Source organism: Gopherus evgoodei, chromosome 3 (assembly GCF_007399415.2).
Source record: "Gopherus evgoodei ecotype Sinaloan lineage chromosome 3, rGopEvg1_v1.p, whole genome shotgun sequence".
NCBI lineage: Eukaryota > Metazoa > Chordata > Testudines > Testudinidae > Gopherus > Gopherus evgoodei.
This window is the reverse complement of record NC_044324.1, coordinates 168,341,141-168,629,498: the sequence shown is the minus strand read 5'-3', so window position 1 is coordinate 168,629,498 and position 288,358 is coordinate 168,341,141. Positions and strand designations below refer to the sequence as shown.

General features: G+C 42.8%; 1 protein-coding gene across 6 annotated transcripts; it reads right to left on the bottom strand.

The window, feature by feature from the left end:
• Positions 1–55,527: 55,527 nt before the first annotated feature.
• LCLAT1 (lysocardiolipin acyltransferase 1) lies at positions 55,528–276,388 on the bottom strand. 6 transcript variants are annotated; one of them, XM_030557358.1, is made up of 7 exons: positions 276,218–276,388; positions 274,864–274,896; positions 188,658–188,826; positions 178,569–178,767; positions 150,733–150,879; positions 128,600–128,716; positions 55,528–59,946 (listed from the first exon to the last, which is right to left on the bottom strand). In XM_030557358.1, exons 3-7 carry the CDS (start codon positions 188,820–188,822, stop codon positions 59,444–59,446), a joined length of 1,131 nt encoding a protein of 376 aa, XP_030413218.1. In that variant the 5' UTR covers positions 188,823–188,826; positions 274,864–274,896; positions 276,218–276,388; the 3' UTR covers positions 55,528–59,443. The 6 variants fall into 6 exon arrangements, with proteins under 6 accessions (XP_030413218.1, XP_030413217.1, XP_030413220.1 ...); XM_030557357.1 differs by lacking the exon at positions 274,864–274,896; XM_030557360.1 differs by lacking the exons at positions 274,864–274,896; positions 276,218–276,388 and adding an exon at positions 265,183–265,200.
• Positions 276,389–288,358: the final 11,970 nt, after the last annotated feature.

Here is a 288,358-nt window from a genome sequence, read left to right as displayed (position 1 = left end):
CTATCGGAACTGGGCCAGTTGGCCTTCCGATAGAGCTGGTCAAGCATTTCTCTGGGCAGCATTGCTCTTAAGAGCTGATCCATGTTGGCCCATGAAGGGTTATAGCATCGAATGACCATACGCAATTGCTCCTGGAATTTAACTGGATCTTCTCTTATTTTTGGAAATTTATCTGTCAAATTATATAAATCTCCTGGTGACCAGGGAACATGCACGGTCACCAGCTCCCCTTGTCCCTCCGGCAACTGCTGCAAAGGAAATAAGTTTACCTCGGGGGAATTCAAAGCTCTTTGCATTTCTTTTAGAAGGTTCCTGTGTCTTGTACAGTGTGCAGGGGGTGAACTCGTATAATTTGGGGATTCTATTTAGTTCTTTAAAATAGCAAATTGATTAGATAGCCGGTGCACAGGCTGGGCGCATCTTCATCTGTGTCTAGGTTTTTCCCACTACTCCTCCGCCCCTGTAATTCTGCTATTGCCTCATCAGCTCTCAGAGACAGCTCTGCTAGCTCATCTCGAGAGGCTGGGGAAGAAGTTGATGTCATGGAGGTGGTGGAGGAGATAGGAGAAATCAGTAAGGACCGACGCCCCGGGAGGGAGACCTCGAGGTGGACTGATGAATTATATGAGGGAGGGTAGGAGGAGGTCTCTCCATCTTCCCCGTGGGATTGCCCCTCCTCCCTTTCTGGGGCTGGGGGAGCAGGGCACTGTCTACATTCCGTGAAAAGATCAATTAATTCATCTGATGGGGCTGAGGGCATCGGTCTAGAGGCCGGTGCTTCCTGTTGGGGCCTCGAGGGGAAGAGAGGGGTTTTCGGGCCAGCTGCAGACTGACCCGACAGGCCTTGGGTATGTATTAATTTTTCCTGCGCTTCTTTAAGTTTAAGCTTAAGCTTTTCCTGGGAGTCCTTGTGACTCCTTATCTGAGATTCCTGGCGCCGTTTTCCCATCTCATCATGCCAATCAAAATACACATCGAACTTCCCCTGGGGTACGGCATTGGCAAGAAGCGCACCCCGCAGGTGCACAATCCTGTCAAGGTCGAAACTTCCTTCCAGGGGAAACTGCAGCTTTGGATCATCTCTGGTATACCAATTCCATATCTGTAAATATTTGCATGTTGACGGACTATAATTCACATACATATAAGCAGTAGGCATGCCCTTAGGTGGGACCGGAATACCTTTCGACCCTCCAGCCCCTATTTTCACCACAGCTCACTTTCGCTCACGCCGGTCACACAAGGAATGCTTACTCAGATTGCCACGATTCTAACACCTATGGCCTCTGTACTGCCCTTGGCAGGGAAAGGGGACAGGTCCCGACTCCACAGCAGACCTGCAGGGAAAATGGTTGAAGGCCCGTGGTCCCCGCAAGTCTTCCTTCAGCACAGGGCACCAGCCTCAAAGCCAACGGTGCTTCTGTTGCTTCCGAGTTGACGGGCGGTTTCCTGGGGCTCCCCCTGTCTCCGAGCAGGGGAGGGAGTTTATGGCTCCAAGGGGGGGGAACAAAAGAAAGGGACCCTGTAGCCCTCACTCATACACTGAATTAATTTTCGCAGTTACACCACAAGGGTTGGACATAAAGGTACGGTCCCCGCACACCCCCTTCCGGCGAAGAGCATCGGCCCGTCTTCAAGAGAATGGGGTAGGCTGCTCCCACACCTCCGGAACGGTGGGCGGATTCCTGGGACTCCCCTCCTCTCCAAGCAGGGGAGGGAGTCAAAGCTCCAAAGGGATAATCAGGGACAGGGACTCGGTCACAGCGTCATTCCAGGACACAAGAATAAAAGGGTAAAAGGACAGGATCACACACGCACCTAGATCTGGACAAGCCCCTCATCGGACATACCAGTCAAGGCCCTCACAATCTCTCCAAGCATGGTTGTGGGGCTTGCTTTCGAGACACTCCCGGTCATGAGTTTATTAGCTTTGTAGGAGGCTCGGGGCGTCTTCCCACAACCGTCACTCACATTGGCGGCACGGCCTTCACTGGTTGATCACAAGGGACATTTGTCATAGTATAATTCCCAATTCTGAACCTTAGTGTCCAAAATATGGGTACTAGCATGAATTCCCCTAAGCTTAATTACCAGCTTAGATCCTGTAGTGCTGCCACCAATCAGGACTTAGATTAGAGTGCCTGATAAACTCTGGTCTCCCCAAAAACCTTCCCTGGGGACCCCCAAGACCCATATTCCTTAAGTCTCACAACAAAGGGGAATAAACCATTTCCCTCCCCTTCTCCTCCCCTTCAGGTGTTCCCTCCCTGGGTTCCTGGAGAGATACACAGATTCAAGCTCCGTGAATCTAAACAAAGGGATTCCCCCTTCTCCTTTCTTCCTCCCAGATCTTTCCCGCCCTAGGTATACTAGGAGATCACCGTGATTCAAACATCTTGAATCACAACACAGAGAAATCAGGTGGGTTCCTCCCCCTTACTCTCCCCCTCACTTCTTCTTCCCTGTTAAGTACAGACTCAATTCCCTTGAGCCTCAACAAGGGGAAAAATCAGACAGGTCTTAAAAGCAAAACTTTTATAAAAGAAAAAAAGAATAAAGAAAATCACTGTAAATTCAAGATGGAATATTACAGGGTCTGTCAGCTTCTAGAAATTGGAGAAACAGCCTCCTCCAGCAGAAATACAATTTAAATTACTTTCAGCCAATTACACATTTGCAAATAAAGAAAAACAAATAAAAAGACTATACCGCCTTTCTACCTTTGTACTTACAAAATTGGAATAGAAGATTAGAGAGCCTGTAAGTACGTGTGGTCACTCTCAGAGCCCAGAGAGAGAACAAAGCCAAACCCAAAAAACACAAACAAAAGCTTCCCTCCACCGAGATTTGAAAGTATCTTTTCTCCTGATTGGTCCCCTGGTCAGGTTTTGGGTTCCCTGTTTGTTAACCCTTTACAGGTAAAAGAGACATTAACCCTTAACTATCTGTTTATGACAACATTTCACCAACATCAATGTGGGATGGTTGGGAAAGGTTCATGATGCTCTCATCTTCAGGAACTCTGGTCTGTTTGAACAGCTGCAGGACTTACTTCCCAGACCAGAAAATTACTGTTGGGGACGTTGAAATGCCTATAGTTATCCTCAGGGACCCAGCCTACCCCTCATGCCATGGCTCATGAAGCCATACACAGGCATCCTGGAAAGTAGTAAGGAGCAGTTCAACTATAGGATGAGCAAGTGCAGAATGGTGTTAGAATGTGCTTTGGACATCTGAAAGCATGTTGGCGCAGTTTACTGAGTTGGTTAGATCTCAGCACAACCAATATTCCAATTGTAATTACTGCTTGTTGTGTGCTCCACAATATCTGTGAGAGTAAGGGAGAAACATTTATGGCGGGATGGAAGGTTGAGGCAATTTGCCTGGTGGCCAATTTCACACAGTCAGACAACAGGGCGATCAGAAGAGCGCAGCAGGGCATGCTGTGCATCAGAGAAGCTTTGAAAGCCAGTTTCATGACTGGCCAGCGTACAGTGTGACAGTTGTGTTTGTTTCTCTGGAAGTTACCTGTCCCCATATATATATGAAAGGAAATAAAGTCAAAACTGTTCTTTATTATTTGTTGCACAACACATTGAGAGAAATCCGAAGGTAGACCGAGGAGGGAGGGGTGGGTATTGGGTTAGGGGGGTGGAGGAGGAGGGAAGGACAAGTCCAGAAACCAAACCAAAAGTTCACATATGCCAGCTTTCTGCTGCTTGGGCGATCCTCTGGGGTTGAGTGTGTGGGTCCCTGTAGTCTCCCCACTCGTGTTCTTGGGCTTCTGGGTGAGGTGGCTATGGAACTTGGGGAGGAGGGACGGCGGTTATACAGGGGCTGCAGGGCAGTCTGTGGTCTTGCTGCCTTTCCCGCATTAGATCCATCATACAGCAGAGCATGTCAGTTTGCTCCCCCATGAGCTTGACCATAGCATCCTGCCTGCTCTCATCATGCACGTCCCACCTCTCTTCGTGTTCCTGTAATGCTTTTCGGGACTCCGCAATTGTTTGCCTCCATGCATTCAGCTGGGCCATATCAGCGTGGGAGGACTGCATGAGCTTGGCAAACATGCCATCTCAAATTCGTTTTTTCTGTCTTCTAATCTGGAGCAGCCTCTGGGACGGAGTAGAAAGGGGCCGCATTGAAACATTTGCACCTGCGGGAGGAGAAAAAGGGAGGGTAGTATTTTAAAAAAGATACATTTCAGAGAACAAAAGGGACACTTTGGTGTGAGTAAGCCATCACACATGGCTGGGCAACAGAATTCAGCTAAAAGCGAACAGCCCAGCATGGCTGGGTCCTCCCCCTCTGCCCCCCACCGCGTGGCTCCAATCAGGCTCTCGCTTACCAGAAGCACCTTCTCCAGGGTCATGGTCCGGGAGCTCAACTTGGGAGTGGGAGGAGGCTATTGGCTCCAGTGTTAAGAATAGTTCCTGGCTAGGGGGGAAAACAGATTCCCCACTTGCCGCCTGTGCACTGTCCTCCTCCTCATCCTCCAATATCTCTTCCTCCTCGCTCCGTGCAACTCCCCGCTTGCAGGTGTCCACAGACAGAGGTGAGGTAGTGATGGTGTCACCCCCCATAATTGCATGCAGCTCACGGTAGAAGTGGAATATTTGGGGCTGTGAACCAGAGTTGCCCATTTGCCTCCCTGGCTTTTTGGTACGCTTGCCTGACCTCCTTGATTTTTGTACGACACTGCTCTGTGTTCCTGGAGTAGCCTCTTTCCCTCATGGCCCTGGAGACTTTAGTGTATGTATTTGTGTTCCTTTTTTTGGAATGTTGTTCTGCCATAATAGACTCGTCTCCCCAGCATGTGATGAGATCCAGTACCTTCCGTTTGGACCATGCTGGAGCACATCTGCAAATTCAGGACTGCATGATCTCTTGTGATGGTGGACTCTGCATGGTCGCCTATGATGGTGGAATGTGCTGCTGGTCACCTGCGCTGGTGGTGACCAAACAGGAAATGAAATTCAAAAGTTCCCAGGGCTTTTCCTGCCCACATGGCTAGTGCATCAGAGTTGAGAGTGTTGTCCAGAGAGGTCACAAGGGAGCATTCTGGCATAGCTCCCGGAGGCCAATAATGTTGAATTGCATCCACAATACCTTTAACCTGGGATTATGATCTCGATTTAAGCTCTACTCCACTTGCCGAGGGGAGCACAGAAATCGGATTGAAGAGCCCTTTAAATAAAAAAAACACGGTTTGGTCGTTTGGATGGAATTTTTTTTCCCCAAATTAACTCGGCTAATTCCGAAATAACAGACTAGTGTAGACCAGGCTCAAGAGATCCTTAACGCACTCCTGGCTTAACGAGTATCAGCTCAGGTAAGGTATGTGACATGACACCACCTAGTGGTGGAACAGGATAATACTGTTTAGCATTCTGTTATAACCTCCACACCATCACCCAATTTCTTTTATTTATACAAACTAAGTTTCATCCCTCAATTATTGTGAGGCAGACAATGTATATTAGACACCAGCAGAATCCCTGATCTATGCAGGATATTGTTTTTGCAAGCATTAGATAATATCTGATTTGTCTGGTGTATTTGCTCCGTGATTGGTGTGACTGAAGATAGAGACAAAGAACAAACCCAGATAACATATCTGAGCTTCATAGCACAAGAAATGGGATTGGGTGTGGGGGAGGGAAGTGTCAGGTCCCCAGTGACCTTTGCTGAACTCCACTGTGTGTGAGATCCTTGTCTGAGTGCAAGTGTCATATTAAGGGCCCTGAGCTTGTCTGATCTCTACAAAAATACAGGATGCTTCTGGCAGTGGTGATGGTGATTCATTAAGAGGTGTTTCCCCTCTGAGTCCTTACTGACTCCAGTCAGGACCCCATATGTTTCAGGGAGTGTCTTGGGCAAAGCCTGATTTTGCCATCACTCCTAAGGGTGAGATTGGGATGAAACAACTGCAGAGGTCATTGGTCTACACTAGAAAATTAGATCAATTTAATTGTGTGGGACAGGGATCCACACCCCTCGCCAACATAGTTAAACTGACCGAAGCCCCTGTGTAGACGGAAGAATTCTTCTGTCGACCTAGTTACCACCTCTCAGGGAGGTGGATTAACTACAGTGCTGGAAGAATCCCTCCCATTGATGTAGGTAGTTTCTACACTGAAGCATTACAATGGCGCAGGGGCAGTGGTGTAGCTGTGCCGTTGTAGCGTTTTAATTGTGGACAAGCCCTTACTCTACCACCACCACCCTGCCATTTGTGAGGTCAAGAGATATTATATGCCTAAATCCATTGCTGGGGAAAACACTTACCACCTGCTTCACCCCTTTTATTCTAAAATCTCTCAGCTTCCAGAAGGACTGTGATGATGGTTTGGAATGGAAACATGGGTTGTCTCTTCATTGTAAAAAAAAATGGTGGATTTTTTTACTGTAAAAAGTCCTAGTGGAGACAAGGTGCAGGAAGTTTTTACCAGAGCGTAGCTAGGTGAGAGCACCACCATACCCTCTCCTCCCCACCTCATCTCGCTACACTGCAGGAAAAACTACAGAACCTTGTCTCCCCTAGCAATAGCACCACAGCTTTGTGCATGTTATGCACGGTGCATGCCTTGACAGAAGCAAGGCAGCCAATGTGTCAGGGAAGGCAAAGGGGTAGTTTGTGACCTGGATTACTGAAATTTGGCCCTGTAGCACCTCAGTCACAATGGAAGGGCTGCTAGGTCAAGCCTGAGTGATGCTGCAACCCCATACAGCAGGTCACAGTGCTACTCACTGACATTTGGCCTAGCAGCCCCCATGTCACAATGAAGGTTTAGCCAGCTCAAACTTGAGCAGTGCCATGCTAAGTCAAGAGAGAATGGTTCAGCTGTGTGTTCCATATGAACCATTTCTGGGTATGCCCCTGTCACCTAGGATTTTACAGCAAGATAGCGGTTAACAGCAGGATACCTAACATGTAACATACCCCTTTTGTGGCAGTGAAGGCCTAGCCACTGTGGCCGTAAAAGAAGGTCAAGGACAGGCTCTCACTTACCAGGGTAAGGAAGGTGTATGTGAGTAATGTCTAGAAATGGACTGGCGCAGCAATGCTCAGATTCCAGATGAAGCTGAGTCAGGGCTAGGGTTCAAATTCAACCATGCCAAAATCTTATCCACTTTCAGCACCACATGGTAGACATTTACGAGACTGACATATAACAGCATGTCAACCACCTCTTATGAGCACCCCCTTCCGGTCAGATGTGTCTGCAGTCTTTAAACAGACCCAGCCCTAGTATCAGGCTGTACCCCCCAGGACTTCCTTCCTGGAGGCACTGTTTCACCATCTCTGGTCTGTTCTGGCCCCACCTTTCCAGGTGGGCTTCTAAATGGTTCAGATCCCCTTCCAACTGTAGGCCACTATATGGGGGACCCAGACCCACCCACTACTCCAGGTCCCAGTCCAGGAACCCTAAGAATAGCAGCCACACATCACCAAGCCCCTTTAACAAAACTGCTTGCAGTTCCCTGGGCCACTTCCAGCCTTCACCAATGCTTCACCCTTACCTTAGAACTCTTATATGTTCAGGTCCAACAGCCAGCCAGGAGCTCTTCCTTGCTCCCAAGTCTCTGCCAGCAATGAGCTGTCCATGGTGCTACAGTTCCCTTTGGCCAGCCAGGAACACTACATATACTCCTCTGGCTCCAGCAAGGAACTGCCTATCTTCGGCGCTGCAGCTCTTTTTTGCAGCCTCTCTGATTGGCTAGCCCTTTGCAGCCTCTCTAGACTGCTTGGAAGATTTGACTCCACTCCTCCTTTCCTGGGATGGGTGTGGCAGAATCCTGAGGCCTCCAGCAGGGGGCCTCTGGGTCTAGTCCACCCAGTCACGAAGGCCAAACCATCTCATGAGATTTCTGACATAGGCTTTATATAAACTGGAACCATGTTCTCATTTTAGAACTAATCTCAAAACAAAACCTTATGACCAGGTGTGGGTTTGGGGAATTACAATCCAAGCCCAGTTCTCTCCAGACCCCAAAATGCAAAGGTGTGTCTTACCAGAGCACGTGCAAGATACAACCCTCTGGTTATGTATATTTTTGACTATTGCTTTGTATTGAAAGAAAAAGGTCTTGAAACATCTCTCTGGTACAATTTAGCTGGCAATTCTATGCCTGGGCATCACAAAGGCTTTGAGGCATGAGAGTGACCTCATGTCTTTGCTCCAGAGAAAGGTAGGAGGAAAAATAAAATGACCTGATTGGGATAAAATAAGACTGGACTCAACCTTTACCCTAAAGTTAAGCAGGACCTTTTCTGAGGTTCAGCAATGTTCAAATAACTTTTTTTTTTACATTACTCACATTGTGCCTTTCTGAGTCCTAGCCAGGCCTGGGAGCAGCATTGCTAAAATATCATGAAAGCCTGCTGAAATGATATTCCAAGTGCATTGCAGTGTGAAGCTCTGGATGCTTATCTGAACCAAATCCCCAAACCTTTGAAATTCAGCTGATCAGTAGTCTTTGCTAACAGCCCAGTTTCTCTTTTACACCAGAGAAGATCATAGCCTTGTTCTCAGAGCCTTTCTCACTCTTTCAGACGTATCCTGCTCAGTGTGGGAAACTGATGGCTCGGATTTGTTGGTTGTGCCACTTGCTGGATTGCAAGCTGGGCTAGGATGAGATTTAATATTCATCCCTGACCTTTTCTCTTATGTTAATGTAATCTTCATTGCAAAGGGTCACAACCTGAATTTAAGATGAAAGGGAGGGAGGATGCAGCTGTTTTCATTTGCAGAACTGCAGCTTTGCATTTTGTATGCTCAGTGCATTGAAGATGGGAAATGTCAGCATTACCGTATGATTCTCCTTAAGGGAAGGGGGTTTCAAAATGCTGGATGAAATCTGTCAGGCTACTGGGGACAGGAAGGCAAGAAAGGAGGAAACAAAGAGGTTCATCGCAGCTTCTTGGTGTCACAAAGAACCACAGCTTTCTTGACATCCTAGAAGATGTTAGAAATGGAAAAGACCTAAACTTATTAGATAGGGACCTGCATTGAAACCCTCAGCCATACACCTCCCTGAGCTTTGGGGGAAGTTCAGAAGCTGGAATCAGATCCAAACTTCGCAGGTGTCCCAGAGGACCAAGCCCAACTCCCCCAGACTTTGGGAAAATCCTGACTGGATCCAAATGCTCTGTCTATCTAGCTCCTGGTATTTATCTATCAATCTCTTCCCCCACCACAATATATACATACTTATCAGTATTTACCCATCTATCTGCAATGATGGCCCTTCAAAATTTACCATTTGCCTAAGATAACAAAGGAAGTATCTGAAGTACTTGAGGTATTTTCTGAAGTTAGTACAGAGAAGTATAAAGGAATGCGGCAGAAGATGAGGTAGGTGCCTTTACCTATATCTTAGGTAAAACTGGCATGTGTTTTAGGGTCAACTATCTAGTCTATCTGGCCAGTCTGGTCATATGTATCGTGGGTCTATGCTCAGTTGTAGCTTGTTCTAGTGCTGAGTTCTGACACCATCAAGGACTAATGACAAGCCCAAATGTCTCCATGCTTAGCTTTAAACTGGAGAGACAAGCCAAGGGCTGGATGTGGTCCACACACTATATTTATGTGGATCACGTGACCTATTCAGATTCACCTCAATCTAAGCTTTCATTTAAAATAACAAGTAAGTTTCTAGCCCTCATGGCTACAATGATGACCTTCCAAAGGCGAACCAAGTATAACCAATACAGTGATATCTGCCTGAGTCCGCAGACAGCCTGAAACAATGACATAGAGGGGTGAACTCCCCTGTCCCTATACATAGTGGGAGATTATAGCTCTGCAGTTTCACAGACAGTAATTAAACACAGAATCTGTCCCCCTCCTTCAAATGATGCCTCTGTTTTAGGCCAGTCCTCTTTGCACTGCCATCTTCTTCATGGTAACGTGAAGCAAACAAGGCATCTCACTGATTTTTCAGGTTATGTTGAGTAGGACTTCCAGGTAAGGTAACCGACTAACTCTTTGCCCCTCATTAAAAACACCTTTCAAAATTACCTCAGAATAGGAAATGAACTCAAACCACAACTATCACTCAGCTGGGAGTGAGTGGCATCCTGGGTATTTTACAAAATCCTTTTGACTCCTCATGTCACAGCAGCTTCTCCCTTAAACTAGGCCAAAGCCTCTTGGGAACTTGTCTTAGGGAGAGGTCTTTCACTTCCCCTTTTCTTATTACACTGCCTACCTGCCTTGAAAGCAAGGGAGATCAGCCAGATCATGGGTTTATATAACAGGTAGTGAAGAGGAGATTAGTGCCACCTGAATTGCCTGAAGGAACTTTTTCCCAGTGAGAAACGGGGCAGTGAGGTTTAGAGCTTGAAACAAGCAGAATGTAATTAGAGAGAGGAATCCAATGCTTCTGCTATGAGTACGGTGTTGGTGTGAGAGAGGGAAAGAGGGAGAGCATTGATTTTCTTGAAGAAAAGAGCTACCCATTTGAAGAGAGTGAGTCAGAATGATCTCAATACAAAAATATCCTGGCTTGCTCACTCTCATGGACAAATATAGACCTATATGTTATCTGAAAACAGCTTTCAAACATGTACGGAATGAGCAGCTTGGGAGGTAAATAACTGCCACTTGACCTTACTCTTGTCTTCATCTTTTATTTCCCCAACTCCTTTCATCTTCACCCCTCAACTTCCCCCAAAGTATAAGCATCTCATCGACAGCTGTCAAGAAAGCAGCTCAGACCAGTTATACCCTGATTGTATCTCCACTGACTTCAGCTGATAAATCTGTCTTTTCCTCGTCCCCAGCTCTGAGCTGCCCTGTTAGGAGGGGATGACACATTATTAATATTTGCATTACGTTACTCATAGACTCTTAAAAGGAGATTGGTGCTCCGCTGTGCTGTGTGCTGTATAAAACCACAGGAGAGACTGGCCCTACATAAAGAGCTTTCAATCTAAATAGACACCACAGAAAGTAACCCCCATTTTACAGATGGGGAACTGAGACAGCGAGATCAAGAGACTTGCCCAAGGCCACACAGGAAGCCTGTGACAAAGGCAAGGCTAGACTCCAGCTAACCTGAGTTGCAGTGTAGGACCTTCACCACATGGCCACCTTTCCCAGCTCTACAGTGTCACATTCATGCCATTGGTGCCTTCCCAGCTGTAAAATGGTGGTAAAATGTTTACTCAGCTTTGTAAGATGCTTTGAAAGCCTCACATATATATAATGACTGCCGCTCGTATTAGAGTATGGTTACTACTGGAAATCATTTTCCACATGTAGGGTTCAGGAGATGTGCCAGGACAAGCTGGCATCTATGTTCCATCCTACTGTCAGCCAAGAGGGCGTGACAATATTCTGTTGCTCATTCTGCTTCCTTTGTAGCAGAGTGTCAAGCTTGGCTTTCCTGGGCTGTATCCTCCCACGTCATTAAGTCCAGCCTGGCAGACTGCATGTGCTGCTTGATGCAATCCTGGTAGTGGAGTCTGGGACAGACAACCTTCCTACTGCATTTTTCAGATTCATTGTACCAAAATCTCTTAGGTAGTCAATTGTTACCCATCTGATTGACATGGTCGACCCAGGTCATTTGCTTCCATGCTAACATGGCTTCCACACTTACCATGGCTGCCAGTCATAGTACTTCATGTTGGTGATTATTGTCAAACCATTTGATTCCCATTATGCCTTGGGGGGTGGGGGGAGAGATAGCTCAGTGGTTTGAGCATTGACCTGCTAAACCCAGGCTTGTGAGCTCAATCCTTGAGGGGGCCATTTAGGGATCTGGGACAAAAATCTGTGTGTGGGGTTAGACTAGATGACCTCCTGAGGTGGCATTGTTGCAGGCAGTTAAATTTTTGGATATGGCAACAATAAAGGGGGCAGGTCTCTAATGACTATAGAAGACCAGAGAGCACATCATCTCTGTAAACATGACATTTTGTGAGCACTTTGACCTCCCATCTTGTCTATAGTTCTTTTCATAGATGACCGAAAACTGAGGCAGTGGCCTGTAAGCATGCAGAATGTTCTTTGTCAATGCCGGTGTTGTAAGTAATTGTGCTAGCTAGGTAGCAGAAGGACTTGGTATTGTTTAATTGGCAGCTATTCAATTGTATTTCTGGTGGTGATGGGTTTGTGCCAGGAGATGGTTGGTACTAGATTTCTGTTTTCTTTACATTAATACGGAGGCCAAAGGGGATACAGCATGGGCAAAAGAATTCAGCAAATGTTAGAGGTCATTCTCGGAAAGGGTGACAAACGCTGAGTCGTCAGCATACAGTAGATCCTTTACTTTACTTTGCTGGGATTTGCTTTTGGCCTTGAAGCTAGAAGTCTGCCATCGAATCGTGTTGTTAGAGTGACACCTGTAGCGGTAGTACATACAGCGACTTCTAGCACTCCAGCTAAGAACAAAGTAAATAATGTAGGGGCAGGCACACTGCTCCGTTTAACCCCATCAGCTACAGGAAAGGGATCAGATGAGTTAGCACCTGGGGATACATGGGCCTGCATGTTGCCATGGAAGGTTGATTAGTATAAAGTTGATTAGTTTGTCTGGGCAGCCAAACTTTGCATCAAGGCACTAGGGGGAAGTGCGTCTGACAGAGTCGAACGCCTGACTAAGGTTGAGAAAGACAATGTAGAGGGGCATTTGTTGGTGTCACAAAGAACCACAGCTTTCTTGACATCCTAGAAGATCTTAGAAATGGAAAAGACCTAAACTTGTTAGATAGGGACCTGCATTGAAACCCTCAGCCATACACCTCCTTGAGCTTTGGCGGAAGTTCAGAAACTGGAATCAGATCCAAACTTTGCAGGTGTCCCAGAGGACCAAGCCCAACTCCCTTAAATAAATAAATATTTATTACTTGTAGTAGTATTTTATCAGTGCAGAGGTAACAAAAGAGGAGCACACAGGAAAAACAGTACAGTGCTGTACAAATCCACCAAATATATTGCCCTACATTTTCAGAAGTGACTATTGATTTTAAATGCTTCAATTTTCGGATGTCCCACTTTAGACCCTTTAATGAAGTCTGGTTTCCATCAGTGCTGAGCTGTGTCCCTCTGTAAATCAGGCCTCTTCAGAGCGCCTCAAGTCAGGAAAATCGAGGCACCCAAATTCACTAGTTACTTCTGAAAATGTGGAACATTGTTTATTATTCTTAAAAAGATCCTGAGGGTAGAAATATTTGAATTTGCCCATTTGTTTTGGAGCAATAGGGTCACCTTTGATAAACGTAAATACACAGGATGTGATTTACAGGAATACAGAAATACATAGGATGTGACTGTTTATTCTGACATGAGCAATTTTAAGGTGGTTCTCTTGTACTGTGAGGTGCCCAAGAGGTCCCTTCTCAGCTTCACCCTCACCGAAAGCAAGCAGTTTCTTGTTTTTCACGGCTACACCAGGTTGAGGACAAGCATAGGGCTGTTGTAGGCCTTAGGAGAGAAATCATGACCTCCTTAGCTCTCTTATGAGATCGATCTATTATGATAGAACATGCTGTACAAGGTTTTGATGTTTCCGTTAGCACTGGAGAAGATAATTAATCCTCCTCTTCTGGGCTAAAGATGGTCAAGGTGTACTACTGAGCAGCACAGTTTGCCCTGAACGCTAATCAGGAGAGAGGTCACCACAAAGAGTTAACAAAGAGATAGCAGCGATGAAGCAGAGGAGTGGGAGACAAATGAAGCCTAGATCGCATATACTATAAATAGCTAGTATGGCAGAGTGATCAGTCATGTATTGAAAGTACACGTTTTAGTCTACCTAAGATGTGAGATCAGAATCTACAGCAAGTTGTGTCAAGGGTGGAGTTAGCTTTGACTTTGGTGATAACAAGCTTGAATCTGATGCAACAGTGGATGTGGAACCAGTTGTTAAGATTACGGTGGTGCCCAATTTGTTCAAGGCTGTTTCCAAGCAGAGAGGAAGAGAGAGTTCCTGCTCTGAAGTCTGAGCCCTGTGATTGGGGGGTGTTATGATGTGGGCAGTGGGAAACAGTCCAAAGGAAAATTTGTGAGTAAAACTCTGAATACTTCAGATCAACTGCAGCTCATTTTCTTGTTCCTGTCTTTGAAAGTAACAAACCTCCCCCCACCATTACCTAAATGACCTTGCCTGCTCTGCTATGCTGCACACACTTCTGGGTATGTGTACAATCAACTTCACTGGAGATAAAAAGAGTACTAATGGCATGAATACAGAAGTCACTTCAAGTTGGGAATAGAACCTAGGTCTTCTGCCACCCCAACCCCCTCTAACCACTAGACAATTCTTCCTCCCATTCCAAGAGGAAGAAGCACAGGGGAATAAGTAACTAACTGTCCTCAGTGAACAAGTGATTATCTTTTCATTTCTTTAATTGCTCAATCAGTGTTAAATCAAGCAATGAAATCAAGACAATGAATGTGAAATTCAACTTTAAAAACATCCTTCAGTTTGTATATATGAAAAATAAAATCACAAACAAACAACATATTAATCTGTGACAAGTCTATAAGAGCATCTCTGTGGGGGAGAATATTTTCACAGGCCAGATCACAGAGGGGAGTCTATCAACAATTTGGAACAATGAGATGGTTCGTCTGCTATGCTGATTTACATCAGCTGAGGATCTGGCCCAATTGCTTCTGGAGAATGTATATTGCACTTTGGGGAAAGGGAAAAGCTTGACAAATGACTGGGTAGGGAATCTGTAACAGGATATGGAGCTTTTCACCTAAATCAGTAGTTCCCAAAAGTTTTGGCTATATGACCCCCATTTTGACACTTTATTAAATCTTGCACCCCACAAGCAGCATGGAGGCTGCCATTTTGTAGAACAAAATGTCATCCTCCGCACAGCGTCGCCACACACACACACACACACACACACTCTATACATGTGAGGTCATGTCATGTGGACGATGCCATTTTGCTGATGGTTCTACCTCACTTGGCGATCCATAGTTTGGGAAGTGCTGACCTAAATGGTGGCTGGCTTCAACTCAGCCCTAGTCTGCAGTAACTGGAATGAATTTGTTGGGTCTCAGCCTATCTCCTAGTGGAGAAGTGACTACCACCCAAAATTTGCCATCACAATATGCTGACAAAGTTGCCAAAATTTCAGTCTTAACACAGAGAAGCATGAGGACTCTCAGCACCCCCACTATAAAAAAATATTCAAGCTTCCCTCCCCAAGTCTTGCTCTGGCTCCAGCTACAGGTCCACTCCACCTACTACTCTGGTCCCAACTCAACTCTGTCCGCATTCCCTTTCCAGCTCCTCCCTCTTCCCCATCTCCTCCCTCATCCCCAGTTCTTCCCCCAGCTCAGCCCTCAGCCTGAGCTCCTCGGCATGGACAGAATGCATTACTGGTAAGGGGTGGGGACAGGACAAGTAAAGTTTGGGCACCACTGCACTAGGGTCAGAGGAAAGAGCTCGGAGAACGAGTTTAGAGATGGAACTGAACGGACCTGAACTTTTGCTCAATGCTGGAGATGCTGAATTTTTCGATCCTTGTTATTATTTGTTTTTGTAAGTCTCTGCATTTCATTAGTTCTGCCCAGGACTGCACAGGAAAGGCTTTTCCCATAATGTTTGCAGCCTGATTAGAACGATACTTTGCTAATCTCTTGCACCTTCCACCCAAGGATCTCAAAGCACTTTCAGTTAGCGATTTTGTCTTCACAACACTTTTTAAGACAAGTTCTTTGCTGCAGGGACCCTCTTTCTGTCTGGTGTTTGTACAGCGACTAGATAATGGGGTTCTGGTCTATAACTGGGGCTCTTACCTGCTATGGTAATACAAATAAACAACAACAACAACCTTCTGAGATAGGTATCGTCATCTCCATATTTTATGTGAGACACAGAAGTCAAATGACTTGCCCAAAGCCAGAGATAGCGACAGAGCTAGGAATATGAGCCAAGAGTCCTGATTCTCAATACCCTGCTCCAACCACTCGGCCATGGTGGCAACGCACAGCTCAAGTGAGTGGATGACTCAAGTTTTGTTGCCTTAGCATTTTGTGCTGCAAAAAGAAGCCAGGAAGAAACAAGCACAATGGGGTATTACAACAAACATGGACAATACAGTCCACCAGATGGTGAATGCTAATAGTCTGAAATGTGCACAAAGGAGCCGATGATCTATTAAGGAGATGCCTGGCTCTTTCTTTGTCTGGATCGTTAACTTTGGTTCACAAATGCTGCTTATTTTCCAGACAAACATTGTGTTGGGAGAAAAAACAAAAACCCAAAAGCATCGAATCCAGTTGCATAAGATTTCCAGGAAATCAATCAGCCAAACAAACGAACCAAGCAGATTAATTCTGAAGCAGAAAGATTTTTTTTAACAAGTCCTTTAAAAAAATAGCAACAACAAATCTCCTCCCTGAATATCAGACCTGCCCAGGAAATGTATTTCTGGCCTCTCCAGGCACTGCCGTTGTCACTCCCAGTGGGGAAGCAGACGAATTCAGCTCCCAAGTTTTCTGTGAATGAATTGGACAGCAAAGCAATTAGACAGGAAAAAATAAACCATTCATCCAAAAATAACCGCCAAGAGACTAGCTGTTGTAAACACGTGTGTTCCCCATGCACACACATACACCTCCCCCCACGCACATATTGTCACAGACATTTAACAAACCTGAGAGCGCTAGAAAGACTATGAATTGCTTGGCTATAATGTATACAGCCAGCTATATAATTAGATAGAAAAGACCCCTCCTACCCTTTTGACAAGCGGCCTCTGGTTTTGAGAACTAAGGGGTTTGTGCCTACAAATCAGTCCGTGGACTGTCTATTACTGTCGCTGCTAATGACTTGATTGCACCCATAAGATGTTTACCTGCATTTGTGGGGACAAAATTGCAGGTGCTACACTGGAGGCAGAGATGAGGCAATTCTGAAAATCGGCCATGACATAAAGTTTCAGCCCCCTCTAGAACAATGCTTTGTCATCCGACAACTAAGGCTATGATTTACTCATGGGTACTTTTAGTAAAAGTCATGGACAGGTCATGGGCAATAAACAAAAAGTCAGAGCCCAGGAGCTGTCCATGTACTAGTATAGTCCAGGTACTATATAAATATCCCTGACCAAAACTTAGGTGCTCTGAGAGGGGGCTCCCGCGGCTGCTGCTCTGGGCAGGGGGCCCGGCGTGCCACTACTGCTGCCCAAGTGGCCACCCAAAGGGAGTCAAAGGGAGCCAAAACTCTCAGCATAACCAGTTTCCATGCTCACAAATGCAGGCGGTAGTTTGGAAATTTGTCCCAGAGAGGCAGCTGCAGCAAGTCAGGGGAAGCTTGCTGCCCCCCACCTCTCCTGGACCCCAGGTTCTAGTGTCAATAAGACTTTAGAGGCCTCTACCTCTCCCCTGACTCAGACCACCCAGGACACATGGGCAGGGCCTGCCAACCTCCTCCCCCAGATACTAGCCCACAAGGTCCCTGCTTCCCTGGACAAAATCAGAGACAGGCATTAACAAGAAGGGCAGTGGGAGAAGCCAAGCCAGCTGGTCAACCCCAACCCTTTCCCAGAAACACCAGGTCAAAGCCTACCAGCCTCCTTTCCTGGGGGACAGCACCCCCAGGTGCTCCAGAAAGGCTGCTAGAGCAGCAGCAGCGCATGGGTGAGCACATACCTGTAGAGAGTCCGGATGCTCTCCATAGCCTCTGATAGAAGCAGAGCTGAGCTCTGAATGTGCAAAGGAGAGAATGGATGTTTACCAGGGAAGGAGATGCTGGGAACTATAGGAGGTGAGAATTGATAATAAAACAAATGTGAAGGCAATAAAATACAACAGGAGGCACTAATACCAAAATACATAAGTGGACTAGAGAGGGCAGGGCAGAGAAGGGCATGCTGGGCCAGTGGGGAAAGAGTGCATTGGCTGAAGCAGTGGGACAAAGGGAGAACAGGGGAGGGGAAATAAAAATCTTGTAAAAGAAAGTAAGATTTATACTCTCACCATTTTGCTAAGACACTGCCTGTGTCTGCAAGCTCCTCAGGGCAGGGCCATCGCCTCCTAGGGAGGCTGTGTGGCCTACTGGGTAGTACACTGACCAATGACTCAGGAAATCTGCGTTCTATTGCTGGCTCTGTCACTTGACTGTGGGTAGCCTGGAACTTTGCCTGAATTCACAAATGGACTTAGGTGGTGCGATGCTGGGTGCTATGGCACCTAGAAAAATCACAGGAACAACACTGCGATCCACAAGGCCTGAGTTAGGTGCTAGGCAACAAGGTAGATGGCGTTTACCCACTTCTCATTTGGGGAACGTGGAGTTTTGTTTAGGTTCATGAGTGGACCCTTAGCATCCAGACCCACCCAAATCTGAGCAGGGGTGTAGTGCTGCCACAGCGCCTGGAGCGTCACTCAGGCACCTGAAATCAAGGACAGAGCTATGCACCCGCCCAGGGCTGGCTTTAGGCCGATTCGCCTGATTCCCCAGAATCGGGCCCCACGCTTAAGAGGGCCCCGTGCCAAGGCCCCATGCCTTAGGCGCCTTTTACATTTTTTTTTTTTACTCACCCGGCAGGGGTCCACTCCAGAGGTCTTCAGTGGCATTTCGGTGGCAAGGGGTCCGCTCTGGGGGGTCTTCAGAGGCATTTCGGTGGCGGGGGGTCCATCAATGCCACAAAAGACCCGGAGCGGACCCCCCGCTGCCAAAGTGCTGCTGAAGACCCAGACTGTTGCCGGGTATTTGAATCGGGCCCCGCAGTTAATAAAGTTGGCCCTGCACCCGCCCTTCAGAAGGATACACTCCGGCAATTCTGCCTTGCCATTTTGTGAGCTGCCCGCTGTGTCTGGGGGCAGTAGGGCTAGGAAGAGGGTGTGGTGTCAGGGGAGAAGCTGAGCTAACACAGTCTGTCATTGCCCAGTCATCCGAAAGTCAGGGTCTACCCAAATTTCCACTCTTAGCTACACCACTGGTTCATTTACCCACTTCTTTTTTCTTTCTTTTTTTTTTTTACCACTGCTCCGAGGCTCCCTCTGCAATGAATGGGGAGAGAGAGGAGTTAGAATGCAATCCACAAAAAACAGCATGCTAAGTGAAGAGTGGCCTAACGTAGCCAATAGGAGATGCCAAAGAGAGGGGTGTGTGCTAAGCTCCACCCTTCTCACGGAGCTTGGCCCCTATCTCTGTTTGCAAGTCTCAGCTGCCAACCCTCTCTTGGAGTTAGGCATGTTAAAGAGGCACTCCTCCCTCAGAACTGTTAGCCCAGTAAAAAATTTCTGTCAAAAATTTTCAACCAACCCTAATAACTACTGCACACCTGATCCAAACCACTAGGGCCATGCATTGCAGCATCCTGAGCTGATTAGCAGGAGCCAGGTGCCACTCTGAACGTATTTCTTTGGGGCTGTGCAAAATCAACACAGAAACAAAAGAATGGGATGAAAACTCTCTAGCGAAAAAATAAGAGAAAAGGATTATAAGGTGGAAATGGGGAGGGGAAGGAAGAGGAGGAGCCAAGAATGAGCTTTTCACAGCAAGGGAGAAGGGTGCGGTGAGAGAGGAGAAGGAGAAGAGCTAGCCACCAAATCATACCAATGACAGCTGTTCAAAAACCTGCCAGAACTCCTCAGAGACGTATCCCAAAGGAGAGCTTTTCTGAGGTCATGTATTAGCAACAACTAGCTATCAAGTCAGGCTTTTCCAGTCCACTTCATATACACCCAGAGCAGCCATCAAATGTGTAACTTGCAGAGTGACCATGGTTCCTGGAAAGCAGCAAAGAACATGTAGAGTCAGAGTATGATTCATTCTTGGCTGCAAAGCAAATGTTAACAGGAAATGACTATTAAGATCTGAAACTCTACCGGGGCCAGTGCCTAGAAAACTTGCATCCCAGCTGACTGAGAAAAAGCATCATGGGTTTGCTAAGTTGGTTTTCAAGCTTCTGTGTATTTTCCTGGCAAATAAATACATTTGAGCAATTTTTTTTCTTGCCCTTTGAACAAACACTGTATAAAAAATGGTTGAGTGGATGCCAGATAGCAAACCCAGATGAAGACTTTCTTTGTTACCATCACTGACATGCAGGGGCTGTTTTGGAGAATGCTATCTCTAAATAACACACAGCGTCCTTGAGAAATTGTTCATGCAGCCACTCAATACAGCTTTGGGAGGATAAAAGCTTGCAGATCAATCTCCTTATAGGCTCCTTCATCTGCATGTGGATCTGATGAGGGGAAACCCGAGAAGCAAATCTGTCATGGCTTTTTTAATGCACTTCCTCACAGTCAGGCAGTTCCGTATTGATGAAACCGCAAGTGAGTTTCTTTGAGGTGTTTATTACTAGCAGCACTCCTTAGATGTTGTGGCAGGGATGTGTGGATGATTCAGTAGGGACTCAAACTACCTTCCCTGTGCAAAGCCAAAGTTAATAGGCTTGGGCTTTCTGTTCTGTTATTGCACAGGAGTCAGAATTTTCCACCCACAAGCTGGGGCACTGCCCCTCAGCTACTATTATCACCTCCACTGCCCCTGGGCTCCTTTAAGCAGAGGTATTTGGCTGCTTGATCCAAGTAGTTATGGATCTACTGGTCATACCAAGACCCTTTACTTTGCTCCTAACGCATCTCCTCTGAGCTAGTGTTCATGGAGCTCAGTTCCGTTCCATTCTGGGCTTGCAGCCTCTCCCTACGCAGACTATCTACAGCTTGTCTCTCCCTGCCCTTCCCGCCTGCAATGACACCCCATTGCTCCACTGCCTTTCAGGACCCACTTGCTCAGGCAGGGAGAGGAATAGGATTTGTGCCTAAAATAATTCTCTCTTTCTGATCTAGCGGGCAGCTTCCTGCTCATGCTACATTCAAAACCAGTGAAGTCCTAGACCCAAGAGGAAATGGATGTTTCAGGAAATGAGAAATGGAATATTAAGCAAGAAGTAAATCACCAGTTCTAGTCCAGTGATAATGACTGAAAGTTGGTACGATCTGATGAGTGTTTATTGACTTGTGCTAAACAAGTTGATGGGCCTCATGGGGGCCCAAAGCACAAGAGCCATGACACTGTCGCTTCTTTTGCTGGTTGTCTCAGCAGAGATGGGCCAGGAGACTGAATCCCTGCCTCCCTTTCCCCATCATCTCCAGATTGTCTTTCTTGACCATAGTGGAGGCACTTTGATGGAGAAGTGTGAAGTTTGCCCTGCCAATGCTGTACCTGTTCTGTGAACAGATTGAGCCACCTAAATTGTGCTGTATGAACTTGGTTCAATGTTAGAGTCTCAAGATGTGGCCAGACAATCAGAGTATGTTCTGATGTTGTAACGTCCCTATCTTTTTCTCCTCTGGTTGTCTGAGCTGTGCCTGGCCATTCCATTGGAGAGTGAAATGGGTGGGGTGGAAGCCCAGAAATTATGCTCCCAGTTTTGCTGTTAAAATAAGATATTTATTAAACTCACTTCTTATATTAATAATTTTGCTCCTTACTTTGAGGGCAGATTTTCAATACCTATATGCCACAGGGCAGATGCAAAAATGTATGGCGTATTTGGCTGTAATAGACTGGCTGAGCTTGTGTGACCATGTCTCCCTCCAGTGGACAATCTGAAGAATTATACATTCCTTCTTTTGTTCTGGACTGAGTTACTTCTTTAGCTTAAGCACTAGAGATGCATGCTTTTAGATCTGTAGGTACCAGAATGCTTGGGCCATCATCAGAGTTTGAATTTGTGACCACCTGAACTGCAGGTATATGCTTCCCCTGCTTAAATTAAAGGAGACATTCCCCTAGCTGGCAGCCTGTAGTAGACTTTATCTTCTTTTATCTTCTGGACCAACCACCAGAGAGGACAAAGACTCCCATGATCAATGTGAGCTACATGTGCGAGTGGCCAATTAGGCACCTAACTGGCCACCTGTGCATGCAAATATCCCATCTGCAGTAATAGTGCACACAAATTCAGAATGCAGCTGCCCATCAGAATGCTGATATTTAGAATGTGAAACTCATTTACAAGTGACCCGAACACAATAATAGTGTTAATATGTCCACTACTCTACTTCTCCCATGGTAAACACGAGACACACTTTGAGACAAACCCACTGAAGGTACTTAAGTATTTTACTCTGCTTCTGCTCTAGTTTACCTCAGATAAACACAATAAACAAAAGGTAAAAATTAATCAGGACTGTAAAAGGGCTCTGGGTATATTAGTGCCCCTAAGCACAATAAGACTTGGGAGCAGAACTAATCTCACAGAAAATAAACTGGTTTATACAGAACTGGCTCCACCCTCCATAAAACCACACTTCATGCTTCTGATGTCATAGCACAGCCAAGGGGGGAAAAAAATCCCCAAAAACCAAATCTCATAGATACATCAAAAGAGATCAGCCAGCACAGGAAACAAGTACACATTTTACATCAGCTTGCATCAGGTTGCTAGGGACCAGGAAATCAACACTGTTGCCATGGTGATGTCACTTCATCACCATTCAACACAGAGATCAGATAAATGCAGCTGGAAGTCAATGTGCACAGGCCAGAATAGAAAAGACAGAGAGAAGGAAAGGGTGTCCGCACCTCTGGGCAGTGAGTTTTACTAAGATAGCAGATCCCAGAGGATCTGTATGTTTACTTGGCTTTTTGGACCACTTACCAAGGAAAGCTGAGGAGAAACAGAGAGATGTGCTGTATCTTAGTTTTGGCTTCTATTTTATAATATTGCTGACCGCAGCTGGGCCCAGTTCTCTGTCCTACTTCTGTCCCCTTGATGCTTCCTAAGTGGCTTGAAGAATCCAGAATCTGGCCACAGCTGGCTGGTTGAGGATTCTTCCTTGTGGGTCTCAGCAGCCATAATGTTGGCAGAGCTAGCTTCTACACCCACTCTCCTCTCCTCTCAGAGCAGGGGGCATGACAGGGCAGACTGGCTAGCTGGGGACGGACGCTCCACTAGGTAACTCCCAGCTGGTGTGCAGTCCCTTAGGGCTCATTGCCAACTCTCATCAGTTACAACAACATACAGGCTACTCTAATTTGCACTGGAGCAGGGAAAATTTGAGGATCAAGGAATCATGACTGACTCCCTAACAGCCCTTCCTCAACTAGCTTTCAGCACAGGAGAGACTCTGTCCCATGATCTTCACACACATCAGAATGCGAGAGAGAACTCTCAAGAATTTTAGCTGCTGAACAGAAAAAAGTTCTTATAAAAATATACCGCTGCGACTTAAAACAGTGTTCCTACCAGGCCAGACTCAGAAGTACTTGCTCCCGTTTGGTTAGGTTTGTTCTCTGGCAAACTCCCATTAATGTCAGTGGGGTTTTACCTGAGTAATAACTAGTGAAAAACAGAGCACAGACTTCAGGGATTTGGCCTCACTGTTTCCCATGGGAGATTAGTCTCTAAGGTCTGAGCTTTTCTCTTTGTCCAAACATCAAAAATGTTAATCCTCAATCCTGCCTTGAGGTGACCTCTTCTTTTATTGCCCCACACACACCATAATCCATGCAAAATGCAGTTACCAATGTCATCCTCCCAGCCCCTCAAACTGACTGCATCACCCCCTGTTTGAATCCCTCCTCTGGCTTCCCCCTTCTCTGCCACATCAAACTCTAGTCATCTTGTCACCCCATAGAAGGCTCTCCATAACTATGCCCCTCCCTACTCCTCTGGCCCTGTCTATTTTCCTGGCGCTCCATGCCCCCCTCCATTCTGCCAGTGAGGACAATATTGAAATCCTGCTCATCCTACTATCCCACAATCATCTCTGCCTTCTCTTCCACTCTGCCCCATAGGCAGGGAATGCCAAGTTTCCACACCAGGCTGCTTCCCTCTTATTGGTCAGACCCTTCTCAAGCCTGATGTGTCACGAAGCTCCAGCTGTCACTCCCACCATCCCGTGTGTGTGTTGTGTTCCCTGACACCACCCTTTGGCTGGTTCTGTCTTGCAGACTCTAAGCTCTTAGGGGCAGGGCCTGGGTCTTCTTACAAGTTTGGAAGCCACCTCACGGGCACAACTGCAATCACAATCTAATGATCTTAAGCAGGTAGGGATGTGTACAGACTCGGGATTTAGCTCACTGACCTCAAGGGAGTTTGGTCTGTAAGGCCTTTGGCTCTTAGCACTTTGGACATGGCCTGTAGGCTATTTCCATACACAGATGTGAGGGAGGAATATTCTGAAATGCCACTAATAGCGCGGGGGCCCTAATTCACAATTTTGTCCTTCTTTTCACCATCTCTGTGACTCTCTCTGGCGATTCCACTTCTCATAACTTTCTCCTAGCCCTGCAGAGAACGGCTTTATTTCAGGTTCTATTCAATGCCCCACAGCAGGCGTCAGGAGCAGGGATTCATGGCCGAAGAACAGCCCTAGCAGTGGCAGCTCTAGGCCAGACAATTAATCGGGACACTGTAGCCACCCGTATCTGCATGCAGACTCTAATCACTGTGCCCAGCGCTGAGGCTAGGAGCCATAATACATGAAAAGAGTATGAGCCTGTCCCCCTTTACTGGCTGCTCCACATAAGAGAATTACAGGTTTGATATTGCTTCCCGCTAGAGGATTTAGTCCTTTTGCTCGAGTGATGGAGGCTTTATTTTTTTTTTTAGGTTTAACAGCCTCCACTTTCAACCCTACTGTCAGCCTCAGTAGGGGTTAGCTACTTGGGCTCAGTACTTAAAGGCACTTTTGCAAGTGTCCCTAACATACCTGCTGCAGTTGCTGGGTTGCTTAAGTTCTGGCACTTGAATGATGGCATGCTGCTTTGGAGACCCCCCTTGTGGGCCTGGGGCACTGGAGCAGTAGCTCTTTTCCAATTCCCTTGCATGGATCCTTCACCTGGAAGATAGAAGCAACACAGTAGGAAGCTCATAGGTACAAATGGTGCACATAGCTGGGTGGAAAGTAAATTTATTTGACTTGATCATTATTTGATTATCTTTTTGAGCAGAACTGCCACAGAGCCTTGGGCTTTATCTAGACTGGAGGCCTTGCTCCCATTGCAGCCAGCAGTGGCCAGCCAGGGTGTTTAGCTGCTCCAAGGCAGAGCTGCCTTTTGTACCAGTGGCTGAAATGCTAGGGGCTTGCACTGACAAAGCTATATTGATGGCTGAAATTGAGGCAAAACATCAGTCTAGACGAGGCTTATGATTAAGAGGATGAAACTGCAGCCTCTCTCTTGAGAAATGAGCAAAGGGATGAGAGTGCAGGTCTTCTGGCTAGTTCTTTTGTCGTTGCCTCATAAATAATGTCTTTATGCTGCAGAGTTTCCCCTCCCCACTCCCCATTTTCAAATGATCCCACTCCCAGGGCTCATAACTTCAGACTCAACTTGCTCCCCAGGACAAGAATACTAATACTACTACTAATAATTATAAATTAATAAATAGGCACTATGAGAATTTTAAGGGACGTGGACGGCAAATGAGTGCCTCTGAGCACCTAAAATGCAGGAATTCTGTGGAGGGTTTAACAAAACTGGTTACCCCAACCTATAGAGTTGGTTTGCTGTCAGGATTTACTGGTAACTCATGGGGAAATTTGCAACAGTGGCTTTCCTTTTTTTATGTTGAAAGATCTTGTGTGTTGGGAAGGTTATTTTTTTTTAAAACCCCCATCATTTAATACTGATAATAATAACAATAACAGAAGCAGCAAGTAACTGGAGCAACTGTAATTAAATATAATTGTAATAGTTGCCTATATCCAGGAAGTCAGAAGAGGCAGGATCCTTTATGGACCTACTAATGCAATTCTTAATTCTGTGCTTAACGTCTAGTTACTGCAGTGCTGGATTCTTTAGAAGAGTGTGTGTGTGTGTGTGTGCGCGCACATGCACATGTGTGTATAGAGAGAGAGAGAGAGAGAGATTTCTTTGGAAAGTAAGGATGTTGTTGACTTAGCTTGTCCACAGCCTTGGTATCGGGCACAGTGACCAGCAGAGCCAATGATCACGTTGTAGCATTCAGACACGTGTAGAAATCAAACAGACCTCCAGCAGTAACTGTCCCCTAGCAATTAGAAACAATTGCTGGAGAGCTGATAAACACTGAAAACACCTTGAATATCCTCCCACCTCTCTTCATTTGCCAGGCGAGCATCAGAGCCACTGTCAGCTGCATAAAGAGTATCTGCTGCAGGTGTCTGAAGATGGGAAAGAATCACAAGCAGTAAGGGGGAAGGGTACATAGAAGAAAAGCTTGCTAGGTACATTTGATGGCTAGTTTTGGCCATGAACACAACTGAAGAGATCAGAATCGGTTCCTGACCAATGTTCAAATGAAAAAAAGGCTAAATTCATCAGTTGATTTATTCTCAACTAACATTTGACCAGCTCTAAGGAGGACAGTAGAACAGGAGACATTGGGAAATCATAGATTCCTAGAATAATAGAATATCAGGGTTGGAAGGGACCTCAGGAGGTCATCTAGTCCAACCTCCTGCTCAAAGCAGGAGCAATCCCCAAATAAATCATCCTAGCCAAGGCTTTGTCAAGTCTGACTTTAAAAACCTCTAAGGAAGGAGATTCCATCACCTCCTTAGGTAACCCATTAGAGTGACCGAAAACACTGCACTGGGTCCTAGAGCATTTAGAAACCAAATGCAGATTGAACATGGGCAAGTGCACCTGAGGAAAAAATAATCCAGACTACAGGGATTCAGTGGGCAGAGGGAGCCTGAAAACAAGTAAATCTGAAAGGTTAAATCAAAGACGAGGCTGCAACCCCGGCAGCAAAAAGGGCCAATGTGGTTCTGGTGTGCCAAGTTATGGAAAGTATAGTTATACATTTGAAATGCTGCTGTTGGATCAATCAATGTTTGCAGGGAATGGACAGCTTGATCTAACAATTCTTTTCCAACTCTAACAACCAGGACCCCACTGGGTCTGCCTCTGACAGTGGGCGAATGGGGGGCATGGATCGGCATTCATGTCGCGCTCCCTGTCAGTATCCTTCCTGGGCTGGGGAAGCTAATGATACAAGTGGACCAAATTCAGGGATGAATCCTGGTCACGTGCCACCTGAGGCTACAAAGAAGTGGGCTAATTGTAGCTGTTTCAGAGAGAGATAATCCACTTTCTGCCTACATGGGATGAAAATCACCTCTGTTCAGAGAGGCCGCATGAGGGCTCTGCATCACTTAAACCCCAAAGGGACTAGGATCCAAACACCTTAGTGTAAAGCCTAATCTGAATATCTTCTGGGTCTGAGTTATACCATAGGCTGGACCAGGTCAGAAGAACCTGCAGTTTGGGAAAGCTCTAATCCAGATCCAGCTCTGAGACACGCAGCAGCATCTTTTGTTATGGCGGTAGCAGAGTGGCAGCACGTCCCTGACCTACAGACCACTAGCCTGGGCAGTGCAGCAGCTGCACCTGAAAGGAAACATTTTTTTCTGGCATTCTTTTGAAATAAGATATTAAAAATAATAAAAACAGAATGAATCCAGGCATCCTCTTTCCAGACTCTCGCCGTGTTACAGATGCAAGGCCAGCTCCAGCCACCAGCTCAGCAAGCAGGTGCTTGGGGTGGCCAAGGGGAAGAGGCGGCACATCGGGCTCTTCAGCGGTGTCCCTCAGTCCTTCTCGGAGGGAAGGACCAGCTGCCAAATTGCCGCCAAAGGAGAAAGTAGTGTGGTGGAGCAGGTGCTGATCATGGCTTTTTTTTTTTTTTCTTTTCTGCTTGGGGCAGCAACAATCCTGGAGCCGGCCCTGTACAGATGGGAAGAAAATGAGGCATGAACAGGCGAAGTGAGTTTGCCAAGTGTACACAGGGAATCAGTAGCAGAACCCAGGATTATGGAGTCACCATCCTGTGCTCTAAGCACAAGATTCTCTTTCGTAAGTAAAGAAGGTGGGATGGTCTTCTCTGGGAGGGGCATTGCCTCCCAATGGTGGAATGTGATTGTGCGAGATTAAACCAACATGGTTCTAATGGATAACGCCTGGGAAAACAATTCTTCACGTTATTTCCTCCTTTTGTCTTCCTGGTTGGTCCTGTCCCCTCTGTGTCTGTCTCCAAGATCATAAACTGCTCACAGCAGGACCCGTCTTCATGGAGGGCCAGACCCAAAGCCCTTTTCCATTGACTTCAGCGGGTTTTGGAGCTGGCCCTTAGTGTCTTATGCAGCATGAAAAACATGATGAGGGCCACATAAAGAATAGTTATTACTTGTATTGCAGAGACCATATTCAGGATCAGAGCCCCACTGTGTTAGGTGCTGTGCAAACACACAGGAAGAGAAAACCCCTGGTGATAAATAATAATCCCTGTTCAGTGCCCCAAGGAAGGTAGGAAAAGGAGATTTCCCAAAGAATGGTTGTAGTGGAGTATGAATAACAGCTGTTGCTCTGTGGCTATTTATTGTGCCCTGGTACACAGCAGAACACCAATTCTTTCTTTATCTTCTCTCTCTAGTGTACGGAGCCTGCATATGTGGTAAGCATGTCCCCAGGAATAAAGAAAATGGAAAAATTCAAATCGTTTGCCAGTTAACTCATGTTTGGAGCATCACACGTGGTTTAGGTTTAAAAATAACCCCTAAATCTCATTGAATGGCTCCCATCAAAATCCTATCTGAATCCTAATGCAATTTTTTCCTTCCCCCCTTCTATATCCCAGAGAAGAATGACAAAACATTGTCATTACATGTTCATCATCTCTCTATGTAATTTACATGGCGTTTGACTCAGTTGTTGAAAGAGCAAATCCTAACACTGCACATTCATGCTTCTTTTTTCCCAGAAAAGAAAGGGAAAATTGCTGGCATTATACAAAGAGTCTGTATTTTGGTTTCCCTGTGTATTTTTCCCTTTGCTCTCTGCGGCTTTTCAAAACTACCAGATTCACCCAACCCACACGAATCTCTTTTCTTGCCTCTTTTGTCCTGAGGGAGGCTGTTTTTTTTCTTTCCACCCTGGAAAGCCACATGCAGCCCCAACACGCTGGCTTCTGCTACCCTGTCCTTTTAATAGGCTCTCCACTTTCCACTGAGAAAATGTAGACAGTAGAGCAAGAACCAAAGGCATTGGGCCAATCCTGTTCCACTGCCTTCACTAGGAGCAGAATCAACTATGCTTTTTAAATAATAGTACATTTTAAGGGGGATCTGACCTGAAGAAACTCTTGTGCGGCTTTTCAGAACAGCGAAGAAGATGGGATGTACCAAGGTGCTCCCACATCACAGGCAGAGGTTGAACTGGTGCGGGGGGGAGTAGTAGTTGGATTTTCCTAAACTCTGCCCACAATCCAAGCTCCACCCAGGTGAGATGCCATAAGGAGATCCAGCTCATAGCAGATCTTGGGAACCTATTTGTCTGTCTTCTTCCTTTGATCAGCAGTGAAATAGTCAACACTGACATGTAAATGATCACAGATAGGTCTCAGAGTTAACAACTCACCAGGATGAATTGATCAGTTTGCATCTCCAAGAGCTCGCATTTCAGCCTCTGGGCCATAAATTCATTGTTGCCAGCCCCAAACATTCCAAAATCATGAGTCATCCCCACCCCCAAGATAATGGTTTGGGTCTTTTTTATTTGCTGTCTAGTTTATGGGTTGAGTTTTCAAGCTTATCCTGCAGCCACAGGGATTAAAAACTCATGTTTATTTTTCAAAAAATGAAGGTTGAATTTCTGTTGTAGCCACATTCTGCACGTCCTGGGGCTTTAAGAAAAACATCACATCCCACTAGATTCCTGATAAACTTGTGACAGTTGGTAGCACTGCTACATGTAGCTCACATTTGAGGTCAATCTTCTCAACTGTAAGGGCTAGAGAGGTCATTTCTTAAAAATAAAGGCTGAGACTATGGAGCACAAGTGGGCAGCCCCAAAACACAAGCTACAGCAAGTCAGCTCAATGCACCCCATCCTCATGGGCGATGGATCCGTTGGGACACACCCACCAGATCCTAGCAGAAGTAGTTGTTTTTGTTACATCTCTGCTCATTGCTGTAGGAAAAAGTGAAGTCCCTGCCCTACCACAAGGTCAACGATCCAGGCGAAAATTTCTTCGTGGCCTCAAGTTTAGTAGCCAGCTGAACCTTGTGTAGGTGAGCACAAGACAGACATGGCATCTAAACCCAGACTGACCCCGTAAAGCTATCTTTATTGCTAATGTTACTAATTGTTAAGTGCTCCCAGTGTGCTTAGACTGTGCAAGGCAGAAAGCCAATCCCTGATCCAAAGAGGTGACAATGTCAAGACAGGCCCAGGGAAGACAAAACACACTGGGAAACCCAGAAAGGGGAAGGATTTGGTTTATTAGCAATTTACGCAACATGGTGTTTTCAGAAACTGTGTTGTAGATTCCCCAGGGCCATCACAAGGGAAATGCATCTTTAGCAGGAACTTGAATGAGGAGAGGGCAGTGGCTTGGTGAGGGATCCACCTGTTCACTCCGATTTTTGCTCAGAGATTAACAGGGAACTCGGGGAGTTTCACCAATTTATGCAGAGCCACTTTCACTCTGAAACACTGAATAAACTGATGCATAAATGTAAAGTGACTAACATCCTGGCTACGGAAGCAGCTCTATTTCTGGTAACCAGTTTAAAGTCTTCAGCGTCTAGTACTCATTTCTTTTTTCCCAACATGGATCTGGGCTCTCATTCACACTGGCTTTATGTCTGTGTTGCGCCACTGACTTCAGTGGAGTTCCTCCTGATTTGTTCCAGTTTAAGTGAGATCAGAATCTGGCCTCATATCTTCTTAACAAATTACTGGTTGGAATGCAGTACGTGCTTTCAACTTCATATGGTGCAGCAACCAAACAATACTGCTGAGAAGGGCTGAATCCATTAAAAACCTTTTGCTAATTAGATAAATGTGCATTTATGCCAGCTGAACCACACCTACAGCATGTGGCATGAGGAATAACACTCTGAACCTGGCCCTTCCTTGCCTGGTTCCTGGCAGCAACCCCCACAAAAACCAGCACTTAATTCAAAAATAAAACCAGTTTTACTATTCACCTATTAGGACTTAACCTCTTTGAATCCCTACTATTCAGCAATTCCCCAACACTGGAGGAGGTCCGTCCAGTGGTACACATTAGCAGCCAGCGCATTACATTATGCCATCTCCAAAGAGTTAGTCAGTGGGAGGACAGCAGAAATGAGATGGAGCCTAGGGGGCACATATTGGTAGAATGCTTTTATCCATCTCTTTATACTAGGTACCTCAACTGGTTTCTATTTTATCATCTCCAAAGTTTCCTGTGCCATTTTATGTGGAACCAGTGGAACGTTCTCCAGCTGTGCTGACACAGAGCAATAACAGAAGAACCCACTGCCGAGGTCTAGCCAGCTGGCAGACTACCTGGAAACTTCCCCCTATGGCAAAGCATGGCAGTGTGGATTTCCTGTGTGCCATATAGCTCCCAAGTGCTCCAATAAGTGATGAAATCTATGCTTTCAAGCTTTGCACAAAAGCTGTATGATAGCAGGGGAAGGCTTGGATATGGATATGGTTTTCGACAGCTGGCCGGGGAAAAATAGCTCTGCCGGTGGATACCTATGAAAAGATTTATATTTAGTACTTTCAAGGAGAAAATTGACTCCATTACAGCGCAGTTGCTTGGTGCCTTCAGCTGTGAATTGTGCGGACACTGTCTAATTCACAGAGAAATTGTTTTAATGGCTTTCATGATGTTTCTTTATCAGAGTGAGTGAAAGTGTTTGCAGCGAAGGCACTTGACCACCTGCTTTCTGGATCCTTGCCTTCTGCAGGCTTGCTTGCTTTAACGGGCACACTGCCATTGCTGAAACAATTGCTGAAACAATTATTCATTCAGTCATAAATCCTCCATTGGCTTTTCTGATGTTGTTCCAACTGCTCTTGAGACCACAGACTCTCCATCTCAGTCTCCTGCCCTCTGTTCTTGTCCTGGATACCTGAAAGGGCAATTGCAGAGCTGTAGACCAGCAAAACAATATATACCATCATTTTCAATTGGGCCACAGTACATTGAGTTTGCCTTGGCTGGAATATATAGTTGTTTATTTTTCTTGATAAAGGTGTTTGCTTGTGGGTTTGTGAGTGTCCTTTGATGTGGTGGATCAAAGGGTCTCACTGGAAGAAAGCAAAGATAATGGAGCCTAAATGTGAGGTAGGACTTTTCCTGGTGAGACAAGGTGTCTTTTGTATCACTGGTGGACTCTGAACTCTTTCCCACTATCTTCCACCCTGGATGGCCCTGTAGTCTAGTGTCAGCATACTCCTAATTGAAAATGACTGACTGAGATGTTCTTTGAAGCCTGTCAACGTTGCTCCTTCAGTTTCCAGAGACATTGCTGTTGAGCAGCGAATAGTATAACCTCCCATCTAAGGCATGATAGCGCTACCATCTTGCACCTGGAGTCTGAAGAAGGAGCGGAGTGTAAGTGATACATGAGCATCTACTGCAATTAAAATATCATGAGATTTCTAATTATAAGAACAAGTAGACAACAGAATAAGATGCAAAGTCACATAAAGAACATCTAGTGTGTCACGATGCCAAATGATGGAGGAGGTGATCTTTTCCCAAACTTGATGCATTCATCTGAACCTGCCCAAATATCAGTTAGTTTGTTGGTTCGTGAGCTGTTCAGTCTGTTAAGACCCACCCTGTGTTCCTCAAGGACACAGATAAGAGACAGTCTAGATCTGAATATAGATTTAAAACATCCCAGAATGAGAGGTTGATTTCATGGTGAAGTTGGTTTGGTCTGTTACAAACACAGGGCCCATTTACGAAACATTGATGTGAACTTGAGACTGGTTTTTGCAATGCTCCAAATACAAGAGGCGTTGGTGTGGAGTTATTTGGTTCAAGCCCATTTCTAGTTATAATGGATCAAAATTGCTGTTGTTGTTAGGGGTGCACTGAGGTAAAGTCAACAGAGCTATACTCATTTATAACAATAGACAGTGTGACCCAGTGTTCAGCCAAATGCTATTTACATATAGGCAAAATACACCGGATCATGCAGATTGCTGCATTTGAAATAGCCTCTACATTGGCTACCTCCACGATAGTTGTAATTAATTTTTATTATTGTCACACATTTCACACACTGTGACTTTAATCTATCTCAGTATGTATTCCCACCAAGAATATCCACAGGAAATGAATGCAATTGTTGTCTCCTGTGTGGTTACAGTCTTTCAAACTGCCTTTGGGGAACAATTATTGATGGAGAATAAGGCTTTGGTTTTCATTTCAGGGCAGCAGTCCTAGCAAGCAGATGTAGCCAAATGAGGCTGACATTTAAAGCAACTACAAAGATTACATTACCGAGATTATATTTAATATGAGTGGCCAAATCTTTCAAACCAAATCAATGTTCTTTTACTTAATAATACTCTCAGCACATCTTAATGAAGGCTCCTCTAGGATGAGGTCCTATTTTTCTGCAGTCATTCTGTTCTGTGACATTGCTGTCTGCATCAGACAATGCATAATTTGATTTTCCTCTGTTTCTATTGAATTTAGTGCATTCACTTCTTTGATTTGTCAATTTCAATATGAATTAATCAAGGGATTCTTAGGGGGAAATATTTCTATTACAGAGGGGAAGGGGAATTCATTTAAATGTTGTGTCACAATTACTTTGCACTAACATGCTTCTCTCCTTCTGTTCTTCAGGAATAGAACCTGGAACCTTCAGCATCAAGAACTCAGGTCTCTACCACTTGAGCTGAAGAGGAAAATGGTAGTAGGTAGGGTGACCATATTTCTCAAAGTGAAAATGGGACACAATGGGGGGGCTGGCCTGAGCCATTGGCTCGAGCTGCCCATGCCACATGGAGCTGGCCCAAGATGCCCACTCACTGTGTGGGGCTGACCCAAGCTCTGCCATGCTGGGCTGGCTCGAGCCACCTGGTGTTACTGCTCACCCAAGCCCCTCTGCATGGGGCTGGGATCACCACTCCCCCCGAACTTTCCTCAGCACCCTGTTAGTGGGACATGCCCCACTTCTGTTGCAGAACTGAGCATTTGTCCCGTTTTCTTTTATTAACTGATGATCAGTTGACGATCAGTTGGCAAAAGCAAATGGGACAAATGGCCAATTCTGCCAAAAAAGAGTAGAGACGTCTGGAACAGGGTTTAAAAAAGGGGCTGTCCTGGCCAAAACAGGATGTATGATCACCCTAGTAGTAGATTTTGCATGTCTGCTCCTCCACACAGCAGCCGCTACTGCAAAAAGGCCACTTTCACCCAGATTCTCCTGTTTAATTAGAATGATCTTTACTGGGATCTCTCCTCATGGCTGCATTCTCACTGAGCGAGAGGCAAAAGAGCAGAAGGGTTTGTATTTTTTAAGCTGTATGTCAGTCACATGAATGCCATGATCAATGCAGCGACGTGGTGTTAGCCTAGTGCCATTCGTAAATTCAGGTCTGGAGCCATCTGCAGCACGAGCAGCCCTACGGGCAGGTCTGGAGTCCCATGAGACACAGATGGGCAGAACCAGACGGCTTTCTAGCATACACAGCCCAGCATCCTCAAGAAAGCAGAGTATGACAGCAAAATTCCTGCAGCCACAAGAGCAGGGGGGAGGAGGAGCAAAAGGCTCGGTCATTTCAGTGAGTGCAGAATTAGGGATGGCTGCACTCCTTTGGATAATATAAGAGCCGTCCTGAAGCTTTACCCAATTAGTGAGCCAAATTCCAGCCTTTTCTGGAAGACGGAGAAAGGTCGGTTAATAAATTAGATCACTATAGACTCAGAGTGAAGTGCCCACACACTGACTCGCCTCAGGCACTTTGAGTTTAGCCATAGGCACAGCTCCAGAATATTCTAGAATATAGCGTATGGGTCCAAAGCCCAGAACTCTCTTTATCCTAAAAAGTAACATTTTGCTCCCCTATTGTAGTGTAGTGTGATATTCCTTCCTCAGGGCTTAGCCAAATCAGCTTAGCTTGCCTTATTTTTATCATGGTGAGTGCCTTTTTTTGTGTGTATCTAGGTTGAGGAGATCTGATGTTCCATCTGTCTTATATCCAAGTGACAAGTGAGCAATCTCTGAGTAAGTGACATTCAAGGAAGGGGGGAGAAAAGGAATAAAGCACAATATGCTGAAAATAGAAGAGCACTGAGGAGTGAAGTGTCCATCCTACAGTGACCGGTGCTATATAAATGCCATAGATAAACAGATGGTTTGGATGAAATCGGAGGCCTCTCTGAACCTTCACCCTAGACTCAAAAAAAGTGTCCTTGAAGTGTAGGAAATTTGAGATAACATTTGCCCCTCATTGTTTTTTGATTGACATGCAGACCTGGTGAGTCTTGATTCTGGCCACAGCCAGAAGCAAAAGCCCCCAAATGCTTTGAGGTATGCTCATATCCTCTCAAGCTGTATTTACAATATAGTCCTGAGCAGGAAGTAGGAGAAAACTTACCAGGAAGCCTTTTGTCATAAAATGTAGAAACCAATTTTGCAGCTGCAACGAACTGTTTGGTACTTAGTTCAGCCAAACTGAACCTCACACATTCATTCACCACTGCATGCAAAGAAGACAGGGTCATTTGGTCCAAAACAAACCTCCAGGGATGAATGCCTCTAAACACTCAAGATCTAAATGTTGTGGCTCTGTGTATACCATTCTCTGTATACACTAGGGCTAAACCAACCCCTCAAATCCAAAGACAACTGACAGTGCGGCAAGCTTGGTTCTGGATTCAACCGTTCATCAGAACTCATTTCCTGCAGGCATCTCCTTGCACCAATGTTGACATAAGGAAGGGAGCCGATAAGCGTGGAAGAACTCCTGCATCAGTGTGTAGGCTGCAAAATTAAAAAGGGGGATTACTGAAATATGGCCTAGAAATAGAAAATAAGATTGCATAGCTTACAATCTCTTTTCCCTGCAGGAACTTTATTAACTCCATTTTTATGTATTTATTTTTAAGTACAGTACTAGGAGAAAACCTGCCTGTTGTCACAGGGCTCTGGTGACAATGTATTCCCCTCCCCTCATCCTTTTGCAGGGGAGAGGAACAGGCTGGTAATTCTTGTTGCTCAGGATGGACACCCCCATAAGGATGAGGCAGCCTCTTGGAATTCACATTCTATTGTAGAAGAGAACTGGGGCCAGCTGTGTGTTCATTGTGCAGCCACTTCTCCCTCTGCCTCGTGTGTGTCACCTCCCTTTTGATGAGCTGTAGTTGTGTCTGTCGGAGACACAAAGCTGTAGAGGCCGCAGGCGAATGATAAAGGTGGCTTTTCTGTAGCCCAGGGGTTTAAAAATAAAAAGCAATTTCAGCAGCTGTTGCAGGAAGGGACCATGCCTTGTGCTGGGAAACAGTGGAGGAAGGGCAGCAGGAGGGAGGAGAGAACAATTGAGTTATCTACAGAGAAAACTGAGAGGGAAGAGAAAAATGGGCCATGAGAATGCAGCCAAGAACAACCCTTCCTCAGGGTAAATCACATTGCCCAAGAAACACGCACGCTATAGAACTACTTCTGCGGCTGTTTTGGAATCAAGCATTTTCTTTCGTCGCTCTGGGACCAACCCTGCATGCATTGAAGCCATTGGGAACAATGAAAAAGCCTCAGGTCTCGCAGGCCTGATCTTGTGAGATGCTGAGCAGCCTTGAGGCCTGTGGACATCCAGGGAAATGAAGGGGCACTTACAGCCTCACAAGATCGGGCCCGACATGTCAGTTGTAATGCACTGAGGGAGCTGTGCAAAGCAGGGTCACAGCGGCACTGAGCACAGTCCAAGCCTGGCAGGCACTGAGAGCCCGCCGCAGCCCCGGAAATCACTGAAAGCACAGGCTGCCTTACTCTGGTGTTGTGCTGACAGCAGCCCTAGGAACAGCAATGAGGGCCTGATCGATACCCACAGAAGTGAATGGAGAGAGTCTCACTGACTTCAGCAGGTGCTGGATGAGACCGTATAGTACTGATTGTGGGCAAACAGTGGCAGAGTGACAGAGCTCTATAGGAGCCTAGGAAGGCCTTCTGAACATCCATCTGCAATACTCCATCTCTTCTCCATCCCCTTTCTTCTGCCTGCAAGGGGAGCTAGCAAATAGGAGAGCTGAAGTAGGAGAGCAGGATGCTCCCCCACACAGGAAGGGGGGAAGAGCCCTCAGGAGTCATATATGTCTGCATGGCTAGTACAGCTTGTTGAAATCTTCATACCTCACGAAGCAGCCAGGGATGGCACTGGACTTCCACAGTGAAGAGGAAAGATGGTGTTGTGGGTAAGGTGTTGGGCTAATATTTAGGAGATTTATCTTAGCTACTTATATGGCCCCTGTCTCATTAGGATCTGAGCAACTCACAATCTTCATGCATCTCTCCTCACAACGCCGCTGTGAGTTAGGGTAGTGCTATTATGCTCATTGTATAGAAGGGGAACTGAGGTACAGAGAGGCCAAGTGACTTGCCCAAGGTCACACGGAACATCTGTGTCAGAGCATGGCATTGACCCAAGGGCTCCTGATTCCCAGGCTAGAGCCCTATGCACTGGACCAGCCTCTCTCTGGGGGTCTCCCTGTGTGACTTTGGACTGGTCACAATCTTGCTGTTCTGATTTCTATCTGGGGCAGGGACAGTCTTACACTGTTTGAACAGCACCTAGCACAATGTGGCCCTTCTCTCTGCTGGGCAGTAATGAACAATAGTAATCACAGATGGGGGTGGTCTCCATTGATCATTTATGGGGGCTCCCTTCCACCCTGAAACTCATGAGGCAGGACTGATTTTCAAACACTTGAAAAAAAAATCAATATTTTTCAAACTTCAAAAAGGATTTGTGGTTCCTGCTTGGCCAGAATTTGGGGTGAAAGTTTTGGAGTTTTTTCGTTTGTATCCCCCAAATAGCAATGAACATTTGGGGTGTCTAATGCCAGTTGGGCCGTGACAGGTAACTAACCAAACGGGAGTACAATATGCCTCACCTTCATGTGTGTGTGTTTCAAGGGCCTCATTGCACATCTGCAATGAATGGCTTAGTGCTGCCCTGTATCTCGCATAACCAAATCTGAACCATCTTTAATAAATACGCTCGCCAGCTTGTCCCCAGTGGTGGGCAGGATGTTGAAATTAGTTAAGTGGCAGTTGAGCTCAGATGGCTGAAGAAATTACTGACAGAAGAACAAGGATGTACAGTGTCTTACAGAGATTTAGAAGATTAGCAAAGACTCGCAGATTCTGCTTTCTGTCACAGCTCGGAGGTTAGTGGGTTTGGCCAAGTATAATCAAATGCAGAATTTGGACCAGTATATGTAGCTGTGCAAGCATAATTCTCGGAAGATTGAAAGGTAACATTTCAGACACTAGAAACTGCCCATGTGTCCCCTTACTAAAACTCAGTGGGGGCCTTTTGGTTGGCTAGCTCCCAGTACCAAAAGAAAGGGGAAGGGTCGATGGGACTGACAGTCCCCAGGAACAATGGGGAGAGGCCAATGGTCCAGGTCAGCCTGATTGACAGGGCAGGCAGGCTAATCAGGGAGTCAGGAGGCCAGCGGGGTCCTGGCCTCCGTGTGAGCTGGAATTGCCTGGGTCAGACAGAGCAGGGCCGAGCTAAGGAGAGAACAGAGGCACGAGCAGAGCTAGGGAGTAGAGCCATGCCAGATCCAGAGGGGCCAGAGAAGCAGCCCAGAAAGCAGGCCAATGCTGGGAGCAGAGTTACAAAAGCAGCCCAGAGAGCAGACCTGTGCTGGGAGCAGAGCTGCAGCAACTCGAGCCAGAGGGGTCAGAGAAGCAGCCCAGGGAGCTGGAGGCACAGCAGCAGCAGCCGTGCTGAAGCAGTGTGGAGCTGGGGCTGGAGCAGTCCGGAGCTGGGTGCGGTGAGCAGCTGGGGAGAGTGAGGGAGACCCTGGGCAGTGGGCTCAGCACAGGGAGACGCCTCAGCCAAGAGGCTTTGCAGGCCAAACTTGGAGGGGGATCATAACCCCGATGGGGCAAGGGCGATGTTTGGAAGAAGGATCCTGCCTCCTAGATCCCAAGAGCGTGTGGCCACCCCCAGAGTAAGTGTCCGACCCGCAGCATCCCTGCAGCACAGCCAAGGCCTAGGCAGGAGGCCTGGGACTTGTAAGGAACAGACTGAACTTCCCTTACATTCCAGAGATGCTGGTTGTGATGTCCCCGTGCCACAGAGCAGGGTGATGTTTTTCTTTAACCTTTCCCATTTTTTCCTTCTGTTTTTAAATCGATAGCTGTTTAATAAATTGTATTTGCTTTGAACAGTATGGATGATCAGTAGGTCAGGGAAGCATCAAGTGCGGCAAGAGCACACGGAATTAGGACATCCTAGCCCCTGTCCTAAGTGACTACGACAAGGTTGGGGGTTGAGCCCCACAGGAATCCTGGACCCAGCCTTGTTCGGGTTACAAGGACTCTGCCACATTGGAGAGTGGAAGGGGAGCCCTCGAGGTCAGGCAGGGCTCTGGGTAAAGGACGTGGGTGGGAGCGAGGACTCGGATCCTTTCACTAGCCCACTTCACTGGGGTAGTGTATAAGCCAGGAAAGTTCCCCACAATAGCGAGACCACTCTCTCGCTTTCACATGCACAATATAAAACTGCGAAGTGGGTGTGCTTTTTGGTCTATGTCTGTGTAACACCTAGCGCAATGGCATCCTGGTCCATGACTGGGGCTCCTAGGAACTACTGCAATATGCGTTCAACATCACCACCACAAAGTAAAGAGAGAGAACTGATTATTTGCTTCCAGCCGTTCTGATCACCCCAAGAGCTCCTGCAGCTCCAACCATGAGTACCTTTCTGTGTGGGAAATAACGTGAACACAGCTCGTGCTGGCTGTTGGACATTCGTATCTCTCTCCAGTATAATGGAGATGCCCCTGCAACTGTGAGCCACTGCCTGCAGTTTGGATTCAGCCTTGGTCCACGGGCAGCACTGCGTCATAAGGCCTGATCCAAAGCCCACTGAAGTCTTTCCATTGACTTCAATGCATTTTTAAGTGGGCCCTTATTAAGCAAGGGGTCACCTGAACCTTGGCCAGATAAAACACAGTGTTCCTCAGGGGTCCATACTGCTCCTATTCTGGTCAGCATTTAGAGCAGATGCTTCCCCTGGATTCGGTGGCTTTACCTTCTGCCAATCTGATGGGCAAAACTTCGTTCTAGGCTCATCCACTTCCTTATACACACTCTGCATCCCAGCTAGAGCCACACCTCCCATCTAGCAGTTCCCTGGATACTTTGTCTTCTCGCCCATATATTGTTTTTCCCAGGTTTTCAAATCCTACCTTGAGATGATCCCTGTTCACCTGTTACTGGGATACATCTGGTTACAGCACTCTCCTCACTCTTCCTCCTTATAGTTTCTCAGGGGATAACAAATTCCTGTTTGGTTTTCTTGGCCAGGGAATATTATCATATCTCTGAGCCTGGCAGAAGCTGCATAACTGGCTTACAGGCCTTAAGTTTCACGGTAAACAGGCCATACTAGTCTTCATAATATGGTATCTTCTCAAATGCAACCTGATCAGACTTCTCGCTTCATGTGGTTCCTTCCAACTGGTCTGAGCAGCTGTCAAAATGACTGTAGATTATAGTATGCAGTGTAGTTGTAGCCATGTTGGTCCCAGGATGTTAGAGAGACAAGATGTGTGAGGTAATATCGTTTATTGGACCAATTTCTGTTGGTGAGCTTGTCTCGAAAGCTTGTTTCTCTCACTAACAGAAGTTGGGCCAATAAAAGATATTACTTCACCCACCTTGTCTCTGTAGGTCATACGGCATTCCCAATAGGACAGGAAGAGGAGGTAAGCAGACAGACGCATTACCTAGATCAAGTCATAGCAAGATGTAGGATGCTGTAAAATGAAAAGTTTCCTGTCAACAAAGTTAAGAAAAAGGAACATAGATGATGCTAATCAGTTTCCAGCGGTTTCCTAAATGACATAAATCATACCCAGTGGTACCACAGCCTAAAGAGGAAGTCATGGCCCATTTGTATTTCGGGTCAGCAGCTTGTGTTCTGTAGAAGAAATACAACCTACAGGCTTTCCTCTGGGGATCTGCACTGAGATGTGGCACTGATATAGTCACTATACCAGTATCTCAGGCAGACTTATTACTCCAATGCTTCAGGCATCTTACACCTTTCTTTGGTGCTAGCCACTGGTTGGACACAGGATACTGAACTAGATGAACCCACCAGTCGAATCAGAAATGGGACTTCCTATGTTCCTAAGAACTAGGCAAATCCCACATTTTTCTTGCAAACGTGTGTGCCATCAGTTGGTGTAGACTTCCATGGCCTTAGTAGATGGGCAACCTGATTGTTTTCAGGAAACAAAATGATACTAAATGGTTTTCTCTCACCATCTAGGATGCCCCACCTCCAAGAACTCTACAATATAACAGCATAATCTCCTTGGTTCATTTAGTCACAGTCAGAAAGTACATAGGTAAATACTCCCCTTCCATATAATTCAGCCCTGGAAAACCTGCAAAGAGCTATGATTCTGTCTTCCCCCAAAGGGAGAAGTTGATTAGAGGTGAAATGGAAACACAGTTATGATGCCTTTCACCACAGGTGCTTTTATGAATATTTATTTGTATAATGGTAGTGTCTACAAGCCCTATCATGTTGAGTGATGTACAAATAACAAGGGACCGTCCTGCCTTAAAGGGCTTGGAAGCTAAGTAGACTAGACAGTTGGGGAACTGCTGCATGAAGAGACTAATTGACTTGCCCAGGGTCACACAAGAAGTGTGTGCAACTGCCAGAAATTGGACCCAGAGCTCCTGAGTCCCAGTCCAATGTCTGAACTTCTAGACTCTTTTTCCTCTCTAATGTCCATGAACATCGATCAAACTTCACAACATTCATATAAGAGAGGGTTAGCCTCCATTTATAGATGGGCAAAATAAGGCCCAGAGAAGTTTAGAGCCTCATTTTTCAGAGATGCTGAGCACCTAAGTGACCTCGCCGTGGCTCCAAGTACTATTACCAGGGATGGGACTAGAACCCAGAGTTGTCTTGACGTCTAGTCCCCTGTTCTACGCACTAGGCAATGTCCTTCTGGAAGCTAAACCCCTCTTTAAATTCTCCACTGTGCTGATTCAACGTGCAAAACTAACGTTTTCCCAATTGCTGGATATTTGACTTTCGATCTGTGAGTGTTATGCAATCTTGATAAATATAGATTTGCTTAATTAATATCCTGCCTAATAAGCACCTTCCATGCTCTGTGCGCCATGCAGGGGAATATAAATGGGACGTACCTATGCCTAGGGTATGAAGTGATGCCGCACTGGCTTTTTGAATACCTTACACTTTCTATGACTTCCTGTCATATTTACCTAATTAATGACTCAGTAAATTCGGCATCTCTGGCAGTACTCCAGGTTCAGAGTTATCTTTGTGCTCTGTTCAGGAGCAGCAGACTTATGTTGGAACAGGACCATGAATTCTATAAGCTGATCAATAATGCTGGGTGACTGACAGCAAGATGGAAAATGGAAACACTACAGTTCCAGTGTCAAACAGGGACACTGTTGAGCGTTTTGTTTGATTGTAGGGTTCCCCACACTCTTCCCTAAACTCCTCGGTGAAATGCTTTCTCCCGAGTTTGGGAATACAATTCCTCTGCCTCCCTTTGTCTCTTTCTAATGGGCCAAGATTGATTTAACTCCGTTTTTAAATGCAGCTGAAATGAAAAGTGATCAGCAGTAACTTCCAGACACACAGGCAAGCTGAGCAGCTTAGACAAGCGTAAGATACGCAGCTAGCACCAGAAGGAAACTGTAGTGTCTGGCTCTGAGCACTTGCCGTCTAAGGATCTCAGACTGCTTGACTGACATTAAGCCAGCAAGCCTCACAAATGCCCTGTGACGTAGGGAAGTATCATTACCCTCCATTGAGCCAATAGTGATGCTGAGATACCAGTTCATACAGTGAGTGACAGAGCCAGGAACCTAACACCTTATTAATGCCTCCTGCAAAGAAAACAATCCCTCAGCCACCTAGAGTGCAATAGTCTGGCCAATTCGGAAGACACTTGACATCTGGCCTGTCTATTAGTCTATGGGGCACATTTGCTCTCTCTGTACGAGAGAGATGGAAAGAAAGAGTGTGCCTCAAATTCCAAGGCCTAGCCCTGCCCCTGAGTAGAGCTGCTGCCAGGCAGCTCTAAGTTACACCAGTGGAGGGTTGGTGGAGAGGAGCTCTGTTATCCGCCTTCTCTAGCCCCTGTGCTGGGGCGGTGGTGCCAGAGGCGCAGGTCCTTCAAGTAGCATAGATGACTCAGGGACTTTCTTTAAGCCAGTGATGAGCTGCTAAAATATTAACAACCGGTTCCCGCCTCCTTACCCCACGAGGGGGTCGCCCCTTACCCCCAGGACTCCTGCCCCCATGTTCCTTGACACCCCACCCCCAGGACCCCTGCCCCATCCACCCCCCTTCCCTGTCCCCTAACTGCTCCCTGATGCCCCATCCAACCCCTCCTCTTATTCCTGATGGCCCCCCGGGACCCCTGCCCCATCCAACCACCCCTTCTCTCTGTCCTGACTGCCCCTGGAATCCCTGCCCCTGACTGCCTCCCACTGCCTCATCCAACCCCTGGTCATTCCTGACTGCCCCCCCCCCCAGACCCCTGCATCCATTCAATTCCCCTGTTCCCTGTCCTCTGACTGCCCCGAGTCCCGACCCTAATCCACCCTCCACCCTCTATTCAACACCCCCTCCCTGCTCCCGCCCCCCTTACTGGGCTGCCTGGAGATAGGGGCCGCGCCACCCAGAGTCGGGGCTGGGACCCACGGGCGCCGGGCCAGAGCCGCTGGTCAGCCCGAAATCAGGGGCCAGCCCACAGTTGGGACTGGGGGCCAGCCCAGAGCTGGGGGCCGGAGTTGCTGGCCGGCCCAGAGTCAGGAGCCGGGTCCGGAGTCGGGGACCGGGGGCTGGCCCGGAGACACGCAGCGCCTAGAGCCCTCCTTGTGCCCCCCGCCCCAGCTGACCTGCAGGAAGCTGCTGTTTCCTTCTCAGCCCTCCCAGGCTTCCCGCGCTAACACCTGATTGGCGGGAAGCCTGGAGGGGGAGCCTTCAGGGGAGTAGGCAGAGGCAGAGCTGGAGCCAGGCGAGCTGGGGCTGGGGGCAGGGCAGTGCAGGGAGCTGCTGGAGCTTTTGTTAAATTTAAAAGTCCTTTACAACTGGTTCTAAAAGGGTTTCTAAATTTAACAACCGGTTCCCACAAACTGGTGGGAACCAGCTCCAGCTCACCACTGCCTTATGCCAGGGGAATTCTCTCCGGGGCATTTGCAGCTGTGTTACTGCACAACTGTGCCACCTCAGTGTGATGGAGTAGGGGCTGTCTGTGTGGGGAGTGGGAGAGCAGGGGAGGACTTTAGGGGATGGACAATGCCAGGGCCTGTAACCTGAGCTAGGTAAGGGAGGGGAAAGGTCAACACCTTTGCCCGGGAAGGGGAACAAAGGAAGGGAATGGCAGGAGGGAAGCAGTCTGAGTTTGGGCTTGGGGCTGGATGGGTGGAATTCAGGGTATCCTAGCTAGGATCCAAGCACCCTGAAAGCCCAGAAGGACTCGATGGAGGGGTCCTGACTGTGCCTGCAAGCTCTGCTGTAACCTGTGTTCCTGTTGTCCAATAAACCTTCTGTTTTACTGGCTGGCTACGAGTCACTGTGGGTCACAGGAAGAGGGGTGCAGGGCCGGATTCCCCACACTCCGTGACAACTGGTGGCAACGGCGGGAGATACTGCACCCCGTGGACAACGCTTCCTGTAGTAAGTGACTGGGGAGCAGTAAAACGAAGGGGTGATTAACCCCTGGGAGTGTGTGACCAATGAGAAGGACTTTGCAGTAACAGGGTCCCCCGGGGGATTGCAGCGAGCAGTCCCAGGGGCTGAGGAGTCTACAGCTCGATCCTGGCAGAGAGGTGGTGACCTCAAGAAGGGCTGGTGCACTAGGGGTCCTGCTGGAAACCGTGGGGAGCAGCGAGCACCCCGGCCTGTGAGTGGCCAGCAGGAAGATGTATGCAAAGCGGCACAAGTGCGACCTGCTGGAGCTGTGCAAGCAGAGGGGGCTGCGCCCGGGGAGACTCACCAAGGACCAGCTGATTGCCCAGCTGGAGCAGGGAGACCGCATGAATGAACGGAGCCCTGTCTCTGAGGGAAGCAGCCGGGCAGATGCAGTGCAGGCACCAGTGTCTGTCCCCGCTGGGAGTGGTCAGCCGGCGGACGAGGGCTTCCCGAAACCCCCCCTTCCTAGGCCTAGGGGAAGGGCGAGGAGGAGCCCAGTGTATACCAAGGGCACTGTGACACCCCCAGTCAGCAGGGGATCCTCCCGGCGACGATTGGCATCCGTGGAGCGGATGCGGCTGGAATATGAAAGGGAGCTGAAACGGGAGGAGCTCAAGTTAAAGAGGCAAGAGCTGGAGGAGAAGGTGAAACAGCGTAAACATGAGGAGAACCAGCGCCAGCGTGAGTGGGAGGAGAAGGAGAACCAGCGTAAACATGAGCCGGAGGAGGAGAAGGAGAAACAGCATAAACATGAGCTGGACCTGGCCCAGCTGAGAAGTGAGGCCCCGGCTGCGGTGAGTGAGGGGGGACCCAAGCCTACAAAGAGCTTTGATAAGCACTTGCTGCCCTGGCATAAGGAAGGGGAGGACATAGATACCTTCCTGATGGCCTTTGAGAATGCCTGCGAGCTGCACAGGGTTGACCCTGCAGACAGGATCGCAGTTCTCACCCCCTTACTGGACACCACAGCCGTGGAGGTGTACAGCCGACTGAAACGGGCGGAGGCAGGGGACTACGAACTGTTCAAACAGGCCCTGCTCCGCGAGTTTGGGCTGACTCCTGAGATGTACCGGAAAAAGTTCCGGAGCCAGCGTAAAACCCGTGAGGTCACATACCTACAACTGGTCAACCGGGCGCAGGGGTATGCCCAAAAGTGGACAGCTGGGGCCCAAACTAAAGAGGACCTGCTTGACCTATTCATACTGGAGCACCTGTAAGAGCAGTGCCAGTCCGACTTGAGGCTGTGGTTGATGGACCAGAAGCCGGAGAACCCACAGCACGCAGGCCAGCTGGCCGACCAATTTGTGGACAGTCGGGCAGGGGATGGCAGGGAGGAGTCTTGAAGGAGCAGGCCTGCCTCAACGCAGAGAGAGAGTCATCATGGGGCCTCCCAAAGGGGGCCTATGGAGAACCCCCCCAAAAGGAGAACATCCAGCATCAAGTCCCTCTGACCCACTCAAGGGGACCCACGAGACATGGGCTGCTATCGCTGTGGCCAACGAGGTCACATACGGGCCCAGTGCCCCAAGCTCAGGGACAGACCAAGCAGACCCAACCCGCAGAGAGTGGACTGGGTAAAAACCCAATCGGAGGAGGGGCTACATTCCCAGGAAAGGGGGGCTGGCAACATACCACCTGTGGATGCTCCAGGCTCCGGGTTTTTGGTTTACCGGGTGGGCGCGGGGCTGCCCCTCTGGAAAGAGTGCATTGTTTCCCTGGAGGTAGATGGGAAGAAGGTCACTGGGTACTGGGACACGGGCGCAGAGGTGACGCTGGCCCGGCCCGAGGTGATGGCCTCAGATCGGATGGTGCCCAACACCTACCTGACCCTGATGGGCATGGGTGGGACCCCATTCAAGGTGCCCGTGGCAAGGGTACACCTGAAGTGGGGGGCCAAGGAGGGCCCCAAGGATGTGGGGGTACACCGATATTTGCCCATGGACGTGTTAATGGGAGGGGAGCTCGAGGACTGGCCTAGTAACACCCAGAGTGCCCTGGTCATGACTCGTAGTCAGAGTCAGCAAAGGGCACTGCACCCCAACAACGGGGAAGGTACTCGACCCGAGGTGCAGGACCCTAACCCAGGGAGCGGGGAACGCCCAGGGGCACGGTTCAGAGATACTGCAGCCTCAGACCCAGCCAGCAAGAGAGAGCTGGTCCCCATCCCTGTCCCAGCTGCTGAGTTCCAGGCCGAGTTGCAGAAAGATCCCTCCTTGCGGAAGCCCAGGGACCGGGCTGACCTTAGTGCGGTACAGACCATGAGGAGAGGTTGCAAGGAGAAGGGGAGAAGGGGTTCCTGTACCGAGAATGGGCTCCCCCAGGGGAAGTAGAGTATGGGGGATCAGGAGGCAGCTGGTGGTTCCCCAGAAGTTTCGCCACAAGCTGCTGTACCTGGCCCATGACATCCCTCTCGCAGGGCACCAGGGAATCCGGCGCACCAGGCAGAGGCTGCTACAGAACTTTTACTGGCCTGGGGTCTTTACCCAGGTCCGACAGTACTGCCAATCCTGTGACCCCTGCCAGAGGGTGGGGAAGGCCCGGGACAAGGGGAAAGCGGCTTTGAGGCCTTTACCCATCATAGAAGAACCTTTCCAGAAGGTGGCCATGGACATAGTGGGACCCCTCAGCAAGACGACCCGGTCAGGGAAGAAATACATTCTGGTAGTGGTGGATTTTGCCACTCGCTACCCCAAGGCAGTGGCCTTGTCCTCTATCGAAGCAGACACAGTGGCAGATGCGCTGCTGACAATTTTCAGCCGGGTGGGGTTCCCCAAGGAGGTCTTAACGGATCAGGGGTCCAACTTCATGTCGGCCCTGCTCCGGTCCTTATGGCAGAAATGTGGGGTCCAGCACAACTGGGCCTCAGCGTATCACCCCCAGTCCAACGGGCTGGTGGAAAGGTTCAACGGGACGCTGAAGATGATGCTAAAAACATTTATGAACCAGCACCCGCAGGATTGGGATAAGTACTTACCTCACTTGCTGTTCGCGTACAGGGAGGCACCCCAGGAATCTACCGGGTTTTCACCTTTCGAACTGTTGTATGGAAGGCGGGTAAGGGGGCCCCTAGACCTGATGAGGGATGAATGGGAGGGGAAGACCGCTTGCGAGGGAGAGTCAGTGGTGGAATATGTCCTGACCTTCTGGGAAAGACTGGCCGAGCTCATGGGCCTGGCCAGGGAGAATCTGGCCCGAGCCCAGAGGAGGCAGAAGGTCTGGTGTGACCGCACGGCACGGGCCCGTGCCTTCACCACCGGGGATCAGGTGATGGTTCTCATCCCCGTGAGGAGAAACAAACTCCAGGCCGCCTGGGAAGGGCCCTTCAAGGTTATCAAGCAACTGAATGAGGTAAACTATGTGGTGGAGCTGTCAAACCGGGCACATCACCGTCAGGTGTACCATGTGAACATGATGAAACCATACTATGACAGGGAGAATGTGGTGTTGGCCGTGTGTGGACATTGGGAGGGGCAGGGAGATGACCCCTTAGTGGATCTATTTCCTGGGACAAAAGCTGGTTCCCCCCGGAGGCGATTCCCCTCTCTGATCAGCTGACCCCGGGCCAGCACGCTGAGATCAGGGGGGTGCTGCATCTATACCGACAGCTGTTTTCCAACCAGCCTGGATGCACTAATTTGACTGTCCACCGGGTGGAGACCGGGTCACATCCCCCTATAAAATGCTCCCCTTTTCGGGTCACTGGTAAAACTGCCCAGGATCTTGAAAGAGAGGTCAGGGACATGCTGGATTTGGGGGTGATCCAGCCGTCTTCCAGCCCTTGGGCCTTGCCAGTGGTGCTGGTCCCCAAAAAGGATGGGTCAATCCGGTTCTGTGTGGACTATCGAAAGCTCAGTGCCATCACCGTATCTGATGCCTACCCCATGTCCAGGCCTGACGAGCTCCTAGACAAGCTGGGAGGTGCTCGGTACCTCACCACTATGGATCTTACAAAGGGCTACTGGCAAGTGCCGCTGGACGCAGATGCCAGGCTGAAATCGGCCTTTATCACCCCTCTGGGGCTCTATGAGTTTCTGACCCTGCCCTTCGGCCTCAAGGGAGCGCCGGCCACCTTCCAGCGCCTGGTGGATCAGCTACTGAGGGGGATGGACAGTTTTGCTGTGGTGTATATTGATGACATCTGCGTCTTCAGCCAGACCTGGGAGGACCACATGTCCCAGGTTAAACAAGTCCTGGACCGACTCCGAAAGGCTGGGTTAACAGTAAAGGCTGAGAAGTGCAAGGTGGGGATGGCGGAAGTATCTTACCTGGGCCATCGGGTGGGGAGCGGCTGCCTGAAGCCGGAACCAGCCAAGGTGGAGGTGATCAGAGACTGGCCCGCTCCCAAAACCAAAAAGCAGGTCCAAGCCTTTATTGGGATGGCGGGGTACTATCGAAGGTTCGTGCCCCACTTTAGTGCCATAGCCGGCCCCATCACTGAATTGTGCAAAAAGGGGAAGCCAGACCAGGTGATCTGGACTAAGCAGTGCCAGGAGGCTTTCCGGGTGCTAAAGGAGGCTCTGGTTAGTGGCCCCATTCTGGCAAGCCCAGATTTTGACAAACCCCTTTATGGTGTTCACCGACACCTCAGACACGGGACTGGGGGCGGTGTTAATGCAGGAGGATGAAAAGGGGGAGAGACACCCCATCGTGTACCTGAGTAAGAAGCTGCTACCCCGGGAACAAAGCTACGCGGCCATCGAGAAGGAATGCCTGGCCAGGGTGTGGGCCCTTAAGAAACTAGAGCCATATCTCTTTGGGCGACACTTCACCGTGTACACCGACCACTCTCCCCTGACCTGGCTGCACCAGATGAAAGGAGCCAACCCCAAGCTCCTGGGGTGGAGCCTGCTCCTGCAGGACTATGACATGGACATGGTCCATGTGAAGGGAAGTGCCAACCTGACAGCGGACGCGTTGTCCCGGAGAGGGAGCCCTGAACTTCCCCAGGTAACTGGGCAGAGTGACCCCACTCAGTTCAGTCTTGAAGGGGGGAGAGATGTGATGGAGTAGGGGCTGTCTGTGTGGGGAGTGGGAGAGCAGGGGAGGACTTTAGGGGATGGACGATGCCAGGGCCTGTAACCTGAGCTAGGTAAGGGAGGGGAAAGGTCAACATCTTCGCCCGGGAAGGGGAACAAAGGAAGGGAGTGCAGGAGGGAAGCAGTTTGAGTTTGGGCTTGGGGCTGGATGGACGGAATTCAGGGTATCCTTGCTAGGATCCAAGCACCCTGAAAGCCCAGAAGGACTCGATGGAGGGGTCCCGACTGTGCCTGCAAGCTCTGCTGTCACCTGTGTTCCTGTTGTCCAATAAACCTTCTGTTTTACTGGCTGGCTACGAGTCACTGTGGGTCCCAGGAAGAGGGGTTCAGGGCCGGACTCCCCCACACTCCGTGACACTCAGTAGCTCAGAATCCAGCTGTACAAGGAACTCTGGGTAATTACTCACAGGACTAGCCTGTGCAGAAGCTCGCGCTACCACAGCATCACTGCTCTAGGACACGATCTAGCTAGAGTACAGCTAGCTCAGGTGTACACAAGGTGCAGTCACACCCCACGACTACAGTGTAGACGTTCCCTGAAAGGCAGTACCACAATTGCTCCCTAACTCGACCCTTGGGCACTTGTTCAATACCGACTTAGCAGGAATATCGCCTCTTTTGGGGCCATTGACACCACTTTTTGAAGCATCCTGGATTTTCACTTGGAGAGCTCCATCCAAGCAGTGACCAAGCCTGCTTAGCTTGTAAGACCTGTTGAACTCACCACATGTAGGGCTAAGGCTACAGAAATAGCACACTATTCCTTTGCTTGTTCATTGTTCTTTATTACCCACAAACAGTATACTGATGGACTCTGATGTCAGAACAGTCCTGAGGTCAGGTTTTCCCTTGCATCCATATGAGATCACAGTTAGCTATGACACAGCTTTGCTGCAGAGGCTAATAAAGATCATCTAGTTCCCAGTGACTAATCCTCAATTCAGTGATGGACTCTCCTTCCACTCTACACCTTCCCCCACTATTCTTCCCTAAAGACTGGGACAGGAACTTAGTCTCTGAAATTGTACAAGGAGTTTAGCCACAACAAGAAGAAAGGAGAAGAAGAAAAGCAACACTTTGTAAAGGCCTGGCTCAGAGCTTCTTTCTCAGACCTGATGTACAACAGCTGCACTCTGCCAAGTCCTTGAGCAATGAACACTGCAGCTGAGGTTCCAAAGGGATGTTAGGTACAGTTGGTCTTTCAATGACATGTCAGTGGGAGTGGGCGCTTAATTCCCTTAGCTTCCTTTGGAAACGCCAGCCTGCATTTCTATGGGGACAACATACAGACCAGAGCACCAAATCTTTTTTTTAAGCTTGCTACGTAAGTGTACATGGATAATTAACAATGACCTGCCAAGGTGCTGCTTTTATCGGTCATCTACACTAGTAATTGTCAACACGGTATTGTAATCTGCCTTTCCAAATCAGGCACCCAGCTTGGACATTGTTCTTGTGGAGCTGTAGCAAATGATGAAGCACTTTGCCTTTGTTTCTGCTGAGCTGGGGAGCAAGACCCCCTGCCTCCTCTCCTCTTGACATTTTCTTTCCAGATCTTGCCAATAATATTGCATCTTACAGACTTTTTTCCCAAGTCAGATAGTAACAGTGTAACGGGCTAAAGTTTCTTATTCTCACCCCAATTTCCTGTGCAAATCATTGCATACAAGAGGCAGGAACATGTTTTTGCCTACCAAAAGAAGGGAAAAAGGAGCAAATAGAAAGGGACATTGCCTAGATTGTTAGGCGTAAAAAAAGGCAGTTACCTTTTCCATAACTGGTGCTCATGTCTATTCCACAGTAGGTATGCGTCACATGGGTCAGGACATTTTTCTGCAGGTCCCCTGCCCCAAGCCCCATGCGTCCAGTGAGGAGCACCACCTCTACACGCTGGATGTGAGATGGGCTCTGGCTTTTTACCTGGAGTGAACTAAGCTGTTCAGAAAGTCCTTGCAACAGTTCATCACCTCGGCCGAGCGCATGAAAGGTCGGCCAATCTCCACTCAGCGGCTCTCCAACTGGATCACCTCATGCATCCATACCTATTATGGCCTGGCGGGAATCCCTCTGCCACCAATTGTGAAGATGCACTCGACTTGGGTGCAGGCCTTGTCAACTGCCTTTTTGGCCCATGTCCCATTCAGGACATTTGCAGGGCTGCTACGTAGTCTTCAGTTCACATGTTCACCTCGCACTATGCGATCGTCTCCCAAACCTGGGAGGACTCCGGGTTTGGCAGGGCTGTGCTCTGTCCCGAGAATTTGTGAACTCCTACTCACCTCCAACATATATTGCTTGGAATCACCTACTGTGGAATACACATGAACAGTCACTCGAAGAAGTTGTCAGAGTTATCTGGCAAGAAGGAACTGAGAGTGGGGGGAGCATGCAACGCCCCTTATACCGCGCCATAGAGGCGACACTCCAAGAGTTGCTGGGGTGCTCCCCTAGAGGTACTGCTAGGGGAAAAACTTTCAGCACCGGTGTACATGGTGAGCACACACACCTACAGTGGAATACACATGAGCAATCACTCGAAGAATTGAACTGCCAAGACAAACAATTCAAATCCTTACCAGATCTTCCCTGCATTTGAACATTTTAATGAATTCTCATGACACTTCTGGAATTGGTATTGTCCCCCATTTTAAGGATGGTGGAACTGAGGCACAGCGATTAAGTCCTCAATTAAGCAAGGCAGATCAGCAGGTGCTTAACATTAAGTACATGTTAAAGTCTATCCCTGTGCAGCAAAACATTAAAGCACATGCTTAAGTGTGCTGTTGAAGCAGGGTCAAAGTGACTTATTCAAGGCCACATAGTTGATTGCAGAACTGGGATTAGAATTTGGGAGGTTCTTGGCCTCCAGGTGTGTGCCCAGTCTACTAGACCCCTCCTCCTCTCAAGAGGCCAATGAAATTTGGGGCTGAAAAAGCAGCAGCAAAACCACAGACAAGATGAAGGCCAGATGCAGAATTACAATCCTTTCATCCTCCCCTGCAACTTATTACCTAATTCACCTCCTCCCCATACTTTGCTTTTTCAGTAGCTCTAACTATTAATCTGTTTATTTCATTGTGGTAATCATTTTTCTAACCAACAGAGTATTTTTTGCTCATCATCAAGCATTCCTCTTGCTGGCTGATCTGCAGGGAAAGTGACTGAAGGTGGAGGGACCACTGCAGGCAAGTAAGGGCAACAAAATCATTCGGGGTGTTATTCCAGAGTCCAGTCACTGAGGAACATGGCAGGTAGTGTCACTCATGCTTTCTCCTTCTAACCCCACAAAGAATCTCACTCCCTGTTCCATCCTTCTCCTTCTCCTCCTCCTCCTCCCCCTGGATCATTGTCCATGGAGACACAATGGAGCAAAACAGCTTTTGTCTCCCTTTGATGGCTAGGGAATGGGGAGTGGGAGCCAGGGCAGTGTGGAGCTTTTGTCCTGCCTGGTCCTTCCCTCTAAAGGACCAGGGGAAGCTTTCTCTTGCCTTCTTCTCCTCCCCATTGACAGACAAGGTGAGATGGCAATTCAGGCCCACCAGTTCTGGCTGCCAGAAATGTTGCACTCAGCGCTGGTCTCTCCACATGTTCTCACTTCCCTCCAGCCCAGGATCTGCTCCCACTAACCTGACACGTACATGGGCAGGGTTCCGAGCAAGAATGGAAGAAAATGCATTCACCTCCTGATGCTGTGTTGGTGAGCAATCCCTTGTTGTACGAGTTGTTGTCGGAGTGCCAGGCCTGCTAGCACCTGTCCCCAGCTCCCATGCAGAGGTAGCACATCCTGGCTGCGTCAGATAGTCCCTCTCTCACTGGTTCTGGTGAGGTTGCTTTTAGAATATTGCACACAGTTCTGGGAACCTCAGTACCTGACAGAGAGACACACACTGGAGGATACAGAGAAAAAAGGCAACATGTAGGGGCTGGAAAGATTGACTTATGAGGAAATATATGTAAAAATTAAGGGCCTTGTCCAACTCCTACTGCAGTCACTGGGAGTTTTGACAGAGATTTCAAGAACAGTAGCACTGAGTCCTCTATATGTATAGTTTGACTAGGCAGAAACATAGCAATCGACAGCTACTTGACCAAAGGTGAGAGAAGACTCTCCTGGCATAGTATAAAGAATTACATTTGTTTTTTAAAAAGGAAAATTTAGGCTGATTATTAGTAAAAGTTTCTTAATGGTGAAATCAATGTGGCTGTGGAATAGTCTCCCAAGAAAAGTTGTGGACCATGTAAAACAAGAGTGCAAAGCACATGGGAATTAACTGTAGGGAAGAATTCTGAGCTGGTAGCGAGGCTTGAAAAAACAGGTAAGAGCGTCTGGCTCATCCCCTATTCCCTTGCAATAAGTCAAGGCAAAGGTTAGTTTCCTTTTTCATATTTAATGCTGTGACAAAGTTTTTTTGTTTAACTAAAAGAAATGTTACTGGAGTCCCACTGGCGATACTTAGAATATGGGGCAGTTGTCAGTCTCAGTGGCTTGTTCATCCTGACAATCTAGGCAATCTTTCCAACTGAGTTAGAGATGGATGTGGAGGCCTGCTGTCATCTTTGTAGGAGTTCAGCTGTCAGCTGGCTGCAGACTCTTGCACATACCTGTGGCTGGGCAACTTATATAGGAACCAATTTTTTCCTCCCTCGTCGGGTTACAACCAACTCCTGTGTGCAGAGACCAAAATCTAAAAATTCATCTCGAAAACACGTTTGGCCTAACCAGTTTCAGTCAGAGCTGACGCTCCAGGAGACTGAAAGGCTCATCAACTACTGGGTTGGCAGCAAGGAATTTTAACAAGTTAGAAGAGTTTGGTGCTGTGGAAAGCGGGACCCCCGGGCTACATCAGTTTTCTTGAATGTCATGTGAAGCAGATGATTTACAGCATCCAAGATGCTACTTGAAACAGAATCTAAGCTGAAAGAGAGGTAGCAATATCTTTTCAGAGGTGACAACCCAGTCAATGGCGTAGCAGCAATTGCTTTGTGTTATTTGAATGCTCTGAACCTGTCAAAAAGTCCCAAGTTATTAGATTTTATACCTGTTTTTTAAAATAACTAGGAGGGTCCCCGTTCTTCCATTTTCCATCTGGTATATGATGACTTGAGGGGCAGGACTCCTCTACTGTGGAATTGCCAGTCATGGCTGTGGCTGAGGATGAGTTTTGCTCTTGACACAGAGATTCAACCCCTTTGTTTCATAGGAAGAACACAGTGTAGCTTCCTCAAGCACTTACTTTTTGGTACTGAATTAGTTTTCTGAGAATTTACAGGTAAATTAATTATGAGTTAAAATGAATTAAAAATGGAGTTTTTAATAATTTTAGAATCTTTTGTCAGACTTATTTTTTGTCCCTGATGCTATTGGTAACAAGAAGAGAGACCCTTTTAACATCCCATAGTGAAAACATATTGAAGTCTCATGCATAGGATACGTCTGAAACGAGATGCTTATCTGTATGCCGATACCCAGCATGCTCTTCCAGGCCACAGCTGTTTCCTAGCAGTGTTGATGTCTCAGTCCTGGGAACAAAACTCAAAAATTGGATCTGTGCTTGTGGGATGCTCTGTATTCTTTTGTTTCCACAAACAAATTAAAAGGAAGACCTTAGGTGAGATGGTGTCTCTGTCCGCTTCCTATTTATTAACTAAATAGGTATATAATGAAATATCTCAACAGCCCTACCCTATTGACTGAGGCCCTTAATAGCAATCACTCTCCATTAATAAAAGGCACTAGGACTCGAAATGTTTGTCCCTTAGAGATGTATGTGGAATACTTTCACCTGATAGAACTGATATTACACCTAAGAAAACAATTAAATGAAACACGTAAATGTGCTAAGTCTTTATTGTTGCTGTACAGAAAGTAACAGATACATGGCTAAAACACTCTAACGTATCTGTGGACTTTGAAAACTAAGGCTATTCTGTAGATTTGTTTTATCTCAGTGTTTGTTTTCATACAACACACTTATAAAATGAAGCTATAAAAACACAGATTCTTTTTTGGAAACATCTGAGATTGGTGTAGTGCACAGAACTACAGACTACATTTAGTATGATCAACACAACACCTTACAGACCCACGTATGGTTCCTGTGTTACTAACATTCAACACAAAAAAGATCAGTCTCAGTCTGATGAATGAGCTTGGTGACAAACACAGACTGAGCAGTTCAACCTTCTGTCTGAGCAAAGAGAAATAGACCCACAATTCTGATAAGGAAACATTTGAAAAAGGAAAATGAACAGCACCCTTAAAGGCAAGTTAAGCACATCATTTATCTGAGGAAATGTGTGATCTAACAGACATGTTAACCTAGTAGAGTGACTATAAAATGCACCAGGGCATAGCTATTGGGAGGAAAGAGAACAGTAGCTCTGAGAAATTGTGCTAATCACATGAGAGGTCTCGTGCCAATATGCTTCCCTTGAAAGATCAGTGTGCTTGATTCCCAGAGCACCAGAGCCTTCCAATCCAGCAGCAATGGAAACATTTCAAAGGAAAGATAATAAAAAGAGAGCGGTCTAGCACTTTTCGTGTGTTGAGTTTCAACTAAACAAATAAAAAAAATGTTTCTTGGATGATGGCCGGGTAAAAGTAAAATTTCAATAAAAGGGGAAAATGAACATTTTCCCACAGAGTTTTCTGCATTTTCTGATTATACCTATTGAGCAAGGTGTCTCCTGCCTCCCATCAACTTCCTCCTTTTTTATTACCTGGGCTTCAAACAATTTCTCCTTCTTACATCTCTAATTGATCTGGAAATAGATGTGGCTTTTGGTTAATCTCCACGTTTCTGCATCAGCCTCAGAAATGAGGTCAACTCTGCTTGTGAGAAGTGAGGTTTTTACTTAACTTGTGCAGCTTTGTGTTGCTGGGTGAGGCAATCCTAACCAGGGCTGGCTCCAGGGGTTTTGCCGCTCCAAGCAGCCAAAAAAACCAAAAACAAACAAAAAGCTGTGATCTGCGGCAATTCAGCGGGAGGTCCTTTGCTCCGAGCGGGAGTGAGAGATCCTCCGCTGAATTCCTAAAAGTGCCGCCCCTAGCACTTGCTTGATAAGCTGGTGCCTGGAGCTGGCCCTGATCCTAACATGTAGTATTTACCTGGCCACTAAACTTGTGACTCTTCATTTAAAAAAAAAGACAGACACAATTGTGAATATACGAAAGAGAGAGGAATTCAAGTTACAATGTGGAGGATGATTCCCACATTAAGGGCCACAATGGGATGTATAGTGTTCCTTTAAAGGCCATTATCCATTATAGTTTCATGTTAAAAACTATTCAAAATTCTAACTCTGTAACAAAACAGACTTTAAAAACGTAGTAGAAATGTGCGCGAACAAGACTCCAGCTTAAGTTTCTGATTCACTTTCCGACATCCCAAAGGTCATGTAAGGGCAGAAAGGAATGCAGCTGGTCTTGTGTAAGTGATGTGAAGTCTGTGCTCTGCAAACCTCACTTGAGATCTGTTATGGCTCTAGGAGCAGGCAATCGTTGTTATTACAAGCATGAATGAAGACCCCAAGTCTCGGACAGGTAAAAAACCTTTAAATTAGACAAAAAAGACTTTTTTTTTTCCATTGCAGGATATGAGATAGCTGGAAGTGCAGGGAGTTGAACGAAAATTGAGTGTTATCTTAAAGAAAACGATGGGATGTAAATGTAAACAGCAACCATATTTTTGCTAGAGTAGAACTGCATTCAAAACATCCCCGCCAGGGCAGAAAGACCTTCCTTTGCTGCTGCATTCATGACAGTGCAATGCCAGCCATCAAGCTATTTATTCATGCATTTCTAAATATAACAAGAGGAAGTTTGTTACGAGACTTAAGCCTCAATTAACAGCCATTTTTAGAAAAGAAAAAAGGTTCTAAAAACATTCATGGAGTAAAACAGATGGTTTCAAGTACTTGTGCATAATAACTAATTAGTCACTATGAGCAGGGATTAAAAACAGCTGTCACCTTGGAAGGGACAGTTAAATATAGGTAGGCACTTTCATCCAACAGTGGCCCTAGATTTTCAAACGCACTGAAGAACATGCTTAGTATTGAGATTTAAAAGAAAAATGTTTTGTCTGCAATGATGAACCAATATTTGAGTGGTTCAGTTCTGTACATGACAAACTCTGGATTGCACGTGTCTAAATTTCAAAGTAATAGAACTCTGCATAGTGAGCCAGACTACCTTGATATAGCACAAGCTTTTCAGACGTCTTTTGTGCAGCAAGTAGAAAGTGTTTAGTAAGTAAGGGGTATTCTGTGGTACTGGCATTTACAAAGCACTGTTTTGTGGTTGACCGCCAAAGCCAAGTGGAGGAATTTAAGTGCTGGAATTGTTTATTCCATATACTTTGTTGCCATGAATGTTGTTCCTATTATGTGACAAGGAACCAGCCCCATCAGAAAAATCCAGCATCCGCTACCTTGTAAGGGTTTGAAAGCCCTAAAACCTTTGATTTCTCTGACTTTCCACTAATGCCACATAAAAGGAGAGGGTCTTGAATAAATTTTTAATGGGAGAGTCTAACCAGTGAAAGATTGTGTAGAGGAGTGGCCTGAGTAGAAGAGGAATGCCGTGAGTGGGTAGTCAAGAAGAATATTGTGTTTGGGAAGAGAAATAGTGTAGCTTGATTGTTCTGTGCTGTGATAGGCTGAGACACTTCTCTTGCCGTATAACTATAGATAACCAGCTGTGGCCCTGGCTGAATTTTAGAGGGTCACACTGATGTGCATACAGAAAAAAGCAGTCTTCCTATTGTAAACATTAAAGATTAAAACGACTAGGGAAACATTTTAGAAGCCAGAGTAGCAGCTTCAAATAAAACACCATTCACCTTCTCCAAAAAAAGATGTATTGTTTTCAGACAAATTTCTTCTATAGGGAGAAACATCTGCCGGCTGTTAACATCTGCCAGCTGTTTAGCAAATACAACATGCCCCCAGCTGGTTTTGCTTCAGCAGAAGGACCAGCTCTAAGTAGTTCAGTATGTGCAAGTCTCTCACAGGTAAGGGCTATTACATAGGTGACAGCCGTACAGCACATTGAGGGAGCAAAACCTAGAAATGTAGGTCTTGCAAAAAATCAATTTAGAGTCAGAGTAGGGCAGAGTGGATGGCCCTATCTGCACCAAAACATGAAACACTCAAGTTAGAATCTCCATCTAGTTTCTCACTTCTTCAGCTAGGTTGGGTAGCAGCATGCTCAGTCATGTTTGGGAAAGTGTGGGAGAAAAGGGTTTAAAATAAATGTGAACATATTAGGACTGCACGTGCCTACATGCGTTAGTCGCTAAATGAACAAGTCTGGTGCTTAGTTTAGGCCAACATGATTGTACGGGAATCACAGATCTGTCTCCCTTCGCTGACCAGTTTGGATCTGCAGTTTTAAAAAGTTCAGTGTATCTCATATTTATTAACATCCTAATGATTGTTAAATAATCCAGCAAGTTGTTTCATAGCTACAATATGCTGCAGTTGCTAGCTGCTTGCCAGAGCAATATAGAAATTACATTCAAAGATAAAAACTATCATTTTCACACATAGCAGTAACTAGAATGTCTTTTTCACAGAATAAGTGCAAAATGTCTTTAACAAATAATGGCGGTAGTAAAAAAAAAAAAAAAAAAAAAAAGACAATTCTCATGCAAAAAAGCTTCCCTGTTTACAAAGTCTGTGGTAGGTCTCAAAAACACCCTTTACCTCCCTCTCCCATAACAGCACTACACTTGTTATTCTGTTTTCTTGCCATATCCATTCTGTCGTTTATTAAAATATCGATGACGTGCAACTTCAATTATTTCCAGCCCACCAAATATTTTTTGTTGCACAACAAAAATGACAACCGCGGTCACACAATACCATCGCACAAAGCTGTACAAATACAGCAACACAAACATAGCTAGTATGAACAACGTCCAGTACAGAAGTGAGATGCATTTAACCACTAGGACCCTGAGCTCAGATTTACAAGGTGGAATTATGCTTCGCCCTGTTACATCAAAGTACTTTTCACCTTCGTAGAACAACTGGAGTCTCTCTTCTTTCTCTTCCCAACGCTTCTGGCACCAGAGCTGCAGCTCTTCCCTGGAAGTTGGCAGAGTCTGTACTGGATACCTATGGACATGAAAATGTATCTCCTTTGGGAAGTTTCCATTCAGAAGGTGCTTCTCTGTTTGCGGAATGTTTTGAGGGTATGCCACAGTTATGTCATGGATAGCATCAAGGTTATTACCTACAAGAAACATTTTTGAGAACAAGATAAATATAGACACTGCAATGGACAGTTTCTATGACAATTACCACTGATAAGAGCTTCAGAGTACAACTGAAAACTCAAAATCATAGTAGAATTCACAAAGATTCATTAGCAAGTACAGAGTATTCTTCTTATATAAATATAATATTTTAAGGCTACCAGGTCAGTATTTCCTAATCACTGTTCTATGTTTTCTGTCTCTGGATTACAGCAAAAACCTATAGGGACAAAATAACATTCACTAGAAGAAATACTAATCCATGATTTTAAAACAGAATCGGTAAAAGGATAAAGTCTTATTTCAATGAGAGATTAGGATACACATCTGATCTTTTTCAAGTCAAAATAGGGTTTGATTCAGTGTGTTTTTCTGTGGTCACGTACTTTTGAAGAACATCACTACATTGCAAACTGAAATTATCTTTGACCTAGCAACTGTAACACACTGTACAATAACTATAATGGTTGCTAAAGAATCCAATTTAAAGTTTGACTCAGAGAAGTACAAGTACAATCCTAATTTATTGCCAGTCTTGGGGAGAGGGGAGCACATACAAATATACAGCAGAAAAATGATCAGAAGTTCATTAAATCGAGAATCCCTTTAGTGCACTTTAGAGGATGAGGGACAGCTTTGCAGGGACTGTACTGCAATTAACACAGCCCCTTTACATGTAAATAGTCAGTGCTCTGAGTGCCAGCTAGAAATGGTCTTTGCCAGAGACTGAGGACTCTTCATGGCATTCCATCTCAAGAAACCAACACAGGCTGGCCTTACCATGAGGCGAAGTGAGGCCGCCTCAGGTGCCAGACTGGGGGTGGGGAGGTTGCCACTAGGACCCAGAGTGTAGAAAATTGTGTCTGCTGCTGGTGCCAAACAATGGAAACTTAAAATTGTGGAGCTGATGGCTAAGTTTGATGCTGTACGCCAGAAGCATCTAAGAAGAGTCACCACCCAATAAATGTACACACACCACTACCTTGGCAAAACAATTCAAAATGAGATCATACAGTTACTGGCAACAAAAGTCAAAACAGAAAATTGTGGCAGATCTGGTGTCAGCAAGACATTACTCTGTTATTTTGGACTGCACACCTGACATCAATAAATGACTTTAATGGTGCGTTTTGTAACAACAACAGAACCTAGTGAAAATGTCCCTGCAATGGTGACTGTCAGACAGCATTTTCTAGCATTTATTGACATTGATGATACTATAGCAGCTGGTATGACAAATGTGCTTCTTAAAAAGCTGGAAAATATGGGAATTGCGATAGATGACACGAGAGGTCAGGGCTACGATAATGGTGCCAACATGAGAGGAAAGAAGAGAGGAGTGCAGATATGGATTCGAGAGCTTGAGCTTTTTTTGTCCCATGCAGTTCTCATTCATCGAACTTGGTGGTCAGTGATGCAGCATCAGCTTCTAGTGAGGCTGCTGAATTTTTTAATGTAATTCAAAGTATCTATGTATTTTTTCTGCATCAACTCATCAGTGGCAAATTTTGAAGCAACATTTGAGAACATCCTGACACAGAAATCACTGAGTGCCACACAATGGAAAAGTTGAGTGGAGGCGATAAAGCCTATCAAACACCAAATTAGGAAAATAGATGATGCCATAGTTGCCATTATGGAGGATAATGTTATGACAGGAACTGTTCGTGGGAGAACAGTGGCAGAGGGAAATGGAATCACCAGAAACATACATAACTTCAAATTTCTGTGTGGCTTAGTGTTGTAGCATGACATATTGTTTGAAATAAATGTTGTAAACAAGAGACTCCAAGGTGCTGACCTTGATATATCTGGAGCAATGGAACAACTGGACAAAGCAAAGTCATACCTACAGTCTTACTGGTCAGATGAGGGATTTCAAAACGTTCTAAAGAGTCCACAGAATTTGGCAGAGGAACTTCACACTGAAGCTATTTTCCCACCCATTCAAGAATACAAGAGTCATCGAAGAAGACATTTTGATTACGAGGCATGGAATAATTCCATAAGGGACCCCAAACAACAATTCAAAGTTGAATTCTTTAACCAGGTGCTAGATTGTGCAATACAGTCAGTTGAAGAACGTTTCATGCAGCTCAAGGAAAACACCAGTATATTTAGGATGTTGTATGATATTCCAAAACTCCTCACTATACCTGAAGAAGACCTACATCAGCAATGCAGGGCACTAGAGACAGTATTGACGCATGATGAAATGCGCGATATTGATGCGAGTGATTTAGGTGATGAATTGAAAGCCCTTTCAAGATACATTTCAGCAGGATCAACTCCAAAAGCTGTTGTGGAATATATGTGCACAAATAAGATAACCACCTTCTTTCCAAATGCTTTTGTTGCTCTGCGCAAACTTCTAACACTTCCTGTAACTGTTGCCAGTGGAGAACGCAGCTTCTCCAAGCTGAAGTTAATAAAAACACATCTACGCTCCACACTGACACAGGAGAGGCTGGTCGGCCTTGCAACCATGTCAATAGAGCATGAGCTGGCTCAGACTGTGGACCTTCAAGAAGCAGTTCAAATCTTTGCAGCCAAGAAGGCATGGAAAGCACCACTTTGATTATTCAAACAGATAAAAACGCCAGTGTTTACTATGCAGACAAGAAAAGTTACGTTTGCTGTTCAGGCATTTGAAAGTTAAATGTTACTTAAAATTTTTGAACAAGACATATTAAGTTGTTAGTTCTCCTTTTATTGAGGCAGGTAGCAGAGCAGTAACATGAGAGGAAAAGAACAGGAAAAGGGCAGAACTGAGATCTTTAAAAGTTTTGGCCCAAGCGAGAGGGCATGGGGGTGTCATTTGAGCTCCCTGCCTCAGGTGCCAAAATGTTGTGGGCCGGCCATGACCCAACAACAAAGTACAAACCTAGGAGATAAACAAAGCTTTGGTTACACTGGGTATAGCTAAGTATTTGAATGCACTTTTAAAAGCAATTGTGGATTAGCAATTAAAGGGGGACATTGACAAAAGGACTCCCAGCCCTTCTATCACTATGTCTAATCAAATCAATCCGCTTGCTTGGACAAATGTTATTAAGATGATTTTTACTGCTGTACCTGTGCATTAATACTAATTTTGAGAACAATGCACTATTCCATATATCCTCTCACCCTGCTGCTTCATACCAGACAACATTCTTTTTAGATGTGATAAATCAAACTTGGCTAGTCTAGAACTGATCTAAAAATAGGTGCCCAGTTCACTGGACGTGACATTAAAGTTAAGTTCTGCCAGCACTGTAATTTATCGGGTGTCACTGCTTTTGTTTTGTTGGTTGTCTCAGAGCAGAATAGGTTGAGTTAGAAACTAAAAGGATGAAGGGTTGTTTGTGGGTGCAAAAACTATGACCAGATCTGCATCAGCGGAAAGGCCTTAAGGCAAGAGTGCATGAACACTACAGCTCAATGCGAATCCAACTTAGGAATGGACCCAGCAAAACCCTTAACAAGCAAATACTAGACCAGGGGTTGGCAACCTTTAGAAGTGGTGTGCCAAGTCTTCATTTCTTTACTGTGATTTAAGGTTTTGCATGCCAGTCATACATTTTACATCTACAAGGGCTGGCAGCTGGAACCCCAGACTGGCAGCGGGCTGAGCGGGGCTGGTGGCCGGGACCCCGGCTGGCAGCAGAGTGCCACTAAAAATCAGCTTGTGTTCCGCCTTTGGCACGCGTGCCGCAGGTTGCCAACCCCTATGCTATACCAGGGAAGAGATACCACTCTAACTGAAGACACAACAGCTCTCCAGCCCCCCCATCACTTCCACCATGTGTCTGCTGAGAAATCAGTTTGCCATTATCACCCTTTCTAGATGACATGATGCAGATGTTTTTAACAATCAAGATACTACACAAATAATAGATATTACTCCACACACATTGTGACATCTAGTTTTATTTATTATATCACGCTGTGTACTAGCCTTTGCTGAATATTCATGTAATATTACTGATGCCCATTCTGTTCTTCTTACAAAACTCTTCACTACCAGTTTGTTAAATTCCCCACTGCTTTGTTACATCATGTCTGACATTAGACAGAAACCTTCAGAGCAGAGACCAGGTCTTATCTATACTTCAAAGTGCCTAGCATGCTTTTGGTTCTGCACATTAATTATATAGTGCAGATCTCAAAGCATTATATACAGATGGGATCAGTAATGTTTACCTATGATGCAGAGGGGAAACTGGGGCAAAGAATGGCTGAAAGACTTACCCAATGACTCAGGTCAGAACCCAGGTCTCCTGACTCCCAGCCATAGTTTAGACTATTAGACCACTGTTTTCCCAACATATCGTGGTGATAAGCACATCAGAACTACTTCAGAAGAAATGACTCAGGCACTTCAAAGACAGGCTCAGCATACCAAAAAGCATAGAAACATATCCGATATAGGAAATACAGACATATATGATTTAATATGCAGAAGGATTAGAGCCTTCTAAATGTGTCCCTTATCTCAGAGGTTTTAATTCTCTGGCAGGGCAAGCATGTGGCGATGACAATTTCCAGCCAATTATTTAATAGCTATTGAAAGGAGCGTGCCTTCTATTATTATTTGCAGTAAGCTGCTGGATCTACATTGCACACTTTAAAAAAAAGGTTCTGAATGTTTTCCACTGATTCATCAGTGACAACTATTAACATGAAAAGGGCAACACTATCACAGCCAAGTGCTATTGGAATGAACCTGCTTTCAAATTTTACTGCAACAGATAAAGTAAATCCCAGAAACTAGAAACATCCTTCGGAGGGGGTGAAGCTCCTTTAATGGCGGTATCTGGGGTAGCTAATTTTTGAGCAGGGCACCCAACTCAGCACACTTTCACTGCAACCATTTCCTTATTGTGGCCTCTGTCTTCCCCCCCAATGCAAGCTCATCCTATCCACAGGGTGGAAACTTACTAACAGCATATGGCTCAGAATGAATGGAAATTACCTGAGAGCCAACAAAAGAAGGAAGGTGACAGTAGACAGAGCAGGGTACAGGAGAGCTGCAGGGCAACCGGAAATGGACAAGGCTCAAGATAGGATGGGGACAAGTTGTATGCAAGAAACAGCTAAGAAGGGACTACAGTGGGCAAATAGGAATGACCGATGGGAGCAACCAGAAAGGGGAGAGGAGACTATGTACAAAGGAGAGAACTAAGCTCTAGCTCATCAGAATTAATTTTTCAAGCTGGCAGGACACCCCAGGCAGAGAGCGGTAGTAGGGCTGAATACAGGAAAGGAAACATGGAGAAGTTTTAGATTACTGGGCTTTGTTTCACTTCATGCATGTTACATCCAATATCTTACCATATCACTCTAGAGAATGGCCCACATTTCTGTTAGTAGGGGAGGATTGCAGAGTGGCATGAGTAAGTGGGGCATGAGCAGAATGTCATTGATGGGACTGCATCAAACTGCAGCTTACTGTTACAGTGGAGCACGTAACTAGGTTAGTCAGGCAGCAGGTAGTATTTTCTCCCACTGAATTTAAATCTCTTCTTAAGGCACCTGCTTTCGCACATTTCAAGTGCAAGCCATAATGTGGCTTAAGAGTCATGTTGCGCTAATTACCACTCAGACTGTTTCCAATGAGACAATAATTGAATAAGGCATGAGTACTTGTTTGTAGCTCAGACTAGTTGTCTGTGCCTAATGAGGCAGGCTGAGAAAACTGGCATTTATTAACTTCTGAAGATCCTTCTTTACTTTTATGTGGCTATGATTATTATTATGGGGGGGAGAGGGAGGGTACCAGAGGGAACCAAATAAGTGTTTCACATTTGAAACCTAATTTTAATAACTCTCTAAATTAAGATAACCAAGAAAGTGAGAGTAAAAGTTGATGGACAGGTATTTCAGCTGATTGGGACACACTCATCAATTTTAGCAGCTTTTAGAGTCCTCAAAGACAAGGATTCTCAAACTTTTTTTTGCTGGGCCTCCCTTTGAAAATATTTCAGGCTGTGATGACCCCTACCCCCCATGCCATGCCACCCTTACTTCCGTGCAGCTGCTGGTGGCAGTGCTGCCTTCAGAGCTGGGTGCCTGGCCAGCAGCCACCACTCTCCGTCCACCCAGCTCTGAAAGCAGCGCAGAAGTAAGGGCAGCAATACTGCAACTCCCCTACAATAGCCTTGTGACCTGCATTTGGGCCGGGACCCTCAGTTTGAGAAATACCGCTCTAGGACAATAATGGGAATGAGACTCTTTATTACCAGTCAGTGATGCTGTTCTCAGTGCACTGGGATAGAAACTGCAGCACAGAGATGCTAACTGATTATGAAAGTTTGTTCGCCATCATTCCTACACAGCTAATAAAGCCAAAACAGTTGAGTAATATGTATCTTAGTCTCCAGCTACTTAACAGTTACTAAGCTGCAAAACATCCTGAAAGCGTAGTTCTCCATTTCTTTCTATAAATATTCCTTTGAGATGTATTGGTGCTCCACTTAAAGTTGTTCATATGCCAGGATTGACCAGCGTGTGGCATTTCCCTTAAACTAATTGCAGTGCAAAGCCAGTAGCTTTAGGCTTTATAGTCATAAGTTGGTAAAGGTGGCACAATTAATTCCGACTGGGCTCATGGCCAAAGTTATAGCATGAGCAGTAAAACTCTGCTTGCTCTATTTAAAAAAAAAAAAAAAGTGTTTTTATGAGAGAGAAAAAATTATCCCAGATGCCCTATTCGACTCAATCTCTTCTCAATACATATAACCAAGGGCCTCTTACTAGACTCAAAACAAACTTCTCAGGTAGAATGATATTACATTTAAATCTGTATGTCAAATAATGTCAGCCCGACTTCCAGGGAGGTTTTTTTAGCATGGAAAGCGAGTCAGGATTTTAAATATTGTGAACTTCTCATCCAGAGAACAACACAGAGCCAGTATAAGTATTCTGAACTGCTTAAAGCAACATTCAGCTCTTAAGGAGGAACCCTCAAGATAACACAATCCAGAAACCATGCAGACATATTGGCGAATGATTCCATGGACCTGTTATGTGCGGTATGAGGTTCAACTGAGAGCTGGAGCACCGACAGGAGTTCTTCAAATTTGACTCAGGTTACCACGAAGGGCATTTTTTGCAGATACTTGTAAGTGAACAACACTGAGCTAGTCATTGCAAAGTAAAAAGTTTGCTATATAAGCATGTTTTTAGAGGGCATTTTGAATAGATGTTCTCTTCCCAAAGTGTCCTTCAATGAGCCCATCAATTAGAGGTGGACCCAAGTCTAAACACTGGAATGGAACTACTCAAAATGTTAGAGGTTTAAAATCTGAGTCCAAACGCTGTGCAGACTCCTATTTCTAGTGTAAACAATCACATTGGTGACTATTCCATCTTCAACCCAGGTGAGGAACTCAGCGGCTATTTGAAACTACACTACCTGTCACTGACACTATGTTCAGTTTCAGTCACATATACCATTACTATGGCTGTGAGTCTGTCACAGAGGTCACGGATTCCATGACTTCCCGGGACCTCCATGACTTCTGTAATAACCAGTGCGGCTGGCTCGGGGGACGCCTAAGTAACTTGGGCAGCCTCTGGGCCAGCTGCACTGGTCCCTGCCATGCCCCTGCCCTGCTCCAGCCCCTTAGCAGCAGTGGGGGTCCTTGGCTGCATGTTGGAGCCTGCCCCTCCCCCAACAGCAGCAGGGGTCCTGGGCCGCATGCCATCACCGCCTCCCCCAGCGCACCTATGGCACTCCCAGGCTGCCCCTGGCTCAGAGCACCCAAGGTTTAGTCAAAGCTATATAGTACAAGTCATGGACAGGTGAAGGACCATGAATTTTTGTTTACTGTCCATGACTTTTACTAAAAATATCTGTGACTAAAATGTAGCCTTAATCATTAGCTCCAGGTCAGAGCTGATCGTGATACTTCAGATCTTATCCCAATCTTTCGTTACATCACAAAATGGTACTTGATACGTGGTCACATTGATTCCAATTTGTAAGGCTGCAGGGCTCTGCACTGTACAGCTCACATGGTGAAGTCAACGTGTCTGAGGTTTTATTTCTGCAGGGAATGGGATTTTTTTTTTTTTTTTTGCTACATTAATGCAATGGGTCCCTGTGCCCAGGCTTCTTTAGGTACTACCACAATAAAAAATAAATACATATGCCTGTCAGATTTAAAAAGTGGAGCTGGTCCATGCATTTTGAGGCATTCCTCTGAACAAATTGATCAGTTACATAATCAAAACATAGATGATAACTAGCAGAGTGAGACTACTTGCTATCTGACATTATCTGATTTAAGATTGTTATGTCTTAACTTTGAACCACACACGGTGTTGGGTATTAAAACAAAAGCTATCAAAACCTGCTTACTGGAAAACGTTACCGCCTTGGCTGCTGAAAGAGTTTAGGTTATTTTCCTTTATAAACACAGAATCTGAGGGTGAGCAACTTCAAGGATTTACAACCACCGATGGGTAGTATAATCCTTGGGAGGATTTATAACGTCAAGCATCCCTCTTTAAAACAGCCATGGCAGTCTGTGTTCATCTCAAACACTTACAATTCAATAGTTATTGGGATTCGTTTCTGTAGAAACTTAGCAGTCAAATAAGCAAACAAGAAAGGCACGATGCTAATGCTAGCCTTGATTAACAGAGCACAGGAAGTCTCTATACCAGCCCAGACTCTAGAGCGATCAAGTGAACCTTTTCAATTTTTCACATCTGCAGCAACATGATGGCTCTGAAGATATTCCCACTTACTGACAGGAAGGAGTTTGAAGAAATGAGGCTTGTTCTCTTGCAGCATGGAAAGTTTTGACTATTTTCACTACTGGTGAAGAAGACTAATTGTACACTTACAGATGTGACTATTATGAACTGCAGTTGTGTGTCTCCAGACTAGATGGTCAATGAACAAAAGATACATGCTATATCCCAAATTCTCCTTGGCTATCAGCATACACTTGTGCCTGCATCCTATGTTAAACAAATATAACAGCATGCAGGCTTTCAGTCTAACACCAGATTTAGCAATATGTAAATCAGAACTACCTCAGTTTAAAGTCAGCCAAACAAAAAAAAGGGGGGGGGGAAATTATACTCTGATTTTGAAGTCCATTGTAAAACCCTTCATTTAGTAGATTTGCATAGATTGCAAGACCAGAAGGGACCACTGTGATTGAGTCGGATCTCTTCTATAACACAGGCCACAGAAATTCTCCAAAATAATTCCTAGAGCAGAGCTTTTAGAAAAACATCCCATCTTGATTTAAAAACTGTCAGTCATGGAGAATCCACCGCAACTGTTGGTAAGTTGTTCCAAGGGTTAATTACTCTCACTTGTAAAACTTTATGCCTTATTTCCATTCTGAATTTGTCTAGCTTCAACTTCCAGCCATTGAATCATGTCATACCTTTCTCTGCTACACTGAACAGCCCATTATTAAATATTTGATCCCCATGTAGGTACTTACAGACTGTAATCCAGTCACCCCATAGCTTTCTCTTTGTTAAGCTAGATAGCTTGAGCTCCTTGAGTCTATCGCTATAAGGCATGTTTTCCAGCCCTTTAATCTTTCTCTGAACCCTCTACAATTTATTAACATACTTCTTGAACTATAGTCACCAGAACTAGACATGGGATTCCAGCAGTGGTTGCACCAGTGCCAAATACAGAGGTAAAATAACCTTTATGTTCCTACTTGAGACTCCTGTTTATGCATCACAGGATTGCATTAACCCTTTTAGCCACTGAATCAAACAGGGAGTTCATATTCAGCTAATTATCCACCATGACCCCCAAATCTTTTTCAGGGTCACTGCTCTCCAGGATAGCGTCCCCATCCTGTAAGTATGGCCTGCACTCTTTATTCCTAGACGCATACATTCACATTTAGCTGCACTAAAATGCATATTGTTTGCTTGTACCCATCTTACCAAGCAATCCAGATCGCTGATCTGTCCTCTTCATTATTTACTCCTCCTCAAATTTTTATCTCATCTGTAAACATTGTCAGTGATGCTTTTATGTTTTCTTCCAGGTCACTGATAAGTGTTAAATAGCATAGGGCCAAGAATCGATCTCTGTAGGATCCTACTAGAAACACACCCATTCAGTGTTGATTTCCCATTTACATTTGCATTGATAAAGAGCAGTCTGGGCCACTTGACAAGCTTGGCACAAGCAAACAGTATTGGGGGAAGGGGGGTTAAAGGGAGGCCGGCTGGCTTCCGGCCTCCCTAACCCCTGGGCAGTGGAGTTCACAACTGTGATCAGAGTAGTCAGTTTCAGGCACTGTGGCATGTGTGGTGGAGGACTGTTAGGGTCGACACAGGTAAAGCAGCATCTACACTCACATCATGTTGACCTCAATACATCGACCATGGCCCATCACCATTTGGGGAGGCGATGTTACTGGGTTGCTGTAATGGGGCACATACATTAGTGGAAGACAAATTTAAGTGTAGACAAATGCATGACTAGGTTGATGCAAGGCGGCTTACGTCAACTTAACTTTGTAGTGTAGACCAGACCTAAGAATGATTACAAATAAAATGTTTAGACCTCAACAGTCATTGCTACCTTCTATCTTGATGTGAGTGATAACGTTCTTGTTAGTGATATCTGGCAGCTTTCTCTTCCTGTCACCCAACTCTCCCACTCCCAAAACCAAGAATAGGAACACAGTATAATACAGTTCCACTAAAGGAACATAGGACAGTAGGAAAAAGAAGAAACTAGAAATCTAAGTGTGGATCGTTAAGTATATCACCCTCTAGTGCAAGCTAGAAGATATATCAAATGTTAAACTGATACTAAACTTGCTTACTCTGAGAATGGGTCAAACTGTACAAGAATAGATACCAAAGCACTATCCAGAATCCTGGAAGATTTAGCTTGTAATAACCGCAGAGATTGCTTGTCCAACTGAAGCTGCTTTCACCTACCATTTACAGAACGAACAAGAACACTGGGTTACAGCATTCAGTTCAATTTGCTGAGCATCGTCTCTCTTGTTCTATTTATGTCTTAGAAATATTCCTACTACTTTTTTTTTCTCCCAGAACCTGGGTCTTCTGACCAGACTGTAGCCCATACCACGGTCAACTTGCCCACAAGACCATGCACTGACAATTGTCAGCTTTAAAAATCCAAGCTGCCTTTAGAAATGTACCTCACACGGTGTTAAAAAGAGACACTTAAGAGCAAGTGGGAAGAAAGAGTTCAATGGAGAGTGGCAAGCTGGCTGCTCTGCTGTTGACACAGTAGTTGCATTTATGAGAATGCCAACCTGGCAGCTGCACTTTAGTCTTCAGAGCAATGCTCTCTCCTCCCTCCCTGTCTCTGAAGTGCTACTGTATGAATTACAAAGCCAGAGCTGATTGAGGCATAAATAAAACACATGGGGAAAGTGTGGGAGGGGAAGGGGAGGATAAAAGGAACACATTATTTTCAGTCACTGAGGATGACCTGGCATAACTAACTCACTGGTCTTTACTCCATCACTTGTAAGCTATATTTGTCAACCCCAGATAATGAAAACACCTGATTTATTCTCCCCCACGCTGTGTACTTGCTCTTTCCCAGCCTCCCCTGCTGCATGTCTATTTTACATACCTATATGCGATAAGGTTTTGTAAGATAAAAGCTTTCATAGCCCTGTTACATTGTCATCTCTAACAACACAGTATGTCCCTATTATTACCACACAAACTAATTGTGGAATGTTCTTTATTAATACAGAAGGTGATGTTTTACCTAAGGACTAGTCAGATACTGAAGTACTGGCATGCATCTGCCCAACTCTCCTAAGTTTTAATATAAATTGCCTGGCAAACACCCCATAAAATCATATAATAGTATTTTTATTTTAAGCGTAAGTGTGATTCATTCACTTTACTGCAATAAAGTTCTTGCAAAGATTTACTTCTGCACCCAAACAGAAATATTTGTAGAAGAATATGCAAAATAAAAAAGTGGAATACAAAAGTTAAACTGGGAAGTCCAGGTATTTTCTTAAAATGCAAGTACTGTAAAAACAAACAAACAAAAACAAAAAAAACCCAACCAAACTGTTCTTAAAGAGTGATAAAGGATGACTATACCTATTTAATAACAAAGATCCTGACCTGTATAAACAACTCAGGCTTATTCTTAGTTTAATTTTGTGAATTTCTAGTAATAGTGTCCAAGGCATTACTTTATTCCTCTCTTGTTTTATGGTACTGATTTCAAAGGTAGTTGGCTGATCAAGTCCATCACCCATTCAGAATTCAGTTTCCCTCTGCCAGTGCAACCAGTGACCTTACACCAATAATCGTGCATCCTGAAGTAAGCTTACAAAACTTTAATAGTACCATGGCTACACTAGAGAGTTGCAGCGCTGGTGAGGGGGTTACAGCGCTGCAACTTAGGATGTGGCCACACTTGCAAAGCACGGCCAGCGCTGCAACTCCCTGATTGCAGCGCTGGCTGTACACCCGGTCGAGCCTCGGGTGTAGCGATTCCAGCGCTGGTGATCCAGCGCTGGTCAGCAAGTGTGGACCCCACCAGTGCTTTTATTGACCTCCGGGGTATAAGGAGGTTACCCAGAATTCCTGTCCACAACAAACCGGAAGAAAGGGGGAGCTCGGAGTTCAGCCAAACTGCTTATTTAAAAAACAAACACAGCTCCTGTTTGCTGAGCGAGCGGAGGCAGGCAGGGGAATTACTTTGGAATGTTCACAGCTGTTTGCTTGAAGAGAGAAACAGCATGCTCACATGGCAGAGGGGGAGGGGGAAGTCCGTGTTGAGCAGATGCTTATCTGGTCTGACCGCTATTTAGGAGTGCATAATTTGCATTTAGTGAATGAGAGAGGGGTGGGGGAAGGGGTCAGAACTTTTAAAATGATTGAAGGTAGGCACTGTGTGTCTTCCAGTCCTTAGAACTTGCAAGGCAGGGAGCTGAGAACAGTGTCAGCTCCAAAAATCCAATCTCTGTCTCTCCCACGCTCCCTGTCACATTCCACCCCACCCCCCTCTTTTGAAAAGCACGTTGCAGCCACTTGAATGCTGGGATAGCTGCCCACAATGCACCACTCCCAACAGCGCTGCAAATGCTGCAAATGTGGCCACACTGCAGCACTGGTAGCTGTCAGTGTGGCCACACTGCAGCGCTGGCCCTACACAGCTGTACGAACACAGCTGTAACTAGCAGCGCTGCAGAACTGTAAGTGTAGCCATGGCCTTTGGAACTAAAACACACAGTAAAAGTCATTGGAGAGTAATTAAATGGTATTGTTATGCATTTGTTAGAACTAAGAGTTCCACTTTCATTTCTGTCTGACTTCACACTGTTTGTTAATGGTAAAACCTCACAGTTCTTCGCTTTGCAAAATGCTGGATACACAAACACCGATGAAGTTTTCTTTTTTGAAAAAATTATATAACTGCCATATTTACCATGGTTTAAAATCAGAGAATATTTCCACTGTGTTAACAATACCTTTTTTCCACTGCATGAAAGACAGATCATCACACTATACTACACAGTGAAAGATAGCTTTTACTGTTCTCAATTAAAATATACACACTGCATTCTGATTTCCCTGTGCAGTCAATGAAATTGAATTAATTTTCTACTAGTTCTGTCATAACCTCAGGCCTCATAGTTTTTTGCAATGTAGTAGGCGTGTTTGGGAAATGACACCTCTGGTTTCCACTTTTGGGTTCTGAAGCGCCGATGGGCATGATCTGGGGTTATCCCCATTCTGTATCTGGCCTTGCTTTGAAAAAGTTTATAGTCATTCATTTACTGCTTAGGCATTTCAGTTGCCACCTCTGCTAAAGGTCCACTGAGCTGTGACCTCAATTCTACCATGTACTGGTCTTCGGGGATGTTGTACCCAAGACAGGCTCTTTCAAAATTTTCCAAGAAGGCCTCGGTGTCATCACCTGCCTTGTAGGTGGGAAATTTCCTGTGCTGTGGAGCAATAATTGGCGCCGGATTGGTAGGGTTGGCTGGCACATGCAGCCCAGCTTTTGCCAAGTCCAGTTCATGTTTTCTCTGTTTTTCCTTCTCTTCATTCTCTTTTTGTTGTTTTTCCATTTCTTTTTGTTGTTTTCCATTTCTTTTTGGTTTCTTGCTTAACATGCAAGCCACAAACTGCCAGAGAGAGCAGAAAAAAAATTCTCTCTGGTTCCCTTTTAAAACCAACTGTTTCTCTCTGCTAAAAAGCCCTTAGCAGAGAAAAGAAAAATATAATATTCCTACTGGCTTCTGGATTCTGTCTATGTCCCACTTCTGCCACCATGTCATAACCTTAGTCCCAGATTTGGATCTTAGCATCCAAAATATGGGGGTTAGCATGAAAACCTCCAAGCTTAGCTACCAGCTTGGACCTGGTACTTGCTGCCACCACCCAAAAAATTAGAGTGTTTTGGGGCACTCTGGTCCCCCTGAAAAGCCTTCCCTGGGGACCCCAAGACCCAAATCCCTTGAGTCTCAAAACAAAGGGAAATAATCCTTTTTCCCTTCCCCCCTCCAGGTGCTCCTGGAGAGATACACAGACACAAGCTCTGTGAATCCAAACAGAGTGACTCCCCCTCTCCGTTCCCAGTCCTGGAAACAAAAAGCACTTTCCTCTTCACCCAGAGGAAATGCAAAATCAGGCTAGCAAATTCAACACACACATAGATCTCCCCTTGATTTCTTCCTCCCACCAATTCCCTGGTGAGTATAGACTCAATTTCCCTGAAGTAAAGAAAAACTCCAACAGGTCTTAAAAGAAAGCTTTATATAAAAAAGAAAGAAAAAATACATACAAATGGTTTCTCTGTATTAAGGTGACGAAATACAGGGTCAATTGCTTAAAAGAATATTGAATAAACAGCCTTATTCAAAAAGAATACAAATCAAAGCACTCCAGCACTTATATTCATGCAACTACCAAAGAAAAGAAACCATATAACTTACTATCTGATCTCTTTGTCCTTACACTTAGAAACAGAAGACTAGAAAGTAGAAACTACTTCTCCAAAGCTCAGAGAAAGCAGGCAGACAGACAACAAAGACTCAGACACAAAATTCCCTCCACCCAAAGTTGAAAAAATCCGGTTTCCTGATTGGTCCTCTGGTCAGGGGCTTCAGGTGAAAGAGACATTAACCCTTAGCTATCTGTTTATGACAAGTTCCTCCAAAACCACTCCTTTCAGATACAGCTACCTTTCATAGCTCTGAGATTCAGTCATATCCTGGTTAAGAATTTCCTGAGTGTATCTAATGTACAGAAACATGTTTTTTTTCAGGGATAGACCCTTTAACCTATTTTGTCCCTTGTCTGTTTCAAAGTCATTCAAAACTAGAGGGGGTATGGTCACAGAGGATTAGAGGGAAAAAGCAGCATGGTACAGGTCTTCAGAAGAGAGTGATCCCGGCAAACACTGTTTCAGCAAAATAATGGAACAAATATTGACCAGGACACAAGAGTCAAACTATTCTTTTTAGAAAAAGGGTTGCCAACTTTTTAATCACACAAAACTGAACACCCTTGCCCAGCACCCTCCCTGTGGCTTTGCCCCTGCTCACTCCATCCCCCCTCCCTCTTTCGCTCACTCTCCCCAACTCTTGCTCACTTGCTCATTTTCACTGGGCTGCGGCAGAGGGTTGGGGTGTGGAAGGGGGTGAGGGCTCCGGCTGGGGATGCAGGATCCAGGAGGGGGCCAGAAATGAGGGATTCAGGGTGCAGGAGGGGGCTCCAGGTTGTGGTAGGGGATTTGGGTGAAGAGGGGTGAGGGCTCTGTCTGGGGATGCGGACTCTGGGGGGTGCAGGCTCTGGGGTAGGGGATGAGGGGCTTGGAGTGCAGGAGGGGGCTGGGGCAGGGGGTTGGGGTGCAGGCTCCGGAGGGAGTTTGGGTCCAGGAGGGGGCTCAGGACTGGGACGGGGGTTCAGGTGCAGGAGGGAGCTCAGGGCAGGGGCAGGGGCAGGGGGTTGGGGTGGGGAGGGAGTTTGGGGTGCGGGTTATGGGCAGCGCTTACCTTGAGTGGCTCCACAGAAGCGGCAAAATGTCTCTTTGTTCCAAGGTGGAGGTGCAGCCAGGAGGCTCTGCGCGGTGCCTCCGCCTGCAGGCACAGCCCCTGCAGCTCCCATTGGCTGCGCCTCCGCCTAGAAGCCAAGGGACATGTTGCCACGTCTGGGGAGCCAGGCAGAGCCAGGTAGGGAGCCTGCTTTAGCCCCGCTGCACCGCCAACGGCACTTTTAAAGGCCCAGTCAGCACTGCCAGGATTCCTTTTTGACCAGGTGTTCTGGTCAAAAACCAGACACCTGGCAACCCTATTCAGAAAGGGCCAAGGAATTTTTAAACTTCCATTAGACAAACAGAAGGAACTTTAATTTAACACATCAACAGAAGGATGTCACTCTGAATACTGCACTGCAACAATAAGTGACACAACCAGCCTATGTAGAATTAGATTTTATAACCTTCTAGTATGATTAAGTTAATGCCCTAGAAGACTCCAGATATGAACTTCAGATTTGATTATTTTTTCTGGATTTTTCTTTTATCTAGATTTCCAGCCAAACTCTCTCTCTTCTTAACACCTCATCCTTTGCTTTAAACTTCTTTCACTACCCCAAGTCAACCACTAGAGAGTACTCTTTAGCTACCTAGTGACCTTACACTGTTTCAAACCGTGCCCTCTTTCACTGACTGTCCCAAGCATCACCCATGGTCAGTCTAGCCTTCAGGAGCCCTAGGGGAAACGATCCTGAATCAGCAGGAAGTTTAGGCACTGCAAATTATTATAGATGGGCTAAAAGCAGTGATACTCGGAGCTCAGTGGTTCAGGAGCCAAATTAGTGATCAACATTACCTAAACAACTGGTTAACAACATAGTAAAAGCATCCAGATTGGTTAATAATTAAATCACACAGTGTTTTGATAGCAGGTACTGCAAAGAGCCTCAGGAGACACATTAGGGAGCCACTTGCTGCTCGGGAGCCTCAGTCTGAGTATCACTTGGCTAGAGGATATCTACAGTGGCATTGCATAAGAAGCAACAAAAAACAATTTCAGATGCAGAGAGGTCCAATGTTAAAAATATGACTAATACTGAATCAAAATACCAAACGAACATGTGAACTGCTGAAAAAGAAGTAGATGTGAAAAGATGCTAACAGCCACCTCAAATGTTTACACTAACTGTCTCCACCAATGCCCTGAGCTAATCTGTTGTATTTCATGCCTCACCAATGTTGTCTAATTCCCATTCTTGGCCACAGTGGCCTTGCTTTCATTGCAGTGTATGCAGTGAGAAGAATGCAGAACAGCACCCACAATTATGAAAACACAGAGCATAATTTTGGTATCTGTTCAATTATGGGATTATAACTTCTCTCTCTCTTGCTCTCTGAATGTATGTACATGAAAAACATGTTATCTTTTTGTCTTGCCGTCTTTTAAATGCAGTGCAAGCATTTTGTTCTGAACACATTCCATACTTTTTCACTAGAAGTGCCTCTAAATAAGCACCTCTGTTTACTAGCTTGAGTTCCCAGCTGAGCTGCATTTACACACAAACAGGCTTATCTATGTATCTCCCTGAATTAAATCAGTTTTAGGCAGATGAAGCACTTGGGCTTCAATTAACTCGCAAACTTCTGGTGCTGAACTAGTCAACAGAACAGAGCCTCTAAAATCACTTAACACTGATCTATAAAGATATGATAATGTCAAACACCACCACCCCCGCCCCGTTTTCCAATGCAGCCATCATTACTACTCCATGTACACCTTTCTTTCTGATGATTGACTAGGTATATGTTACACTTGCCTGACAATATAGAGTGACATATTAGAGTACAGTTTATATAACATTGCATTTAGGTCCATGACAGAATGGATGGAGAGATGATCTTGTCCTTAATCCTCTGGTGCTAAAACAATTTCTACCATACCACGATACATGAATGTACAAATCTTATTAAGTTCATTCAATCAGCCTGATACTTGGGGAGCCATCTCAATCAGAAAAGAATGTAATGAAAAGCCTCAGCTCTGATGAATACTCTTTAATTATGACTGACTAATATTTGTCCACAAAGAAGAATTTGTTTCAAGATTAGCCCGAGACCTGGAGGAAGCCAAAGACATCAATTTAATAATGGAATGGCTAATTAAACTATAAGGAATCCTAATTATGATATATTGCTTTGTAGGCACATGATTTATTTAGTACAATTGCTTTTCACTAGGCTCATTAGGGAAAGTAAAACAAAATGCAACAGTAAAAAAGAAAAAGAAAAAATAATCTGACAAATTGGAGCTTCTAAGATTAATACTGTCTGGTGCTAAAGGTTCCCCCCCCCCCATTTCTGTTAAACAGGGCACTGCTAATTCTACAGGTATATTTTTTAAACCTTAAAAGAGGTAGTGGCCATACATTCATTTTCCTCACTAAAAAGTAGGGCCCCCAGCTCTAGCTGCTTTGTGCTTGTCCACAGATGCAAAGCAGCTATAAACCTAGAGGATACAGCTGCCTTAGGATTCCCTCAGCACGGTGGAATCAACCTGTGGCACAGCAGCTCCTAGCAATCTTATCCTCCAGTGGAAGGAGACAGCTAGAGATACAGGTATGGTATTAGCCCCTCAATGCTATTCTATCAGACCCTTGGGTGCTATGGACAGCAGACAACATGTAGCAGCCTTGAGCGTGCTTTAAGTTACATTTCAGGGCTTGTCCAACACCCCAGGATCAGAAAGGATGTGTGTGGGGGGATGTAATGGACACCCTTTTTAGCACTTCTATAAATCTAAATAAATTCTGAGCTGCACTGGGCATAGAAGAACTAGAGCCATACATGTTACAGACACAAACACTGAAATGAGCTTCTATTCTGAAAAGGGGCTATGCAAAAATGAAACTTATTCAACATACATATTTGGATTCCTACATATATTTAAAATTTTAACTGTTGTCCTCAGTGACAAATGCTTTTTACTTTTCATTCCTCTTGGCACAAGAGAGCCTAAATATCTATGCAGGATGAGCTGGTTTCTATTCTGGTTCATGCACACAGTTGTTAACTAAGTTGCAACTGAAGAGCTAAAGGTGGACTCAATTTCATTTCTGCAAACTCACTGAAGACAAAGAGTTTCCTAAGGTGTAATTGAGGGCACAATTTGGAATGTAGAATTTTAATTACTGGAGATGATGCATAAGAAGGAAAGAACCCAGCTTAAATCTCTGATCACTGGCTGAGTTTGCAGGACTAGTAGTTTGGAGAGTAAAGGAGGGGTGGGAAGAGACAGTTTTATATGTATACAGAGCATATTTGATAAGGAGTCATTGATGTAGAGCACCACAAAGCTATTTTACAGAATCACTTTTCAGAGAATATAAACCAATTTTCAAAACCAAGTCTTAATTTTGGCGCTAGAGCTACTTTAAATATAAATCCAAATCTGACAATGATTTATTGGTGGGGGGGTTGGTAGGCTTTTTTTTAAAAAAAATTATTTTATGTTTTTAACTTCTGCTGTTTCTATTTTTAACTGAATGCAAAGTTCAGTTCCTGGCCACAGTCTTTAACTATCAACACAATAGTCCTTACCAGTCTGATCACAACATGGGAATATGCTACTCAGGGTCATGAGTTCAGATTAAGGAGTTTATTGTAGTGTGTCCTGGTTTTAGTTCCATAAACTCTGAAAAGCACCAACATTGGGAAATCAAATAAAAATCCCCAGTCCACCTTAAGTTTCTACTACCACACCTCATTTTCAAAAGAGAAGTGGCAAGGTTTAGAGAGACTATTTGTTCCAGTACACAGTGCTCCCTCTTGAATCAAGTGGGTTGGGTTGTTCAGATCAAATAGAATTATTCCATGTTGGGTCTTACTATCTTTGGACTGTCCCCTCCATGTTAAAGATGCGGGTGGTGCTATCTGCCCCATTTTAATGAAAATTAGATGACGACCTCAGGCTCTAGGCAAGCTAGATTCACTTGGGCAAATTTTGGGTACTACTGTTCTAGAGTCATCTTTGAATAGAATTCAGAAAAACTTCACTGTGTTTAATGAAAACACCAGCTATAAACTCCCACCTCTCTGAGTCCAGATGGGGCATTTGTAGCCTACCTGGCTTGGGACCCCACAGCTCTAAAGATAGTTAATAGCAACACATGTATCATAGATTTTTCACACAATAGCAAATATATATAGCATACACATATATAAAACCCCTAAATTACTATAAGAGTAAGGCCTTACTTAATTTGCAATATTAGGCTTCCATCACAACTTTGATTTTAATTAGCTTACTTTGCACAGTCCACAATTTTGCATAGATTTTGAGGTTTGCAAGACACACCTTTTCCCCATTAGTACAGTAGAATCCTATTTATCTGAGCTGACAGTAGTGAGGATCCTGCTGTCAGCCCCGCACATTAATGACTGTAATATAGTTACAACAAAATGTCTGGTTATCAAAAAAAATTAGCAGGTATCACATAATACTTGAGAGTTTATATTATTCCAGCAAATTTTTCTTAAAAAACAGGTCTTCTCTGGCTTTTCCAAATTACTGCAGTCAATAAAAGTCCATTATTACATTTCCGTTATTTTCCAAGTCTTGTCCTCAACTCAGCCACAATTATTTGACAATCATCCTGCGATTAAAGTAGGGCCTTAACTGTAGGTGAAATCAATTTGGGCTTTGATTCGATTTAGTTCATAGGCATTCCAGAAGGAAATGTCCTGTTTAGTTTATCTAGTCTATCCTGTCGATGTAGGATTGTTTTCCACTGTGTAGATATTTTTAGCTTTACAAAACAAAACATATCCAGTGGTTGGATGTGATGCTTCCCCTGGGGTAATGAGGATTGTGAGGCACCATGGTACCACCTGCCCTTAGTGTGAGAAAGCCCTGTCTGTTGCCTGCCAAGGATCAGCTCTCTGACTCCACCAGTCATGGACAACGCAAGTCCTCCCCTCTTAGCCTAGGCAGGCTTCGCTGTTCCTTAGCAGGTTAGCAACAGATACATTGCAACAGTGGAAACTTTGGTTGCTTTGATCTACTTTTCTAAGTGAAAAAATAAATCTAGTTCTGGGGGGGGAAATGTCCAATTAACAGTGCTGGAAAGGGAAGTCCTCAGGATACTTTCTGCATGAGCAATGGCAATGCAAAGTAACTCCAAAATCCCGTCAATGTGTGTCCTCTCTGTTTTGGGGGGCACTAACATAAGAGACACAGGGTTGAGAGAATACTTTTATTTGCTCTCCCATTCAAGTCATTGACATTAGCTGTAATTGTTTTGATTTTATTTTTTCACTGAAGTAATATTGGAGTGATCTGAAACCTGCAAGTGGAGCAAAGGCAATAGATATAAGAGGGACTTTCTAATATTTTCCTTTTCTCATAATAGTATCATAATAGAGTTAAAAACAGATAAGTGGTTACAGCAACTTTAGCTACGGTATATGATCTTAACAATGGCCTTTCAAATGTCAAGGCTGACAGTAAAATCCATTTAGCACACTAATAACTTCTGTTCAAATATTATAGTACTGTGTGTTTAAGTGGACTCCATACCAAAATGACAGAAATTCTTGATCAGTTTCTAAAATATATTCCATGTAAAATTCCATCTAATCAGCACCTAGCTTTAGTGGGGTGAATATGTGCTGCTGCAATAGCAGACGTCTCATATAAAGAGACTAGATAATGGAATATTTTTCTAGCATACCAGCGCTATGAACTTGAGAGGTCTTCACAGCATTACTTTTACCGAGTGTGGTAATGAATGAATAATTCCATCAGAAGACTAAAACCCTGGCACATTTTTGCATTTTAAAGTGACTAGTACATTGAATTATGACAGTGTTCATGATGAAATGACCTTGTGGTTAGTAACCCCAAAATGGAATAAGGCTGGCAAGAGTCCATGGGTTTGCACTGACTTTCAAAAGAAAAAGTCTTATCTTTTATTTAGTGACACTCTAGACAGACTTTTTTTGCTCAATTATTTCATCTCCTTCCTTGACCTGGGAAGCAGCCAGTGCTTTGATAACAATTGCAAAGTTGTCTAGTTTTTGTTGTTGTGACCTAAGATGATGCTGATGATGGTTTTACGTCCTGTGAGTACAGTTGTGGTTAAAAGACCGATGTGCGAATAGCAGTTCTTTCTGCATGAAATGTCTAGGGAACTGAGGAAGGGATTATAATCTGTGCCTGCTGAGTCTACCTCTGTTTACAATTCAGCCTCTGTGACTGAAGAGCCATATGGCAGGTAATCTCGAACTATGTCACCCCATTGTTGACTACTGCTCGCCAGCATGAGCTGTTAGTTGCTGATAACTCTCAGCTGTCAACGTTGCACTGTTTCAAGTTAGGCTTCATGTGTTCTTCAAGCTTTTCTTCTGGCTACCTCATGTGTTGTCCCACTTTCAGTTCACCATATAGCAACCGCTTGGGAATTCTGGTGTCATCCATCCTCAGTACACGACTAGCCCGGCTAAGCATGGCTTCAATCCCCGTGGCACGACTACGTTCCAGAATCTCATTACTATTAACTTTATCCTGCCACTTGATACAAAATAAGTTGTAAATGGAACTTATCTAGAAGCTTAATGTGATGCCTGTTGCATATATACAAGTTGGACAGCACAACCACTTTATAGATATTTAGCTTAGTTTGAATCTTAATACCATGTTGCTACCAGACTTTGCCAGATAATCTGCCAAATGATTAACTGGCTTTATTAATCTGACTTGTCAGCTCCTTATCTGTAGTAACATCATTTGCTAATACTTGAATACTTCTGCAGGAATGCCATCGGATCCGGGGGCCTTGCAATTCATGACCCTCATTGCAATGCTGACTTAGTCAAGGGATGGGGCTGTGTCTATGTTCTCATTACACATTGACTGATCATCTGATTTGTGCCTTGTCTGTGCGTTCAAAAGTTCACTGAAATGCTGTCACCACCTCTGAAGGATTTCTCCTTTGTCAGTGATCAGTGTTAGGTCATCCACACTCTTCAAAGGCACAGTAGTGGTATGTGTAATACCATATACGCCTTTTAAAGCAGCATAGAAATCTTTGGTCTCATGATGGTCAGCATAGTGCTACATTTCATCTGCCTTGGCATTTCACCATTGATCCTGCATGTCTTTAAGCTTAGATTGGATGTCATATGTCATAACTGTGCCCACAGAGACATGGGATACAAGGATAGGACAATGTATCTCATGGTTTTTAGTGAATAGCTGTTGAATTTCTGGATCATTCTAGTCAAACCAATCTCAATGACATCATTTTGCTGTACTCAAAGTGGTGAGAACAACTTGAAATACCATGTCGCAAAAAGTCGTCCACTCACTATTTATATTAGCACTAGTAGTCAAGCCAGCAAGATCAGACTAAGCTGCTGTAATGTTAATACAGAGTTGTGCTTGTTAGCTTCATCTTGTAATCACTTTACATTGAACCATCTGATTGGCTGAGATGATGACTTGAGACACACTAGTCTAATTACTAACAAAAGTCTGGAGGGGCTCATGCAATGGTCTGTTCAATAATTTTACTGTAGCTCCTGTACTCTCCACTGTATTGTCTCTTAAAGGCTATTTTGGCAGCTTCTTAAAGCAGTGAACATATGGCACTCCCCAACGGAGATACCCCTGTGCTAGCTACTTAAAAGAGAACTAGAATGATCTGATGACTGAATGAGAGACCAGGACAAGAACCCCCCTATAATCCAGTATCAGACTGTGACAGGGTGCTGGGCAGGAACTCCTAAGCCAGCCCTCTGTCACGCCAGCTCTAATTAAGGGAAGTAAATTAGAACTGGCTAGAGAAACCTGCACCTGACTGGAGAATGGGAAACATCTGCCAGCCTAATTAGCCTGGGGCTACACACAGGCCCAGAGGAAGGAAGGAAGAGGGGAAGCCAGAGAGTGCAAGGAGAGCAGTCCCTCCTGGTGCAGAAGTAGAGAAGTCCTTAAGGCTGTATATGGTGAGAAGGTGGTGGGAGTGCACACTGTAAATAAACTGCACCGGTGACTGCTGAACCTCAAGGTCTCTGAGTGGTTTTTGAATGCAGCACAGGCATGAGCAAAGGGGGCTGTACACCAACCTGTTACGCAGACACTGAGTGGTCTTGGACAAGCACAAAATCTTTTTGTCTCAGTGCTACAATTTTTAATAAAAGTATACTATTTATCTAGATACAGTAACTCCTCACTTAACGCTGTAGTTATGTTCCTGAAAAATGCAACTTTAAGTGAAATGATGTTAAGCAAATCCAATTTCCCCATAAGAATTAATGTAAATGAGGGGGTTAGGTTCCAGGGAAATGTTTTCCACCAAACAAAAGACTATAATTATATACATATACATAAACACATATACAGATACACACACACAGTATGAGTTTTAAACAAACAATTTAATACTGGTACACAGCGATGATGATTGTGAAGCTTGGTTGAGGTGGAGGAGTCAGAGGGTGGGATATTTCCTTTACTGCTAAATGATGAACTAGCAATCAGCTGAGCCCTCAAGGGTTCACTCTCTCTTTACACAAGATAGCAGGAATGGAGGGAGATATGCGCATTTCCCTTAATCACACTGCCTTGTTAATTAGATCAGCTTGCTTAGAGGCAGCTGCTGCAAACTACATCTGTCCTGAGTCCTGGTCTGTCCCCCCTGCTCTATAGAAGATGGGGAAAGCAGAGTGCAGGAGCAGGGGGATACCCTGACATTAGCCCCCTTCCTCCTCCCCTCTCCCCCCGCAGCAAGCAGGAGTCTCAGGGACCAGCTCCAAGGCAGAGGGCAGGAGCAGCACATGGCAGTGGGGAGAGGGACACAGCTGAAATGCAGGCAGTTCTGCACAGGGAACTTAGGGGAATGGGCAGCTGATAGGGGGGTGCCAGTGCACCCTGGTTCCAAGCCCTCACCAGCTAGTTGCAATGGGCTGCTCTTCCTGCAAGCGGCAGACAAAGCAGGCGGCTGCCAAATGACGTTAGAAGGGAGCATTACACAATTTTAAATGAGCATGTTCCCTAATTGATCAGCAACGTAACAACGAAACGTTAACCAGGACGACTTTAAGTGAGGAGTTACTGTACGTCACTGATATATTGAAAGAAATTTGTTTGTACACCATTTTGAAAATAGATAAAAGTGTTCCGTATTACTGAGGGATATGGGGAGAAGGACAGAAGGACTTGTGGCTACTTTTCCTCTCTAGCATGAGAAGCTTGCTTCTGTCAGAAGCATCTGAGCTAGCTCAATGAGTTATACATTTGAAATATGCTATAAAAATAAAAATGTTTTACAGAGTTAAGCAAAAGAGGAAGAAATTAAGTGTGGCCAGAGAGAAAGATGTATGTTGTCAGGAGAGATTTGAAAATTGATGAAGAGTCTGAAGACACCATTCTGTCCAGACATCAATCGGTTCTATACCAAGAATGCAGACATAAAAGTTGACTTATGTTGATCTTTGATTTACAGCACAACATGTTTTTTCTTAATGCTCCATTGTTGTCTGAACTGGTTAGCCAGTAACACTACTTATCTCATTCTTTGAGCACTTTTTTTTTTTGAAGTGTGTGTGTCTGTGTGTGTGAGGGGGACACAAATACCATTAGATGTATGACATTCCGATTTCATGAATCTTGATAAATTCTCAAAAGGCTCACTGTTTAAAAACTATTTACAATTTTGTTGGTCTGACAAATATCCTTTAACAGCAGTTTGTAAAAACACGAATGGCTAAAAATAGCAATATAGCAATCAAGGAAACTTAGGGCAATAAAAATGAATATGGCATGCAGATTTGTCTGGTTCAGAATAAATCTGCATATAGTGTCCTGCAGCGGCACGTTTTACAAAGGGAATTAAAGCCATGAAATTAACATTTTAATGAAGTAAAGAGACCATTGACGTCAGGACTACTCAGTGATTGCTGCTTCCAGGTGGCCTAATGAGATGAAAATGAAGTTTATATCCTCAGCTAGTCTAAGCTAGGCTTGTTTTGTGACTATGATTGAATTTAAATGAGAAGATACTGCTGTGTGCAAACATGTCTAGGCTGGTAAGTAGCCTTTCTAAAATATTTAAGTTAAAAAAGGGATGTCAGTCTTATTTCCTCCACTACATTTTACAACATGTAAACAGTCATTGTATGCTATGGAAAATGATAAAACAGCAGCTCTTCTTCTGGTTTCCAGCAGTCCCAATATGGGGCTTAACTGCAAAATGTGCTCGTTCATGTATCAATACATGATATCAACAGAGAGCTGAAGTGGAAAATCATAAATCCAAGTTAGCTTCTGTATAACCCATGCGAGACTTTTTTTGGCACAGAAAGCGTGTCAGACACTAGGGTCAGACTGATGGAAACGCACAACCATCAGATACTCTGAAGTGCTCAGCTTCAACAGAACCTCAACATACCATATATAGCACGTTGTTCTTAAAGGTCTTTAAACATTTTCTTACTTTTCAATCTTCATAGAGCTGAATAAATGCATTTGTTCCTAAGCATTAGACTCTAACTTCGACATCAGAGTAATGATGCTGGTGGAGACCTTTAAGAATATGGGTGAAACCTAGTGAAGAAATTGTACACAATTTCACCCTGTAGCATATTCTTCAGTCTCACAAAACAGGCTTAATCATTACAGGCCATTTACTCCCACTTCTCAATTTAAACTCCATCTCCACTTTTTTCAGGTTTATGATGATGCAGTCCCCGTCCTCCAGTCATCATTTCTCACTTCATGAGGTGTCCTGGCATGCAGTCAGCTGCTGCTATCACAACTAATCAGCACTATAGAATGGAGCATGATAAGAGAAGTAAAGGAAATTAGTTGAGTCACCCATCCATGCCAGCCCCTTTCTAGTCTCCATTCTGTAGTGCAGATGAATGGCAATGGTGATATTGCCAGCAAAGTCTATTCTACATGGTGAGTCTTTTCCATTTTCCCTTTTACAGAATAGGGAGTTGTACATTCACAGAGCTGGTATACAGAGAACTGAGGATAGCTTCTTACCAGCTGTTTGCTGCTTTAAAAAGTCGATTTCACAGAAAACTATTGCTTCTTGTGTGAGCTCTGACTTTCTCTGTATGCTAGAGCTGCTGATGTTTATCACCTATAGCAGACTGCTTGCAGGTCTTCCATGGACACCAGCCTTCCAAGCTTCCAACAACTGCTGCATCCTGCACCTCTGGAGACTGGAGAAATGCTAGCACCAATGTCTGCATTCCCTTTCTTTAGAGACAGAGGCAAGAGCACATAGCTGGACTTTAGGATTCAATAAGTAGATTTAAAGGATGTCAAGCTTGGTAACACAGCAACATTAGTACAACGTCAGAAGTAACTTCTATCGCCTGATACCATGCCGTAAAAGGAGATTTTCCTTCATGTCAATTGGGTTTCTGGGATTCTCCAACTCTAGCTAGAGATCTCACTAGCTAGGCTGAAAAAGAAAGTCCGGAAGAAATTTGTGACAATTACATTGGGCCCTGAGACAGAAATTCAAGGGAGCAAGGAAAGTGACTACCTGGAGTAAGCTGTCAGGAGGAACAGCTGGGAGTTAGAACTTCTGATGCCAGCTACAGTATTATTAAAACTACTGATTGTTTTCAAAGGCAAATAAGTCCATCTGAGCTCTGGATTTCAATCTGGCCCATGCGACTAGCTTGAATGTTAAGTCCTCCTATCTAGTGTCCTCATATTAGAGGGCTGAGGCTACTGGGGAACTTATTATGTCCTGGATCTCACGTCTGTTAAGTGTGATATAAATAAAAACCCATATACTGTTTAGACCGGTCTTGTCCAATTCAGAAAATACAGTTTTAAAAAAATTACATTCTTAGAATAAAATGCTGGTGGTTACTTTCATCCCAAAGAAGTGCCTCAAAGCCCAAAACATCTCTCACTACTGCTGACTACGATGCTGCTGTCCACAGATGGTCCCCTTTATCACGGATTTAGGTACTTCACTACAGATCTCTGGCAGCAGATGTGGCTAGTGGAGAGAGAAGAGGACTCCTGACTCCCCTTCTCATGCTTAACACTAGCTCACACCACTTGGACTCCCAATCATCTCCTATCAGCCCCCTTCCCAACTCTTTCCTCCACACCCCCCACACATTATAGGGGAGGATCCCACTCACCCATTAAGCCCTCTTCCCTCCATCAGCAGTTCTTCGTGATTGGGTCCTGCGTCCAGTGCCACTAGATTCAGCATTTCCAGTACACTCTCACACCATCCCCTTCGCCCACCAAAGAGGTTTGGCATTCAGCAGATGTGGGAGCAGCCTGGTCTTTCTATGGCAGGGCACCCAGGCTCCAGCTTGTAGCCTCTGTGCTGGTGGACATAAAGTGCAGAGAGATGAGCACACAAGGCAAAACTTTTCTCTCTCCTACAGGGCACCTGGATCTTGGGTTGGAAAACATTTTTTCTTTACTATTTCGTCATCTAGAATCTCATCTGGAACAAGCTACATAGCTGGAGCAGAGGATGGGCATTAGCGTCACTGGCTCACAAGGCCTGATTTTCAGAGGTGCTGGACATCTGCTGTTCCTTGTGACTTCATTAGGAGTCACAGGGGCTCAATCTTCTGAAAAATCAGGCCTGTTGTTACTCAAACAAAACATGTCACTGCATCCTGCACCAGGTTAATCGTCTCAAGGCTTGTGAAGAGCTGCTCCAAGGAGAAGCTATTATACTATTCCATCCTAGATCCACATCTGAGAAGGAAGGTCACAAACTCCTGACTAGTCACAGATGCATTGGGAAGGTGTCATAAACAGATAAGTAAGAGTTAATAGAACAAAAGTACTTCATATCTCTTTTGCCTGTAAAGGGTTAACAAGATCAGTGAGCCTGGCTGTCACTTGACCAGAGGACCAATCAGGGGACAGGATACTTTCAAATCTTGAGGGAGGGAAGTTTTTGTGTGTGCTGTTAGATTTTGGTTGTTGTTCACTCTGGGGGCTCAGAGGGACCAGACGTGTAACCAGGTTTCTCTCCAATCTCTTTGATACAGTCTCTTATATGTCCAGAATAGTAAGTACTAGGTAGATAAGGCAAGTTAGGCTTACGTTTGTTTTCTTTATTTGCAAATGTGTATTTGGCTGGAAGGAGTTCAAAGTTGTATCTTGCTGAAAGGATTTTAATTTGTACTTGTATACTTAGGCTGGGAGGGTATTCCCAGTGTCTATAGCTGAAACCCTATAACATATTCCATCTTAAATTTACAAAGATAATTTTTACTGTTTTTTCTCTCTTTAATTAAAAGCTTTTCTTGTTTAAGAACCTGATTTTTTTTTATTCTGGGGTGAGACCCCAGGGGACTGGGTCTGGAGCCACCAGGGAATTGGTGGGGAGAAAGGAGGGAAGGGGGAGAGAAAGATTAATTTTCTCTCTGTGTTAGGATTACTTTCTCTCTCAGGGAGAGTCTGGGAGGGGAAGAGAGGAGGAGGGGGGAAGGTGAATTTTTCTCTCTGTTTTAAGATTCAAGGAGTTTGAATCACAGTGATCTTCCAGGGTAACCCTGGGAGGGGAAGCCTGGGAGAGGCAACGGTGAGGGAAAGAGTTTACTTTCCTTGTGTTAAGATCCAGAGGGTCCGGGTCTTGGGGGTCCCCGGGCAAGGTTTTGGGGGGACCAGAGTGTACCAGGCACTGGAATTCCTGGTTGGTGGCAGCGCTACAAGTACCAAGCTGGTAATTGAGCTTAGAGGAATTCATGCTGTTACCCCATCTTTTGGACGCTAAGGTTCAGAGTGGGGATTATACCATGACAGAAGGGAAGGCATTGAGAGCAACTGCTGCTACATTTCCAGAGGCAGTGAAAGATGCAAGCCCCCCAGGCTGCAGACCATAAGAGAAAAGAGCCGCTTTCCTTCCCAACTCCAACTGAAAGTGTAGGCACAATCCTAATCCATTCTTCCAGATGAATCTCCCCTCCCCCACCCCCAACATCACACTAACTTAGTTGTGATTGAATGTGCACAAGTTTGCTCCCATCCATGTCCAAATCTCAGCACTGAAAGCACAGAAACGAGAGTGAGAGTTGGATGAAAAGGAAACAGAACATAAGAACGGCTGTACTGGGTCAGACCAAAGATCAATCTAGCCCAGTATCCTGTCTACCTACACTGGCCAATGCCAGGTGCCCCAGAGGGAGTGAACCTAACAGGTAATGATCAAGAGATCTCTCTCCTGCCATCCATCACCATCCTCTGACAAACAGAGTCTAGGGACACCATTTCTTACCCTATCCTGGCTAATAGCCATTAATGGACTTAACCTCCATGAATTTATACAGTTTTCTTTTAAATGCTGTTCTAGTTCTAGCCATCACAACCTCTTGAGGTAAGGAGTTCCAGAAGTTGATTGTGTGCTGTGTGAAGAACTTCCTTTTATTTGTTTTAAACTTCCTATTAATTTCATTTGGTGACCTCTAGTTCTTGTATTATGGGAATAAGTAAATAACTTTTCCTTATCTACTTTCTCCACATCACTCACAATTTTATATACCTCTATCATATCTCCCCTTAGTCTCCTCTTTTCCAAGCTAAAAAGTCCTAGCCTCTTTAATCTCTCCTCATATGGGACCCGTTCCAAACCCCTAATCATTTTAGTTGCCCTCCTCTGAACCTTTTCTAGTGCCAGTATATCTTTTTTGATATGAGACGACTACATCTGTATACAATATTCAAGATGTGGGTGTACTATCGATTTATAAGGGCAATAAGATACTCTCCTTCTTATTCTCTATCCCCTTTTTAATGATTCCTAAGATCCTGTTTGTTTATTTGACCGCCTCTACACACTGCGTGGACATCTTCAGAGAACTATTCACGATGACTCCAAGATCTTTTTCCTGATTTGTTGTAGCTAAATTAGCCCCCATCATATTGTATGTATAGTTGGGGTTATTTTTTCCAATGTGCGTTACTTTACATTTATCTACATTAAATTTCATTTGCCATTTTGTTGCCCAATCACTTAGTTTTGTGAGATCTTTTTGAAGTTTTTCACAGTCTGCATTGGTCTTAACTATCTTGAGCAGTTTAGTATCATCTGCAAACTTAGCAACCTCACTTTTTACGCCTTTCTCCAGATTATTTATGAATAAGTTGAATAGGACTGGTCCAAGGACGACCCTTGGGGAACATCACTAGTTACCCCTCTCCATTCTGAGAATTTACCATTCATTCCTACCCTTTGTTCCCTGTCTTTTAGCCAGTTCTCAATCCATGAAAGGACCTTCCCCCTTATTCCATGACAACTTAATTTATGTAAGAGCCTTTGGTGAGGGACCTTGTCAAAGGCTTTCCTGAAATCTAAGTACAGTATGTCCAATGGATCCCCCCGTCCACGTGTTTGTTGACCCCTTCAAAGAACTCTAATAGATTAGTAAGAAACGATTTCCCTTTACAGAAACCATGTTGACTTTTGCCCAACAATTTATGTTCTTCTATGTGTCTGACAATTTTATTCTTTACATTGTTTCAACTAACTCGCTCAGTACCGACATTAGACTTACAGGTCTGTAATTGCCGGGATCACCTCTAAAGCCCTTTTTAAATATTGGCGTTACATTAGCTATCTTCCAGTCATTGGGTATAGAGGCCGATTTAAAGGACAGGTTACAAACCTTAGTTAATAGTTCTGCAATTTCACATTTGAGTTCTTTCAGAACTCTTGGGTGAATGCCATCTGGTCCCGGTGACTTGTTCCTGTTAAGTTTATCAAATAATTCCAAAACCTATCTTATCTCCTAGAACTGGAAGGGACCTTGAAAGGTCATCAAGTCCAGCCCTCTGCCTTCACTAGCAGGACCAAGTACTGAATTTTTGCCCCAGGTCCCTAAGTGGCCCCCTCAAGGATTGAACTCACAGCCCTAGCTTTAGCACGCCAATGCTCAAACCACTGAACTATCCCTCCCCCAAGTGACGCTTCAATCTGCGACAGTTCCTCAGATTTGTCACCTACAAAAGCTGGCTCAGGTTTGGGAATCTCCCTAACATCCTCAGCCGTGAAGACTGAAGCAAAGAATTCATTTAGTTTCTCCGCAATGGCTTAATTGTCTAACAGGGCTGGGAGGTATCCAACTAGTAGTTATATTGCAGCCCATAATGCTTTGCAATCCAATATCCTTACATGTACATTGAACAAGAGGGGTGACAGTTTCAAATTCTGCCATATCCTGCACTTGAGAGGCCCTAGGGAGAAAGTAAAATGAACTAAGCACCATCTTCTGTAATCTTTCAGAGCCCGGTTCTGCATGCTTTATACAAGCAAACTCCTCCTGAAGTCAAAGTGTGTTTTAGGTGCATAAGAAATAAAGACAAGGGCTTCATGGAAGGAGTGGAACCAAGGCAGAGCTATGTTGTCCCCTCCAAGAAGAAACTGCCTCGAACACAGTTTGATTTTTGCATTTTATTTGATTTAAAAATCTCTGTGTGGGGCAATTTTTCAGGCTTTTCATTCCTGGCCCTTCAGTTGGCAGGGAAAGCTAGGAATGTTAAACTAGCTTCTGTTTATGGTCTGATTATTTTTTTAAAAGCAGTCTTGCGAATTGTGATGTTATGTTACAGGACCACTTAGCATATAGTCTACATTTCAGAAATTATGGCATCAGTCATCCTAGTGTTTCACTACAATCATTAATCTCTAAAATGATCTGTGACTTAATGCACCACATAAGGAGTAAACAATGTGATGCAGTTGCAAAAACGGCTAATATTCTGGGGTGGGCTAAAAGGCGCGTTAGACAGAGGAGGTAAGTGTCATGCACTACTTGGCATTGTTGAGGCCTCAGCTGGAGTACTGTGTCCACTTCTTGGTGCCGCACTTTGGGAAAGATGTGGAGAAACCAGAGAGTGTCCAGAGGAGAATAAAAATGATAAAAGGTTTAGAAAAGCTGACCTATCAGGGAAGGTTTAAAAAAACTGGCCATGGTTAGTCTTGAGAAAAGAAGACTGAGGGGAGACTGGATATTAACGGGTGTTATAAAGAGGACTGTAATCAATTGTTCTCCACTGCCAGTAGGACAAGAAATCTGCAGCAAGGGAAATTTAGGTTAGATACCAGGAGAAACTTTCTAACTATAAGGATAGTTAAGCCCTGGAATAGGCTTCCAAGGGAGGTTGGGATCCCCATCATTGGAGGTTTTTAAGAACAGGGTGGACAAACACCTGTCAAGGATGGTCTAGGTTTACTAGGTCATGTCTCAGCACAGGGAGCTGGACTTGATGACTTCTTGAGGTCCCTTCCACCCCTCCATTTCTATGAAACTAAAAGTAAGTTTATTATATAAAACCCAACCTGATTCCTCTTGTCCATGCCCTGATCCTGGAGTCAGTAAGCACATGGATGGCCCTCTACATCTATGCAGAGCCCCAATCACAGACCTTTCAAAACCCTCATAATTTACCTGTAAACTTTATTTACAAAAAGTCAAATTAAACGACTTGAATACCTGAAAATGGAAAACTGTGCTCTCAACTAGCACCAAAGGGGAAAAGCAACAGCATGTGACAAATATTCACTTTTGAAAAAGAGCAATTTGAAACTCTGTCATGCATGTACATGGACAATCACTACTGTCTTGATCAACATATTATCTCCACTTAGATTGCGTCTACACTACACCCAAGGATATAAATTTCAGCTTCTTTAGATTGGGGTGGGCAAACTTTTTGGCCTGAGGGCCACATTGGGTTTCATAAATTGTATGGCGGGCCGGTTAGGGGAGGGGGTCGTGGTCCAGCCCCCAGTTCCTATCTGCCCCTGGGACTCCTGCCCCATCCAACCTCTCCTGTTCCCTGACAGCCTCTCTGGGACTCCTGCCTCATCCACACACCCCTGCTCCCTGTCCCCTGACTGCCCCCAGACTCCTGCTGCTCCATCCAACCCCTCCTCTCATTCCTGACGGCTCCCCTGGGACCCCTGCCCCATCCAACCACTCCTTCTCCCTGTCCCCTGACTGCCCCTGGATGCCCCCTGCTGCCCCATCCAACCCCCACTCCTTCCTGACTTCCCCCCACCCTGGGACCCTTGCCCCTGCTCAACCCCCTGTTCTCTAATCAAATCTTTAACCTTCACTAAATGGATCTGTATTAAATTGTCAAACTAGACTATGTTGATACACAGAAGCTGAAGAAGCAAAGTTTAATGTATATGATATGATTCAAATTCCAGCAGAGAATGGAGACATTACTCAGCCTCCAACTGGTCTCCTCCCACTGAAGGAATATTTCAGTCCATAAACAGGAAACAAACAGTTAAGAATCTTGCAGGATCATATATTGCAAACAAACACATCCTGGCAAATTTATAGTCCGTGTGTTTTTAATAATAGGCTATTAAGCAGTTTACAGTCCTAAATAATTTTATGCTAAGCCACTATTAAAGCGACACTCAATGACAAGCTTTTAAAAAACCCCAACATTTTACTAAATGTAAATACCAAGTCCCATTGGGGAGTGTAGGAAGTGGAACATTTTTGCCTAATGATCAGGAGACAAAAGTCAGTAAGGACATGGCTGGGGATAGGGGCAAGAGAGGAGAAAGGGCCATTTTCCAGTTTTTAATAGACTATAACACATTTTCCAGAGGACGTAATTCCAAAAGTATTTGGCAAAGGCTCAGGGCATCCATCAGCGCAAGCAAAACGAGGGTCAGCTGGCCATTCTGTGAAATATTAAGTTGAATATTTTATGAGTCATAAATTTAATAAGATGTGCATGTGCTAAATTTACCCCTGCAAAGTCACACCCTTTTTGGTAACCTCTGTCTTGGAGCGATATCCTTCAATATATCTACACTGGGATCCCTCTACTGCTAAACTCAGAAGTAGTATGATTAAATAAAAACAGACAATACATGAATACTAACATCCCTTTTAAGGCAGAAAGAAAAAAAAAAGAGGAAGACAAGAATCAAAATCTTTTGAGACAAAAAAGCAGAATTCTAAGTTCTGGGGCTGTAATTGGTGATACATGAACCAGTTTGGAGAAATTAAGAACCAATTCAGATCTTAGCCATTCTCTCAAACACCTTCCGTTCTCATGATCTTTCCAGCAAGAGTTCAGACTCTTCGTATGTTTGGTAGCCTCTGCTGGGTATTTAGCAGCTGTTATATGGGATTCTCAATTAATAAATGCTTTTATTCCTCCATGCTTCTGGATGATCAAATAACAGTAGTGACCAGAATGTGCCTCTTCCATCAGTATTCAGCCAAGACATTGGAATCTTTGCCCACAGATGCAGACTCTGCTACTGTGACCAATACCTCGTTATCTCTAGATTAGACTGCTGCAATAGGCTCTACCATGGAAACTGAAGTTAGTGAACACGAAACCCTCCATATTCTTAAGTACCTCATAATGTATCTGTGGCACCAGTGCTCCAGGATTTGTACTGGTTGTTTTTTTTGCTTTTGGGTGGATTTTAAGGTGTCAGTGGGGACCTATAAAATCAGAAGTGGCTTGGGACCAGCCTACCTGAGACACAGTCTCTATGATGCATACTGCCACAGTTAAGATCAATGGAAGCATCTGAGCAAGATCTCCTTTGTTAGGTGAGGGTATGTCTACACTGCGATTAGACACCTGCAGCTGGCCTGTGCCAACTGACTTGGCTTGTGGGACTTGGGCTGCAGGGCTGTTTAACTGCAGGGTAGACTTCTGAGCTCAGGCAGGAGCCCAGGCTCTAAGACGCTGTGAGACGGGAGGGTCCCAGAGTTTGGGCTGCAGCCTGACCCCAGAAGTCTACACTGTAGTTAAACAGCCCTGCAATCCGAGCCAGCTGCATGGGCCAGCTGCGGGTTTTTAATTGCAATGCAGACATACCCTAAGAGAGCTGCTGGCAGAATGTTCTCTACGAAGGGGCCTCAGCTTCAAAGTTCAGTTCTCCAGTCCCTGGTCTGAAAAAGCCCCAGTCTGTTGACCTCCTAGGCAGGCTGCAAAATCCATCTTTTCGAACAGGCATTTGGGGAAGAGGGGATATGAACAGTGGGGAATTTTCTTCTGCAAAGTTTTTCTTCTTGACTTGCTTTATGAAGGTGGCAGAGGCAGTGTGCTGCTATTTTGTTGTTGTGAGTCTGGTCTGTATTTTAAACTGATAGCACAGTGCCCAGACCTTGAGCTAGGCCTCTTATATGGTTTAATTTGAAATGAATAAAACTACTTGTCATCTATGTGGGCAGATTTGTATTTAAGCTGGTTAATTTTAAGAGGACTATAAGATGTTTTGGAAAGGATAAGGAGAAGGGGGGGTCTGTAATATGCCATTAACTGTTTTAAAACAATGTTTTTTCCCCATATCAGAATGTTTAAGTGGTCAAGCTGGGAAAGGTAATGACTTTTTGGTCTCAACTACATTGCTCACCCGCAAGACTCCTTAATATAATAGGAGAGGTTGGTGGGGTCAAAAACCTCTGCTGGACAAAAGAAAGACACCAAGAATACACAAACAGCTTTATAGGAATCAGGAGTCTTCCTAATACAATGGTGATGAGCCAAAGTGAGTTACATAAAGCAGGTAAACTTTTCACGATCTTTGTTCCAGAGCCTCAAAGCTACAGTCTTCCCTGAAGAACCCAGTGTGTGACTGCTGGAAGAGCTGAACATAAAAAAAATCAGACTCAAAAGAAAAATCAGATGCTGAAACTACATCTGAGTCTGTAAATTGGGCAGCACTGGGAATCAAAACCTGGGCAACCCCAAAGTAATAAGGACATTTAAATGTAATGAGGGTGGGAGGAGGAAGAGAGAAGTTACCACAACTTGCACAGGGTCTTACAGATAGTTTAGAGAGACAATTTAAACTCAAAAGTGGAGGGGAAGTCAATAGAAATGGAAAATGATGGGTAGGCAGGGTAGGCCCACTGCTCAGTGAGGAGGGGGAAACAGTAACGGGAGACTTGGAAATGGCAGAGATGCTTAATGACTTCTTTGTTTCGGTCTTCACTGAGAAGTCTGAAGGAATGTCCAATATAGTGAATGCTTACGGGAAGAGGGTAGGTTTAGAAGATAAAATAAAAAAAGAGCAAGTAAAAAATCACTTAGAAAAGTTAGATGCCTGCAAGTCACCAGGGCCTGATGAAATGCATCCTAGAATACTCAAGGAGTTAATAGAGGAGGTATCTGAGCCTCTAGCTATTATCTTTGGGAAATCAGGGGAGACGGGGGAAGATTCCAGAAGACTGGAAAAGGGCAAATATAGTGCCCATCTATAAAAAGGGAAATAAAAACAACCCAGGAAACTACAGACCAGTTAGTTTAACTTCTGTGCCAGGGAAGATAATGGAGCAAGTAATTAAAGAAATCATCTGCAAACACTAGGAAGGTGGTAAGGTGATAGGGAATAGCCAGCATGGATTGGTAAAGAACAAATCGTGTCAAACTAATCTGATAGCATTCTTTGATAGGATAACGAGCCTTGTGGATAAGGGAGAAGCGGTGGATGTGATATACCTAGACTTTAGTAAGACATTTGATACGGTCTCGCATGATATTCTTATAGATAAACTAGGAAAGTACAATTTAGATGGGGCTACTATAAGGTGGGTGCATAACTGGCTGGATAACCGTACTCAGAGAGTAGTTATTAATGGCTCCCAATCCTGCTGGAAAGGTATAACAAGTGGGGTTCCGCAGGGGGTCTGTTTTGGGACCAGCTCTGTTCAATATCTTCATCAACGATTTAGATGTTGGCATAGAAAGTACGCTTATTAAGTTTGAGGACAATACCAAACTGGGAGGGATTGCAACTGCTTTGGAGGACAGGGTCAAAATTCAAAATGATCTGAACAAATTGGAGAAATGGTCTGAGATAAACAGGATGAAGTTCAATAAAGACAAATGCAAAGTGCTCCACTTAGGAAGGAACAATCCGTTTCACACATACAGAATGGGAAGAGACTGTCTAGGAAGGAGTATGGCAGAAAGAGATCTAGGGGTCATAGTGGACCACAAGCTTAATATGAGTCAACAGTGTGATACTGTTGCAAAAAAAGCAAACGTGATTCTGGGATGCACTAACAGGTGTGTTGTAAACAAGACATGAGAAGTCATTCTTCTGCTTTACTCTGCGCTGGTTAGGCCTCAAATGGAGTATTGTGTCCAGTTCTGGGCACCGCATTTCAAAAAAGATGTGGAGAAATTGGAGAGGGTCCAGAGAAGAGCAAAAAGAATGATTAAAGGTCTTGAGAACATGACCTATGAAGGAAGGCTGAAGGAATTGGGTTTGTTTAGTTTGGAAAAGAGAAGACTGAGAGGGGACACGATAGCAGTTTTCAGGTATCTAAAAGGGTGTCATCAGGAGGAGGGAGAAAACTTGTTCACCTTAGCCTCCACTGATAGAACAAGAAGCAATGGGCTTAAACTGCAGCAAGGGAGATTTAGATTGGACATTGGGAAAAAGTTCCTAACTGTCAGGGAAGTTAAACACTGGAATAGATTACCTAGGGAAGTTGTGGAATCTCCATCTCTGGAGATATTTAAGAGTAGGTTAGATAAATGTCTATTAGGGATGGTCTAGACAGTATTTGGTCCTGCCATGAGGGCAAGGGACTGGACTCGATGACCTCTCGAGGTCCCTTCCAGTCCTAGAGTCTATGAGTCTATGAAAAGTAGTACAGGCTGAACAGAACCTGTTGGATTCTGTCAATTTTGTATTCAGAGAAGTGAGCAAGTTGGAAAGGAAGGTGAAGAGAGAGAGAGAGGCCCTGATTCACGAAGGCAGCTGAGCACATGTTTAAAGTTAGCAAGTATTTAAGTGCCTTCCTGACCAGAGACAGGAAGGCGTTTAAGCAGAGGAAGCAGTTTTTCATACATTTCTGTATATGGGACATATAGACATATTTCTTATACTTGTATCAATGACTGAAATGGCTGAATTGACTTAAGAAACTGGTTTAAGGAAACAGCTCGCTGGCTGAGGCTTTGAATGACAAGTTTCAGTGGAGAACAGAAAATTGTGGCTAGCTTTTTGAAACTGGAAAAGGCGGAGAAAGTTTATTGCCCTTTCACAAGTTATTTCTCTCACACACACTCTCTCAAAAACCCATTTGTTCCCTTTATATTCCACTATAACAGAATGTATCACATTTGTTCAAGAGCCCAAATTCATCACATCTCTACAAATGAACTAGATTGGTCAGCATAAAACAATACGATTTCTTGAATCTCTAGCAGAATAAGAATTATAAAAAAAATCAGTAGGTAGGTAAAAATAAAAGTTTACTTTTAGAAGACTGCAAAGATCTTCTGACGATAATTTTGAATTGGTTAGATACATGAATCATTCAATTTCTGACTGGAAGAGACACCTGCTTGCTTGGGCCATGCAGCCAGATAGGTAAAATAAAAGGTGTCCATTGCTTTCACAGAGTTTATTACAAGCACAGCAATTTTATTTGTACAGATCAGTTAAAATGTTCATCAGCTGAAATATTATATAATTTCATTGGTTGATGATCTTTGCAAGAATTTCAACTGTAATTACTGAATAGACTGAATGGTTCAGTTAGAGCAAGAAAAACAGGTATTTCCTCTGCTCTGACTGTATTCCTTTTTTCTTGAGAATGACCATGTGAGGTTTGTGAGGTGTGCACAAACCAAGTAGATGATTTTATCAAAAGTGTTCCTGTGTTGTGATCAGAACAGTGCCTATTGAACAATATAATTTATGGTTTGTTACCTGCTTATTAATTTCAGTTTAAGTGGTTTTGATGCCTGGATTAACAGTTCCAGAGAACAGAACATTTGATTACTCCTGGCAGCTTCCATAGCTTACCATACAAAAAGAAATCAAATAACCCCCCAAAAACAATGGATAGTATTACTTGCAAATTAAATTTTTTTTAAAAACTACATGCAAGCAAGAATATGTCTTTTTATACATTATCAGTACAGGACAATCTCAAGCAGCAACTAAAAATAAAAATTAAACATTGCCACAAATTACTACATTTTACTCTATTTATCTCTTCAGGAGTAAGATGTACATATTGTTTTTGTTAACTTCAGTAAGTGTCAGAAAGAAAATATGCCCTGACAAAAGAAAGGAATGGTGAATATATTCAACTGTCCCCAGGCCATATATTTACAATGGTACTAGCAATTTAGAAATAGCAAAGTTTGGAATGTAGTATTTAATTCTGATTTGCAATGCACTCATGTTTTCCTCTGACTAATGCACATAAAGCTTTAGAGTCTCAGCAACCTCTTTCAACAGACTGGAGCCATCAGTGAATGCCAACAATTTCAGGGATGTAGTAAAGATAGATGAAAAAAATAGGCAGCATAAAAAATAGTTTCACTTTCCATGAGCCAGATTTACAAAGATATTTAGGCACCTAAAGATGCAGATAGTGGGATTATTAAAAGCGAAACCTAAATGGGAGTTAGATGCCTAACCAATTTAGGCACCTTTGAAAATCCCACTGTGTACCTATGCCTTTTTCTGGCTATGTGATTCAGCCACATGAAGTTCTTCAATGAAAAAGTAATCCTCCCTCCCAAATCGTGGGACTTGTTCAGAAGCAAACAATGCTTCTTGATTTATATTAGTTTTTCTAAAGCTGAGCTCGAAAGTAAAATTAGAATGTTTGTTTTTGTTTCCTAATGTTCTTTCTAAAAGCAAGGGAATGCAAATCCGAGGGCCACTTTGACTGGTATAAATCAGCAAAGCTCCATGGACTTTAGCTGAGCTACAGCAATCTGTCCCTGCCCTGAAAGTCTATGCAAGTAGCACGACAGCAATCCCTTCCTGGAACCAGTGAAAGCTGCATTCATCTTGGAAGAGAACAAAATAGCTTTACCCATAAAGGGATAACACATTATTAGCAATAAAATTCCTCACATTCTTTTTATGAAAAGACATTTCATATTGCAAGACAAACTGGCCTTAGATGGTTAGATTCTGTTTGTGCAGTGTAATGCCAACACACAGTATGGTGATCCAGGAGTAAAACTGTCCACCAGTCTAGATTTGGTGATTTGATCTAAAAATAAAGCTCAAAGAGCATTTTTGTGCCTGTGTGCTACAATTCGCAAATGGCAGCAGCCATCCTCTTCATTGCTGGCCTCTCTGCAATGCTACATGCCATCAAGGGAGAGATGTGATGAAAACAGCTTCTTGGACTTGCTGGTAAAGGCTGCAGAAGGAAGATGCAAGGTGAGGCAGGGTTCTCTATCACCATAGTCATCCTTCACTAGCCTTTAGCCTCGAAGCCCAAATCAACTCCTTGTGGTATGACTCCAACTTGGTGGAGTCACTGACCAGCTCGTACCTTTCTTGTTATTTATTAGAGCAGCACCCAATAGCAACCATATAGTTAGGTTCAGGGTATTATTTTCATGTCAAACTGTTCTCAGGTGTTTATATAACTAGGTCATCAATTCATTCTGGGCTTAAACTTCACGTAGAAGATCTGGACAAATTAAGATGACAACATTGTATTTTGCCATAGTTATGAATGTTAAAGCTTTTATTAGTCTAAGCTCTGGTCTACACTATAAATTTAGGTCAGTAACTATGTTGGCAAACCCCTGATCAATGCAGTTATACCAATCTAACCCCTGGTGTAGACAGAGCTATATCAATGGGCAGGCTTCTCCCGTTGACATAGCTACCGCCTCTTGCAGAGGTAGAGTATCTATGCCGACAGAACAAACTCTCCCATTTGTGTAGGTAGCATCTTCACTAAGCGCCACAGAAGCGTTATAAGAGTAGACAAGCGCTAAGACCTTTGCACATGCGAGTTCATTATGGAAGGGGCATTCTTTCTTTGCACCTTGTGCAGTAGAAGAAAAATGTGCTCAACAAAAGCATATGTAATTCAAAAGCAGGAATCATATCCAGCTTCTCATCCACAGTAACCCTTAGGTCCTTTTCTGCAGAACTGCTGCCTCGCCATTCAGTCCCCCTAGTCTGTAGCAGTGCATACGATTCTTCCGTCCTAAGTGCAGGACTCTGCACTTGTTGAACCTCATCAGGTTTCTTTTGGCCCAATCCTCTAATTTGTCTAGGTTCCTCTGTATCCTCTCCCTACTCTCTAAGATATCTACCACTCCTCTCAGTTTAGTTTCCTCTGCAAACTTGCTAACAGTGCAGTTCATGCCATCCTCCAGATCATTAATGAAGATAGTGAACAAAACTGGCCTCAGGACCGACCCTTGGGGCACTCTGCTTGATACCAGCTGCCAACTAGACGTGGAGCCATTGATCACTATCCATTGAGCCCGACGATCTAGCCAGCTTTCTATCCACCTTATAGTCCATTCATCCAGCCCATATTACTTTAACTTGCTGGCAAGAATACTGTGGGAGACCGTATCAAAAGCTTTGCTAACACATCCACTGCTTTCCCCTCATCCATATACCTAGTTTTCTCCTCATAGAAGGCAATTAGGTTAGTCAGGCATGACTTGCCCTTGGTGAATCCATGCTGACTGTTCCTGATCACCTTCCTCTCCTCTAAGTGCTTCAGGATTGATTCCTTGAGGATCTGCTGCATGATTTTTTTCCAGGGACTGAGGTGAGGCTGACTGGCCTGTAGTTCCCCAGATCCTCCTTCTTCCCTTTTTTAAAGATGGGCACTAGATGAGCCTTTTTCCAGTCATCCGGAACCTCCCCCGATCGCCATGATTTTTCAAAGATAATGGCCAATGGCTCTGCAATCACATCCGCCAACTCCTTTAGCACCCTCGGATGCAGTGCATCTGGCCCCACGGACTTTGTGCTTGTCCAGTTTTTCTAAATAGTTCCGAACCACTTTTCTCCACAGACGGTTGGTTACCTCCTTCCCATGCTGTGCTGCCCAGTGCAGTAGTCTGGGAGCTGACCATGTTCATGAAGACAGAAGCAAAAAAAAAAAAAAAAAGCATTCAGTACATTAGCTTTTTCCACATCCTCTGTCACTAGGTTGCCTCCCTCATTCAGTAAGGGACCCACGCTTTCCTTGACTTTCTTCTTGTGCTAAGATACCTGAAGAAACCCTTCTTGTTACTCTTAACATCTCTTGCTAGCTGGAATCTACAACTGTGATTGGCCTTCCTGATTTCACTCCTGCATGCCTGAGTAATATTTTTATACTCCTCCCTGGTCATTTGTCCAAGCTTCCACTTCTTGTAAGCTTCTTTTTTGCATTTAAGATCAGCAAGGATTTCACTGTTAAGCTAAGCTGGCTGCCTGTCATATTTACTATTCTTTCAACACATCGGAATGGTTTGTTCCTGCAACCTCAATAAGGATTCTTTAAAATACAGCCAGCTCTCCTGGACTTCTTTGCCCCTCATGTTATTCTCCCAGGGGATCCTGCCCATCAATTCCCTGAGGGAGTCAGAGTCTGCTTTTCTGAAGTCCAGGGTCCGTATTCTGCTGCTCTCCTTTCTTCCTTGTTTCAGGATCTTGAACTCGACCATCTCATGGTTACTGCTTCCCACGTTCCCATCCACTTTGGCTTCCCCTACTAACTCTTCTCTGTTTGTGAGCAGCAGGTCAAGAAGAGCTCTGCCTCTAGCTGGTTTGTCCAGCACTTGCACCAGAAAATTGACCCCTACACTTTCCAGAAACTTCCTGGATTGTCTATGCACCGCTGTATTGCTCTCCCAGCGGATATCGGGGTGATTAAAGTTTCCCATGAGTACCAGGGCCTGTGATCTAGTAACTTGTTAGTTGTCAGAAGAAAGCCACGTCATTACAAACACACACACTAAAAACACAAATTACACTTGAATTTGAATAAAATTATAAGAATCAACATTCCTAAGTATTCTCATCCACTCAGTGTTCTGTAGAGAGGGGTTAAAAAGGAATGAAACTTTCTTTCAGAACTTTCCCCATTTCCTACAGAGCCTCAACTCCCTCGGATTACCTCTCCGCATCCTTTCCCTTTCTTCCCCACTACCAAGCACCAGAATGCATCTCCAGTACCCAAGATGGCAGCTTGCTGCCTCCTCCTTGTTTAAATTGTTTTGGACCTGCTCAGTGATCCACTGTGGTTCCTCCATAGCCTCACCTTGACCTGGAGTTTAAACAACCTCCCCTGCCATTTCACAGCCAGATATTCATGATGTCAAGGCAAAACTAATTCTCAACCCACTCTATTCCTAGAAGTTGAAAATTCTCTCTGCTCCCTAGTTCCCTCAGCTGTTCCCACAAACCCTTAGAAATTAACTAGTTACCACATGTATATTTTAATTACAATGTAAGCATTATAATGGTGCCAAGCAGTGGTATCTGGGTACCGTTTACAAGGCTTCCATTAAGTAATTAATATCTCAAGGAAAGAAATTATTTGTTGGATCACTGCAATAATCTGAATAGATCATCAACCACAGAATTAGACCAAACTTCCAAAGAGTTAACTTGTTTAGTTGTTTCTAGATAACAGATGCCTCTGGGAAGAGGGCAATTTTAGTGCATGCACCACATGTTAAAATACCTACACACAACAGAGGAAGTTATGAAGAAAGGGTCTACTTCAACTTGGATTTCTTTGCCTTTGCTGCTTCGTGCTATTATTTTAATGCAAAGCAATTTTATTGCTTTGTCTGTTTATTATACTGCCACCTTAAAACTTATCTAACTTGCATAAAAATTAACCAGACTGTTCTTTTGCATGCATCAAGTATTCACGGTTAGTCATCTATGTATATTTAATATATTTCCATGTCACTGACCATTGCTAGGTAATTAGCTCCTGGAACTCTTACTGGGTTTCAAACAGTGAAACATAAGATGATCTTAACATCAAGTTTTCCATTCAATAGATGAGTTGCAGCTTTTCCCCTTTTCCATTTTGATACTCTTTTCCTTAAGTCACATATCTATAGAAGATGAGCAAATGAAGTGGGTACATTTTATTCACTACAGAAATATCTACAGAATGATTACTCTATCAAAGCTAACGGGAGGATTCAGTACAAACAACTTAATGTTAATTTCCTCCTATCATCATCAAAGTCATGCTACCTGGCTCCCACATTGTCCAATGTCCCAGCATACCTCACTAACATGACAGCTACATAAGGCCGGCCAATAATCATAGGGTTCAGGTAAGTGAAAACCATACCACATTAAAAACAACCCACACCAATGTCTGTTTTGTTATATACAAGTATTTTAAAAGACAGCTACAAATGGCATAATAAAAAGTCACATATCTTGCTCTGCATTCACCTACCAACCCCCTCACTCCATCAGGGTTTCCCTATATTCATAGGATAAAATCCTACTGCAACTGAAGTCAATGCCATCACTCCCACTGACTTCAGTGGGGTAGGATTTCATTCATAGATTTCAAGGTCAGAAGGAATAGTTATGATAATCTGATCTCCTGCATAACATGCCATATAATTTCGCCCAATAATGCCTGTATTAAGATCATCTCTTGCAGCCTATCTTCAAATCCTCCACTGAGATATGACCAAACTCTTTAGAATAGCTTTTCTCCTTCCAGGATCTGTCTCAACAGCTATAACCATCCAAGTACACTTCTATTTCTTCATTTACAGGAACTTTTGGGGGGATTTATTGGCTGATTTGCTGTCATCCCGGGTATACTGCACCTTTTTTATTAGACTCCTCGGGTCCTCAGAGTCAAAAAGCAACACCACTGTCAGACTCACTCCAAAGATGATCAAGGAGGAGGTGGAGAAAATCTCCAATAGGCAAGAGTTCTGGAATTTTGTTTACTTTGCTATTTTCCTTGGATTTTTGGCTGTCTTAAATGCTTTTTCTTGGCCCTAAGTTAAAAAACAAAACAAAACAAGAATGGCATAGGAAGTGGAGGATAAGGAATGAGAAAAACAGCCAGCTCCATTGTCTTGGAGTGTGGAGAGGTCATATGCACACACACAGTTAAAATCAAGTCCATTCCATAGGCAGAAGTCTGGGAGTGTTTGGTGGGCAGTAGGCAGGCAGGAATAGTAATTGAGTCGAGAGGCAGCCTCAAAAGATCCCACTGGTCCCCCAAGAGAAAATCTGGACTCTCCCAAGTTCCTGTACATCAGAATGCACAGCAATTCAATTGGGAGGCACTGTTGCCTAGCACAGAGGCAGCTGGACATCAAGCTAACCTTTAAACTTATGGCTTGAGATGGGGTACACTGCAGGAGGTGAAAAATCTCAAAATTGCTATAGGCTGCCAGATGGGCATCTCTGTTTTAGCAGAACAGAGCACTCTGTTCTGAAGTTTGGTTTGGCTTGACTGCTATCAATAAATATGGATTTCTCTCATCTCAAATGTTCTGATGTCTGGGACAATTTTTTTGTTTTAAAAAAGGTATCCAGTTCCTCATTTTACCCATTAATTCTTTCATCTTCAGCATGCTGTGTCCAGAGAATCTGCTGTAGCTCTCAAGTTCTGCTGATAAACATTAGTGCTTTCAGACCACCCGGCTGCAATCTTATTTTACCTTGGCGGATACATCACAACATTTGCTATCTTTGTCCAGGTTTGCACACAGAACTATAAGACACCGAACAGTTGTTGCTATGCCTTTTTGACCAAGGCATAGTAGCATGGAAAGTAGAGAATACTTCATCTCACATCAGTGTCAGCCCTTTAAGGCTTGTAATTTAAAAAATAATATCAGATCTTAAGAATTAGAGAGAGGAATTATTTAAAGTATGCTTTATTTCTATTCAACTAGCCTCCCTAGTGCACTTATCTGGGTTTGAACATATTTTAGAAATAAATAGAGCTAAAAATAACATCTCATGAATTACAACAACATGAGAAAGATTTTCTTATCCTCCCACTATATATAAAAACATTTCCTGTAATAACAATCACATTTAGATACCCTCTCACACCATCCAAAAGTTATGACTGAACACCCCAAATTTTTGTTTCTATTGAGCGAGTTTAGTACTCAGCATAGCTCATTGTAATGCTAATGAAAACCTTTATTTCAACTGACTTAGTTGGAGGATATCCTGTCCTTCTCTTGCATTATTAATACAGCCAAACCACTGGAAAACTAAGCGCAAATGCCAATCCACTTAGTGCTATCACTCGGCTCTACAGAAGTTTCCATTTTAACTACAATGAATGACAGACAAAATAAAATATGTATGTGCCTTTCAACAGCGTTTGTTGATCTTGTGAAAAAAAGTCTGACCAACATATTGTTCATGTTTTATTTGTTTATAATTGGCTACTTAGAATTTTTTCAAATGAAATTCTTAGCAAAAGCATCCTATTTCAGGTTTAAAGTAAGCTGGTGTTCCATTTAACATGATGGCTCTCAATGCTGACAGTGGCATTTGGTTACTTGCATAGCAAATTCCATGCAGAAGGAGGCAGGATGAGACTGTCTACCCCATAACGTAGCAGCACAACATAGTGAAGAAAGTCAGTGAGGAACCAAAGTCACTTCAAAAGTAAAGTGTTTTAACAGATAAATCTCTTCCATTTCAAGTTTTATTAATTAGCTTACCTTGTCCAGACATTTAGACTAGCATGGGATTATTTCCTACAGTATATTATCTGTTTACTCACATATTTTAAAACAGATTTTTGTGTTAGAATACTGTGGTATAACATCTGGATTTGACAGCAACAAAGATTTAGCTGCCTGTGTTTTTGTGTGTCAGAGCACACTACTTCATCTCCAGTACTGCAGGTCTGTGGTACCTAGTACTACTCTCACATTATAATACTGAAGAAATATTAGTACAGTCTTTGAGTAGCAGAGTATCTTGGGGCAGCATATATCCAGAAGCAGGACTACAGAAAGCAATCAGATGAAGCAGCATTTCTGCAGTGAAAATCAGATGTACCTGAAACTACAGCTGGCCAAAACTTGGAATTCCAGTTCATAAGAAATGTCATCATTTCAAAATCTGGTTCCCATTCAGACCACAATCGATTTTTTCAAAATTTCCCATGAACCAGAAATTTTGAAATATTTTTGTTTCAGAAACATGGACACAGTTTTTCTGAATCAACTCCAGCAGCTGTTGAGTGAAATTGACATGATCCATGTCAGTTTCACACCTATTATCAGTGGTGACCAGCATGAAACTGACAAGACTCATGCAAACTTCAATCAAATTGTCAGGGCTTCCTGCATCTGTGGCTCTGGGGTAGACCTGCTTGCAGACTGTCCTGGACTGGAGCCCCCAGGCTGGCTTCCTTGGCTGCCATACTGATAAGGGTTGGTGCAGCCCAGGAAGCCAGCTAACTTTGCAGTCTGGAAGCCTAGGGGGTCTGTGGCCTGGGGCACTCCACATGGCAGGTCTGCTCTGGAACCACAGGCCCTGGAAACACATCCCAAAATGTTCAGGTTCTTGGCTCCAAATGGTAGGGAAGCTCCAAGGTCTCTCACCCTAGGATAGCCTGCATGATGGGGTTGCCATGAACCCTGGAAGCCTTGGTTCCCCAAGCAGCAGGGCTAGTGGGAAACCAGGCAGGATTCTGTTGGAAAGCTGCCTGTGGCTCATTAAAGGTTCAAATGAACTGACATTTTCAGACTAAACTGAATTCCCAACCAGCTCTACGTGAAACCTCTTAATCATATGTGATCAAAGGTGGGAAATCAGTTTGTTTTTCAAATTCAGCCTTATCTAAATATTTCAATATAACTCCATGGAGTTAGTTCCAGCTGATGGAATCTGCTTGGTCTACTTGTTTTTTTGGAAGGTAGCAGTGCTCCAAAGCCTTGAAGATAAAAGCACCTCCAGCTAAGTTTACTTTTCACTTTCTTTTTAACACTTTAGGAAATTAAACACAAAAACTTATTTTAAAGGAACATTAAGGATGCATAATTAATCACTCCAAAGAAAAGAAATACCAGAATTAAACTGGAAAGTACAACCTTAACTCCGCGCCCCCATACCAATCTTCACTACATGATCAAATACAACAAACACACAACCTTTCCCCACCAACTCAGTACTACAAGATATGATGTGTACACTGTGTGCTGTTCGATGTATGTCAGGCACAGTATTTTTTTAAAAAGAATTATGATAATTTCATTAAAGATTATTGAAATGCATGCAGCACAAGGGGGCTGAGTTCCATCTTAACTTAATTTCTGACTGCTTAACTATGCAGTCTAAATGTTCTCTCACCACCCCCCATTTTACCTTTGAAAGAAGTGATGCCCCTGGAGACTACCAGCCTTTTGGATGAAGATGGAGCATCACATACTCAAGCCTGGAACTTCTTTAGGCACTGTGATCTGGTCTACTTTATACCAACTACAAGTAACTATGGGCTTCTAGCAAGAGACCATGATAGTTTCCTGTATTGGTACTGATGCCTTGAATTACTCCATCTACCTGCACTGGTTCAATATTTGTTTCCTATAATTGCAATAGTATGTTTTTTTGTTTGAGGTCCCTCTTACTAAGCTTTCCAATCCAGACTTTCTAAAGGAAGCATTCAATTTAAGTCAGACTCAAACATTCTTCTATAAAAGCACAGCCTTCTTTACAGCATAGTCTACTCCTAAAGAGAAAACTGGCAAATGAGCCATAGGTTTATTACATTCTTTTAGCATTTAACTGTTAGATTTTAATGAATTTTGTTCTGTCCATTACTACCTAAATGAAAAGACATGACATGAATGCATTGCTGGGTGATTACTGTACACGTCAGGTGGTATTGAGAGGTTCCAGGCTGAATGCAAAGTGAATTTAGCCACACAAGTAGAATAACTCCCGGGAAGTGCACTCCCTTATTGCTATTATGAAATGGAAATATTTATATATTTTAAAGAGTGTGGTGGAAACCAGCTGCATTCATTAACACCACAGGTATCATAAATCCTGATGGATCTCCACTGCTTCTCAGTATGACTTGGAATTTTTTATTAAAAGGTTTATTAAATATTTGCAGTGCTGCAGATTCTACCACTAAGTCATATTAATGACCTGTGAATTCCACCTCTTTCGCTGAAACCGGCACTCTGACCTGGACTATTGGCTACCTCCTGCCACTACACAATACAGATAATATTATTTTATTCATGCCAACAGTATGCTAGGCACATTACAGACATACGAAAACAAGACCTATGCCTTGGATAGTTTGCTATCTAAATGAAGTATAACAAGGTATGAGAAGTAATGAGAATAAAAAAATAAAATATATGGAGATATACCTACCTCATAGAACTGGAAGAAACCTTGAAAGGTCATTGAGTCCAGTTCCCCTGCCTTCACTAGCAGGACCAAGTACTGTCCCTGACAGTATTTCCACCCCCCAGATCTCTAAATGGCTCCCTCAAGGACTGAACTCACAACCCTGGGTTTAGGAAGCCAATGCTCAAACCACTGAGCTATCCCTGCATACAAATGGCAGTTGAGCATGTGCCTCACTTAGTTCCCTGGTTGGTGCTTGCATTTTAATTTTCAGTTTCCTAATTCATTAACACTTCCATTAAGGAAGCACTGGAGTTTATAGGACTTTTGGAAGAGATGCATTTTCAGAAAGGTGACGATTGAACTATGATGGGGGCTGGGTCATGGTGGAGATCCCAAGCGAAAGGGACAACATGCATGAACCTGAAGAACATGTGAATGCAGACTCCTTTTGGGAAAGATTTTCAGGAGCATGTCCCATTGACTTTAATTTCTTTGGAATGACTTTTAATGGTACATGTGTTCCAAAATCCATCAGGTGCATTTGAAAAGCTCCCCTTAATCTTATGCATGTATGCTCTACTCCTCCTAGCCATCTCTGTTGCCCCTATGGATAGGTTTGATTAGAATTTTAATTCCTTCCCACAGCACCCTAATTTTAGCTTCTAGGACTGCCAGGCTCCAGTCATTCGTGGACTATCCCAGAATAATACTGTGTGGCCTTTTGACCAACTCATGGAGGTGGAGAAAAATAAACTCATTAGTGAAAAATGCAGTGTCATAGACGCAAGAGGGATCAATACACCCCCACAGAAAAAAACTGCCACATAACCAAAGAGAATGATTCTGCCTATCTTATAATGGCCCAGATTAATAGTCTTTTGGCAGAACAGCCATTATTCTGAATGTTCCACTCTTCTCGGACAGCAGTGAGTCAGAGGGTAACGTCTCAAAGGACAGGGTAAAAAAAGCGTCCCATCATCTTGCTCTTTCACTGGGATGGAGCCAAATGTTCACATTTAAAATAATCTCACAGGGTGGATCCTAGCAGATCAGCCTAATTTGCTCAGCTTTTCCAAAAAAGGGGTGACTGGGATGATGATGGAACAAAGGGAAACTGAAAGAAAAACTAAAATTCCCTGTAAGCTCCTAAAGAAAAGGAAGTCTTAAAAGGCTGTGCCTATGCTAGACTTTTCTTTCAAGTTTCCCACCATTACAGCTCTCCAAGTACAAACAATGATAAGAGCATTATTGTAGACTAGTACTTAGCATTTTAACCATTGTGTTGTCTACCTTTGATTTGGAAAATGAAGAAAAAGACTAAATGCAGACAAGGTCAAACCTGTTATTAGGCAAAACAAGCATACTCTTCTTATAGTTTTCCTATATTCTATATGTAACATATTAATATAATCTATAAATTTCTCTGAAGGTCTGATTTAATGAACTCTTTCATAGATCACTGCCCTCTACATACCTGTACAGAGTGCTATTATTGTGCATAAATACCTGTACACTGACAGCATCATATTTACGAAGTACAGTCCTAGGTATTCCTGGAAGTATCAGGGTGCCTCATACGGGCTAGCACTAACCAAACAAAATATCAAGGCATCTGACACAGGAAGGAGTTGGTGACAATATAATCACACTTTTTGGTAGGATTTCCTATATTTTTAGTTACCATTATAACTATGTTCAGAAGACCTCTCTTTAAATAAAGAGTTAATCTATTTGGCTGTTATTTTTACACTGTAAGCTACCACAAAAAACTACAATCCAACAACAAAAATGCCAACAAATAAAAACAAAAAGAAAACAACACACAAAAATGAGCTGTTTGCATTACGGGAGGTATAGTTACTAATTGGCTATTGGGCTGAATCAAAAAAAATGTTCTTTGGATCAAAAGTCCTAAAACAATTTAATAACTCAGAGAAACCACTTTATGTATTGTGCTACAAGGTCAACAAACAAAAATATTAACATTTCTGTACAGATCTAAACATATTAATTGGAAACAGAAATTTGTATTTTAAATTGTAACCATTTGCTTTTAACAATGTAGACTTGGGGAGACAAAGAATATTGTGTGGCCCCTTTACTTGTAAAACATATATAAAATCCAGTCCTCTGATTCATAATTGGAAACTATTGTTTAGAAAATAGAAATTAAGATGAATGTTTTCTGAAGAATCATACTCAAACTATATGCCATCACAGTTCATAAAACACTTGTCTTCAGAAGTAAAGGTGATGTATAAATATAAGCTATTCCTTTCGCACAGTACTTCATATAAGCATCATAGTATGCCTGCTGATGCAATATACAGTATGGAAAACTGGTCTCAGACTTAGTGTTTGTTGAGAATACTCTGAGCAAAGGCCTTATTTTTCTTATTGTGCTTCAGCACCCTAAGAAGTTATCAACAGTTTAGAAAAAAGTTGGTAAAATGAAGTCAGAAGGATGACAATATTTCAGATACAATCTGAGGTGGTGAACTAGGTAAAGAGCTGAATTTATGTAGAAGTTTGTGTTTTGATAAAAATCTATTTTTAAAAAGTTTATACTTCGCTGTAACCTTTTCCCAAGATCCCCTGCCATCTATATTTTTGGCTTTTCAATTCCAGTGCCCATAGCAACGTCCAGGCAACATGAATGAGCCATTGCTCTCAACATCTCTGCAGTAGAGCTCTGCAAATGGATTGTCAAACTCAAGGAGGTGAGTCAGTTCCGAAAAGTATAGCACTAGGCTAATTTCTGTGTGCATTGGGAGTAAAGGAAGGATAGAAAAAACAAACCACTAACACAATGATATTTAAGACAAATGTTGCTGTAGAGAAGATTCTTAAGAAATTCATTTTAGTACACTCACTTGGATATAGATTTTGGGGAAAATATTCATAGCCCAAGGGCTCAAACTTTTTCATACTGTGGACCTCATTTTAAATGAAATATTATCCCATTTCCTTCACATTCACGGTTACATAACATCTTTGCAACCATTATTTACATGAAAAAGTGATATCAGTAGAAGCATGCAATATACTTGTAGTCGTCTGAATGCAATTTAGCAGCTGAAAATGACAACAGACAGCATCTAGGAATAGCCTGGTCTCCAGCACATCAATGGTCTATGGAACAATTTGAGAACATAGTGGTTCTCATCATTAAGAATGAGCATGATTAGCTTCTACAAGCCACTACTGATCTGTAAGCACCTTATTCCAGCTGAAACTTACAATGGTCTTTAGTATTGGGAAAGTGCATTGAGCCTCCTTTCTACTTGAGAGCTGCTGTTGAATCAATTGTTCTGCCTTAAAAATGAGCAAAGTTCAAAACAAGGGAAGTCTTGGCAGATCTTCTGGTGATGCCAGGGGAAATATATCCTCTCTACCACAGCACTATCCAACTAGGGGCAAAGCTCTTCTTGACCTGATGTTCACAAACCAGGAAGAATTAGTAGGAGAAGCAAAAGTGGATGGGAACCTGGGAGCCAGTGATCATGAGATGGTTGACTTCAGGATCCTGACAAAAGGAAGAAAGGAGAGCAGCAGTATACAGACCCTGGACTTCAGAAAAGCAGACTTAGACTCCCTCAGGGAACTAATGGGCGGAATCCCCTGGGAGAATAACATGGGGGGCAAAGGAGTCCAGGAGAGCTGGCTGTATTTTAAAGAATCCTTATTGAGGTTGCAGGAACAAACCATCCCAATGTGTTGAAAGAATAGTAAATATGGCAGGCAACCAGCTTGGCTTAACAGTGAAAGCCTTGCTGATCTTAAATGCAAAAAAGAAGCTTACAAGAAGTGGAAGATTGGACAAATGACGGGGGAGCGGGGGGGAGTATAAAAATATTGCTCAGACATGCAGGAGTGAAATCAGGACTGCCAAATCACAATTGTAGATTCCAGCTAGCAAGAGATGTTAAGAGTAACAAGAAGGGTTTCTTCAGGTATGTTAGTAACAAGAAGAAAGTCAAGGAAAGTGGCGGGGTGTCCTGGATGACTGGAAAAAGGCTAATGTAGTGCCCATCTTTAAAAAAGGGAATGAGGAGGATCTGGGGAACTACAGGCCAGTCAGCCTCACCTCAGTCCCTGGAAAAATCATGCAGCAGGTCTTCAAGGAATCAATCCTGAAGGACTTAGAGGAGAGGAAGGTGATCAGGAACAGTCAGCATGGATTCACCAAGGGGAAGTCATGCCTGACTAACCTAATTGCCTTCTATGAGGAGAAAACTAGGTATATGGATGAGGGGAAAGCAGTGGATGTGTTATTCTTTGATTTTAGCAAAGCTTTTGATACGGTTTCCCACAGTATGCTTGCTGGCAAGTTAAAGTAGTATGGGCTAGATGAATGGACTATAAGATGGATAGAAAGCTGGCTAGATTGTCGGGCTCAGTGGGCAGTGAACAATGGCTCCATGTCTAGTTGCAGCCAGTATCAAGCAGAGTGCCCCAAGGGTCGGTCCTCGGGCCGGTTTTGTTCAATATCTCCATTAATGATCTGGAGGATGGTGTGGACTGCACTCTCAGCAAGTTTGCAAAGGACACTAAACTGAGAGGAGTGGTAGATATGCTGGAGAGTAGGGAGAGTATACAGAGGGACCTAGACAAATTATAAGATTGGGCCAAAAGAAACTTGATGAGGTTCAACAAGCGCAGAGTCCTGCACTTAGGACGGAAGAATCCCAGGCACTGCTACAGACTAGGGGGACTGAATATCTAGGCAGCAGTTCTGCAGAAAAGAATCTAGGGGTTACAGTGGACAAGAAGCTGGATATGAGTCGACAGTGTGCCCTTGTTGCCAAGAAGGCTAACGGCATTTTGGGCTGTATAAGAAGGGGCATTGCCAGCAGATTGAGGGACATAATCATTTCCCTCTATTCGACATTGGTGAGGCCTCATCTGGAGTACTGTGTCCAGTTTTGGGCCTCACACTACAGGAAGGATGTGGAAAACTTGGAAAGAGTCCAGCAGAGGCCAACAAAAATGATTAGGGGGCTGGAGCACATGACTTATGAGGAAAGGTCGAGGGAACTGGGATTGTTTAGTCTGCAGAAGAGAAGAATGAGGGGGGATTTGATAGCTGCTTTCAAGTACTGAAAGGGGGTTCCAAAGAGGATGGATCTAGACTTTTCTCAGTGGTAGCAGATGACAGAACAAGGAGTAATGGTCTCAAGTTGCAGTGGGGGAGGTTTAGGTTGGATATTAGGAAAAACTTTTTCACTAGGAGGGTGGTGAAGCACTGGAATGGGTTACCTAGGGAGGTGGTGGAATCTCCTTCTTTAGAGGTTTTTAAGGTCAGGCTTGACAAAGCCCTGGCTGGGATGATTTAGTTGGGAATTGGTCCTGCTTTGAGCAGGGGGTTGGACTAGATGACGTCCTGAGGTCCCTTCCAACCCTGATGGTCTATGATTCTTATTCCATTTAGCTGAAATAATCTCAACTCCAGCAATAATTCAATCAGTCATTGCACCCAGCCCCACCTATCTGCAAATGGTAGAACAGCAGCTGCCTGCTAAGGAGAATAATGAATAAAACTGAACTGTGCAAAAGATTCAGCTATTGTCTTTCCTGGCAGCAAGTAGCTACTCTGTTTGTCAAAAAGTCTCCTTAAGACTAATTTGAGTAAATGCTAGCGAACTTCATTAGGATAGAGTCAGCCAACAATGTATTGCTGTGAATAAACTCACAAAAAAGACTGACGTTCTGCAACTTATTAAACAAATGGAGTGCTGAAAGCCAAGGTATGTATTTGTTTATTTTAAAGATACTACTGCACTTCTTGCTATACTGTTGTGATGGCTACTACTGAAAAACTTACAGACAGAATCAATCTTTGAATCAGATGAGCTATACTGAGGTGAATATCAAGTTGAATTAACACAAGAGATAAATGCTGACCAAAGTTAAACAAGAATGCATAAGTTGTTACATTCATTCCCATTCAATTGATCAGGCCCAACTCTCCTAACAGCATATACTGCCATAATAATTTTTGTTAATGTTTTGAAGAGGAGATGAAGTTGGAGATACAGAGGAAAAATCTTTTCACTTTGTAAGATATTAATCAATTTTCCTGACCTCAGCTGTAGCCAGCCAAGCAGCCCACTTTTACATGTGACTTGACTAGCAATGTTGTTCCAGACCTTCAGATGAAGCAACTGAAAAGTCAACATTACAACACAGTTATCATATATAGTGTTTGTTCTGAATACATAGTCTCAAATACCACAATGTGGTAACTTCTGGCAAATGCTAATTTTATTTTTAAATGGAGACCATGGTCATTATTAATAACCTGAGAAGAGGTAAACAGAAACTGATTTGCCACATGGTGTTTCAGCTAGTCACAAGCTGGGATTCATATATAAAGGAATTCCAAGAGCGTTGCTTCAGGAGATTTGTTTTGATTGATTCTACAAAGTTTCTAATGAGCATCTAAAATGTGTGTGCAACAAGGAGAAATGTGAAAAGGGCTTCTGTCATACTCTGCAAATATAACTGACAACATTAAGTCATATCAATCAATATTACATCCTCAAATGGAGTACTGTGTTCAGCTCACAAAAATAATTCAGTAGAAATAAAAGCAGTTCAGAGACCAGTGAAGAGAATGATCAGGGAGATGGGGAAACTCGTATGAAGCACGTGTGAAAAGACTGGGACTGTTTGCCTTAGAAAGGAAGCAGATAGGAGTGAATAGGATAAAACTATACAAATTAAAGGACAGTAAAGAAGAGGTAGTTTAGAAACTTCTAATTACCCTCTCATAATACAACAAGGGCATATTCCAGGAAATTTAAAGAAGTGTCAAATTCAAAGCTGCTAAAAAGAAACACCTTTTCCACACAATATATAATTGAGACTAAGAGATTTTGTGGATTCGTAAAAGGTTTAGGCATCTATATAGATTACAAGTATACCCAGAGTTATAACAGTAAAACTAAACAAAAACAAACCAAGAATTTTGAAAGATATAAGCTCATGCTTCAGGGCATACATCAACTTCTAATGATTGGGGGTTGGAGAGAGATTTTCCAGTGGATGGGTTATCCCTTAACTGCCTACAGCAGAGTAATGAAACAGGGCTTCTCCCCATCTTGTAAAGGATCTACTGTCACACCCACACGTTCTTTTAGTCAATTTTATCATCCAAACAAAAAAATAGCTCCTGGAATGTTTCTCCTTTACCTATCAAGCTCTCACTGTCTCCCCTCCCCAGGAGTCTGGCAGTCCTGCTACTGCATCCTGTTCTCTGAGCACCGGCAGTCAGGGCTTTTCCTCAGAACAGTACCTCTCACATTCTCACTGCCACCTCTCCCAGAAGACCTTGCTGTACTGCTGCTCTTGCCTCCTACAGCTTCCTAGCTTTGACTCCCTGGACCTCTCTCACTGGGTCTCCTCTCTCCACCAGGCCCAGGGGCCCTCTTTTAAAACCTAATCTGGTCCAAGGATTCAGCACAGGTGCACTGGCCTTGATCCCTCTTAAAGGGCAGTGTCACTGTGATAGTTTCCTCTGAAACAGTAGGTACTGACTAATGTCAGGACAAAAAACTGGGCTAGATGGATCACTATTCCAACTCCGCGTGGCTATTCTTATCTTTAGAGGCGGAACTACCGACACTACAGCTTCATGACTTCATTTCTGTACTGTCATGTACTTCTTGTGTTAAAGGCCAAGGCAATCCAATTTACAACTAGTGGCACCAAATGCAAAATAAGCAGTCGGTAACATTCAACACAGTTGTTAGAAAGACATGAAAACTATCATCCACAATTAACAGACAAATCTGGAAAGCTAAATCCTCCTGTACTTGAGATTATTCAGACAATTTTCAGTGTTTGTAATAAAGCACAAAAGTCTGCTTTGTTTTTTCTGCTTTATTGAATTTCATGGACATGCTCAGTGATAAAACGATTTTTTAAAACAAGGTCCTTTTTTTTTAATGAACTAATCTGTTATTAGTCTTCAACTAATAACAAAAGACATAACAAGGCATGCACGTTCCAATTTGCATGCAGATTATTTATATATCTAAGGCAGAGAGTGGCAACCTTTGGCACGTGGCACGCAGGGTAAGCACCCCGGTGGGTCAGGCTGGTTTGTTTACCTGCCATGCCTGCAGGCTCGGCCAATGGCGGCTTCCACTGGCCGCGGTTCGTCGCTCCAGGCCAATGGGGGCAGCGGCCAGCACATCCCTCAGCCCGCACTGCCTCTCGCAGCCCACATTGGCCTAGAGCAGCAAACTGTGGCCAGTGGGAGCCATCATCAGCCGAACCTGCAGATGCGGCAGGTAAACAAATCTGATCTAAGGCAATACCATTTACAGCCCGTTCCAGCACTTAAATATGCAACAATCCAATTATGATGACATACACTACAGCTCTAACACCATTCTTTCTACTTGAAAATTATAAAAGAGTATTTGTTAAGAGCAATATTTGTATGGGGTACACTAATAGTTCTCAAACTTTTCAGCATCTGCCCCCACTGTTGTCCTTAGTGGTACAACGCTGGATGGGTACCATCACAGGGAGTGTTGTATATAGAAGAGGAGGAGGAGAGTTTCACTGACTTCAGGGCCAGTCGTTGGGAGTCACTGCAGGGGAAATTTTGCTCAGTACTGCAACCCTGCTGGATGCATGAAAAATTCTACTTGAAGCTGGATCGAGCAGACGGGACTTAAAAAATTCCCATGCATCCATTTGCATGTTCTTATTTTCAAAACAGACTCATTTCAGTTCCCACAAAAACTGACTGGTTCCCATGAGTGGGCCAGAGCTCATACTGAGCAAGTCTGCTGCACATACACATATCTAGTGGTTAGCACGGGACACTGAATGTCCTAAAATCCTAGCCTCACTGAAGTAAATGGGAGTTTTGCTATTGACTTCAATGGGGTCAGATCATCACCTCAGGAGTCAGTACTCTGTTTATTATAAAAATGACCTAGTTTTCACTAAACAATGCCACTTTCTCTCCATAATTCCCAACCTTGACTTGATGGGAGCATTGATCTGGTCACACCTTCCGTGCCTTAATTTCCCCAGAAGTAAAAATGAGCATAATCTTGCAAACTGCCTGCTGTAATTATTGGATTTCAGCACCTCACAAGATGTTGTTCAATAAGCAAACACTGACTTCTCCTTTGGTATGAAGTTTTCTGTGCTTCATCCAATACTTACTTGGAGAGGAAATTAACCTTGGATATTTACCAAAAATAGGAAGATATTTAATGTTGTATACATTCTCAACATTTTCATCTGACATATACAGAAATCTCTCTATTATGGCTATGAAATCCAAAAGTGTAACAGTTTTCCTTTCAAAACTAACAAACTAAGAGAAAAATGCACTCAGATTTTGTTTTAAATAGCATGCATCCTTGGTTCTAGGTGCCTTTGACATAATATTGAAACAAAGATGAGAAGCTTTTTCATAATCAGAAGATGGCTATCTAGCACTATCCAGTTAATATTCCCCATTAATACACCATCACACCCACAATAACATCCCTTATGCTCAGCTCTCTTCAAAAGCCTGAATAAGAAAACAGGCTCGGCACCACATTCTAAAGGTCAGAATATTTTGGCTGTTACAGGACATGAAGGTCCTGTTAATGAATTTCAAAGCTGAGATTCAGAACACCCTTCTGTAGTTCCTTCTTTTACAAAGGGGTTCCTGCTTGAGTGACTCTGCTGACCATAACTGTGGCACAGCACAAAAATATGAAGGCAGTGCCAATCAGGTTCCACTTCTATACATATGCTGTCAAGTTGGTTGAGCACTCTAGATCTCACCAGAGGAGGTAAACAGTAACAGAGTTGTATGAACTCTGTTACTGTTTACCTTAGTGGTACAACGCTGGATGGGTACCATCACAGGGAGTGTTGTATATAGAAGAGGCCTGGTCGCTAAGGGTAACAGTAACAGGAGACTTGGAAATGGCAGAGATGCTTAATGACTTCTCAGTGAAGACCGAAACAAAGAAGTCTGAAGGAATGGCTAGTATAGTGAATGCTTACGGGAAGAGGGTAGGTTTAGAAGAGAAAATAAGGAAAGAGCAAGTAAAAAATCACTTAGAAAAGTTAGATGCCTGCAAGTCACCAGGGCCTGATGAAATGCATCCTAGAATACTCAAGGAGTTAATAGAGGAGGTATCTGAGCCTCTAGCTATTATCTTTGGGAAATCATGGGAGACGGGGGAGATTCCAGAAGACTGGAAGGGGGCAAATATAGTGCCCATCTATAAAAAGGGAAATAAAAACAACCCAGGAAACTACAGACCAGTTAGTTTAACTTCTGTGCCAGGGAAGATAATGGAGCAGGTAATCAAAGAAATCATCTGCAAACACTTGGAAGGTGGTAAGGTGATAGGGAATAGCCAGCATGGATTTGTAAAGAACAAATCGTGTCAAACTAATCTGATAGCGTTCTTTGATAGGATAACGAGCCTTGTGGATAAGGGAGAAGCGGTGGATGTGATATACCTAGACTTTAGTAAGGCATTTGATACAGTTTCGCATGATATTCTTATAGATAAGCTAGGAAAGTACAATTTGGATGGGGCTACTATAAGGTGGGTGCATAACTGGCTGGATAACCGTACTCAGAGAGTAGTTGTTAATGGCTCCCAATCCTGCTGGAAAGGTATAACAAGTGGGGTTCCGCAGGGGTCTGTTTTGGGACCGGTTCTGTTCAATATCTTCATCAACGATTTAGATGTTGGCATAGAAAGTACGCTTATTAAGTTTGCGGACGATACCAAACTGGGAGGGATTGCAACTGCTCTGGAGGACAGGGTCAAAATTCAAAATGATCTGGACAAATTGGAGAAATGGTCTGAGGTAAACAGGATGAAGTTCAATAAAGATAAATGCAAAGTGCTCCACTTAGGAAGGAACAATCAGTTTCACACATACAGAATGGGAAGAGACTGTCTAGGAAGGAGTATGGCAGAAAGAGATCTAGGGGTCATAGTGGACCACAAGCTTAATATGAGTGAACAGTGTGATACTGTTGCAAAAAAAGCAAACATGATTCTGGGATGCATTAACAGGTGTGTTGTAAACAAGACACGAGAAGTCATTCTTCCGCTTTACTCTGCGCTGGTTAGGCCTCAAATGGAGTATTGTGTCCAGTTCTGGGCACCGCATTTCAAGAAAGATGTGGAGAAATTGGAGAGGGTCCAGAGAAGAGCAACAAGAATGATTAAAGGTCTTGAGAACATGACCTATGAAGGAAGGCTGAAGGAATTGGGTTTATTTAGTTTGGAAAAGAGAAGACTGAGAGGGGACCTGATATCAGTTTTCAGGTATCTAAAAGGGTGTCATCAGGAGGAGGGAGAAAACTTGTTCACCTTAGCCTCCAATGATAGAACAAGAAGCAATGGGCTTAAACTGCAGCAAGGGAGATTTAGGTTGGACATTAGGAAAAAGTTCCTAACTGTCAGGGTAGTTAAACACTGGAATAGATTGCCTAGGGAAGTTGTGGAATCTCCATCGCTGGAGATATTTAAGAGTAGGTTAGATAAATGTCTATTAGGGATGGTCTAGACAGTATTTGGTCCTGCCATGAGGGCAGGGGACTGGACTCGATGACCTCTCGAGGTCCCTTCCAGTCCTAGAGTCTATGAGTCTATAAGTCTATGAATTAGGATTATTAACAACAATTACCTGCCCTGGATAATGTTGTAAGATTTATTTATGGATAAGTCTATACACCTCTGCCTCGACATAATGCTGTCCTTGGGAGCCAAAATTTTGTACCGCATTATAGGTGAAACCGTGTTATATTGAACTTGCTTTGATCCATCACAGTGCACGTTATATCCAAATTTGCGTTATATCAGGTGGCGTTATATTGAGGTAGCGGTGTATGAAGTGTTTTTAGGTCTTGGCTCAAAAGGTATGTCTACAATGCAACTAAAAACCCATGGCTGGCCTGTGCTAGCTGACTCGTCTCAAGCTAAGGGTCTGTTTAATTACGGTGTAGACATTTAGTCTCAGGCTGCAGCCCAGGCTCTAGGAACCTGTGGGGTGGGAGGGTGTCAGAGCTTGGGCTGCAGCCTGAGCCTAAACGTTTACACTGCAATTAATCAGCCCCTTAGTCTGAGCCATGCGAGCCCAAGGCAGCTGGCATGGGCCAGTCATGGGTTTTTAATTGCTTTGTGGACATACCGAAAGATACTACATAAGTACATAATATTGTGCACTAATATTTGGTGCCAACATTAAGTGTATAAATGTGCTTACGCTGGTGGAGTTTGTGGAATAGTTTCCAGAAAGCATCTCTGAAGTACTTTAGGAATCTACAAAATTGCCAACAAACTGCTCCACTAGAGTCTAACACTGTACGCAGACAGGTATCACCATCTGCATATAAATATCCAAATATATAGCCAAGAAAAGAATACTTTTCTTCATATGTGGATATTCAGTGCTATCACTGAAAGGCAATTCAATTACTGCTCAGGCAAAGATACCAGAAGATACCGACTTTCATTTCTGAACAGATGAGTGTGTATGTATATAAGATCTACTCATTTTCAGACAAAAAAATTTTTGTTTTTGGACTGATTGTAGAGAGATAGGTGAGATGTTGATGTTTCTTGCTGTCAACATGCAAGTGAAGTGGAGGAAGGCACATGTTAAATTAGATCTCTTGTTTTTCTGGCTGTTGGAAGATCTTATCTGCAGCATGTTCATGTTAGTTGTAGTATGAACCAGAGTTAAAATTTGAAGAGGAAATCCTGAGGTAATCCCATCAGCTATGAATCTTTATACTTTATTGTATTTAATGTATGATAACTGAGGCTCTGTGGTGTTGAAATGTGGTTGAGGAACAAGTGTTGGATGTGAGGGATAAACAGAAGATGAGCACTGTCAATTAAAGTTATTTGTAAAAATAATTATAAACTATCTATTCAAAGTTTTAATAATTATGTTCTAATGATATTTTCACATAATATTTATTTACAACCTTAACTATATCTTAAACTGTATCTGGGAATTTCCTGAGTTTTCAGAAGAAAGTATTTCAAAACCATTTGGCGGTTTTAAGAAAATATTTGTGAACACTCATTTGACAGACTATTTTACAATAATTATAGATGTTATGTCAAAATACTACACGTAATTCAATGAAACTAGACAACATAGAAGTCAGAATCAACTATTATGGACTTTCAATCTCCTTGAAATTGAGCATTTTAACTAACTGAGATTTCAATGTGATTTGGCTTTAGATAAGCTTTATAAAAAAAACCCAGCAGTACCCAATAACCTGTAATCAAAAGTAAACTTTGACCTTTTCAGAAGTGATCCCACAAACTAGATCTTGGAAAGTGCAATAATAAAACAAAACCAATATCAGTCAGTAAGTCAATAAAGGACTTAAAATAAAAAAGAGAATGAATTCCTGCACATCTCATTTTCAGAATCCCATATTTGAGACAGAAATTTGTCTGACTCAATCCAAGTTCTACTAAAATATTCTTCAGATAGACCACCCATTCAAAACTTCTTAGCAATAAGGAATTTTGGGAACAATTTAGAAGGTACCCAAAACTGTGGCTTACAAGGAAAAATCAGTTACACTTTCTTGTCAATTGCTGGAAATGGGCCATCCTGATTATCACTACAAACGTTTTTTTTTCTCCTGCTGACAATAGCTCACCTAAACTGATTACACTCATTATAGTTGGTATGGCTACATCCATTTTTTCATGTTCTCTATGTGTGTATATATATACACACATCTTCCTACTGTATTTTCCAATGCATACATCCGATGAAGTGGGTTTTTCTTTTTGCTGATACAGACTAACACGGCTACCACTCAGACTTAATTATGATTCCTATTAGGAGCTTCTTTTCTGACTCTCACTCACAAGCACAAAACGTGCTCTGAGGTGGGATTTTCAAAAACACTTAGCATTAGCCTAATTCTGCTCTTACTGCAATCAACGGTAAAACTCCCATTGCTTTCAACAGGAGCAGATATAGATCAACTCTTAGGATTTTGAAATTCCCACCTCAGCATTTTGTCTGTGATGTATTTTGGGCTCAAAATTTAGTTTTGATTAAAATATTTTACAAAAACAAATAGAAATATCTTCATTTTATTATTTTATTAAATAATACAGTGTAAAGATTTTTAGCTGGATTTAAATAAGACAAATACTCCAGCACTGTTTGTGCAAGAATCCTAAAGTGAAAAGTAAATCTGACTCTTTTTCACTATGCAAGTCAAGTGAATTACAAAAAGCGAACAGTACATACAAGATGAAAAATAGTATCGTTTGTGTTTAAAAAAAAAATTTTTCCTCTGTTAGGAACATCTTGAATTACTAAAATGGAAATCTGTAATTTTAAACTCCCATGTTTAACCCAATTCAGAACTCATGAGACAGACTTCTTAGAAATATCAAACCTGGCAGTGTCCCTTGAAGTAAAATAATAAGGCTGCTGCATCAACATACTTGACCCATTTACAATGAAAAAAATCTTGGAAGCGATGATTAGTCATTTTGCCTAGAAAATTCAAAACAGCAGAGGAAAGCCCATTGGTCCAGCTTATTGAATGTGTTAATTTAGAAAAAAAAAAAATCACACGTTCCTTTTCTTTTTGATATAGCTTTCTGCTTATGGCAAACCAAATGAAAGCCACTATGTTTTTTGTATATCAGACAGTATTTCAGAGGTTAGTCCGCTCAACAAGGATTCTTCACAGTACCAAGCACTCTGGCCCCCATATAGTGAAATGCTCAAGCATGTGCTTTAAGGACATGAACAGTCAATGGGATGATTTACATGCTTAAGTTTAACTATATACTTAAGTGCTTTGCTAGATGGGGTCCAGAACTCACTCTATCTTGCAAAATCAATTCCCAGATATGGCCTGTTGGGAAGAAAAGTTAAAATGATAGCTTAGTGCTATTCATCAACAAAGATTAGTGCAAGCTACAACAAAGCTGCATTAGCTATCGCTGAGACTCAGATATCATCAAGAACACAGTTACTACTATCAGGATACAGATGATTTTTCTTTATTTGAAGGTCAGAAGTATCTTTATTTGAATATTAAAAGTACATAAATTCTAGCTGTACTCCACACTTCTCTTTTCCAACTATTTATTTCTCATACAGCTTTCTGCTGCCACCTCATTCATCCCCCATGCCTTCATCTGACAGTCACTATACCATGTAAAGTTAAAACTAACAGCATACAAAACCAGAGGTGCTGGAACAATCTGTACAGTCGGGGTGCGGAGAGCCATTGAAACAAACTGTAAACCCTGTGTATGATGGAAACCACTTCAAGCTGGGGGGTGCGGCAGCACCTCTAGTTCCAGCACCTATGTATAGGACATATATTCTCAGCATTCCTTCAGTTTCCTAAGTTTGCAACTGCATTTTCTTTTAAGATGCAGAGAAAAATAATGACTAAAGCTGTACTATATCATTCTGCTTACAATTACTGTAGAATAGAAGCAGAAAACTGAAAACGCTTCTCCAAGAATCAATTCAGAATTAAATTTAAGTCCTCCTCATGCTTCAAAAGCAGCAGGAATTGCAGTCACCACTTTATCAGATATCACTAATTATGCATCTAATGCACTTTAATTGTCTATATTTACTCTAGGGTACACTTAAGCTTACAGGAATGGAATTAATGCTGCTTGAGAAAAACAGTAATGTAACCTGTTAGAACTGGGATGACAAGATGTCTCCCTCCTATTGGAATTTAATCAGGACAAAAATTAGCTGCAATCTTTCAGGTTGTATGAGGGGTTGGGTCTGAGAGTGAGCTCGGGGTCACTTCCAGTAGCTATAAAAGAGCTGGGATACGCAACAAAGGTGATGCATTCAGGCTCAGAGGGGAAGCTGCCCTGCCAGAATAATCCTACTTGCCAGCCTATTTTTGGTGCAGCTAGGAAAGGTTAGGTCGGATTTGCCTAGTTCCCATAATCTCAGCAAGGGGTCAGAAACCACACTAGCAGCAGTTTCACACAGGGAGCACATAAGGCAAAGCAGATGTAAGTTGTGGCCACATAAAAGAGAGATGCGGAAACTAGGAGAGTTTGAAAGTTAAGTCCATGCTGGAAGAAGTGCATACATATGATTTAGGGGGAGCACAGAAAGTGCTAATAATTAGCGTCAGTAAGCTGCCTCCTGTTATAAAACTCAGGAAAACCTCACATTAAGCCCAAAACTCATGCAAAGAGATGTGAGTAACTTTTTCCTGAAGGTTATTATTTCAGCTTCTTCTTCAAGTACTTTTATGGGTCACAAACAGCTATTTTAATAACGTAACAGGTAATTCATTCATAATATGGCTTGCAATGCATATTAATCAGGGTTCTTGACAAATTAAATTTATTTTTGTCAAAGTTAAAAAGGCAATTAAACCTCATGGCATTTCTCCCCCTCTTCACTGACCTATTTTGGAACTAAATAATGTACTTAGGCTTGAAGTGAAGGCATTTCAGCCTGAGGAATGGAAAACTGCCATGAGCCAAAATTTGTCCACAGGAAAACCATGGGGCATTAAGGTTGTCATACAGGCGCAAGAATATTTTCAAAAACAAACATGATGTTTAAGTATCCACCACCACCTCCCCAACTTAAAATCACATGCCATCTTTCAGTCTGCAACCACAAGCAACAATGAAGATGCAAGTCTATTTCTGGGGTTATTGTAAGGGCTAACCATTACAATCGTGTGGAAAAAGGGAAGAGAGGAATAGCACCTTAATGATAGGGGTCTTAATTTTCTTCACAACTCTATACAACTGAAAATGAAGGTTTTATAATGGGAAGTATTAAGCTAGGCTACCTAATGGTCTCCCCCCTATTACTCCCCCACGGTCCATCTACACTGCAGCTCAGAGGTATAATTCTCATCTTGGACAGACATACATACACTAGCTCTGATCTAGTCAATGTGCTAAAAATAGCAGTGTGCCACAGCAGGAAGGGCAGCAGCTTGGGCCAGCCATCCGAGTACGCACCTAGCGTTCTCAGATAGGATTGCACCTGGTTGGCTACCCATAGCCATCACCAGTGCTGTCACAGCCACACTTCACATGCTAGCTCTGAGCTAAAATAAGCAGTGTGGCTGTGTAGACGTACCTACAGATACACAGATACTTTAATGTTAATAGCGAGTTTAGAGGGACATTTGAATTTAACATTTCATTTGTCTGAAAATATGCCTCCTACAGAAACAAACAACACTTAAAATTACAGTATTTGAAATATCGGAAGAAAAACTAGTTTTTTCAGGGTTTTTCTCCAACTTTGTACATCTGACAGAACTTTGTATAAAATCACTTTTAGTGTTTTCCCTTTATAATCAGTTGCCCTGTTTGTACATGTTTTTTACACAGCAACATGAGAGTAAAACATATTTTTAATACAAGAAAATTACTTAAAACCACAAGGATTGGGGAGGTGACTCCAGGACAAATACAGAACCTGAAATTATTTTAAACCTTTTTATAATTGACTAGATTACAAGTTAAAAATCTTGCTTTAATTGAAAAAGAATCCAAAGATAGTAGCATTAATACAGCAAAGACAGACTTAATTGTGGGAAGTTTTAAGCAAATTTTTTTAAATTAATGGAGATATCCTATCTCCCAGAACTGGAAGGGACCTTGAAAGATCATTGAGTCCAGCCCCCTGCCTTCACTAGCAGGACCAAGTATTGATTTTGCCCCAGATTCTTAAGTGGCCCCCTCAAGTACTGAACTCACAACCCTAGGTTTAGCAGGCCAATGCTCAAACCACTGAGCTATCCCTCCCCTCCAATTAAACCTTTATACTGTGTATGTAACAGTGAACTAATACTACCACAAGTCAGACAAAGCACATGCAATGTATGCGAAAACCTAAGATGCCTACTAAAATTTCAACAACGGTGTGTTGTGACCCACTGCTTATGATGTTCATAGTAGTCTGTTTCTTCATACTCCCCTTGATTATTGTAATCACTTGGTGTCCCATTTTATAGTTCGATAATAAGCTCTTTGGAGAAGAGACAGTCTTGCTATATGTTTGTCCGGCGTCTAGCTCAATGGAGCCATGATCACTGACTGGGGCCCCAAGGAGCTACTATAAATGCAAATAAATATTAATCCTCCCCCAAGATTAAGTAAAGGTACAGACATTAAGGTTAGTCGTAGGGATTTCCAAAGTTATTTTCCTGCCCTGAATCATTAACCAACCTATAGTATTAAAAAAACTTTGGAGCAAGGGAGTGGTTTCTTGTCTCATTGTGGATGTTCCAAATTATATTAATATCTGATAAACACAAGACTGCTTTAATCTTTTCACTATACTGCAAACACTGTAATCATGGCAGGAAAAAAAGAAAGTTGTCTTCTCATATCGGGTATCTATTGCATTTCTAATAGTGTTTTAAAGTAGTTAGTTTATTAAAGTCAATTGTCTGGCTTTCCTGAGATTAGTTATTTGAAGTTGCAGAAGAGAAAAGTAAATACATATCTAAAGAAATGTTACCTTCCCTTAGACGTTCTACTACAAAAGTGAAACCAGTAGTTCGTGGATGCAAGACATATTTGTATTTCCGAAGTCCATTCTTTTCAGCAAATTCATTACTGCGGGCTTTGGTATTGGCTAAAGATTAAAAAAAAAAAAAAAAAAGAACATTAACAACATGAATCTTAGTAGGGGTTATAAAGTTTCATAATATTATAAACAGCCCCAAATACAACAGCAGCACACAGAGTACATCACTGCAGCACTGTTCTGAAGGTGCTTTTGATTAGATTCATAATACCATGAGATACAGCAACTTGTGAGGGTTTTTTCCTTATATGATTATTTTAAAAAATCTTTTTACTCTTTGGCGTACTCTTAATTAACCTGTCTCTCACATTTACCAAAGCTATATATTGAAAGACATAATAAAATGATTATTGCAGTGTACAAGTTACGTAAGTGCCGGAAACTGGAATGACATTTTAACTCAAAAGGTACCGCAGTTTGTAATAGCGTAAGCTTTGATATTATGAATTGAAAACCTTTAACATCAATGTTTTGTGTCAAACAGAATTGTTATAAGTACCTTATTCCCAGCTGGAAAATAAAAAGCTACGTTTTCTAAATGTAGACAAACAGCAATTAGTCAACTGCACTAGATCAATACTTTTGTCAGCCAGCTTATGCATTGTTAACTTGACAGGCTTTAGTCATTAGTCTAATCATAAATTTGAGTTGCACTTATATACAGTACATTAGATTTTAAACCAATTCCCCTCTGCAGCAATATGGGCTTGCTATTGTAAGCACAGTATTCACAAGCCACCTGAAAGCAGTTCTGGTGAAAACCTGGTGAAGTAAAGATTTTCACTGTCCAGCAGCAAGAGTCTTCCTGTATGCAAGGTAACTGCACAAGTCTTTAGGAATAATACTACACATGCCACTCAGCAAACCAAAACCAGACACAAAAAAGAAAACCTCTGTAGACGAGTGGACATTAATCCATTTGTTTTATGGCATGTATGGGAGAATTCTTCAAACTGTCTGCTCAAATTAATGCATCCAAAGTGGCCTTGACTGCTGCATTCCGTTGATGTCACTGCATCTTCAGGGTCGCTAAGCCAAAAGACATCTAGGATCTCCCCATACCAACATGAGGAAAAAATTTCATTAAATGTATTTATTAAACAACACCTTTGGGGTTCAAAAAGGGACAGTCCAGCAACAGAGGTGTGGAACAAAATCTGTGTCTGATCAATACAAAACCCAATGCATATAGAAAACTGAGTTATTAGAATCAACCATTGCTAACAGAGAATAAAGTTGAGAATGCTAACGAAAAGTCCGTTGTCACCTAATAAGCTAGCAAAATTGATCAAGTACAGATCATTCCTTTTCCTTTTAATTTTTGTCATGCTTTGTTACCTAATTCATTTGTAGAACAAAAACCAAAGGCATGAGTATAGAGATTAGTCCCAATCATTGTGTTAGTAAGGCACTCTGCTCGTTTGTGCCAAGTCTGCCTCTTTTTATTCTAAACCACAGGCTCTCTCTATTGCTCACTGGTAGGTGTGTTACTTTATATAGAGAACCTCCCTTTGGTTAACGAACATACTATGCATTAGCAATGTGCGAAATAATTTTTCAACTTAGAAGCAAAAATGAACTATATACTACACAGAATGCAATCTTTCATGGATGTTGCCCTTAAAAAATTAAGAGTGGAGCAGTGGCTTACTGACCACCTAATTTGGAAACAATAATAGCTACTACCCAGCAACCACTATGGCATACTATGGAGTACCTCCAGGGAACAAGTAATTAATGCAACCAAAAGAGTCCAAACATATTTTCTTCCAATTTTTCAATGCATAAAGATACATTAACAAAAACATTACAATTAAAAGAAAAGCTTCCAAACCTAGGAAATCTGAGGACCATTAAAATATGTGATACAGCATGGCCAGAGGGCAGCAGGAGAGGGTTAGAAGGGAGCCTTATTCCCTGTAAGAGGAAGAAAGTTTGCTATAGATTAATTAGAGCACCTGAAGCCAATTAGAGCACCTGAAGCCAATTAGATCCCATTTTCATCTAGGGAGGGTCTCTGCACCAAATGGGAGGGGAATCATGAACGGGTGTTGGGGAAGTTGCAGCCATCCTATCCTTCTCATATTGCTAAATAAGAGGGGGAATTGCAGGCAGATGTGAGGAGATGTCCAAGAGTGGTCCTGGCTTAGTGCATATGACAACAGAGAAGTGCAGGCAGACACAGAACTTGTTGCTGAGGGTTCTAGCTGATGTTTAACTATTTGTGTTCCTGACATTTTGAAAACTAGAAGACTAGAAAAAGATCAGTCAATGAAAAGGATGATGAGCAGACAATATCTACATATAACATCCCAAAAGAGCTATGTTAAAATAACACTATTACAGTTGCAAGTCAAGCACTCAAAAGTTAGGAAGTGCCAGAATTACAGTTGCCTGTGCAAATGCCTTATGATACAGTCTTAAATTACATGGTCACATACTGCTTTTCCCACTGGACCTCTGCCTCATTCTCTTTGCTCTGGGAATGAGTAATGTTTGTGTATTAAAGGAGACTGCTGTCTCTAGGACCCCTGCTTTACCTGTTGCAGAAGTTGGGAAGCGTGTAACAGATGAGGCAGGGAAATGCAGGAAAAGAAAGGTGTCACTGCATCTTCAGGGTCGCTAAGCCAAGACAACTTTTATGATTAAAAAATTAGGAATATTTTAAAGTAAAAAAATCTGTTTACCAAAAATAAGATTTGCATGACAGTCTCTCCTACCGTTTACCATATTTTCCTCTGGAAAGAAATTCAAAAGGCTTTGCCATCCATCTTTTTGTTGGTGAGCATTCAGTATTTCATAGTTTGGCTTCAAAACAATTCTAAGTACTAACAATGTAAACTGTGAACATTTAATTTTTGATAACTGTTTTTACTGATGCATAGCACATGTAACGGAAGAAATACACACTTAATACCCTTGTCATGGTATAATTCCCCACTCTGAACCTTAGCATCCAAAAGATGGGGTACCAGCATGAATTCCTCTAAACTCAATTATCAGCTTAGTACTTGTAGCGCTGCCACCAACCAGGAATTCCAGTGCCTGGTATACTCTGGTCCCCCCAAGACCCAGACCCTCTGGATCTTAACACAAGGAAAGTAAAGCCTTTCCCTCACCGTTGCCTCTCCCAGGCTTCCCCTCCCTGGGTTACCCTGGAAGATCACTGTGATTCAAACTCCTTGAATCTTAAAACAGAGAGGAAGATGCACCTTCCCCCCTCCTTCTCTCTCCCCCTCCCAGACTCTCCCTAAGAGAGACAGTAATCCTAACACACAGAGAAATTAGCCTCTCTCTCTCCCCCTTCCCTCCTTTCTCCCCACCAATTCCCTGGTGGATCCAGACCCAGTCCCCTGGGGTCTCACCCCAGAATAAAAAAACAATCAGGTTCTTACACAAGAAAAACTTTTAATTAAAAAGAGAGAAAAAACAGTAAAAATTATCTTTGAAAATTTAAGATGGAATATGTTACAGAGTCTTTCAGCTATAGACACTGGGAATACCCTCCCAGCCTAAGTATACAAGTACAAATTAAAATCCTTTCAGCAAAATACAAATTTGAACTCCTCCCAGCCAAATACACATTTGCAAATAAAGAAAACAAACATAAGCCTAACTCGCCTTACCACCTAGTACTTACTATTTTGAATCTATAAGAACCTGTATCAAGGAAATTGGAGAGAAACCTGGTTGTACGTCTGGTCACTCTCAGAACCCAGAGAGAACAACCACCAAACGCTAACAGCACACACAAAAACTTCCCTCCCTCAAGATTTAAAAGTATCCTGTCCCCTGATTGGTCCTCTGGTCAGGTGACAGCCAGGCTCCCTGAACTTGTTAACCCTTTACAGTCAAAAGAGACATGAAGTACTCCTGTTCTATTAACCCTTAACTATCTGTTTATGACAACCCTACTGCTGCATACTATAGCAATGCCGGACAACCTGATGTACCTCTCCCACATGCAATATCAACCTTGCCAGTAGAGTTTTTGCAAAGTGTTTCTATATATTGACATTTACAGGACAAGACCTACTAGTGTGTTTATAATACCTGTAAAAGCAGCAAAGAATCCTGTGGCACCTTATAGACTAACAGACGTTTTGAAGCATGAGCTTTCGTGGGTGAATACCCACTTCCTCAGATGCATGTAGTGGAAATTTCCAGGGGCAGGTATATATATGCTAGCAAGCAAGCTAGAGATAACGAGGTCAGTTCAATCAGGGAGGATGAGGCCTTGTTCTAGCACTTGAGGTGTGAAAACCAAGAGAGGAGAAACTGGTTCTGTAGTTGGCAAGCCATTCACAGTCTTTGTTCAATCCTGAGCTGATGGGCAGTATCCACAAACCCGGAAATCCTGGACGCCCCATCATCTCGGGCATTGGCACTCTCACTGAAGGATTGTCTGGGTATATGGACTCTCTACTCAGACCCTATGCCACCAGCACTCCCAGCTATCTCCGTGACACCACTGATTTCCTGAGGAAACTACAATGCATTGGTCACCTCCCAGAAAACACCATCCTAGCCACCATGGATGTAGAGGCTCTTTACACAAACATCCCACACACAGATGGAATACAAGCTGTCAGGAACACTATCCCTGATGATGCCACAGCACAACTGGCTGCTGAGCTCTGTGCCTTTATACTTACACACAACTATTTCAAATTTGATGACAATATATATCTCCAGATCAGTGGCACTGCTATGGGCACCCGCATGGCCCCACAATATGCCAATATCTTTATGGCCGACCTGGAACAACGCTTCCACAGCTCTCGTCCACTCACGCCCCTTCTCTACCTACGCTACATTGATGACATCTTCATCATCTGGACCCATGGGAAGGAGACTCTGGAAAAATTCCACCACGATTTCAACAGCTTCCACCCCACCATCAACCTCAGCCTGGACCAATCTACACGGGAGGTCCACTTTCTTGACACCACGGTGCAAATAAGTGATGGTCACATTAACACCACCCTGTATCGAAAACCTACCAACCGCTATGCCTACCTTCATGCCTCCAGCTTCCATCCCGGACACATCACACGATCCATTGTCTACAGCCAAGCACTGAGGTACAACCGCATCTGCTCTAACCACTCAGACAGAGACTAACACCTACAAAATCTCCACCAAGCATTCTCAAAACTACAATTCCCGCACGAGGAAATAAGGAAACAGATCAACAGAGCCAGACGTGTACCCAGAAGCCTCCTACTGCAAGACAAACCCAAGAAAGAAACCAACAGGACTCCACTGGCCATCACATACAGCCACCAGCTAAAACCCCTCCAACGCATCATCAAGGATCTACAATCCATCCTGGACAATGATCCCACACTGTCACAGGCCTTGGGTGGCAGGCCAGTCCTTGCCCACAGACAACCTGCCAACCTGAAACATATTCTCACCAGTAACTGCACACCGCAACATAATAACTCTAGCTCAGGAACCAATCCATGCAACAAACCTCGATGCCAACTCTGCCCACATATCTACACCAGCGACACCATCACAGGACCTAACCAGATCAGCCACACCATCACTGGTTCATTCACCTGCACATCCACCAATGTAATATACACCATCATATGCCAGCAATGCCCCTCTGCTATGTACATCGGCCAAACTGGACAGTCTCTATGGAAAAGGATAAATGGACACAAATCAGACATTAGGAATGGCAATATACAAAAACCTGTAGGAGAGCACTTCAACCTCCCTGGCCACACTATAGCAGACCTTAAGGTGGCCATCCTGCAGCAAAAAAACTTCAGGACCAGACTTCAAAGAGAAACTGCTGAGTTTCAGTTCATCTGCAAATTTGACACCATCAGCTCAGGATTGAACAAAGACTGTGAATGGCTTGCCAACTACAGAACCAGTTTCTCCTCTCTTGGTTTTCACACCTCAACTGCTAGAACAGGGCCTCTTCCTCCCTGATTGAACTGACCTCGTTATCTCTAGCTTGCTTGCTAGCATATATATACCTGCCCCTGGAAATTTCCACTACATGCATCTGAGGAAGTGGGTATTCACCCACGAAAGCTCATGCTCCAAAACGTCTGTTAGTCTATAAGGTGCCACAGGATTCTTTGCTGCTTTTACAGATCCAGACTAACACGGCTACCCCTCTGATACTTTATAATACCTGTTGATGTGTAAAAAAATTAGGCGGTATAGACACATACTGGTGATGGGTATAGTTTTCCAGTATACCTTAAATGATTTAAGTCACTTAAGATGCTTTTGAAAGCTGAACTGATGGGCTTAAAGGCAGCAGACCACAATTTTTTCCATGGCTTTCAATATGAACTTCTCTTTCATGTGTCTTTGGAAGAGAAGCACTGATTAGGATGGAGTATACTTTAGAAATTATATTAATGTTACTTAAAATGTTTTGAATATCAATTGGGAACTTTAGCAATAAGAAGTTAATCTCAAAGGACTGCAGTTACTTCAGTATTAGTTTCACCATGCCACCTCTCAGGACTCCCCATCACCACCACAATCTTCTATTGTGGAATCATATATTAAAATAATAATAGTAATAAAAAAAAAAATCAAAGAACTCATTTTAAATGAAACCGTAAAGAAAATAGCCCAAAGCTATTTTTAGGAGTTAATTTGTAGTTGAATGATCAAAAGTAGGTACTAACGTTAAAGTTGTGACATTCAATTTCCTCTCTCCCACCCAGGATCTGTGCAACAGTCATCACTGAATAAATAGGTCATGTTACTGATGTTGCCATCATCCCATCTCCCCTACTCCTTTGTTCATCTTGGTACCCCTCCAGGTAATTAAGATGTGAACTTGGAGCAGGCCTCATGTCCTATCCATACTGAAAGGACACCTAGCATATTCTGGAGGGCTGAATAGGGAGAACAGACTGCCAAACTGTGCCTTAAATTACTAAATAAAGCGCACACAAATTGATTTGTAAGTCAGTCAAAGAGTGAAGAAGAAAAAAAAGGTTACCTCTGACAGCACAATGAGAGAACATATGGTAATCCTGCTGTCACCTGTATTTTCCTTCCATGGGCCAGCAAGGACACCCACTCTAGGCTCCTGGCTCCTCAGCCATCATCTCTCTTGGGTGGAGACCCATGTGTCTCTGCCTCTTGATGGGTTTTTCCAGGCTGCCCAACTCCCTGTCTACTACACTGTGTGTTACCCAGCAAGTCAGAATTGCGGCAATAAAAATATATCAACTCCCCAGGTTCCTTTTTTGGGCCCGTTAGGGTTTGCCTCCTCCCCAGGTTTGGTTTAGCCCATTTTCCCTTCTGGCAAGTTCTCCCTCTCCCTTCTGGGAGAGTCAGCTTTGCCCCCATCTCCCTTGATTTTTCCTCTCAGACCCTCTGCATATTGGTTAGCTCATTTCCCAGATTCGGTCATGTCTCTAGGATTCTTGTCTATTAATCATGATTTCAGGGAATGGGGAGAGGAGAATGGAGCGCCAGGATGCAAAGTTTATAAAACTGTTCAATACCTGTTAATTCATAGGCCTCACTGAGTTTGGTGACGCCCCCCCAGTCCCCAACCAGTTCCTCATTTCCTTACCTAACCCCTAATTTGAGCTGAACCCCCTTACCTAACCCCTAATTTAAGCTCATAATCTTTATAGTCCTCTTTGTCTGTAAGTGTGAAAATGGACAAGGCTGTCTGTCTCTAACAGTAGTGGAGTTCGATACCGTACCATTCCTCCTGCCCCATCTTATTCAATTCACACTGCAGTTCAAAAGCCTTCAGAAACACATCCATGTGAACCCCTTTCCTAAAGCAAGGAAGTAATATGGAGTCTATGCCACCCATGGAAAAGGTTCGTAGGAACTGGCTTCATCTATCAGACTACAGTCCTGCTAGTGCAGTTTTTTCATCTCAAGCTGATACTGATGATCCTTCTTCCCCCTCTCCTTGTGCTGGCTCTGGCTTTCCTGCTCTCCTTTTCTCACTTGAGCTGACACTGTTGCTCTAGCTCTGCAGCAGCTGAGTTTCCAAACTCACACTGTCCCTCTCCAGCTGTAGCCTCTCCTGCGCTAACTGTTGATCCACAATTCCCTGTTGCAATGATGTAGTTTATCTTCTTCTCTCCGCCTCTTCCCTGCTTCCCGCCAGGTAGCTGGCTCCAAGAGCTTCCCTGCTTGTGGACCCTCTGCCAGCAGGCTCCCATTCCCCATGAACCTGGACCATCATTCCTCCTCTGGTTCTTAGAATATAGCAAGTTGACTAGCTATGGTTTTGTCCGCTCCTCAGTTTTGAGCTGCTTTTCTTTGCATAGCTCAACCAGCCAAGTGGTTCATAATTCATTTGCCCTCTCTCTTTTTCTGCTATTCCTTCCCCAAAAAGTCTATCAAGACTTTTCTCTGTGGTCTTTCCTTCTAGGATACTTGCTTTCAAAGCTATTGGCACATATATAATTCACACTGTTCCAGAGCCACATACGCTGCCACCATAGTTCAGGGCAACTGCAGCTGTATTTCCCCACTATTGTCTAGCAAGGGCACCCATTCTAGGCTCTTGGCTCCTCAGCTGTCACCCTCTGCAGAGACCCATGTCTCCCTCCTGACTGAGGATTTTCCAGGTTGCAGAAGTTTTCTGCCTATACTGTGAGTTCCCCAGCAAATCAGATGCGTAAACACGCCTGCTTTGCCTTCTCTCCAGAAGCTATAAACAGCATAATTGCCCACAGTTAAGTTACCACACAGCTCCTTCTAAGCAAGCACATTTATTCCTCAGATGAAAGTATTTCAGGGAAAACATATTACAAACAAAACAAGAACCCTGAATAAAAGAGTCCCTGAAGCTTATAATACTTCTCAGGGTTTACATTAGTCGTGTCTCTCTCAGAGATGTAACATACAATCCCACAATAATACATGAACATTTTCATTTTTAATATAAACAAACTCCTAAGATACATGAAAGTTATTTAAAAAAGGTTTGCTTGGGATATTGCAGAAAATTGCCATATCTATCACACCAGACATAGAATTTTGTACCTGTCAATTTGTATTTCATAGCAAGTGGAAACATTGGTAAGAGAAACTTATGAGGCAAATACATTCTACTTAGATGAGAGACTAACATTCGATATGTGTACAGATAGACCAGTGGTTCCCAAACTGGGGTTCGTGAACCCCCGGGGGTTCACGAAATGTTACAGGGGGTTCTCAGGAAAAAAATCCCTAATGGCGGACAGAGCTGTCCCTAGAGACCCCGGGCAGCACGGGGCCAGCAGCCCAGAGCCCCTGGACTTCCAAGAGCTAAGCAGATCAAAGCAAGTCTATCTATCACACTGAGATTTAAATTTCAAGATTCCTTATAAGAAATGGAAAGGGAGGTGGATCTTTTTTGCTGTTTTTAAAATGAAATAGGCAGCTAGTGATGTTTTTAAAATTATTATGAAGAACAAGTTTAAGCTTTGTTGTAGCGTGTGTTGTTTGCCTGGACTGCTCAAGGCCTGAATGCTTGTGTAGGAGGAACTCTCTGAGTTGACTTCTTAAATACCTCCCTGCTGTTTCACATCTGACACTCCTTGATGAAACATAGAAATCTAGTCTTATAACAGACTTAATCAAAGTGACAGATTCTATGAAAGTGAGATCTTGGAAGAGAGTTGCAGTTTCCATAATGTAATAAAAATACTGTAATGACAAATAATAATAATAATAATAATAATAATAATAATAATAACAATAATAAACAGTGTGTAATAAGCATGTCATAAAAACAAACTGTGTATTTCCAAGATCACTGCTTTTATAATTTATACTCAGGTAAAGGAGAAAATCCCTGGAAATATTAATTTTTAGGAAGGGGTTCACGAGACTTGACATTTTCATGAAAGCGGTTCACAGGTTGTTAATGTTTGGGAACCACTGAGATAGACTGAGTTAACATGACCTAACACCTAAGCTGAGGAAAAATGGACACACACATCAAAATCCAATCACCCTGCCTCATTAAGGTGGCTAAGGGTTAGGAAAGAACACCTCCAAGATCAAATAAAACCACTGAGTAGAGATTTGACAAATAGGTCTTGGCAGAGGGGCATAAGGCCTTGTCTACACATGCAAACTGCATTGGTTTAACCCAAATCTGTCAATTTGCACATTTAGACAAGGCTTAAGACACAGAAAGAGTGAGTGGCTCAGGCTCCCTGATGAAAGAGGAAAGAGTGGACAGTAGTCTCTCGAAATGTAAGGCTTTTTCTTTTTTCACGGCAACTAAGCCAGGTGCCCGTACCCCACTGAGTTTTGCAAAGAATTCAGATGAGGTATGTTATGAAAAGTTCTCTTATCAATTTGATTTTCCTTCTATTAATAATAAAGCTTGTTTTATCAAGAGAATATGACTCAGACCTCTGCTTGGTTCATTTCCAACAAACTGCCCTAGAGGTAGACAACGGGAAGAAAAAAAAAAAGGTGTGTGGAATCTTACCTCCATTCAAAATAATGTCAAAATGTCATGAACAAGAAGGTGCATCCCAAGCATTGCTGCAGCCAGAGTGACATGTAAGGCAACCCTCAAGACGAAGAGAGTGCAAGTGACATTAACTTGGTAGTTCTTATTAATGACATTTCCTTTCTGTTGAAGCATTGTAGTTTAGATAATACAGGAAGCCCAAGTTATACAGTAAATATTTAAGAGGAAGGAGAGAAGCAATAAGTAGAATGTTCTATTTTTATGGAAATCAATGAACTGCAGTTTCAAAAGTAAAGCAAAACTGGAACTTAATTAATGTCTGGTATGTAAACATTTCAAATATTAAAATGTACAATTTAACTGAGGTTGTCTGCTACCCTTCACCTATCAGATAGCCAAAATGGTTCCCATTCTGTTGAGCCTTTCACCGTTTACAAGTAAAACAGACTAAACATTCCATGGAATTTTAATGACCTCTTTTCCAACCTAAAATGTAATAGGGAGTATCCATAATACTCAATTTAATGGGTATTAAGAACCGCAGTCTCAAAGTGTTGTATAAGAATTTCAGATGACAGAGCATTGAAAAAGTATACGCAGTATTGGTTTCTACGTGAAAATTCTGTTCTGGAAGCTATGAGCTATACCAAAATAGATTACATGAATTAATTACAAAATCTTCAAGTTCACATAGGAACAGAGTATTTCTGAGCCTCCTGCCTACAACTGTCACTGAAGTTAGTAAATGTTGGACAACATAATTAAACATACAGTATGCAGCAGTTTGACTCAAAAGCTGACTGGGGACTTGTCTACACTTGCAGCACTGCAGCAGCACCAGTGCAGCTGATCTGTTGTAGCTCTTAGTGAAGATGTTACCTATGGCGATGGGCAGGCTTCTCCTATTGGTGTAGATCAGTGGTTCTCAACCCAGAGTAAATGTATCCCTGGGGGTACACAGAAATCTTCCAGGTGTTACATCAACTCATTTAGATATTTGCCTAGTTTTACAATAGGCTACATAAAAAGCACTGGCGAAGTCAGTACAATCTAAAATTTCAGCTAGACAATGACTTGTTTATACTGCTCAATATACTATACACTGAAATGTAAGTACAATATTTATATTCCAATTGATTTATTTTATAATTATATGGTCAAATCAGAAAGTAAACAATAGTGTGCTGTGACACTTTTGTATTTTTATGTTTGATTTTGTAAGCAAGTAGTTTTTAAGTGAGGGAGTATGCAAGACAAATCAGACTCCTGAAAGGGGTACAGTAGTCTGGAAAGGTTGAGTGCCATTGGCATAGATACTCCACTTCCCCGAGAAGTGGGAGCTACATCAACAGGAGAGGCCCTCCCATCGACACATCTCTCTGTACACCAGGGGTTAGGTTGGTATAACTACATTGCTCAGGGGTGTGGCCCTGAGCCACATAGTTATAGCTGATTGTTTCAGTTTCTCTATAAAGAAAATCCTACAGAAACATGCCCTAAAAACAAAGATGCACATTGCATTTGAGTTTGTGTACTCAAATTCTACATGGGTACGTTCTCTGTCCGATAGAAACATACACTGACATTATTTGAGGCTTGCGGGTGTCTCCTGTCAGAGTTTGTTTGCTTCTGTGATGTCTTTCAGTGCGTACACTGTTATTTTTATCCAAGTATATTTTAAAACATTTATTGTATTAAAAGTGTGACTCACATAGGCAGAAATACATTGACCTAGGCTGTCTAAATAGGTAACTATAAAGGGAGGGAGTGTCTCTACTGGTTAGAATGCCTCATCTCTAATGCTTACAGTAAATAACCAGGAGGTGAGTTGAGATTACTTTTTCTACAAATTTCATACATCCTATTAGACTAAAAAAATGTATCTCCTCTGCCCTTACTCTTATACCCTTGTTTGTCTCATCCATCTGTTATATCTTGTATTTTAGATTATAAAATCACAGGGGTAGGAATGATCAGTTTCTCTATGTTTGTACAATGCCTAGCAAGAGGGGCCCAGCCTGGCGGAGGCTTTTAGGTGCTACTACAGTATAAATGTTAAATAATAAATAGCAGAATAAAGGTATTCTGACCAGAGTCCTATTCCCAGTTCTGCCACTTTTAGAAAGTAGTTCACCCACTATGTGCCTCAATTTATCATCTGTAAGATAGGAATAATTACCTCGAAAGGTGATTGTGGGATTTTGTAAAGCCCTGCACTCAAAGCTTGCCTATCCTAATGAAATCCACATATTTCACTGAATTTTGATGTGTTACTCTGGATAGCATTATATAGGGTGTGACAAGAAATTCATGGACTTTTAAAGAGGCTAGAGGAAGAATTTCACAGTAATCACTCAGGGCTCAGTTCACTTTGGGAGACATGGGCTTTTATGAGCCATTAAGATGGTTTTACTACTGAAAACCAAACACTGAAAAACGTACAAACTCAGAGCATCTTAGCATGCTGGTACTTTTCCCTACTAGCTTAATTTTGTAATCCATGATATACGTTTTTTTAAGTCACAGAAAAAGCCTTCAAAACATGAACCATATGTAACCATGAGGTAGCATATGCATAATCTGCAGATTACCTAAAACAATAGTTCCACAACCCCTATCCAGCAATGCACTTAAGCACAGGCTTCACCTTAAAACACTTGAGAAGCCCTATTCAAGTCAACAGAACTACTCACGTGCTTAAAATTATGCACGTTTTTATGTGCTTTACTTAAGTGGAACGTAAGAGTTGTGAACTGCTCCATTCATCTGAAGTAGGTGTTCAAGCTGAAGTTCAGTTATGACCATTTAAATGCAACTATTGTGCTACTGATCAGAGCAATCAGGATGGAAGGACAGCCATATCATCAAGATCTGATCAACCAGCTGTGAGTGCCATTTCATTTTGGCGTCACCAGCAGGTAGAATTAAGGACAGTACCACCGCCTTTTTCTCCTATCTGGCCTTGGCTGAAAACCCATGCCACTACTCTCAAGACTTCATATGCTCTCCAACTATCATTGGTCCCACATAACAAAACTGAATAACTGACCACTCTCCGTTATGTTTTCCTTTGAATTAAGCAGCTTCATTTATCCGTCTATTTTGGGAGGTTTCACAGTGTCCATCTCAGTCATATTTATGCACTGTTAACATTCTACTTAAGGACATGTTGTGAAACTATTCTTATTTTTACTATCTGAGAACTGTTAAAGACATTAATGCCATTTTCAAGTTATTACACATCAGGTTGTGCATTACCATTGCCCTTGAACACACACAATGCTCAGTGGAAAACCATGAAGAGAGGGAACAAATGTGGCACTGCAGTTACTCCTAAGAGAGTACAGCTTCTATTTCATATCATAACACTCCTGCAGAGATCTGGGCTACATCATGCCTCACTAGTCTGATTTATAAAATGGACTCATTAAAAATTCTTAGGGGCTGAGGGACAGGGGGCAAAGAGTTCAATTATAGCAAGAGAACATGTAAAAAGGTGGGTTATGCTGAGGCACTGGACATAAGCACTGGACATAAGATTCCTTTGAATTGTTGTAGAGCTCTGGAATTCAGAAAGAGTAACTACTTGTTCTTCTGTTATTTGTTGGGGGTTCTTTTCTGCAGTGTGTTTGCAACAGAATTTTGAACCATGGGGGTAGGGGTGGGGCAGGAGAAAGAGGAAATAGTCTGATGCATTTTGCCCAAACTCCAAAGTATTTCAAAGTGAAATGATGACCTCCCTAAAAAAAAGTTTTCTCCCCAGCCCCTATACATATAGTTTGCAATAAATTCTTTATGAAAAAGAAAACAATTACTATTATTCATATTTTTATATAGCATATTTCGTTCTAAAGTGCCTTATAAACTTTATGCATGGGGCATTACCCTCAACCAGTTAAAATGCAGCCATGTCTTATATTTATGTAAGACCTGCCCAAAAGATCTTAAAGCATTATACAATTTTTCCATAAGGAGAAGTCACTTCACCTACCACTGTCATGCAGATAACCTTTGGATGGAAAATGGTAGCAGTTTAACAATCCACAGCAATCATACAGTCAGGTACATGAAGAGTATTGTATCCATTTTTCTCTACTATATTGCTCACTATCAGAAGTAGCCACCAAACTCGTAATTTGGCCAGGACACATGTGCCAATGCCTCTATTCTTGCAAAGTATGCCATAGAATCAAGTGACCATGAGAGTACAGGAACTCTGTTTTATATCATCTAAAAGATGAAATATGGGGTTTCAATGAGTGGTGACATGTTAATAGTATAACAACTTCCTGAAAGTGATTTTTCCATATACTCACATAACGTTTCATTTAAATGTTATATCACACTGATAACTATGCATACTTTTTTTCTTGCTCAGAATTAATTGGCAAAGGTGTGTTGTCAAGTCTTCTATACTATCTTAAAAAGTGTACTTTAATGGTTCACATAAAAAGATAATCACTGGTAGACAGGGACAGATAATTACTTTAATAGCAAGCACTCCAGAATGTTTTTTTTATATTGCACAAGGTAGCAATCACTTTTAGTTTAGAATGCGAGACATCAGGTTTAGCGTTTTTAAATGACTGCTTTGTACAAAACGAGACACGATTCTATGGAATGAGTTTAACTTGTAATTGGAACAACTATATGGAGAAGTTAAACCAGTATAAGGCTGGGTGTGGATCTGAAATGCTATAGCTAACCCAGTATAACTGCCCATATAGACACACGTATTCTGGTACAAGAGTGCCTCTTCCAGTTTAGTTTGTGTATCTAAACTGGAAAAAAAGCTATTCTTACACCAGAATAAGAGTGACCACACAGGCATTATACTCGTATAGTTATAGAGATCAGACTATATCAGTGTAATTATACCTATATAACATCTCGTGTAGACAAGCCCTCAGTTCTGATAGAAAAGCAAGATTGTTCTGGAAAAATTATGGCATAGGGATGTTCTGATTGGTGGAGCTAAGTGTGAAGAGACTGAGGGTACTAGTAATTCAGTAAGAAACAAGATACACGCAGAAAACTGCAGATTTGTAGAATAAATATTAAACCATTTTAAAAACAATTGTTACTACTAAACACATAGGGCCAGACTGCAAGCCTGCACTAGAGAGCAGTTAACTCACAGGTGTAGTCCCACTGAAATCAAAGAGATTATTTCTGTGAACAACTGCTCATGAGCATAAGCATGGAGTCCACAAGCTGATCCATCAAGGTTCAGACCATTAAAGGGTCTGGTTGCTCTTCACAACGTTTAGATAAAGAGACTTCAACTTTTCCCCAAGATATGGAGCACATCCATCCACACCCACTGGCCCCAATGAGCAATCCAACTGCTCTGAAATGGCCAAAGCTGACAGAAGTGTGCCAGCCAGAAAAAACTGAACATTAGATTTAATCCGATGAGATTTAAGTAACATCCCTATAGGAAGAAGAGCATTTGCCCACCAATCCACTGGGACCTCTCCAAGAGAATCATAGAATATCAGGGTTGGAAGGGACCTCAAGAGGTCATTTAATCCAACCCCCTTCTCAGAGCAGGACCAATTCCCCAGATAGATTTTTGCCCCAGATCCCTAAATGGCCCTCTCAAGGACTGAACTCACAACCCTGGGTTTAGCAGGCCAATGCTCAAACTACTGAGCTATCCCTTCCCTGCAGTGACACAAGACAAACACACCATAAAGTCAATGGCATTGATGGAGGCTGATAGTTTTAATGGTATCAGTATGGATGTTGGTCTATTGCCTTGCAGTCTTTCAACTAATGAGATCAAAAATGAATGTTTAAAAAAAATGGAGAATAATCAGATGCTGAAGATGGAATTTCAACACTTCTTCAATAACCTACCTAGAAAGGGAACCAGAGAGATGTAAGTATATGTGCACATTAGCAAAGGAAAACTGCTACTACAGAAATAGCTTAATTCTTTTTGAATTTCTATTCTTTGCAGTGAAAACAGTATGCATAGGAACTCTGATAATAGGTGAAACGTCTGACCACCATGAATTTCTTACTTGGTGGTCTTCGTGCCATTTGTCTAAGTTCAGGCTATGGTCTTTGTATTATTAATGCAGATGGCATATGCACTACCATTTTCTTTTCCTTAACTGGTTTAATGTATGGTCTCTCAGAGACTTACTTAATCCTTCAAGGCAGCCATGCCCTTAGTCAACGTTAACAGCATGGATGTGAAGAGGCTATTGTTGTCTCAGTGTTCAACCAATTCCCTATTAACCACAAAACAGAAAAACAAAGAGGAAACTCTTTCCTCATTCTTTAAAATCTATTTTTCATACAAAGGACTGACACGGTGTCATAAACAGATAGTTAAGGGTTAATGTCCCTTTTACCTATAAAGGGTTAACTAGCAGTAAACCTGGAACATCTGACCAGAGGACCAATCAGGAGACAAGATACTTTCAAATCTCGGTGGAGGGAAGCCTTTGTTTGTGCTTCTTGGGGTTTTGTTTTTTTTCTGTGTTTTCTCTCTGGGTTCTGAGAGGGGCCAGACATGTAAGCAGATTCCTCCAATCTTTATGAGAAAATCTCTTCTGTTCAAATTAGTAAGTACCAGTTAGAAAGGCGGTTTAGTCTTTTTTGTTTGTTTTCTTTATTTGCAAATGTGTATTTTGCTGGAAGGATTGTATTTGTGCTGGGGGGAGGACTCTCCCTAGTGTCTATAAGCTGAAAGACCCTATAACATTTTCCAACTTGATTTTACAGAGACAATTTTTACTTTTTCTTTCTTTTATTAAAAGCTTTTCTTTTTAAAAGACCTGATTGATTTTTCCCCCTTGTTAAGGCTCAAGGGAATTGAGTCTAAACTCACCAGGGAGTGGCGGGGGAAAAGAAGAAGGGGGAAGGCAAATATCCCTTTGTTTTAGATTCATGGAGCTTGAATCTGTCTCTCTCTCCAGGACAGCCCAGGGAAGGAAAGCCTGGGAGAGGACACAGTGGGGGAAGGGTTTATTTTCCCTTGTGTTAAGATTCAAGGAATTTGGATCTTGTTTCACCAGTGAGTTGGTGAAGCCTCTCCAGATGACCCAGGGAGGGAAAGTCTAAGAGAGGGAAAGAGGGGGGGGGATAGTCATTTCCTCCTTGTTTTAAGATCCAGGGGGTCTGGGTCTTGGGGTCTCCTGGGAAGGTTTTGGGGGGACCAGAGTGTACCAGGCACTGCAAGTCCTGGTTGGTGGCAGCCCTATCAGATCTAAGCTAGTAATTAAGCTTAGAGGAATTCATGATGGTACCCCATCTTTTGGACGCTAAAGTTCAGAGTGGGGGTTCATACCATGACACAAGGATTAGAAATGAAGTCGCCTGGAAGCATAGTAGGGAAAAAAGTCTTTCATGACTGTAGAGGAGGCAACAACAGCTCTGAAAGCCAGGAATGAAATCCTGACCCTAATGAAGTCAAAGGGAGTATTGCTATTAACTTCAGTGGGACCAGAATTTCAACCCATGGATCTAAGCTAAAGGAGGGGAATTCTCTCCAGGAACTTATGATTTGGAAAGCTATTCCTTCCATGGAAGAAAAAACCTACAGCAGGGTGTTGATGAATGGATGGATTTTTTTTCTACCTTCCTTCCTTGCTCTACATGCAAATTTATTAATTTAAACAAGAGGATGTCATGAGAAGTTGTCCAAGGATAGTCAGTCAATTCATTATCCTTTGGGAGCATGGATCAGATTAAGACAATTTCTAGAACCGCCTAAAATCTGATTACGGTACCTTCAGGCACTATAAATGCCAATCTGCCAGCCACATCTATAAACTCACTGGGGATATGGGGGAAATGGGAGAAAAATTAGCAACACACTTTAGATACTGATAAATCAACCAAATATTTTCAGATCTGGCTTCAAAATAAAATCCAATCAGAACATGTGGCTGGAGTAGAATTTAGAGCAAAGCTCTTAAAGTACATACTCATTGGTAAAAGACCAGTTTAGCTAAATCCTCATGACTCTCTGCTACCAAAAGCAACTACTATGGTTATGTCTACACTATCACTTATGAATGTTCCACCACCTGAGCGACATAAATTACACCAGCATAAGTGTTACTGTGCACAGTACTATGTGGGCAGGAGAGCTTCTGCCCACAAAGCGCTACTGCTGCGGGTTAGGGGTGGATTAATTATGTTGACGGGAGAAGCGCTCTCCCACCGGCAAAGAGCGGCTACACTAGAGAGCTTACAGTAGTGCAGCTGCATTGGTACAGCTGTGCCACTGTAAGCTCTCTAGTGTAGACACAGCCTCAGGGCTTGGCTACATATGCGAGTCAGAGCGCATAAAAGGAGCCCCAGGCATCCTAGCGCACTGTCCGTCAACACTGGCAAGGCATGTACAGCGCTCTGACTCCAGGGCTAGACCGCTCCTGGTACTCCACCTTGGCAAGAAGATTAACACTTGGTGCGCATTGGCTCAAACGCCCGGACATCAGTGTGAACGAGCTGTTGCATTACTACGCTCTGATCACCCTCCAGAAATGTCCCATAATCCCCTCAAGTCAAGTGGCCACTCTTGTCATTGTTTTGGAATCACTGCAGGCATGCCGATACGCCCTTTGAAAGCTCCGTTTCTGACAGCTGGCATTCTTACCTGCTCGGAGAATAATCAGCCATTACTGTGGAATGCTGTGAGAGAGAGAGAGAGGCGGGGGGGGATCTGTTGCTGTCTGAACTTACAAGACAGCATGCTGACATGCTCTCAGCCCCCCAAAAACCCACTCTCCCCCCCACATACACACAACACACTCCCTGTCACACTCCACCCCACCCCCTCATTTGAAAAGCATGTTGCAGCCACTTGCATGCTGGGATAGCTACCACAATGCACTGCTCTCTGTGGCCATTGCAAGAGCTGCTAATGTGGCCACGCCAGTACGCTTGCAGCTGTCAGTGTGGACAGACTGCAGCGCTTTTCCTACTGTGCTGTACGAAGGCTGGTTTAACTCAAAGCGCTCTACATCTGGAAGTATAGCCATGCCCTAAGACATACTTAAAGAACGGGAAAGTGTTAAGGAAAATTTTTGTATAAAAAGAGCTATAATATAATCAACATTTCAATTCAATATTGATTAGCAACTTACTATAAGACTTCCTAAATTAATTATATTTAAAAGGTGGTTATTTTTACAGAAGATTCAACAAATATTATTGTCTTCTAATTCAGTATAAATTAGTTCAGTAGAGTAGACATGTTAACACTTGATTTAGATAAATCAAAAGCTTGCCTTTTACAAAAAAGAGAGCTATAAAATATTTGTATCACTCTAGGAACAACTATATCCAATATTCTGAGGCAATTTCTCCCTGTAACACCAAGCAGAGAAAAGTAATGTAATAAGCACTTATCTACCACTTTTTGTCCATAGGTCTGAAAGCATTTTAGAAAAGGAGGTAAGCATTGTTACGCCCACCAGTGGAGAAAACTCAAGAACAGATAGGCTAAGTGACTTACCCATGGCTGTACAATCTTGTCAGACTTTAAAAAACAGCCTCTCCTATTCAAAGCATCATACATCCAAATGGCACTGAAAGTTTTAATAGAAGTTGACCAAAAACTCATCTGAAGTAGGAAATATTGGTTAAACCCTGAGTGAAGTCATATATAGTACCAATCTGAAATATAGTGATGTTTATGAGTGTAAATATGACATAACTGGAACATGTTTTATGCTAGATATGCCATGTAACACATCTTTGCAAAGGTTATGTTCTAATAAATGTATTCATCCTATTTGTATGCATGTATCATTTTTATTTCTAAAGTTATGAGTGTTGGCAGGGGCGGCAGGTTTGTAGAAATTTTGGTGGTGCCTAGAACCTGCCTCCCCCCCCCCCCAACTCTGCTCCCCACCTGCCTAAGGCTCTGGGAGGGAGTTTGGGTGGGGGGAGGAGGTCTGGGGTGCAGGCTCTGGGATGAAGTTTGGGTGCTGGGTGCAGGCTCCTGGCTGCAGCAGGGGTTGGGGATGCAAGAGAGGGTAAGAGGTGCAGGCTCTGGGAGGGAGTTTGGGGATGGGAGGAGGTGTAGGCTCTGGGAGTGGCTGGGGGGGGGGGGGCGGCACTTACCTGAGGCTCCTAGGCAGGGCGGGCCCAGAGTCTCCATGTGCTGCATCCCCCGGCACTGCCCCCGCAGATTATTGGCCACAGGGGTGCTTGGGGTGGGACACAGACCCATCCTGCCCAGGGGCTGCAGGGAGGGGCCAGCAGCCACATGGAGCAAGCAGGCAGGAAGCTGCTCAGCACCGCTGCGCTGCCGGTGATTAGTGGGGGCCCCGGGCTGTTTTAAATGGCCCGGGGGATGCGCAGGGTGAGGGCGCCTGGGGTGGAAGGCGGTACTGAGGGAGAGACCTGGCCTCACACAGTGTTGGAGCTGGTGCTGAGGCACCAAGGTCCCATAGAACTCGCTGCCGATGAGTGTTGGCTCAATGGTTGTATTTAAAGTGTTTGCTGTAGGAAGCACATAAGGCAGATTTGGTCAACTTAGTGTGAAGGGATTATTCAAGTAATTGGGAGTATTTAGCTGACAATGGACCTTGAGAGACGCCAAACTACATCTGAGCTTTCCTGGGAACGTTCAAACTAACATGTAAACAATGGCGTTGGCCTGTAAAGAACTGAGTCATGCATGGACAAGTGACTTGTCCATGTGACTTCAAAACTTCATCTTATAGCTGTGATTCTGCACAGGAGAACACAATGGGTTTCTATCCACAAAAGAAAGACTATATAAAGCCCCAGGAAACCCTTCCATTTTGTCTTCAGCTGGCTCAGAAGATAGCCTCTCCGCCCCAAAGAGATGCCTGAAAGACACTGGAACAAAGGACAGTAACTACGGAGGTGTGAGGGATTGCTGGATCCAGACTAGGAGGAAGTCTAGTCTGTAAAAGAAGCTTATTGGAACATCTCCGAGAGTGAGATTTGCCTGCATTTAGCTTCCTACTGTATTAGGCTTAGACTTGCATGCTTTTATTTTATTTTGCTTGGTAACTTACTTTGTTTCTGTCTGTTATTACTTGGAACGACTTAAATCCTACTTTTTATATTTAATAAAATCACTTTTTACTTATTAATTAACCCAGAGCAAGCATTAATACCTGGGGGAACAAACAGCTGTGCATATCTCTCTATCAGTGTTATAGAGGGTGATCAATTTGAGTTTAGCCCATGTAAGCTTTATACAAAGTAAAACGGATTTATTTGCAGTTTGGATCCCATTGGGAAGTGGGTATCTGGGTGTTGGAGACAGGAACACTTCTTAAGCTGTTTTCAGTTAAGTGTGCAGCTTTTGGGGGACGTGATTAAGACCTGGGTCTGTGTTTGTAGCAGGCTAGCGAGTCTGCATAACCAGGCAGCGTACTGAAGTCCTGAGTTGCCAGGGAAAACGGGCTTACAGTTACTCTCAGCACATCAGGCGGCAGTTTCAAGAGGATTTCTGTGACCCAACCTGTCACACTGATATACTAGATTATCTGTTAACACCAACTGTTCACAAGAATCCATAGTCACTTGGTACTTTTTTTTTTTTACTATTAACTAAGGAACTATTTCCTTAATACATACAAATTCCTACCTGATTACATCCAAGAGGAGAGAACAATTAATTTACCTGTGAGATCAGTTCCTTCAGGAAAGATGAGGAGTTGCAGTGGTTCACGAATGTCACAGAAATAATCCAACATATTTTCAAAGTGGTTCTTGTCATCTTCCCACTTCCTCTGAATGAAAATAAAGGCAGCAACCTGCATTGCCCAACCTAGAGTAAATTTAACAATATATATATAAATATTTAGTAACATTTCATTGTATGTTTTTCATTTGCTTGCATCCATGAGGTTAAACTTATATGCCCCAACTACTGAAGAAAAATTTTGCCTGCAACTATATGGAATTTCATAAGAAAACCCATCTCGTATTGTAACAGCATCATATTGCACATGCTAAATAGGGGCCATACTTGACGGGGTGGAGTTTCAAGAAGCATTTTGGTGCTGCTGGAAAGGGTGTTCATTACCCATATGGTAAAACTCTTCCCTTTATTAAAACCAAGCTCCAGAGCAGAGTTAGGGGACACTATGTGGTATTAAAGACCTCAATTCACTATTCACAGTGGTGACACTAGTCTTGGTGTCTAAACAATTACTAATTCTGGTAACCATTTCTGTCAACCTATATTTCCACTGCAAATTCAATAGGATATTGTATTCTTCACTTTCTGTCTGAAGTTGTTATGCAAAGTTGCTATAACATTCTTAAACCAGCGGTGATTGCTATTCAGTGGTCAGCAAAGTACATGTCACTTTCAGTTTGTAAAGTGCTTTGGAATAATAGGCACTATATAAATGTAAGCAGTTATGATGGCACAATTCAAGTTTTAAAGTTTCAGTGTATAATATTTTGTTTAAAACTTTTTTTCAATTAAAAAGTATGTACAACTGGATTTCAAATATTTGTAAATACGTCATACTGAAAATATTTATGACATTATAAGCAATTTTTGCTACAAGGTTTCTGATGCATTTAACTTAAAATAAATTATTCCATCACTAATAGGTCATAATATAAAGCAGTACTCCCTTTGCAATATTTTATAGCATAATTTGATGTATAGCTTTCCTTATGCACATGCAAGTCCCAATACAGTTGTGAAGATTTATGACTAACATCAAGAAGATATATTAAACAAATGGAACTGACATAACCATACATAATCTGCAAGTTAGGTGTCACATGCAATTCTCTTTCAAACCACTTGTGCCTCTTTTTGGAACGATTTACTACACAACAATATGTGCTTCATATTGAATGTACTATTGTCTAATGGTTTAGACAACTGAACCAGGAATCAGTCTCCTGGATTACATGCCCAGCTCCACCCTCTGACCTTAGGCAAGTCACTTGAATGTTTACAAGTGTAAAAGGAGTAGTATTTGCTGGTATGTGCAAATATTTGGATGTTCCCCAGCACCTCTCAAGCACAAATTCAAAAAATACATTCATCCTCTTTTATACAGTTTTGCAGTGGGTTCCTACATTTGACAGTCTCCCTTTGTCACCCACACAGACTATTGGTTAGTCTACACCTAAAACACTTAGACTGACCTAGCTAACTCGCTCAGAGGTATGAAAAATTCACATGCCTGGGAGATGTAATCACACTGACCTAAGGCCTTGTGTAGACACCATTAGGATGACAGAAGAATTAGTCACGGCCTCACGGAGGGGTGGATTTAATATAGTGACAGAAGAACCTCTTCCGTGGCTGTAGTAAATATCTACAGAACAGAGCGACAGTAGCAGTGCTGCTGCTGCGCCACTGTAGCGCTTCAGTGCAGACACTGCCTATGCCGATGGGAGGGGTTCTTCAATTGTCATAGGTAATCCACCTCCCCAAGAGGTAGTAGATAAGTTGATGGAAGAATCTTAACTACACCACTCGGGGGGGTGGATTTTTCACACTTCTGAGCAATGTAGTTAAGATGACCTAATTTTTTTCCACGTAGACCAGGCCTCAGTCTACACGACAGAGTCTATGATGGCACAGCTATGTTGGCATAGCCTCCGAGCGTAGCAACAAATGCTGACAGGAGGAGCTTCCCAGCCAGTGTAGGAACTCCACCTCCCTGAACGATGTTAGCTATGTTGACAGAAGCACTCTTATGTCAGCATATCTGCTTCTACGCTGGGGTTTTTGGTGGCATAACTATATCTGTTAGGGGCCTGGGTCTTTTCATACCACGACACTGCTATACCAGTACAAATTTTAACTGCAGACAGAGCCTAAATGTCTATCCTATCCTTTCAGTGACATGGCTCAGGATATAGAGGAGAAACTGCTTTCAAAAGGAAGCAGTCAGCTTTCCACATTCAATGTGAACAACATATTACAATCAGTGCAAATTGTGTCAAAACAATTGCAGTTAAGAACAGAGACCTGGTCATATGGATATAGTGTTTAGAAGGATCATTTTGGGATAATTAGAAGGACAAATCAAAACAAAATTTTCTTTTAATAAACTCCATCACATGACCATGCTCAAATTAAGCTGTAGTTTTATTTACAATTTCTTCTTAGAACTGGCCTTTATTATAGTGTAAGAATGTACCATAAATATTTTAAATGAACTATTCAGAGCTTAGTTTCTAAACAGTCCTTCTAAACAGTCATCTGAACTCCATAATCTGTATACAAGAGTACACTGCAGCTACAAGGATGTACATGATCAAACGGGGAAAATAATGAACACTTTCTTTTTAAAGCCTCTGGTATATGATATTATACATCAAAGAAACTGATGCCAAATCTGGACATTCAGTATGCAGTAGAGGGAAAGGCTAATTGGTATTGTGCCTCAAAATGCTGTCCAAAATTACTTGCATTATTATACTTTTTTGTCACTGGCCAACACAGTGACCAACATCGACTTTTTGATACAACGTGACAACAAAAGAGGAGGAGGAGTACTATAGGGTAAGAAGTTGCAAGTTGTGTCTTGCCTGTTACAGGTCCATCCTACTAAGAAAGAGAGAGTTTCAAATTTCTTCCAAGTTCTAGAAACCAACAGCACATGAACAAACCCAACAGAAGCAAAACTGGGAATTTACGTAAAACGAATACCCTTTGCAGAACTTTGAGGAAGTAACAAGCAGGTGGGACAAGGTGGAAAGAGGCACCTTAATGAAAGAAAAATGTTGCTATTTTGCTTCTGGTGGTTTTCACTCTTGCGTAATTATTTCAGCCAATACACTTCATACATTTAATGTCCTGCAACTGCCACTGATACAAAATTACAATTCATGAAATTATTATATTGGTTGGTACCATATAGAGTCTTGAAACTAGCTTGTCTGGTCGGAGTTATTTAAAACAAGATTTCTCACAGCTACAGAGTCTGAGGAAAACAAGAGGCAAAGAAAGTGCCCACTTGGAGACCTGCTGGTAGTGTGCTGACAACAGCTCACTAGGAGAGACTTATCTCTAGTCCCACCTACCGCTGGAAAGAGAAAGGAGAAAACTTGCCACTAGACCTTCCCCGCCACTTCCTCCAAGCAGCTTAGGCCCTGGAAGTTATGTGGATGGTACTAACTGTGCCTGAAACTCAAAACATCCTGCAGATCTGGGAGGGTTTTAGATCTCTGCCTGGACTTTAAAAGTATATTTTACAGGAGAGACAGGAAACTAACACTAAGGTTACAGTAAAAAAAAAAAGCAAGGGGAAAATGTGTAATCTTGGTTTTCCTGTCTCTGTCACATGAAGGCAAGCAAGCCCATATTGCACCATTGGGAGAACACATATATAATGTTGGTTTCAGAGTAGCAGCTGTGTTAGTCTATATCTGCAGAAAGAACAGGAGTACTTGTTGCACTTTAAAGACTAACAAATTTATTTCAGCATGAGCTTTCGTGGGCTGCAGCCCACTTCATCGGATGCATAGAATGGAACGTGATATATGCCATCGTGTCCCAGCAACGCCCCTCTGCCATGTATATTAGCCAAACCGGACATCTCTACGCAAAAGAATAAAAGGACACAAATCTGACATCACGAATCATAACATTCAAAAACCAGTGGGAGAACACTTCAACCTCTCTAACCACTCAGTGACAGACTTGAAGGTGACAATTTTGCAACAAAAAAACTTCAAAAACAGACTCCAAAGAGAGACTGCAGAACTTGAATTAATATGCAAATTAGATAAAATTAACTTAGGTTTAAACAGAGACTGGGAATGGTTGGGTCATTACACTAACTGAATCTATTTCCCTATGTTAAGTTCTCCTCGCACCTTCTATGGGTCATCTCAGGGCTTGTCTACATCAGAAAGTTGCAGCGCTGGTGAGGGAGTTACAGCGCTGCAACTTTGAAGGTGTACACATCTGCAGGGCACCACCAGCGCTGCAACTCCCTGTTTGCAGCGCTGGCCGTACTCCCGTTTTGTCTCGGGTGTAGAGGATCCAGCGCTGGTGATCCAGCGCTGGTAATCCAATGTAGACAGTTACCAGCGCTTTTCTTGACCTCCGTGGAAGGAGGAAGCCTCTGGTAATCAAGCTGGTTTCCTTTCCCGGTTTGCTCTCTCGGTCCCGGAGCCACCCAGCAAACCGCAGGGAAGGAGACCTGCTTGCTCGGGGTTCCGGGACCGAGAGAGCAAACCGGGAAAGGAGACCAGCTTCGCCACGGTTTGCTCTCTCGGTCCCGGAGCCAGCCAGCAAACCGCAGGGAAGGAGACCTGCTTGCTCGGGGTTCCGGGACCGAGAGAGCAAACCGGGAACGCCGCGGTTTGCTCTCGCGTTCCCGGAGCCAGCCAGCAAACCGCAGGGAAGGAGACCTGCTTGCTCGGGGTTCCGGGACCGAGAGAGCAAACCGCGGCGCGGTTTGCTGGCTGGCTCCGGGAACGCGAGAGCAAACCGCGGCGTTCCCGGTTTGCTCTCTCGGTCCCGGAACCCCGAGCAAGCAGGTCTCCTTCCCTGCGGTTTGCTGGCTGGCTCCGGGAACGCGAGAGCAAACCGCGGCGTTCCCGGTTTGCTCTCTCGGTCCCGGAACCCCGAGCAAGCAGGTCTCCTTCCCTGCGGTTTGCTGGCTGGCTCCGGGAACGCGAGAGCAAACCGCGGCGTTCCCGGTTTGCTCTCTCGGTCCCGGAACCCCGAGCAAGCAGGTCTCCTTCCCTGCGGTTTGCTGGCTGGCTCCGGGAACGCGAGAGCAAACCGCGGCGTTCCCGGTTTGCTCTCTCGGTCCCGGAACCCCGAGCAAGCAGGTCTCCTTCCCTGCGGTTTGCTGGCTGGCTCCGGGAACGCGAGAGCAAACCGCGGCGTTCCCGGTTTGCTCTCTCGGTCCCGGAACCCCGAGCAAGCAGGTCTCCTTCCCTGCGGTTTGCTGGCTGGCTCCGGGAACGCGAGAGCAAACCGCGGCGTTCCCGGTTTGCTCTCTCGGTCCCGGAACCCCGAGCAAGCAGGTCTCCTTCCCTGCGGTTTGCTGGGTGGCTCCGGGACCGAGAGAGCAAACCGCGGGGAAGCTGGTTTCCTTTCCCGGTTTGCTCTCTCGTCCCGGAACCCCCCTTGAAGCCGCCCAACAGCGCTGCAGTGTGGCCACATCTAACACCACTTGCAGCGCTGGTTGCTGTAAGTGTGGCCACTCTGCAGCGCTGGCCCTATACAGCTGTACTAATACAGCTGTAACAACCAGCGCTGCAAAATTTTAGATGTAGACATGGCCTCAGTTATCACTTCAAAGGGTTTTTTTTTCTCCTGCTGATGATAGCTCATCTCAATTGATTAGACTCTTCCTGTTGGTATGCATACTTCCACCTTTTCATGTTCTCTGTATGTATAAATATCTCCTGTCTGTGTGTTCCACTCTATGCATCCGAAGAAGTGGGCTGTAGCCCACAAAAGCTTATGCTGAAATAAATTTGTTAGTCTCTAAGGTGCCACAAGTACTCCTGTTCTTTATACATAATGTAGTTTGGGGTGAAATAGGATGGGCAGACCTATGGGAGGAATTCAGTAATGTGCAAACTGATAACTGCTGCTTATACGTGGTGTTTAAAAATAAACAAGTAGCAAGCACCTTCTCTTCTGCAGCGTGAGGTGAGACATGCTGCTCAGCCACTTGTAAAGCTCAGCTCAACATATTGTCTAATAGGTAGTAATTACATTTTTCTTGTCTGGACTATGTTTTTGGTTGTCTGGGACTCCTGGCCATCAGGAATTTTGCTAGTCTGAAAGAAATCAATGTTTATTTTTACTGGAAAGCAAAAGCTTGCCCTTGGGTTTGTAAGTTCACGGGAAAGATAATTGGGAAAATATGGAACACAAACAAACAAGGAAGTTAGTCCAAACCAAACAATGCAATTCCATTTCTTTGCCAAAACAAACACTATGCCTGTAATACCTGACATTTCTGATAACTAATGTTAACTCACAAATGTACTCAAAAGCATTCACCAACATAGCAAGCTTGAGCGAGAGTTATATAATCTATGTGGTTAGCATGAAAGAAACATGCAGCAGCTGGCCACAATGACCTTTTCAATCAGCTTTTTGTGACTCAAAAGACAGAAACTGGTTTCGATTCCAGGGTAATTCTGATTAAATACATTTAATCTTTGTTTTTTGCTAGAGTAAGTAGCATGCATATACTCAGTCTATTTTTCACACCTATCTTGGTTTTATTGTGGCTTGACTACATACTGTAGTTCATCACATGATCATATATATGCAAGTAAGAGGAAATGCTACTATCGAATTGGAGAAATGTATTACATATACAAAGTGTACTTTTGCTCTGGGAACCTGGGGCGAAGATAAAACAACTTTAGCATACATAACTCTCCAGTAGTCACACAATATTATTACAATAAAAATTCTATAGTTACAGCTGAGGAAACATTTTAATTTCAAAGCCCTCTTTCCCCCAAAAAAACATTATTTTCAAAGAGGTGAAGTAGGATAGGGATAAAACACACTAAAGGTTGAAATTTCTTATGTTTGTTCTTAGTCCAAACATTACATTTTTTGTGTGTGGGGGGGAGGGGAGAGGTGGGAGGAGCACAGAGAGGGAGAAGTTTGGTAAAAAACAGCCACTTTTTAAAGTTCACTGAACATTTTTAAGTGTCTCAAAAACAGATTTAATAAAAAATTTTAAATGCCAAAGCCTGCCCTATTGCAACAATTTTTGCTGATATTTAACCAGAAAACATGGCAGGAAATTAAAAGTTGTAGTTTTCCTATAGGAATGACTACTATAACATGATACACAACCTTACCTTTTAAAATGTATATTTACATATATACAAAATAGCATATATCTTCCTAAATCCTCTCTATTCTGCCTATTCTCTGGCACTGTTAACATTAATCCTCAAACCCATAGCCAGGGTACCATCTGACTTGACTCTCTCTAGCAAGCCAGAGATCCAAGTTGTGCTCAAATCCTGGCATCTCTCTTCTCTATACTTTTCTAAAGCAAAACTGAATCCTGTCCCTACAGCTAGAATTCTGGTTCAAGTCCTCAATGTCACACCTTGGTTACTGCCAACCTCTCTGGCCTCTCCAACTCCCAGATTGCCCCCTTCTCCAGTATGCACTAAACACAGCCACACCTCACACACCTTTCTCCGGAATCTGTTTTCTACCATACCAAATACAAGTTAACCTCACATTTAAGACTCTTCATAACTCTGCCTCATCCAAAATATTTCCTTTTTTCTAATCATACTTCACACATTCCTCCTCCATTCTGTTAATGATGCCAATCTTGAACTGGCTGTCCAATTCGCTCTCGCGTGTCTCCATACTTTCTTCCAAGCTGTCCCTTACACACTGAAAATCTTCACAGAATGAATCCATTCAGCCACTACATTCTCTTCTTTCAAATCCCTCAAAAGCCATGAGGTCGATAAGAAACCCAGTAAACCAACATGCATTCAGTTGTGGGGCAGCTGGAATAGCTGACAGTAAATTAAAAACCATCTCCCCCATAAATAAATGATTCTGACATACCAAATTGTGCAGAGAACTAATGTATGTAACTGTGGGATCTTATCACTGTTAGCCATCCTCTCTCTCTCTTTTCCTTCTATTGTTTGTCACACACACTTTTTGATTCTTGTTTCGAACCAGAAATGCTTTAAGGCAGTAACTATAAGTTTGTTCAAGACTAGCCCAATGGAGTCCTGATTCTAATCGGTGCCTTTGATGTAACACCACCACATAGGCACAAAGATTGGTGGGACATTAAGGTCAGAAGGGACCATTATGATCATCTAGTCTGACCTCCTGCACAATGCAGGCCACAGAATTTCACCCATCCACTTCAATAACAAACTCCTAAACTATGTCTGAGTTATTGAAGTCCTCAAATTGTGGTTTGAAGACCTCAAGCTGCAGAGAATCCTCCAGCAAGTGACCCGTGCCCCACGCTGTAGAGGAAGGTGATTTCTGTGCACATAAAATATTGATCATAGCAGTGGTTCATTAACAGTTATTTATGTATTTTATTTCATTTCACCAACAGTTATAAAATGTGGCACAACTGTGGATCTCCCTGATTTAAAAGCAACACTCAGCAGCTTTTATACTTCCCATTTACAAGCTCTGCCAAACAGAAGAATGTTATAGTGAAAAAATGTTATCACGTGGTTTTTGAGATGGGAAGACAGAGTTGCACTGTATTTACTTCTGATTAGTACAAGTTCTGATAGTACAAGAACGTTAAAAATAGATTTGGAAAGCCACTTCAATTCAGACATTTAACTGTTAGTGTCAGCTCTAAGTACCACAATCAAATCACATTTTAAAAGATTTAAATTCTTAAATTATTTTTCTAATTTGATGTATGTAAACCATTAATTAAGAAATTCTTCTTGTACCAATCTTTGTAATACAAAATATCCGCTTATGGTAATGTTTTTACCATGTTCATCTCTTATGTATAGTTAATAGGTATATAATGAATTGAACAGTTGTCATTTGACTTGGTCCATTCCTTTAATAAATTATCACTCAGCAATTAGCTGAGAGAGGAAATGCATGACTCAGGAGTGTTCATATCATTTCCAGTTGCCTAATGGTACAGTAGATATCCAATCTCATAACAGTTGTGTTTCTGAACACCAGTACAATCTTGCTACACATTGCCTGGCCCTTTTCACCAAAGTCAAATGTAAAATGCTATTTTCACCCCTTATTTCCAATATATATTTTTAAAATTACCTTGACAGTATTATCTTGATAGTTGCATTTTACACACATGCACACACAGAGTAAGTTTTGGGTTTTTTAAACTAGAGGGGACGTAACTCCAGTGTTTTTCCCACTCTACATAAAAATTTTATTCCTTACAGGCATATTCCTCTGCAATAGAGAAATTAAAAATGAGTGAGGATTGGTCTGTTTAGTGAATCCACAAAAATGGGTAAAAAAAAATAATAATCAGAGAAGAGTCCATGACCCTGCACCCTGAATCACCTCCGACAGTTGCTCCTAAAATATTACTGAAGTCCTGGGTTTATATTTACTTCCACAGCCCTTTTAGGAGGGAAGAAGGAGAAAGGGTTTCTGTGGAGAAGGGATGACTAATGGGTGGGAGATGGGGATACAATTTACAAGCAATCTATGCCCTGTGACTCTGCACCTTGGCCCCAAAGAGCAGGCATTGAGTCCTTCATTTCCACTCTGCAAGACCAATCATCATGATGTTCAGGCCACTACAGAACCACCATACTTGGGAACAGGAGGCTAATAGGTCCCTTACTCTTATGATGTAACTGAGCCAAAGGTTTGGTCAATGAAGTGGAAGCATAATCAAGTGGTAAAAGAAAGGGAGTCTGGAAAAAAAAAATCTAATCTTAGCTCTGAGTTTACCCATCTGTAAAATGGAGTGTGTGTGTGCACGCACAATTTTAGAAGTCAACATAGTAATACCTGAGTGCTGAATATAGCAATTAGGATTTGCAAATAACTGTCCATAGTGGACCCTACTCCTCATTTCTCTTGAATTCAGCAGCTTTGTTCTCCGTCCTCCCATCCAACATACTGTCTACCTCACCCACCTTTCCCTTCCCTCTTCTTGCCCTCTTGTTACGCGTTTCTCTGTCTTTGGGTGTAGCAGGCAGGCTTTTAGAACACGGCAAGTCTTGCAATGCTGTGAACACAGTTATGATGAATTCTTCGATAGCCTTCCCCTGGAATATCCATATTTCAGATTATTTTTCTCAAGATATGTCAACTTGTGTTTTTCCATAAACATGAAACAACTTAACATGAGATAAATATATCATTAGTGATGTTTGCAGCACCATCCTCTTTCCTATCATCTGTGAATTTAATCAATGTGCTACTTAATCTTTTCCACTTCATTAACAAAGACATTAAATGAAACAAGGCCCAATCCAGGCAGTTGCGACTGGATACCTCGTTTCACACTCTGACACAGGCCTGGTCTACACTACGCGTTTAAACCGATTTTAGTAGCGTTAAACCGATTTAACCCTGCACCCGTCCACACAATGAGGCCCTTTATATTGATATAAAGGGCTTTTTAAACCGGTTTCCGTACTCCTCCCCGACGAGAGGAGTAGCGCTGAAATCGGTATTGCCATGTCGGATTAGGGTTAGTGTGGCTGCAAATCGATGGTATTGGCCTCCGGGCAGTATCCCACAGTGCACCACTGTGACAGCTCTGGAAAGCAATCTGAACTCGGATGCACTGGCCAGGTAGACAGGAAAAGCCCCATGAACTTCTGAATTTCATTTCCTGTTTGGCCAGCGTGGACAGCTCACCAGACAGGTGACCACGCAGAGCTCATCAGCACAGGTAACAATGCAGTCTCCTGAGAATCAAAAAAGAGCTCCAGCATGGACCGCACGGGAGGTAATGGATCTGATCGTTATATGGGGAGAGGATTCCTTGCTAAAAGAACTCCATTCCAAAAGACGAAATGAAAAAACATTTGAAAAACATTTCCAAGGCTATGATGGAGAAAGGCCACACCAGGGACTCAGTGCAGTGCTGTGTGAAAGTTAAGGAGCCCAGACAAGCCTACCAGAAACCCAAAGAAGCAAACGGAAGGTCCGCGGCAGGGCCGAAAACATGCCGCTTCTACGCTGAGCTGCATGCAATTCTAGGGAGATCCGCCACCAGTTCCCCACCCCTGTCCGTGGATTCCGAGGTGGGAGTGGTAATCTCAGCCATGGCTGAGGATTCTGCGGACGGGGAAGATGAGGAGGAGGAGGAGGAGGAAGAGGAGGACGAGCTTGCAGAGAGCACACAGCACTCTGTTCTCCCCAACAGCCAAGAGCTTTTTCTCACCCAGACGGAATTACCCTCCCAGCCCTCCTAAGCCACTAGCCCAGACAATGAAGCCATGGAAGTGACCTCTGGTGAGTGTACCTTTGTAAATATAAAACATGGTTTAAAAGCAAGCGTTTTTTAATGATTAATTTGCCCCAAGGACTTGGGATGCATTCGCGGCCAGTAGTTATTGGAAAAGTCTGTTAACATGTCTGGGGATGGAGCGGAAATCCTCCAGGGACATCTCCATGAAGCTTTCCTGGAGGTACTCCAAAAGCCTTTGCAGAAGGTTTCTGGGCAGGGCAGCCTTATTCTGTCCTCCATGGTAGGACACTTGACTACGCCATGCATGTAGCAATTAATCTGGTATCATTGCATGACAAACCCTAGCTGCGTATGATCCCGGTGATTGCTGACATTCAAGCAACATCTGTTCTTTATCTCGCTGTGTTATCCTCAGGAGAGTGATATCGTTCATGGTAACCTAGTTGAAATTCAGGAATTTAATTAAGGGGACAGAGATGGCCATTTCTACTGGGCTGTTTGCCTGTTGCTTAAGAGAAATCCTTCCTTGCAGGTAGTCAAGCAGGGGAAGGGGAGGGGGGGGAATAGCGCTGAGCTTTTTCGTGTTTGGCTAGCAGGGATCTTCCTTGCTACCAGCCAAGCGGTGGGGGGAGGGGTAAGGAGATCATCCCAGGGAATTGGAAGGGGGGGGGGGGGTTGCTGCTGCATTTTAACAGGAAAGAAGCAGCACTGAACGGGATTTGCTTGGTATTTGGGAAAGGAGGGCACTGTGTATATGAAGGCTGCAGAAGCCAAAAGACAACGGCTTACCATGGTGGCATGCAAGCTGAGTTCTGCTGCCCGGACCTGCGTCTGTGAGATCTCTAACACCAGAGCCGCAGGCACTCAATATTAAGATGCAAAATGCGACCTCGTAGTGAAATCACATGTGCTACGTAAGATGAATAGTGTTGTTCACCGTGAAAGAGTATAAGCATTGTTCTGTAAAATGTATCTTTTTAAATACTTCTCTCCCTTTTTTCCCCTCCCTCATGGAGCTGCAAATTTTTCAAGCCTTCCTACTCTATCCCGAGGCTATCTCAGGTAAGGCGGCGGAAAAAAAAGACGCGAGACGAAATGTTCTTGGAAATCATGGAAGTGACCCGCAATGAAAGAGCTCATCTGAATGAGTGGAAGGATGTGGTATCAAATTATAGGAAAGATGCCAGTGAACGTGAGGACAGGAGGGACGCTCAAGATGAGAAGTGGCAGCAGGAAGATCAGAGGTGTAGGCAGGAAGATCAGCGGTGGCGCGATGCAACGCTGGGGCTGCTGCGTGATCAAATTGACATCCTCCGACGTCTGGTGGAGCTTCAGGAACAGCAGCAGGGTCACAGAGTGCCGCTGCAGCCCCTGTGTAACCACTGTCACCCCTCACCATGTTCCATATCTTCCTCACCCAGACGTGTAAGAATGCGTGGGGGAAGGCTTCGTGCACTGCCTACTCCACCCCCATGGATAGCAAAACCAAAAAGCTGTCATTACTTTGAAATTTTTTTAGTGGCCTTTTCCTTTCCTCCTATCCTCCTCCCAAACCACACCTGGGATACCTTGTCAGTTCTCGCCCTCTTTTTATAATGACTTAATAAAGAATACATGCTTTTTAAACAATAGTGACTTTATTTCCTTAAGCAAGCTGTAATCAAAGGGGGAGGGTGGGTTGCTTACAGGGAATGAGTCTATCGGGGGGGAGGGGGGGTTCATCAAGGGGAAACAAACACGGCAGTCACATCGTGCCTGGCCCGTGATGAAACTCGTTTTCAAAGCTTCTCTGATGCGCACCGCTTCCTGGTGTGCTCTTCTAATCACCTTGGTGTCTGGCTGTGCATAATCAGCGGCCAGGTGATTTGCCTCAGCCTCCTACCCCTCCATAAAGGTCTCCCCCTTACTCTCACAGAGATTGTGAAGCACACAGCAAGCAGCAATAACAATGGGGACATTGGTTTCTCTGAGGTCTGAGCGAGTCAGTAATGTGCACCAGCGCACCTTTAAATGGCCAAATGCACATTCTACCACCATTCTGCACTTGCTCAGCCTGTCGTTGAACAACTCCTGACTACTGTCCAGGCTGCCTGTGTATGGCTTCATGAGCCATGGCATCAAGGGGTAGGCTAGGTCCCCCAGGATAACTACAGGCATTTCAACATCCCCAACTGTTATTTTCTGGTCTGGTAAGTAATTCCCTTGCTGCAGCCGTTTAAACAGAGTAGTGTTCCTGAAGACGCGAGTGTCATGAATCCTTTCTGGCCATCCCACGTGGATGTTGGTGAAACGTCCCTTGTGATCCACCAGTGCTTGTAGCACCATTGAAAAGTACCCCTTGCGGTTTACATACTGGGTGCCATAGGGATATGGGTTCCATCTATCGCCGCACCACAGTTAGAGAATCCCATTGCAGCAAAGCCATCCACTATGACCTGCACGTTTCCCAGAGTCACAACCTTTCGTAGCAGAAGCTTAATGATTGCTTTGGCTACTTGCATCACAGCAGCCCCCACAGTAGATTTGCCCACTCCAAATTGATTCCTGACTGACTGGCAGCTGTCTGGCATTGCAAGCTTCCAGAGGGCTACTGCCACTCACTTCTCAACTGTGAGGGCTGCTCTCAACTTGGTATTCTGGCGTTTCAAGGCAGGGAAAAGCAAGTCACAAAGTTCCATGAAAGTGCCCTTATGCATCTGAAAGTTTCGCAGTCACTGGGAATCGTCCCAAACCTGCAAAACTATGCGGTCCCAACAGTCTGTGCTTGTTTCCCGAGCCCAAAATCGGTGTTCAATGGATAGAACCTGCCCCATTACCATCAGGATCTCCAAAGCGCAGGGGCCCGCGGTTTGAGAGAATTCTGCGTCCATGTCCTCATCACTCTCGTTGCTGCGCTGCCATAGCCACCTCCTCCTCGCCTGGTTTTGCAGGTCCTGGTTCAGCACAGACTGCATGAGAATGCGCGAGGTGTTTACAACGTCCATGATTGCTATCTTGATCTGAGCAGGGTCCATGCTTGCTGTGCTATGGCGTTTGCACAGTTGACCCAGGAAAAAAGGCGCAAAACGGTTGTCTGCTGCTTTCATTGAGGGAGGGGTGAGGCTGTACCCAGAACCACCCGTGACAATATTTTTTGCCCCATCAGGCACTGGGATCTCAACCCAGAATTCCAAGGGGCGGGGGAGACTGCAGGAACTATGGGATAGCTACCCACAGTGCAACGTTCCGGAAATCGACGCTAGCCTCAGTACATGGACGCACACTGCCGAATTAATGTGCTTAGTGTGGCCATGTGCACTCGACTTTATACAATCTGTTTTACAAAACTGGTTTACGTAAAATCCGAATAATCCCGTAGTGTAGACGTACCCATATACTTGGATTATGCTCCTTCAGCCACTTTTCAATTCATATAACTGAGCTCAGATTAAAGCCAATTTTAATTTATTTTTTCGATTAAGGCTTGAGATTCTGTAACAAATGTTCCCCTAAAATCCAGGTATCATTGCAGTCCCTTCATCCACTATTATAACCCTGTGAAAATCACTGACACCAAGATGAGGTGCTGATGGTTAATATACACATTTTGCTTCCAGCAGAACCTCACTGATTCATATTAGTGAATGGGAGACGCATTCTGAACATCAGGAGTTTTGAGAACTGGCAAGTTAAGTGATTAAAAAAAGACAGACGATATTTCAAATAATTCTTTGTCCATTTGTTTGACATTATAGTTTATTTCCAATTATTTACAACACTTTATTAAGTAGTAAGTGAACTTTAGTATGCATTCTGCAGTATATTTTGAGAAAGTAATCAAGTCTTAGTAATACAAGACTCCCCACTTTATCACTGCATCTGCTATTGAATCTTTGATAAAAAGCGAGGTGAGAAAACAGGTTCGTATATGCAAATTTAGAGGAGAGTGGATTAGGGAAATTCTATTTGAATTTAATTGCAAGAAATTGTCAATGCTGTTAGAAATCCTCCTAGAGAATTGCCATTGCAAAATGTGCCAGAATAGATGACATAATCAAAAACTAAGACAGAGGTTCTCAACCTTTTTCTTTCTGAGCCCCCACCCAACATGCTATAAAAACTCAATGGGCCACCTATGCCACAACAACTGGTTTTCTGTATATAAAAGCCGGGACCATCATTGGGGGTAGCAAGCAGGGCAATTGCTTGGGGCCCCATGCCACAGGGGCCCCAGTGAAGCTAAATTTGGCTTCAGCCTCAGGTGTTGGGGCTCAGAGCCCCGGACTTTAGCCCTATGTGGTGGGGCTTCAGCTTTCTGCCCTGGGCCCCAGCAAGTCTAACACTGGCCCTGCTTGGCGGATCCCCTGAAACCTGCTCACGACTTCCCCAGGTGGCGCTGGACTCCTGGTTGAGAACCACTGATATAAGAAACTCCAGTAACAGCTGAACAAAAAAAGTGAATAGTGATTCCTGAGGACCATACCTTTGGCAAGTGGTAGAGAAATGCTGCAGTAATATTTCTGAAATTGAGATTATTGAAATTTAATACAGCATTTTGGAAACTTTATTGCATGCATTATTAACCCAGAGATATAGTCTCCAGGAACAAAAAGATCATCCGTTAAAAAAGAAACAACTAGTATATAGTCAAGTCAAAGGTTTTTTTTAATACATTAAAATACGGTAAATTAATAATTTGTAAACATCTATAAAAAGTGACCCAAAAACTCCTGAGTCATTATCTACCTGCGAAGTAAGTATCTACATTTCTTAAATAGAAAGTCCTTATATGTGCAGTATGCAGTTGTTAAATCATGTTTCAGATGCTTTAACTCTGCTCACCTCCAAACATACATTCCTCTGCATATTAAGTCTCCAAATACAAATAAAATCCCAAGCACGAAGAGTGCATTAGCTAAAGATGGGGACTAGGAATCAGCACTCCTGGGCTCAAGTCTTAGATATGCCCCTCATTTATCTGATTTGGGTAATTTTCTTAACCTCTCAAATTTATTTTCCCACTCTGAAATTGGGATGTTATGTTAGCACCTGGATGTTGTGAGGCTTAATGCTTGCAAAGTTCTTAGAGATATTCAGATGAAACTGTTACACAAAACCCCATGTTGTACACAATTCTGAATGAAATACTTAAAAGTACCGACCACCATATAGCTGCCTAGGATGAAAACAATTGCCTTTAGTAAATGTATCAAAAGCTCTGTATTTGTTTATTTTTAATCAAGTACAATTAGTTCATGTAAAGGTACTCACCTGACAAGATTAAACTGAAAGGTGCTAGGAGAGAAGAAAATATTTTAATTTCAGAATTCTAAATAATTTCTGGCTAGAAATATTAAACGTTGACGACTAACAGATGGTAGCAATGACATCTGCAAGGCACTGAGGCGGCGGCGCATGGATTTCTAAATTCTCTTTCCTTGTGACCTTTAAAAGATTTGGTTAAATGCTAAAAGCTTACAAAATGGGCAAAGGCTTTTTAAAACAGAACTTCAAAATTGCTGAAGACTTTTCTTCAGCTATTAGTACCAATTAAAAGCCTTTCATATTACATGGTAGGGCCATGGGGGTAAATATACAAGATTTTTTTACACTGCCTGGTTGAATTTATAATTCTACTCCCTGGCCACAATTCCCTACTGATATTTATCACAAGATCCAGGGCCGCTCTAGGTTTTTTGCCGCCTCAAGCAAAAAAAAATGTTTGCTGCCCCCACCTCAGCCCTGGGCTCCACCCCGCACCCCCTTGCTGCCCCAGCCCTGGGCTCTCCCCGCCCACCTGCACCCCCTGTCTCCCCAGCTCTGGACTTCCCCCGACCCGCACCCCCGTCACCCCAGCTCTGGGCTCCCCCCCATCTGCACCCCCTGCCACCCCAGCCTTGGGCTCCCCCCCCTCCACCTGCACCCCTTACCACCCCAGCCTTGGGCTCTCTTCCCCACACATCCTGTGCCTGTCCCAGTTCTGGGCTCCCCACTTCCTCCCCACTAGTACCCCCCCCACACACACCACCTGCCACTCCAGCCCTGAGCTCTGTCCCCTTCACACACACTCCCTGCTGCCCCAGCCCTGGGCTCTCCCCACCACCACCTGTACCCTCCTTCCGCTCCAACCCTGGGTCACTGGTAACTTCCTCTCAGGGCAGGTCATTCAGCAGGAATTTTGGATGTGCACAGAACACAGACAGGATTGGTTCCCATATGGTTACAGAACTGCAGTAAAGTGGAACAATTTTCAGCTTGTGTGATTGGAGGATATCTGGATGCATATTGTAAGACTGTCCTCCATAAATGAGGAAAAGTTGACCTGCCTTTATTATTCTTTTGTTCCACTCCTTGTTTCTATGGGGAATTTGCCAATGCAATATCACTGTCTTCCTTTTAAACAAACAATAATAAAAAAGGCAATGGCTGTTGAAAATAGCAATTCCAGCCCTAATAACCACTGGGAAGCATTTCTTGCTCAATTTTATCCTACTTTTTCTAGAGCAAGTTACAGTGGATCAGTATATTTGATTTGGGAGAAATGAAGTAACAGCTGCTCAAATTGAGCTTGATAACTCCTGAATTTTGTGGTGTTCAAACCTGGAAGGCAGGTGCTAGATTCCCTTCCTGAAATTAGCTAAATTTGGAAAGGAAAAGTCAATTTCTGCTTCCATGGCTCAGAAGTGGAAATCCTCCTACATGCCTGGTACCGTATCTAAAGCTGCCCAGGTCCAGAAGAGCCTCCTCTCCCTTACTTTTCCATTTTAAATTCTAGTGGGATCCACATACCTCCCTTGCTAGGCTTCAGACAGAGAGGGGCACTGTCCATTTAGTCCACCCAATTCCTTCTTTGGGGGCTGCAAGGTGAGGTCACACCAGTATCCCTAATCCAGCCTGGGGATGTCTTCTGAAGGGGATATCTGGGCCAAAGCCTTCTACTCCTTGGGCACACTTGCTCCCCATTCACAGTGCCACCCCACTCTAGCAGCGAGCTCTCCATTCACAGCAAGCTACAGCGTGAGGTTTCAGCTACCATACTCCCTCCCCCTCCTTTTCCTTTTGATCGTGGCCGAGGGAATGCTGGGAAATGTAGTTCTTTCCCTGCTCCCGGGCTGGCTCTATAGCCCCCTGTTGGTTCTCAGCTCCCAGGCTGGATCCCTGCTGGCTGCCGCCCCTGCAAATGGGCTGACCCAAGCACCTGCTTGTTTGCTGGTGCCTAGAGCCGCCACTGATCTGATCTACTGAATATACATTTGCAGTCCTGACATGGATTTAAAAATCTGCACTGGAAAGCAAAGCACAGGATTGATATGAGGCATAAACTGCTCCAACTGACATCCAATGATCTCTAGCCTTCTGTATTTAGCCCCCGACAGCTTTTGCTGCTGCACTGTGTTTCAGTCAGTTTATACAGAAATTCTCCATGTGCATCTCTTTGCTGGATTCATGGATCTCACTTTTCATTCATTCCTTCCCTTTCTGTCATTCTGCACAGCATTTTCTTGCCTGCTAGTTTAAAGCATCTCACAGCAAGTAACAATGGTGACCCTTCTATACAGCTCCAGCCAGCCAAACTGTAGTAAAATGAACTCCATTTTGCCACAAAACTAATACCCTACTATTAGCACTGTCTTTTTAGCCATGCATTCAATTTACTAGTCTGTCTTTAAACACAGGGCCAGAAGTATAACCCTTCTATTTTGGGGGTCTATTTATTAGTTTATAATCTAATAATTCATCAAACCTACTTTGAAGACACTCCATGTAGTTCTTCTCTAGATTAATGTACACAAACAACATTAGTTCTTCTTCGAGTGATTGCTCATATCCATTCCAGTTAGGTGTACGCGCCGCGCGTGCACATTCGTCGGAAAACTTTTACCCTAGCAACTCAGTGGGCTGGGAGGTCGCCCCCTAGAGTGGCGCCACCATGGCGCTCCATATATACTCCTGCCGGCCCACCCGCTCCTCAGTTCCTTCTTACCGCCAGTGTCGGTCGTTGGAACAGTGGAGCGCGGCTTAGCTGACCTCCACTTCCCTAGCTACTCGTTTTTCTCGTATATAATTATGCAGTTATAACACTTTTATTTATATATTGTATGGTTATACGTGTTTTCTTTGCTAACATGGTTAGTTTAGTTAGCGGGGTTCAGGAAGTAGCCCCTTCCATGAGCCCAGTGCCGGAGCCATGCATGGCTCACCGGGTTAAAAGGGGCCCGGCCTGCCAGAAGCCGCGGCCGAAGAGAGATCTACATGACTCCTGTTTGAAGTGCCTCAGGGAATCACACTTGACAGATAAGTGCCCCATTTGCAAGGCTTTTAAGCCGAGAACAAAAAGGTGCGGGACTTTCACTTACCCCTCCACCTTGGGCGCCGAGCGATGTTCGAGCGGCGGGCAGAAGCGCCTCCTCGGCACCGGACCCCGCCGGTACTACCAAGGCCTTTCGGCACCGACCGTCGCCGGCACCGATGTCGACTCGGCACCGCTCCCTTCTTCCGAGGTCGAGAGAGTCTACGATTCCTGCTGGTGCCTGACGGCTCCCCGGCATGCGCCGTGGTTGAGCCCCCTGCTCCCGCTGCTTCCGTGCCACCTGCATCGCAGCCAGAGAGCTCGCCTAAGTTGCGTTACCCGGCACCGATAACTGCAGAGGCACCGATGACTTCGGCTCCGTCGATTCCAGTCCCCCAGGACCATGGAATCCGGTGCCTGGCAGCTCCCCGGCTCGCGCCGTGGTAGAGCTTACTGCTCCTGCTGCTTCTGTGCCAACTGCACCACAGCTAGACAGCTCGTCTAAGATGGCTCGCCCGGCACCGACGACGTCGGCACCGTCGATCCCGGTCCCACGAGGGCCGTAGAATCCGGTGCCTGACGGCTCCCCGGCACGCGCCGTGGTTGAGCGTATTGCCCCTGCTGCTTCCGTGCCAGCGGCACCGCAGCCAGAGAGCTCGCCTAAGTCGGATCGCCCGGCGCCGACACCTGCTACGGCACCGATGACGTCGTCACCGTCGATCCCGGTACCCCCAAGGGCCGTAGAATCCGGTGCCTGACGGCTCCCCGGCACGCGCCGTGGTTGAGCGTATTGCTCCTGCTGCTTCCGTGCCAGCGGCACCGCAGCCAGAGGGCTCGTCTAAGTCGGATCGCCCGGCACCGGCACCTGCTGCGGCACCGATGACGTCGGCACCGTCGATCCCGGTCCCACAAGGGCCGTAGAATCCGGTGCCTGACGGCTCCCCGGCACGCGCCGTGGTTGAGCTACTGCTCCGGCTGCTTCCGTGCCAACGGCACCGCAGCCAGAGAGCTCGTCTACGTCGGATCGCCCGGCACCGACACCTGCTGCGGCACCGATGACGTCGGCACCGTCGATCCCCGGTCCCGCAAGGGCCGTAGAATCCGGTGCCTGACGGCTCCCCGGAACGTGCCGTGGTTGAGCTCCTGCTCCGGCTGCTTCCATGCCAACGGCACCGCAGCCAGAGGGCTAGTCTAAGTCGGATTGCCCGGCACCGAAGCCTCTGAGGCACCGACTACATCGGCACCGTCGATTCCAGTCCCACAAGGGCTATCGAATCCGGTGTCCGACGGCTCCCCGGCACGCGCCGTGGTTGAGCGTATTACTCCCGCTGCTTCAGTGCTGACGGCACCGCAGCTAGACAACTTATCTAACTAGGTTCGCCCGGCACCGGCACCTACCGAAGCTCTGATGACCTCGGTACCGTGGATCCCGGTCCCACGAGGGCCGTCGAATCCGGTGCCTGATAGCTCCCCAGTACACACTGTGGTTGAGCCTGCTGTTCCCTTCACGCCGGAGATGTACCAACGGCGAGGGCTCTCAGTGCCATGACAGAGTCAGTGCTGCCTGACCCGGGCACCGCCGGTACGGGTAATACAGTCTCTTCAGGGACTGTCCCCTGTCAGTACAGCAGAGCGGCACCGTTCATGGTCACGGTCCCGCAGACACTCCAAGTCCTGTCGGCACGCCGGACACCACTGGCAGTCCCGGTGCTGGTTTCCTCGGTACTGGTCGCACTCGCTGCACCGGTCGGTATCCCGTTTGCCGACCCGCTATCGGCACCGTTCCGACATCTGGCACCGGGGCAGGTACCTTGACTCCTGTAGCCTTTCTCCGAGCCTCGAGATCTCGGTCGACCTCCCGACACCGTGCGGGTCTGGATCTCGTGCCAGGTACCGATACGCCTCCCGATGCCGGTCCCCAGTGCCGAGTTGGGCAAGGTCCGAGTGAGTCAGAGGCTCTGCCCGTGCCTTCTTTAGTACCCCCATGGCCGTCCGGACGCGCATCCGTGTCATCCCATAAAAAATGCGCAGATTTATGCTCAGGACCACGATCCTGATATGATGGCCAGCGGGCGCCAGCCCTGAAGCAGAAAGAGGCTTGGCGAATGCCAGGTGTACTCTGCAGGGGCCCTGCAGCTCTGGGTAGCAAAGCAACAAGCCTTGCTTAGCTGCGATAATTATAACGCCTGGGTGAAGGAGTTTCTCCCTCAAACTCCCACCTGGAGTTCGCTGCCGTCTTGGAGGACGGGGGGAAAGAAGGTTCCCAGAGCGTCCTCCAGGCCTCGTTGGACGCAGCAGACTCTGCGGCCAGCACTCTGGCCTTGGGTGTCGCCATGAGGTGCATTTCATGGCTTCAGGTTTTAAAACCTCGGCCAGAGCTGCAGTATGCCATTCAGGATTACCCTTTGTGGGTAAGGCATCTTCGCGGCAGAGACAGCCCCAGACTGCGAAGCCTGATGGACAATAGGGTCCTAATGCGTCTCAGCATGTATACGCCAGCGACCAAACGCAGGCCTTATGGCCCCAGCCGCCATACTCTGTGCCTAGCCAGAGGCAGAACTCTGGAAAACGGCAAGGCCAAGGCGGTTGCAGACAAACGTCAGCCCCCTAAAAAGCCAAGTCAAGGTCCCTCGCAATTACCACTGGGACCCAAAGACGGACCTTCCAAGGTTCGCCGGAGGGCGGTGTACCAGTCGCAGGACGGGATCCCGATCCCGCTTTCTCCTGGCATGGCCCCAGTACTTTTAGATCGCTGGGTCCTGCCGCACGATGGAGCATAGGTACCACCTTTAATTTGCTCCAGCCCTGTCCCCCTTCAGCGGACGAAAGGGGCAAGGGGTTTTACTCCCTTATGCCCTAGTCCCCCACTCGAACACAGGTCCTCAGACCTCCTGGTCCTGCATGGACTCAACCGGTTTTAGGATAGGTTGAAGTTCTACATGGTATCCCTGGGAAACCATTATTCCATCCTTGCCTCCTGGGGGGCTACTATGCCGCCCTGGATATGAAGGACGCGTACTTTCGCAGTGCCATCTTCCCCTCCACACGGGAGATGGCCTCCGCTTTATAGCCAGCGGTGAATACTCCCGGTTTACGGCCATAGTCGCCGCCTTCCGTCGCTGATGTCGGATATGCCGTTTTTCCGTATTGGACCAATTCGCTTATCCGAGGAGACTCTGAGACACAAACCGCTCAGCCGTGGGCATCGTCACGGTCTTATTCCACGATCAAGGCCTGATGATTCTATAGAGCAATCCACTCTGGTTTCCCACGCAGAGGTTGGGCGTCCTAGGGGCTATCCTGGCTCCATACCTACCGGAGCCTGCTTATCACAACTGCGGTTTTAGGCGAGGGCAACAATCATCTGAGGTCTGAAGGCTTTCCCCACGACCTCAGCTCGCTCTTGTCTCAGTCTCCTGGGTCCATGGTTGCCCGCAAGTTTGTAACCAAACACGCCAAGCTCCGCCTCCGTCCTCTCCAAGTCCGGCCCACCTCGGCGTACCGCTTGGACAGGGAGCCAATGGTCATGGTAGTCACCGTTCCCTCGAACGTCTTAGGCTCCCTAGAGTGGTGGCTAACTCCCTCCTTGGTGTGGACAGGGATGCGGTTTCATCGCCCCAGCCCTCACTGCCCCTGACGGCGGACGCATCATCTCTCTGCTCGAGTGCTCATGGTCGCCTCCGAGCTTAAGGCCTTTGGTCTTCTAAGAAGCTGGCATTCCTCGTTAATGCCCCAAAAATGAGAGTAGTCCGCCTGGCATGCCAGGGGTTCCAGCGGCAGCTGCTGAGGCCGTTGTATCTCGGTGTTTACAGCCAACACAAGGGCCAGGTGCCTTCATAAGTATTCAGGGGGGACATAGTCCTCCCACCCCTTTTTTGTCAGGAGGCCAGCCATTTCCGGGTCTTTTGCATGGCCCACTCGATGGAGCTGGCGAACGTCCTTTCTCCCAGGCGTTCGGAACGTCTTAACTCTTTGACTCAGCAGGTTTTTCCTGTCTTACGAGTGATCACTCCTGCCCCTCATGTGAGGCGTCCCCGCTTTCCGGAAGTGGGAGATGTTTTCCTCACACAGACCTGTTCGCTCACCGCGCGAGCAGGAAATGCCAGATGTTCTGCTCCTTCCAAGGTCTCTCCTCTGGAATCGATCTTGGACGCATTCCTGATGCCGTTGAAGAGGCCAACTGCATTATGCCCTTCCCACTGTCCCACTGGTTCATTAGGTCCTGCTCAACTCCGCAGGGGGCAGATGCCCCGCGATCATCATGATCACTCCAGAGTGGTCCAGGCAGCACTGGCGTACCACGTTGCTCGGCCTGTCAGCCCAGACCTCATCACTCAGGGCAACGACAGACTTCGTCGCTCGGACCTGCAGCCTCTTCGCCTCACGGTGGCTCCTGCGTAACCGAGTCGGGGTGACAGGCAGCCTTCCACCTGGTCAATGTACCGGGCCAGGTGGAAGCGTTTCCTTTACAGCTGCAGTACGCTCGATTTTGCTCCTGCTGAGGCCTCGATCCCCTCTATTTGGCCTGCCTCTGGCCTTCAGCGGCAGGACCTGGCGGTATCATCGCTGAGGATACTCTCGGCAGCCATCCTCTACCTCCAGCAGGCTAAGATGGACGTTCAGTGTCCCACGCTCTATGGGGTTCGAGGTCCCTCAAGGGCTTGGAGCGCTTGCACCCTCGGGTGCGCCGCCCAGCCCCCGCCCTGGGACCTCAACCTAGTCTTGGCCAGACAGGTCTCTGAGAGCAGAGCTCTTACGGGGGTTCCGCCGTACACTAGGTTCCACAAAGACAAGGTGCAGTTATGACCGCACCCGGCTTTCCTCCCTAAGGTGTTTTGGCCTTTCATGTTACCCACAGCTCAACGCAATGGGCATAACCGTTGCACTCCTTGGACATCTGTGGAGTGCTCGCATTATATTGACAGAATCATTTCCTAAGGTGCCCCAGCTCTGCCCCGGTAGCGGGCCAAAGGGAGGGCTTACTTGTTTTCCTCTCAGAGGATCTCATCTTGGGTGATGGCGGACATCCCCACTTGTTATGATTTGGCTCATATTTCCCCTAAGCCACATCACTGTGCATTCTACCAGGGCTCAGGCTTCATCTGCCGCCTTGCTGGCTCGTGTTTCTACCCACGAGATCTGTCGCGAAGCTCCATTGGTCCTCGGTCCATACCTTGCTTTGCAGGTATGCCCTGGTTCAGCAGTCAAGAGAGGCTGTAGCCTCTGGCTCAGCAGTTTTATTCTGCCACATTTCACTCCGACCCCCACCGCCTTTGTAAGGCTTGGGATTCACCTAACTGGAATGGATATGAGCAATCACTCGAAGAAGAAAAGACGGTTACTCACCTTTGTAACTGTTGTTCTTCGAGATGTGTTGCTCATATCCATTCCGCACCCGCCCTCCTTCCCCACTGTCGGAGTGGCCGGCAAGAAGGAACTGAGGAGCGGGTGGGCCGCAGGAGTATATATGGAGCGCCATGGTGGCGCCACTCTAGGGGGCGACCTGCCGGCCCACTGAGTTGCTAGGGTAAAAGTTTTCCGACGAATGTGCACGCGCGGCGCGTTACACCTAACTGGAATGGATATGAGCAACACATCTCGAAGAACAACAGTTACAAAGGTGAGTAACCGTCTTTCTTCTGCAGCTCATGTCAGGAAATTTCTTGGTATAACAGATTAAGAAGAAAGAGTTAAGATTTTGCTTTAAGAACGAGAGCTTGATTAAGCTGGGGTTATGTATTGCTCTGTTATCTGTTTGAGATGAAAGTGAATGCCTTATCGAGCGCTGAGTGTTACTGACCTCCACACTGTAGGCAATGTGAAGATGGCAAAGGGTGTCGGAAGACTTAAGTATTTCCCTGCTTTTAAGGTTTTGGTTGCGTGGAGTGCATCCTGCTGTAACCTGAACTCACTAAACACAGTTTTTGCTGTATGAATTTCCTTTCCTTATATCTTACAAAATATGCCAAAGTAACTAATTATGTGTAAAATGGGCAGGAATGAGGGAGAGTTCTCACATGTTAACAAAAGAGAGGAGGCCACTATTTTGAAAGAGGTGCAGTGCCTGTCCTGCTCTGAACAGACCAACCCACTCTGCCCACAGGCACACGTTGAATTGTCCAAACTTCACTTTCCAAGAGTTTGGCTTTAAACTTAAATTGCACATTTAAATTAAGCTCTTCCCAAACTTAGCTGTTCCTCAGGTTTCCCTGCAGAACCTCCTCTATGTCAGCTATTAGTTCTCTCTGTCCCCTTACATCAGGATTGGAACCAGCAAAATCCACTTGCTTGCATGTGTCAGCAGTAAGTATTTGTGACACTATCTCCAAATAGCACCTTGGAACCCCATATCATCACTGTGATACGATTATGATATGTTTTGTACAGTGCATGCCTTGTGGGGTATCATTTAAGAAGTCTTGATCCATTGAACGTTAATATCCTGTTAAACTGTATTGTACTATTTGTATGTGAAGTTATGAAATATTGCTATATGTCTATTTCTGAAACATGCGTAAGTGGAAAACGCCCACAGCTAGCCTTTCATTGGCAACAAAAGGGCAACTAACACTGACAAGACAGATTTACATCAGGACCAGCCAGACATGTTGATGGCCCATCAAGAAGAGTCTACTCTCCCACAGATTCCTCAGAGAAGGCCCATATACAATGGGGCTACCTAACCCCCATATCACAACACGGATCTTTCTAGCACCTGCACAGAAAGTGTAAATGAGGGTCAATTATATCACCACTTGGTCTCTCTCCTCTCCCATCTCAACACCTGGAAGATCGCCTGGAAGACAAAGACCTCGAACTGGGGAGATTGGTTCAAGCTGAGAAGGGAATTCAGCCTGGATTTAAGAACTGTTAAACTGCCCGGAACATCCAGTGGGGTGAGAAAAGCTGTTTGATTCAAATCTTGCTTGGTCTGTTAAAGTTTAGAATCTAGTCTGCATTTCTATTTTTATTTCTTATATAACCAACTTTAACATTTATGCCTAACACTTATAATCACTAAAAATCTATCTTTCCACAGTTGATAAACTTATTTTCATGTTTTATCAGTACCAGTTTGTCTAGAGTGTTTGAGGAATCTGCTCAGATTACAATGGCTGGTGCATGTCCACTTTCCTTTGACAAAGTGACAAACTAATTAATGAGCTTGCATTGTTCAAGAGGAGGTCTTAAGCAGTGTAAGATGGTACATCACTGGGGTGCAAGGTGGGTGGGGGCTGGGGAAATTGGCTGAAGTCTCCCGGTGTATAATTTGTGAGTGGTTAGAGAGTATTCATGCAATTTAGGTGTATGTGTGCCTCCACGTGTTGATGGCTGATTGATCACAGCAACTGGAGGGGTTTGCTGCTTATCATTAGCACAACACTGTGAGAGACAGCCCAGGATGAACAGTTTCAGGGGACTCAGCAGTCCCACAGTTCCAGGTTGTACCCCCATGGGTATGTCACAATATTTTGCATCTTTTTTTGCAGTGTTCAAGCATCTGAATTTAGGCTGGCTCAGCAGGGGAGCCTTGTAATCCTATGCAGAGTCTTTGAACCTTCTATCCTGCTACAGTGTTATATTAAAGTCAGATCATGCACTTTCTTAAGACCATCATAGCAATGGTGTAGGGTAAGGATGCACTAATTTTGGTGTGGCACAATACGAGAGTTCTCCCTACTGCTCAGCAAGTCACTCACTATTACCAGAATTATACGTACCACTGCCAAAAATTATCTGTGCAAGTAAATGGACTGACAAAAGGGAACCACAAATTAGGTTACCCTTTGGACTTCAGAAAGCTGATACATATCCTGTGCCAAAGTAATTTTGTGTGAGATGTCAAACAAATCTAAAAAAATAATAAAATGCAAAAGACGTGTTTATTTCAGATAAATTTCCATATTTATTCTGAAACTACTTGCTATGAACATTTTTTGGCTCATTTGAAATAATTTCTCTGTTCAGTATCTTCAGCCCAAACCAGTTTCTGGCCTACATCACTGTAACAATGACAAACAAAAGGATAAAACTAAGCTAGTCATATACTGTACAGTGTATTTCTGTTACCTGAATTTAAATCTACGGCTATTAGAAAGAACGCTGATTTCTGACTTGTCCACAGGAAGCTTTAAAAAAAAAACCACACCACCCCACACCCTTTGGTAGCACATGCTAGTTAATGAACAAGGAGCCTGACAGTGCATTTGTACAGAGTGGGAAAATGCTGATCTTAACACTGAAGTAGAAGTTGAAGGGGAGGTTAGGGTGGTGTTAGAGAAGTGAAATATTGTAATTTATACTAATTTTCTTTTATCCATTAAAACTGTAGAGACCTACCAAATCCTGGAACGCTTTTGAGACTGGATTTGAGACAGATTTTTTCTAGTCTGAGGTAGCTGTATCGCAACAGGCAGTTCCATAGGAACATCCAGTCCATTCGTGTCCGGTGGTTCATTATGATGACACTTCTTCTCCGGGGATAGAACCCATCACCTGTTATAACCACCTTTGCACCAAACACCATCTCCAGCAAAGCCTAGAAGAAATATTTGATATATGACTTTCCACTCAAAGCAGAGGGAGGGAGGGAAGCAAATCTGTTCGGACGTGTCTACATTATCCACTGGATCGATGGGCAGCGATCGATCCAGCTACGGTTGATGCGCTAAATCGACCGCTGAGCACTCTCCCGTCGACTCCGGTACTCCACCAGAGCGAGAGGCACAGGCAGAGTCGACGAGGGAGCATCAGCTGTTGACTTACCACAGTGTCTTTACTGTAGATCTAAAGGTAGATCTAAAGGTACGTTGACTTCAGCTACGTTATTCACGTAGCTGAAGTTGCGTAACTTAGATCGATCCCATCCCCCTCCCCGCCCCAGTGTAGACCAGGCCTTAGGTCTATTGACAACGGAAATAAATTTTCACTGACTAATGTCCTAACACACAACTTCATTAGAAAACAATGAACTTCCCTTAACTGTTTTCTATTGAAGGTCAGTCAATTTTACACAATAGCTGTCTGCTATAGTCCCTAATTAAAGAGGTGGAATCAATAATCAGCACTTCGCAAATAGCCACTCTTTGCTGATCTGGATATCAGATACAACACCCTTTTTGCCTACAAATAATCTTTTTTAAATGAGCTGTGAATCCAATAGCATATTGCACTGTTATATGGGAATCAAAATTCCAGGTTTAATATGATCCAGCGGGGGTCTGGAACATTGCAGGGCAAAAAATTCCCTAGCAGGAAGGGGAAAGTGCCTCGTGTATCATGTGAGTGAGTGAATGGTCAATACTAGCATGGCATTGAAGAGCTCTAGAACGTACCACATCATCTCCTCAGCCAGAAGGGTCAACTCGACAGCATGCTTCACTTCTAGCCATTCTTGGGGATGAAAGTGAAGACAGAAATGGGTCTGGAAATGGGAAATCCCAGGCAAATTTGAACACGCTGTGATGGACTGATTTATCTCCGCATTAAATTGTGACTTTCACATAACATCGTATCCATCATTTCAACGAATGTAACTCACACTTTGAGTGTGTAAGTACCTGTCAAGAGGCATCTAGGACAGAAGAGTCATCAATGGTGATGGGCTTCGAAACAGAGATCCGCCCTAAAATAATGGTTTTGCTATAAGAAGTGTTGAGGCTTAAAGAAATTAGTTTTCCCACTTGGGGCTCAGGGGGGCAGGAATTTCCCCGCCATCCATCTGCCTGGGGTTCTGAAGTTGGTCAGTCAGTCAGTCAGATGACCGAGAAGACAGAAGCCTTACTTAAGAACAGGATCTGTTGAGTCTCTCTCTGGCTGACCACCACCAGACAACAGAAGGACTGCAAGAAGGCAGAGGTACCTACTCACCTGACACTCAGCCTGGGCCTAAGGACTCACAATAAGGGTGAGGCATAAATTCACAGGAGAAAGTGCATACGTTTTTGTTGTTTACCTAAAGATCTGTAACATTTGTATGCTTTGAGAATAAAAGTTCATGTGGTTTTAGAAAACTCCTGTGCAAAGACAGCATTCCTTACTTTACCAGCCACGTGGCACTGACGAGTTACACTATAAACCAGAGTACACATGAGATGGAACTCTTGGGAGGAAGGGAAGAAGGCAAGAACCTGCAAAAGCAACTTGGAAAGGTCATGGCAGGCGTACGGGGCCTAGAGAAGTTCAACTGCAGGGTTCCACATCCAAAGGAAGAGGGCCAGACAGGAGGTCTGCACCCAGCAGCGTGCCTTAGAGACACAGAATTAGAAACAATAACTGGATGATACCTGCACCCAAATTGCTTGGAAGCATGTGTGCAATCCAAACACTGAGTCCAATTACAACAGCTTAGCGACCATCCATTAGGGGGACTCAGCCATGTCTAATGCATAATAAAAGAAAACCTTTCTTTTTAAATAACCTACCACACACTTATCACAATGAAAAGAGCAATTTGTGAAAGAGGTAAAAAAAAGTGTTTTCAAGCTCAGATATCCTTAATACAAAACTGAAAACTTTGAACTAAAAAAACCAAACAACAGGAGAGAATGCAGACTGGAAGTCTGGAGATTCTGGTTTCTGTCTGTGACTCTGCCTCTGGCGTGCTATGCGTCTTTAGACAATTTAGCTCCTGTGTCTCAGTTTACTCATCTGTAAAACTGGGACAATGCTTATATTTGCGAACAGCTTGAGATCCCTGGATGGAAAGTGCTATACAATAAGTTCCAAACAGTAATGAAAAGTGACTCAACCCACTACAGTACAGCAGGCAAGTTGTTGGTGTTCAAGGATAGTAATAAACTATTGTAAAAGCAGAGCAAGTTACATTCCTCAGAGTGGAAAACAGTTGAGATGTATTGATTGCAGAGTGTCATCTTTCTCATTTCTAAAACTAAATTTAATTCTCTCTTGGATGGGTTTGATAAACACATTAGATGTTGACCAAATTGGTGAAAGTGTGTACATATATCACTTAAATAAGAAGGCTGTGTGCTCTCTGCCAGGTGTTATCAGCCTTGAGGAAACTCTTAAGTAGGAGAAAGTACACCGGGAAGTGGGGAAGAAAGGTTAATATAGGCTTAGAGGGGTTAATCGACAAGAAAAGCAGTCAGTCTGACAAAAATTGTTACATGCTTTTTCAGCTCCTTTAGGGTTCTAAAACAGATTGTGTTTATATATATTTTAAATTAAAATTCATTTCTCAAAACGAAGAAATTTTTGAAATCTGAGCTATTTTGTGGGCTCGTGAAAATGTTTGGGAAGGTAACACAGAAAAGGAAATTTAGCCAGTCTGCTACCATGCATAACATATCTGAAGGAGTCAAACAGATTGTTCCCATGTTCAAAGTAATTGTCAAATTACGATGAATATTCCCTACATAGTAATATTTCCCTAAGGAAATAAGCGCCACACCATCAATTGCTTATAACTCTGAACTACTTACTAATTACTTTAAATTCTATTTTTACAGAATTAGATGAAAACACTAATTATTGGATCATTTAAAAATAAATCATCTGAACTTCCTGCAATTAAAGTCTATGAGAAACACTAATAGTTCTATATCACTTATTAATGAGACATTAGCAGCTTTCATTCTAAGCATTTTAAAAGCATTCTAAGCAAATTACAATATTGGCCACACACTGTTCTAATAACAATCCTATTTACGAGATTTTTCTCAGAGTAAAGCAGCTCTGCCACATCTGAAAAGATGTAGGATAAAATTTTCAGAAGTGCCTATGTGACTTAGAAGCCTAAGTATCATTTTAATAAGTGACTAGAAACTTAAGAACCTAAGTAGAGCTGGTTAGAACATTTTCAGCTAAATGGAATTTTGCCAAAAGGACAGGTTTCTACCTTGTGTAGTCACTGGAATTCTTGGAGATGTGTCCCCCTTATGGGCATGACACTTGAGGTGTGCACACATTTCATGTGCCTTCAATTAGAGATTTTCAGTAGCACTGCCCGTTCGGCTCGTGCATGCATCCTACGCATCTTCCTGTCCTGTACAGAGGATATACAGGGCCACACAGATTAAATGCCCTCAGTTCCTTCTGCACTGCAAAGCCCCAAAATGAGAATTCTAAGAAGAGGAGAAAGAGGGTGGGTAGTGGAACACTCGCAGGGGGACACACATCGGAGAACTTCAGTTACCGAACAAGGTACGTAACCTCTTTTTCTTCAAGTAGTATCCCTATGGGTGCTCCACTTGAGGGGACTCCCTAGCAGCACGCTTTAAGGAAGAAGGTTCTTTGGAACTCTGTCTAAGGCTGTCTGTAGGACTACAGAGCCAAAGGCAGTATCTGCTTGGGATGCATCAAGCAAGGCATAGTATGACAAGTAAGTGTGAATCAAAGCCCATGTAGCAGTCTTGCATATTTCTGTAATACATACACCCTCTAGCAGGGCTACAGATGTGGAGTACGTCTTGTAGAATAAACAATGACGGGGGGGAGGGGGACGGGAGGATATGTTAGTGTCCACATAACAGGGGAGTATGTAAATAGAAAACCCGCATTTAGAAAGCTTCTGGTTAGTCACAGCAACCCCTATAGTTCTGTTCACAACAGAAATAAATAAACCCTCGGGAGGATCAAAAAAATCTAGTCATGTCCAGATAATTAAACCAATGCTCTCCTGACATCTAAGTTATGAAGAATGGCTTCATGTTTTGACCAGCGAGGCTTGGAATAAAATACTGGGAGATGAATTGATTGATATGAAAATCCGAAGTAAACTTTGGGTTAAATGTGTGGATGTGCTCAAAGAGAAACTATCTTTGAAAAAGACAGCATATAGAGTGTCAGTCATGAAGCGTGCCAAAAGTACATGCTGCCACATGCCTGAGAAGTTGCAGACATCATCAATGTAGCAGTGCAAGGAATCTATTGTCTAGCAATAAACTCTGGCTGAGGAGAATACCAGCATGGCCCCTATAAACTCTAACGTCTGTATCAGTGGAAGATTTCAGGAAGGTGAGCTGGAAACAAGACTGTTTGACAGAATCATAGTACTGAATGCCAATTGATGGTGAAGGAACATCCCTTGAGAAACCAATCAGTAAGGGAAGGGAAGTCTATTACTCCACACTGAGAAGTTTGTAAAGCCACCACTGCCATGAGTTTGTGAATACCCTGGGAGTAGTGCCTAACCTGAAGGGAAGGACCTGATATTTATTATGGTCCTGCCCCATCATGAGTTCAGAAATTTCTTATGATATGAAGGCTGAGGATCACAAAGCATTCCCCAGGATCCAGAGATGGGATGATGACTGAAAGTGTCACCATGTTGACCAAGCTATTCAGCATCCATAGATCTAGAATTTGTTCTCATCCATTCTTCTTTGTGAGAATTAAGAAGTACTTGGAATAATGCCTTCCTTCCCTTGTGTGGAGTGGGAATTGGTTCTTCTGGTTCCTAAACAGAGATGGGACAGAGCCTCTTACTTCAAGAGCTACCTGAAAATGGACAGGGAAAGAGCCATGGAGTGGAACTTAATGGAGTTTCCCAAAGTTATAAACTCCAAGACCCATCTGTCGGAGGTATCTGCTTATTTAAGGTGTGAAAATGGGAGAGACCATTCCCAAAAAGCAAGAAAATTGCCTGGTGTAAGAAAGATCTGAAATCAGCACATTGTGGCCCTTGACCAAGGAGTCAAACGGAACATGTGGCTGTCATTAGCTGCGGAGTCGAGGTTGCTGTAGTAGTTGAAGATTGTCCCCTCTTAAATGTGTTTTTTTCTTCCCTAGGTGCTCAAAGATCTATGGAAAGTTGAAAATTGAGAAGGGAGGTTCTCTCTGCGCCACCTGAGATAGATTAAGCCCTCTTTTTGTTCGCAGACTATATATATCCAGTAAACAAAGGCTCACCATGGAGTCCTTCAAAGTAGTCAACAAATTATACATGGTGTCACTGACCATGAAAGGGACCATTGAAAGGGACTGAAGTCATGCTACCCTGCACATTATTACAGCCATAACAACAGAATGACTGCCATATAAGCCACATCCAGAGAAGCTTGCAAGGTTATTCTAGTCAAGAACTGCCCTTCTGCATTGGCGCTTGGAACTGTTCTTTGTGCTTTGTGGTAGAATGTTCAATGAATTTGATTAGTTTAATGAATGTGACGGTGTTTTGCCAGAATCAACTGAAAGTTAGCAATTTTGGAATTGTGAAGTAGCAAAAGAGGTAACTTGTGCACCCAAATATTCCAGGGATTTGTGGTCCGTGTCATGGGGTGTAGTCTCCAAACAGTATTGCCTCTGACACTCATTTACTGTGTCCACATCTAGAGGATTTGGTTGAGTGTGGGGAAAATAAGAAGTTCAAGCCCTTAGATGGGACATAATACCTTTTGTCTGATCTTTTTTGCCATTCGGAGGTGTGAAAGGGAGAAACAATAGCAAGAGACTGACAGATGGACTTGGCAGGTTTAATTGTGCTTCACTTTATAGGGAAGTGCAACCCAATGCTGAAGATGATGTCTGCAAGATGTCAAGCCATTTGTGCAATGTCTCTGCACTTCCGCTAACGGGATCTGAAGGGTATCTGCTGCACTCTCATTGGATCTTGAAAGTATTTAACACAATCAAAATGTACATGAGGGATGATAAATTACCTCTGGGAGAAAGAAAATTGGAAGGAGGTTCAGGTTCCAGATAGTCAACTGTAGGTAGTCAGCAGAACCCTGCAGAGAAATTTGGGAATCTGAAGACCCTCTCTTCATAGTCAGTGGAGGAGAATCAGCCATCTTTCAGAACATATTGGTACAAGGAGGTAGGCAATCCCAGTGAAAGGGGGAAACCGGGATAATGCTGATTGTGGTATCAGGAATCTTGACTGCAATAGAAGAGACTCAGGTTCCTCAGAAATAAGCAGATCCTTTGACAACCTGAACTCTTGTTGGTACTGGATGAGCGGCATGGTGACTTGATAAGTCCCAGCCATAGAGGTGAGAGATACTGAGTGTCTTACTGATTGTTCTGGAATCTGTTGTACCAATGGTCTAGGTACCGACAAGGCCATGGAAGATGTAGAGCAACTGCCTTCTTAGTACATTGCTGAGGATCAGTAGTCTCTAGTCCAAGTTTCAATGTTCCAAAGGCCTCAATACTGGAGTGATGGATACCATATATGTTGGAAGCAGACAAGGACTTAGATACAGAGATTCCTCAGTACCGAGACTGCTTGAATTCTTTGTGGAAGCCTTTGCAGGGCATAGACCTTTCCAAGTGGTCTCTCTGAGGAGACCTGGCCTCACTCCTCTTGGGGGAAGGTCTTCCAAATTTGCTTACAGGTCTATCCCTTGAAGATCTGGGGGGGAGGCAGGAGGGGCAAGCGAGCCATGGAAGTTGATAGGGCACTGTGGTTTTTCAGTGGCCGATGTCTGGTGGCAGGGAGGAGCACAAAGCCAGATTTGACGAAGGATGAAGACCTTGCTCCATTATATGGAGTCTCTGTCCTTCCTTAAGGGCTCTTTAAGATAGTGCTTATTTTGCACTTAGATGCTACATGCGTATTCCTGAGGCAGCAGATACTGCATGAATGCAGTCATTCATGGGAGGGTTCACAGAAAGTTAAGGCCATACTGAAGCCTGGAGATGTAGGCATATCTCAGAAAAGAGAATTCCTGAGAAGGACCCTGAGATCTCCTGCAGATATGTAGCCGTTTTGACAAAGTTTTCATTGGATAGATTGGGTGAAGTGAGTCTCACATTCTATGGCCTGGTGGTTAGGGCACTGGCCTGGGATTCAGAATGATCTTGGATGAAAAATGTTGCTTTGATTCGGGTAGAGCAGGTTTCGACATGCCAGCCCAGTGCTCTAACCACCAAGACAAACCATGGACACACTTCCCAAATCTATAAGCTTAGGTTTCAACCCAAACCAGGCTTTTTGTTTCACAAAAACATTCTAAAAGACTTGGTTTTGTTCCAGTGCAGAACAAAACAAGATTTTGAAACCTTGAAAGTTGCTGTGAAACAGAATTGTATCTTCTAGCCAGGTCTAAGCCTAAACCTTTTTGCAAAATGACAATTTCATTTTTAATAAAGTACTTAACCGTTTTCAAAACTACTTAGATCTATTTTGGATTCTTGCATGACACAGCAGATACAGTGGAAATGCCATGCAATGGAACTACCACGCTTCTAACTAGAGCAAGGCAACCTTTTTCCAGCAGACAGTAAATTTGCCAAAAATTCATTTTTCAGGGCACCAAGATGATTCATAAATTCAGGTCAAATTCAGCAAGTGGTTTCAACCAATAAGTGGATTTTTTTTAAGTCAAAGATTTTTCCTTCTGAAATGTAGCTAATTAAAAACCCACAACAACGCAACACACACACAAAAATAGTTTGGGGTTGAACAAAACATTGCATTTGAACCAAAACAAAAGTTTTGCATGTTTGGTTTGGTTTGGTTAGAAATAGGGGAAAAACATCTGCTTTGGTTCAAATCAAACCAAGTTATGTTTTGGTTTGTCCCCTGAACCAAAAAAATCAATTATGTGCTCAACTCTACTTCTACGTACCACCGCTACTATTTCCAGATACTATGCTGCCATTTACAGAAAAAAATTAATACATAAAAAGGATTCTAAATTGAAGGGACTTTTTTTTTTTAGGAAAAAAAATGTTAAAAGCAGCTATGTCATAATCAATATTGGAGACTTAGGAGCTTTTATGGATTTCCAAACACAAAACCATCACTCTTCTACAATCTGAATGAAAATTTGGTACCCAGTTTCTTGAGTTGGCAATTTTAAGAAATTTAGACAAGCACAAGGTCAGACTTCTGATATTATTACTACCAACCTGAATTGGAAACATGTCCACAAGAGATTAAAGTCACCTATATTATTCAACTGTTAATGGGGAAAAAAAAATTGCCCAGTTGTTAATTTTTAATTCTTGATTTTGTAGCATTGTAATAATACTTGTAATGGTGGGAAGAATAAACCAACTTCGAGCTGCACATAAAGCAGCCCAAATACTTCAAGGCAGAGAAAATACAAACTCATCTGTACTTAATAAAGATATTAATCTTCTTATGGAGGAATGGATGCACTGGAAGCAACAAAGTGCTGATAGCCATAGCATCATTTTATTTCAGAAAGATTAAGAGGCCTCCTGAGATTCTGTTTATCACCTGAAGGAAAAAAGCCTCTTCACAATTAGGGAACATCAAATGGTGCATTTGCATGTGCAAATGCCCTCAAAAGACAACACAAACTGAGAACAAGAGCACAAAAAAGCAAGAGAAACACTGTACTGATTAAGTCCAGCCATAGGGACACAGTTAGGTCCTGTCCATGGTAACCTTCAGTATTGTAATCGAGTCAGGGGAAAGTGTGTTGTTAATGGGCCCGCTGACTCTCATAGCTATAGGGTAACCAAAGAAAAAGTCACTTCTGGGACAAGGTTCCTTTTGCTGACCTGATATTATCTGCCTTTGTAATTTGGCTGGAAGAACTAAAATGCTTGTGTAAATCCTAAAAGAATTAAATGAAGAACAGCAAAGGTCACCAACCCATACCCAACCGTGATTCTTAGGAGCCTGGGGCATGGGAAAAGTGACCCTCTATAGTAAGTTTTGCAGTAAAAAACACCTATTCACTAGTACTCCAGCCATTCTCACTAAGCAGCATCACTGACTTTCAAGAAGTAAGGACTATATTATGCTCTATTCTCTTTGGTTCACTGAGCTACTCCACCATGTCCCCTCATACAATCCTGCTTTGGGCCTTGATCAAATCAATCATTCTTTTTCAAAACTCAAAACAGACTTTTTTTTTTTTAAGTCACACGATCAAATATCCACTTGCTCTTGTGATTGCAGCTGCACTGCTTTGGGGAAGTTGGAGGAGGGTTGGGGTAGAGGAAAGAAAGGAAGAAAAAGTGGGAATTAATCACTGAAGGATAAAAGTGCAAAAAAGGAAAGATGCTTTAACTGAACTGTATTCTCATTGAGAGTAATACTAAAGTTTGATCGGTTGTATGTACAAGGGGGATAGTTCCAATACTACAAGGAGATACTTTTCATGGTACAAAGAGCAAAATCCAGTATAATACTGTGAACTCTCATATAGGGGAACTCCATTTACAGTTAAGTTGAACGGAAGTTCAAAATTGTTCAAGAGCTTTTGCTTAGAATGAAGTTCTTTGTCTAGATTAGGATTTAAACTGTGATGTTAGCTAACACACTAACTAAGCTGTTTTAAAAGTCCAGCGTAAACAAGTCCCACTACATGTTCCAATTTGGTCTAGCTAAATTTAGCACAGGCTGGGTGGTATGTGAGGTGTTGGAGCTTCCTAAAAAAAAAAAAAAAATCCACAAGAATCTTTTATAATGGAAGTGTTAGGAAACCTAAATACAGGGACACTAACAACTCCCCCTATAATAATTACACTGACATTGCAACTTACCACTGGGAGTGTGAGCCAGGTGGCCACAATGCGGTCAGTGATCCAGCGATACCAGGCCGGGGAGACAAACATCAAAGGTAGAAAAGGACTGAGCATAAAAATGCTCCCAAAAAAGCTTGCCAAGAACAGTGCAAGTAAGAAGTATATCCCTTTCCATGACACCATGGCTCTGGAAGACAAAGTGAACATTCAGTTAGATAAAGACTTGTAGTTACTTTCTCCCCACTTAATCTTCAACTATCTCACACCTACAGTTTTAAATGGATATGGTGCTTTTCATTTTTGTCCTAAAAGATTACGTAATGTTGTGGTGCATTGTTAAATAACTGCAATGTTCCACCTCAGATGTGGCAACACTTCAGTGGTTTTGAGATCAACACACACAATTAATTTTAAGGTGCTTGGGACATTAAGAGAGCCAAAAAATTATATCAACTTTATCTTCAGTTATTTCCTCCACTGAATACAATATGCGTTGCATTCTGAAGTCTCCTCAATGCTATTTTTATTACATAAAATTACAAAGAGAATAGAAAACCAGAAGGATATTTGTCACGTCAAACACTTCTGATCAATTGCCTCTAACACTGCCAAAATACTAAGCTTATTTGATGGGAGAGGTTAGAAGAGAGAGGTCCCTGTAAAGTTTTCCTATTTCCCCCCTTTGCTTCCTCTTCCAAAGTTACAATAATCCCCTTTCCACCAGCAGAATGAATACATGTGGCTTTCTTCAAAAACCACCAACACCCCAAGTAAAGATTAGAGGGATCAGTAAAGAGCAACACAAAGTGTTATTCCCCGTGACCCTGTAAAGGGGCTAAATGAACTTCCTCTGCAACATTCCAAGCCCACTCTGGCCAACAGAGCTTGTGACCCAGTTTGAAGCTCCTTCCACATTTCTACTGGTCCTATCATATATTTTCCAGATTATGCCACCAGATGAAGAGAATCATCATCAAAGGTTGAAATGTCTCAGTATAGCAAACTTCTGATCTTTGCATACGTAAGAGGGCGTTTGGTTTTATAAGGCAGTAGTCCAGACTTAAAATAGTTTTGTGTCCATGCTATTAGATTGTTATAAATCTAAAATATATAATGCGGAGAGATTCTTAATGGATTAGTGTCCAACAATCAACACAACCCCCAAGGGTTTCTGTTGGCTCAGTCTTTCTAACTTAGCAGACACCATGCTATGACAAAACAAATCTGGAATTGTTGTCTAAATTAGAATCTAAAAATAGTCTGTTTTCAGCTATTTAGGACCAAAATGTTTGTTTCTGAGATGAAAGGTTAAGTAGAAGTCAGCCACTTTACTAAATTCCTCTCCAATGGGCAGTTTTAGGATTTATAAGAGCTCAGATAGACAATCACTTAGGATAACGAAAACAGGAAGCTGGATTTTCCAATTTTAAAATGAGCAATGAAAAAGTAAGCCTTTAAGTTTTGTACACCGCAATACACATATTTGATCTTGAGCATCTTTTCAACTTTATTTATATTCCATAGCAGCAATAATAATAAAACACTAAGGCTGCACACCAAAGCACTCAGAAGTTACGAAATGCCAAAAGTTAAGACTGCATGCACAATCTTAGCTCTGCTACTTTGGACACATGAGTAACCTGAGATACACTGTGTCCTACCTTGTTAATGCCAGAAAAAAAAAAGTTTATTAAAGTTTTTATATATATATATATATATATATATATATATATATATATATATATATATATATATATATATATATAAACTGAAAACTGTACTTACCTCAAATTTTACTGAGGTAAAATAGAGTAAAAGCCAAAGTTTGCTGACATATATGGACTATCTAAGGCCTTGTCTACCCGAGAAAATGATTTTGGTATAACCTAAGGTGTGAATTTAAATAGATATAAATTAAATTGATAGAATCCCTCAAGTGTGCAGTAAAAGAGTGCCTTTTTTTAAAGCTTATATCACTTGAGAAGGGGTTTAAGCTAAATTGAAAAACTCCACTCTTCTACTGGAGTAAGTATGTCCACACTGGGGATATGAGAGAGAGAGAGAGAGAGTGTGCTGTCAAAATTATTAAACTGCTTATCTTTAATGCTTTGAGAAAAGAATATTCATATTAAATGTCCAAGATATAGTAGCACTATTCTGGCAGTGACAATACTGAAAGTACAGAATAATGAAATGTTACAAGCTGCTGCATATATCTATTTAAGGCTATAAAATTGCACATTATGCCGCGTTTGAGAAAAATTAGTGATCATGTAATTAAGGACTGTCATAAAGCATTCACTAAAGAGGGCATAGTTAAGGTCATGCACGCAAACTTAGCTTCAGTATTTCATGGTGTTGCTCTAAAATTCTACAGAGACCAGATTTAAGACCTTTTCTTCTGTCACCTTCAATTATTTGAATTGGACCCACAGTTTCACAGAATTTTTTTTCACTCACTCAAGCAGGGGAATCCTGGGGAAATAACTCTGAATTGAGATTGCCTTCCTGGACTTTATGCCCTGTCACATAATCAAGATCAATTAAAAAAACAATTTAGGATTAATTCTCAAATTTTAAACTGTTGCTGCTGGTATCACCTGAACAGCACTGTCATGCAAGAGAATCACCCCATCCACATTGTGTTATGGAGTTTCTCTGTCTTTGAAAAGGTACACGGGAACAGGTTGAAGTAATGATAGCAGAGGGAGATGGGAAAATTAAAGAAGCCAAGGGAAGGCAAGGAAGGAAAAAAAAATACAGGAAGCAAGAAGGGTTAGAGAGAGACACACAGAGATGAGAGGATAGAAGTAAACATGCTAACTGTAGTTGGACTAGAAGAACAAAAAGCTTACTGAATGTTAAGTGCCCTGCCCCCGTATGGCTTAGATTCCCTTAGCAATGACAATGAAATTAAAGATCTTGAGACAGATCTTCAGCCTTGCTACGTCTCCTGCACAGTTTTCCAGTTGCACAAAGGGTCTTAAAGCTGCCCAGAGCAGACAGCTGGGGATTCCCAAAGCACAGAGATATGCCAGTGAAATATGAAGCTGGCATCATTTCAAGTTTCCCCCGAATACTAAAGAGGCAGTGGCCTCTTTAGCAGAAAGATTGCTTGGGGTGGAAAAGACATGTTCCTCTCTCCCCAGCTTGTAGAAAAATTCCAAAAATTCAACCATTTAAACTGCAGTTTATTTCTAATTTTCTTTAGTGTTGGAACAGGTAATTTGTTGGTTTACTCCCACCACTTTCTAAAATTTTAGAAGTCCTGAACTTCCCCATCAAAACATTTTTGCATTATGCAGATGCTATTCTTGCTTTCAGGTGTATTTTTCTAGATAAAGACTACAGTCAATCACTATCCACTACTGCTACTGTTTTAGTTAGGATTTCACTTGTATCTACTTCTCAACATTTTCTGATCTTCAGTATGCTTCATTGTGTTATACAGACAAAGCATACACTGATTTTGAAATCCACTGAAACTGCCTAATTAAAAGGGCCAAAAAAGCCTTTTATTTCATTACTTGGATTCTATTTATTTGTAATGGGTAGGGCCCTACCAAATTCATGATCCATTTTGGTCAATTTCATGGTCACAGGATTTTTAAAAAAATCATAAATTTCATTATTTCAGCTATTTAATCTGAAATTTCATGGTGTTGTAATTGTAGGGGTTCTAACCCAAAAAGGAGTTGGGGGGGTGTCACAAAGTTTTTGTAGGGGGGTTGCAGTACTGCTACTCTTACTTCTGTGCCGTATTCAGAGCTAAGCAGCTGGAGAGCAGCAGCTGCTGACCAGGAGCCCACCTCTGAAGGAAGAGCCACTGTCAGCAGCAGCAGAAGTAAGAGTGACATGGTATTGTATTGTTACGCCTACTTCTTGAGCTGCTGCTGATGGGGTGCTGCCTTCAGCTCTCCAGCCATCCAGCTCTGAAGTCAGCGCAAAAGTAAGGGTTGCAATACCATGACCCTCCTAAAATAATTTGTGATCCCCCTTTTGGTCAGGACCCCCAGTTTGGGAAACGCTGGCGTCCCCATGAAATTTGTATAGTACAGGGTAAAAGCACACAAAAGACGAGATTTTAAAGGTCCGTGACACTTTTTTTATGGCTCTGAATTGGTAGGGCCCTAGTATGTGGCAACAATATTGCCAAACACACTGTACAAACTGTTGCTGCTTCTGCCACTTACTTCAGCTGCCTCCATTCGATTGAGCTTGATTTACGCCCATTGAAATCAATGGGCCTCCAGTAGGATTTGAACATGAGTGAATTTAAGATGATACATATGCCTAATACTATGCAAATATATTTGCTGTCATAATCATAGTTTTTACTGTTGGAAATACCAAGGTATGTAGGTGGCAAAATCTCTTATTTAGTAGTTTACAGACTACTAAAAAGTGCCTCTGAAGGAGAGTATTCTGCTGAAGCTTCCAAGTCAAGTAAGCATAGAAAGGTTAAAAGAAAAACTCAGGACTATTCATGTTATGGTTATATGATCTTGCACAAAATATAATTTGAGATTAAAATTAGGGAAGGCTCTTCTTTCCAATTAATTGATGTATTAGGATGGTTCTTTGCATCTGGCTATAGCCCCACAGATAATATAGTCCAAATGATAGAGGGCAGGCAGAGAACCAAGAATTATTATTTTCCAAAGAAGCCTTTTGCTTATATTAGAATCTGAACACAGTCAGATGAGCAATCTAGCTCACAGGTCCTGTTACTACCTGCTACTGATGAAAAATAATGATTGAATCTGAGACAGTAAATTCACTTTATTTATGGATAGGCCATTGCTCAAAAACCTAGGGTTTCTATCTATATTTGCCTGTAGAAAACCTTTTAGCCATACCACTTTGATCTCGTCAGATCATATACATTAAACAGAAATGGGCCTTACAGTATTTGGATGGGAAGCCTTCTATATAAACAGGGGATTTTCAATATTTCTTCAGACACAGAATATTAATTTCTAAGATGTTATCAAAAAGAGAAAAAGGAAAGATGAGACAATGGAAGTGCTATGGTCACTGCACATTTCTACTGACTTTACAAAACAAAATTCTTAGAGTCATAAAAAGAAGTCCTTAATCTTAAATAACATACTAAAATGTACAGAGAAGATTCTGCAAAACACTAAGGGTATGTCTACATTGCAATTAAAATCCCACTTGGACTCATGGGGCTTGGGCTAACAGGATGTTTAATTGCAGTGTAGACATTCGGGATTGGGCTGGAGCCTGGGTTCTAGGACCCTACAAGGTTGGAGGGCCTCAGAGCTTGGGCTCCAGCCTTGAGTCCAAATGTCTGCACCACAATTAAATAACCCCTTAGCCTGAGCTCTGTGAGCCCATATCAACTGGCACAGGTCAGCCCACAGCTGTCTAACTGCCCGTGCAGAAATGGACTTATCCTATAAACCTTAACTAAAAAGTATTAGAGGAAAGTATGATTGTTCCATTACAAGGCAAAGTTAAGATCACCGGATACCTTAGTGGTAAATGTTTACAACTTTTATTGTTTAGTTTTCTTTTAAGTTTAATCTATATCTTAATTTTGTGAATGTATAATACTCTGTTTTCGGAGTTAGAATATTCATATGCTTTTTATCCTGAAATTACTGGTATGTATGCTCAACCCAAACTCCAGTTCAACTTTCTTCCTGTTTGGGGACAGAGACGGAGTATAGCTTCTTTAGATCACATTTATTAACAGGACACAGGCACACAAACATAGAAAACAAATCTCTACTGTAGAGTTTCAAAGAACTTCTACATTTCTTTGGTTTAGCCAATATTATCAGACTGTGTGATCACACACAGGCTATGGACTATAAAAAGAAAGACAACATAGCAAAGTACAAGAACACTAGAGAATGTTTCAACATTGAAGTTAGAGTTAGATAAGGGGAATTTTCTTTTCAAAAAGTTATAGTTCTTAAAAAAAAAAAGTCTGATTCCATGAGAGAGAGAAAATAGTAAGATATCTCTTTATTGACCAACGCTTTTGGCAAAAGAGACAAGCTCCACGGAGACCTTCTTCAGGTCTGGAAAAGGTAATCAGCAGGTCACCAGCTTAAATACAAGGTGGAAAAGATTATTAAGCACAAGAGTTAACACATGTTGCAAGAAACCAACTGAACTGGGCAATCAACACATCTGCAGTATAGCCCATAGAATAAGGTATTTGCTAGGTAAGGCATAGGTATAAGTTAAGGCAGTAATGTAATAAACCTACAAGCCTCAAGACCTGTAAACAATAACTTAGCTAAACTAATCAAGGCCTAAAAAGCTCTAGCAATAAGGAGCAAGCCACAAGTCATTCTAGATCATAATCACAAGAAAGAATACTGTAATAATAACCTGCTGACAGGTCTATGGCACAAGATGCCAGCTGCTATCAGCTTGGGATATTTTAAGATAGCAATGCCAGCAGATGTCCAACCACAAGAATGCCATGGCAACGAATAAATATATACGCTAATAAGCTTGAGGTAAAAGGTCTAGTAACCTATAGGAGAAGGGCACCCCAACATTAGTGGGGTCCGGAAGTCCAAATAAGGAAAAGGGGCTGAAGCCCCTGCTGAATGTGCATTAGGCATAGTAGCATCAGCATAACACATTATAAAAGCTGTCTCCCAGCCTGTGTGCCATGGGAGATGCCAGAATGACAACCACTGGTGGTGGGTGACGATGATGATCATGACAGCTAACACTTTAGGTTTTTCTGCAAGGAATGATGTGAGTATATGATGCTCAGATGCTCTTTCCGTATTATCTCTATCTACCTTGCTGGGCTGGAGTGATTGTGATTTTGCTAATTGTGTTAATAAACTACTGAAAATTCTGAAGCTTTTTCCCTAAGGTGAGGATGTTGCAACCATACATATCATGATTCCCAATTTACAATTAATTCTAACAACACTGTGCCTGATCTGGGACCTAGAACCTTCCAAACCTCAGACGTTTCACTTGTACTTAGGGATTTGTAAGTAAATCAACATAATTAATACACAATCAAAAGATAAGGCAATCTAGTCATAGGACAAAGGAGAGTTAATGGTTATAGATTGTTGTGATGAAACAAACTGGAGTTCTGGTCTACACTACCAATTACTGCAGCATAACTATGTTGTCAAGGGTGCGAAGAATGCACCTTCCTGAGTGACATACAGACCTAAGCACCAATATTAGACAGTGTTATGTTGATGGAAGAATGTCTCCTGCCAACATAAGCACCGCCTCTCGTGGAGGTGGAGTTATTAAGCTGATGGAAGAATCTCTCTCCCATTAGCTTAGAGCAGTGGTTCTTAACCTATTACCATTGTGGGCCACATCCAATATACCTGTATGGCCCTGAGGATGTCACATGGGCTGTAGCTGTGCGCTGATTGGGCCGCAGGTTGAGAAACCACTGGACTCAGAGCATCTCACCAGAAGCACTACAGTGGTGCAGCTGTGCGCTGTAAATCTGGAGTGTAGACCCGCCAGAGTCTCTATGAGTACATGATTTTGGTGCCTAGCAGAGTTATGAATTAAGCTCCCAGGCTCATTATTTGACGGTACTGTGCAGGTTCCCTTGAAGGATGAGGACAAGGCAGGTCAGATATAACATTCCACATCTTCCCTTTTTAATTTAAAGCCTTAAATATTTTAATCTAGCACTTCAACTTTCAAATACAGCTTTCAGATGTGCATTTTCAAAATGGATCTTTTAAACCAGCCGTGTGACTTGTGATTTGGACTATTACAATGATAGGAGCTGGGATAAATCTCTCCGACCAGTGGAAGTGGTTGAGAGGGCAGCAAGTATAAACCCAAACATTTGAAGGTGGCAGACAATCTTTTTAGCATTCTACAATAGCCTCTCTGTCCAATCTAAAATCAAACACTACATTCTCAATGACCTCACATAGGAAAACGATAAAAAAGACACAAACACCATGCCATCTATGGATGAACACTTTTCACAAAGTGATCACTCTATATTTGACCTATCAGTCCCCATCCTCAAAAGAAACCTGCACAACTCTTTTAAAAGACAAGCTTGGAAGCTGAAATTCATAACTTTGCTAGAGACTAAAAAACATGGTTTTGAAAGACACCATCTTTATGGTTTATTACAACAACAATTTGTTACCCACTAAACCTCCATTTTTTCCTATGACTCCATTGGCCATTTTACCTTGAATAGTCCCTTAAAATATGTGAGAACTAAACTATCTGTTCGATCTTCTTTTAGCTGTGACACTCTTAGTACCTTTTCCAGACCTGAAGAGCTCTCTGTAGCTCAAAAGCTTATCTCTCTCACCAACAGAAGTTGGTCCAATAGAAGATATTACCTCACCCACCTTGTCTCTCTAATACCCTGGGACGCACCTGGCTACAACTTCACTCCATACAAGAAATACCAATAAAATTCAAACTTCAACATCAGTTTGTAACTGCAAAACGTGATCAAATAACCATCCCATCTCTTTTTGATTTAAGAACTAAAAATTGCAAAGCAGCAACTCAAAAAACGTAGAAAAACAATTCATTTTATTATCATCACTGCTTCATAAGAAAGATGCATGCTTCATGAGTTAAAGGATCGGGAGGGGAAGTTATGTTCCGTTACTCAGCTAAATGTTTTTCAAGTAGAAAAGTACTTTTTTATTGCTGTTGACAACCATATCTTCCTATGGTAGGAATGATATTCTCAGCACTTCTGATTTATCAGTAATACACAAAACCTTTGGCTTACTCCAAAATCACTTTCCATTTGTGGGGTGGGGTGCATGCAGAAGGACAAAAAAGGATTAGGTTATGATTCATGTCTGAAGCTGCATGCTATTAGAGAGATGCTACCCTTGTACTGGGCTTGTAATTTTTCACCTATTTTGTGGCAGAACTCCAAGTTATTGGGGTACTGTACAGTCGTTCACATATTCTTGTTGTCACAGCAGAACAAAAATATTTTCTGTCTCCAGGTAACGGGAAACAGTAATTCCTAAAATATATTTTTTGTTTTACATTTCAGTTAATTTTAAACATTCTTGGCTAAGATGGGACAGAAATAACTTTCCAAAACAGTTGCATTTTTGTAAACTTCAGATTTACGAGAATCCATTCTTGAACCACTTGAGAATTTTTTATGTGAATAGTGTTTTTTTAAATAATAATATTAAGCAGAGGTATTCTGTTGTGGTCAGTCTTTGGCTCATGCTTTGCCTATTAGTTACATGTTTTTGTTCAAGGTACAGCTGAAATGACTGCCAAACCAGAACTTGTTATGATGATGTTTCCAAAATGTTTTAAACAGGATCTGCGAAAAGTCTATTCTCTACTACAAACTAGAATTGATGCATGAAGAATTCCATGGCTTGGAAGGGAGGAAAGGATATGAAATATATTCCTATTATTTGGTTAAAAATAAATGGCTCATCTGCTTCTAAAATTAAAGGTGGCTAGTAGCAGTTACACAGTAGTCAAGTCTGAGCTCACACTACACATTTCTTTGCCGGTTTCCGAATGATTTAAAGTTCTTAAAAAAAAAAAAAAAAAGTCAAGCATAGATTAAGCTTCATTATCTGCCAACTTCACTGTAAACAAGATTTAACCTGCAATATGGATCAAGCAACACTGCCCAACAAACAGGGACGCTTTTTATGTAATAATTAAACAGGTCCAATATTTGAAATTTCACAGTTGACAAATCAAGTTTTATTACATCACTAAATAAATAAACCAATGTTTTTATTGCTTCTAAGGCAACAATGCTAACATGAATTCTTACCAGTCAGTATAATGTTTCAGTTTGATAGCCATTGGCAACAAACTGCCTGCATATTAATCATTGTGTTCCGCTGAATCAAGAGGGATTCAATTGCATCCTTTTTTAGTCAATAGTTACCAGCAGAAAAGGTAACCAAAGGTTATTTAATTAAGCACCACAATACTACACACTATTTTCAATTAAAACCAACCGGAGAGTTTGACAGCGAGCCGAGAATCCCTTTCACTAACCCAATTTACTCTCAGTTTACAGCACCTTCCACAGAAATCTTATCCTGCAGGAGGTGAGTTAGCTACAAACTAATGTTTGATTATTTAGTCCAGCATCTCTTTCTGAAACTATTAAGTAGAGCTGTACTGGAACCAAAATTCACCTCTGATAGAGGATTTTGAATTTCGGGGGGGGAGAGGTTTCAAATCAGAATAAGCTGGAAATGCCATATTTTTCATGGAACAGAAATTTGAGAAAATGTCTGTTTCGGAAGAACCAAAACAGGTTCTCTCTTAAATGTCTGGACAGTTCCCTAGCCACCTGAGGGGGCAGCCTGCTCCACTCATCTGCTGGGTAGGAAGCAGGGGAGCTCAGCAGCCCACCAGGCAAACAGCCAGAAAGCCTTGGAGTTTATATAGCCCAGCAATCCCAGGGAGCTTGCCAGGTGGACAATTCCAGGAGCATGGGAACTGGGCAGCCCACCAGACAGGCAACCCAGAGATATAGGGATACTGGCTGCTCACCAACTAGGCCATGTGGGAGACAGGGCAGCCAGGCAGGCTGACAAGAAACCAGGCAGAAAGTTTAAACGGAGTTGACATGTTCCTGTGGAACGTTTCGATTATGTTGAATAAACATGTTCTGATGGAACATCTTAAACTGTTAAACTTTTTTTTTTTTTACCAGTTCTTTTATTAACCTTGGGATCAGAGCAGGGGACTGGCACCTAGATAGCACCATGTTTGAATGTCAGAATTCCATATAACAGATTGAGAGGAAGAACTTGTTTCCATTTCAAGCTCTACTTAGCCGTGTAACTTCACCTCTGCGTCTCAGTTCATATATCTGTAAAATGGATATAACTTATATGGAGAACATGACAGACAATATTGTTTTGAGATCCTCAAAGTGCTATGATTTCAAAGTGCATGTCCTTTTATAAAATATGCAATGATTTTTACAGAAAGACTGACACAGCAGCCCACGCAATACAAGCAACATGCTTTGCAAGTTTCCTCACATCATTTTTCCCCAACACATCTTACTCCTGATCCTATTCTTTAAATACTGGCCTCTCCAAAAAGGACTATCAAGTGTGTTAAACTGTGGTGTAGACTGCTTCTATGGAATAAACATGTGCTACATCATTAAAACTGACTTCATTTAATTTTTTTAAACCCAGTCATCAGAGATAAAGTAGAGGATTAAGTGAATGTATCCAGTCCTATATTCTTTTATGATAATTAAAATAATTAACAACTGTAAATGCATCTTTGACCCTCTTTGCAATTTAGCCATTAGATGTTATTAAGTAGGTAATTCAGTTAGAAAAGATCAAATTGGTACAATGTTTTTTCACTCATTTGCCTTTACTCTTCAAAACCTCTCTCTGAGTAGTCATTAGACTAATAAAGACTTCATGAGAGCAAATGGCAAGGTATTTAGAAATGCTTAGAAGAGAGTGTCAGGTGGTGAATTAGGGTTGCCAGGCATCTGGTTTTCGACCAGAACACCTGGTTGAAAAGAATCCTGGCGGTTCCAGTCAGCACTGCTGACCGGGCTGCTAAAAGTCCAGCTGGAGGTGAAGCGGGACTATGGCAGGCTTCCTGGCTCCACGCGGCTCCCTGAAGCAGCCAGCATGTCCCTATGGCTCCTAAGCGCAGGGGCAGCCATAAAGGCTCCACACACTGCCCCCACCCTGAGCGTCAGCTCCACAGCTTCCATTGGCCAGGAACTGCAGCCAATGGGCACTGCAGGGGTGGTGCCTGCAGGCGTGGGCAGCACACAGAGTCCCCTGACCCCTGCACCTAGGAGCCAGAGCAGGGTCGAGGACATGCTGCCGCTTCCGGAAGCTGTGTGGAGCCAGGTAGCCTGCCTTAGCCCCGCTATGCTGCCGACTGAGAACCAGCACCCCGAACCCCCTCCTACACCTCAACCCTCTGCCCCAAGTTGGAACCTCCTCCTGTATCCTAATTCCCTCCCAGAGCCCTCACCCCAACTCCCTGCCCCACCCATGAGCCACCTCCCACACCCAAACTCCCTCCTGGAGCCTGCAGCACCTCCTGCACCCCAAACCCATCATCCCTGGTCCCACTCCAGAGCTTGCACTCCCAGCTGGAGCCCTCACCCCTTCTTGGAGCCCAAACCCCTTCCCCAGCCCAGAGCCCCCTCCCTGCACCCTGAACCTATCATTTCTGGCCCCACCCTGGAGCCTGCCTGGGAACAGGGGTGGGGCAAGGGTATTTGGTTTTATGCGGTTAGAAAGTTGGCAACCCTATGGTGAGAATACATTACGGAAAGAAGCCTGGTTTTATTCTTAAATAAATTCACAAAATGCAGTACAATCTGCAATTGACCAGCAATAGGTAGAAATGCCAAAGGAAGAAAAACTAATCATACAATTGTAACTTTTGCTACATAAAAATGCTTAAGTTCGACAGAATCATACATGAACTATTCCAAGTATCCATTTCACAGCATTTGAAATACAAACCTACTCTGCACAGTCTATGCTGTAAGTTACTATGGCCTTTTGAGCTTTCATTCTTACAGCATTAGGAAGCAAGAGCCCCCTGGCTGCCCATGCATCAAGGATAGGAGGTTTAACCACATCAAAAATAGCTACTGTACTAACCTCAAGGTGTGTTTATTTTTAAGGTTGGAAACAGTCAAAAAAGCTCAATGTTTATTAAATGTCAGTTCTGAGTGACCTCTAAATAACCTACAGGCACACAAAGAATGAGGGCACTTTCTGAAGTTTCATGAAGTGCCGCCTGACAGAGCTGCTGGAAGAAAAGATAAGAGGACTGGAGATGCAAGTGGAAACCCTGGCTGAGTTTAGAAGGGGGTTTGAGCGGATGATGGAACACAGACATGATGAGGCGCAGGGGACAAGCCCAGATGAGTGGATAGAAGCAGGACCAAAGAACTCTGAGGAGGGGCTGCCGGGTGAGGAAAGTGGACGGTGGAAACATGTGACTAGGAGAACCAGGCAGAGGAAAAGATGGGCCAGCGATGGAGAAATAGAACTCAGGAACAGGTTTGCTGAGTTGGGAAATGAAGATGGAGCACAGCAGGCTGCTGAAGGAGAGAGGGCAAGGAAAAAGAGACGAGCAGCTAGTCCTGCAGAAGGAGGGGAGGAGTCGATGGAGGCGGCACCAAGTATGAGCCCTAGGAGGATTGTAAGGGCGAATACAAATCGCGAGGGCTTGCGGCAGGCTGGCATGGGGGATAGACCGGAGAATCAAACTGTCGCCAGGAAAAGGCAAGTCTACGTGATTGGAGACTCTTTACTGAGAAGAATAGACAGGCCTGTAACTAGACCTGATCGGGAGAACAGAAGGGTGTGCTGTCTGCCAGGGGCTAAGATACAGGATGTGGACCTGAGGCTGAATAGGATCATTGCAGAGGAGCGGGGAAAAAATCCGTTGATTGTCCTTCATGTGGGAAACGAATGATACGGCTAGTTACTCGCTGGACTGTATCAAGGAGGATTATGCCAGAAGCTGGGGAAGACGCTCAAGAAATCGAGGCCAAGGTGATCTTCAGTGGGATTCTGCCGGTTCCTAGAGCCGGGCGACGAGGAGTGACAAGATTACGGCGATCAACAGATGGCTCAGGCATTGGTGTTACAAGGAGGGCTTTGGGATGTACGGTCATTGGGAAGCATTTACGGACAGACAACTGTTCGCTCAGGATGGACTTCATCTAAGTAAGGAGGGAAACAGAATTCTAGATGGAGGCTCGCCGACCTCATCAAGAGAGCTTTAAACTAGGAAGTTCGGGGAGATTGGTTGGGAGATGTCCAGGAGATCTCCACGCCGGAATATAACCTGGAGAGGGAAGTAAACAAAGTGAGAGGGGATACCCTTGTGGACCAAAGAATTGATCCGAGGAGGAATAGTGGAGTAGGAACCAGATTAACGGGTGATGCTGGTGGTAGAAGGTCTGTGCACGATGGGGGAAAGAAAGTCATTGATGCTAAAAGCCAAAAATTAAAATGTCTGTACACTACTGCGAGGAGCCTAGGTAACAAGATGGAGGAACTGGAGCTACTGGTGCAGGAAGTGAAACCGGATATCATAGGGATAACAGAAACCTGGTGGAATAGAACTCATGACTGGAGTACAGGTATTGAAGGCTATGTGCTGTTTAGAAAAGATAGGAAGAAAGGCAAAGGTGGTGGAGTAGCCTTGTACATCAATGATGAGATTAACTGTAATGAAGTAAGAAGCGATGGAATGGATAAGACAGAGTCTGTCTGGGCAAAAATCACACTGGGTGAAAAAGCAACTAGAGCTTCCCCTGAGATAGTGCTTGGGGTGTGCTATAGACCGCCAGGATCTGATTTGGATATGGATAGAGACCTCTTTAATGTCTTTAATGAAGTAAACACAAAGGGGAAATGTGTGATTATGGGAGACTTCAACTTCCCGGATATAGACTGGAGGACGAGTGCTTGCAAGAACAATAGCGGTCAGATTTTTCTGGATGTGATAGCGGATGGATTTCTTCATCAAGTAGTTGAAGTACCTACGAGAGGGGATGCCATTTTAGATTTGGTTTTGGTGAGCAGTGAGGACCTCGTAGAAGAAATGGTGGTAGGGGATAACCTTGGTTCGAGTGATCATGAGCTGATTCAGTTCAAACTAGATGGGAGGATAAACAAATGTAGATCTCGGATTAGGGTTTTCAATTTCTCGAGGGCTAATTTTAAAGAGTTAAGGAGATTAGTTAAGGAAGTGGATTGGACGGAGGAACTTGCGGATTTAAATGTGGAGGAGGCCTGGAATTACTTTAAGTCGAGCTGCGGAAATTGTCAGAAGCCTGCATCCCAAGAAAGGGGAAAAAAACCATGGGCAGGAGTTGTAGGCCAAACTGGATGAGCAAGCAACTCAGAGAGGGGATTAGGAGAAAGCAGAAAGCTTACAGGGAGTGGAAGAAAGGTGGGATTAGCAAGGGAAGCTACCTTGGTGAAGTCAGAACATGTAGGGATAAAGTGAGGAAGGCTAAAAGCCGCATTGAACTGGACTTGGCAAAGGGAATCAAAACCAATAGTAAAAGGTTCTACAGCCACATAAATAAAAAGAAAACAAAGAAAGAAGAATGGGGCCGCTATACACTGAGGATGGAATGGAGGTTAAGGATAACCTAGGCATGGCCCAATATCTAAATAAGTACTTTGCCTCAGTTTTTAATAAGACAAGTGAGGAGTTTAGCGATGATGGAGGGATGATAAACGGGAATGTGGAAATGGAGGTGGATATTACCTCATCTGAGGTAGAGGCCAAACTTGAACAGCTTGATGGGACAAAATCGGAGGGCCCGGACAATCTCCATCCGAGGATATTAAAGGAACTGGCGCGTGAAATTGCGAGCCCGTTAGCGAGAATTTTTAAGCAATTGATAAACTCGGGGGTTGTGCCGTACGACTGGAGGATTGCTAACGTAGTCCCTATTTTTAAGAAAAGGAAGAAAAGTGATCCGGGTAATTATAGGCCTGTTATCTTGACGTCTGTAGTGTGTAAGGTCTTGGAAAAAATTTTAAGGGAGAAAGTAGTCAAGGACATAGAGGTCAATGGTAATTGGGACGAACTGCAACATGGATTTACTAAAGGTAGATCGTGCCAAACCAATCTGATCTCCTTCTTTGAGAAGGTGACGGATTACTTAGATAAAGGAAATGCGGTAGTTCTAATTTACCTCGATTTCAGTAAGGCGTTTGACACGGTTCCGCATGGGGAACTGTTAGTTAAATTGGAAAAGATGGGGATGAATATGAAAGTTGTAAGGTGGATAAGGAACTGGTTAAAGGGGAGACTCCAGCGGGTCGTCTTGAAGGGTGAACTGTCAGGCTGGAAGGAGATTACTAGTGGAGTCCCTCAAGGATCGGTTTTGGGACCGATCTTATTTAACCTTTTTATTACCGACCTTGGCACAAAGAGCGGGAATGTGCTAATAAAGTTTGCGGATGACACGAAGTTGGGGGGTATTGCTAACACGGAGAAGGACAGGGATACTATTCAGGAAGATCTGGACCACCTTGTGAACTGGAGTAAGAGTAATAGGATGAAATACAATAGTGAAAAGTGCAAGGTCATGCACTTAGGGATTAATAATAGGAATTTTAGATATACTTTGGGGACGCATCAGTTGGAAGCGACGGAGGAGAAGGACCTTGGGGTATTGGTCGATAGCAGGATGACTATGAGCCACCAATGTGATATGGCTGTTAAAAAAGCAAATGCGATTTTAGGATGCATTAGGCGAGGTATTTCCAGCAAGGATAAGGAGGTGTTAGTACCGTTATATAAGGCGCTGGTGAGACCCCATCTGGAATAGTGTGTGCAGTTCTGGTGTCCCATGTTCAAGAAGGATGAATTCAAACTGGAACAGATCCAGAGACAGGCTACTAGGATGATCCGAGGAATGGAAAACCCGCCTTATGAAAGGAGACTCAAAGAGCTTGGCTTGTTTAGCCTGGCCAAAAGAAGGCTGCGGGAGGATATGCTTACTCTATATAAATATATCAGGGGAGTTAACGTTAGGGAGGGAGAGGAATTATTTAAGTTTAGTACTAATGTAAGCACGAGGACGAATGGGTACAAACTGGATATTAGGAAGTTTAGACTTGAAATTAGACAAAGGTTTCTAACCATTAGGGGTGTGAAGTTTTGGAACAGCCTTCCGAGGGAAGTAGTGGGGGCAAAAGACTTATCTGGCTTCAAGACTAAACTTGATAAGTATATGGAGGGGATGTTATGATGGGATAGTTTAATTTGGGCAATTGATCTTGGATTATCACCAGATAAGTCTGCTCAGTGGTTTGCGGGGAGATGTTGGATGGGATGGGAACTGAGTTACTGCAGAGAATTCCTTCTTGGGTGCTGGTGGGTGAGTCTTGCCCACATGCTCAGAGTTTAGCTTATCGCCATATTTGGGGTCGGGAAGGAATTTTCCTCCAGGGCGGATTGGCAGGGGCCCTGGAGGTTTTTCGCCTTCCTCTGCAGCGTGGGGCATGGGTCACTTGCTGGTGGATTCTCTGCAGTTTGAGGTGTTCAAACCAGTTTTGAGGATTTCAATAACTCAGTCCTGGGTTAGGGGTTGTTATAAAAGTGGATGGGTAGGGTTCTGTGGCCTGCCTTGTGCAGGAGGTCAGACTAGATGATCATATTGGTCCCTTCTGACCTATGAGTCTATGAGTTTTATGATGTAGATAATAGAAGATCTAAGGCTCAAAGCTAGGTCCAATCTACAGGAGGAAAAAGCTACTTATAACTGACAGTTACCAAAAGCAAGTCACTCTTCCTCAGATGAATAAGCCCTTAATGTAAATCTAAGTTATACTTAAACTGAAAGAGGGTTTTACAGCTTTTGCCCCCTAGATAGCTAGAGTCTGTTTCAAAATAATCATAATACATGGATATTAGAAGTAAAAGGAAAAACTAGTTCGCACAGACGGGCTTTTATGTTGTACAGTGATGAGATCCCAAGACCCCAAATTATAGCCATTAAAGCAAAAAGTCCCAATCAGAATGAAGTTTTTGAAAATCATATCCTATGTCATACCAAGGCATTAAGTTTTTCTCCTAGCTTGCCAACAGTGTTATTCTACAACAAAAATAGCTGAGCAAACTTCAAGAATTTACAGTAATTCAGAAGATTAAAACTGATGAATAATGGAACACTGACAGACTCATAGAATCACAGACTGAAAGGATGGGAAGGGACCTTGAGAAGTCATCTAATCCAGTCCTCTGCACTCATGAAAGGACTACGTATTATCAGACCATTCCTAACAGGAATTTGTCTAACCTGCTCTTAAAAAAATCTCCAATGATGGAGATTCCACAACCTCCCTGGGTAATTTATTCCAGTGCTTAACTACCCTGACCGTTAGGAAGTTTTTCCTAATGTCCAACCTAAACCTCCCTTGTTGCAATTTAACCCCACTGCTTCTTGTCCTATCCTCATAGGTTAAATGAGAACAATCTACCTCCCACCTCCTTGTAACAAGAGTTTTCATGTATGTAAAAGGTTATGTCCCCCCCTGCCACCCTCAATCTTCTCTTTCAGACTAAACAAACCTAATTTTTTTAATCTTCCCTCATAGGTCATGTTTTCTAAGCCTTTAATCATTTTTGTTGCTCTTCTCTGGACTTTGTCCACTTTGTCCACATCCTTCCTGAAATGTAATGCTCATAACTGGAGACAACACTCCAGTTGAGGCCTAATCAGCACAGAATAGAGCAGAAGAATTACTTTCCATGTCTTGCTTACAACACTCCTGCTAATACATCCCAGAATTAAGTTTGCTTTTTTTTTTTTTTTTCCGTTTGCAACAGTTACACTGGTAACTCATATTTAGCTTGCGGTCCACTATGACCCCCCAGATCCCTTTCTGGAGTACTCCTTCCTAGGCAGTCATTTCCCATTTTATATGTATGTAACTGATTGTTCCTTCCTAAGTGGAGTACTTTGCATTTGTCCTTACTGAATTTCATCCTGTTTACTTCAGACCATTTCTCCAGTTTGTCCAGATCATTTTGAATTTTAATCCTATCCTCCAAAGCACTTGCAACCCCTCCCAGTTTAGTATCGTCCGCAAGTAAGTGTACTCTCTGTGCCATTATCTAAATCATTGAAGAAGATATTGAACAGAACCGGACCCAGAACTGATCCCTGCGGGACCCCACTCATTATGTCCTTCCAGCATGACTGTGAACCACTGATGATTACTCCCTGGAAATGGTTTTCCAACCAGTTTTGTACCGACCTTATAGTAGCTCCATCTAGGTTGCATTCCCCTAGTTTGTTTCTGAGAAGGTCATGCAAGACAGTATCAAAAAGCTTTACTAAAGTCAAGATATACCACATCTATCGCTTCCCCGCTATCCACAAGGCTTGTTACTCTGTCAAAGAAAGTTATCTTTAATGGGAGACATTTTTGAAAGAGCTCTTAGAATAGGCAGTTCTTCCCTCTACCACAGTACCTTTAGAGCCTCAGTTCACAGCTATTCCTAGTAATGGCATTAAAAGTAGCAGTTTCACCATTATCTGTTCCCCCAGAATGAGGATTTCATTGCTAAACACGCAGACAAAGAAGCCCTAAAGCAAAGTTAGTTCGAGGCAAAGATTTAAATTTGATGCTCAGTACATCAGTTTTGACCTTAGGCACTAGAAATTGAACCAACGTCCCCAAAAACAGTAAAGGCTCTTAATCTCTCCCTTACATACATTGCATCTGTGCCAACACACATTCCTTAAGGTTGATTTAAGGTTTTGAGTTTCCAAGATTCTAATGCCTTTGCTATGTTCGACCATTCTGAATGTCTGCCTGGCAGCTTGTGAAACCATAACTTGCATTTCTCCCTTTTTTGTAATAGTACATCCATGAGGAATTACTTTATTTTTAATAGCTTTCCTAAGCAGAAGGTCAATAGGGTGATAGAAGTTTGGAAGCCAGTTTTGACCGGTATTCTACAATCAGTATTATTAACACAAGAGAATTGGAGAAAACGAAGCCCAGAGTCTGAGCATCGTTCACCCAGACAGTGTAATAGGCTATGAAAGCCATCAACCATCACTGGGGCCATAATTGTGTCATGGGAAATTTTACTGTGAGTGCTATCACTTAGCCTAAAAGCTGTGAAAAAGGAAGGGAAGATTTTGAAGACACAAATGGGAGTAAGGCAACCTACTTAAAATGACTTTCAATGGAATTTGGGTAACTAGCCTTGCCCCTTCTGCCATACAAAAATTCAAGATCATTAACAAGCACCTAAAATGACCTTTTTCCTTTTTCATGTATGTGTTTTAATAAATGAATAACTTGGGGATTTAGCCTGGTCATACTAGAGCCCACCTTTGTAAACCCAACCAGTTCTCATTTACTTATTGTTTAAGCCATTTGGGGAAGGATTATAAGAAGAACACTTACAAGAATTACTGTTAAGCAAGCCCATTGGGTTGGTCTTTTCTGTTGACATCAGCTTAAGTTCCCACTACCTATTAACTTACCATGTAACCACAGCAACTGAGTCCCAATTTTGCAAATAGATCTCTATGGGGAAACTTCTGCCCTGGCACTGAGCCTCAATGAAGTCAGTGTAGAGCCACTTGCAGGATCAGGGCTTGAATGGTTTCGTGTCAAGTAAAATGTAGAGATTGAATAGAAAAGCTAACTAAAGACATCTTCACTGATCTCACAGGTCACTCTGACTGAGCACGTTGCTACAGATGGAAGTGCTTCCTGCAGGCCACCTTAATTAACACTTTCCATTATAAGACCCTATTTTTAGTTGCTTTGTCAAACACACTGTTCAGGCTGAAATTTTCCATGTCAGATGAAACAAAGTTGGAGCCAGACACCCATTTCCAAAAACAGTATCGGGGGAAACAAATCATTTTGCCAATATTAAGAAAATTCTTACAATGGTTGCACCGAGAAGCTCTATGCTTTGGAGCAGGGACTTGAAACTTGGCAGGTGGATGCCAGCTACTAGAAATAAGGCTAAAAAATTAAGCTAAAATGCATGATACTTTGAAACTACAACTTGTTCCAATTTAAAATAATTTCAAAAGACACAAACTGAAATATTTTCCTGATGATCATTTATGCTTACGAGGTGACTGCTCTGTCATTAGAAATGATAGATTGGTTACCTGGCAGCCACAGAAGCAAAGGCAAAACTTCTGAAGGAAGCTCACTGTTGCCTCATTCTCATGAAAAACTGTGATGGCTTATTTGCATGTGGTCTAAATACTCAGACATATAAACCCAGGGAGAGTTATTGGTTTGTTCTGGGTTGTGTTTGTTTGTTTGTCAGGTGACAAGGCCAAAAAGAAAATGTCAAAGAGGAAGTACGAATCTGGCATTTTTAACTAGTATTAATACTTGTTATCTACATGTGCATCAGTAAAGGGTGAAATTTTGTCCTGTGCCTCTAAGAGTTTGTCCAGAAAGAGACTTAATGCGTGGCAAGCCAGTATGTGAATGCACAGCGCTCTAGCCTGCCACACACTAAGTTCCGTAGCATGCAGTGACATAATGCTATTTGAAACACTGGACTTGTGGGAGAAGAGGCTGTGCAGGCAGAGCTACACAACAGCTGCAGAAATGTGGACCTCTATGAGCAGACTGCATGAGGCATGCAGGCAATGGGACATGACTGGGATCAGCAGCAGTGGCATATGAAAGCAAAGGAACTGAGACAAGCATACTAGAAGGCCAGGCAGACAAACAGTCAAATAGGGGGTGAAGTGCAGACCTGCCACTTTTACAAAGTGCTGCATGCCCTACTTGGTGGAGATCCCACCGCCACAATGGAATGCAGAAATTATAAATTCCCCTGAACTGACACACACACTCTCCCCTCTCCTACCCATATACACTCCTACATACCTTAACTCTCTTATGCATTATTACATTCACAATCATTATCTGTAGAAGCAAGTAAGCAGCAGCAGCAAAACAGCTAAGAAGAATCAAAAGCCACCACCTATCATCCCAAGCAGCACAAACCTTCCAGTTTTGCACGGTTTCTGCAACGCAGCATCACAGAGACTTCATCACTGGTGAGATGGTGCTCACAAAAACACTACCAAGGGATTCAGATTTACATTTTTCTTCTAATAATTTTAATGTGATATGGAATAGCTATTCTAGTTAAAAGACACCAACAGCTTCTCCTCAAACACCAAACTGTTTAGACCATTTACTCCTGGAGAGGAGACATAAGCTAACCTTAATAAACAGAGAGGAATAGCAAGATTTAATGTGAATTTAAGACTGAATATTAATTAATGTGACAGTCTCAAGACTGCTTCTTGAGTGACACTTTTTTTCTTTACTGAAGTAAAAGTACTGAAGTACTGTAAATGTTTCTTTGGTTTCATAGAAGCTAGTTAAAATCACTTACCTCTGCCCATTGATAAACTGCTTAGGTTATCCATGATAAACCAGACAGGAGTCACCAACCCCTAAATAAAATTCCTTAGTCCATTTATAAACTGTTTCAGTTATCTATGCTACACTAAAACAGAACTCACTACACATTTGGAGTTTAATAGACTTTGGTCTCAACTTGCCTTGAGAAGAGTTGCCACACCCAGTAGACCCTCTCTCTTGCAGTGTAAGCTGTCGAAAGCTCTCCACAAAGACACAGAGGAGGGATTGTGGTGGAAGTAACCACTGTTTAAATGCTTGTTTGGTTTTGTTTCTCTGGATTGTATACTTAGTAATTTTTGTTGTTAAAAATTATTTGGCACTCAACAACTTAACACCACTTTCTGCCCCACAAATCATTGCTTCCATTTGTTCCTGATTTTGCCACATGTTAACAAAGAGGGAAGGAAGTGATGGAGTTTGCACAAAGCAGAATTAATGAAACATCTCAATGCCAAAAGGAAAAGAAAAAGTGATAGAAAGGCACTGGGTCACAGTTACATTAAGCAGCACAATGTGCTCTTTTACACAATCTGCCTGACCTCAATTAACGGTCCAGAAACTTTATTTAGTGACTGAGGCACAGATGAACAACAAAAAAAACCATCATGTTCTTCACCCTACTTTCAATGAAGTAGATGAGGGAAAGAAGTGTTGGAATTGGTTATAAAGGAAAAAGAGTGATGTGACGAGAAAGATAATTGAAGATAAATTGAGCAGAAGTGAAATACTGGTATGCACAGGGTTTCCAACAACATTTAAGATTTACAACTAGTGAAAAAAAATTTTCATCATGGATACAATGTTCTCCAAAATATGTCACTGATACTCACCAAGCAAGAAAAAGATTAGATCCTCAGCCAACCTCATTTTCACCCATCCTTACCTACAACGATTTTAATTAACCTTTGAAACACAATGCACTTAGATACTTACACAAGATAAAATTAGTGCTCTGGAGGATACAAGATTAAAACAGACAGTATCTTCAGTAAAAGTAACTAAATGGGATCACAAGCAATTATAACTGTGTCAGTTTTAAGTAGGCAATTTTGACAATTGATTTAAACTATGCAAGAGGGCTGTTTGGATTTTTTTTTTAAAACTAAACTGAGATGGTATTTGTCAGTGATTCCTAAAATATTAAGGAGGCTGTGATTAGTTAAGGCAGTTCTAAACATAATACCTCTTATAAAAGCAAGTATATGAACAGTTGAGACATCTAACAGCACATACACACTACCCTTCCACCGAAAAAGACGTTACTAATGTCAAATTCACTACACAACCCAACACATCACACTACTGACTTTGCTCCTGTGAGGATCCCAGACTTTCAGTACCCAAGTCCTCATATTCCTTTCTGTCCTCCTCCTTCCCCTCATCCCACAGAGGTGGATTTAAGGTTGCAACCTGTGCTGTATGCTGATTGTGCTATTGAAGTCTTTCTCTGGGTAATAAAGAAAAGCAGTAAATGGTACCTTAATTGTTCATTTCCTTGCTTTTGTGGTTTTATGTTAGGTATGTTATATAGAGACCAACCTTAACTGATACACAGTGTAGTGGTTTTGTAGATCAATTTCCAAGATTATCTTTGAGTTTATCATGTTACCTACCAATGAGAACTCTTGATGTGTTCAATGCCATCCCTTCACAGAATCACTTCACCACCCAACAGAATTGCAGCATGTAAGTTAACTGGAGAGGAATGGCAGCGATTGGCTGAATTACCTCTGATGTCACAATACTATTTAATGATGTGAGCTTCTGAACTGGCCCTGAGAAGTTATAAATCAACTCGGTTAATTACAGTGGTCTACAATTTTTGAGAATTCGTTTGCTTCAGAGATAAAATGTGATATTTATTATGTATTTTGATGTGCTGAATTCAAATATGACAATTAAAACAACTGATTGGCTACTGTTTCTAAGATATTTAAGTTTTTACATTTTATGTCTATGTATATTGTGTAGATAGTAGAGTTTTAATCATAAATTGTAAACCTAGGTCTTTTCATGTGTTTATGGTTGCTTTACATGATAATATTTCACCTGTCCTGTTTATGGAACACTTTAAAAATCAGCAAAAGGGTTATATAAATAAAATTTATTATGAAACAAAAGGCAAAAAACTATTATGTACATAGTTTAGTCCTATTCAGTGTCTACTCCGCGCTTCTTGGCTTGTCTCTTGTATTCATTAAATGGAGCATGTCTTGTCACTGTCCAGCAATAGTCTGTAAGCATTGATGGGCTCCATTTGCCCTGATAGCCTGCCAGGAAATTCCACTGCTGTAGTCTGGAGCCCAACAGCTCTGCCTTACTCCTGGGTAGTTCCAAATCCCTGACAAGGTCATTCAGTTCACCTTGTGTTATGAGGTGTAGTTCAGAGGATGGGAGAAAATGTGGGTCCTGTGACATTGATGGTTCAGGACCAGAAGTTTCATCCTCTTCCTCGTCTGACTCAAGTGAGAATGATTCTGGTGCATCAGGAACCGGCAGTCCTTCTCCGTGGGCTACTGGGCATATAGCTGATGGAATGTTTGGAGAATGCACAGTCCACTTTTTCTTCTTTGACACACCTTTCCCAACTGGAGGCATCATGCAGAAGTAACAATTGCTAGTATGATCTGTTGGCTCTCTCCAAATCATTGGCACTGCAAAAGGCATAGATTTCCTTTTCCTGTTCAACCACTGGTGAAGATTTGTTGTACAAGTGTTGCAGCATATGTGTGGGGCCCACCTCTTGTCCTGATCTCCAGTTTTGCAGCCAAAATAAAGGTGATAGGCTTTCTTAACCATAGTGGTTATACTGCGCTTTTGTGATGCAAAAGTCACTTCACCACAAATAGCAGAAGTTATCTGCACTGTTCACACAAGTACGAGGCATCTCTGCTCACTTTGGCTAAACAGAAATGTGTCCCTTTGCAAAATCAAACACTGACAAATAAGAGAGCACGACACTGTATGATTTCTAGAGCTGATATAAGGCAATTTGTTCAGCAGAGTGATGTAAGCTTCGTTAGGATTGCATCATCTATGACTTCTAGGAATAACATGATGCAATTCATATCATGTATGACGCAATACCAGCTTCAGATTGCATCATTCATTGTTTTGCCTAAAAAGCAAGTACTGTCCAAACCCAGTCATAGATTTATTCATAGATCCAGTCGAAGTTGTAGTTTAGTCATTTCTGGTTTAAATTGAGATCCCTTCCCTTTATAACTCACTTATCCTCCGCCATTCCCAAGTCAAGGGTCGTATATACTGACCCAATAGCATATCTTGAAAACTAGAGCCAATCAACAATTTTAAGCATCATTTTCATTCTCAGTGACCCAGAATTAGTAAAGTTGGACTACATTTATTTCAGAAGCATTTTGGCTGTAGAGCAGTGTTATTACGCAAATTACTGCTTAATTATTTTCCCAAAAAAAACATGCCTATTCCCAGAGTTTCCACTGAATTCTAGTTATAGGGAAGTTTGAAGAATTAGTAAGAAGTGTTAGTTTGAAGGGCCCAAAAGACCATGAGGCTCAAAAGAGTAATTTCTTAAAATTAAAATAGAGCCCTTTAAGAAAATTTTAACAAACTAATTAGCACAATTACTTAAAAAGACTAAGAAAATTAATAGTTGCTTATTGATTACATGCTGCAAATTTGAGGAAGATTCCTCCTATAACACAGAAGGTTCTGTCCCTGCTTAAAGTAAAAAACTGAACCCAACCTTAACAATAGAGCTGATTACAAGCACGTCCATAATTAAAAAATGGTCAAAAACAAGCGTCAGCCTTTTGAACATACTGACAGCATACACATAGTATTCACTCTTAAAGTTAACAAAAAAACCCAGACCCTAGCTCAGGCTTCATCACACTTCCTGCGGTCTGATACAATGCAGCTGCAGGGAAAGCTCAAAGTGTAAACAGAGGGCACTGAGGTATAGAAGCCTGTAAAACATGGCTGCAGAAAACCAAAGCTAGATGGTTTATTTTTTTTTAAAAAAGCCTTTACAGGGATAGTTTACACAATGTGTTGGATCCAAGATAGCAGCCCAAGTGGTTGAAGATCTCTTGTCTACGACTGATTCCTATCTTTTAAGGAGACAAAGTAAGGGAGTAAAAAGAAATCCTTACAAGGCACCAAAATCCTTAAACCTGACTGGTAGTTGCCCCTGCCCTGTGTATAACTTTCTGAAAATATTATACGCCCGTTAAAACCCTCTGAAAGTGTGGAGTTTGTAACAGAAATAGAGACTAAATTACAGCAGCAACAATGCAGACAGAAGACAGTACCAGCTCAGCAAGGCCACCCCAAACTTGAATGTGTTAACTTGTAAATGAACCAAGATCATCATCATAAAACGTTTTCAGGCAGGTAAGGGCCAATGGGATTCTATATTCAAGAGTGAATGCAAAAGATTCTGAGGCATCCAGATGAAAACTTGACATGGAGAAAATGCAAAAAGTGTCAAGAAAAGCAACTATATAAAAGAAGAATGTCCCAAAAACCAAGCAAAGCTCTGGCAAAAAATTAATATATTTGAACTGTTAATAGGATCGTGCTCTTTTTTCCTATAAAAGTTTCTGTTTGTTTGAAAAGAAACTTCCTCTCCAATTCTTTGCAGAAAACAAATAGAACAAAAGTGTGTGTATATATTAAGAATTGCTGATTGTCACAAATTCTAATAAGTAATTCAAATTAAGTCTATTTAACACAAAGAAAAAGTGACTTTACAGTAGGTATTTTTTAAGAGCAATGTTTGTTTTATCTTTAAAAAAATGTCAGTTCTGGTCTTCTCATTTTTTGTTTCAAAGAATTGAATAAGTCTTTGTACAAACAGCTGTCTCAACCCTTAATTGAAAAGACAGTGGTGTTGATTTTTAAGTAGTGGTTTTCTTATCTTGAAATTTTGGTCTCACAAGGGGAGTGTGAATTGCAAGGAAGAAAGGGTTATACATATAAACTGCCTCCACTGTGGTGGAATAAACAGCTGTGAAACATGAGTAGTGTCCAGACCACTACATGCCCATGTAAGAAACAGCTTCTTCTCCAAGAGTTTTATGTTAAATAGATGTTAACAAAAACCAGTGAGTTTAGAGAGTCTTAAATTTATTTAATCCTCAGTCAGGTTTCACTTTTATTGGTACACACATTGCCATAATCCTACCAGGTGTCAAGAGTTGTCTACAGATTCTTCTGGAGCAGACAAGATTCAAATTTTTAATATAAAAATCCTAAGCACAAAAAATAATTAAAAACAATGCCTGTCATCTTTATTCATTATAAGGCAACAAACATTTATCTCCCTTAGCCGGTAACTTTTGAACTATAACTAATCATCAGCCATAGGAGTCATTATTGAACTGGCAGGAACAGCTTTATAGTTAGTCACTTAGCATATGAATTCAGCATGTCCATATTGCAATTTGTTGATTTGAAAACATTTCACCTTCTTTATACTACCACTCCATAAACTTCACCTGCCTAAAGCTTTGGAGGCGTGAAATCCATGCTGATTAATATTTTAGACTGAGTAAAATCTGCATTCGCAATAGGAAAAGTTGAATTGATGTTCATGTCAGGGTTTCCCTAACCATCCCACCTACGTTAGAACAAAATCTTTTCAAATGGAAAATGCCATTATGTAAGTGACATCGTACAAGTCCCATCTGTTTGAAAAGGGTACCCTAACAGGGTTTCCTGTTATTGTTTAAAGGTTTCCCCTTAAGACAAATGTAGCTACTGTTACCATACACCTACACACTGTGAAGCACTGCCATAAAGACAGTTTAAGAAAAATAATTGGGGTTTCCAATAACCTATTTTTCATGTTGTTATTGAGACTAATTTCAGAATAATTACTGACATGAAAAGGATTTATAAGAAGTGCCAATAAGGATCTTCATGGTCTCATTGGTTTTATATTTCGATGGAAAGTGTAGAGAGTCATAACAGAAAACTTAATGCAATAACTGGTTTCCAAAATGAGATATTTTTTGCAAAAAACAGTACTCTGAATTTCTTCCAGCCCAATATTCTTTAAATTTAACGTGGATTTGTGGGTGGATGCCTAGTTCTCTTCTTTCACAAACAAGAACATCCTTCGCCTTCCTTAATTTATGTTAATATGACATGACTGCCTGAAAAGATTTGGAAAATCTTATAATTCTAGTTATTTATTATAATTAAGTTGACATGGGCCTATTCCTTCCCATACTACTTGCAAAAACGCAAAGTGAAAAGACCAAGCTTAATATATAGACCATAAGAAAAAATATTTTCAGTTTATATAACTGATATTGAGAGACTATTGATGATCCTTATTTGCACTCCTAGCACTCTTTTTTAAAAGGCATTTCTAGTTACTTAATAGATGTATATGAAGAAAACCTCTGCATTCTGCCTTCAATTATTTCTAATTGGCAGTTTTTACAGGATGTAAAGTTTTGGTTACTATTGATCAAGTCTCCATTAGAATCAGTAACCTGATGGTGAAAGGCTTCTTCCTGACTGTAGAGCAATCTCCAGAATCATCCAGTTCCTAGCCATACATATACAATTATGTATTTAGAACATCCACCTAAGCTTCACTTACAAGCAAATTCAGAGTTTGAGGTCAAAAGGGACCTTTAGATCATCTGATCTGATCTCCTGTACATAACACAGGCCATTCAATTTTACCTACATACCTCTATACTGAGTCCAAGAATTTGTGTTTGACTGAAGCATAACTGGTGTTTGACTAAAGCATAAATTCCAGAAAAGACATCCAGTCATGATCTGGAGACAACGAGAGATAGAAAATCCACCACTTCCTTTGGTAATTTGTTGCAAGGGTTAATCAACCTTGCAGTTAAAAAATTGTGCCTAGTTTCTAACTTGATTTTTTGTCAAGCTTCACTTCCAGCCTTTGGTTTTTGCTGTCCTGTTCTGTGCTAAATCAAAGAGCTCATTAATATCCCAGTATTGCCACCCAACAAGGTATTCATACTCTAAGCAAATCACTTCTTAATATTCTTTCTGATCACTGTGAGGGATTTTCTCCAGCCCTCAAATCATTTCAATTGCTCTCTTCTGCGCCCTCTCCAATTTTTCAACATCCTTTTTTAAATGTTGATATCAGAACTGAACACCGTATGCTAGGATCGGTCTCACCAATGCTGTATACAAATACAAAATGGACCTCCTTACTCCTACTCACCACTCCCCTGTTTATACATCCAAGGATCACATTAGCTCTTTTTGCCACATGAACATACTGGGAGTTCAAGCTCAGTCGCCTATCCACTATGACCCCTAAATCCTTTCCACAGTTATTGCTTGTGATATAGAGGCTCATTGACGCCAAATGGCAAAGGGTTCACTATTCTGTAACAGTAATTCCTGACAAGCCTGACAACTCACTACATTCAACACATTGCTGTCACAGTATTTCTCCAAAGAGGGTCAGGAGAAGTCTCTAAGATCTCTTATGTCCGTGATCCTCATAATTGTTGCAAGATGTATGTACTGTATGTACTTATGATATTTAAGGAGTTGTGTATATACTTGGATAATATGTTTTAAAGTCTGAATCAAAGAAGGGTTGTCAAGAAGTTTTTGACCAGACAAAGAATATATATTCACCTGTCTGCCTTGGTTCATGAGAAAAATGGCACTGTAAGCAAACACAGTGGAAGGCCATTTGCACACAGAGTCACCATGAGGATGTGAAGGCAACATGGAACCAGCATACCAGGGAATAAACCTCATGGGAAGTCATGACAGTGGGGACAAAACTATGAACACTGGGGATATCAGAAGTAGGCAAAACAACCTCTCTTTATCCTTCATTGAAGAAGCAAAAAAGACAGCCCTTTTTGCCTTAGTGAAACTTTTCACTATAAACAATCTCATTGCTGTGATGTTATATTGGAGTTGATCCTCAGTTAAAGCAAACAAGCGGGTGTGTGCACTGGTCCTTTGGGGACAGCTTGCATGGTGATTTTTGAGACTGTCCGGTGACAGGGGCTGGACACTGCAGGTGAATGTATTTAGGGGCTCTGGGGTTGGGAGGCATTTGTTGTTAGCCTGCAAGGCAAAGTAAGGGCTAGCAAAGACCTGAGGAGACTGGCTGAGTGGCTAACAGACTGCTGATATCAGGGAGTTGGCACCCAGTTAAGCACAAGCAAATCTTCCTCTCACTGGAGGCTGGGATGATTCTCAGTCCTAGGCACCCTGAGAAAGTGTCACACTACTGTCCAAGATACAAGCTTTCCATTCTATAGACATGGCCTGAATTGCTTGATCCTGGATATCAAACTCTGATTTGGCTGTATTCTAAGTCATTTTGTTTGAATGGGCTCAGGTTACCAGGCAATCCAGCTTTCTCTATATGACTGTCTTGCCCTTATCATTATTTTCCACTCCGCCAATCTGCAAATTTTCTCAGCAGTGATTTTATATTTCCTTCAAGATTATTGATGAAAATACTGAAAAGCATTAGGCCTAGTACTGATCTCTGTGGAACCTCTCTGAAAACAACCCCATTCAATGATTCCCCACTGACAATTACTTTGAGATCTGTCACTCAGGTCTCAATCCATTTAACATGTTCTCTATTAATATTGTACGCCACTAATTTTTTAATCAAAACGGTATGCAGAACTAAGGCAACACCTTGCAAAAGTATAATTATATTACACCCTACGCAGTCACCTTCATCAACCACACTTATAATGTCAAAGAATGAAATCAGGTTTGTTTGAAAGACCTATTTTCTATAAAACCATGTCAACTGGCATTAATTATCCTGATACCTTTAATTCTTTAACAAGTGAATCCTATATCAGAACCTGTCACTTTTGGTAAGTTGTTACGAAAAGCTTTCCAGACCTACCATTTCAAGTAACTCAGCAGTAACCAGAACCATCTCTGAAAAGCACCATCTAGACTATCAAAATTCTTTATTTGGCTATACAGTTCTATTTTTCAAAAGCAAATATTTAAGAAAATTGGCTGAAGAATTAAAAATGAAGTCACCCATTCTTGCATCCTACTCCACATTGTGTCCTTGTCAGATCCATTACCCTCAACATCCCTGAAGAGGTCACCCAAGTCACTGACAGAGCTCCAAGTACTTTTCCACATACACATTTCATCTTGTATCCTAAATATGACAAAACCAGGCCATCTCAAGAATGGTATTTTTAATATGATAATTCATTAAAGGACCATATTTTACATGACTTTCTGTGGAGGATCTTGAGTCCAATAAGACACCAGTTATTTCCACTTCTCCGTGAAACACATTCATGACAAAAACAATGATAAGTCCTTGTGGCACCTTAGAGACTAACACATTTAATTTGGGCATAAGCTTTTGTGGGCTAAAATCCACTTCATCAGATGCATGGAGTGAAAGATACAGTAAACAGAATACATATTCTAGCACATGAAAAGATGGGAGTTGCCTTACCAAGTGGGGGGTCAGTGCTAATGAGACAATTCAATTAAGGTGGAAGTGGCCTATTCTCAACAGTTGACTAAAAGGGGTGATATCAAGGAAGGGAAAATTATTTATGTAGTGCTAACGAGGCCAATGCAATCAAGGTGGCCCATTTCCAGCAGTTGACAAGAAGGTGTGAGTATCAGCAGAGGGAAACTTGCTTTTTGTAGCAACCCATCCACTCCCAGTCTTTATTCAGACCTAATTTGATGGTGTCAAGTTTGAAAACTACTTCCAGGTCTGCAGTTTCACATAGGAGTCTGGTTTTTGAAGTTTTTTTGGTTGAAGAATTGCCACTTTTAAGTCTGTTAATGAGTGTCCAGGAAGACTGAAGTGTTCTCCTACTGCTTTTTGAATGCTACAATTCTTGATGTCTGATTTGTACCCATTAATTCTTTTGCACAGAGACTGTCTGGTTTGGCCAATGTACATGGCAGAGGGGCATTGCTGGCAGATGATGGCATATATCACATTGGTAGATGTGCAGATGAACGAAACCCTGATGGTATGGCTGATGTGGTTAAGTCCTATGATGGTGACATTCATAATATAACTTTTTCCTAATTCAGTTGCAACTGCATAATCTAACTTTAGAGTATTTGTCATTTAAAATGAACAGAGTAAACACTGACGTGAACTATAAAGCACTTGGCCAAGCTGGGAAATTCCATTTGTTTAATTTAGCTAGATACACTCCAGGCAGGATGCATTTTATTTACAAAAACTTGGCTTCGCGGCAAATAGTTACAGCTACTGTACTTGTATGTTCAGAGACAAACAGGATCATAGATGCTGGAACTGGGGTGCTGCCACACCCCCTGAACTGAAGCAGTAATAACAGCCCAAATACATAGTTTCCACCTTCAGCATCCCCATAGCACCAATGAACAAGATTGTAAAAATCAAGTGCAACAGAAAGTTTTTTTCCCCTCAGATAGGATATTTGCTTGAACAGTAGAATGTACAGCAAGCACATCAAAACAAAAAGTCTAAGCTAGTTAGAGGCCTGAACATTTATACTTTACATTTAAGCAGAACCAATAATGCTTTAAAAAGAAACCTAACTAGCTGGATAGTGATTTTCATCCAAGTATAGTTAAAACTCTCTTAATTTAAAACAGAGGAAGCTCAGGCAGCAATGTCACAGTCTAGAAAATTGCCACTACCTTTCAGCATTTGTAGATTACTTACCACATAACAACTGAAAGTTAATGCAACGAAGCAGAATTCCACATTCTCAGTAGTCTTCTTCTGGGACAAACTGTATCTTATTGTAGACTTCAGCATTTGATTTATTTTCTTAAGCCAATACAATTTTTCAATATCCTGACTTGTTTTGATTCTAGCAATTGTTCAATTAGAGGAAACTAGGTTATTAATTGCATGGATATGCCAGCTAAGAAAAATGGACGTTCTGCTGATGTGCATCTCTTTCTCTAGGCAATAAGCATATTAAACAAGCAATGAAATGTTCAGAGATTTCACTAAACCATTATAGGAGGCACAGATAGTGACACTTATAGTTAAGGTTATCAGACACTTTTCATTTTAAGAGATCTTTCAGTTGCTTATAACTTCAGAAAAAGGAAGGAAACAGCTGTAGCAATAAGTGATCATTTATACAGTGAAGGGGGCCAATTTAAAATTGCACAGGCAACCTTAATTTTGTTATTTCCTAACTTTTGGGTGTTTCTTTGCAAAACTGATGTTTTTTTAATGAAGTTTGTGCATGTAACTACATATATGTGTACTCATGTGTGTATTTAGATAGCAGAAGACATTTTTCATTGCTTCATTTCCACATGTGGCTCATCAAGCAGGGACTACAGAAGTGACTTCCTCACAGTTAGTAACAGACTCCCCATCAAAAAGTAAGGGAGTAAAATAATGCCTAGCTCTGAACCTATCCCTTAAATCAGGCTTTGTACCAGATGACTGGTGGATAGCTAATGCAACACCAATTTATTAAAAAGGCTCCAGAGGCAATCCTGGCAATTGCAGGCTGGTAAGCTTAACTTCAGTACCAGAAAAACTGGCTGACACTATGGTAAAGAATTATCAGACACATAGATGAACACAATACATTGGGGAAGAGTCAACATGACTTTGGTAAGGCATGATTTCTTTTTACAAATCTATTAGAATTCTTTGAGGGTGTCAACAAAGATGTGGACAAGTGTAGTCCAGTGGATACAGTTTACTTGAACTTTCAGAAAACCTTTGACAAGGTTCCCCCACCAAAGGCTCATGCAAAGTAAGCAGTCGCTGCATCAGAGGTATGGTCCTTTCCTGGATCAGTAACAGCTTACAAGATAGGAAACAAAGAGGAGAAATAAATAGTCAGTTTTCACAATGGAAAGCAATAAATAGTAGGTTCACCCAAGGAGCTGGACTGGGACCAGTACTGTTCAACATGTTCATAAATGATCTGCAAAAAGGGTAAGTGGTGAGGTGGCAAAGTTTGCAGATGATACAAAATTACTTAAGACAATCAAATCCAAAGCTGACTGTGAAGACTTAAAAAACGATCTCACAAAACTGAGTGACGGCAACAAAATGGCAGATGAAATTCAAACTTGATAAATGTAAAATAATGCACGTGGGAAAACATAATCCCAACTATACATTCAAAATTAACTATTACTCAAGATAGATCTAGGAGTCATTGCAGATAGTTCCTAACATTGTCTGCATTTTTGACTGCTGTTGCTCACTGAGCAGCTGTTTTTAGAGAACTATTAAGAAAGGGATAGCTAGTAAGACAGAAAATATCATAATGCCACTATATAAATCTACAGTACACTTACATCTTGAATACAGTGTGCAGTTCTGGACACATCTCAAAAAAAGATATCAGAGAACGAAAAAGGACAGAGAATGGCAACAAAAATGATAGGGGTATGGAACAGCTTCTATATGAGGTGAATTAATAAGACTGTGACTGTTCATCTGGTCCATCTACACAGTTAGGTCGACATAAGGCAGATTATGTTGACCTAATCATGTCAGTGTCTACACTATAGCTTATCTGTAGTCCCAGAGTTCAATACATGCACTCATCAAAAGGTTCTGGACACCCTAAAGGAATCCTGACCCAAGAGTTGTGAATCCAATCTCAGGCCCTTCCTGGCTCATAAAAGAGCAATGAATAAACTGATGCCACTCCTCTCCAAAATAGTCAATGCTTCATATAGAGCTAGAATCTTCCCTTCCTCCTTCCAATATGCAATAGGCTGTCCTACATAAAGAAACTCACCCTGGAGACTTCAGACTTAGCCAACTTCTATTGGCCAGGTGTCAAACGTGTCATTCCTCAGCAAGCTCACAGAGAATCTAGCCAAAAGCCAACTACAGGCAACAGCTCGATGTCTAGTTGCCAGCTGGTATCAAGTAGAGTGCCCTAGCAGTCAGTCCTGAGGCTGGTTGTGTTCAACATCTTTATCAATGATCTGGATGATGAGATTAATTGCACCCTCAGCAAATTCACACATACACTAAGCTGGGAGGAGAGGTAGATACGCTGGAGGGTAAAGATAGGGTCCACAGTGACCTAGACAATTGGAGGATTGGGCCAAAAGAAATCTGATGAGGATCAACAAGGACAAGTGCAGAGTCCTGCACTTAGGAAGGAAGAACCCCATGCACTGCTACAGGCTGGGGACAGACTGGCTAAGCAGCAGTTCTGCAGAAAAGGACCTGAGGATTACAGTGGACAAGAAGCTGGACATGAGTCAGCAGTGTGCCCTGGTTGCCAAGAAGGCCAATGACATATTGGGCTGTATTAGTAGGAACATTGCCAGCAGACTGAGGGAAGTGATTATTCCCCTCTATTCAGCTCTGGTGAGGCCACATCTGGAGTATTGTGTCCAGTTTTGTTTCCCCTCTCCAAAGAAGGAATGTGGACAAATTGGAGAGAGTCCAGTGGAGGACAACAAAAATGAGTAGAGGGCTGGGACATGCCTTACAAGGAGAAGCTGAGGGAATTGGGGTTATTTAGTCTGCGGAAGAGAAGAGTGAGGGGAGTTTTGATAGCAGCCTTCAACTACTTGAAAGACGGGGGGTTCCAAAGAGGATGAAGCTAGGCTGTTCTCAGTGATGGCAGATGACAGAACAAGAAGCAATGGTCTCAAGTTGAAGTGGGGGAGGTCTAGGTTGGATATTAGGAAACACTATTTCACTAGGAAGATGGTGAAGCACTGGAAGAGGTTACCTAGGGAAGTGGTGGAATCTCCATCCTTAGAGGTTTTTAAAGCCCAACTTGACAAAGCCTTGGCTGAGATGATTTAGTTGGTGTTGGTCTTGCTTTAAGCAGGGGATTGGATTAGATGACCTCCTGATGTCTCTTCCAACCCTAACAGTCTATGATATGATTCTATAAAGGCCCATGTAACTGAAGTCATAATTGGTTAATTCAGTCTAATTTAACAGTGCTCTTGGATTCCTCACTAATGATGAACTCTTATATAGCAATAGCTACTAGTAATGCTTTCTACCACCTCGGGTTGAGTAGGAACTCTGTCCAATTCTTGCAGACAAAAACGTGGACTCAGTTATACATGACTTCGTCACCCCTCGGCTGGACTACAGTAGTGCAACATACCTGGGCATGAAACCTTCAGCACTTGGGAAAGTCCAGTTAGTACAAAAACACTGCAACAAATCTCCTTAGCAACAGAGGCTACAGATAGCACATCACACCTTTCCTCTGCTCTCTAGACTGGCTTCCTATCGAATTTAGGATTTAGTTCAAGGTCTCAGTTCTTGTATTCAAAGTGCTCCATGCCTGGGCCCAAGATATCTAAAAGGCCATATAAAGCTCAAGAATGAAGACTGTGGTCAACAACTTCACACTCAGACGCAATGGAACTTTCAACAATAAGAATAAAGCTTGTCTGTGCAGGAGAGTCAGGACTTTCTCCAGGGCTGGTCTGAGACTGTAGAATGAACTCCCCCAGGAACTAAGGACTATCACAAACTTTATCACTTTCTGCTTCAAATGCAAGGTGCACTTCTTTGACCCCGCTTTCTCTAATATAAACACATAGCAACAGTAAAAGCAGCAAAGAACCTTGTGGCACCTTATAGACTAACAGACGTTTTGCAGCATGAGCTTTCGTGGGTGAATACCCACTTCATCGGACGTATTCACCCACGAAAGCTCAAGCTCCAAAACGTCTGTTAGTCTATAAGGTGCCACAGGATTCTTTGCTGCTTTTACAGATCCAGACTAATATGACTACCCCTCTGATACATATACCTGTTGCTATTTAACCAACACAAAAACAAAAATCAAAAACCTACCAAAACAAGACACTCCACATGCTTCTCCCTCTGGGGAGAAGAAGAGAGAGCAAACACCACATGACAGATGGGCTGTCACATTGTTCAACGCACTACTGGAAGGTATTCAGATGTGTGAAGTATGAACACCTATACAAAACAGAATAGGATCCAAGTAGCTACCATCTTGATCTTCTGGCAACAAATGTATTCGTTGAACCACTTCAAGACTAGGCACATGCTCTAGGATTTATTGGGACTGCAGAAGGGTTAGTATACTCTTGCTAAGTCTTGCTCCTTCTAATATGGATTATGGCCTCTAACCAAATTAGATAATTTAGAGTCTGAAGAAACTGTTGCCGGCAGATAACTGCCTGAGGCCAAGCAACAGCGGGGGAGTCCGTCGCCTGGTGTGCCGCGCCAATAAACACACCAGGGTGGAGAAGCAAACCAAGTTTATTTGAGATCTCAAAGCGGTGCAGGGAGATTGACTCAAATCAAGCACCCCTAAAACAAGCAGTCTGTTCCTTTATATCCATGAGAACTTTTCTCACTAACTAGCAATCCCCCGTTTCCCCTCCCTCCTCCTCCTTCCTCCCCCTGTAGCAATTCCGTAAGCGCAGGTGCATTAAGTAATCTTGGCCGCAGCAGCTCGTTAGTAAGTTTTCCTTCTGCAAGTTATCTTGTCCTTCTGCTAAAGGTGCACAAGCTTCATTATTTCTGCTTTAGACCAGTTAGAACTGTTGCAACTGATAACGGCTGTTACACCTGGCCTTTTAGGTCGATTAAAGTTCAGACATGGAGGGACTCTTGTCTGCTGAGGCCTAAAACCAGGAAGGCTCCATACTCTTGTGGCCTTCCACCCTCCCGAGTTATGTAGGGTTATGCTTAGTGACACCAACAAAACTTTTTTTCTTTTGTGGATTTTTTTTCGTTTTTGAGGTTTGATATAATTATCCCAGGGCAAAGGAAGGAGAAGAATTGTACGAAATAAACTCTAAGGATTGACAAGACCCAATTCATCCTTTGTTATTTTGGCCCACGCTGTTTATGTTTTCAGAGTTTCTGAAACTATTGGTGAGCTTTACTATTCGTGTGATTTCTGGTGAAACATAAGATGTGCTAAAACTCCTGAGGGACTCATTTGTTTATTTACTACAGTAATGCTGATATTCATGTCATCCATATAACGTAACTCATCCCATCGTTCTCGTATTTTCCTTTAAAGCAGTATTCACTCTGTCACTGAACAATCCGAATCCACAAAAAAGGACTGCCATCAGCTGTGTGTCAGATAACTCACCCACCCAGTGACAAAACCACAAAGTTTTCCTAGCGAAGATGAAGGATCTGATAGTACTTTGATATGTTTTTTCTAAAAAAGAATTCTGAAGGGCCATTAGAGGACATAGTTACTCAAGAGCCCAAAACCTCTCTAGTCATCTTTTAATGCTTGATAGTCAATTTAGCTAAGTCCAAAGAGTCAGTGGCTCACAATGTTAATGTGCTGGAAAGAAGACAACCAGTAATGTGATAGAAGACTAGCAATGATTTTTACTTTGTGGAATCTACCATTAAAGGCACAGAGAGTAGGAGTAACAAGAACTATCATCTTCATTTTGCTCATTTTCATTTAGTTTCAAGGGACTCACATACATGTTTAAGTAAAAATTCCCATTTCTCTGGACTATCTTACTGAATGCTGTGGTGGATCTAATTCTTGGGTCCTCCAGATTAGCTCTAGGACAAAAAGGGGAGGGATAGCTCAGTGGTTTGAGCATTGGCCTGCTAAACCCAGGATTGTGAGTTCAGTCCTTGAGGGGGCCACTTAGGGATCTGGGGCAAAAATCTGTCTGGGGATTGGTCCTGCTTTGAGCAGGGGGTTGGACTAGATGACCTCCTGAGGTCCCTTCCAATCCTGATAGTCCATGATTCTATGAAAAGGTGGCAAAACAGACCTGCAAACCAGGGGATGAAGTGAAAAATAAAAGCTTTGATCTCTCACTGCTGGATTTAATTTTTCTTAGGCTTCTTATAAGATAGAACTAGCAAGGGCAGGCGTGTAGGAATTGTCCTTCCAAGACAGCAAGGCCTTGTTGGGACTACTGACTGACTTAAGTCTCAAGTGCTAAGATTTAATCACTGATAGTGCTGAAAAGTTCCTTTCCTGTGGGAGCCACAGCAGGATGGGGTGTGGAGCTATATTAGCAGACACTGCTGGTGTGACCTTTCAAGAGCTGTTGGAAGCTGCCATCTAAGGCAGCAAAACCACAGTTTGTATAGAATAGTAGATAGCAAAGAGTCACTGCAGGCTCTAACAGGTCATTCGTGCCCTTCTGCAGCTTTTGCTGCTAACATTGAGGGAAAAAAAGGAAGCCAAATGGAGAAATCCAGGCGGGGGACAGTGCTTTGCTTTAAGGGCAAACAAAGAACCTGTATTCCTATAGTCCAGGGGTCAGCAACCTTTCAGAAGTGCTGTGCCGAGTCTTCATTTATTCACTTTAATTTAAGGTTTCGCGTGTCGTTAATACATTTTAATGTTTTTTAGAAGGTCTCTCTCTCTAAGTCTATATATTCTATAACTAAACTAGTGTTGTATTGTAAAATAAACAAGGTTTTCAAAATGTTTAAGAAGCTTCATTTAAAATTAAATTAAAATGTTGCTCTTACGCTGCCGGTCCGCTGCTGGTCTGGGGTTCTGTTCACGTAGGCCGGCAGCGAGCTGAGCAGGGCCTGCGGCCAGGACCCCAGCTGGCAAGGGGCTGGAAGCCAGAACCCTAGACCGGCAGCATGCTGTGCGGGGCCGGCAACCAGTACCCCAGACTGGCAGTGGGCTGAGCGGCTCAGACCACTGCCGCTCAGGGGTTCCATCCAACGGCTCCTGCCAGCCGGGATGCCGGCTGCCAGACCCGCTCAGCCCGCTGCCTGTCTGGGGTCCTGGCTCTGCCTACATACAGTGAGTACCTACCTTCTCCCTGGTTCTGGTCCATTCTCCTCCTCTCTCTGCACTGAGCTGAGGGTGGGAGTGCACTGAGCACAGGGCTGGGAGTGAAGGGTCTGGCCAGGAGCTAGAATGAGGGAGGGGGCTCAGGGTTGGGAAGGGAGGTTTGGGTGTGGGGCACTTACCTGGGCATCTCCCATTTGGTGCGAGGGGTGCAGGTGGGAATGTGGTGGGAGGGGGTGCAGGAGTTCCTGTCTGGTACTCGGGTGAGGGTGGGGATGTGGGGGTGCATGGGGTGTGGGGGGCTGGGTTTGTGGGGGGTGCAAGAGTCAGGGCAGAGGGCTGGGGGCATGTGAGGGGGGTGCAGGTGTCAGGGCAGAGGGTGGGGGGCTGGGTATGTGGGGGGGTGCAAGAGTCAAGCTTGGGTCGTGGGGGGGTGAAGGTGTTAAGCAGAGGGCTGGGTGTGTGTGTGGGGGGGAGTACAGGGCTCAGGGCAGGGGTCGGGGGGGGCGTGCAGGGCACAGGGCTCAGAGCACGGGCCTCGGGGGTGTACGGGGCCGCGGGGCAAGGCCCTGCCCCCGCTTCTTCTCTGACTCCACCAGGAGCAGCGAGCACACTGACTCTGCTCTTTCCCGACCCCCTCCTTCACAAGGGCCGTCAGCTGATTGGCAGGAGGGAGGGACAGAGAGGCGGCGGAGGAGGGGCAGGAACCCAGCACACTATGAGAAGAGGCAGGGGAGCCAGCTTCTGCTCCCTGCCCTTGCCCCCGTGGAGGGGGAGGGAAGAAGGCAGAGAAGAGCAGGCCGGGCCGGGACCGGCCTGGCCAGATGGATTTTTAATGGTACGCTGCTGCTTTCTAGGACTCCGACATTAAAAATCGGTTCACGTGCTGTCTTTGGCAGGCATGCCATAGGTTGCCGACCCCTGCTATAGTCTGTCTCATCAGTACCAATATCCTACCAGTTCAGACTGGTGTGGCCAGGATATGGAATAACTCCCCAAAGTGGCTGCACAGTTATCTCCTTCCCAGAATCTAGTGAAGCATAAGAATCAAAGTTATCAGGAAACAATGGTATTTTATGCAGTATTACAGTAAAATTTAAACAAAAATTAAGTTGTAATAAACCACAAAGTAAAATTAACATATCACTGTTTAAACTATTTTCCTGATTTAAAGTTGTCACCAGTAGCTTCAGTACTAAATAGATGTTATATGCTTTATTACTCATTTACTTGTAGATATTTATCTAACTTTTAAAATGGTTTTATGTAGTTGTTTATCAGCCTTTAGTTTTTTGCTCATATTTTAAGTCTTTCAGCAATTATTTGCTATACCTTTTATTTCTACTTTTCTAAGTAATGTCTCTATTTATAGAATTAAATTCCTGTAATTTTATACACAAAGGCCAACATCATTACTCTCCTACAAAAACATAGATACATAATGCAGATATCACTCTATCTGTGAAGAAATATCAAATGAAAAAAATGTATAAATAAACAAGATGGAAGAACACAAATAAAACCTTCTATAAAGAAAAGAAATATTACTAAAACAGTCTTAAAATGTCAACCAGTAGAACTTTATAAAGGTCAAGACACTTTGAGAAGCAAGGTTAATAAAAGGTTATACTTTGTTTATATTATTTGCCTTAATAATTCAATGCAATCTACACCAGAAGGTTGTTTCAAGGTCCGAAAGTGACCTTTATCACATTTGTAAAATGTGCACTATCCTAGGGAGTCCTTAGTACTGTTTGAAGATACTGAGTTTCTTGATACGTTCACTGTCCAAAACTGCATCTCACAGGATAATCAGCAGGGTTAGTTTCTGAAGCCACTGCTTAGCCGCAGAAAAGTTACTGACATGATCAGTTTTTACTGGACTTGCATGTATCAAAATAAATAACAGATGGGCAATGACCCTAGAACTCACGCCATGTATTTTAACATTATTTAATGCTACTTTTCTCAGTGTTAGCAAATGAAAACAGGTGGGGTGAATATTTTGATGTGCCAATGAAAATGTTATCAAATGAAACAAAAGTACATCAAGAAGGACAATTAAATTTATAGGCACTTTTTAAAGTTTACTGAATTTATAGGCGCCAAAAGGCTGAGTAGGAAAAGGAGTATTTCAGAACAGGAACCTGAAAGAGCAGCGACATCCTCACAGAAAGATTGAATAGTTTTTTCTTGAGAAAGAAGTCTGTCTATAAGTCATGTTTTCTGCATTTCTTTGTTCTCATTCTCACTGTAAAAATGAAAGCTAGTTCTTTTTTAAAATACAAATAGAGTGGTGTCAGTTACTACACTGACTCCTAAACCCTCTACCAATTTTTGTGGTTTTATAACCACATTTTCCTAGGTTTAAGGTGTTTTTCTCTCCTTTGTTACTGTGTGAAAAACCCTGTAGCAAAGCAGTGAAACTGAACATACAAGTGCTATCAAATGCACAAACCTGAAAGAAAAATAATTTTCTGCTGTAACTGAAAGATGAGAAATCTTACATGTCACTTATAACAATTGCAGTTAATAAATTTTAAAACATTATTTTTAAGTTGCCAGTATATTTAATGTCATTTGTTTCTTGTAATTTGAGTAACATGAAAGAAATTGCTGGAAAATGCTAATTAATCAAAACCACAACTTTTCAGGGAAACCTACAGGTTTTGATGACTCTTTCATCAGAAAGGGTTCTCAGGTCCACGACGGAAGATTTGGTCAAAACAAGATAAGAGTACCTCTTTTTTTTTTTTTTTGGGCGGGGGGGGGGAATTCAAAAGGTCTTGGTTTCGTTCCATATTGGAACAATAACAACTGTTGAAACCTTTAATTTTTTTTGCAGAATTTTTTCTTTCCAACCAGCCCTCGCTATAATGGAATATTTTAGGCATACTTAGGCATTTATTTTACTATAGAGTCTGGAAATATTTAAGCCTGTTAAGGCCGAAAATAAATGTGCATAAAAAGGAGAAATTTGCATATGGTACTTCAAACCTCAATTTTTTAAGAAAATGGTACATGAAAGTTTGGGAAGCACTATTCTACCCCATAATACTGTTTTTGACATTGCAAGAAGATGTTCAGGGAATAAAACGTGATGTCACAGAGGATCAGGTCATCAGGTGGAAATATGAAGAAATCACAGTAAAATGAGACTGTTTTCATCTAACTATCACTGACAAAAAAAGAAATAAGAGGGGATCAAAATATGAATAGACAGAAACGTTTCTAGTTTCAAGCTTCTCTAACCTTGTGTGAAGTCTGAATAGTTCTATATCATTATGCAGCCTAACAAAATATTTTGTTAATAATTCTAGTTAAAAGCAGATGTATTTGTTTAAAAGGAACAGCTTATCCAGCTACAAGTTTTGTTGATTTCCTGTATCCACTGTCTGTTAGAAAGATCATAGAATCATACAAATGTAGGATTAGAAGGGACCTTGAGCGGTCGTCAAGTCCAGCCCCCTGCGCTAAGGCAGGACCAAGTAAATCTAGACCATCCCTCACAGATGTTCGCCCAACCTGTACTTAAAAGCCTCCAATGATGAGGATTCCACATCCTCCCTTAGAAGCCTGTTCCAGAACTTCACTACTCTTACAATTGGAAAGTTTTCCGAGTATCTAATCCAAATCTCCCCTGCTGCAAATTAAACCCATCACTTCTTGTCCTATCTCCAGTGGACATGGAGAACAATTGATTACTGTTCTCTTTATAATAGCCCATAACATATTAGCAGACTGTTATCAGGTCCTCCCTTGGTCTTTTTTCAAGACTAAGCATGCCCAGGTTTATAACCTTTCCTCATAGATCTGGTTTCGTAAACCTTTTATCATTTTTTGTTGCTTTCCTTTGGACTCTCTCCTGAGTTAATTCACATTTTTTCTAAAGTTAGGCACCCAGAATTGACACAGTACTCCAGCTGAGCCCTTATCAGTGCTAAGTACAGTGGGACAAATACTTCGTGTTTTAAATACAACACTCCTGTTAATACACCCCAGAATATTAACCTTTTTCACATCTACATCATGCTCTTGACTCACATTCAATTTGTGATCCACCCCCAAATCCTTTCCAGCAGTACTATCATCTAGCCAGTTACTCCCCATTTTGTAGTTGTTTATTTGATTTTTCCTTTCTGCGTTAAGTACTTTGGCACTTGTCTTTATTGAATTTCATCTTGCTGATTTTAAATCAATTCTCTACTTTGCCAAGGTTGTTTTACATTCTAACCCTGTACTCTGAAGTGCTTGTAACCCGTCCCAGTTTGGTATCATCCTCAACTTTTATTTTTATCCTCCCCACTCCATTATCCAAGTTATTAATGACAATATTGAATAGTACTGGACCCAGGACTGACCCCTGCAAGACCTCACGAGATACACCCTCTCAGTCCGACCACAAACCACTATCTACTCTGAGTAGTCTTTCAACCAGTTGTGCACTAACCTTATAGTAACTTCATCTAGACCACATTTTTCTAAATTTGCTTATGAGAAAGTCATGTGGGATGGTCTCAAAAGCCTTACATCTTGATTATAGTATCACATCTACTCCTTTCTTCCTATCCACTATACCAGTAACCCTGTCAAAGAAGGAAATTAGGTTGGTTGACATAATTTGTTCTTGACAAATCCATGCCGGCTATTATAAATCTATCATCTTCCAGGGGCTTAGAAATCGATTTTTAATAGTATGTTCCACTATCTTTCCAGGTATCAAAGTTAGGCTATGCGGTCTATAATTTTGGGGTTCTCTTTGTTCTCTTTTTTAAAGACCGGTACTATGTTTGTCTCTGAGACTTCACCCGTCCTCCACAAGTTCTCTAAGATATTTATTACTAACCGTTTTGAGATTACTTCAGCTAGTTCTTTAAGTACTCTAGGATGAATTTCATCAGGCCCTGCTGACATAAATACACTTACATCTAACTTATCTAAATATTCTTTAACCCGCTCCTTCCTTAGTTTGACTTGTGTTCCTTCTGCCTTGTTGTTAATACTAATTGTGTTGAACATTTGGTCACAATTTACTTTTTTTAGCGAAGGCTAAAGCAAAACAGTCATGAAACACCTCAACCTTCTTGATGTCATCAGTTATTTGCTCTCCTTCACTAATGTAATGTCTACTTTTCTAGATAGGTCCACAGAATATAAGAAAAACAATTCCACGTTCCTTTTCATTTACATATATCTAGCCATCAGTTTAAAATGATCTAAATGGACAAATACAGACAGGAGATATGGGATGTGGAAATGGGATAAAGAAGAAAGGTAACAGCCAAGAGCATGACAAGATATATGGTATGTATTTTATAAAATTATGGATTTTTTACTTATCTTGACAATATTTTCCTTTTTTTCCTCCACGAAAGCAAGAGTGGATGTTTAGTAATGGAAGCAATGAAATTTTAGAAAAGGCGAGGAGAAGGCTAGAAGTTGTTTGGTATACTGAAGGATTAATCCAAGACTCTAGAATGTAAGCTTTCCTGAAATGAAGTAAAGAAAACTATTCTCACATCACAGTGTAAACTGCCTTAGCAATCTTTAAGTATTTTGAGTTAATCCACAGCTACAGACACAGCCTGTCTTCAGCCCATGATTACAGAAGGCAACATCTCCAATATCTCAAATAATGACTGCTTGCTTTGTTGGCAAATAGAAATTATAACCAAACATATAGTTAATAGGGAGGTCTCATGGACTGAACTAGGGGGACTTCTAATAATTAGATATCCTAGGGGAAGAATGAACGTCCTTTCTACAGAAATTCCTCTAAAAAAGGAAGTTGGTGGGTTTGGGTTGGCGGTTTTTTTGTACTGCAGTAGTACATAGGGGTTCTAATCAGAGTCCCATTGTACCAGTTACTGCACAAATTTTTTGTGCCGTGACTGACACAAAGGGGTCCTCATCCCTGGTTGGGGTTCTTAGGTGCTACTGCAAGGCAATTAAATAAATAAATAAAAAGCCCTTTTTAGGGGAATGTTGTAGACATGTCCTCCAACAGCTACCCCAGGGACATGAGAGATTTTAGATATTTCAAAATGGCAGGCTGCAGTTTGAAATTTAATGATGAGTAATTGACACCTGCTTGTCACTTTTCCTGCAGCACTTTTTAATACAGTAGAATAATGTCTTTTAATTTTCAAAGTTCTGCATTTCCAAACTCGCAGATAAAGACACCAAGCATAGAGATGGAACATTACTCCAGGACATATTAGACTTGACCTTTCCAAACTAAATGCAGCTTCTGTTACATATTTATTAAGTATGGGAACCAAATCTTGCACTCAAATACTTTAGCTGAGCAGAGCTAAGAGACTGCTCTGCAAGCCTTGCACAACTTGTAATTTTGATCTAGTTTTGTGATACAGACTGACCCTTAAAGTGATTTAATTTAACTTCCACCTGCCTTGTAGGACAGAGGCAAAAGCAATGTACAGACAACTAGTTCTGGTGCAGCTTTTTTCACATTACTTCTCTTAAGGAAAAGCTTAAAGAAGTCTGACCAAATACAATATTTTGATTGGCAGCGAGAGTTCAGTAGTCTTATTCTAATTTACTATCAGAGAAATCTGTAAAAATGATTAGTTTGGCCGTAGCTAACAGCTGAAGAAAAGCTTTACCCTGGGGTCATACAAAGCACTTAGAGATGGGGAAACAGACTAAAAAAAACTAGAGTACCTCCCCCAACGTGTTTAAAAAAAAATCAATAATTCTCATTGGATTACAGTATGAAGAACTCTCTTCCTGTTACCACTTTAATTAATAAAACTGTGTTTTGATCCATGTGTCATCTAAATTAAAATACATTCAAATCAAATGTCTGCCATTAGATCTGCCATTAGGCTTACCTTAACTTTCAGAGCATGTAAGATTAAGCTAGTTTAACTGGCACGAAATACACAATGAAAATGCATTCAATGCAAATATGTGGTCATTAATAAATTCTGAATATAGATAAGCATCCTTCATCTTGACTGGGCAAGAAAGTGAGAAATCACTTCACTTCAGGTTCAAACAGAGTCATGTCCTGGGTGGGTAACGCAGTACTTTTGTTTGAGTACCATCTTCTCTAAAACATTATGGTTGCAAAGAAATGCTTAAAAATGTGACTAAGTCACATCTGCCTGTTTATTCTACAAATTTTCTTATTCCACACGCATCACCATAGTATGTAAGCATCTTCTGTTAGTGCATTAAACAATGTGACTAATATCTGCTACATATTTGTTTGCTCCCCTGGCAATGAAAGGTATGCAATAGAGTGCCTGATTTTGGTAGGGTTTTTTGTTTGCTTTTTTAAAAAATATCTGGTCACAGAGACCAGAAGGCCCCTGTCCGTGTTAAATTCCCTTGAACTTTAGAGAAGGCTAGGATAAAAAAAATGCACTTTGAGTGAAAGGTGGTGACATTAGTGACGGGCCGAAAGGTTGTGGAGCACCTTCAAAATAAGGACCAAGACCTTGAGTTTGTTTTGAAAAATTCTATGGAAATGTAGACCGCAAAGGACAAGTGTGATGTGCTCATGGTATTCTGTGTTGCTTAGGAGACCTGTACTAGTTTGACTTTTCTAAGTGCTGAAGACCCCTTGCCCAAATACAAGTGCATTGCTGTAGACCAATTGAGAGGTGATAAAAGTATGAATAACTCAGGCCAGGTCAACATCCACCAGGACTGGACAGAGTCTACTAGCCAACCAGAGGTGAAAAAAGCATTACTTGCAGATGCTGCTCATCAGCCAGGAATCCAAGAGTAATCTGATACTACAGACTACTTGTGAGTGTGTACTTTCAAGCAAAGGAGACTGAATGGTGGCTACAAATTCTTCAGAATGCTTTCCTCTGCCCACCAGCATCACATCTGTTCTGCTCAGGTTCAGCATATAGCCAGCTGTTCTTCATCCATGAACTGATCTCGTCCAAGAACTGAGCAACCTTTGTGGTAGTGATGTGGTCATGTGTGGTAAAGAATAGACAGAGCTTGTCTCACTTGTATATTGCTGTCACTTGAATCCATGTCATCTGATCAGGTCACTCAGTGTTTCATGCAAGTGTTGAAAAGGACCAGAGAAATCTAGCTCTTGTGGAACTCTCCAGTCAGCGGTTTAGTGGTGAATGTGCAGTTTTCCCATCGTTACTTACTGGGTTTCTGTCTGCAGGAAGGACAGAAACCATTTTATTCACCACTCACAACTCATTTCTGCCCTACCACACCTTGCCAAAACTTCCCAGAAGACAGTGTGCTGGACAGTGGCGGACTGCACACTAGTACACCTACCCATGGTGCACTGTACCGTGCATTGACACAAGCGCTCCTCATGAGTACATACAGCACAGACACAAGGAGCCAAATATGTATGTACACAAGCAATATACTAACTGTGGCAACTTTATTCCAATATAACTTGTGTCAGCCTTCACTATTTTATTGTTCATCAAAGCACTTGAGAAGTGAGGAGATTGGGAGAGCATCATCATTTTCTTTTTTCAGGTCCAGATCAACTGCTCTATACAGAAACCCTCAAATCAGTTAGCCTTCTTCAGATTCAGTAATGGCCTTATGGTTCTTGACATTTTCTATCTGTTGAAATAGTTTGTCTAATTATGCTCATTCTTGGGAACAGAGAAAACTCCATCTACAAGTTACATGAGAGATGACTCTAGACTGACCATGTTTATGACCATTCCTAATGTGAGCTTCCACAGAATGTTTAGTCTGAAACTGACTATTCTAGGTTCGCTATACCACCAACACAGAGTTCAGTGTTAGGAAACAATAGTTTTAATATCATAACATACTGTGTTAACACTGTCAGCTTTAGATGGGTTTAACCTCACCCAACATACTTGTTTTAAATTATATATTTAGATTACACACAAAAATACATTAAAAGAATATTAAGGCTGAGAAAAGTCAAGCACATATAAGAAATACCAGTATTAAGGTTTCTCTTGCCTATGCATTATGCTACGTTCAATAACTACTCAATAGTATACCCACCTCATTCACTTCACAGAATGGACCACACTCATTTAATGAGCGGCTATTCAATATTTTGTTGTATCCTCACTACTCAATGCATGGTCCAATGGCTTCTTTATTACACACCCGGACCATTAAAATTACTAATTTATTCATGTTTTACTATATAGTAATGAGCACCATAGAATCCAAATGCTTCACAACTGTTTGTTTATTTTCACAACCCCTCTGTGAGACAAGATGATAGTATCCCCATTTTACAGGTCAAGAACTGAGGCAGAGAGAGTAAGGTCAAAAGTATCCACTAATTTTGGATGTCCAATTTGAGATGCCTATGGCCCGATTTTTCAAGGTACTTAGCATTATACAGCACCTAATGTTCAAAGCACAGCACTATATGACTTCAGTTGCAGCTCTGAGTGCTCAGCTCTTCTGCAAATCAGACACCAAGGTCTCAAGTTGGGCACTCAGAAAATAAGGAACAAAAAATTAGTGATGACTTGGGAACATTTAGTTAACATAAAACTTGCCTATCATCACATAAGAACTCTGGAACAGCCAGGGACTGAATTAAATGTTCCAGTGTGGCACTCAACTGTTGGAACCAAGAGATCATCCTTTTTCTTCCTGAAAAGCTTGACCTCATTCACTACACACCTTCCAACATCTGCAATAAATATGACAGTGGTCCTACAGACAGCAATGTCCTTTACTACACAACCCTGATTCATCCCCAGATCTTGCCCCATCCTTGCAACAAACAGAAGCAGGAGTCCTGTGGAAAAAATAGTATATGATTACAGCTGGATCATACTGCATACTGTGAAGGATGAGGAAGATGTGTGGAAATGTTTATAAAATGTTACATCTGTTTAATTGTTACTGTACTATTTGGTATACAATTACCAAGTGTTAATTCCAGCAGGAGTTACTGGCATGCTCCCAAGGAAGGGGATGATAGCTTCAGATTGTCCCAATAATCAATACTTAACAGGAAAATGTAGATATCGTGCCCTTTGAAGTTTACATCTAATCCAGATGAGATCAATTGTCTGGCTGCTGACCCTAGAGGGAGGTCCCCACTTGTAACCTCAGAAGTGGGAAGCCTTCAAGCAGGAATCTAGAACAAAGAACTTTGCACTCAGAGACACTGAAGCACAGGGAGGATGACACAGGGACCACAGGGAAGCAGACTGAACCACATCCTCCAGAATGGGGTGCCTGGGAGGAGATAAGCCTACCTAAGCTTTAGGTAAGACATATGCATATAGACTATTCTGTTAAAACTCTTTTTCTTGTAATGCTTTGTTCCTGCTGTTAAGAATAAACAATACTTTACAGTAACTCCTTGCTTAACGTTGTAGTTATCTTCCTGAAAAATGCAACTTTAAGCTAAATGATGTTAAGTGAATCCAATTTCCCCACAAGAATTAATGTAAAGGGGGGGTTAGGTTCCAGGGAAAAAATCTTCACACACACCCCTCTACCTCGATATAACGCAACCCAATATAACACAAATTCGGATACAACGCGGTAAAGCAGTGCTCCGGGGGGGCGGGGCAGCACACTCCGGTGGATCAAAGCAAGTTCAATATAACACGGTTTCACCTATAATGCGGTACAATTTTTTGGCTCCCAAGGACAGCATTATATTGAGGTAGAGGTGTGTACACACACATACACACACACACACACACACAGAGTATAAGTTTTAAACAAACAATTTAATGCTATACACAGCAATGATGATTGTGAAGCTTGGTTGAGGAGATGAAGTTAGGGGTGGAAGAATGTAGGATATTTCCCAGGGAATGCCTTACTGCTAAATGATGAACTAGCATTTGGCTGAGCCCTCAAGGGTTAACACATTGTTGTTAATGTAGCCTCACACTCTACAAGGCAGCATGAATGAAGGGAGGAGAGACAACATGGCAGATAGAGAGACACACCCTGTGTGTGTGGGAGAGAGATGCGCATTGCCCCTTTAAGTTCGCTGACACCACTCTAAGTACATTACCTTTAAAAAGCTCTCTCCTCCTAAGCCCTATTCTGTCCCCACCCTGCTCTATATGAAGAAGGGGTAAGCAGGAGTGCAGGAGTAGGGGGACACCCTGACAATAGCTCCCCTCGTCCCCTTCACAGCAAACAGGAGGCTCCCAGGAGCAGCTCCAAGGCAGAGGGCAGGAGCAGCACATGGCAATGGGGGGGGGGGGCAGGGAAGGACAGCTGAACTGCCAACAATTGATAGCCAGCTGGGTGGCTCCTGCACAGAGAACTCAAGGGAGCAGGGAGCTGATGGGGGGCTGCCAGTCCACCCTGGTTCCAAGCCCCCACCAGTCAACTGCAATGGGCTGCTCTTCCTGCAAGCAGTGAACAAAGCAGGCAGCTGCCAAACAACGTTATAAGGGAGCATTGCATAACTTTAAAAAATTACTTAACTATTTAAAAAATTGCATAACTTTAAAAAAGCATGTTCCCTATTGATACAATGTAACAATGTAACAACGTTAACCAGGACGACTTTAAGTGAGGAGTTACTGTATTTTGAAAAACCTGTTCTGGGTCACTGTGGTCACAGTTCCCAAGGAAAGACTATAGGCAGTCAAATCCAGTCGGTACACGAGGCACTGCAGCCCAGCATCCTTTTGAAGTGGAAGAATTGCAAGATTCCACCTCAGAAAGGTAAATGGCCCAGGTCTAAAACCTGGAGAAGGCACATGCAGTGAAGCTCGAAAATATCAAAGATGCAGCCAGTTCTGAATTGCAACACATAAGAGTTACAAATTAAGATTGCACAAGCAACACTATTTCTCACATCTCTAGTACTTGACTTTGCAACCTTAACATTCTTTTAACATTAAATACATAGAACATTATATGGAAAAATAAAAAGCAAGCTAAAAACCCCAAGAATTTCATATTGTGGATCCACAACAATCCTCACACGGGTCATCAGTAGAGTTAGAACCTTTAGATTTACAGCACATGCCTCTACAACACAAGACAATCAAGTAAATGGTAGCAGCAGCAGGCTGTTATCCTGTATGGATCAGCCAGACAGTATCCTAGGTTCAATTCCAGGTTCTGGAGGAAACTGTACTCTAGTTGTTACAGACTATTCAGCCCCTACCTCCGACTCCCTGAGCCACTTCCGGCTCATGCCTCACTCTTTTCCAATCCCTCCTTCTCCCCTGGCTCTTATTTCTTCCCCTCCCCCCAGCTTCTGTCCCTACTACCTCTGCCCCTTAGCCCTCTATATTCCAGTCAGGCTGTTTGCTCCTCTTCTGTACTACCTGGGCACTAGCAGGTACAGCTCTCAAAGCACAGGAGTCTCCCTGCAGTCAGTTCTGCTGCCTCACACCATAGCAGCCCCTGGTAGTCATGGGAAGGAAGTGCAGGGAAATGCCTTCTCAGCCCCTTCAGCCCTGAGATAGAGTATGCTCAGTCACTCTGTGAAGATGGTGCATGCACAGTTTAGTAGGTGCATATATGGTATGGGGGAGCATGTGCTAAGTGAGATTTTCAGAGGCTTATAACTTGGACAGATTTTCACAGGGATGACAAAATGCATTAAATACACAGCCTTATCATGGAAAGCGTTAGGCAGCCTTAACTATAGACAGACATGCAAACTCTGCCTATAGTTTTTCCCTTGGTATCTTTATTTTTTTTTAAATAAATATCTAGGTTCTTACATGGGTCTCATCACCTTATCTTAGCATCTACTTTGTTCTTTTTATGCCTAGAATTGTACACAAATGTTTCAGTGATTGGTGCACTACAAATACCTTCTAGAAAGAAAGCAGGCACAATTTCAAATACCACAAACATATTGAAAAGAGTAAAACTGATCACAACAAGCAGATTACTGGGTGCACAAAACAAACATTAAAGCTGTAATTAAACCAAAAGCTTGTGTTTCAGGCGAATACAGTGTAATTGTGTATTCAGAGTATAACCCCTTAACCAACAGTCTAGACTGAACTTAAAAAAGTAAAGGAAAAAATAGTAAATCCAATCATTTTTAATATGCTTCACAAGCCAACTGTAGCTTTTAATCTAAATCCTAGTTCATTATATTTTCATGGATATCTAATGCACTTTGCTATATTCTTCCGCTGCAGCAACACAATACTGCATAGTGCTATTAGTTACTCCTAAAGGGCAGATTTAGAAGTAAAAAAGGTAATATGGTAATCCTGAAGTTTAATCTTCCTATTTTTTCTTCTTTTTAAAACATTAATTTTATCTTATTTTAAAACTACAAGGCATTGATGAAAGCAAATTTATGGAGTTTGAGGGTTAAAAGGCAAAGCATTGTGACTGTTTACCTTTATGATCTTCCTGCTAACTAAAGTTTTTAATCTGATGCGCATTTCCCATTTGCTGTGTTGGGGAACCACCTCCCAGTCTGAACCTAAGAGAGACAATCTTAAAAGAAAAGAAAATATTTTTCTCTTAAGGAGGCGTGGGAGAAAAAATAAATCCTCTTTATTTTCATATTTTTGAGATTTACTTGGAATATAAAAGTGACCCTGTTTCAGAGAAATAGTTGAAGTGCTTTAATTAAGCCACTTTTTCCTAACGAATATTTCCTTAAGAATAGTTTTAATATAACTCAACATTGGCTGCATCTTTCTTGACAGCTGGTATTTCCTTAACAGACGGTCTCAAATGGCTTATATAAAACATTCTTTCTACAATTCATTTCCTTTCTATGTAAGAAGTTAATACAGCAAGAGAAAACAAGACTGTTTTAGGCCTTGTGGGATATACTAACAAGTTTTACTTTAAAATTATCTGAATAATGTTTCTGTAGAAATGCTAACCCAGCTGTAATTTAGTGTTTGAAAAAGGGAATGCTTACCTGCAATTCTGCTTCTCTGTAAATCTGATTCCAACAAGATTTTCACTCTTAGTTCTTACCTCTGTAGCACAAGTCTTGGTAGAAACCCAATGGCTCTTGGTAATGTTTTAAATCTCAATGGACAGTAAGAGAGTAGGGATGTTACTACTCTGTTACTGTTACCTACTCAAAGATTACATGCCTGTGGTTTTCTACTCAACAGGGGCACGAAGGATGTCCAGGAGAGAGCTCTCGTAGTAAGATGAAGAGAGGTGTCTTCAATTCTGAGTGATCAAAGGCTGATGAGCTCAATTTTGGCAATTTGCAAATAGACTGGTACCTCCTGAACCAGTACGAGGTTATTACATTCTTCTAAATCAATCTCTCTCCTGGCTTTACTAAGACCTTTAATACAAGATGGACTGGCATAGAGAAGCCTTCTTCAGAGGAGGAGAAGCATTTATAGGTGATGGCATACCATGGCCAATGGGGGCCTGCCTCACACACTATCCTGATATCTGGTTCAAAGTTCTTTTAGTGTTGGGAAAGCTCTATCAGTCTCAGTGCAAAGAAACTAATACCAAGCAGTGAGAATCCTGGCAAACGACATATTTACAGAAGGTGGTTATTACAGTCCTTATGGCAGATGCAACTGTTAAGCTTCAGTACACATTGTGAACATTTAGCTAACTGGCTGGTGGGCAGTAACAGTAAGAGCAGTCTTGGCGGAAAGAAGAATTCCCCAACGATAAGTTAATTTTTTTGGGTGTTGTCCCGTTGGCTCTCATGAAAACATTTTAAGTTTATTAGATCACACCATTTTTTCAAGTAAAAAATAAGTGGAAATTTCTCTTAAAGCAATATTCTACAATAAAAGTCTATATGAATAAAGTACGTGCAATATAGATAAATGAAGAGCAATTTTCTAAATAGAAATTCTGCAGAAACTTTAGGTATTTGGTTCCCAGTAATTGTTTTATGGTGCCACGTAGAATGATAAGAAAGCCTGCCTTCTTGTTCATATGAAAGGAGTAACTTCCACTAAATTCTAAAGCTATCAAGAAGGAGCTTTTCTAAACTTAAGTTTTCCTATATCTTAATTAGTCGAGGCAGTAATGTGCTTCCAATATTTTAGCAAAGGGCTCCCACAAAATTCTCTGTGGCTGTTACACCCTGTGTTTCAAGGTTCAGAGAGGAAAAATAATGGACATGGGGAAATTATTAATCTTCTAAACAAAAAATATAGTCTAAAGCAGAGGAAGGGGAAAAAGTCAAACACTACTGGACAAACTTCTAAGTGCAATTTGCTGGAAAGGATGAAGGACAGTTACTTACCCTACAGTAACTCTGGTTCCTCAAGATGTTGTCAGTGTGGATCCCAGTATAGGGTGTGTGATCAGATTTGTTTGAAAGCCGTGTCCATCAGGACTATGAATGTGCCCTGTGCCTCCTCCAGTGCAAAGACAGAGCAGCCATTTGAAGCCTATGATAGGTGAGGATTCCAAAATGCAAGGATGGAGGGCAGGTCAAGGATCTATGCTGACAACTTCTTGAAGAATTACAGTTACTGTAGGAAATAGTAGCCATTCTTCCTTCTTGGAGTATATGTCAACGTAGAACCCAGTGTGGGTGACTGGAAAGGGGTATCTCCTTGTTCCCACCTTCTTCAGGAATATCTGCTGCATCAGTTGAACAGTAATTGAAGTACTGCTCTCCTGGACTTGGCATCTGACCTAGCAGCTAAGTCCAGTACAGTGTTTAAGCAAGGTCAGTGGCTTATTCCACATTGCTGCTTTGCAGATTTCTGATACTGACACATTTCTGAAACAAGTGGAGGAATGTTGCCTGAGCTCTGGTGGAGTAAGCCATGATGTTTAGTGGGAGAGGTAAACCAGGCAACTGATAAGACAAGGTGATGCACTTTGATATTCTTTGTGGTGGGATGGCCTGACCTTTAGATCTCCCAGTTCAAGCCAGAAATTGATGGGGCAGCAATCTAAACTGTTTGGTACTGTCAATACAATAAAGCAAAGTCCTGCACACATCTAGCGTGTGCAGTTCCTTTACTTCTGATGCAGAGTACGGTTTTGGGAAGATGACAGGTAGGTTGATTGTTTTAGATTAAATTCAGAGAGATTAGTTTAGGAATTAATTTTGGGTGAGGTTTTAGCTCCTTCTTTTCTCAAAGGAATATTGGGGCGTAAGAGGCGGGAGAGATGTTCAGCTAGAAGCACCTGAAGCTAGCTTACTCTTCCAGCCAAAGTGACAGGAAACTAAGAAGACAGTCTTTAGAGGGAAGTAGTGTAAGCAGCAGTTTGAGAAAGGTTCAAATGGAGTTTCCATGACTCTCAAGAAGACTATACTGAGGGCCCAGGCAGGAAAAGGCTCTGTAACTGGTGGATAAGTGTGCATTAATCCTTTGAAATACTTCCATATTGTGCTGTGGGAAAAGACAGAACATTACTGCATAGGCAGATGGCAAGCTGAGCCTGAAACAAAAGACCACCTTGTTTTAAATGTAGTAAGCAGAAAGAATCTTTAGTACCAAGGGCTGTAGGAACAGTCTGTCCATGGTACTTTGCCAGCCAACAGCTACACCGTCAGATACAGATGTGACGTTACTGATATAAACTGGGACCATATAGAACATGGTTTGCAACCAAGGTCTTGTAGTGGCACCAAATCCTATGTAAAGGGGGTCATATAAGGTGTCTAAGACCAAGTTATGAGTTACTGGTTATGATTATGCTGTCTGTATGTCTGTATCATTTTGTAGTTGAAGTTATAAGTATTGGCTCTATACTGTCTATATTTCAAACTTGTGCTGTGTTACTGGGGAAGATCCCAGACAAGTGGGTGTTAGCTCTGCTTAGCCTGCTTGATGGCCCATTAAGGGCCATCAGCTACACAATTAACCCATTGAGAGGAGGCAGATATGCCTTGTGACTCAGCAGGGTGTGCAGAAACTGGCCCATGTGACTGCAAACTCCATTTTGCCGTAATTTTCCACAGTAAGAACAAAGAAGTGTTCTTACACCTGAAAGTGCCTATATAAGGCTGATGCCTCATCTCCATCTTGTCTTCAATCCTGCTTCCTACCTCTGGAGGGACTTTGCTACAAACTGAAGCTCTGCACAAAGGACTGAATGACTCATCCCAGCTGGGGATGTATTCCAGAGACTTGATTTAAACCTACAGTTTACTCCATCACTGCTACAAGCCTGAACTAAGAACTTTGCCATTACTGTATGCAATTGATTCCATTTAACCAATTCTAGTTCTCATCTCTACCTTTTCCCCTTTATGAATAAACCTTTAGATTTTAGATTTTAAAGGATTGGCAACAGTGTGATTTGTGGGTAAGATCTGATGTGTATATTGACCTGGGTCTGGGGCTTGGTCCTTTGGGATCGAGAGAACCTTTTTCTTTTACTGGGGTGTTGGTTTTCATAACCATTCATCCCCAGGACAGGTGGCACTGGTGGTGATACTGGGAGACTGCAGTGTCTAAGGAAATTGCTAGTGTGACTTGTGGTTAGCCAGTGGGGTGAAACCGAAGTCCTTTTTGTCTGGCTGGTTTGGTTTGCCTTAGAGGTGGAAAAACCCCAGCCTTGGGCTGTGACTGCCCTGTTTGAGCAATTGGTCCTGAATTGGCACTCTCAGTTGGGTCCCGCCAGAAGCACATCATCACAACAGACACTTCAGGTCTGGATGGAATGTCTAGCCGTCCAAGCCCAATTTCACAGCACCATGGTCTGGGAGCTGGATTTGAGGTTCAATGAACATCTGTAGTCAAGACAGTTTTGGCTGATATCTGCCACTATGAAGCTACAATACGGATTGCAGCATTGTCCCTTCTGACTTGGGAATCAGTCGAAAGGCATAAAGTAGGCCTCTGTCCCACTGCAGTAGAGGAAGGCTTCCAGCAACAATCCTGCTCTCAGGCTTCCTCTGGAACAAAAAGTTTGACATTTGGCATAATACTTAGTGGTAAAGAGTTTTACAATGGGAATCCTGACTGGACTGAATGCCATTCCCATGATGGATCTGTACAAAAGCCATTCATGACCGGATCAGACTGCCTGCTCAGGACGTCTGCAAGGCTGTTGCTGACTCCTGGAAGATGAAGTGCCAGTGGGGTTACCCCGTTTTGAGAGCAGCGAGTCCAGAATTCAATAACCTCCAAGCAGAGAGGTGAGATTATTTAGTATATGGCTGTCATGTTGTCTGTGAAGATCTGCACTACTGCTGTTGAAAGACAGAGAAGAATGCCATACAGGCCAGTTTGATGGCTCCAAGCTCCAGGATATTCGTGTGCAGTCCCATCTTACCTGGGACTAACATTTCTTGAATTTATAAGTGGGCCAAATGACCTCCCCAACCCGTCCCTGAAGCAGCTGTGATTAGCAGCTTTGTTGGGGAGAACACTGAAAAAGATACCCTCTTCCATGTGTTTGTGGGTTCCCGCCCCAAGCCAGTTCTGCAATGATAATGTGTTACTGTGACCTTTCTGTCTGATATTCCAGAGAATAAACTAACCTGAGCCAGAGCTGAAGGACCACAGGTGAAGTCTGGAAAGCGGTATCACATACATGCACACCCACATACGGCCTAACACTGCAATGCATATCATATTATCATAGCTAGTTTGGATACTAACGGAAATATGCATGTAAAGAATAGATGCTGTCCCCAGGCAGATACGTTTTCTCTGATCCGGGTTCAATCAGCTCTCCTATTAACTCTATCATCTGTGATGTGGCAAGTGACTATTTTTCATAGTTCACTAGATGGCCCAGACAGATGAACAGAAATAGAGGGCATTCCAAGCTCACTGCTATCTGCAACTGGGATCTGCCTTTGATCAGCCATCCATCCAAGCAGGGATAGACTTGAATGCCTTGTCTTCTCAGGTAGGCTGCTCACACTGCTAGACATTGTGTAAAGACTCTCGGTACTGTGAAGAGTCTGAATGGCAGTACCTTATACAGGTAATGATTTGGTCCCATTGTGAATCTCAGGTAATTCCTGTGAGCCACATGTATGGCTCTCCGTCAGTACATGTCCTGTAAATTAAGAGCCACAAACCAGTCTTGAACCTGAGGAGACAGAATGATGGAGGTACACCTATACCTCGATATAACGCTGTCCTTGGGAGCCAAAAAATGTTACTGCATTATAGGTGAAACCGTGTTATATTGAACTTGCTTTGATCCACTGGAGTGCGCAGCCCCGCCCCCCCCGGAGCACTGCTTTACCACGTTATATCCAAATCCGTGTTATAGCGGGCGGCATTATATCGAGGTAGCAGTGTATATGTACATTCCATCTAAATTAATAGAACAGACGCATGTGTTTCCACCCTGAATCTGAAGCAGCGTATGTACTTATTCAGCATCCTCAGGCCTAGAATAAGCTAGCATTGGGAGAAGCCTCTTCCCCTGTACTCTTGAGGAACCTTTTTCATGGCTTCATTGCTTCACCATTTCTTTCTGTAATAGGATATCATGAGAGGAGTCCCTGAAGAGGGGGAAAAGTGTGGAAATGAATGGGATAGTAATAGGCACGTGTGTCCAACAGCCATTTGTCTGAAGTGATAGCTGACCAGGTCTGAGAGGATTGGGCAAGGTATCTCCCAAAGATGGTTGCTGGTTCCTGATCAGCTCTAATGTGGCTCCCAACACTGTCATCAAGTCTGTTGCCTAGCTGAAAGGGCAGACTGGGCAAGAGAGGAAGAAGACGGGCTTATCCTCGAATATCTGATCGCTTCTGTCATTCATACTCCAGCTCTCTACCATGGGTGAGGCCATTGCTTCTCTGGGGGACTGATATTTGTAGGGAATAGTCGTAGGGTGTTGATGTATCAATTCCCAGTGACCTCAGTATGGCTCTTGAGTCTTAAGTAGAATGCTTAGTATATCTTTTACTGACAAGCTTCATCCCTTCAAATTGAAAGTCCTGTATATATCGGATTCTTACTCTAAAGTCTTGAAAACAGGTGCAAACTCCAAGGCTCAGGTTTTTGGCTCTTAAGTTACCAGTACATGCACAGGTCCTTGCAAGCTCACAGATACTTGCAACAAGCTCCCAATGTAAATATTTGTAACCAAACAACAAGAACAAACTACAAAAAAACAAACAAAAAACAACAGAATACACACACACAGAAAGTGTGACTCAAAATTTCTCTTCCAGCCTCTTAAGGGAGGTGTGCAGGTTAGTGAATTCAGCAAAGTAAGTGTCGAACATGTAATTATATAGTGTATTTTAAAGTCTCCATTTAAGTTACATTTTCAAACTTCTAATTATCAAAACAATATTTTTGGTATATAGTTGCTGAATTTTGAAAGGAAAAAGTATTTTTCTTTTTTTTAAAGAAGCCACATAAACAGCAGTAGAAATCCAGTGTAACAACATCAAGGGATGTTTCTAAAATAAACCCTAGATGAATTGGGCAGACACAGCTCACTTAACAGTAAATTACAATGTTATATTTATATACACAAATGCAACCAAAACAGGAGAAGTTTAACTATTATCTCACCGAATAGAAGGCTTCTCAATGTAAACACTTTACCAAAGAAAGACTTGAATAAAGACTCAGAGAGCTTGGGCATCCTATCTCAAGGAGAAATTCTGCAACAAACATGACACAAACCATCGGGATGTCTACACTAGAGCATTATACCATAGCTAATTCAACTCATATGATTGCACCAACATCAAGAGCACTCACGCATTGCACAGCAGACATACTGATTCGTCTGCCATTCTATTACATGTCCACAAGCACCAAAGTAGCGATGTGGACTATCTTCTGAGTATCCACATTTGACAGCTCCCTGAATCACTGGCTTGTGATAGATTTGGAAAGGGTTTCTGGGAGGCCAAAGGAACTATGTGAGAATGGGTCAAATTCCCTAAGAAATGACATTTCCACAAGTTATTTTCAGAACAGAGGATTGACAGAACAACTTAGAGCTCATTATTTGTTCACAGACACAGTTCTTTTCTTGAGATCTTGCAAATTATGTGGCTTCAGCTGTGGTGTAAGGGTTCTGGCAATAATTCCTGGAGATAGACATAGCCTAGAAATGCATGGAATTCATACTGCAATTCAGTGACAAATGTTGTGCCCCAACTCCTGGCCTCAATCGGCTCTGTGAAATACATTTAACAAGCAAAGCACTGCTTGAGTGATGACCTTGATTACAGACGGTTAGGACAGAGTTGTACTCGAGACCAGGATAAGCAGCAGTGGCTGCAGAACTTCAGAAAGAGGAAAGAGACTTTTCTCTGCCTCTCTGGGGAGAAGGTCTAAACACCACAGTGCCAGACCACAAGGATGAGAAACCTCTCACCATGGAGGGCTGCTAGGCCTCTCAGCACTGACCATTCAGAGATTTGGTGGAGGGGACATTCCACCAACAAGTCAGTCTGGCACAGATAGTCAGGTGCGTTCATGTGTCCAAAGATACTTAAGCCTCAATTCACTTTGAGGATTTTGACTTAGTAGATGACATACCACTTCTAAGAAAGCATGGCAGTTGCACTGTAGGGATTATCTTATTGCAAAGTCTGGGGATACTAGCAGAGTGTAGGATTCTGTACAGAGACATGATTCAGGCTTCTATTTCAAGAAGAGAATCTCTAACATACTTGGGAACTTTGTAGCTATTCTGGAATATTCCACCATAATGTTTCAGGATACTCAAACGTATTTTCACATACTACATATTTTAATATGCTACTGTACTTCATTACATCTTCCACAAGAATTATATGCTGTAAAACGTAATACATTTTAACAGAATTTGCTAAAACTATCTTCCTCTCAAGAGGAAGGGAGGCAGAACTGAATATATTGATGGCCTTCCAATACGGAACAGCATCCCTGCAATGGTGGCTAGCGAATGGTAATTAATTTTTTTTTTTTGGGCCTACATTTAATTTCCATAACAACAAAACTGCAACTGTTTTGGTTTCACAAACTATCTCCCAGCTATCCTTGAAATGACCTACCATAACAAGGATAGGAAACAGGGCTTACACCTGGCCATTGCATGTATTTGTCATTCAAGACTTAAGATGTGTGATTGGCTATAACAATTGCTATTTCACTCACAGCAAGACTCAAATGAAACCTCATTCAATTTAGTTATTTTATTGTCTTAGGGTACGTCTATACTACCCGCCAGATCGGCAGGTAGTGTTCGATGTATTGGGGATTGATTTATTGCATCTTGTCTGGACGCGATAAATTGATCCGCTAATCGACACTTGTACTCCACCTCGGCAGGAGGAGTAAGTGGAGTCAACTGGGGAGCCATGGCAGTTGACTCACCGTCGTAAGGACGGTCAGGTAAGTCAAACTAAGATACTTCGACTTCAGCTACACAAATAGCGTAGCTGAAGTTGTGTATCTTAGTTTGAACCCCCTCGCCAGTGTAACCCAGGCTTCACATTTGGGATTTTTGCTTTTTTACTTGCTGAAGCTGACATTACTATACATGATTACCAAAATACAACTCAACATCTGGCACGAAGAAGCTATTTGCACCCAGTAGAGTTTTAAAACTAAGATGGCTCTCCATGTCAAGAAATAAGTAAGACATTCTCCCTTCAGATTAGGGGAATTGCAACAGGCACCATGCCTAGCTTTATTACAAATGTGAGTGTGGAAAAAAAGTTTGCTTCTAGTTCCTATATAAATTAAACTGCTATTTTAAGTCAAGTTTTGGGAACTGAAATCTAAGATAAAACCACTGATGTCAAAGAACAAAATGAACTGAAATGTTCATATTTCAATGAAAATAGTGCCAAATATGAACACTGGAAACAGTGGATAATTGTCAAGTTATTTAAAACTTGGTATTCAAGTGGAATAAATTTAAACCTTATGTTCTTAATAAACTAATACTCTGTCCTCTAAGCAAAACCATAATTCTGAGAAATCTCCAGTCCCTCTGCCACTTGCAATCGTTAGAAATAGATGATTCTGCAGAAACACTCCTTATAAATCAAATAGACATGAAAATAGATTTTAAGGAAACTATAGTGTAAAATCTACTTCTCTACTGGAGAGGGCAAGACACGCTCAGATTGGTGCTTTTCTTAAAAATTAAAGTCCCAAACTTTAAAAAAAGATCAAACATTGTCATAACATTTTTTCTCAGATCTGGACCTTAGCGTCCAAAATATGGGTGTTAGCATGAAAACCTCCAAGCTTAGTTACCAGCTTGGACCTGGTATTGCTGCCACCCGCTAGGGATTATACAGTGCCTAGCTCACTGTGGTCTCCCCAAAACCTTCCCTGGGGGACCCCCAGACTCAGATGCCTTGAGTCTTACAACAAAGGGAAATAACCCCCTCCCCTTGTTCCCTTGTTACTTCCTCCGAGGCTCCCCTCCCTGGACAACCCTAGGAGATTCCCTGCTTCCAGTCCTGGAAACACAAGTACCGATTGAGCTAATCTCTCTTCCCCCTTACCCAGAGGGTATGCAAAGTCAGGCTTAGTAAATCTAACACAAAGAGATTTTCCCCCTGACTTCTTCCTCCCACCAATTCCCTGGTGAGCTGCAGACTCAATTCCCTGGAGTCCCCACTAAAGAAAAACTCCAACAGGTCTTAAAAAGAAAGCTTTATATAAAAAGAATGAAAAAGGACATAAAATGGTCTCTGTAATAAAGTGACAATATACAGGGTCAATTGCTTAAAGAAAAAAAAATGAATAAACAGCCTTATCCAAAAAGAATACAATTTAACACATTTCAGCAACTACACACATGTAAATACAAAAAAACAATATAAACCTATTGTCTTACTATCCTTGTACTTACAACTTGGAAACAGAAGATTAGAAAGCCTGGAGATAGAAAAATCACTCTCATAGCGGAGAGGGCACAGACCCAAGAACAAAGGACTCACACTCAAACTTCCCTCCACCCAGATTTGAAAAAGTCTTGTTTCCTGATTGGTCCTCTGGTCAGGTGATTGGTTCCCTGTGTTACCCATTTACAGGTAAAAGAACATTAACCCTTAACTATCTGTTTATGACAAACAGATACAAGAACATTAAACTCTCACCTTTCCAGACAGGTTGCAGAGATTAATAGAGAGACTGAATCAGACCAAATGCACCTCTTTCTCTAATAAGACATGTTAAATTCAGAAAGCTAACTGCTTCCCGTATTTGAAGATATGAGACATTCAACTGCTTACTGATAAACAACTTAATAAATCCCTTGAAAGGAACCTGCAAAAGAAAAAAAAATGTGGCTTGTGCTCTTTTCATTCATTCATAGAGGTTAAGGCCAGAATGGACCCTTATATCATCTAGTCTGACCTCCTGTATATTGCAGGCCATTAACTTTCACCCAGTTACCCCTTCGCAGAGACGATGATCATGTCTTTGACTCAAGCATAACTTGTGTTTGACTAAAGCTTATCTTTCAGAAAGGCTTCCCTTCTTGAATTGAAGACATCAAGAGATGAAGAACCCACCACTTCATTTGGCAGTTTGTTCCAGTGGTTAAACACCGTCACTATAAGATATTAGGCACAAATTTTTAACAAGAATGTGTGTGGCTTCAGCATCCAGGCATTGGTTCTCATTTCTGTGCAAGATGAAAAAGCCCCTTAGTACCCTGTATTTCTTCCACATGAAAATACTTATATGCTATAATAAAGTCATATCACAATCTCCTTTTTGATAAATAGGACATATTGAGTCGAGTTCTTTCAGTTATCACTGTAAGGCATTTTTTTCAGGCTTCAAATAATTTTTGTGGCTCTTTTCTGCCTCCCCAATTTCCCCCTCAAATATCCTTTTTAAAACCTGGATACTCAAACTATTCACAGTATTCTAGTATTGGTCTCACCAATATGGTACACAAAGATAAAAACACCTCCCTACTCCTACCCACTACTCCCATGTTTATACATTCAAAGATTGCAGTTGTGTTGTTAAGTCTAACAGATTTCTGGAATATAAATCAACAGTCTTTATTGGATACATACTTTATTGCAGTGGTTCCCAAGCTTTTTCGTCTGGCGAGCCACAGAGGACCGGGGTGGCGGATGAGCATCCACCAAAATTCCGCCAACAAGCGGCAATGTCAATAAGCATCACCACCGAAATGCCGCCGACAAGTAGCGTCATCCAGATGTGTTGCCGTCGAAATACTGCCGAAAATCGGCGACATTTCGGCGGTGACACCTCTGGATGACACAGCTTGCCGGCGGCGTTTCAGCGGATGCTCGTCTACCGGCCAGTACACGGGTGCACTTAGATGCCCCGGTGGGCACTACAGCACCTGCGGGCACCGCATTGGGTACCCCTGCTTTATTGGATACATACAGAGCATCTTAACTCAGGTTAATCCCTCAGCCTAACCTAAAACCAAAGCTTCTTCTGTCAGCTCCCATACGCTGAAGACCCTGTTTGTACTTAAAGTCACAGAAACACCACAAAACCAACGAGGAGTCCTTGTGGCACCTTAGAGATTAACAAATGTGTTTGGGCATAAGCTTTCGTGGGCTATAACCGACTTCATCAGATGCATGGAGTGGAAAAAACAGTAGCAGGTATATTTATACATAGTACATGAAAAGATGGGAGTTGCCTTACCAGGTGTGTGTGGGGGAGGGTCAATTTAAGACAATTTAATTATCAGTATTATCTACTGTCTCGCTAGATTGACCCTCCCACACACACACACACCTGGTAAGGCAACTCCCATCTTGTGAAAGTTTAAGAGCATCAAATGACTTCAGTAGCTATTAGATTCCTCCCAATGCTATGCTTAAACCCTGAAGACAGTCCTCTTCTATTCTCTTCAGAATGAGTCAGCTAAAAGAGCAAAATGTTATTTAATTCCTGGTTAAAATTAACTATTTAAAATATATTAATTCCATTTGAAAGACTGTTCTGCTAGTAGCAGCATATGATAGAACTACATACAACTGGTGTCCTTGATAAATGCCTAAGGACGTTAGAGGCATTTTTCTAAAGTTAGCTCGTAGACCAGATAAAGTGCTAGTTACCTGAGGAAGAGCAGTGTGTGGCTCAGAAGCTTTTCTCTCTCACCAACAGAAGTTGGTCCAATAAAAGATATTACCTCACTCATCTTCTCTCTCTAAGCTACCTCAGAGAGGATGTCTCTCCCTGATCCCATACCATCAAAAGTAGGATCTGGAGAAATACTTGAGCTGAAAAAGGTTTATGTACAAGTGAGAGGGGGCTGTTGGCAGGATACACTCTGTGAGGGTCCTTGATTCACTTGGTCCAAAATAGCCTAATCTTGTTGATTTTTGGGGTACTACAAAGACTTTCTATTTTTCCTAGGTTTTGAGAAAGAGGAATATAATGAGGGTGATCACTAGTGGAACAGGATGGGGACGGTTCTAATCTTTATTTTGCTTGGCTATAGCTTGCTGGGAGTCAGGTTGGATTTATTAGAACTGTGATCATAATTAAGGGAGTTGTGATAGCTTTCCAGATCCATACAACATTGCTGTCTGATCCTCTCTTGCTACATATAGCTCATTCTTCCCAAAAGAAGAATGCATTATATTCAATAGTGTTTTCACAAAAAGTTTTGTGCTTACTGTATATTTGCATAGAAACTTTTTTTTTAAAAAAAGAATACAAATAATATTTAATTATACACTAGCTTGCTAAAGCAGGAGCATGGTGACAACTGAAAATTTAAGAAACGTCTTTAAGATGCTCAGACATGTTTGGAAAGAACTAGACAAGCTTCACATTGCTTTACTTGGAGTTATAATCTGGTTTTAAGACTAGTGAACCCATGCAGTTTCTTTCTTTCAAACTTCAAGAGCAGAGAATTCATGTTTTCAATCACACTAATACAAGATCTCTAGTACCATACCAAATTATTTTTTGAGTCAATTTCTCAAATATTTTCACAGAAACCATGAAGGCCTTTCAAAAGTGTTGAACAATAAAACCTCACTAGTATGCAAATATCAGAACCTTTTCACTTTTTCATTTTGTACAAAGATATATGGAATCATGTTAGTAATATATATTTTAGAATGAGTATGGTTTATGTTAATTTTAACATGCCCGGAAAAGTTTGATCTATTCTGATTAAAATCTATATTTATAAAATGAAAGGAAAATTTAGCCACAGAAACCATGCTTAGTTTAGAAAAACAAGCATCTTGCTACCAAATGCTGTCCTAAGTTTAGATGTCTGTCTTGCTAAAACACTGTAATTACGAGAAACCAAAATGGATTTCTAAATGTTTCAAGATGAACTAGCCACTGAGTAATTTGCAAGATATGCAATTATCTACTGATTCAAATACATATAATGTTAATACTTACCATGAAAAAATGCAAATTACACATTTTAGCTTATGCAGGTACTGAGAAAATCAGGGTAGGATGCAGGCCATTTAAAATCTGAGAATATCACCAGACAAGAGAAACCATAATGAAATCTAAGAGTAAAATATACCAAGTGATGTGGGAAAAGTATATTAGACAAAAATATTTTTTCCCTGAAAAATGAGTTTTCCACTGATTCAGCCTGATGGGGTTACGAACTCTTAGACATGTTAATTCCTACAAAATGGAGCCCATGGGCAATTAATATTTTGTTAAAACAGGAGCATTGACCAGATGATTCATGTCAGTTACCCAGGCTAGATGTCCCTAGCTAAAAAGAGAAACAAAAAGAAGTCCAAACAGTTTCCAGCTCAAGTCCTGTTTGGGACTACATCAACATGAACTAGGTACCTTTCAGTTCATGCCAACAGGGTCTACATGGGGCAGTCAGAGAACATGATTTTAGAGCGTTCTACAACTCACATCCCAGTAGTATGGACCAGGGGTGGCCAACCTGTGGCTCTGGAGCCACATATGGCTCTTCAGAGATTAATATGCAGCTCCTTGTATAGGCACCAACTCCAGGGCTGGAGCTACAGGCGCCAACTTTCCAATGTGCCGGGGGGTGCTCATTGCTCAACTCCTGGCTCTGCCACAGGCCTTGCCCCCACTTCATCTCTTCCCACCCCTTCCCCTAAGCTGCCGTGCCCTTTCTCCTCCCACTTCTCCTCCAGTGGGCGGGAGGTGCTGGGAGTGGGGGGAGGAAGAGAAGCTCATGGCACGCTGCTGATGTATTACTGTGGCTCTTTGGCAATGTACAGTGGTAAATTCTGGCTCCTCCTCAGGCTCAAGTTGGTCACTCCTGGTCTGTACTGTGTAGACAAGCCCTTAAGTCTTGATCACACATTTTACTATATGCTAATGCCTCCTGCTAGGAAAAAAGTGAACTGAAAGTTGAGCACCTTGATTGATTGGAATGTCCTAGAATCAAAATGGTATGTCCAAAACATTTTGATTGGCTGGAACAGCAGCAATTAAAAATAGAAGTGAATGGCTACTGATTGATCGAAATAGTAGAAATACTTCATAATCTAGATAACATTCCAAAAACAATGAGAAATTAATAACAGTAACATAATAAATTATGCAGAATCCGGGAAAGGCAAAATCATTTGTATAGAAAAATTGTTATTAGACATGAACATGGAAAAACTGCTAATGCTAAGTGCAAATTTTGTTCTTTTGAATGTGTGACACAGGTAGATAGAATGGACAAAGGCTTGTTGAATTCTTGTGTAGTGTCCAACTACTGTAAAAGCTAGATTACTGCAATCAAAACACAAAAAAGGGAAGACTGGTCTGCATCAAAAATTGTTTTCGTCTGTGCATTCTCCTTCCACTGTGTCTTCAGCAGTACTAGTATGAAGCATGCAGTCTTTTGATTAAGATAGTGATGAGTGACAATGAAACTGAAGCTAAATCCATTTATTCATCTTCTAATAAGAATTTTGCTACTCCGCCTGCTTCAGCATTGAAAACTCCCACTCTTGCACAGCCTTCAGAAGTTCAACAAATTTGAACAGAACGTCCGGTGATCAGAAACATTAATTTGACCGTGCATTTGCTAGAAGTATTTATAACAGCAATACATCACTTCACATAGTGCAAAATTCTTTACACGCTAGAATTTTATTTATTTTGGGCAATTTATGTAGTCACAAGGAGGAAATGGCTTGCAGGATATCTTCTGAATGCCAAAGCAGCCGATGTGAAAAAGCATTGGTGTTGTTCCAGAAGTTCCCTGTGAGTTTCTAGTCAGTGGCTGATGGAGAAGTATTCACAAGGGTACCATCAATGTCATGATGGTAACTCCACAGCCAGTGTTCTGCTAATTCCAGTGCACAACTGAGCATCATCACACATACCAACATATCGCTGATCAGTCAAAAAATATAATTAATGAACTGGGTCCACATAAGGTTATTTCAGTTGTGACTAACACAGTTAATATGAAAGCTGTTTGGCCCTATCCACACCTTCCATGTTATGGATGTGCAGCCCACACTATGCAGCTTTTCACTGGTGATGTTTGGCTTACAACTTTCTCATCACGTCAAAAGCAAAAAGCATTGTCAAGGTTTTCAAAAAAACAATTGAGCATCAGCAGCTATTTTCAGCATCATTTAGTACAGCACTCAATTACATTCACACCAAGACAGACTTGTCATAATTGACAGTCAGCTTCAATTAAATGTCTCAAAGATCTTCAAATATTCAAAAAGGCTCTACAATCCATTGCTGCTGAAGGAGGAGTGGCCAGGTGTTGCCCCTGAGTAAACCTCATTGACATTCTTGATGGTGTCTTTTGGGTGTGAAACTCAAAATTTGTTTCACTACTTGAATCTGTAGCTCAATCCATTCTGAATATGGAAAAATTATAGTTGATTCCAAGAACAAATTCCTGAACTTTAAGAAACATTTGCGAGAATACTGAACAACCCGCTTACAAAAGTTGAAGAGAAACAGATAGACAAAATAATATAATGAAAAAATCAAGTGATCACTCCCACACACAATGCTACCTACCTTCTTGATCCATACTTCCAAGGCCAACTTGTGACCTCAGTGACTACTGCAAATTTTAAAGGATAACAATAAACAAAACAATTCTGATGGAGCTAGCAAGTTTAAAGCAAGAAGCAGCCCACTGAGTCACAAAACAATGCACAGTGCAATCCCAGCAATTGAATCAAAAGAGCTTGTTTTCTCCATCATGGTGGGAAACATGTCATTGAACTCTAGTTACAGTGGCAGAAATTCTGTGTGGAATGAAATTGGTCAGTTTGGGTGATTGTATATTCAAGAACCAGAAACAATTTAAAGACCTCCACTGCTAGGAAGCTTGTGACCACATATCACAATTTAAGATTAGTGAAGAAAATGGCAGATGAGAGTTGACAATATTCATCAGATGAAGAGCAATAAGGAGATACCGAGGAATTTGATGACAATAAGCACAGGTGCTGACGTATTTTTGCCGGTGGGTGCTCACTTCTCTTTCTCCCTCCCCCCTATACAAGCAGCAGGCAGAGCCTCAGGGGGAAGAGGTTGAGCCGGGGCAGGACCTCAGGTCCGGGCACTGGGGCTCACAAAAGATTAATCTGGCCATCCCTAGCTATTTTATTCCATGGGAGGCAGGGGGGTCTCTGCTGGGGAGGGGGCTGGCTTGGGGGGCAGGAGGAACCACGCCCCAGCACTCACTGGTGGCTCAGCTGGGGCCGAGACACCGCACTTCCCATCACCGGAGAGTGCAGGCCTGGCCCTGCTGCAGTCCTCAGGGAAGTGGGGGCAGGGGCAGAGACTTCGGGGAAGGAATGGAGTGGGGGTGGAGCAGGGGTGGGAAGAGGCAGGACTGGGAAATTTGCACAGGGCACCAGGAAATTTGGTGCCTCAAATTTCTTGGTGCCCTACGCAGCTGCATACTTTGCATATGGGTAGGGATAGCCCTGTGAGTAACCCCTATTGTTTGGGGAGAGGGAGGATGCCCTCACAGAGTTGGTGCCTATGATGTAAAGACTAGCCATCCAAAATATTTAAATAAATAGTATTCTATTGTTGTTTAATCACATGATTAATGGTGATTACTTTTTTTAATCGATTGACAGCCCTAATAGAATACCATTTATTTAAATATTTTGGATGTTTTCTACATTTTCAAATATATTGATTTCAATTACAACGTAGAATGCAAAGTGTACAGTGCTCATTTTATATTTATTTTTGATTACAAGTATTTGCACTGTAAAAAAAAGTGTTTTTCAATTCACCTAATATAAATACTGTAGTGCAATCTCTATCATGAAAGTTGAACTTACAAATGTAGAATTATGTACAAAAAAACTGGATTCAAAAATAAGACAATGCAAAATTTTATATCCTGCAAGTCCACCCAGTCCTACTTCTTGTTCAACCAGTCTCTCAGACCAACAAGTTTGTTTACATTTGCAGGAGATAATGCTGCCAACTTCTTGTCTACAATGTCACCTGAAGGTGAGAACAGGTGTTCTCATGGCACTGTTGTATCCGGCATCACAAGATATTTACATGCCAGATGTGCTAAAGATTCATATGTTCCTTCATGCTTCAACCACCATTCCAGGGAACATGTGTCCATGCTGATGATGGGTTCTGCTCGATAACAATCCAAGGCAATGCAGACAGACGCATGTTCATTTTCTTTATCGGAATTAGATGCCACCAGCAGAAGATTGATTTTCTTTTTCAGTGTTTCGGGATCTGTAGTTGCTTTCAGAAATCTTAAAAGAGCAACACTCTGATGTGGCATGTTCCACACCTCCTCTCTCTCAGATTTTGGAAGGTGCTTCAGATTCTTAAACCTTGGGTCAAGTGCTGTAGCTATCTTTAGAAATCTTTCATTGGTACCTTCTGTGTATTTTGTGAAATCTGCAGTGAAAATGCTCTTAAAATGAACGTGCTGGGTTATCATCCAAGACTGCTACAACATGAAATATATGAGAGAACGCAGATAAAACAGAGCAGGGGACATGCAATTCTCCCCCAAGGAGTTCAGTCACAAAACTTAATTATCGCATAATTTTTTTTAATGAGCTTCATCAACACAGAAGCATGTCATCTGAAACCGTGGCCGAAGCATGAAAGGGCATAGGAATGTTTAGCACATCTGACACGTAAATACCTTGCAATGACGGCTTCAAAAGTCCATGCAAATGCCTTGTTCTCATTTTCTGGTGACACTGTAAATAAGAAGCAGGCAGCAATATCTCCTGTAAATGTAAATAAACTTGTTGGTCTTAGCGATTGGCTGAACAAGAAGTCGGACTGAGTGGACTTGTAGGCTCTGAAGTTTTACACGGTTTTGTCTTTGAGTGCAGTTATGTAACCAAAGAAATCTACATTTGTAAGTTGCACTTTCATGACAAAGAGATTTTCATACAGTACTTGTATGAAGTGAATCGAAAATACTATTTCTTTTATCATTTTTACAGTGCAAATAACTATAATCAAATAAACACTTTGATTTCAGTTACAACACAGAATACAATACATATGAAAATGTAGAAAAACATCCAACATATTTAATAAAATTCAATTGGTATTCTATTGTTTAGCAGTACAACTGAAACTGCAATTAATCACGATTAATTTTTTTAATCGCAATTAATTTTTCTGAGTTAATCGCACGAGTTAACTGCGATTATTCGACAGCCATAGACAAGACATAAATTAAACATTTGAAGCCGATAAAGAAAATAATAAAAGCAAGATGCTTGAAGAGTTGGACTGCTGCCTACCCAGCATGAGTACATATAAAAATGACTTATTTTATAGTCACTATGTGTCTGTTTTATTTGTTTAATTTCATTTTTCTTCTGTAACTATTCAGTCTTGAATGATGCTTACATTTAAATGCTAACCTAACACTGTTAAAATTTAATTATTCTCTCTCTTTTAAAACTTCATTTCATTGTCTTTTGCATTTTTCTTAAATAACTATTAAAAGTAACTTGTTTTTTGTAATGAGCCATAAGCATCCAAGGCTAAGCTTATTGGAGACCATAAAGTCTCTTACTTTTTTTTTGTTTTTAGTTATTACAGTTCTAGTAAATTAATGCTTTTAAATAGTTATTTTTGGACCAGCCAAATATTCAACCCTATGCTGACAGTTACATTTTGGCCATTAACAAGTACCCTAGTCTGATCTGATTAACTTGCTGGGAGTGTGGGGGGAAGGGGGGAAGAGAGAGAGAGAGCAATGTCTAGAAAGAGTTAATTTGTCACTAACAGGGAAATAACTAAATTAGAACCACACAACTGCCTTAAAAGGAAGAGATTCACTAGAGAAAGGACTCAAAACATGAAGTTTAGTGGAAAGCCTCCCCTCTAATTAGAAAGAAACCAATCTCCAAGAGATCGAGAAATCACTTCAAATCTGCTGGCCCCATGCTAAGTATGATCTAGTGTGCACTTTGGATATAACATAGGATAAAGAAGTTTAACCAGGCATCACATAATATGTAGTAGACAAATTAAGACTTCAAGGTGGATAAAAATTGATTTGAAAAAAAATCAGATTTTTTTTAAATATTAAATTGGTTATTTAAATTATAATAGGTTTTTCATTTTCAAAAAATCCTGTTTAAAATGAAATCTGAATTTAATACAAAATATGTGAAGGCCTAAACTACTTATAATCTCTTAAAACGTTTAAATAAAAAATAAATATGCTGAATCCATGAGCCTCTATCAAAAACTTTAAAGGCTACTCTTCTATACAAAGAAAAAATCGGAGGGAAATCTTTATCAATCTTTATCAATATGGCACAATAGGTCACACACTGTATTAGGAGCTTGATCCTGTGGGTGGACCCAGGAGCTGTGCTTACTGTGTGCAAGAGACTGGCAAAGTCATCACATGTGCTGGAACACGGTCTCTGACTCCAGGAGGCACCACTGTGCATCTTATCAGGATCAGATACTGCAATGGCCTCATACTCCTATTTTGTAGCTTCTCTCTACCTGAGTTCTGATTGGCTCAGTTTTCAAATTATTACTATTTATGACTCCACCCACCATTAACCGTTTTCTAACATTCTAAAAATGTACAGGAAGAATCTAAAAATATTAAGCTATATAATTGCTTAAATAAATGTATATACGTATAGTGTGCCCTTGTAGATATTAAAAAAAAACAACATTAAATTTAGTACAAAGGCTCTACTTCATTGTAAAATTAACTTTTTTTAAAAGGCTATATCAACCAATGAGAATGCACCTTTCTTTAGTAAATAAATGAAGCAGAAAAATGGAAAAATTCATTAAAAATCTATGATTTACTTGAGGCTTTCCACTTGGTGATTTAGATCACCAACTTAAATCCCATAAATCCCCCATCCAACTACCCCTTCTCTCTGTCCCCTGACTGCCACCAGAACTGCCCCTGACTGCCACCGGAACTGCCCCTGACTGCCACCGGAACTGCCCCTGACTGCCACCTGCCACCCATCCAACCCCCCTCCACCTCTGATCTACACACAGCCATGATAAATTATGTAAACAACATTATAAAATAATAAGAAAATTCTGTATTTTAAGATGAGCACCAATGCTTTTTATTTTGCCACTAACAACTCTAGATAGTATGTACATTTTTCTGTAAAAGAATTATCTGTTTTCATACTTTAATCCATTCAGTTACTTGTTTCCTACAACTTCCCTCGTCTTTAAGCATTCTGATTCAAACTCACACTCTGATATCACCTGTTTGCAGCATGATAAGCCTTTATATTAATAAGGTATAGAAGAGAAACCACCATCTACTGAATCCAACACTGAAAACTGAAAAGTAAACTTGACAAGCCAGCTTTCATAGGAGCATCTTATCAAAAATTCCTAGGATCTACCAAACCAAGACCACCCATCAGTCCACAACACCAGCTATTCATTTCTTCAGCAGTTGATTCCACCTACTAGCCACATCCTTTGCTACCACCACTGACTCCACCCATTCCTAATGCCTGCTAGGCAGTTCAAGATAACAAAATTTAGTGTTTCCTAATAAGCAGGACTAAAGTCTTAAAGTCTCACCATATTCCCTTAACTTGTTAGAATAAAGTTTTCATTTACAGATGGAAATTAGAGCCTAATTTTTCTATAATATCAAAAACTTTCAAATATATATGTTCGTGTAATTAGTCACACAAAAGACTTCAAAAGAATAAAAATGTAAAGAGAGCCCACTAAATTGGGTTTTTTCTTTAGAAACAAAATAAGACGTTCAGTAAGATTAATAAATTGGCTTACGTAGCCTTATCAAAAAGGATCTCAAAACATTCTACAAACTGAAATGGATGCACAAACAAAGAAATCATGGAGTCTACAGGATACAGTAGGAAAGGAAGATGGTGTAGATGCAGTAACTGTTTAACACTGTACAGCAGTTTTCTGTGCAAGTAGTAAGAATACCTATCTGCAGGAGTGAATTAAGTACAATGTAATTACCATAATTGTATTCTGGCTAAGGCTTGTCTATATTAGGAAAATGCACCGGTTTAATTAAATTAATTTAAAAAATAGTCTAGTTAAAATGAGCACAAGGCCTTAATGTAAAAACCAGTTTAACCAGATGGTAGATATGGATCGACATAAACCAGTTTAACCCAGATGGCAGACATGAACAGACACATGGGTTAAAACAATTTAAATGTCTTGTCTCTACTACAAAGTTAGGTTGTTGTAACCTGCCTTGCATCAACCTAGCTGTGCATGTGTCTACACTTAAATTTGTCTCCCACCAATGTAAGCGCCTAATTACAGTGACACAGTAACACTACTTCCATGAACAGAGTCACTATACTAAGATTGACACAGTCCTCCAGCAGCTGCTGTCACACAAACTGATTGCCCAGCATGGTGAGCACACCTAGCAGCTCTCCACCGTTGTGTGCAGCTGTCCGGCTGACCATGCCAGCTACATGCTCCAGAGGCACTCCAGCCTGGAACAGACAGGAGATATTGGATCTCCTGGTCCTCAGAGAGAAAAGGCTGAGCAGTCACAACTACAAACCAGATAGAAATAAGGACATCTGCAAGCAAACTGCATGAGAGATGCAGGAGAAGGGGAATGATGGGGATCAGCAACAGCACCCCATGAAAGTGAAGGAACTGAAGCAGGTATAGCATAAGACCAGGAAGGCTGAAAGTCAATCCAGTGCCGAGCCACAGACCTACTGCTTTTACCAAGAGCTGCATGCCATACTTGGTGGACAGCCCACCACCACACCGCAGACCACCATGGATAACTCCAAGGAGCCTGAGACAAAAACTCCTGCTATGAACAGCAAGGACAAGGAGAAGGAAGGAGAAAGGACATGGGACTAGGAGTTCCAGCGATGCTGCAAGCCACGACCTGTTTGTGACTCCACTGCAGTCCAGTGAGTCGAGCGTGGTACCTTGGAAAAGCCTTCAGGTACATGTGTAAATGTATCTCCCATTAGAATGTACGCAGATACCCATTTTTCATTAGAAAAAGTAGCAGTATAACAAAGGGAGGTAGCGTTATCAGCTTTTCATTCCCCTGTATAGTTAGGCAGGGAGTGCTATGTGAAGCAGTTTCTTTATGTATACAGCGATGTCCCCTGAATCCTCCTGAGAGATCTCAATGAAACTTTCATGGAGGTACTCTGCAATCCTCTTCCAAAGGTTTTAGGAATGGCAGCCTTATTTCTTCCACGATTGGACACTTTCCCATACCAGCTGGCAATAACTTCGGCAGGCATCATTGTGGTACACAAGCTAGCAGCATTTGGGCCCAGACTGCTTTGGGATGCCAGCAGAACCTGTGCTTTCTATGACTTTATAACCCTAAGCATTCATATGTTAGCTAAACCACCTCTGCTTGTAAACAATGGTATCAGCATTCAGTGCCATTACCCTATATGTATTGTTTCATGAAACCATGCAATACTCTCCTCATTTCCCTCACCTTGGCAGGCCATACTCACCATGACTAGTGGTGAGTGGTTCAGCACACAAGCAATCCAAAGCAGAAGTGTCAAGCAGGTCTTGTTCAAAAATTTAGGGAGCAGGAAGGGAATTCTGAACCTTAGCTTCAGCTTTCCATAACAACTATACTAACTACAGTACTGCTGTGTATTACCTGTAGCTGCTGCCATTGCGGCCTTGAGGGGCTCTCCCTCCACAGCTGCAGAACGCCTAAGCCATATGAGGAAGAGAAAGAAGAAAACTTAGGATGGCATGTTCAATGAGATCTTGCAAGCCACTGCTGCATCCCACTGTGAGTAAAAGGCCTGGAGGGTGAACATTGCAGACAGCCTAGAGAAGGAAAGAGTGGACAAGAAAACACTCAAGAGCCCTAGCAGGAAAAGGAGATGTATCAGGTCATAATAAAGCTTCTCTGGCAGCAAACATGGATGCTGCAGACTCTTATGGACACGTAGGTTCAAAAAAATCACTGGCTTGCCTTCCGTTGCAATCCACAGAAAATTCCATTGCAGCACATTCCTACACTCCCCTTAACATTCCACGTGGCATTGGGGACACATCCCTACTCCCTGCTCCACCCCGGAGGATATTACGGACAACTACAGCTTTACATATAACAGCTATGGCTTTCACAGATCAGTATATGTGTAGGTAAAATGATATGAACGTTCTTACCTCTTGTTGTTACACTAAAAACTTAATACAATAATGGATTTGCTTTTAAATTGCACAGATTTTTCTTTGCATTGGTTTTGTGACAATGAAATTCTATTCTTTGGAAAATAATTGATCTTTCTTTGTTTATAACATACGCTGCAGAATACCTAGCAGTACCGTAATCATCCATTTACTTATTAGTGTACAGTGGGAGAGAACTCATAGGATCAGGGACAAACAGTGTAATAATTGTAAAAACTACAGCACGCATCAGAAAATTAATAGATTAATTGGCATTTATTTTCACAGATGTAAACCAAGCACCACACAACTCTTAACAGGCCCCAAACTGTAGAGCCAGATAGAGCACAGTCCACCACAATGCATTACTGTGGCTCATTGTTAAAGTGGTCTTTCAAGGACTCCCTCAGCCATATAGTTCAACGCTGAGCTCTTGGCTGTTCAAACTCAGCAGACAGCCACTCCACCTCCAGCCCAGCAACAACTTTTCCCCCTTTGCTTCACAGATATGATGCAGGACACAGCAGGCAGCTATAACCATTGGGATAGTCTTCTCTCAGGGACCCAATCTTGTTAGGAAACACCCTCACTGTCCTTTAATCTACCAAAAGCACATTCAACTGTCATTCTGCACCAGCTGAGCCAGTAGTTGAATCTTTCCTTGGTGTTTCTGAAGGTAGCTGGTGTACGGCTTCATGATCCAGGGAGCAAGGGGTAGGCTGGGTCCGCCTGGATCACTACTGACATTTCATCATCATCTATGGTAATCTTCCAGTTAGGAAACAATGTCCCTGCTTGCAGCTTTCTGACTAGTCCTGTGTTCTTAAAGATGTGAACGTCATACAACTGACCAGCCAACACTGATGTCGGTGAAGCACCCCAGATGATCCACCAACGCTTGAATTACCATAGAAAAGTAGCTCTTTCTGTTGATCTGCTCTAGGGCAAGGTGGGCTGGCGACAAAAGAGGGATATGCATGCCATCTATCGCTCCCCCCACAATTCAGGAATCTTATTGCTGCTAATCCATCCACTATGTCCTGCATCTTGCCAAGAATCACAGTACTCTGTAGCAGAAGGCAATTAATGGCCTTGTACACTTGTATGACAATGGTCCCCACATTAGATTTTCCAACTCCAGAATGATTTCCCACTGCAATGCCAGATTGCTACTGGTCAAGTTTTCACAGTGCACATCTCCACTGCCAGTACAGCTTTCATTCTGGTATCCATGAGGTGGAGGGCCAGGGTGAGCTTGACACACAAATCCAGCAAGGTACCCTTGCACATTTGCAAGTTCTGCAGCCACTGCTTGTTGGGCCAAACCTGCATTATGATGCAATCCCACCTGACAGTGCTCATTTTTCAGGCCCAGAGGCAGGTCTCCAACACTGCAGCTGCTCTGTGAACAGTACCAACTACCTTGAACTGATTTTCACTACTTCCCACAGCAATCCGTCCTCGGCGAAAAAGTCATGTTCCCCACTGATGCGGTTCCTCTTGCAGCTATACCAATACCAGAGTATCATGCACCCTATACTTGCAATGCTATTGACAATAGTGCAGAGCTGTGCCGGTTCCATGCTTCTCTCACAGACGGTGGATAGCAAAGAGGGCTATACAGGTTCATGGGATTTTTTAAAAGGCTCAAAAATTATTCCCATTTTTCTAGTTAAACACCACCAACGCCAACATTCTGATTCTTATAAAAGGTGCCATGGACTCTTTAGTCAGTTCAAGCAACCAGGACCTGTTTTAAATGTCAGAGGGGGAAAAAAAATCAGCATTTCCAGCAGCATTTTGCCCCCTATTTCATAATAGGAGAACACCACAGAGGGAGGAGTGCCACGTACCGAATCACCAGTATTACTTATTGCAAAGTCTATATGTTATTTGAAGGTCACCTATCCGAGAGCTAACCCTGATTGTCTGATAAGTTCATAACATAAGCAGAAATAACAATTGCAGTGTTTTCAAAAGGTTGGCAAGGGTGTTGAAAGGGAATTGACAGAGCTGAAGGATAGGCAAGATTGTGAGAAGCCTGTCCACGTTGGACCTGCTTTAAGTCAACAGATCTAAGGCCCCACCTTCACAAGCAGCAAATTCACCTTTGTTTCTTTTTTGTCTATTTCTGAATTGTGGCCTCTACAGTTAAGCATAAACATTTGTCATCATTTTTACTAGCGCAAGAATATAAATTGATTATCAACAAATTCTAAGTATTTTATTGCTGAACAATTCTATAATAAATGTGCTTCTGCAGAGACTGTGTCATCATAGGAGGATTTTTTAATGTGTCAGAAGGACTAGTCACAGCAAATTTCAACTTCGGTTACCACTGTGCTTGTATTGAATCAGCAACAAGCAAGAATTCTCCTAAAATAACATTTAAGTGGGAAAAAAGATGTGTGAAATTTACTTAGTTTTTTCATTATAAAAAACTAACTCAAACCACACAAAACTCACTGAAGACTCATCCAGTATAAATGCTACAAAAAAGCATAAATCACCAGTATGACAACTAAATCTAATGTATGCACCCTTAAGTACAGATATCATCAATCGTGTGGGTATATTTACAACTTTAGAAACAAATACCAAAACCTCATTAACTGTCAAGTGAGTACTGCTGCTACTGCTTTGGAAGCAGAATAGTCCCAGCTCTTTAGAACGTTCATGTTCAATAATTATTTTGGCATATGCCAAAATTTTCCTGAGGAACGTAACTGACAGGAAGGAAATAGAGATTAGCAGTTTACAACTCAGCTAAACCTACACAGAATTTCATGGGACAAAGAAAAAGCAGCCCTCTGGCTAGAGAAGCTTCTTCATGCCAACTTTCAAAATGCCGCTGCAAATATGGTGTCAAAGATTCTCAAAAAAAGTTCAAAGAATATTTTATAATGGGAACTAGCTGGCAATCTAAACATTCCGTTACTTTCCATGACCTGCATGACTTCTGCAGCGACTGATGTGGCTGGCTCAGGGGCTGCCCAAGCTGGACAGCCCCTGGGCCAGCAGCAGCAACAGTCTGGGTTTCTGCAGGTGGGCTCAGGGAGGGGATTGGGCTGCAGGGCGGTGCTCACCTGGGGTGGGTCCCTGGCTCCCACCAGCATGCCCCTACAGCTCCTAGGTGGAGGAGCCAGGGGGCTCCGTGCGCTGCACCCAACCATAGGCGCCGCTCCTGCAGCTTCCATTGGCTGCAGTTCCTGGCCACTGAGAGCTGTGGAGCTGTCATTTGTGGTGGGAGCAGCACTCTGAGCTCCCCTGGCCGCACCTCCTCCTAAGAGCTGTAGGTACATTCTGGTCGGAGCTGGGTAGGAAGCCTGCAAGCCCGTCCCTTCCCACACCAATACCAGTGGGGGTCCTGGGCCACACACCCTCAGCATTCCTGATGCCCCCTGCCTCCCAAGCACCGGTGGCTCCCGGCCCAAATTTCAGTTAGGGGTATATAGTAAAAGTCATAGACAGGTCACGGGCCGTGAATTTTTGTTTATTGCCCATGACCTGTCCGTGACTTTTACTAAAAATACCCATGACTAAAACATAGCCTTAGTTATAATTAATACTGTTGAGCCTGCGGCTGAGTATTTGCAGTGTTACTGAAAAGCAACAAGAGTGATGCTGGAAATATGCAAGACAAAAGTCAAGAGACTAAGGGTATGTCTACACTAGAAACTAATATAGGTTGACTTGCAACCACCACAGTAATTACTGCAGTGATGCACGTCCACACTAACTTCCCTGGGTAGGTGGTGAACATCCTGACCAGGAGCACTTCCACCGACCTAAGAGGCGCAGTATGGGGAGCTTAGAGCCTTGTCTCTCAGCTCTGCTGGCAGCTCCCTGCCAGGAGCCCAACTGCCCCACAGACTCCCGGTGTGCTGCCTCCCACTGAACATTTCCCGTCTGGAAGGGGGGAAGCCACCCAGGGCTACTTGCCCTTAGTGAGTGGGGTCCAGCTGCCCCCCTCCATCTGCTCCCAGCTGGGAGCTGGGCAGCCTTGTCAATTTCATAACTCTGAGCTGTATAAGGACTTCTCCCCCTGGCTCCTGCCATGAAACTGTCAAGACAGCCAACAGCCTAAGTAATGCAGAGTCTACACAGACACTTCTACACCAACATAAGCCCTACCCCTCTGGAGCTGCAGTTATGTCGGTGTAGTAGGCCACTTATATCGGCAGGAGAAGGCAGTACTGTAGACACTGACACAATTAGGTCAAAGTAAGCTGCCTTATGTCAACCTGTGTAGTATAGACCAACCCTAAATCCAGTTCCACCATAATTTAATGATGCTGCATCACTTATAACTGTAAATGTTGCAATGATTAATTAGATTTGTTAGATAATGTTTAAAGTAGGATAGAATTGGTTTAATTTCACATTTCTCTGCTATTGCTGATGTTAAATAAGATCTCATTTTTTTGCAAGATGGCTGATATAAAGAGCAAACTCAGAGTAGAATTATTTAGCTACTGTATACTGCAGGAGAAAGGCTTCTTTGCATGTAAGTTTTCCAAACACTCTAATGTATGAAATGGGGCAAGCAGTTTTATACATTCTCAAAACCACACTGAAGTTTCTTAAAGGTTTACCATAGAGTCCTATGTTTCTTATAAAGGGAGCCAAAAGAATAAATCAAGTATCAGCGGTATACTGTAACTCAGGGGTAGGCAACCTATGGCAAGCGTTCCAAAGGTGGCACACGAGCTGATTTTCAGTGGCACTCACACTGCTGGGTCCTGGCCACTGGTCCAGGGGTCTCTCTCTGCATTTTAATTTAATTTTAAATTAACCTTCTTAAACATTTTAAAAACCTTATTTACTTTACATACAACAATAGTTTAGTTATATATTATAGACTTATAGAAAGAGACCTTCTAAAAATGTTAAAATATATTACTGGCACGCGAAACCTTAAACTAGAGTGAATAAATGAAGACTCAGCAGCCCACTTCTGAAAGGTTGCCGTCCCCTGCTGTAACTAAAGCTAGGTGTTGTTAAGATGACAGCCTAAAAAAGAGAGAGAGAGAGAGAGAGAGAGAGAGCGCATATATATAAATAAAACAGAGTCTCCAAAATGTATCGTCGAGGAACTGCTTTATTACCAAGCAGAAAGCCAGACCACATGAGATTTACACTTATCCTCTGTTCTTTCAGATACTCTTGAACTTGTAACTCAATCTTGTAGCCTTTGGATTAGCAGATCAGCTATCAAATACTTTAGTTAAAACAAATAAAGCAGAGGCAGCATGTACTGATTGATTTGTTGCCCATAACTAACAAAACATAGTTTATAAATTCAACTTCCCAAACTAATGACTCAATTTTCGGATCTAAATACTAACACTTTACAAAATCAGATTCCAAAAGCTACTTAAATTTCTTACGAAGCCAGCCAAAGCCACACCTATTACAGAGAAATTTGCAATTTATCACCACCAGTTTCATAAGGTAACAGAATGGAAATAATTCTTAAGTCACAGGAGGCACTGAAAGGTGTAAATTAAGTTTTGCAGAGTGCAGAGATATAAGGCAGTTTGGGTCCAATTTTCAGAGGTAGCGAGCAGCTCCTCTTACTGAGTTCATCTGTAAATGGTGCCTACTTCCCCCTGTGATTCTAGCCTAAAAAAAAAAAATCTGGCCAAATCTATACAGCGAATTCATGTCAAATCTGCAAAACAGTTTTGATTAATTAAAAATATGCATTTTTCAACAAATAAACTGTAACAAATTTCACATAGCTCTATTTAAGAGCTTAATGGGCATCCAGGTTTAAAAACATATCTTGGCCCTATTTACTATTGATGCTGTTTGCTGGCTTTTCACATTTCACTTGGTTTGAGTAGTAAAACTAGACCACCTATTTATGGCTAGTTTCACTCCATGTTCTCATGCGGTAGTGCAAAGACAAAGTGTTAGGTTCACTAGCAGAGGTGGGCAAAATCTAAAGGTTTTGTAAATTTTGTTTTAAATACACAGAAACCCAAGTATCAGAGGGGTAGCCGTGTTAGTCTGGATCTGTAAAAGCAGCAAAGAATCCTGTGGCACCTTATAGACTAACAGACGTTTTGGAGCACTGAGGAAGTGGGTATTCACCCACGAAAGCTCATGCTCCAAAACGTCTGTTAGTCTATAAGGTGCCACAGGATTCTTTGCTGCTTTTACAGAAACCCAAGAATTTTAATCTCAAGTGTTTTTTCTTTTTCATCACCTTTGCACACACCACAACACCCACTCAGTCACACAGAGCTGGGATACACAAACCTGTGCTCCAAGACAGCCTCTCCTGTTTGGAGAAGTCAGAGGAAGCTGACTTTGGGAAGGTCCTAAGAAGATTTCTTCTCATTTTACAAGTAATATGCAACAAGCTACCCAAGCATTCCATAATGCCCCACAAGTCTATTGTGTCTTCAGTCTTGCTGGCTCGCTTCACATGGCATTCAGGAGAGAATAGGAAATAAGTGCGTAGACAGCAGAACTTCAGATTTACGAACACCTCGGCAAAGGAGATTGTTCATAACTCTGTTGTTGCTCATAACTCTGAAACGTTCGTAACTCTGAACAAAACGTTATGGTTGCTCTTTCTAAAATTTACAGCTGCACACTGACTTAACACAGCTTTGAAATTTTAGTATGCAGAAGGAAAATACTGCTTTTAGCCAACTTAATTTAAATGAAACGAGCACAGAAACAGTTTCCTTACTTTGTCTTTTTTTTTTTTTTTTAAGCTTTCCCTTTATTTTTTTAGTAGTTCATGTTTAACAGCAGGGCTCTGGAGCGGACCCCAGAGCAGGAGCGTGGAGTAGCTCTGGAGCAGTGGAGCTGCAAGTTTTTGCCTGGAGCTGGAACACAGCTCCAAAGTCCTGTTTAACAGTACTCACTTTTTTTCTTTTTTTTTTGGTCTCTGCTGCTACCTGACTGTGTACCTCCAGTTCCAAATGAGGTGTATGGTTGATCGGTCAGTTTGTAATTCTGGTATTCATAACTCTGAGGTTCCACTGTAGGTTCTCCTGCAGCTCTAAAGAGTTCAATTTGCCCTGACAGAAGAGAGATTGTGGCCTTTTTTGCTTTTTTATATAATGTAGAAAAAAAGATTCTCCCTATCCCAAAAAAATATTAAGCATGTGCAGGATGAATGAGTTTTTACTCTTAGGTTCCATGAGAGAACTGTGAGCAATGGCTGCATATCCAGACACACAACAATGAATCTGGTCACCTCTGGAATATTTTATTTACAATCCTTAGGGCTAGAAACTTGTTTTCCACTGATGGCTTATTCTCAAACTTTCCCACACCATCGCTGGTGTGCAGACTTTTCAAGACCTGCCAAAACATTTAGAAGACAAACTAAAACACATTATGGACCCAATGCCATGGTTCTGCATTTAAGGCTGCAACTGGGATGTTATGAGTTCTACCTCTCCACTGCATACACACAACCACAAGTCATCAGCAGGACTTTGATTTTAGCAGGCAAAATCTCTAAAAATATCATCCTCAGTGAGCACCTCAAGCTTCTCTCAGCTCCTAACACTGAGCAGACTGTGCATGCACCATCCCTACACAGTAACTGACTACGTCGTCTTCAGCCCAGGGCTAATGCTGGACTTTCCTGGACCAGGAGGGAGCTGGGCAGTGGAACTGATGCTCACTTTCCTATCACCTGGCCCCCAACCCACAGTGTCCAAGGAAGAAGCAAATCACTGAGTTGAATATAGAACACATAAGAGTCAGATCAGGGGAAGGTGATATCAGATTGGGAAAAGAAGTATCTTAAGACTGGGGGTGGGGAGAGAAACAGGAACTAGCTAGGTAAGGACTCTGTAAAGGAGGGGGGGACAAGGGATGGAAATGGAAATCAAGAAGAGGCTGGGACTAAGAGCTGTGAGAGGAATAGGGGTGGAAGGAACACAGACTAGGAACCAGAGATGGGGATGCATTGGACTAGGAACCAGCATAGGGGAACAGAGGTGGGGGAATTTTTAATTACCTGATCACATATTTACTGCCCCCCACAGGACCCTTACCTTACTCAGTGCACAGGATGGACCTGCTGTGGGGATAAATCAGTCTCCTTCACTACAGACCCGTGTATTATTTGTTCCACTGAAGCAGGTAGATCTAGGCCCAACCATAAGTAAAGGCCTGCCCCCTCAATTAAGAGGGAGGAACAACTGTGCCCAGACCACAGTTCATTTCTTGGGACAACAAGAGAAAAAAATCGGATCAGGACTGAAAGTTATACTATAAAAATCAGGCATCCCGAAGGGGACACTGAGCAGAGAAGCCCAGACTGTTCCCACTGCCTCTCAAAGGCATTCAAGAAGTCAGTGGACATTGCCCAGACAAATTCTGCTTGGAGACGTGAGCAGAAACAAGCTCTGCAGTCACAGATTATCCACCCTCTCGCCGTCCAAGTTTCCTCTGCCTGGAGTAATGGATGACCATCTTGGTTAGTGCCAGGAGAAGTCTGACAAGGAGTTCCCACAACTTCGTGGGGCCACAGCTAAGGTGCAAATATGACGTGTTGGAAGGTTTGCAGTGAATGAGGCAGGAGATTGCAGGAACAGAAAGGATAGTCTCAAAGGTCAGGCAACTGAATAATGCACTGGAGAACTAGATTCTATCCCTTCCTGTGATAGAGTTCCTATGTGATGATGGGCAAGTTATTCAAACCAAACTTTTCATAGGTAGTCACTAATTGTGTAACTCATTTTCTGGATGCCTGACATGAGACGCTAGCGTCTGATTTGCAGAAGTACTGAGCACTCACAGAAGCAACTGAAGTTAATTAGTGGTGTGCTTTGAACATTAATAATACTCAGTATTAGGAAAAAGTCAAGTCCTGGGTATCTCAAATCGGATACTCAAAAGTAGTGGAAAATTTTCACTTTAATCTCTGTGCCTCAGCTCCCCATCTGTAAAACAGGAATAATATTACCCCATCCTCACAGAGGAGTTGTGATGATGAATTCATTAATGTTCATGAATCACTCAGATACTACAGTGATAAACACCACAGAAAAGCCGATGCGTTAATTAATTGCGTCTTCAGAGCAGGGTTTGGATGAAATGTAGTGAATAAGGCTTCAGGCCACACACTGAACCGTGAGGTTAAAACAAAATATTCAGCAGCTGCTCACTGAATAAGTACATTCCATCCTGTGCACTGAATAGGGCAGGGTTCCTGTGGAAAAAATAGTACGTGATAATGTAATTAAAAATGTATCATAATGCATATGCACATGGGGGCTGAATTAAAGTTGCACATTAATCCTGGCATTTCCTAACTTCTGAGTGCTTGACTTCACAACCTTAACAACATTTTAAACAGTTTTTGTGTGTTTAATAGAAGTTGCTGTTTTAAATGCCTTACTTATTTTGGTACCTGATCAGCACTCCACCCACCCCCACACAAAAACGGTCAATGGAGATTTCGCAAGTGAGCAGAATTAAATGAATAACCATCATAGTTCTTGAGACATTTTTCTCTTCCCTGTTGGTATGTGTAAGGCAACACAAACATGGGAAACTATAACTTACCTCTCTATATACACTGTAAATCACAGTAAGTGCTTTTAATTCATTTGGAAGCACAGATGCTATAAAAAGATTATAAACTTAAAACTTCAGTTTATTACTTTAAACTACAGTCAGAAATAAGAATATTAAAAACCAAAAGTTTTTTATTTTTTTAATTTCGTAAATATAGACTGTATCCTCATTTAATTTCAATCTCTCTCTCCTTCAACATTTCTTCCTGTGGCGTCTTTGTAGGTTGCAGCCTTCCTAAAAAGAATGTGCCTAAAGGAAAATATGTCTGCAGATAAGAAGATTAAGTTGACAGTAATTATAAATTAATAAACCAAAACTAAGAGGATAAAAAAAATCAACTACAAGGGGAAATCTGGACGATAGGACATGTGACTAAAACACAAAGGAAGCAAATAAACTGAGCAGTTGGACACCTACCCGGAAATACACTCACTGATGCTAAAGTCTGTCTGCTTATCACAGACCCTTTGCTCACTGCTGTACAAAACACAGAAAGTACCAGCCCCTTATTCTACCAAATTTGCAAAAGCCACAAAAAAAATCAACATACGACTGAGATTCAGTATGAAATCCAAATACCTTTAAGAGCTTATTATAAATAGCCAGGGTGCGCAAAACGTGAAAAATAAACCAGCAGGGAATAAATAATAAAACTTTCCAGATCAAGCATCCCCGCATGGAGCACAGCTCCAGAGCGCTGTCTCCACAGGGCCACCCCCGTGAGTCACTCGGGTGCACGCCAAGAGCGTGGCAGAGGACTCCAGGGGGGTGCTGGAAGACGAGTATCCGGGGGCGGGGGTCTCCCTCTAGCAGTGTCAGTGTCACGGGACAGGGGGCAGAGCGGACATGCCGGACACGCAGCAGCGGGACCCCGCGAAGTGGTGCCGCCCTGAGAGCCCCGCAGCACCGACCCCCGCCCCATTCCCACAGCTCGAGGCGGGGTGTCCCCTTACCTGAGCCGCAGCAGCGGGAGGAGGCCGCAGCCCCGGGCTCCCCGCCCCCAACCCCTTCACACCCTCGCAGCCGGAGGCTCAGCCCCTCATGGAGCCGCGGGCCCTGTGAGAGCGGCCGGGCCGCCGCGAGGTGTGGGAGACATGCCGGGCCGCCGCCATCTTCCCCGAGATCACCCCTGACCTCCGACCTCTTCCTAGGGGTCACTTCCGGGTCACTTGTGTCAAACGTGGTCTTCCCCCTTCACCGCTTAAAGGGACAGCGCCGAGCTCCTGAGCCAGGCTGCCACACGCTGAGCTCGCACACCCAAGTGCTGAAACACCGAGCCAGACCCGCCACCAGCAATCATGAGCCTGTCTTAAAACAGAACAATAGACTTGTCAGAAACAATACTCCGGGCTGTTTATATTTGCCTTTGAGGGCCTTTGGGGGTCAGAGTTTCCTGCTTTGATCCACAACCATCAGAGCTCCACACTTTCATGGAAGCTGTGAGTCTCACGTCATCTCCTGACTCCAGAAGATGGGGCTTTAGGAAAATCACCCAGCACCACAAGATTCCCCCTCAAATCACAAGAGTTGGCAATGCAGCCTCAATATAAAAAATGAGACCCTGGTACTGCCAGGAGATAGATTTCTATGAGCACTGTGAAGGAGGGGAGAGAAAAGTGTTGCCTTTCTTTCCACTCAGCAAACTGACACACTCAGACTCAAACTTCCCTGCCATGCTGTGGATTTGACTGTCCAAACAGGCCTGGGTTTATGGATGTGGATGGCAGGGCCCAGATCCTCAGAGGCCTTTATATGCCAACCTGGCAGCCCTGGGGATCAGCTCACCCCCCTCCCCTCCCAACCACCAGTGTGCCCCACTAATCTGCAGCTCCTCCCAGCACCTCCTACCCTCCACAATCAGCTCATCAGTGGAGTGGAGGAGGCACTGGGGAGAGGGGGAGGTGCAGGGGCAAGAAGAAGCAGAGAAGGGGGCAAGAAGGCACAGGGCTTGTGGGAAGGGGTGGAGTGGGGCAGGGCAGGGGTCAAGCACCCCCTGGCCTCTCTGTTTAGGTTCCTAACTTCCACTGAAATAAATTGAAATAAATGGAAATTAGGAGCCTAAATACTGTATCTTTGAAGATCTGGGCCTATGAGACTTCTGTGAGGATATTAAGATGGCAACCCCTGAGACACCAAGGGAGCGACTGCCCTTGAAATGCATATGCATTCTGAATGTTACCTATGTATAAGGGAGGCAAGTCAATTTACTCACCAATTCTGTGCTACAGAATTTCTCTGATAAAGTATTTGCACAGACCATGAATTCCGATCTGTGCAAGAAACCGCAGACAGATTTTCTATAGGTATCGCATACTAAAAGTAGAAATTATAACAGGAGGATTCATTTCGTTTCTCTTCTTAGGAATCGAGTACCTAAGAAGATAATTTACCATAATATAATTATGCCCGCACGTGCACACACACAATGATTTCAAATTCCTTTTTATGAACAACACTACAAAAGATAACCTATTACAGCACAGCCATTACAATACACCCTAACTAGACTAACATCACTAACTAAAGATTTGTTATTTTCCTTTACACTGAAGACCATAACAAAGGGCCTAAACCTCAAAATATATACAACACCTTACAAAATAAATACAGAGATTGGGACTTCTGACAGTCGGAGATCTTCTGCTTTCATATAGTCTTGCCTTGGATATTATATTAACAATTAAATAAAACATTTAGTTGTATTACGTAACCAGTTGTTTCAGCATCAGAGCTACTACTGAGCACAGACACAACTTCAAAGAAGAAAGAAAAGAAAACTTGACAATTAGCGTAGCCGTTAGGCTCACACATGTCTTTGGCGCAATGACGCAGTGCACCTCCTGAAAATATTTGGCCTCCAGTCTGTGGTTCCTCCTTTATGGGGTGGGGTGGGGTGTGTGTGTGTCATTCCCTCCCCTCCTTGGTGGGGTGTGTGTGTCATTCCCTCCCCCACAAGTCTCAATCTTACTGACTTCTGTAAAATTATAGCAAACCTTATTGAGATCCAACCCACAGTCTGGGTTACCTCTGGAAGCATGGGCAGAGGATATAAGAGACTATGGGCAGCTAAACCTCCCCAAATGGGGCAAGAAATATCAGATGCAGCACACCTCTCTTTGGAGGTGTGCTGGACCGCCACCTTTGGAGAGCTGCTGCCGGAATATCCCAAGAAAGTGGGGAGCCACCAGCACCCAGACCATGGCCATGCCCATGCTCCACCCCGAGGCCCCGTTCCCTCTCTGCCTCTTCCCCCGAGTCCCTCACTCCCATCCTGCCATTCACTCTCATCTCTCTGGGGGAGATGGCGGAGAGGCACAAGTTGGAGGGCGGAGGGGATGCGGGAGGTGGAGGAGACAAGGGATGGAGAGGGGCAGAGAGGGTGTAGAGGCACAAGTGGCAGATGGGGGGGCCTTAAGGGAGGGGGTGAAGAGGCATAGGCAGGGGGGTTTGTGGGGAGGGGACAGAAAGGAGCAAGCTGCGAGCGGGAGGTTGTTCATAACTCTGAACAAAACATTATAGTTCTTTCAAAAGTTTACAGCTGAGCATGACTTAATATAGCTTTGAAACTTTATTATGCAGAAGAAAAATACTGCTCCTCCTCTTTTTTAGTACTTTGCTTTTAACACAGTACTGTACTGTCGCTTTGTGTGTGTGTGTGTGTGTGTTTCTCTCTCTCTCTGCTGCTGCCTGATTGCATACTTCCAGTTCCAAATGAGGTGTATAGTTGAGCGGTCAGTTTGTAATTCCAAGGTTCGACTGTATATTCAAGTCAGCAGTATATTCAAGTCTGACTAAATTCATCCCAGGGTACTTAAGAACTAGCTGAAACAATTGCAGAACCATGAGCAATTATCGTCGAGAATATGGGTGGGATCCCAGAGGGCTGGAGAAGGGCAGACATAGTACCTATCTTTTAAAGGGGGGAACAAAGAAGTCCTGGATAATTATAGACCAGTCAAAAACTTAAATATGTGGAAAAATATTAGGATGAATTTTTAAACAATCCATTTGTAAGCACCTGAGGTTAGCAAAGTTATAAGGCACAGCCAGCATGGATTTGTAAAGAACACCTGATGCCAAACCAACATAATTTCTTCTTTCACCATGTTACTGACCTAGTGGATAAGAGGGAAGCAGCAGACGTAAGATCTTTATTTTTAAAAGGCTTATAAACACTGTCCCACAACATTCTCATAAGCAAACTAGGGAAATGTGGTCTAGATTACGTTACTTTAAGGTGGATGCACAAGCACAACGGTTTGAAAGACCATACTCAAGGAACAGTTATCAATGGGTCGCTATCACATTGCGGTGACATATGGAGTGGAATAGTCCTGGATCTGGCACTATTCAATATTTTCATTAATGACTTGGATAATGGAGTGAAAGTATTCTTATAAAAACTTTGCAGATGACAAGAAGCTGGTTGCAAGCACTTTGGAGGACAGGATTAGAATTCAAACTGACCTTCATAAATTAGAGAATTTGTCTGAAATCAACTAGATGAAATTAAATAAGGACAAGTGCAAAGTACTTCACTTAGGAAGGAAAACGAAATACATTCTACAAAATGGTGAGTAATCGGCCAAGTGATAGTACTGCTTAGAAATGATCTGGGGGTTATATTGGGTCACAAATTGAGCATGAGTTAACAACATGATGCAGCTGTGAAAAAGGCTAATATCATTCTGGGTTGTACTATAACAACAGAAGTGTCATAAGTAAGACACAGAAGGTAATTGTCATATTCTGTTCAGTACTGGTGAGGTCTCAGCAGCAATACTATGTCCAGTTTTGGGCTCTATACATTAGGAAAGATGTGGATAAACTGGAGAGAATCCAAAGTAGAGCAACAAAAATGAAGACATCTTTTAAAAACCTGACCTATGAGGAAAGGTTAAAAAACCTGGACACATTTAGTCTTGCGAAAAGACAACTGAGGGGGACCCCAATAACAGTATTCAGTTATGTTAAGGGTTGTTATAAAGAGGATGGTGATCACTTGTTCACCGTGTCCACTCAAGATATGACACGAAGTAATAGGTTTAATCTGCAGCAAAGGAAATTTAGGTTAGATATTAAAAGCTTTCTAACTATAAGGATAGTTAAGCTCCAAATAGGCTTCTAAGGGAGGTTGTGGAATCCCCATCATTGAAGGCTTTAAAGAACAGGTTGGACAAACACCTTTAAGAGATGTTCTAGGTTTACTTGGTCCTGCCTTAGCACAGGGGGCTGGACTTGATGACTTCTCAAGGTCCCTTCCAGCCCTACATTTCTATGATTCTATGGTTCAATGGTCCTGAGCAGGATTTGGGCCAACGTGTGGAGCCCACTCTGCATGTACAACTTTCCAACAACAAATTCGCATGAGGATAGTAGCCATACTGCTAAGAAGCAGGGACATAACCATAGAAAGCCTAGAACATACACTGAGCTCCATCTCTGTAAATAGGACTCTGTACCCCTAACAGACTTGTGCAAATCTCAGGGGTCCATAAGATTGGTAGGCTAAATATTACTTTTTTTTTTTTTGGTACCACCCTTCTTTCCCCACCAGAAGCATTTAAAGGAAATTCTGGAAAGGGAAGCTTGCAGAGTTTTCTGGTCCCTGTGCAGACCAATGTGGTTATGGGAGTGATGATGATGATGATGATGCAGGTATTTCCGTGGTGGGGTATGATCTAGATCTCAATTAGGAACTACAGTTCAGATTTATGCTTCAGTGGTGATTCTATGAACAACAGTAAGAAAATAGTTTTAAAAAGCCTTACTAAAAATCAAGATACTAGGAAAAACTTTCTAACTAGAAAGGTAATTAAGCTCTGGAACAGGCTTCCAAGGGAAGTTGTGGAATCCCCACCATGGTCCAACCTTTTCTTTAAAAGCCTCCAAAACACCTGTCAGGGATGGTCTAGGTTTACTTGGTGCAGGGGACTGGACTTGACCTTTCCAGGTCTCTTCTAGCCCTACATTTCTTTTATTTTATAGATCACATCTACCGCTCCCTCTCTCCCACACCGCCACCCCCATCCACCAGACAAGTAGTTCTATCAAAGATGAAAATTACGTTGGCTTGGCATGATTGGTTCAACAGCTCCATTCCAGCTATTCCTTATAACCCTATTATCCTCTAAGTGCTTATAAATAGATTGTTTTATAATTTGTATCAGAATCTTTCCAGGTATCAAAGTTAGGCTGACTGGTCTATAATACTCTTTGTTCCCCTTTTTAAAGATAGGTACTGTTTGCCTTTCTCCAGTCCTCTGGGACCTCACCCAGTCTCCATGCGTTCTTGAAGACATTTGCTAATAGTTCTGAGATTGCTTCAGCTAGTTTCTGAAGTACTCTAGGATGCATTTAAATCAGGCCCTGCTGACTTGAATACATCTATCTTATCTAAATATTCTTTAACTTGTTCTTTCCCTATTTTGGCAATACGAGGAGATGAATCACATAGGTACTCATGTGTCCTTGAAAAGTGAGTATGTCCCTTTTTTATAGCCTGTCTCACAGCCCTTGTCTCTACCTTCCCACCACCACCCCAGCCCCTACTTTTCCTCCCTCTCAGATAAGCTATATTCCATATTTTCCACCTCATCTGGAAACAGTTTTCTTCACTATGGTAATCACTTGATTTTTATCATCATCCCATTAAAAACAAATATGTTTCTATAGTTTTTCACTGGGATCCTCAAACTTTTATGGGCTTTGGTTTAAGGCTGAAAAGAAAATGGAACCAGTCTGGTTTCCATGAGCCTGCTAATGTAAAAAAAAGTTTTGGGAATAAATAACCCTCCCTCCTCCCCACACTTTCTTTAAATTAGTCCTCAGCTAAAACGGATGGGTACAATGATTAATCAAGCCCCAAAATGCTGTATGGGGAAGGGGAAGCCTGCTACTATTAGGCATGGATTCTGAGATAAAATAGTCTGTCAAGCATAAAAGAAATATAAAAATCATCATATAATGATTTGCACAGTATTTTAAAACATAGTACTGGAGATGGTTATTCTTAACTTTCCCTGAAACTAGCAATACTTTCAGATTTTAATGTATGGACCATTAGTGCCTTTCTTTGTCCTGTAACTTAATTAACCTTCATTTATTCCTTCCACCCATGCATATCTATTTACAACATTAATAAATCTAGTAAAATCCAAGCAACTTGATCTAGTTTGCTGAGAAAGTATGAGCAAGTTACATCACTTCTTTGGGCCTCAGCTTCCTCATCTGTAAAACTGGGATATTGCTACATCCCTTCATTTGTAAAGCTTTCTGAGATCTACAGATGACAATGAGGAAGTTAATATTAGTGTTGTTTACTAGTAACTGACATTCTAGGAATTTCAGCCAAAAAAAGGGAACGGTTGGAATTCCATCTCTACTCATTTTGGATAGGAACACTGCACTTTTTACTGACAAAATACCCATCTGAAGTCTCGGAATGCTTTCGGAGCTGATAAAACGTTCTCCCCTACACAACCACAACCTTTCCTTTCCCTGCCTGTCATCTCCTCTCTTTTCATGTTCACTCCTCCACTCTGGCAACAATTCCTGCCTCTTCAGCTTCTCACACAACCTTTCTAAATTGTAATGCCACTACCCAACTCTTCTAAATCCCTCTTCAAGACCTCTCTGCCAAGCAACAGTGTTTGGTTGTGTGTCAGTCAAGGCTGGTTTACTAGATCAGCAGCATCTGGTGGAGCACATGGGGCCCTATTAGCAGTTTTGAAAATTCTGATTGAGTGGCCTGCCCCTCAACCATGCTCCAGACATGCCCTCTGGGAGCACTCAGTCCCCATATTTCTCAAGAGACTGGGGCATGACTAACAAGTTGTTCTGAAAATCATAAGTGCCTAAACATGAGCTGAGCCTCAGTTGGAGCACACAGCAGGCCACTTATGCACACACAAACTTCTGAAAATTCCCACATAAGTGACTTTTCCTAAGACACACAGGGCCTGATTTTGCAAGGCACTGAGTGCCCTCATCTCCCTTTCAAATCACAGGAGTTGTGGGTGCTCAGCATCAATCAAGACATGCTCGGTGCCTCACTGCTTAGAATCAGAGTCACAGTAGGATAGTGGCAGAGGTAGGAATGCCACCCAAGAGCCTGGACACCGTAAAATCTTATTGTCCCTTCGTGTCTGTTTATTGCCAAGTTAAATGTAATGTCTATTTATTGTGTAAATAAGAGCGAGAGGATGACAAACTGTAGTATTAGAAGTGGTAGAGAGAAATAGCTAAGGAAAGAAGTGGCATATACAGAATGATTTCAAAGGCACATACACTTTGGATAACAATGCAAGTGTCAACCATTGATTACACGGGTGACTAATTATAGGCCTCCTGGGCAGGTTCAAATATGTACCTATGGCAGATAAATGCTGCCTATAAAAAGTCAGGAACACTAAACAGTGTAAGAAATTCATTACCTAAACATTATATTCACTTTGTGTGTAAGGGAGGGAGGGAGTGGGGACATTTATAACCCATATCTAAGTATTATTTTTGGTATTTGTTAGACAGGGAAGGTCACAGATCATCATGGGCCTCATTTGGAGTGACACTGGGTGAAAGTGCTTAGCCCCTTTCAGGATCAAGCCTGTGGAACAAAACAGATCCCTGCTCCCATGGGTTAGTAAGTCTCTCAGAAAGTGCTTGCCAAGTTACTTTGTTGCTTATGATCATGGCTGTAACATCTGAACAATTGTGGCCTCTGAACACAAGGCTGAGAGCCAGGATTTCTCATGTGTAACCCATGCTCTGCCACTTACCCATTGTGTATCCTTGGCAGGGCCGGTGCAAGGAAGTTTTGCACCGTAGGCGAAACTTCTACCTTGTGCCTCACCCCCCCCCCAGCCCTGCGGCAGCTCCCCGCCGCCCCTCTGCTCTGAGGCAACTCCCCCTCTCAGCAGCTCCCCCCCTGCCCTGAGGCTACACCCCAAGGGCAGCTCCCGCCCCGGGAGCTGTGCAGCAACTCCCCATCTCAGCTCACCTCTGCTCCGCGTCCTCCCTGGGCACACCGCCCCCGCTCTAATTCTTCTCCCCTCCCAGACTTGCGGCACCAAACAGCTGATTGGCGCTGCAAGCCTGGGAGGCGGGAGAAGTGGATCAGCAACCACGCGCTCAGGGAAGAACCACTGTAAAAAAATATTAGAGACACTTCTTTTTGGTGCCCCCAAATCTTGGTGCCCTAGGCAACCGCCTAGTTTGCCTTAATGGTAGAACTGGCCCTGATCCTTGGCCAAATAACTGAAAGATTGTGTGTCTCCATTTTCTAATCTGTGAAATGGGAACATAGCCATTTAAGTACCTGATAGGAGTGGTGTCAGGGTTAGTTGATGTTCATAATATAGTCTGAAAATGTAAAGTATTATAAATGTCTTATTAGAGAGCCAATTCCAAGGGTCCTGACTTGGCAAACTCCTACTGAAATCAGGATTTTGTCCATAACTGAGAGGAAAACAATTTGTCCAGGAAGGTTTAAAATAACTTCCTGCTGTCTATCATCTTTAGGATCCCTGAGAAATTTCATACAGTTTGTATAGGTATTGCTTTATCCACCACATTGAAATGCCACCTCTGAGGTAGAACAGGGCAGATTTATAACAATTTACAGTAGCACTTCGTTACAGAAAATGAAGTAGAATGTCATATCCAATTGAGAAAGCAGGGCATGTAGGTAAGCACCTAGATGACTTGTAAACGTACAGTGCTAATTCTAAATAATTTTAAAACTATTAGCTTCCAGTAATATGAATTAGTGCAGCTGTTGCATAAGAAACCAAAATATCTACTCAAAAATTACATATGCATTTGTAATGCCCCTACAGTTTCTGCGAAAATGGAAAGTACAATTTCTACAGCCAAAGACAACAGCAAGGGCAAGAAAAGAATTTTCGGTATTCAGCAAAAAGGAAGGATCCAACTGACTGGAAATGCATGTATAATTCAAATGGCTTTGTTACAATAATATTAAAGTACTGGCTTCACCTCACAAATGTAAAGCTGTTTGGAGCTGAAAGGAAGTTTTAGACCTGTTCAAAGGTTAAAAAATTAATGGCCTGAATCTAGATTTAATTTTTAATAAACACATAAATAGAGCATGGTAGGGAGGGCATGTTTACTATACATTGGAAAAAATATTCTATGAAAACTTGGGAGGGATTAATAAATGATCCTGAATTACAAATTGTGCTAGCCTATGAGAAATCATAAGTGAAACAGGCCACAAATAAAAAATGAAATTGATTTCTGTAGCTTCACCATCCACACATGAGAAAAACAAACAAATAGCACGGAAAGTATATGTGAATGATACCCTTAGTAGCCCAGGGAAGGAGAGTTTTTACACTGTAACTATTGTGTGTTTAGGTGGCACAGCATTATAGTTCATCATAGGGGTGAAACCTGAGAGCCTCAGACAGAGGACCATTCTAGTTGCAATGTAAAGTTGGTAGCCAGAGTGAATTAACATGTTGCCCCCTTGCTGAAGGTTTCCGCTGCCTCCCTTTTCTCCATTATGTTAAATTAAATCTTGGGAAAAATCATTGCCCTACTGAAGTAAAAGGAGTTTTGATACTGATTTCTGCAGAACCAGAATTTCACTCCTTGTTTTCACCTTCGAGGTCTCACATAATTCTGCCCCTGCACCATTTCCTCCAAACTAGTCTCCCCCCCAGCCCGCCCCCCCCCCCCGGTCACTACCCACTAACCTCACCTCTGGTTTTGTCAAAGATATCAAAGATGTAAAGATGTGCCTGTGACCCATTTCTCCTAAAGGCATCTCTGTGCCTGTTTTACACTGTCCCCTGTATGTGAAGCCACTCTCCTCACCTTTTTAAATTACTCCCGAAAACACCTTTTCCATGATGCCCACAATATAAAGCAGTAATATTCTCTACCCTCCTTATGTTATACATTTCAAAACAAAAGTATTAACTAATCTCCCAGGATGTGCAAACTGAGTTATCAAACTGTGTTCTTCCAGCCTAACTATCTATAACATAAATATCCAAAATTTATTTAACCAGTTTGGAGACATCAAAACTGATTCAAAGGCATCAGCACAGCAGTGAGTAAAGAGCCATCACTGATTCAAAACAGGGAAGGCCATGACCACCCTTACTGTGCTGGAAGCCTGCACTAATGTAATCTGGTATAATCTTTCTGGTGCCAGTAAGGAAGGTGCATATCTCTGGAGACATTATAAGATTGTTGTTCACTAGACCATGCATAGGAACAAAGAATAAAATCCACTGTTTGTTGTACAAAAGATCCAGTGACTGGAACAGGTGGGATAATGAATACACCAGAGCCTGAGAGCAATATGAGTCTAGTACTTCTGCTATCAGATCAGAAAGGCATCTGCAGGTATACATGTGAGAGGCAGTACAATAAAATAACTGAACATTTATTTAACTCCTCCCCACCAACACACACACCTATTGTTAAGAGAATATGGCTTGATACAGGAATCTTTATTTAAATTGGTTGCTATTAGACTCTCAGCAAGGGCAGTAAAATCCTGCACTGCCTTTTTTTAAAATAGTACAAAGGTTTTACACTGCAGCCCTTCCTGGTCATTTTAAATCTGTCCCTTTCCTGTTTCAAATACTAAGAAATTCCATTTGTCATGAATCATAGAACTCTGAAGTGGAAAAGACCTATTAAGTCCTCCACACATCTCCTAGGCAATGAAGGATTGCTCCTCCAGTATATACATATTTTTAATGTTTTGTCCAGTTGGGTTTGAAAGACAAAATTAGAAAAGGGCTTCTAACTTGCACACACAAATGCACAGCAATTAGACTTCTAACTATTTCTTACAAAAGGCATGCCCATGATAGAATGTGCAAATGCAAGGGGTCAGGACACACAACAATTTGCAGATGCAAGTTTTGAGGCAATGTGTTTAGTTTTTAAGCTTGAGTCTCACATCTCCTATTATGGGGCTTCCAAGAGTTCTTTTAGGGGAATATTCGCTATTAGGTTACGCCATTATAAAATTACTGGTGGTCATATGGGAACAGTATAAAACCATTTCTGTGATTCATCATTTCCCCTCTAAATATTTGGCTGTGAGAATGAGAACAAAAAAGTGTGAGAAGAGAGTTTGTTTGGTTTAAGAATAAATGATCCATTATAATGAAACAGTCACTTTACATTTCATTGCTCAGGATCCCAAAGAGCTTTAAAGATGATGGGCCAAATTCTGATCTGAAGTGACACTATTAAAGTTAATGGGAATCATTCCAGGCTGACACCACTGTAAATGAGATCAGAATCCGGCACTCTGTCACAGGAGTGAATTCACTCATGACTCAAATGCAGCCACTTTTGGCATGAAACATGGCAGCAGTGTAACATTAAGAGGTCAAGATATTGACCAGTACCAGAATGGGTTATTTCTTCAGAAATGGTGCAGAAGGGAAAGTGCTACCTTCTGCAGAATGTAGGTAGTTATCTAGCTACCAATAGAGCTCTACCTTCCTTAGCCTGAGAGATATGGCTTGATATTACCCTGAGATAGCCAGAGGATCAAAAGTCACAAACATCCTCTTTGATCATTACAGCCTGAATTTTAGAAAGATAAGAAAACAGCTGAGTCAATAGATAACAATTGTGCATCTGTCTTTACAAGTGAAACAGTTCCTGATATCGCAGATCAGGTGCTTCCAGAAATTCATGTAATAAAGCTTATGGATCACAGAGACTGGATCTTGCCAAAGGACCTGAAAACAGATATGAAACTAAGACACAAAAATATTACCAAGAGAAAGCAGCCACAGAAACAGTAAGTTCAGGAAGTTCAAGGACTGCAGAGCCCTGGATAGAAGTATAGGTGATTGGATTGTTATTACCCAAGGTCTATGACCTAGGTAAGGGCCTGTGGGTGTAGTGAGAAATTGCAATTGAATTATTATTATCTCTTGAGGATATGGTGCCATAACAATAGACAGAGAAGGGACAATGGAACTGTTATTGCAGAAACTGTTTCTCAAAGTTACACCCAGGAAAATAATTATACTTTGCACTTTCATAGTGAATTTGGCCCAGGGATTTAAAAACACTTCAAAAAGGTGGGGAAA

Bases quoted from the DNA above. Each gene is read 5' to 3' on its own strand.
- LCLAT1 (XM_030557358.1), bottom strand. From the start codon at position 188,822: ATGGTGTCATGGAAAGGGATATACTTCTTACTTGCACTGTTCTTGGCA. The intron at 150,880-178,568 runs GTAGGTCTCTAC...AATTTACTCTAG, and splicing joins CAAAAGCGTTCCAGGATTTG to GTTGGGCAATGCAGGTTGCT. The intron at 59,947-128,599 runs GTAACATTTCTT...TGTTTCTTGTAG, and splicing joins AGTAGAACGTCTAAGGGAAG to GTAATAACCTTGATGCTATC.